The 285,695-nt window shown below is 46.7% G+C and overlaps 6 protein-coding genes and 1 long non-coding RNA gene across 19 annotated transcripts in view; 4 read left to right on the forward strand and 3 right to left on the reverse strand.

Annotated features, from left to right (window-relative positions):
- Positions 1 to 2,335: 2,335 nt before the first annotated feature.
- On the reverse strand, positions 2,336 to 90,300 carry NPEPPS (aminopeptidase puromycin sensitive). Its single transcript, XM_044746082.2, has 23 exons — positions 89,801 to 90,300; positions 80,251 to 80,335; positions 45,837 to 45,914; positions 37,564 to 37,685; positions 33,589 to 33,696; positions 32,135 to 32,335; positions 31,593 to 31,689; positions 31,447 to 31,480; positions 30,470 to 30,584; positions 28,151 to 28,315; positions 27,199 to 27,303; positions 26,723 to 26,783; positions 23,986 to 24,095; positions 20,943 to 21,006; positions 18,616 to 18,755; positions 16,687 to 16,821; positions 14,988 to 15,207; positions 10,393 to 10,535; positions 9,891 to 9,947; positions 6,927 to 7,034; positions 6,280 to 6,435; positions 6,003 to 6,050; positions 2,336 to 3,861 (listed from the first exon to the last, which is right to left on the reverse strand). The coding sequence occupies exons 1-23, from the start codon at positions 90,059 to 90,061 to the stop codon at positions 3,709 to 3,711; spliced, it is 2,766 nt and encodes a 921-aa protein (XP_044602017.1). The 5' UTR covers positions 90,062 to 90,300; the 3' UTR covers positions 2,336 to 3,708.
- A 91-nt stretch (positions 90,301 to 90,391) lies between these two features.
- On the forward strand, positions 90,392 to 115,428 carry LOC123276449 (uncharacterized). Its single transcript, XR_011493812.1, has 3 exons — positions 90,392 to 90,554; positions 111,741 to 111,913; positions 113,395 to 115,428. It is a non-coding gene; the product is annotated as an uncharacterized lncRNA (long non-coding RNA).
- Positions 115,429 to 117,779: 2,351 nt separating this feature from the next.
- On the forward strand, positions 117,780 to 135,029 carry MRPL45 (mitochondrial ribosomal protein L45). The gene is made up of 8 exons (XM_014833796.3): positions 117,780 to 118,001; positions 118,931 to 119,108; positions 119,516 to 119,633; positions 122,731 to 122,829; positions 131,115 to 131,163; positions 132,042 to 132,191; positions 132,622 to 132,795; positions 133,007 to 135,029. The coding sequence occupies exons 1-8, from the start codon at positions 117,867 to 117,869 to the stop codon at positions 133,091 to 133,093; spliced, it is 990 nt and encodes a 329-aa protein (XP_014689282.3). The 5' UTR covers positions 117,780 to 117,866; the 3' UTR covers positions 133,094 to 135,029.
- Positions 135,030 to 135,039: 10 nt separating this feature from the next.
- On the reverse strand, positions 135,040 to 151,687 carry GPR179 (G protein-coupled receptor 179). Its single transcript, XM_014833795.3, has 11 exons — positions 150,753 to 151,687; positions 149,341 to 149,449; positions 147,626 to 147,713; positions 146,955 to 147,190; positions 146,122 to 146,190; positions 145,640 to 145,749; positions 145,095 to 145,333; positions 144,772 to 144,910; positions 144,005 to 144,110; positions 143,358 to 143,504; positions 135,040 to 142,011 (listed from the first exon to the last, which is right to left on the reverse strand). The coding sequence occupies exons 1-11, from the start codon at positions 151,544 to 151,546 to the stop codon at positions 136,903 to 136,905; spliced, it is 7,146 nt and encodes a 2,381-aa protein (XP_014689281.3). The 5' UTR covers positions 151,547 to 151,687; the 3' UTR covers positions 135,040 to 136,902.
- A 5,064-nt stretch (positions 151,688 to 156,751) lies between these two features.
- On the forward strand, positions 156,752 to 186,709 carry SOCS7 (suppressor of cytokine signaling 7). 2 transcript variants are annotated; one of them, XM_014833779.3, is made up of 10 exons: positions 156,752 to 157,866; positions 164,469 to 164,533; positions 167,056 to 167,160; positions 167,614 to 167,715; positions 168,592 to 168,722; positions 169,230 to 169,398; positions 171,515 to 171,643; positions 177,090 to 177,225; positions 177,625 to 177,774; positions 180,891 to 186,709. In XM_014833779.3, the coding sequence occupies exons 1-9, from the start codon at positions 156,893 to 156,895 to the stop codon at positions 177,743 to 177,745; spliced, it is 1,932 nt and encodes a 643-aa protein (XP_014689265.2). In that variant the 5' UTR covers positions 156,752 to 156,892; the 3' UTR covers positions 177,746 to 177,774; positions 180,891 to 186,709. The 2 variants fall into 2 exon arrangements, with proteins under 2 accessions (XP_014689265.2, XP_014689266.2); XM_014833780.3 differs by lacking the exon at positions 167,614 to 167,715 and having other exon boundaries at positions 156,753 to 157,866.
- An 8,551-nt stretch (positions 186,710 to 195,260) lies between these two features.
- Positions 195,261 to 275,123, forward strand: ARHGAP23 (Rho GTPase activating protein 23). Of its 7 annotated transcripts, XM_070483112.1 has the most exons (25): positions 224,030 to 224,560; positions 228,204 to 228,365; positions 231,049 to 231,076; positions 232,344 to 232,439; positions 232,641 to 232,719; positions 232,883 to 232,937; positions 235,946 to 237,113; positions 239,351 to 239,509; positions 239,737 to 239,848; positions 240,052 to 240,109; positions 241,349 to 241,492; positions 246,582 to 246,899; positions 247,964 to 248,025; positions 248,301 to 248,431; positions 249,027 to 249,148; positions 249,512 to 249,667; positions 252,903 to 252,981; positions 255,548 to 255,621; positions 255,893 to 255,982; positions 256,645 to 256,770; positions 263,254 to 263,295; positions 263,796 to 263,892; positions 264,318 to 264,340; positions 266,015 to 266,046; positions 270,050 to 270,155. In XM_070483112.1, exons 1-23 carry the CDS (start codon positions 224,045 to 224,047, stop codon positions 264,335 to 264,337), a joined length of 3,894 nt encoding a protein of 1,297 aa, XP_070339213.1. In that variant the 5' UTR covers positions 224,030 to 224,044; the 3' UTR covers positions 264,338 to 264,340; positions 266,015 to 266,046; positions 270,050 to 270,155. The 7 variants fall into 7 exon arrangements, with proteins under 7 accessions (XP_070339214.1, XP_044600299.2, XP_070339213.1 ...); XM_070483113.1 differs by lacking the exons at positions 224,030 to 224,560; positions 264,318 to 264,340 and adding an exon at positions 195,261 to 195,401 and having other exon boundaries at positions 270,050 to 275,123; XM_044744364.2 differs by lacking the exons at positions 224,030 to 224,560; positions 264,318 to 264,340 and adding an exon at positions 203,663 to 203,820 and having other exon boundaries at positions 270,050 to 275,123.
- Positions 275,124 to 283,192: 8,069 nt separating this feature from the next.
- SRCIN1 (SRC kinase signaling inhibitor 1) overlaps positions 283,193 to 285,695 on the reverse strand; it is a 67,387-nt gene continuing 64,884 nt past the window's right edge. For 3 of the 6 annotated variants that reach the window (XM_070483116.1, XM_070483115.1, XM_070483117.1), the window contains one exon: positions 285,111 to 285,695. This exon is cut by the window's right edge and continues 4,338 nt beyond it. Coding sequence is in view for 2 of the 6 variants with exons in the window: in XM_014833799.3 (XP_014689285.1) it covers positions 284,961 to 285,095 (135 nt within the window). In the remaining 4 variants the exon portion in view is untranslated. The other 3 variants (XM_014833799.3, XM_014833800.3, XM_070483118.1) reach the window with 2 other exon arrangements.

A 285,695-nucleotide genomic window follows, 5' to 3' on the forward strand; every position in this document is an offset into this window, starting at 1 on the left:
TCATTATCACAAAAGATAAGATCATGTCTTATTTGAAAAAAAAAAAAACCCAACTCTGAGATCCTAAAACTAGTATCTAGTAAGAAGAGATTCAATTCTCATCAGGTAATTTTATTTATTTATTTATTTATTTTTTGAGGAAGATTAGCCCTGAGCTAACTACTGCCAGTCCTCCTCTTTTTTTGCTGAGGAAGCCTGGCCCTGAGCTAACATCCGTGCCCATTTTCCCCTACTTTATATGTGGGACGCCTACCACAGCATGGCGTGCCAAGTGGTGCCAGGTCCACACTGGGGATCCGAACTGGCAAACCCTGGGCCACCAAGAAGTGGGAACGTGCGCACTTAACCGCTGCGCCACCAGGCTGGCCCCTATTTTATTTATTATTTTTAAAAAGATTTTATTTTTCCTTTTTCTCCCCAAAGATCCCCCGTACATAGCTGCATATTTTAGTTGTGGGTCCTTCTAGTTGTGGCATGTGGGACGCAGCCCCAGCGTGGCTTGATGAGCGGTGCCATGTCCATGCCCAGGATCCGAACCCATGAAACCCTGGGCCGCCGAAGCGGAGCGTGAGAACTCAATCACTCGGCCACGGGGCTGCCCCGAGATATATTCTTTACAAGTAATTTCAAGGAGTTCCTTGTGCCCTGAAATCCATCCTTAGAAACTTCAAGTTAAAAATTCACCCACCACCATCCACTGTTGTAAAAGACTTTACAGCTTCCCACTAATAAAAAATAATATAAAATTATCTATAGGAAGAATCAACACATTCATCTTTCTTTCCAACCTTCTGATTTCCACCAAAATTTTTAACCAAGAAGTATTTGGAAAAAGGAAAATTACTAAATATCTTTAAAGCTGTTGCCTGGGTCCAGTCTGACTGTATGATCTTCTCACTGAGACATGACAATTAATGGGAATAACACAGGTTTTGGAGACTGGCAAGCTTGGATTGACCACTGGTTCTGAGAGTTATTTGCTGTATAACTAATTTAGTTAATTTTTCTGAGCCTGCTTTCTCATCTGTAAAATGAGTATATTAACTATTAGATAGCTACTTGGAAGACAAACAATAAATTAAAACATCTGATACAGAAAAGGTTGGATTAACATCTTTACAGACCCAAAGCATCAGACTATGGTGCCTAAATTAGTCAAGATTTTAGCAGAAAACAGAGAACACGCTCAAACTGGGTAACTTGAAGAAAGTTTAATAAAGGGACTGTTTACAAAGATATGGGCAGAGTTCAGGGAAAGCAACAACGAATAATGGAGTAATCCAGAGCTAGTAAAGGAGCAGTCCTTTCTGTCCCTAGATTTGAAGGGGCAAGGAGAAGGGGCTAGAAGCTAGAGAGGGCTGCTTAACAGGAGTTGTGGGCTTTGGTAGAGGGACACATAACCCACGTGACCCGGCAATGAGGGAGCTGGGGGAATAAACACTCTGCTCAGAGAATCCTTTCCTCAGGCCTTTTGATCTGAGGGTGTCACTAATTGGATCAACACAACCTGAAGTCAGAGGGCAAAGGAGCCTGTTAATGCAGTCCATGTGGGTCAACACCTCCTGGGGTGCAGGACTGGACGGAGAGTAGTTTTGAAAGGGAAATGGAAGATATCCAGCACAACCTCTCCCCAACATAATTCAAATGACTATTATACACAAACCCTGCATATATGCCGAAACTAAAATAACTTCCTTCCAGAATTTTTATTTATTTATTTTTTTGAGGAAGATTGGCCCTGAGCTAACATCCAGGCCCATCTTCCTCCACTTCATATGTGGGACGCCTGCCACAGCATGGCTTGCCAAGCGGTGCCATGTCCGCACCCGGGATCTGAACCGGTGAACCCCAGGCCACCAAAGCAGAATGTGCGAATTTAACTGCTGTGCCACCAGGCTGGCGCCCAGAATTTCTGATTGTAAAATTCTGTGAGTTCTTTATCTGAGTGTAAAATTCTGTGAGTTCTTTACTTAAAGCAGTTTTCTTCGTCTTTTTGGTGCCCCAGCTTTGCTGGTGCCTTAGGCGCATGCCTGGACGGCCTGCAGACAGCCTTGAGCATGGCACCTAGACAAAGATGCCTCAGTAAATGGGAACTGGTAAGTCTCAAGTTAACTCCTGAATATGGATTCAGAGAAGATCTAAGAAATTTCTGAGAACCCAGAACTAATTTAGAAGGAATCTTAGGATCTCTGTTTAAGAACCATTCATTAGGAATTCAGGAACTTAATTTTCTTAGACTTGAAAAATCCTATGGTAGTAAAACTTATAATCCTACTGAATGATGGGAAAGTTTTTAGTTTCTTATCAAAGAGAATAAAAGAAATCAGGACATCAATTTCACATTGACATTTTTATTAACGCCAACTGTTTTTTAATTATTATTTTTTTAAAACAATAGCACAAAAATGTTTCAAGGAAGCAGTCTCACAATCTGATGACCTTCTGAAATACAGTTAAGCCACACCAAATATGAATTCCTGTTAATTACACACAAAAAAATACTTTTTAAAGAAAAATAAAAGGAAAAAGAAAGAAAAGAAGGTAGGGAGAGAGGAGAGGAATGAGCTGTAGAGTTAAAACTCCCAGGACGGGCAAGTGAGGCTTGTTAGTAGGATACACTGTTGAAGCAGAGTGGCACACAGGCTCATAGTCTCTGTTTTGTAACCAGTCACCGCTAACGTCTAGGCCCTGCAGCAGTCACCACTGACTCCCTACACGCCCAAATGCATGGGGAAGCCACTGTCGATATGTCAGAAAGAGGCTCCACGGTCGGCCTGTCAGACAGCTAAGACCTTTTTCAGCAGAACAGCTCCTTCAGAAAGGCCTGGCTGAAAAACCTTTCCATTTCCACTGTCTCACCTATATGCATTTCAGGGTTCTTAAAAGTCATCTTAAAAAAGAAAGAAAAAATAATGTATATCAGTTTCTCTTATTTAATGTGGCTATAAAAGATGTTTCATTATTATTTCTTTATCTCTAAGAAGGACATCTGGGGTGGGGGTTGGGGATGGAACTAAGGGGAGGAAAATACCCAGACCAGGATAGGTGGGTTTTTTTTCATTTGTTTTTTCTTTTTTTTTTTTTTGGCCAAGGGGTCACACAAAAGGGAAGGCAAGGAGGAAAACTACAATCCTTGGTTCAGATTGAGTTATGCAGGAAAATATATCTTCCTGATCAGTCCCCATGCCAAAAAAAATAATAAAACCCACTTGGAATTATGCACAGACTCTGACTATGTTATACAGCTATCAGCCTTCCATGTTCAACCATTCCCAGCAATGGACACTACCCTTGGCTTGTAGGCTGCTTGGAGAACCCACTTCACAAAAACCCTCTTCCCCCAGAAGCCTCTAGTTTCCTTTTGGTAGGTTATAAAAACAGAACATCTGTCATTAACAGGAGAGTGTTAAATACTTTTAACCACTGACAAGGCTTCAGGAAGTTTCACAGTTTCGTTATGCTCTATTTTATTACTATCATATTTACATTTTTATTTTTTATTTTTATTTTTTTGCTGAATTGCTGATTTTCCTTTTTCAATAGAATTTAATTCTGGAGTGTGAGCAGGAACCAGTTAACTACATTCATTGTCCAACCCCCACTGGTTGAAAGAAGACTCCAAATTCTTGGCATATGAATCAGCTGTTGGGGAGCTCCACCTCGTCCCTGCGGCGGAGCAGCAGACCCGCAGTGGCGCATGCTCAGGGTTCACGCTGTGGCTGGGGAGGCCTTACGCTGAAGGAGGTACTGGTGGATGCTCTCAGCATCTCGCTTTAGCCAAGCAGCATTCAGCAGGATATTTTCACAACACTGCTGGATGGTACGCTCAGCTGATGGAGCTGGGTGACTCTCGAAGAAAGCCTGGTATAAAACCCAGAATGTAGGATCATTACTGGCAGTAGTAACAAGTTAATATCACAGGTCATGAAAAAATACCCACTGGTCTGTAAGGGATTCATGAGTTTCACTCATGAAAATTTACTACTGCCACCCCCAGGCTAAAAGAACAAGCAGCTCCTTGGCCCTGCACGCAGTTCTCCCCCAGATATCACACGCTTAAAACCTAATCAAAAGCTAATAGTAGAGAGAGAGAACCTGTGGCCTTCTTTTAGGCTCCTTGTGCAATGGTTCATCGAGGCTTTGGAATTAGGCCTGGGACTTGAATCCAGGCTCAGTCATGTACTCACCCGTGACTTTGAGTAAATGAAGCACTCTAATTCTGTTTTCTCATGAGATATTTTCATATGAGAAAATATTTACTCCAGGAGATTAAAGAGACAGCCCATATAAACAGCATAATACTTGGCACAGAGTACTTAATTTCTAAGGGGTGATAAAACTAAGAAGCTTAAATTGCTGCTATATCCTAATAATTTAATACTCCACAAACTCACATTTTTCATATAATAAAACTATTTATGAGTTTATTATAATATATCACAATGCTTGCTGATTAAAGGTTGAAGAAACCATTTTCTAATGAGGTATACCTGGTTTCACAGGAAACAAAGCAACTCTTAAATACCAAGCAGCAAAAGGATGAGGGTCTTTCCTTTGAACTAGTCATCACAGGTGTAAAAGAGAGAAATGACTAATTCATCAGATTAAGTCCAGACCTTTTAGAAATCAATAACCTTATTTACACAGATGACAATGGCTCTTGCTCCAGGTCTCCTTATCATGTTTGGGTTCTTAGGGCCTGAGTGAGCTACAAGACTTCCTCTCGTTCCATCTCAACAAATAGTGCCACTATTTACATACGAGAAACCTGGGAATTATCCTTGACTCTTCCTTCTTCGTCCCTGAGACATGTTCACAACATAGAGAAGCCACTCAGTAAATATTTGTTGAATTAAAGGTTAACATAATCCAGCCCCGGAATCTCTTTCATTGTTCCATCCCCTCCACGCTGATACACTTCCTTGCTTGGAGAGTTAGCTTCCCAACATCTTCTCTTCCCCATTCCAAATTATTCTCCACACTGCAGCCAGACTGAAATTTTTATAACGCAAATCAGTCCAAGTCACTCCTTTGTTTATAAGCCTGTCAAAGGCTTTCCATTCTTAAGAAAATTTTAATAAGGCCTCCAAAGCCCTCCACAGTCTGGCCTCTCTGCCTGTCTTACAGCCTCAGCTTGGCCACTGCCCATTATATGTATTTCTTCTTCAGAATAGTTATTATCTTTACAATCAAATAATTATTTACATGATACAATATAAACTAAATGAAGGCACAGATAAAATCTTTCACTGTTTTCTCAAGATCTGAAATCTTAAAATCTTATTCCTAACAAAGGCTCACAGAGTAAACCAAACACAGCTCTGAGAACTTCCCAATTCACACCCAATAACCCACTTGCCTTTAAGAAGATGAATGTGAAAGTGACATTTTAAAAATCCTTTGCAATTAAGTGCAATGGAACGCTTAAAGTTAAGATTTTCCTAATCAGTGTAGATTTGTCCCCCAAATGCTGACCTTTACCAGGTATAAGTCCACACTAAACTGATTACCAACTTTTGTAAGGGCTAAGAGGAAGGTCCCTACACAGTCGTCTTGTCTTACTGTGCATACAACAGACCTATGAAGCCATTAGAGAGGGAGAAGAGCTAATTTCAAGGACCTACTCTGTTCTAGGCCCTCTGTTTCTTAATCTGAATAACAATCTTATCATTACCTCATCTTACAGGTGAAGAGACAGGCTCACAGGGGTTAAAAACCTGCTTGAAGTCACACAGCTAACACGAGGTGGAGCACAGATTCACACCCAGCTTGACTAACTCCAAGTGCCACATTCTTTCAAGCATATTTCAATGCCCTCAAAGATGATTCCAGCTCTAAATTCTTCAAATATTAAGGATACAACTTAAGCTTTCTTTCTCCAAGAAAAAACATAGGAGACACGAATAAAGTACATTACCCCAACACTCCACAATTACAATTTGGTTAGTTAGTGTTTTTACTTACTAGATTGAAAAGGGAAAAGTAAACAGTACTTTCCTTACCTTAACCTCTCCAGCCATTTTATCGACTGCAAACCCCTCAACTGACAGCTGAAAAAACAATGGTTTAAATATAAGTGCAACTAAAAGAGGCTAAGAACAAACCACCCTAGAAACCAATCATTCTTTCCCCACTTCAGTTTAATTCGTGACGGTGCAGGATGGGTGACAGAGAAGCCCTTTAATAAAGCTAAAAACCATTTAAGGAAATTCTCTCAATACATGTCTCTCAATAATATCCATGATAAGCAAGTTCCTCAGAATGAAAACCTTCACGTACCTTTATTAGTCTGGATATTAAGAACCCTCCCTGGTATCGATTATAAAGTTCTTCCCAGTTGTCTTTTATAAATTTCCAAGCAGCCTTCCTTCCATGCTTGCTGCCTCCAGCCACTCCACCGATTACTGATACAGTGTCCTGTGGACGGACCTCCTCCTAAAGACAGAAAGAGAACTAAAAGTCTACTATATCCAAAACATCTTCTGGTGCCAGAAAGGGCAAATACTGTTGAGGTACCCAAGTAATCAAACTGAAGACACTCATTCCTTGTTTTAGGAATAACTGGCAGCAGAAGCTCCAGCAGCCTAAAGATCAGCCAAACTGAGACTGAGAATGAGGCATTGAGACAGATACAAACAAGCTGCTCAAAGGGTACTTGCTTGGGCTCCTACAGGGTAAAGAAAGCAAGAGACAGAAAGCAGGCCCAGGGCTAAGTCAGCTTTCCAGTTTATTTCCTCTCCCAACTATTCCAACTCACACCTCTAGAGGGAGATATAGAGGTCACTAACAAGCTCATTCCAGTTTTCCTAGTAAGAGGAAGCCTTAGCCCAGGGTTAAGGCAGATTAAGAGGACAGTGAATCAAAGACGCTTGCCACAGATCAGTGGGTAACAATTCTCTCTAAAAGTGGTTTTCACCGTAACTTACTGAAAGTGCAAATGTGAGGACTTTTTGAATTAATTCAGGTGAAGGAGTAGCCCCAAGGACTCGTTCGATTCGGTTTTTCTCTTCCTGCATATCTGCTTGTTTGTGAAGCTACAGTGAAAAAACAGACAGAGCTAGTTAACTCTCCCCTGTAAATTACAGCACATGTTATATGAGCTTATCCCCAAATAAGGTGAAACTGTTGCTCTACATTCTCACGGGCTAAGACTACAGGGTATGAAATTAACAAAAGATAATACTTTTCAAGATGTTTGGGAACTAAATTTGCCATATGTCATTATAATAAGTCATCAGACGTAAGTGCTCACTACACAACTGGCTTGTCCTCAGTTCTGAGGAGTTTAACATCAAGATCTAAGGGGTACACCTGCCATGGCCTAATTCTTTACATCATTGATGTCTGACTAATATTCTATATTAGATGAACAAACTAATCATTACTAATACCACTGAAGATCATCAAAGTAATTTATAATAGTGAAAAATATATAAGATACATTATTGAAAGTAACATTTTAAGAATATTTGATGACATAAACATGCTCTTGATATATTAAGTGAAAAAAGTAGAGAGAAAAAGCAGTGATGGTCTCTGATCAATGAGATTATACATCATCACATTTTTTAACTGCAAAAGCAGCACATGCTGAATGCAGAATATTAGGAAAATAGAGAATCATAAAGAAAACTTTAAATTATTACTATATATACATTACCAAATCAGGAATAAGATATTACATGTGCTATTTTTGTGAACTGCTTTTTTTTTTATTACAGCTAAGTTATTTTCTTCTTTATGCTTTTCTAGTCTCTAAATCTTCCATAGTGCATATATAAAATCTCTTCTCATAGTCAGAAACAAAACATTACTATATTTTTTAAAAATTACAACTACAAATGTATGTGAGATATCTCTCTAAGACAACTTATAGACTTTCTTGACCTTGTTTTCCCCTGAAGATTTAACACTGACCAGTGTCTGGAGACCCCATCACAGCTCCCAGTTTCCTTTTCCTTTCCTTTGGACTCTTTTGGGCAGCAGTGTGGTAAAACAGACAGGAAGTCAGGAGACCTGGGTTCTAGTCTCAGTTTTGCCTCTAACTAGCTGTGTGATCTTGACTAAGTCCTTAACCTCTCCGGGTCTCAGTTTTCCCATCTGTAAAGTGAGTGAGGTAGAGAGATGATTTCTAAGGTCCTTTTCAGCTCCAATATTCAAAGTGTGAACTATGACTTTCAGGAAATATTTTTTCTCCAGGAAGAACTGGTTTACCTAATCCACTAGATGGCACCATAATACCACATTTCAAATATACTCCAAATTAAATTTATTTTTTATCCTGCTTCATTATTCCTAAATTACCCAGAGAAAACAACCCTTCTCATCTCTCACCAATTGGTTTCTTGAAGAACCCTGATTCTGCCTTCATTATAGCTCTTTCCATAGTAAAGCTGAATTATCATGAGCTCCCTTATGTTAAACAGATGAAAACTCATATTAACTATACACACTAGTATAAATTCTTAAAAGTTATGCCATTACATGAAAATGTCAAGGTATGTCATGAAATTTTCTGAATCCCAATTTTGTCCCATACCTTTATGGAACAGACAAGAAATACAAAATATCTCACTTCATATGCAAAGAAATACAAGATCCATAGTGCACAGTTCACAGATAGTAAGAGTGAGAAGGGCCCTTAATGTCATTTAGCTGAAAGGTACTCCCAAAGTACAATTTTCAAATTATTGGAAAGAAAACCCTTGTACAAGATGGGTAATTAAGGCAGTACATTTTGAGATGTAGTTTCTTAATAAAGTTTATATTTTTAAAAACATTCTAATAATATAAATAAGATTTGTTTAAAACCAAAATACTAGAAACTAGATTTGCAATTCTGACTCACATGGCACCAGAAAAGTGCTCTCAGTTCAGTAAAGTAAGGTGGTAAAGCACATCCCATTCCTACCCTGTTCATCCCCCAAAGTGCGGCTCTTTTAACAAATGGGCTTTTTAGGGCTGATAGATGATTTGGGTATTTCGGTATATTTCACACACTTTATTTGATGGTAAAAAGTAGAATCAGCTCCCTCCACCTCTAATGCAACCAGTATTGTCAAGTTACTTCTTCGGCTGATAACTGCAGGCCAGGGATGGAGCCAGCTTGTGTTGCACCGTATGAGGACTCTACAGATCACTGCCATGATAAGGATATGGAAAGGTTTACCAATTTTTCTTCTAAGCCAGAGTTTAATTATATGCCAACATGCTGGGAAAACTACAGAGGCTGTGCAGGTAGGTGAATTAATTTCCTATCTATTCATAAGGGACGTTGGCATAGCTCAAATCCTTGAGACACGTGATCATTTTTTAAGCACAGAAACAAATTTTTGGTTTAAGATAGGCAGAACTCCACGAAAGTTTACAGTGAAGAGGCAATTTTTAAGAACTTGACTTGTTAACCAAAATAACTATTTCTGTGTTAAGAAGATAAACTTGTGAGTAGGGGCTGGCTCCATGGCCGAGTGGTTAAGTTTGCGTGCTCCACTTCAGCAGCCCAGGGTTTCGCCGGTTTGGATCCTGGGCGCAGAGGACATGGCACCACTCATCAGGCCACGCTGAGGTGGCATCCCACATGCCACAACTAAAATATACAACTATGTACTGGGGGGATTTGGGTAGAAAAAGGAAAAATAAAATCTTTTAAAAACTTGTGAGTAAAACAAAGAAGTGAAAAAACTTAAGATGATCTTTGGCATCATATTGGTTGTATTCATGAACAGACATTAAATATTTCTCCCACAGTTTCTTAATATTTGCATGTCTGCAATTTGCACATCTGCATATATTTCTTTTGCCAGGACTTTTTTTTAACCACTTAAAGCTCACAGTCTGTGTCAATCCAAGTTCAAAAGCAAAAAATGAGAGCCCTTTCCAAATTCACTCACCTTTAGCATAATGTCTAAGGTAGTGCCATCACCATGCTTCAAAACAGTCAGATAGACCTAAAAGAGAACAGAGGAACAGAAAAGAAGGTATGTGATTAAATGCGTCTTGTTCCAAATATTCTAATATTAAGAAAAGACAGAGAGCAAGTCAAAAAAATTGTAAACAGCCGTGCATGGACATTACATACAAATTGTGGCAGTGAGCCAAGAGCCCACGTGAACAATGGGAAAGGTGGATGCGTGCAGGGAGTCACAGCAGAGCAGGGCAGCTCTCGGGGAGGGCGCAGTGATAGCCGCCCTTCAGCGCTGCAGTGCAGACTGAGAAGCCTTAAACAAATGAGAAGCTGGCTACAAACCACCTAAACGGCATATACTAAAATATAGTCAGACACGATTTGTAGGTCAGTACTTAGGTCATTTTTGGTCACTATTAAGCACGTTCCACATGACCCAGAATGATGCAGTCACCAAGAAATCAAGGTACTTTACTATGAAAACCTACAGGACTCCTCAGATCAGCGGAGAGAATCTGTTTCCCTTCCACGTGGTCCTTAAACCGACGGCGGGCTTCTTCTAAGGTTGCCTTATGTCCTGCTTTTCCTAGTTTGCCCAGAACCAAGCCCCTCAGGAGTGCATCTAGATGGCCTGATGGAGAAATAAGAGAGACACAGAACTACTTAAAAAGCCTATTTTACAAATATGCCACATAGATATCTTATAATTGTTATATCATGTCAACAATCTTGAACAAACACAATTACCTTAGTAGTTGAGAGAATATTTGATTTAAATTTCTCAAATCATTAGCGTGAAATAAAGTGCTAAACAGACAAGACAGCAAATAAATTTGCTGATTTTGTCTAAAGTCACAAATGCCAGCTATCTGAATTCACTAAATGTTCCCACCATTGTGTAATTATACTGCTAAGGATTATGTGTAAAAGAAACAGCCTTAAATTATGCAGTTTTGACTCAAGATTCAGAGAAAGGCCACATTCAGAACTAGCATCTGCGTATAATAAATTGAAATCTCAGATTTTAAAAATCAAAATCTGGTTGGGTACTCCAAAGATATGCAAATGACCAAAAGCACATAAAAAGATGTTCTACATCATTGGTCATTAGGGAAATGTAAATCAAAACCACAATGAGATACCACTTCATACCCACTAGGATGGCTAGAATTAAAAAAAAAAAAAAAAGACTGTAACAAGTGTTGGCAAGGATTAGAGAAATTAGAACACTCATACATTGTTGGTGGGAATGTAAAATGGTGTGGCCACTTTGAAAAACATTCTGGCAATTCCTCAAAAGGTTAAACTTTGGGGCCAGCCCTGTGGCCAAATGGTTAAGTTCACGTGCTCCGCTTCAGCAGCCCGGGGTTTCGCCGGTTTGGATCCTGGGCACAGACATGGCACTGCTCCTCAAGCCATGCTGAGGCAGAATCCCACATGCCACAACCAGAAGGACCCACGACTAAAAATATACAACTATGTACTGGGGGACTTTGGGGAGAAAAAGGAAAAATAAAATCTTTAAAAAAAAAAAGGTTAAACTTGGAGTTACCATATGACCTAGCAATTCTACTGTTAGCTATATACCCAAGAGAAATGAAACCATATGTCAACACAAAAACTTGTATACAAATGTTCATAGCAGTATTCATAGCAGTCAAAAGTGGAAGCAATCAAAACATCCATCAACTGATAAACAAACAAAATGTGGTACATTTACACAATGGAATATTATTTGGCTATAAAAAGGAATGAAGTACTGATACACGCTATAACATAGATGACCCTAAAAACATTATGCTAAGTGAAAGAAACCAGACACAAAAGGCCAGACAGGGTATGATTCCATTTACATGAAATGTCCAGCATAGGCAAATCCATGAGACAGAAAGCAGATTAGTGGTTGCCTGGCACTGGGGTTGCCAGGGAATGGGGAGTGTCTGCCAGTGTGCATGCAGTTTCTTTTGAGAGTAAAGAAAATGTTCTGGCATTAGATGGTGGTGATGGTTGTGCAACCTTGTGAACATACTAAAAAAACCTGAATTGTGTATTTTAAAAGGGTGCATTTTATGGTATACTGACTATATCTCAAAAAAGAAGTTAACACTAGCCCACAAATCTGCCACAGCACAATGGAAAAATAAGTTGTGATATAGTCATACAATGAAATATTACTCAGCGACACAAAGGAATGAACAACCTGAATTTATCTCAAGAACGTTATACTGAGTGAGAGAAGTCAGATAAATGAACAGAATGTATATTATGATTCCATTTATATGAAGTTCTAAAGAGACCATTTTAACCTAGGATGAAAGAAGTCAGAATAGTGTTTGCCTGGGGGATGGGTAGGGAACGACTCAGTGTGGCAGGGACTGATCGGAAAGAGGCCTGAGGCGACCTCCTGTGGTGATGGAAATGTTGCAGACATTTGTCAAAAGTCATTGAACTACCACAACTAGAAGGATCTGCAACTAAGATATACAACTATGTACCAGGGGGGATTTGGGGAGATAAAGCAGGGGAAAAAAAAGAAGTCATTGAACTGTAACATTTAAACTGTGCATTTTGCTATATTTAACTCAAACTCAGTAAAAAATAAATTTAACAAAACCATAGGAGGTCAACAGACAACACAACTGGACACTCATGAAGGTTCTTCTAAGAAGAACCAATTTACAGTTCTGGCTCCGGCACTGACTTGCTGTGTGATACAGGCACTGTTTCATTTTGCTATGTTTCACTCTTCCATCTGTAAAATTATGAAACTGAAGACATTTTCCCTATTTCATAAAGGTGTTTTTGATCCAAAAGAGTTTCACATATTATCACCATAAAAGTGCAACATCTACCAATTTACCTGCATCTGTGTCCATATACTTCCTCCTGTCTTGTTGTATGAATTGTGTTCTTATTATCTAAAGCCAACTCCTCCACTTGCGCAATGGATCCCGACTCCTCTCAAGTATTCAGCCATCACTCCAGCAACTACCACCCCTCTTTCAGATCATGACTTTCCCTATTACTACTGTATCATTTTCATCAGCACAGAAACATGTTATAAAATCTCCCACTTAAAAAAAAAAGGCCTCCCCTAACCCCATATCTTTCTCCAGACTATCCCCTTTTCTCTGATCCGCCTTGTAGCAAAACTCCTTTAAAAAGCTGTCTAAATATGCTGCCTTTTTTCCTCTCCTCCCATTCTGGAGAACCCCTATTGTTTCCACCACTCGAGAGAACTTGCCAAATGTAATCATCAATTCTCCTTCATCATTTTGCCTGACTTTGAGCAGAATTTGTCACAGTTAATCATCTTCCCTCTGCACCGCTTCTTTAAGGCTCCTGGGACACCCCTCTCCCTCTGACTCTCTCCTTACTGGCCAATGTCTCTTGCTGACTCGTCCTCTTCTACCCCATCTCTAAACCCCGGACTGCCCCGGGGCCTAGTCCTCACACCTCTTTTCTCCCACTACGCTCAGGTCCTAGGTGATCTCATCCAGTCTCATGGCTGTAAATACCATCTAAACACTAAATGTATTCATTCAGCCTGGACCTCTAGGCATGATACTCTTCACTTGGATGTCTAAAAGGACCTCAAATTTAACATGTCCAAAAACAAAGTCCTGCTTCTCTTGCACCCAACCCTACTTCTATGACAGTCTTCCCATCCTTGTATATGGCAACTTCACTCTTTCAGTTCTTCAGGCCAAAATCTGATGATTCCTCTCTTTCTGTCCATTACACAGTCAGTGCACCACCAAATATGTTCAGTTCTACCTTCAAAGCATACAAAGAATTTACTACCCACAAGTGCTAGTTGCAACCAGCGCCTCAACTAGATTACTGAAACAGCTTTCTAACCTGTCTCCATGCTTCTTCTCTTGCCCCCCAAGTCCAGTCTGTTTTTCACACAGCCAAGTAAATTACATCATGTTCCTCTGCTTCAAACTCTCAGTTTCTCATATCAGTAAATGTGAAAGTAAAAACCTTTTACTCTATCTCCCACAGGTCCTATAGGAGCTGATCTGCTTCCCACTGCCCCTCTCCCTCCCTCCCTCCCTCTCTCCTGACCTTACTAGCCTCCTTGTCATTCCTTAAACACCCCAAGTATGCTCTTGCCTCAGGTCTTTTGTGCTTGCTGTTCCCTGTCTGGACCACTTTCCCCCTGGGTATCCTCATAGCTCTCTCTGTTAGGTCTCTGCTTATGCTCAAATACCCCCTCACTAGTGACTGCTTTCCTGACTGCTCTCCACTCCTTATCTACCTTACCTAACTTTATTTTTCTTCATGGTACTTGTTGACACCTAAAATATCATATATTTTTTTGCTGTGTCTTCCACTAGAATGTAAGCCACACAGGGCAATGCTTTGTTTCCTGCGGTACCACCTGCTGCCAGAATAGTACCTGGCATTTACTAGGTGCATAAATGTTTACTGAATCAATGAAAGAAAGACACAGAACTCTAGTAACTGTTACTATTGTTCTTATTGCTAAGAACTCCCAGATCAAGACTGGTCAGGAAGGAAATACCACCTTTAGTTGTTAGCAGATGGTAGAAAACAATTATATTTAAAGCCCTGAAATCACCATTCCCAACATCTAAATGACAACAGAAGAGTAAATACATGATTAAAGAGATAATCATAGAGGAAAAAACACATTTAGAAAGCAAATAACTTCCCTAATTCAGAAAGCTGGGCCCTGTGTCTCCCAGCACCTTTACAGTTACACATAAGGTGCCTGGTATCTATGGTAACAACAAATAAGATAATCCGAAAGTCCTTTTAGCTTTTCTTGACTATAAGTGGGCCTTTGGAACTCTGTAAAAGACTTTCATTTTCACCATTTGCTTTGTGCACAAATCATATTTCGCAACAAATACACATAACCTCCACTGTTTTTATGTTAGTGACCATGTAACTTCACCAGTAGGTTTCAAAGACCTAAGTCTTAATTTCTGGCCAGCTGAATACATAGTAACATCCAGCAGATACAAAGATGATGCTATTGATATTGTTACCACAGCTGAGTAAAAAGGACCAATTTCTGATCAATTCTTTCCCCACTCAGTACATCCATTACCTTCTCCAGGTTTGGGGTCCCAGCCTAGTCTCTCCCCTATAGGTGAAAAGACATCTTTCACAAACTCCTGGATTTCCTCATAGAAGTCTGTGTGGGACAAGAGAGTTGAGAGAATCCCCAGGTTACAGCTCAGGTCGCTCCATACAGTATAATTGGGCTCATTCACAAAAGCCTCCATGACTTTTAGAACCTCTACAGTGCTAATGATTCCAGCTCGAGCCTGGGATAGGAAAAAACATAAATTAATCTAGTCTTCAAACAAAAACAAAACAAAAAACACAAGCATGCATTGGCATTATCTACTGCTAGTTAGTAATCTCTTTGGTTTAGAGGAAATGAGATTATATAAGTTCAGAACACTACAGAATTTTACAGAATAAAAGTCCTACCATGACAACATTCCTTATTTACTTTTTTGTTATTTATAAAAGAGCCACTTTAAAAAAATATGCCAAAATTCCATGGGGCCTGCCCGGCAGCATAGTGGTTAAGCTTGCGCACTCCGCTTTGGCGGCCTGGGGTTCGCCGGTTCAGATCCCGGGTGCGGACATGGCACCACTTGTCAGGCCATGCTGTGGCAGGTGTCCCACATATAAAGTAGAGGAAGATGGGCATAGATGTTAGCTCAGGGCTAATCTTCCTCAAAAAAAAGCTAAAGTTCCACCAATTTGGAAAAAACAAAAAAAGAGAAAGAAAGCAGTTAACTTCCTATTTTTATTCAGTTTCTGGGGCCTTGGCTTTGTTTTTCCTTTGAAAATTTTCATACACTCAGATAAGTTGCAGAAATAGTTGGGGCTTTGGTTTTTGACAGAGGCTCTTTCAAAACTGGACCTGCAAACTGTGTCAACCTCAGTCTGTCCTTTACTCATTTCTAAAAGAAGGAAACTGGAAGGCACTACGAATTCAGAGTCCTTTCAGGATTGACTAATAGAGTTAAGAAAAAGAACTTCTGTCACAGCAGCCAACTGCACAAACACACCACTCTCCTGGGACAGGTCTCTCTCAGCAATGAGATCAGCAGATGTGAGGTTTTGTGCATCAGTGCTACTCTGTGTTTATTCAAAGGAGGAATCCAAAACCAGTTACTGCAGAGGCGAGGGAAAATTTCAAGTCCAATTTAAAGGAATACTAGGAGGAATCTGACAATTTTATCACAGTCAAAGACATGTAGAAATTATCTAACTTATGTTGGAGTCATAAAGACAATACTACTAACTGCTGCTTTAAATCTTTTATGGAACAAAGCCAAATATAAATAATTCTAAAGCTAATGGGCTATTATAATTTGAGCAGTAACAGAATGTTAAAAAATTCCAGACTTTCCCAGCAAAGTACCATCACTTTTTTAGAAAAATATAAATCGCTCTGAATTAATTATTTCAAAAAAACCCCATCAGTAGGGAAATTTCTTCAAGGCTTATATCTACTTATATTGAAAAGAATTTTTGCCTTACAAAGGAAAGTTTAAATACAATTTCAAAAAGCTGGCTTAGGAGTAGTGAAATGGGATTTGTTTCTGCTAAATTATATAGGTCTAATCTTGTTCTGTTAATTAATAATTAGTCATTTGCTCTAGTCCCAAAGGCTTTCGACCTTTAGGAAGAACTATATTCTCCTAATTATGTTTCAGTCAGACACTCCAGGAAAAACAAAATCCTTTAATCAACAAAATCCATCATACTACTTGAGAGAAGCTCACCAAGGAGAAGAGGTCATTCTGTAATCCAAGTCGATCCACAGGGGGCAGAGAAAGGTCACGAATGCCTGGTAATAAACTTTCCAGCATGGCCGAGCTGTACTGGGTCCGATAAAACCCAACTGTTCCCAGGTTTAACTGAAAAGATATCCAGTAGGTATTATTAAACAGTTGCATTTATTTTTAAAATCAATCTTTTATAGGTGTGAAAGGAGTTCTGGTTTTAGTAGATCTGGATGGAAAACAACAGAGATCATATATGCTTAATCAGGGATTAAACAGACAGGGATTAAAATGAAACAATACAAAGATAGAAATCAGTTGTCAGGAGCTGGCCCTGTGGCTGAGTGGTCAAGTTTGCTCTCTCCACTTAGGGGGCCCAGGGTTCACCAGTTCAGATCCTGGGCACAGACCTACCCACCACTCGTCAGGCCATGCTGTGGCAGCATCCCACATAGAAGAACTAGAATGATCTACAACTAGGATATACAACTATATACCGGGACTTTGGGGAGAAAAAAAAAAAAGAGGAAGACTGGTAACAGATGTTAGCTCAAGGCCAATCTTCCTCACCAAAAAAAAAAAAAAAAAAAAAGGAATGAAAAGAAATCAGTTGTCAAAGATGAATACAGAGGCAAAAGAAAACAGAAACTTGACATAGTGAAAGCCAAAGTGAGGGACAGTAGGAAGAACATGGCAGGGAGGGAGGAAATAATGTGAATGTTTCTATTTCTAACTCAGTGGATAGTTTTAAGTTTACAGAAAATATTTATTATATATAAAAACACTTGGACAGTGGAATCTCTGAGGAAGACTAAGTGTCTACAAACATTGATCCATGGAGCCCAGAGCCTCAACAGAATAACAACTGTCAGGTCCTGGATTTTAAAGAATTACATGAACTTAAAAGGCAATTTCATTTGATTTTTAGAGTGAGGTAATCACTGACTATCATTACTCTCTATAGGCTATTTACCAACAGTCAAAAATATTTTGGATAATATTTATATACAAAATATTTTAATGGTAAAATAATTGTATAAGATACATATTTTACTCTTTTTATATAAATATTAAAAAATCACCTCAAAATTCTATACAACTTTATTTTATTGATTCCCTTTATCTTTCACTGTAGGAATAACACCTTCACTTACCTAATTATAATCATACAATCACATATAACTTTTTCTCATTTATAAGAAAATTTTCATATTACTACATAATCTTCCAGATTATCATTTCAAATGGTAATATAGTATTCCACTGCGTATATTTTAAAAATATATAGTTTAAAAACTAAAATGGAGAAATGGCTCTTTTGAGAAAAGCACAGAAGTCTGAGACAATGTATAATTCCAATTAGTAACCTCTAATTGAAGAAAAGTTTGTGGTAGATACTTTATTATGAAAGGTACAGAGTACAGAATAATGAAAAATAATATTTCATGATTCTTATTTTGTGAAATGGTTTTAAACCACCAGCTAGGGAATTTCACATTTCAGTGACACAAACTGATTATTATATGTCTGATCTCACTTGATTATAGTTGTACACATACGATGACAACACATCATTGAAGTCAACATGTCATTACGATGACAGGGCAGTTTGAAGTTGCAAGACTACAAATGTTTTGGTTAATGTAACTTCAGACATAGTCCATTTTTTCCCCCCTCTTTAATCCTATCCCTTTGTATCCACTTATCTACCATTCCCTCACTTGACATAAGGGCAAACATCTAGACAATACTATTTGAAAATCAGCCCTAAATTTCACACAGGAAAGTTTAGAAATGTTTTTTTCTTTGCAAGTCCTAGTCTAAACTGAAGCAGTAGAATTTAAACTCAGCCATAAAATGTATAAAGGAAGCGAGAAAAATAAATCAATTTAGCTAAGATAAAAATGGCCACGTCATTTCTGGACTCACCTTCACCCACTGGTCTGGTTTGACATTTTTCAAAACCACACTCATCTCTGGCTTGTCCATTAGAATTTTCAGTTTGGCAAGGTTGGGATCTTCGCTAGTAGAGATTGTGATAGGAACCATCCACTGGGGACAGTCTTCTCCTTAAGGAAGAGAAGAACAAATAAAAAACTTGAAAAATAATTTCTCGCTGGAAGAAATGGAGGGTAAGGTGGAAAGGACTGGTGTTCTACGCATAGGCTTGAGTCTAACTGTTAAGCCAATAGCTCATTTTTAATGATACATGAAGTCTTCCAGGTAACCTAAATAATATACGTGCAAAGGAGGAGGAGAATTTACAAAATCACAACAGTCTGAAAAAAGAGAGAACAGCCTACTCATTTGTAGAATTACAAATACCATGATTTTAATTGTTGTTTTCTATTTTCAGAGCAATAGAGACAACAATGATCTAACTGTGGAAAGAAATTTCAGGGGCCAGCCTGTAGCCCAGTGGTTAAGTTCGCAGGCTCCACTTGGGCGGCCCAGGGCTTCGCTGTTCCAGTCTTGGGTGTGGACATGGCACCGTTCATCAAGCCATGCTGAGGAGGCATCCCACATCCCCAAACTAGAGGGACCTACAACTAGAATATACAACTATGTACTTAAGGGCTCTGGGGAGAAGAAAAAACAAAAGATTGGCAACAGATGTTAGCTCAGGGCCACTGTTTAGAAAAAAAATTTCAAGTAGGTGAAAGCTCTTAAATAGCATTTAAAAACAAATTCTAAGGTGCAGTCCTTAAGAGGTATATACAGTGCTGAAACACTGAAGGGTTGATTTTTATTTCTGTGACGGACAGGATTACACCTTGGGAGTTGTTGGAGTCAACCACTGAGGAGTCACATCTAAAAGCCAAAGCTTTTGTAAGGCAGGTACATACACTCTCTCAGGTATCAGCCAGCAAAAGAGACTTGACATTAAGATGCCAAACAAGGGCGAGCCCCATGGCCGAGTGGTTGGGTTCATGTGCTTCGCTTCAGCGGCCTGGGGTTTTGCCGGTTCGGATCTTGAGCGTGGACATGGCACTGTTTGTTGGGCCACACTGAGGCGGCGTCCCACATGCCACAACTAGAAGAACCCACAACTAAAAATATACAACTATGTACTGGGGGACTTTGGGGAGAAAAAGGAAAAATAAAATCTTAAAAAAAAGATGCCAAACAAAAAAAAGTCATTGTCCAGTACATTAATGGAACTGTTTTAATAAGTTACATAGCTTTATGTTATCAGGCTAAACCACAAATGAAAATTTCCTCCTGAGACTGGGATATTTCAGGTTTTAATACTGCCCATATTGGTCACAGAGTATTAGAAAAACCTGAAAAGCCTGTCAGCCCTACAGTGCAGATTGCAGGCATGAGGGAGAAAACAGCAACTGTGACACTTAAGAGATTCAGTTGGATAACAGACCTGTCATCTGGCTTTTCAGGCATATTTATTAAACGAGTAATTCTCAATGCTAAGGAAGGTTAAGAGTGGAAGGCCGTACCTCTTAACCCAAGTAAAGTGTTTCATATTTTGGTATGTGGAACATGAAAAGGCATGATTCTGATATACATCTCCCCCTGTTGAGAATTACTGTTTTAAAGGAAGTGAGAAAGTTTCAATTAATCTTTAATTTCCTCATAGAAGAGTCTAATGACACGTAGAAATACTCGAAAAAGCAGAGTTGAGTGGTAGTTAAGGGTATAAATTCATGGAATCCAACTATTTTGTTTGAATTCCTACTCTTTAACTCATTAGAGAGGTGACCTTGGGCAATTTAACTAACCTAGCTGTGCCTCAGCTCCCTCATTTTTAAAATGGAATTAATACCACCTACCTAATAGGGTTGCTGAGAATATAAAATAAGGGTGAGTTATAGTGCTTAGCACAATGATTGCTACATAATAAATCTAAATAATCATTGGGCTTTATTTATTTGTTTACTTAGTTACTTACTTACTACGCCCAAGAATTAAAAAAAAAAATTAGCCACCCACACAAATGCCTACCAAGTTTTCTTTTAGAGATTAAGGCTAAATACATCATTTCTTGGGTGTTCCTATCCTTCTTCATTCATTATAGCCTCCAATAACACACAGAAACATGGAATTTCAAAAATCAAATACCTCATGAATCTCCTTTTTTGATTTCCTAGATTTCATTTTTATTCTATTATCATTTCCTTGTTTTTATTTAATTCTATTAAAAATTTTTAAAAATGGATAATTATTTCCTATTAGTTGGAACACTACTGATATGGTATCCAAATTCATTGATCAGCTCCCACTTATAGCCATTCGCTTACCAACATATGGTCCACTGGCACAGAACTTCCTTTGGGACAACCTCAGTAATCTGTCATCTTCTACCTAAAGAGGCAAAACAAAGGCTATAGTAGTATCAACACTTTTTCTTCCTTTTTTTGGAGGGGGCAAAATTTCTGTGAAAAAGTAGAAAGTAAAACCAGTACAACCAAATGTCTCATGAGTACCTAAAATGCAATGGTGGTGAAGATGATGATACTACAGAATAGGAGAAAAGTCACTATTTCTCATTTAGGCCTCAATATAACAATACTCTAAATAGAAGGCCAGGTTCTGTGTAATACTGTTGGCCCTTCAGAAGAGATTTGTACCCAGATGAGAACTTTAAAGTCTTAATGCTTTCAAAGGGATACATAACAATAAATAATACTACAGCAAGTTTATTTTAATTTTTATGGAGGAAGGTTATGTCTTTAGTCTACTTCCAAAAAGTGGCAACCTTAGATTAGCACGTGAACTCAATATTCAGAATTCAAATTTTTAGAATGATTGATAAACAAGAAAGGAAGCACACATCTTGTTTCAAAGGATGAGTTTCGTAATGAAACACAAAAAAAGTGGGAGGAAAAACTGCAAAAAACTAAAAAGCTAGAAGCAACAAGGAAAAGCACATCATTTAAAAAATACTGGGGCCGCGTGGCCGAGTGGTTAAGTTCACGTGCTCCGCTGCAGGCGGCCCAGTGTTTCATTGGTTCGAATCCTGGGCGCAGACATGGCACTGCTCATCAGGCCACGCTGAGGCAGCATCCCACATGCCACAACTAGAAGGACCCACAACGAAGAATATACAACAATGTACTGGGGGGCTTTGGGGAGAAAAAGGAAAAAAATAAAATCTTAAAAAAAAAAAAAAAATACTGGGGCCGGCCCTTTGGCTGAATGGTTAGGTTTGTGCACTCTGCTTCAGTGGCCCAGGGTTTTGGTGGTTCGGATCCTGGGCATGGACATGGCACTGCTCATCAGACCATGCTGAGACGGCCTCCCACGTGCCATAGCTAGAAGGACCCACAACTAAAATGTGCAACTATGTACTGAGGGGATTTGGGAGAAAAAAAAAAAAAAGAAGAAGATTGGCAACAGTTGTTGGCTCAGGTACCAAACTTAAAAAAAAAAAAAAAAACAAACTTCAACATGCATTTGTTTTAATTTATCATTTGTTACTATGCCCTAGAACATTTTAAATAACACAAGATTTGAGATCACCTAAATCAAATGTAAAACTGGGCCAACTACATTTGTGGATAAACTGACTACTAATGAACTTAAACACTACATCACTGATTAATTAATTATCACATAGATTTCCTTGAAAAAGGTGAAAGGTGACTTTTAAATTGATTCAGAAATAAAGCAAAAATATTTAAATTTAGGGAATATAAAGTGAGAAATAGATCATAATCAAGATATTATATGTTGCAGAGCTCTCCTATTTTTAAAAGAATTAAGAATCATAGATAGGTTTTTTACTGTAACATAAAATGGAGGATGTTTGTGGCTGTGCTTGTGGACAAAAAACAACCAAGCAAATAAAGTAAGACCTTGATAGTAGCTTGATAGAAAAGTTAACTGAGTCTGGATAACACTGGGAGGGAGTCGGGTATCACTATCCTCTCTTCCGATCAACTATTATGCTCTTAAAAGTGTGCTCTACTTGAAAAACGTATGGCCCAATGGTCTGCTTTATGTGCAATCAGTAAATAGTTTAACAGTGTTGAGGTGTTGGTAGTTTTTGAGGGAATGAAATCCCCAGAGGTGAAAAGAACAATCATCTTTGTATATTATTCTTCTTAAAATAGGTAAAATGAAAGCTACTCGTCAGTCCATATAAAGTGTGAACGTCAAGTTTGATCCGTCATCTCCCGTAACAGACTAGTCCAAAGTGGAGAAAGAAGACTAGAAAGAAACAGAATCGTCACAAATGGTAGGTCACTAAACTTATAGGTATTCTTTTCTACCAAATATGATTGATTGCATTCCTTAAATTGCCTTATCAAATGCTTGCAGCCAATCTAACTGAGAGGTTCTCCAATGTGTATACTTTATTATAAAATATAATCATGTTTAAGGTTAAGATGTGGCTCTGAAAGATTAACTTGCAAGCACTATAATGTACCATGTAAATTTGGGTGCACTTTGAGAGTACAAGGGCTGGTTTAAATGTTACCTAGAATTCTCAAAGTACAGAAAAGCAAATTTACTAACTTAGATTGCCACAGTGAGAACGTCTTTGTAAAAAATACTTAGCTTTACGGACGATACAGAAGCATGAGAACAAACACATGCCAAAAAAAAGAGATATGAATCCTCCTCCCTAAAAAGGAACAGTAATTAATTTCCTATGCAGCTCACAAAACCATGGCAAAGAAATTTAAGAGAACAGTTTCACAATTTCATATAATTCAACTAAGTGAAGATAAACTCTCTGGTATGCATGAAAGGTCAACATATAATTCTCAGTCCTGTTGGAGGACAATTCATTTTGAAATACAACTTTCTCAACTCAGATAATAGTTCAACTAATATGAGTGTAATTCTAATCAAAATCACAGCGCCACCCAACCAATGTTAAAAAATAATTAAAGAATGATATTATTAATGGGTATTGAATTTTACCAAATGCTTTTTCTGCATCTATTATGGTAATTATGTGGTTCTTCTAACTTGATTCTCTTAATGTAGTGATTGTGAATCAATACATTGGTTTTTTAATGTTAAACCAATCTTGCACTCCTGGAATAAACCCACTTGGTGATTTTAGAATTATATCAACAAGTTTACAGTATTTTCCTTGGGGACAATGAGAGTAGACAACATTTTGTTTTCTACCATAAGCATGTGTAATTTTAATGATGTGGGGGGCAAACCATATAGTATAGAGAGAATAAATCACTGAGAAAAGAGTACAAAGACTGGTTTAAATATTACTTAGAATACTTAAAGTACAGAAAAGCAAATTGGATAACACCGACTGAATTTCATTTAATAACAATATTAGACAAATTGAAAGACTTTTTATAAGTTTACCTGTTCTGCTTCCACATAAATGAGGGGAAATCCCATTTGCTTGGTCCAAGTATTCATCACAGCTGCTATAGGTTTACCACTAGCATTTTCTAAACTTTCCCAGAGGTCCTCTAGAAGATAAACACAAACAATGAAAATCTAAAATGTTTACATTTTTATTTTCCTAAACAAACCATAAATTTTATGTAATTTTTCACACTGCATTGTTGACCAATTCTTTGGTTCTTTCAGGCTCAGGAAACAAACAGTGGGCCAAATTAATGTTCCCCTTGCCTCCCTCATTAAGTAAACTCTACTATAAAAAAACTCATTTTATATTCTAACATGTTCTTAATTGTTCCAATTTATTAAAAAATTACAAAAAAAAATACAAATTATGATAAAAGACAAACTAAGTTCAAACAAGAAGAAATAGAAACAAAAAGATGGAAATATATTCAAGATCACTAATAACAATCATTCACAAATTTAAAACCATTATACCCATTCAATTAATAGAAGTAAAAAAAAAAATTCAATGCTGATGAGGTTGAAGTAAATCCCATATGGTCAAACAACACTGTAAGCAAAATAGCAATACAAGGTGATACATACTATAATGGGGGCATGAACAGAGGAAAAGCACTGAAAGAAAAGTCCAAAGAAAATAAAGGAGTTGACTTTTGGTCTGCATCTTGAAGAAGAGTTGTTCAGCAGACAGACAAGGGAAAAAGGGCATTTCAGGTAGACAGAATAAGTGGTCTATGCACAAAGAGGTAAGTATAAAAAAAGAAAGTATCAATAACAGCAATATGTTCAATAAGCTGAAGACAAAGGCACAATTATGGGAGTAACAGGCGGTGAGGCTAAAAAAGTAGGCAGGGAGTGAATTGTTCAAGTTTCTGTATAGTTTACAAAAAAGTACAAACTTTATAGTGAAGGGAATGTGGCATCTCAATTATTTTTAATCAGGAGAGTGATACAATTAGATATTCACTTTAGAAAGATAACCCTAGCTAGCCTCAGCGTGAGAGACGAAACTGAAGAGAGTGGGGCAAGGCAAGAAGTAGTGAATTAGTAGCAACTGCAGAATTCCAGTGGCGAGATCAGGAGGCATGGATTAAGGGAAGGGCAGTGAGGACAGACAGAGGGCACCGGAACTGCTGCAAGAGGACAAAACCATGGATAGTAACTGAAACGTCTTTCACTAATAACAAAAATAAGCCAAAAAAGTTACATGGTACACCTTGTACCAGTTACACTTTGGTAGACCAAACTGTGGCCGGTAAACTAGCAGCAACGGCTCCACCTGGGAGCTTGTTTGAAATGCAGACCCTCAGGCCTCACCCCAGACCTACTGAATTAGAAACATTTTAACAGACCTCAAGTGATTGTACCGACATTAGAGTTTAAGAAGCACAAGGTTTTTTCCTGATACATTATATGTACACATGCAAAAGACTCATAAAACTTCCAAGAGTACATTTTTCTGTACCACTGCTTTAAGGAACAGAACGCCTATTTTACAAACTAAGATGGAAATTTACAAGGGGGGCAGGGAGGAGTCAAGGTTACATCATGTCCTGAACAGAGAGGCAGATAGCATATTTTTAATTCACAGGTCACAAACCTCAGGAACAGCCATGGCCAGGCCTCTCTGAACTTTTGTTGCTCTATTAGACACTAATGACATTACACAAATCTTGTTTTTTAAACTATTTTTCTTCACTGAAGAACTCAAAACTCTTGGCTCTTGCTCTTTTTCACATTTAATCAACTCCTATACCTTTATTTTTCCTTTCTTAAAAAATTAATTAATTTTTTTTTGTGAGGAAGAGTCCCCCTGAGCTAACATCCATTGCCAATCCTCCTCTTTTTTTGCCTAAGGAAAAATGGCTCTGAGCTAACATCTGCACCAATCTTCCTCTACTTTGTATGTGGGACACCTCCACAGCATGGCTGATGACTGGAGTACGTCTGCACCTGGGATCTGAACCCAAACTCAAGCTGCCAAAGAGAAGCGCCGGGAACTTTAACCACTCAGCCACAGGGCTGGCCCCCTTTATTCTTCCTCTTGACTCTGATAGCCAATAAATTACAGATCATCTGAAAATCTTAAGACTTCACTTCACTGAAACTCTAGTTCCATAAGTTCACTCCTAAAAATGGTTAATTTGTAACTATTTTAATGGCTAATGGTCAATTTAGGGCAACAAAACCAACAAATCACCAAAAAGAACAAGCTCTGGTAAGGTAAACAGAAGTTCTCAGACTCTTTAAAGTGGCAAAACACCGAGCTATGGAAAGCAGACTACTAGAGGATGACCAAAAGGATAATGGATCCCGACTCATGTTGATTCATGACTTAACATGTGGCTTCAACTAAGTCAACTTTATTTCCTATCCATCACATGAAAAGTTAAGCATTTAGGAAAAAATTAAATGTCCCATTCTGGATAAAGTGCCATCTCTCCATTTCTATGTCAATCTTTTTTTTTTTTGTTTTGAGGAAGATTAGCCCCAAGCTAACTGCTACCAATCCTCCTCTTTTTGCTGAGGAAGACTGGCCCTGAGCTAACATCGATGCCCATCTTCCTCTACTTTCTATATGGGATGCCTACCATAGCATGGCTTGCCAAGCACTGCCATGTCCACACCCAGGATCCAAACCGGCAAACCCCAGGCAGCCGAAGTGGAACATGTGCACTTAACTGCTGCACCACTGGGCCGGCCCCTGTATCTCAATCTTAAAGATTACCTGTGGCAGCATTCTTCTGTTGGAACTTCGTTAAATACATGTTCATTCCTTTCTTAAAGTCCTGAGAAAACACAATTTTTAAAATCCAAGAGTCAAACCTCAGAACTTATTATTTGCATATTAGTACTCAAATAATTTACTCAAATTACTTGAGTGTCAGATTTACTAAAAAAAAAATCCCTCTAATGGCCACTGACTTTTATTTAAGAATGCATAGTTTTTGCCCTCTACTTCTGCTTTTTAAGTTTTATACCAGCTTCCCACCCACCTCCAAACATATTTTGCACATTATTCATCTAAGACACCACAATAGTCAATTTAAAAAGAAATAAAGACAAGCCAGAGCAGGGTACTATCCTTCTAGATTCTAGAAAAATTGCTTAGGAATTTAATCTAAATAAAACCAAACAATTTTCCATGCAAAACTTTATGATTTACCATAAAAGAATGGAAAACTTTTTAAACTGCTTTTTTACCTTATCCCCAATGTAGTCATGTAGCATTCGGATGACGGATGCACCTTTGCTATATGATATAGCATCAAATATCTCATCAACTTCAGAAGGATGGCCCACACTGACCTGGCAGACAGTGTGATTCAGGGTTATGACAGAAGCAGACAGCCACAATACTGAATTACATAAAAAGTTTTCTAGGAAAACCCTTCTAACTCATAAAGTTCTTTTCTGCCTTTAGATCACTCATAATGTATAATGATGATCTTTACAAAGAGTGTAGTAACTAATACTAATCAAGTGGAATATAAAACATTATCCTCATCATCTCTTAGGGCCTGGGTTTCAGTCTTGGCTCTCCTTTGCTGGAAGGCAAATTACTACTGATCAGTTTATGGGGGTGGGGGTGGAGGGAGAAAGGGAGACATGAGAAACATTTGGTTTCTTGCATGAATTCTAACGGCTTACAATTATATAGGACTCTGGTTAAATATGTCAAAGTAGACTATAAGCCTAGTTCTTTGGAGACAAAATTTATACATATAAACCAGCTTAAATAAGGATAGGCTAAGTCAAGAGAATTAAAGTATATACAAAAACAGACAATGACAATAATAAAAGAGTATGTTCAGAATTTTCTTTGAAACAATAATGGAATCACAATGTTCCCCTATGCATATTACCCAACATGTATGGTTCTCCCACACTATTCAATAAAAATATATTTAGCGAATGCTTATGAGTACATGGCACTTGCCTCTACAAAAATCAAATTTTTATACTGACTACTTAAAAAGAAACAACTAGAACTCAGTCTTGCTAGACTTTCAAGAATGTAAATATGAACTATAAAAACAAGTGACATCACCCATGCAATTTTCTTTTCTTTTTAGAGTCCTAAGTATCTCTATAACAAATTACTTATTTCATTAAAAATGCGAGCAAAAGCCAATGGTTGAACAGTGTGGCTCACTTCAATAGGATGGCTGTTATCTAAGGCATCCAGCTCCTGGGCACGGGTGTAATCAGCAGAAACAAACTGCGTCCAGATATCATACTCTGGGAAGCAGTGATCTACACATAGGTACTCAATCCATGACGCGAAGCCTTCGTTTAACCAAAGATGAGTCCACCATTCCTAAACACAAAAGACAGAAATATGTGAAGAAAACAAAATGCTTGTCACGCCACTAATTTGAAAAACTCACATGTCCCCTCCACTATACTCTAAAATTTACAACTTAATGAACTAAAATTCAATTTAAAACACTCAGTAAATAACTCACACCTCTGAACAAAAGAGATGCCTAAAAGAGATGCCAAGAAAGGCCAAATGGTGATATTAGCACTATGCCTGAGGGACATTTCAAAACATTACTAAGTAACATTTTACTATCAAAGGTAGAAAAGGAAGAAGAAGTGGGGGAAGCCCTTATATAGACAAGGGGAAGAGAGTGAATAAATGTAGACAAGAGCGTATATTGTCAAATAAAATTTAGTTTAATAAAGATTTCTCTTAGAAAAACCAGAAAGTTACCAGGACCAAACAGGAAAACTAGAAACTGTTTCCATAATGACTGGGAAAAATCATTGTTGATTGACGAGTTAAACTTTCTAGATAAAAAGAAAAGCAGTATTGCTTATATAAGGACTATGTGAAATTAACAGAAATGTCATCATAGTAAGTAGTTCAGTAAAGAATGGTGTTTAAGCATTTATGGAATATAAAACTCTCACCTGTTAGTCAGAATTAATAGTGGAGTGGACAAAGACTATAATGGGTCACAGATAACGTCGATTTAAAAAAAATCAACTTTTTAGAAAGAGATTTCAATCTAATTTTCATTAAAGTTGATTAAATCTCTTACGAAAAGAAAGCAATATATGAATCCAAGACAGATGCTTAAGGATTAATGCAATGGTGAAAAACAAAAAGGTATTTTAAAATTCTGAAAAGGTCAAATATTTTCAATATTAAGTGATAAATGGCTATTTGTCTAAGTGCTCTGGGCACTTATTTAACTAGTAGCCTCCAGTAAGATGAGCTGGTACAAGGCCAGTTATTCTCCCACCTATCTCTAAACCCTTGAATTTCATTGATGAAACAACTGACATCTAATAACTAGAACAGTTACTCAAATCCAGTTAAAAGTTGTTTAATAATAATATGAAAATGCACACATTTCCCCTACTAAAGTTTATTGCTGATAGTTTCAAAATAAAATCACAAAAAATAACGTCTACACAAAGCTGAGCAAAAAAATTGTTTGGTAGCAACAAACTTGCTTCATTAGGAGAAAAGAACATTTCTGTACATATTCCAATACAGGTACTCGCATACTTAATTCCACATAAAATTATATTTCAAAAAATTTTTTTCACCTCTATGTAAAACTTTAAATATCCAAAGCAAAAAGGAAAGGGTTTACTTTCAAGGGCTAACTTTCTTTAGAAACTCTTTCAGACATGTAATAGTTGCTAAATGTCTTACTTTCGTGCTTATTTCTGTGACATGTGGACTCAACTAACATCCAAGTCAGGCTCTGCTCTTTGGCAGCCTAAAATGCCATCAGAGAATTTGGTTGGCTCCAGAATCTCCAGCTCTTTCTTTGCTGAGGTTCACTAGTTCACTTATCAAACCCTGTGCTCCCAAGCTCTCACATAGTTGGCTGCTATAGACAGTATTTTTTTAGAGTAAGAGGGAAAAGTCAAGACTAAAGGACAGAGACCATTCACTGCAAACATTATAATAAAAAAGAATTTCAACGTGACAATTGGAAATTTTAACATACTTTACTGTTATTCTGCAGTTTCTTTGCTTTCATTTCTATCAAATTTCAACAACATTTTAGGCAATGAAAAAACTGACCCCTAAAAACATTTCAACCTAATCAAAGATCAGTTTGTTAGTTATCAGGTTACTTTTCAGCTAGTGAACTACACAAGAAATATGACTCAAGAAATTAAAGTTAACCTGGAATCTCACTGCACAGAATCTCTCTACCTAAGAGGAATCTCTTTCTTTCACCCAAATTAGTATCATGACTTCTCCATTTGCTGGCAAATTCTAGAACAGCTAAGGAAGTATTTTCTGTTGAATAAACACTGTCCACATGCTCACACAGAGATTCTGATAAACACTTTTCAAAGTGGACCTTTTAAACAAAGTTTTTCTGTTGTTCAATTATTTTTTTGGCACAATGTTCCAGCCAAACTTGAAATACTATGTAGCCAAAATAATGTGCAGCAGGAAGAAGATAAATATATTTGAGCACTTAAAAATATTAAATACCATAGTAACAAGATTTCCAAACCATTGATGGGCGAGTTCATGTCCCACAACCAGAGCAACCCACTGGCGTGATGAAGAACAGGAGTTTTTTGGATCAATAAGCAATGCAGTCTCCCTGCGTTAAAAAAAAAAAAAAAAAAAAAAATTAAACAATAAAAGTATTGCAATAAAAGCAAGCATGCACAAGTAGGGGAGGGAGGTTCAAACAGTAAATAAGATGGTCAAGTCAGGCTTTAGAGATGTCAAGAAAACATTTCCTCCAAGTATACAGGATAGAGCAAGTTCCAGGAAGATCAAAGACTACTCCAAGAGAATCCACACCACACAAGACCAAAGAGGTGACAGAGTTGAATTATCAGTTTGCTGATAGGACAGCTGCCTGAAATTTTAGAAAGACTTTGTCTAAAGGATTAGAGATTATTGTGCTAGCCAGAGAGAGAAGACAATCTTTCCATTAAAGGAAGGGGAGTGGCAAGTAGGGGTAAGATGCATTCTACAGTCCAAAAAGAACACAGAGCAGGCTGTCCAAAACTTAGCTCACTGAGGAAGGCAATCGAAAGTAGAAGGCAAAAACCTGTTTATAGACCCTGCTTTAAAAATTATACAACCCACGTTTGTACTGTGGTGACAGACATGAAAAACTTGGCTAGAAGATATTCAATCAGGGAAGGCTCTTCAAGCTGGATAAATAACTATGAAACTACTGGGAGGAAGAGAAGTCACTGAAATGAGAAATTCAGCCAAAAATATATCTAAAAATGTTACTAATGCCAGATGCTCATTTTAGAATCTTACACTCTCAGACAGCAGCACCAGAGGGCACTCAACTGCACTCTTGAAATGTGCACGGAAGTGGGGGAGGTAGGAAAATTTACAGCAGATCATAAAGCAGAAGCTACTCAACTGTGATTAGGAATGAAGTTCCTATGAAATCAGTGATTGAAAAGATAAGGCAGGGTAACGCATCATTAACATACCTATAAGTAACAAGGCCCCAGTTCTCCATGGCACCTTCATAAAATAAATATAAACATTTATTGATATATATACATATTTCTTCCTCAAAATCACAAAATTCAAAAAAAGTTATTACAATTCAGCAATAAAATGAAATTTACTTTACCAGCTGCAAAGTCTGCAATAGCAATGAGATCAATTTTAGGTAGAGGATAAGGAACATTGAAGTAGTCCTTATAAAAAGGCAGGGTTTTAGCAGCAACCTATAAAAGTATAAACAAAAGAACCATCCGATAAATACTTTATTGTAATTCATACAGAAATCCACAAAGGAATCCTGTTGCAAGCCAAAGTATCTCAAGTTACTAGAAACCAACCCCAGGGTGTCCTACCTCCAAAGACTGCCTTAGCCCCAAGCTTTGCGTATGTTGGCCAAACTAATCCATTTATATCTTGGTATGAAAAATATAATTACATATTTTCCCACCCACTATCTTGATAAATAAATTCCACTCTAATCATTATCTTGTAAAATGTTAATACAACACCAAGGTTGGTAGTTTCAACATTCTATTAAAAATAAAACTAAAGTAGCATAACAAATTTCAGATTAAATTATAAATAATTGTACTAATAATTGATCAGAAATGTAAATTCCCCAACCTGGAGTTATGGACTGTTGGAACAATCCTCTTCAAGTACATTTACCTCTAACGCAAATTTTCCTTGCTCTGCTTTGCCAACAGGGGTGTAAACACGGACACACACACCATCTTTTGACCTTGTTTCTACAAAGTCATATTCACCCACGACAAACGCCACCAGATACGTAGACATGACAGGTGTGCGGGCAAACTTCACTTCCACTACATTTTCATCATCAGGGTACGGTTTCCGATCAATTACATTCTTTAAAAAAAAAAAGAAAGAAAGGAAAATTTAAACAATTAAATAGCTTAGAGCAAACACACTCAAAAACTGCAGGCTTTGTTATCTCTCCTTCCCCCTTTCCAGCACTGCTTACCTCTCTCTCCCAGTTCAAGCAGTGCTTTTATGTGCTCAAGATCTTTCCCATTAAGAAGGAAAGTGATCTGATAAAGCATTCACACTGAGAAGTTAGAGCTAAAGTGTTAAAACTATGAAGGATTTGTGAGAGGAAAGAAGCAACTTTTCTTGAATACTTAATATGCCAGGTACTGGGATGTTTTAAGGAGACTTCAATACTTTTCAAGTGAAATAAGGATAAGAGACAATTATTAATAAAAATAAAATGTAATTGTGGAATCTGACCTTTCAAAGGGTACAGATTTCTAGATTTAGAGCATTTTCTGTACCAAGGCTGGCTCTGAGCAAATTTGTGATGAAATCTCCACTTTACCTTTGGAATCCCAAATTTCCCTTTGGTGTTCTCCCCCTTTTTCCTATTCAGGGTCTGTTTCCTCCAGTTCTCTCAATTCTTTCTTCCAAGGAAGACTTATTCAAGAACTGACCTGATAAATTCATTCACACTAAACTGTAAATGAATATTTCAGTTTAATATATTAGCTTCCTCTCTAAGAATATCTGAGAAGAGAATGGCATTCTATCTACAGAATTCTCTCCACCAATAAAAGAGGCAAAATCCAGTTATTTTCAGGTGCAGTAGGCTTTTTCAAGTTCCCCAGAGTCATATTATAGGCTACAGGCTCCTCTACGTCTTAAGGCAGTCCTAGACCACACACTTCAAGTGGTGAATGATTATTCTGTTTATGAATGAGATCAACGACATCAGCGAAGAGGGCATATTCCAAGAATACAATCAGCCAAAAACCTAAATACACTTCATCACATGGCTATATCTTTTGGCATTTAATAAGAAAGTCAGATTTATTTCTTTCAGGGAAATTTACTAACTCATTGCTTATTTAGGTTTCCAAATTAAAATAAGTAGATAATCTAATTAATATAGTTTATAAGGAATTTCTCCCATGGGGGGGAACTCCCCAAATAAGGCAATTAAGAAAAAGAGGGCTTATTGGAAACAAAGAAAACTAATAGTTGTGTTCCTATTATGTACCAAGCACTGTACCACTAGGTGGTTTCATGCCATCCCATCTAATCGGCAAACTAAATATGCTCAAATCTTACTCAAAATATAAATATACTCACAAACACATACATACCATGTTTGATAAAGCTACTCTGTCTTTAGGAACAATTAATGAGATATCAAAAGTTGCTTTGATGGCAGGCTCATCCCAGCAAGGAAAAGCCCTCCGGGCATCAGTAGCCTTAAGAAAAGAATATGAAATGTAAATAACACTGAATTAACCTAACAGACTATTTCATGAAGTAACTGCCATTTCTTTCTATCATTCATTCAGTCACTTGTTCAAATATTTACTTTCTACTCAGTGCCAGGCAACAAGTATTATGGGCTGTCTTAGGTCTGCTACAGATCTTAACAATTTATAGTTTTAGAATAATTTACAATTATATTTTTGTTTTTAATAAAACACTTCAACATTTCAGATTTAATGCAAATGGCTTCAGCAATAATGTTAATGTAACACAGAGCATAGGAAGGTCAACAGTACACTGTAAGGATTCAGCACTGGGAAAACACGTTAAGTTGCCTCTCCGGCTTTTTTTTCAAAAATAAAAATGAAAATATTTTCAGAATATTTGATATGTTTTTTTCTGTATCTGGAATGGTAGCAATAGGAATAAAGACAAATGCTCTATCAATTCCAAACAAGTCATTTGTTTAATGGCATTTCCATATACTACACAAAAAACTGTCACCGCTTGACCTACTTAAAGAGACCTCATTCTATCTTTAAAAATAAAAAAAGAGGGGGCTGGCGCAGTGGCACAGCGGTTAAGTTCGCACGTTCTGCTCCTCAGCGGCCCGGGGTTTGCCGGTGCAGATCCCGGGTGCGGACATGGCACCACGTGGCAAAAGCCATGCTGTGGTAGGCGTCCCACATATAAAGTACAGGAAGATGGGCACAGATGTTAGCTCAGGGCCAGTCTTCCTCAGCAAAAAAGAGGAGGATTGGCAGTAGTTAGTTCAGGGCTAATCTTCCTCAAAAAAATAAAATAAAATAAATAAATAATAAAAATAAAAAAAGAGAAAACCTGTTAAAGCAAAATAAATTAATGGTTCATTAGAATATCAGTTACAAAAGAAAGAAACTTGGGGCCAGCCCCGAGGCCGAGTGGTTAAGTTCGGGTGCTCTCCTTCAGCAGTCCAGGGTTTCACCAGTTCAAATCCTGGGTGCGGACATGGCACTGCCCATCAAGCCACGCTGAGGTGGCATCCCACATGCCACAACTAGAAGGACCCACAACTAAAATTACACAACTATGTACTGGGGGGCTTTGGGAGAAAAAGGAAAAATAAAATCTTTAAAAAAAAAAAAAGGAAAGAAACACAACAAAATTAAAAAATAGAACCAATGATGAGATTCTGTATCAGGAAAGGAAGTAACAAAATATGCAGAGGCAGAGGAAGCACATACTTCTGAAAAAGGGTTTCTCCAAGGAAAAACGTTAGATGGCTGATTGCACTCTCAAAGAAATTAAATAAATTCTATTAAAGAACAAATAAGGAGCTGGCCCCGTGGCCGAGTGGTTGAGTTCACATGCTCCACTTCGGTGGCCCGGGGTTTTGCTGGTTCAGATCCTGGGCACAGACATGGCACCACTCATCAGGTCGTGCTGAGGTGGCGTCCCACATAGCACAACCAGAGGCACTCACAACTAGAATATACAACTATGTACCAGGGGGCTTTGGGAAGAATAAAAAAAAAAAAAAAAAAGACTGGCAACAGTTGTTAAGCTTAGGTGCCAATCTTTAAAAAAAAAAAAAAAAAAAGGAGAACAAAAGACATCTGAAAAGTAAGAGTGTAAGGAAAGAAATAGTAGCACAGAAAAATTTAAATTAGAAGCAGCAGCAGTAGAGAAATGAATTTACACTAGAGGAAATTAAATGAACAACACAGATGAGATTATTGACTGATGTTCCTGAAGAAGCCATCAGAGCACAAACCACAAGGAAGATGCAATAGAAGAAAATTTTTTTAAAAATTTTATTTATTTAGTTTTTCTTTTTTCTCCCCAAAGCCCCCTGGTACACAGTTGTATATGCTTAGTTGTGGGTCCTTCTACTTGTGGTATGTGGGGTGCCACCTCAGCATGGCCTGATGAGCGGTGCCATGTCCGCACCCAGGATTCAAACTGGCGAGACCCTGGGCCGCCAAAGCAGAGCGCACGAACTTAACCACCTGGCCACGGGGCTGGCCCCCTAATAGAAGAAAATTTTGCTACACTGAAGAAAGATCTGAATCTAAACATCAATAGGGTTCAACAATTACTATGTGAAAGTTAATGAAACGTGAACATCTGGTGAAAATTTTTAATTTTTAGGTACAAAGAAATAATTTAACAAGCAACCAGGGAGAGAACAAAGCACAACAAAAGAACATGCTACCCTACAAAGGGAGAAGAAACATTCTAATCTGACTCCTCCCCTTGACAAAATGAGATGTGAAAGACTTTGGAATAATATGTACACACCTTTGAGAAAGAAAGATTGTAAGCTAACTGGACTACTGTCATAGGTGAGCAAGCTAAGTTTACTACTCACTGGAGCAAGAGAGAACTCACACCAAAGGGAACCATGAGGCCTCTCAGTAAGAGTGTAAGAAAGAACCTATTATATGATTCGGGATTTGGTTGGGTGATTTAGGGGGGGATTCAAGGAAAAGGGGATTCGCTCTAAATTGGGTGGTGCCAGAAAGTGGAAGCAATTCCATGAGTAGGTATCTCAATAAATCTTATTTATAGAAAGGGCAGACGAGAGCAGGCCTAAAACTGTAACTGGTGAAGCAGCAGCCGTCACTCATTCTAACCGAGAGGGAGTTTGTTATTTTGTGCACAGCACAGCCCTTGTTTTTGCCTGTGCCTGGATGAAACTATGAAGTGCCCTTGTTTTGTCTCACTCTATCATGGTCTCAGAGTAACCCTGTCTGAGGTTAGTGTTCTAGGATATTGTTTATGTCCAACAGGAGAAAAACACGGACTAGCTGTGAGTGCTAGGACAACTTGTAGATGTCAGGGACTGCTCTTTTTTCTTGGTTTTTCACCAACAAATCTGTTACAAAACCAGTAAAACTGGTCATGTATAAAGGCAAATGAAAGATTTTCAGACATGAAAAGACTCAGGAAGTATATCACCCATATACACTCCCTTAAAAAAACTATTTGGAGATGTACTCCAGCCAACCAGTCAAGGATGAAGTACTCAAAAGGGCTAGAGATAAGCATTGGAACGATTTAAACACAGAATTAAGCCAAAACAGCTGCAGCAAATGTTGTTTTAAAACAGAAAGCAACATAAAATTCTTGAAAGAGAAGATATACCAGGTAAGATAAATTAGTAGTAAAGTAGATCCAAAATTTTAGGTATGAAAAACAAAGAATACAGAGATACAGCCAGAAACATAAAAATAAACATGATCAACTGTTTTGTTATACTGAAATTTACAGGAATAAATTTAATTAGACTTCACATTTAAAAGTACCACTCACAAATTCAAAACAAGCTATATAACTTGCAAATACTTGATAAATCCAAGAAAGCACATATAATAAGATAAACAAAGGACATGTCAAAGGAGCAAAGGAACGCTATACAACAGCATTACTATGAATTTAGTAGGAAAACCACAAGTGTCAAATACTAAGAGGATAATTTTAATTAAGAAAGGTACGGGGGCAGGCCTGGTGGTGTGGTGGTTAAGTTCAAGTACTCCATTTCATGGCCTGGGGTTTGCATTCAGATCCTGGGCATGGACCTACACACCATTCATCAAGCCATGCTGTGGCAGCGTCCCACATACAAAATAGAGGAAGATTGGCACAGATGTTAGCTAAGGGCCAATCTTCCTCACCAAAAAAAAAAAAAAAAAAAAAAAAGCACACGAGAGAGAGAGAAAAGAAAGATACACAGTATAAAAGCAATTCAGATATTGAAATTCATGAGTATAATTATGGCCAAAGGCACCTAACTTCAAATAGTCAAAAATAATAGAAGAGACCTTTGTCAGAACGTCTAATTTAAGATCATAATATTTTAGAGAAGCATATCATACCTCAAACTGTGTGACAGCAGCATAGCGCACCTCTCCAGAAGGGGTAGTATATTTACTTCTATAGAAACCTTTCATTTTGTCATTCAGCTCTCCAACAAAATCTATCTTTAAGGTTCCTGTACCTGTGATTGAAGATAAATGAAAACCATTTTTATGAAGATATTAAGTACAAGTTATCCAAAATATATCCTTATGACGTTAATTCAGTTGGTATTTACAATGTTCAAATTGTTCCTTCCTTTCTCAAATAATCCTCCTGGCAATGGAGAGAACACAGTATTTATTAAAGACTAAGCCTAAAGTAAACCCTAAAGGCATGTTCAGGGTGACTGCTTAGAAAGTTCATTAACTTTGTTAACTTAGTCTCAAATTACCAACACATGAAGATAAAAACAGGAAAGGAAACAAATATTTACTATTAAATTATGACATGCTATTATGCATGGTGCTTTAAAAATATTTATCATCCCACAACTAGAAGGACATGCAACTAGGATATACAACTGTGTACTGGGAAGGTTTGGGGAGATAAAAGCAGAGAAAAAAAAATATTATAAACCTGGAAGTAGGTATTGTTTCCATTTTTTTTTCAGATGAGGAAACTGAAGCTGAAAAGTTAAATAAATTGCCCAAGGTCACATAATTAGTAAGTAGTAAGAATGAGATAAAAACATAGGCCTGTTCAATCCAAAAGTCATGCTCTCTGCCAATTATGCTATGTAAATTGATCCTTTTAGATGACTTCATGCCAATTATTCTATCATTAAGACAAGACATTATCCATTCAGTCCAAATGGAACACTGATTCCATACTTTTGTAAGAAACTGTAGGGAAGACCAAGGATTTGATCAGCAAAAGGGCATAAAACAAACTCTTACAGTCACCTCAATCATTTGAAATCCAATAATATTAAAGAAATACATTTAACCAATAAGTATTAAATGCAAATAAAAATGCAACCTGAATATATATTTTATTGTTGTATAAAAGCAAAATCAGGGGCCGGCCCGGTGGTGCAGCAGTTAAGTGCACATGTTCTGCTTCTTGGCGGCCCGGGGTTCACCAGTTCGGATCCTGGGTATGGACATGGCACCGTATGGGAAAAGCCATGCTGTGGTAGGCGTCCCACGTATAAAGTAGAGGAAGACGGGCATGGATGTTAGCTCGGGGCCAGTCTTCCTCAGCAAAAAGAGGAGGATTGGCAATAGTTAGCTCAGGGCTAATCTTCCTCAAAGAAAAAAAAGCAAAAGCAATTTAAACAAAATGGGAGTTTTTGTGAGTATATATACTTTCATTAACAAAGATCATAATTATTATCTAGTAGTCACCTACTAAATTTAGATGCATGACAAAATAATCCCATTCTACATTTTACAAATCAAGCCACCAAAAGAACCCCCAAAATGTTGACTTTGTAATTGATCCTTTTAAAGTGCCTATTTATAAGAGGATCTAGAGCACGGGAGTCTGAAAAATCAAATATATAGTATGACTATAAAGTGATTAGCCAATCATATCAAAACTTTTCTATCCTGTTTTAAATTGTCATTTGGAATGCTATAGAGCAATGACATTAACACTGTTCAAAATGCTCTTGACTCTCTCTCTCTGACAAATCCTTTTGAATGTTCTCAAAGTCAAATTTTCACCTTCCAAAACTGAATATTCTTTTTTGAAAGGTCTAGAAGTCACGCAGAGTCCAAGTCTACAGAATAAGTGAATGATCAACTGTAAACTGTTTCTACATAAAACATTTAGTGTGTCTTCTGTGCCTCAAACTGGTTCTGAAAGTAATTTCAAGTGAAAATTTCAGTAAAGAAAGTGCCACATTCTGAAAGTAATCATGCTGGGAAAAACAAAACAACAACTGAAGCGCAAGTGAACAGACGTTAGTGATTGCTGTTTTTAAAACATCAGACATTCTGTCTGAAGGGACAGTGAATACTTTTTTTCTTTTAAAGAGAAACAGATTAGACAGATTACTGGGGCAGTAAATGTGAACAGAGTAAAAGAACCTGAAAGACCTCTAGATGATGGATGTTAAAGAATTGAACTATGAATAACACAAAGTTTCTGTCTTCTTTAGGAATTCACTGATTTTTTAAAAAGGAGATGTATTCACATTAATGAAGTTTAGGAGAAATATCTAATAGATATAATCTATTATAGATATAAAAACCCCCTTCCTTTAAAGAGAACTATGTGATGGAACTTTCTGTTACAATTCCATAAATGGAGCTGGCCAGTCTGTGTTCACGAAGTCAGTTGTTAGGATGTCTTTCATGTAACTCATATTCCGTGGTAAATCTACTTTCAACTTTCCCTATTTGGAATAAAAGTGGATTTAAAACTCATAACTAAATAAGAAAGGCTGCGAACACTTTTACTCGGTTTTAAATCTCCAAGGCCATCAAACCATAACAAGATATTGATAGCGATCACTTCCCAAAAGTGGACTTCTAAACAAAACACAAAGTATCGGGAAGGCTTATTGCCTGAAATTCAAACAAAATAGAAGTTAAAGTTTTAAAAAATAATGAATAAATTTAATTAGTGTCACATTATAAGATGCTAAGTATTTACTATTAATACAGTAGAATTTTATGGCATTAGAACAGGAGGAAAAAGGCCTTCTTGATAAATTTCACTTATCAAATTTACACCATATTGAAGAACTGACCACCAGTTTGTCTAATTTTATACCAATTTGCACACATATTTTACATTCCTTCCTCAAATTATATATATTCCAAATATAAATATTCCTCAATATTTATCTATTTCGGGTGGTAAACCTTTTAAAACATACAAGAAACTCATTTATAAATTAAACAACTGAAAAATTGGGACTTCCACCAGAAACCTTATTTGCTTAAAGCTTAGGAGAGTATAAGTGTTGTAAAACCTGAAGTAGATCTTGAAATACTTTAATAAAAATTTGGTAAGCCTACTAAACGCTATAGAATTAAAGATAGATTAATTTATATAAAAAGAGAGTAAAGGTTTTTGCCTTTGTTGTCACCATTTCTTATGATCCTATTTTTCACTCTTCAAAATGTTAATATCTTTCAGTGTTTCTCCAGATAAATGGCACTTTAGAGGATCCTTAACCACTGATTCTGAGATTGTTAGGTTTACAAAGATTATGGTAACTTAACCACTATTCTAGAATGGTGCCAATTTCAGAAAAGATGATGTTTTACTTAGCCAGACAATGGTTGGCATGACTGTTAAGTTTGATGAGGCTAAACACAAAGGTTACTAACGTCCTCCTCATACTGTTCAATATTTACTCCATTACCAGAAGATAGACCACTTGTACAACCTATTAAACCTTGAAAAAATAAGGACTTCATTCTTTTTTTTTTGGTGAGGAAGATTAGCCCTGAGCTAAACATTTGTTGCCAATCTTCCTCTTTTTGCTTGAGGAAGATTGTCCCTGAGCTAACATCTGTGCCAATCTTCCTCTACTTTTTGTATGTGGGATGCTCCCACAGCATGGCTTGATGAGTGGTGTGTAGGTCCTCACCCAGGACCAGAACCCGTGAACCCCAGGATGCCAAAGCAGAGCATGTGAAGCCAACCACTATGCCACTGGGTTGGCCCCAAGGACTTCATTCTTAAAGCAAAGAATGACTGGGTAACTTTGACCCAGAGAATCTTGGGAAAATGTGAAGGCCAATGATTTTCAAACAGATATTTATACATATGTAATAATTCGATAGTTGTATCTGCAAGATTTTTAAATTCTAATATTTATATCAGTTACTTATATTGTTATATCAGCTAAAAATCTCCAAACTCTGTCAAATTATAGTATACTAATGGTCATAACCTTCCCTGACTTGTTTCTGCTTTTATCAGGAAATGACTTCACAATTTACCATGTTTGCTGTAAATAGTCCTTATCAAGAATGATACAACTCTTATATACTGATAATAAATGACCTCTTATATACATAAGGGGAAAAGAAGAAGGGTACAGAATATTATGTATGGCATGTTAACTTCTGTGTTCTTAAAATATTATGTATATACATAAATGCTTACTAAAGCAAGATATAGTTTTGAAAGGATACACAGGAAACTGGCTGCTTTGGAGGAGTGGAGCCAAGAGAGGAAAACAGGGACAGAATGGCAAACAAATTTTCACTATATATCATTTGAATTCAAACCATGTCCATGTATTATATTTTTAAAATATTTAATTAAAAAAATTAAGGGACCAGCCTGATGACGTAGTGGTTAGGTTTGCACACTCCACTTTGGCTGCCCAGGTTACATAGGTTCAGATCCCAGGCACAGATCTAGCACTGCTCCTTCAAGCCAGGTTATGGCAGCATCCCACATAAAATAGAGGAAGACTGGCACAGATGTTAGCTCAGCAACAATCTTCCTCAAGCAAAAAGAGGAAGATTTGCAATAGATAGCTCAGGGCCAATCTTCCTCACCAAAAAAAAAAAAAAAAAAAAAAAAGAAGACGACGACGAAAGAAAGAAAGAAAGAAAAAGAAAAATATTAAAAGCATAATGTGGTCAGAGAAGTGCAGACTTCACAGTTAAACTACTTGGGTTCAAATCTAGGCTCTACCACTTATTAGCTGTTGACCTTGGGCAATTATTTAAGTTAATTAAACTATCTTTGTGCCTTAGTTAGAATCTATCTAAGATAGATAGATTCTTATATAGAATCTATCTCAAAAAGGATTAAATAAATTAGTATTTGTGATGCACATAAAACAGTACCTGGCACAGATTAAGTACTCAGTAGACACATATGTGTACTATACATACACACAAACATATATACATGTATACATATAACACACACATCTTCCAGGAGTTTCTGTCTATTTTTACCTGGTGAATTCTAACAAATACATTCTGGCTTCTTTTGATAATTTTTTATTTAATAAATTATATATTTTTTAAATTTAATATATGATATATTTCCTAATGCAGAACAACAATTGAATCTATGCTATCTTTTTTTTCTATACATGTTAGGTTTATGTATCTTCTTGGACTATTTTTAAAAAACCAGTTTTAAAATATTTTTTGCTCCTCTCTTCTTCATTTTTTATTTCATTAATTTCTGCTTTTAAATCTTTATTTCTCTCTTCTATTTTCTTCAAGTTACCTGTTCTTTTTGTCTAACTTTATCTTGATGCTTAAGTAATTTTCAGTCTTTCTTCTTAACTAAATATCCTCTCTGAACAATGTTTTACCTGCATCCCACATGTTTTGATATGTAGTAATTTCATTATTCAGTTCTAAATACTTTCTAATTTCTGTAACAAGTCTTTTTTAACTTGGGAATTTTCAGAGGTATAATTTTTCCTAATATATGAGAAGGGATTTTTTTTATCTTTTGCTACTGACTTTAATCCTTACACAGTATGAACACAGAATGTAAGCTGTGATGATATAGATTTTAACTTTTATTTTATCTCTATCAAAGTAATAGCTCATAGTTTAAAATTTAGACAGTACTACAGGCTTACATGTATAAGCTGCAGGCCCCTGCCCAATGCTACCGTACCCCTAATACTGCCCCTAGTAGCAACTCTGTGATTCTAAATATGTTGCTTATATAGCTATGCCTCCATTTTTCAATTTTACATATTATTTTCTTTTTACTATAGAAAGTAAAGTTCAGCTAAACTACATCTCCCACTCCTACATCTTTTACAAAGCATTAAGTTTTCTATGACCTTGCAAATCTGAAAATATCTTTATTTTGCTCTCCTTAAATTCAGTTTGGGTAACCATGGTATTCTAGGTTGAAAGTCAGATTCACTCACGATTTTGCAGGAAGGGCTTCGTTCGAGTCTAGTTTCCATTGCTCCTAGCGACAAGTCTGCTATTCTGATCCCTGAACTTTGAAGGTAATCTGCTAGCCTTCCTACCTTCCTCCCAACTCCCTCACCTCAGATAGAAGGTATTTGAAAGCTTCACTTTATCCCCAAAAGTTCTAAAATTTGCTTTGGTATGGGACTTTTTACATTTATTGAATTAGTCCCTCTCAATGGTGTACCTTTTCAAACTAAAGGCTCCTAGCCCATCAGTTCAGAGAAATTTTCTTGTTCTGTGTCTTTAACAATTTCCTCTTCCATTTTCTCTCTCTTTTACTAGATGGATGTTGCCTCTGTCTAGTAGACTGGTCCTCAAATCTTCCTACTATTCGGAAAATTCCTCTATTTCATCTTCAAAAACTTCTATTGGGTTTTTAATTTCTATTGTATTACGCTTTCCAAAAGTTTTCTTTCTCTAATTCTTTCTGTTTGATGGTATTCTGTGTTGTTCTTGCTTAATGAATATAATATTAACAATATCTCTAAGGATATTAATTCATTTCAGTGTCTTTGAGACTTTCTTTTCATTCGTCTTTGCTTCTTACAAGTTCCTATATTTCTATTATACTTATTATTTTGCTTTTTGCTCTTTCACATTAGAAGTTTTATCAAATGTCTGGTAACTGTTGCTCCGGTGACTTTCGGTTTGTCCATGCTACTTGCTTCAGCCAAAGAAATATGAGCGAACATCAAGTACACCACCATCCATGCAGAAGCTTTAAATCTGTCTATGGTTTGGCTCTGTCCCCATCCCCGAGCTTCTGCCCCCTGCCCTAGGAGAGAAGCATGCTGCAGATAGTAGCTGCTCACTGCAGGTCCTGGAATGAGAAGACTTGGGAGCTGAGTAGAGCTCAGTACAGTTGGCAATATGGCTGCAGATGGTTAGCAGTCCTCAGGCCATATGTAAACAAGAAATATTGGTTGCAAATCACTGAGATTTGTGATTCTATTTGTGGGTTAAAATGTACACATACACTTACACACAGAATATTTCTGCAAGAATTTACCAGACAATGGAAGTAGAAGAAGTCAGAGAGAGGAAACAATTTTCATGTTATATTCTTCAGTATTTTTTAATACATGTTCATGGCAAAATGTTTATTTTTATAAGTTACATGTAAAAAATCCTGATTAGAAAAAGGCAAAACGAAAGGTCTCTAAGAGCACTGAAATAAAAGACAAACTTCTCCAATTTAAAATTTTTCTAAAAATACTTTTACAGTAAGGCAATATATTCTCAGTATAAAAACTATGGAAACAAGAGAAAGACAGAAATAAGAATAAAAATCATCAACTACATCAACACCCAGATATGTCATTATTTGTACCATTTTAGAGATATGATTCATCACCTTGTATACGTAATTTTATATTCTGCTTTTCAATTTTACTCTATAATAAGCACCTACTGTGTTATAAGAATTCACAAACCTCACTTTTAATTGCTATATATATTTAAGCATACAGATATGCCACAATTGGCTTAATTATTCCCTTAGTGTTGGACAAATATATTAATTCTAATTTTTACTACCTTAAGTAATGTCTCATTAGACATTTCTAGGCATAAAGCATTTCCTATAGTTAGGATTTTTCTTTAGGATATATTCCTATTACCAGAATTGCTGGGTGAAGAGATGTGAACATGTTCAGGCTCTTGATACATAATGCCAGACTGCTTTCCAAATAAATTATATGGATTTACACTCCCATCGGTAATAAACATCAGGGCAGTCACATCATGGAGAATCTTTTTTTAACTTCAGCTTACACGACAGGCAAAAATCGATGTATGAGTAAGCATTATTTTGATAGTTTTCATTACTAGGAGGCTGAATATCTTTTCACATTTTTATTAGTTATTTGAATTTTCTTTCACACAAATTACCTGTTGCTTTGCATTTGCTCATTAATAAAAGCCTTAGTGCTTTACCAATTGATTTGTATATAATTTCTTCCATGACACTGAGTTCAGAAAGTCTTCTATTTTCCTTGAGCTTTTATATCTAATAATAGTAACATATCAACAAATCTTTCCTTCTACACCCTCACTGGCATATCTATCTAGTCTCTGGTTGTACATCAAAATCATCTTGGGACATTCATCTCAGAGATGTGGATTCAATTAGTAGAAGGAGGAGCTAGATAAATGTATTTTTTAAAAGCTGAAACTGAAAAGATGAAAAAAATGCATTATGTTCTAAGGTAGAATGATCATTAGTTTTTGGTCTGGTTTTTTTTTTATTTTTTTTTCCTGGTGGCCAAAAGTTACAATGAACCTGACTCTTTCAAAAGCTTGTCTTAATGCTTAATCTGCTTAAAACAATGAGGGGAAAAAAATGGCATACAATAAATTTCTTTGGAACAAGTAAGATGTCAGTACTCATCATGGAATTTTACAAAAGCCCCATGTCTCACCTGTTTGGAGAATACTAGGAAAAGACAAGGTGACTTTCTCATCTTCATTCTGATAGTTAAATCCTGTAGCATGTATTTCTGGAATGGAAAAAAAAAACATTACTTCACAAATCTGACTGGACTGATATAACCAAACTCAGACTGCAGCAATTAACATCTTTAAGAGCAAAATTTCTACTAAAACTAAATATTCTTAATTTAATACATTAAGTTCCTATTAACAAAAGTGTCGCTTTAGGCTATATGATCTAAGTTAAATAAGTTCCTTAAAAACAATTACGCAAACAAAAAAAAACCCCAATTATGCATCCTATATTATTAATTCACAAAATTTTTATGACATAAGGGAAATAGGGCGACTGTAAATGTGAAAAGGTTTTCTACCAGATTACCAGCCCTGCTTCATTTTCATCTTTGTATGACTATGACACAGCTTTCTATGTTGCAGTCTTCCTCATGAACATCTGAAAGACTGAGCAAAAGGCCAAGATTTCAGTGTTAAAGATATATCAGTGAAAGTTCTGTTCCCACCCAAAGATAGGTAAAAATTCCAACTAAGATCTAAATCCAATTTATTTCCAGTAAAATTCTTTGTTGTTACATTTTATGGAAATAAAGAAGGTGAAAACAGGTGTGTGGATTAAATTAAGGCTTTGACTTCCTCTCTACCAGGAGTGAGAAGAGACTGCTTATTTGATACTTTATAATGTTTAGTTGACACTTTAGGGAAAGAACTAAGTAGATCAATTTCCAACCATATCACATCACATCCCAAATGAAAAGTCAAAGAGGTAGCCTTAATAAGCACATGAAAAGATGCTCATCATCAACCATCAGGGAAATGCAAATCAAAACCACAATGAGATACCACTTCACACCCAATAAGATGACTACAATCAAAAAGACAGATAATAAGTGTAAGGGAGGATGCAGAGAAAATGGAACCTTCATATATTGCTAGTAGGAATGTAAAATGATGCAGCCGCTTTGGAAAACAGTCTGGCAGTTCCTCAAAAGATTAAAGAACGAGTTACCATACGACCCCGAGATCCCACTCCTAGGTATATTTCCAAGAGAAATGAAAACATATGTCCACACAAAAACTCATACACAAATGTTCACGGTAGCATTATTCATAACAACCAAAAAGTGGAAACAACCCAAATGTCCATCAACTGATGAATGGATAAAATGTAGTATACAATGGAATATTATTTGACAACAAAAAGAAATGAACTGTTGATATATGCTACAATATGGATAAAGCTTGAAAATATTATGCTAAATGAAAAAAAAAACACACACAAAAAGCCACATATTTATAAGAAATGTCCAGCATAAGCAAATCTCTAGAGACAGAAAGTAGATTAGTGGTTGCCTAGGGCTGGGAGGTTGAGGGGAAATGGGAAGTAACTGCTCATGGATACTTTGTTTTTGTAGTGATGAAAACGTTCTAAAATTGATTCTGATGGTGGCTGCACAACTCTATGAATATAATAAAAAACAACTGAATTCTACACTTTAAATGAATGGATTGTATGGTATGTGAATTATATCTCAATAAAACTGTTACTAGGGGCCAGCCCCGTGGCCGAGTGGTTAAGTTTCTGTGCTCCACTTCAGCGGCCCTGGATTTCGCCAGCTTGGATCCTGGGCATTGAGCTAGCACGGCTCATCAGGCCATGCTGACGTGGCGTCCCACACAGCACAACCAGAAGGACCTACAACTAGAATATACAACTATGTACTGTGGGGCTTTGGGGAGAAGCAGAAGAAAAAAAAGAAAACATTGGCAACACATATTAGCTAAGGTATCAATGTTTAAAAAACAAACAAACCAAAAGAAACTGTTACTAAAAGAGAGAGAGAGGTAGTAGGCTTATCAGTCACAGGCTTAAGCTTGATATGGGTAACAGTGATTAAGATTTAACAACATTCTATGAGCCAGGAAAGATGCCCACAATTCATTCTTTTTTTTAAATGAATCGCCTAAGAATTGAATTTGTGATATTTCTAATATCATCATGGTTCAAACATGTCTTTATAAGGCCAAACTCTTTACAAAACCAGTAAGAAACTGTAATTTCAGATTTTAAAAGAACTTTAATCAGTTATTCTTCATTTTACAGATAAAGAAAATGAGATACATAAAGTTACTGATTTGCCTAAGGTCATATAGCTGGACTAGGACTCAGTTCCCTTCCTACTTGTACTGCCAAAATTCTTTCTACTATCATAAGCTAGCTCCTAAATTTGAACAGAAACTCAAGACTGCATATATACAATACTGGTGAAATCTCTACTGAAACAATGACTTTTGCTGACAAAAACTCGAGATTTGCTCTAACCTGAATCCCAGGAATAGAATGATACTTAGCCTATAAGGAAGCCAAGAATTACCTCAATGCTTAAGAATGTACTTTTCTGACTTAGATGTATCAAACAGCATTATTGTAGCTCTGAGGTTCTATGGTCAAAGACCATCTCCATCAAGGTACACTAAAGCCAACTTGTTTGTATAATTGAAACAATCAAGTTTCCTATTGCTAGATTCCATTTTGCAGCATATGCTTTCAAATGTATGTATCAACTATATTACAATGTGTACAAAAAAGAGCAAAATTCCCTCCAAAATTCTCTCTTAGAATAGCCTTATATTAGAATTCTTTTTTTTTAAAGGATTTTTTTTCCTTTTTCTCCCCAAAGCCCCCGGTACATAGTTGTATATTCTTAGTTGTGGGTCCTTCTAGTTGTGGCATGTGGGACGCCACCTCAGCGTGGTTCGATGAGCGGTGCCATGTCCGCGCCTAGGATCCGATGAAACACTGGGCCGCCTGCAGCGGAGCACGCAAACTCAACCACTCGGCCACGGGGTTGGCCCCAAGAATAACCATATATTAGAATTCTTAAAAAGGCTCTTGTAGTATGGGAAACTCTTCCAATTATTTCATATTGAACAACATACTACCTGGCAAACACAGATTAGAGTTGGAAACAACTTTGGTCAATTGCAGTTTTGGATATTTCCATAAACAGCAACACCACTGATCCAGTGGCTCAAGTCAAAAATACGGAATCATCGGGATGGCCTGGTGGCGCAGTGGTTAAGTTCGCATGTTCCGCTTCTCAGTGGCCCGGGGTTCGCTGGTTCGGATCCCAGGTGTGGATATGGCACCACTTGGCACACCATACTGTGGTAGGCGTCCCACATATAAAGCAGAGGAAGATGGGCACGGATGTTAGCTCAGGGCCAGTCTTCCTCAGCAAAAAGAGGAGGACTGCAGTAGCTAGCTCAGGGCTTATTTTCCTCAAAAAAAAAAAAAAAATGGAATCATCTTAACTGTCCCCCTCCTTGTCTGTCTCTCTCTCATACCACATATCCAATAAGCAAATTCAATAGCCTATACCTTTAATCTCAGATTTCAATGCCTCTACCACTACAACCCCAGTCCAATGCACCATTATTTCTCTCCTAGACCACAATACCCTCTTAACGGGTCTGTTTCCACTCTTGCTGCCTTATAGTCTATTCTTGACACAGCAGTCAGAGTAATCACTGAGATCAAAGCCTCTAATGGAGTCCCAAAATTCAGAATGAAAAGCTAAGCCGGCGTGAGCTAGGCAAACACTTCTTAGAGAGGACAAAACAAAGCACTAACCATAATAGAAAAAATTTGGTAGTTCAGATTTCATTAATATTTGAAGTCTGTGATTATTGAGACACACTTAAGAAAATGAATAGGCAAACCACAGACAAGGAGAAAATATTTTATTTTATATGTACATAAAATATCATTATATATATATATGACAAAGAACTTATATCCAAAATATAAATAAAAACTTCTACAATTTAATGACAAAAAGATAGACAACTTAAATAAAATATGGGCAGGAGATTTGAACAATTTCACAAAGGAAAATATATGAATGGTCTAAAAGCAAATGGAAAAGTACTCAACAACATTAGTCACCAGGGAAATGCAAATTAAAACCACAATGACATACCACTACATATCCAGTAGAAAGGCTAAATCTAAAAAGGTAGAAAACAAAAATGTTGCCAAGGATGTGGAGCAACAACTGGAACTCATATTTTGCTGCTGGTGCCTCTTTATTGTTCCTCAAAGACTACAAGCATTCTCCAAGCTCAGGGTTTCTGCAACTGCTTGGAAAGTTCTTTCTCCAGATATCTACACATTTTATGTCACTCAGGTCTCTGCGCAAATCACTTCTTTAGAGATCTCTTCCATCACCTTAAAGAACAACTTTCACTCTACATTCTCTTACTATGATCTTTGAGCACTTATCACTACTTTACATTACATATTAGTTATTGTCTATCTTTCCAAATCGAATATATGTATGTGGAATGCTGATTCGTGGTTTTCTCCACCACCCTACCTGCTGTGCCAGAACAGTTTCTGGTACATAGTATATTCATCAAATATTAGCAGAGTGAATCACTTCAAAAAGCAATAGACTAAGTGATGATGTCATGGGATCATCAGTACTACCCATACAAGATATATTAATGAAAAACCACCTTTACTAATGTTATATGAATGGGGACTTACGGCTAGGGGTAAAATTTCCAGTTACAACACGATTTGTTGATTCAAAAAGGGATCTATCTTAAGCACCTTAGAAGATAATATTTGCTCTGGAAGTGTTAGATTGTTCAAAGAGTGGGTTCCATTCATAACAGCAACAAAAGTAGAAAATACCTGGGAATATACTTAATAAGAAATGTGTAAAATCTTCACAAAGAGAGACAGGAACCGGTTGGTGGTTACCAGAGGGAAACGGGATTGAGGGAATGGCAAAAGGAGTAAAGGGGCAAATTTGTACAGTGACGGATAGAAATTAGACTCTTGGTGGTTAACACAACCTAGTCTACACAGAAGTTGAAATATAATGTTATAAGTTATCACAAAGTTATAATAAATTATAACAGTTACCTTAATAAAAAAAGAAATCTTCATGAAGCAAATTTTAAACATTACTTAAAGACACAAAAGACAAACAACGGAAAGTAAAATAATATTCTTAGTTATGGATACATCTTAACATTTTTAATTCTCTTTAAGTTACATATATGATCTCAATAAAAGTAGCAACAAATTTTTTCTTTTTATAATTGGACAACATGACTCTAATGTTCATATGCAAAAAATAAATAAGTGGGGGCTGGCCCCGTGGCCCAGTGGTTAAGTTCACACACTCCGAGTTGACAGCCTGGGGTTTGCTGGTTCGGATCCTGGGTATGGCACTACGCATGACTCATCAAGCCATCCTGTGGCAGCATTCCACACAGAAGAACTAGAATGACTTACAACGAGGATATACAATTATGTACTGGGGCTTTGGGGAGAAGAAAAAAAGGAGGAAAGTTGGCAACAGATGTTAGCTCAGGGCCAATCTTCCTCACAAAAAAGGAGGAGAAGAAGAAGAAGGAGAAGAGGAAGAAGAAGAAGAAGAGGAAGAAGGAGAAGTCATTAAGAATGACTTAAAAAAAAAAGATCCGTAGCATTTAAAATAAATAAATAAAGGGACCAGCCCAGTGGCACAGCAGTTAAGTTTGCATGTTCTGCTTCGGCGGACCAGATCCGCTGTTTCAGATCCCAGGTGTGGACCTAGCACCATTTGGCAAGCCATGCTGTGGCAGGTGTCCCACATATAAAGTAGAGGAAGATGGGCACAGATGTTAGCTCAGGGCCAGTCTTCCTCAGCAAAAAGAGGAGGACTGGTGGTGGATGTTAGCTCAGGGCTAATCTTCCTCAGATAAATAAATAAACAAATAAGAGAAACGGTGAATTCTGAAAAGAAGTGTAATGAGAAGGTCTGCTCTACCAGATACTAAAACATATTACAAAGTTACAATAAACTCAGGAATAATGAGACAGTTCACCAGAACAGATTCAGAAAGTAAGCAGCAGAATCAAATACATATGTGATTCAGTATACAATAAAGGTGGCATTTGGGATGTGGGAAAAAGGTAGATTATTCCATAAACGGTGTTGGAGCAAAAATTTAAGTTGGATATGTACCTTATATCTAATATCAAAATAAATTCCAGATGGAACAAAGATTTATACGTAAAAACTAAAACTATAAAAACACTGATTTTTAAAATAATCTCTAGCTAAGGAAAGCTTTTCTAAACATGCCTTAAGATCTAGAAATCATAAAAGAAACAAATAAACTTAATGCAAAAAACTTTGGCATTATAAAAATGACTAAGCAAAATCAGAAGACACGACAACTTGAGGAAAAAATATTGCAACTTTTATGATGAAAAAAAGTTACTTTCCTCTACACATAAAAATTTCATTTTTAAAAAAATCAGTAAAAAAGGGCAACATCCAATTACAAATGGGCAATGATATAAACAGATCACAGAAAAGTGAAATACCAATGGCTTTAAAAATATACAAAAAGATTCTTAATCTTACAATGTAAAGAAATGCAAAGTAAAGGTATTGCAAGATAACTTTTTTGTGTGTGTATGAGGAAGGTAGGCCCTGAGCTAACATCTGTTGCCAATCTTCCTCTTTTTGCTCGAGGAGGATTGTCCCTGAACTAACATCCATGCCAATCCTCCTCTACTTTATATGTGGGACACCACAACAGCATGGCTTGATGAGCAGTGTAAGTCCATGCCCAGGATCTGAACCCACAAACTCCGGGCCACCAAAGCAGAGCATGAGAACTTAACCACTACACCACTGGGCCAGGTCCAAGATAACCATTTTTTACCTTTCAGATTAACAAAGATCAAAAAAACTGAAAAGATGTGGAACTAAGGTTTAACAAGCTGGTGGATATTGGTACCATCTCTATGAAGTGCAATTTGACAATATCACTCAAAATTACAAATATACATACCTTTGACCCAGCAATTCCACTTTCAGGAATGTACCCTAGATACCTTCTCATATGTGCAAAATGATGTTAGACATATGCCATACTGTGCACTGCAGCATAGAATTCCATTTAAATGTCTATCAGCAAAGGACTGGCTCAATGAATTATGATAAACTCATTCCACGGAATACTATTTAACCATTAAAAAAATGAGGAAGCTCTTCTTCTTTAAGGCAAGGTAAAACAGGATTGAAACAAAAACAACAACCCACTAATTGGGAAAAAATATTTGCAAGTCATATATCCGACAAAGGGTTAATCTCTATAACATATAAAGAACTCACACAACTCAACAACAAAAAAATCAAACAACCCAATCAAAAAATGTGCAGGAGACATGAACAGACATTTCTCCAAAGATATACGGATGGCCAATAGGCATATGAAAAGATGTTCATCATCACTGATCATCAGGGAAATGCAAATCAAAACTACACTAAGATATCACCTTACACCCATTAGAATGGCAAAAATAACCAAAACAAAAAGTAAGAAATGTTGGAGAGGTTGTGGAGAAAAAGGAACCCTCATACACTGCTGGTGGGCAGGCAAACTGGTGCAGCCACTATAAAAAACAGTATGGAGATTTCTCAAAAGATTAAAAATAGAAATACCATATGACCCAGCCATCCCACTACTGGGTATCTATCCAAAGAACCTGAAATCAGCAATTCCAAAAGTCCCATGCACCGCTATGTTCATTGCAGAATTATTTACAATAGCCAAGACATGGAAGCAACCTAAGTGCCCATCAACTGATGATTGGATAAAGAAGATGTGGTATATATATACAATGGAATACTCCTCAGCCATAAAAAAGAATAAAATCGTCCCATTCACAACAACATGGATGGACCTTGAGGATATTACGTTAAGTGAAATAAACCAGATAGAGAAAGACAATCTCTGTATGACTCCACTCATATGTGGAAGTTAAACATGTAGACAAAGAGAACAGATTAGTGGCTACCAGGGGACAGGGAAGGTAGGGGGTGGGCACAAAGGGTGAAGTGGTGCACCTACAACATGACTGACAAACAATAATGTACAAATGAAATTTCACAAGGTTGTAAACTATCATAAACTCAATAAAAATTCTTTAAAAAATGAGGAAGCTCTTTACGTACTGATTTATAACAAGCTCCAAGACAAGCAAAGTACAAAGCAGTTTTTTGTAAGATGCTACATTTATATTAAAAAAGAAATTTAGAATTAGCTAAAGTTGGTATTTCACCAAGAAAATTTGGCCGAAGCAATAAGTTTTAAGTTTAGAACAACAGCACGTCTTCTGCACTCCACTGAACTTTGTTAGCCGTCTACACACACACACACACACACACACACACGCACACACACAGAAACACACAAAATCTCTTCCCTTCCTCTCTCTGTGTTAAAACGGCCTTCTTATATTAATACTTGAGCACGACAACTTGCATTGAAAGGTAAATCATTAGTTGAGCCATGAAACACTTTTTCCCCCTTTATGTTTAAACATGATAAAATTTAATCATGGAAAAGGAAGTTAGAAAAATACAAGATGGTACACTCAGGAGGCCACATTTTTAAAAAGATTGAACTAGAAAAAAATACACAAATAAGGTCAGCCAAAGTTGTTATTGCTTAAGTCATCTACACAAGCCTCTAATGAGTTCTGCCTGGTATTATGAGATACAAATACAAAATCTTCTAAAACTTCTAATATCAGAAGTTCCAATTTAACTGTACTTTAAAACTTCCCTTATAAATTGTCTATTTGGAACTCAGAATGTCTCTTCCTCCAAGGCACTGCTATATATAAATAACAGGCAAACTAACCCACATAATTCTATATAGTCCACATATGCCGTATAGTTTAGCACTAGAGCACGCACATGATGAGGTTTTGTTTTTTTATTCAGAGGGCAACCTACCTACCATATTGTTTCTGTGGTTTTAGAAAGCAGTTCGTGGTGAGTGAAAAAGAATTTACAGTTCAACAAAGGCTTGCCACAGCCATCTGCTACTTGAAACATACTTTGCTTCTTCATAAAGTCCCAAATAGTTTTGCAATGGGAAAGAAAACACACCATTCTGGAGGAATTCCAAAGCAGCCTACAGAGAACATGGAACTAAGAACTCAGAGATACTTCTTACTTTGCAAGGCTCCAAGAGGACCTCTTTCTCACCCTGGGGCAGAAGAGCCCTTCCAGTATATGCACAGTTACAGTTCAAACAGTACCTATATTGACATTTCCAGATTTTGAGATAGATTTACTATTTATATAATATAGTGATGGTCTAGCCCATAGGCTATCTGAAAACTCTAAAGAGGATTAGCCATGTGCCAAATATAAATCAGGTCCAAGACAACAAAGAAATTCCTTCTAAAGTATGTCTATTTTTAATAAATGACTGTTGGGTATTTAGTTAAAATGACTCAGCAGCAGTATAAATATTAGAGTAACACAGAGGCAAGGATTTGTATGCCAAGCCACTTTTGTTCTGGAGTTATCTGTCGATCTGGCAGACATGCCTTAGAGGCTGAGTCTGGTAGGCCTCAGGGACAAATCCTGGAATCCAGGGCCCATCAAGACTGAGGGCCTTGAGAAACCACCTCCTGCTTTGGACTTGAAACTCAAAAGTTGATAACTTCATAGTAAAGGTGAATAAGAAGAAAACTAGCCCATAAATGGAATGCAATAAGACTTCAGAAAATCTGAATCCCTGATATTGGAAAAAGATTACCCCTGAGTACTAGTGACCCCCAGATGAAGTAAAGAAAAATCCTCTCTAGAAGAAGCAAACATCATTGATTTTGACCACACAATTTTAATTTTCCTAATTCAACATCCAATAATCAAATAAACTTGGCACATTAGCGGACAAGACAAATTGAATGAAAAGACCTAAAATAACAGGCAATAAAATAAAACAGGAGCTCCTAGATATTAGTAGATATATTCATATACCTTCTTACTATGTTCAAGATGATAAAAGCCAAGCTTGAAAAATTTGGCAGGGAATGAGAAGCTAAAAACACACACACAAAACAAAAAATCTTGCACACTTATAAAAATAAATTATAGAACTAAAATATACAATAATAAAAAAATGCAACAAAACACACCTTCAATGGACAATCTTAAAAGTGGATTAGATACAGCTAAGGAAAGAATTAGTGAGTTGGAAGATAAGGCAGAATAAAAGATCCAAGACAAAGCACACAGGGAAAAAAGGATGAAAAATACAGGGAAGGGTAAGAAAGATGGAGGATACTATTAGAAGGCTGAACATACATTTAACTGGAATCCCAGTAGGAGAGATGAGAGGACCGAATGGAGCAGAAGTAGTATCTAAAGAGATAATGACTAAGACCATTCTGAAACAATTTAAGAGAGACTAAACCATAGATTCACCAAACCCTTTAAATCCCAAGCAGGCTATGTAAAAAGAAATCCAAACAGGCAGAGTATGGTTAAATCGCAGAAAACCAAAGACACAGAGTAGCTGGGGTGGGGAGGCTGGGGGGAGGTCTATTCTTAAAGGAATAGCCTGAGAGCCAACTTCTTAAGACCAATGATGGAATGAAGATGATGTGGAATAAAATAGTCAACACACTGAAAGGAAACAACTGCCAAGCTAGAATTTTATAGCCAGCTAAAATAATCTTCAAAAATGACGATTATAACACTGGTTTACACATCAGTTGAAACTCACTGAAATGCAAAATAGACACCAAAAATACATCTTATTGTACGTAAATTATTCTTCAATAAAGTAGGAATTTAAAATGAAAGTTAAAAAGTAAGGCAAAGATATGTCCAAAGGGGGCTGGCCCCATGCCTGAGTGGTTAAGTTCGCACGCTCTGCTTCGGCAGCGCAGGGTTTTGCCAGTTCAAACCCTGGGTGCAGACATGGCACCACTCATCAAGCCATGCTGAGGTGGCATCCCACATGCCACAACTAGAAGGACTCACAACTAAAAATATACAACTATGTACTGGGGGCTTTGGGGAGAAAAATGAAAAATAAAATCTTTAAAAAAAGACATCTCCAAAGAAACAAAAACAGAGACTTTGCCAACAACAGACACATACTAAACATTACAAAGGGCATCCTTCAAACAAAATAATTCTAGCAGGATTGCTGGAATGAGGAACAACAAAAACAGCAAAAATTTGGGTAAAGCTAAATGAACATTATACTACATAACACAATGCCAACATTTTATGACTTTAAAATAAATAAAAATATATATATAAGAAAATTAGGGGCTGGCCCAGTGGCGCAGCGGTTAAGTGCACACGTTCTGCTTTGGCAGCCCAGGGTTCGCTGACTTGGATCCCGGGTGCGGACAGGGCACCACTTGGCAGGCCATGCTGTGGCTGGCATCCTGAATATAAAGTGGAGGAAGATGGGCACGGATGTTAGCTCAGGGCCAATATTACTCAGCAAAAAGAGGAAAATTGGCAGCAGACATTAGCTCAGGGCTAATCTTCCTCAAAAAAAAAAAAAAGAAAATTAAAGTACACCACAACAACAGCATGTAAGTCAGAGGGAGATAAATGGAGACTAAGTGCTCTAAGATCCTTATATTGTCCAGGAGAAGAGCAAAATGATCAATTAATACTGGATATTTTAAAGTCAGGGACAGACCTTGTAATTCCTGGGGTAGTGACATACATCAAAAAACAACAAAAACAATTTAAAAAAACTTTTCTAATTAAAAGAATATGAGAAAGCACATAAGAAAATGGTAGACTTAAAGCCAAATAACACTAATTACATTAAATGTAAATGGACTAAATGCTTTATTTAAAAGACAAAGATTTTCAGATTGGAACTAAAAAGAAAAAAATTGCAATGAGCTGTTTTCATGAAATATACCTAAAATAAGGATGCAGAAAGGGTGAAGGTAAAGAATGAGAAAAAATATTAACCAATAATTCATAAAAGCAGGGGGAAAAATCAGTAAAAATGAAGATTTAAACAAAATTAACAGACAAACGACACAGTAAGACATATATAAAACATTACACCTAACAACTACAGAATCACACTCCTTCCAAGCACACACAAGCATTTTAAAAACTGACCATATCAAAGTAAGTCCAAAGGACTAAAATCATATACAGTCATGAGCTGCATTACGATGTTGCAGTCAATGATGGACAGCGTATACAACTGTGGTCTCATAAGATTAGTACCATATAGGCTAGGTGTACAGTAGGCTAGACCATCTAGGTTTGTGTAAGTGCACTCTATGATGTTCGCACAATGATGAAATCACCTAATGATGCATTTCTCAGAACATATCCCCATCATTAAGCAACACATGACTGTAGTATGTTTCCTTACCATAGAACCGTTAAACTACACAATCTCGGGGCTGGCCCCATGGCCAAATGGTTAAGTTCGCATGCTCTGCTTCAGTGGCCCAGGGTTTCGCCAGTTCAGATTCTGGGCACAGGCATGGCACTGCTCATCAAGCCATGCTGAGGCACTGTCCCACATAGCACAACCAGAAGGACCTACAAACTATGTACTGGGGGGCTTTGGGGAGAAGAAGAAGAAGGAAAAAAAAGGAGATTGGCAACAGATGTTAGCTCAGGTGCCAATCTTTAAAAAAAAACAAAACTACAAAATCTCCAGATACATCTCAACATTCCATGGGTCAGAAATCAGGAAATATTTTAATCTGAATGATAAAAACACTACATATAAAAAAATGTAGAAGCAGATCAGGGGTTGCCTGGGGATGGGGGAGAAGGAAAGGAATGAATTACAAAAGGGCATAAGGGAATGTTTTGGGGGTGATGGATATGTTCATTATCCTGGCTGTACTCATAGGTCAAAATGTATCAAATCAGGGGCTGGCCCCATGGCCAAGTGGTTAAGTTCACGCGCTCCGCTTCAGTGGCCCAGGGTTTCACTGGTTCGAATCCCGGGTGCAGACATGACACCGCTCGTCAGGCCCCGCTGAGGCGGCATCCCACATGCCACAACTAGAAGGACCCACAACTAAAAATACACAAGTATGTACTGGGGGGCTTTGGGGAGAAGGGGGAAAAGTAAAATCTTTAAAAAAAAAACTATCAAATCATACATTTTAATACATGCAGTTTATTATATGTCAATATTGCATATACCTTAATAAGGCTATTAAGAAGAAAGAAAGAAAAAAAGAAGAGAAGGAGGAAGCAACAATAGCCACAGTCACTACCTGGAGAACTTTCCCCAAAACAAACAAACCAAAAAAAGTGTGGGATGCACCTAAAAGCAGTACATTTTTAGGAGAAAAGTTTATAGCTTTAACAGTGAATATACTAGGAAAGCAATATAAGTAAAGCATACATCTCAAGAGGTTTAAAAAAAGAAACTGCAAAACAAACCAAAGAAAGTAGAAAGAGGGGCCGGCCCGGTGGCGCAGCGGTTAAGTGCGCATGTTCCACTTCAGTAGCCTGGGGTGCACCGGTTTGGATCCCGGGTGTGGACATGGCACCTCTTGGCACACCATGCTGTGGTAGGCATCCCACGTATAAAGGAGAGGAAGGTGGGCATGGATGTTAGCTCAGGGCCAGTCTTCCTCAGCAAAAAAAAAAAAAGAGGATTGGCAGCAGTTAGCTTAGGGATAATCTTCCTTAAAAAATAATAATAATAAAATAAAGTAGAAGGAAATAATAAAGATAAGAACAGAACTCAAGAAAATACAAAATAAACATTCAATTGAGGATTTAAAAATCAAAAGCCTTCTTTGAAAAGACTAAGAAAATTGACAAAGCTATGAGGATTAAGGAGAAAAAAAGAGAAGGCACAAATAAATAAAATATAAATAAATATAACAAATGTATAAAATTACTATTTGTATTAAATATAAAATACATAAATAAAATGACATTTTATTATAAGGGATCTGGTAGCTAAGATCCTTGTAACTGTAATAATTTGAAACTATTTACAGCAGAGCTTCCCAAACAGTGTCCTGTGGCCGTTCCAAATATGAATTAGAGGTTTGCCAAGATACTGATTTCCTTGGCCCCTGGGTCAGTCAGATAGGGCTTGAGCAATGGGAGACCTCTGACACTTACTCAAACTTACTCATTTGAGCCTTTTCTTTCCAGCGTCCCAAGAAAATATTATCATTCTCTATTAATGTCTTTGGAAAAAAAGTTAAGAAGCATTGATCTGGAGAACTAACTCTTCCAGCTTAGCATTTAAGAACACCATACACATTATGAAAAAGAGAAAATAGAATAAACAAGTGGTGGCAAGGATATGGAGAAAAGGGAACCCTTGTATACTGTTGGTAAGAATGTAAATGGATAAACTATTACAGAAAACAGTATGAAGGCTCTTAAAAAAATTAAGAATAGAACTACCTTATAATCCAGCAATCCCACTTCTAGAGATATATATACATACATATACATACATACAAAGGAAATATATTTAGTATCTCCCATGTTTACTGCAGCATTACTCACAATAGCCAAGACATGGAAACAACCTAAATGTCTATTGATAGATGAATGGATAAAGAAAATGGCGGGGGGGGGGGGGGGGGACGGACACACTGTAGAATACTATTCAACCTTAAAGAAGGAAATTCTGCCATTCGTGACAAAATGGATGAACCTGGAGGACATTATGCTAAGTGAAATAAGCCAGACACAGAAGGACAAATACTGTGTGAATCACTTATACGTGGAATCTAAAATAGTCAAACTCATAGAAGCAGAGAGTAAACTGGTAGTTGCCAGGAGCTAGGGGAAGGGGGAAATGAGGAGATACTGGTCAGAGGGCAGAAAGGTTCAGTTATACAAGATGAATAAATTCTGGAGATTGAACGTAGAACAATGTGACTATATTAACAATACTGTATTGTACAGTTGAAATTTGCTGAGAAGGTAGATCTTAAGTTTTCTCACCACACATACAAAAAGGAAAAAAACAAAGAAAATGATAACTATGTGAAATGACAGATACGTTAATTAGCTTGTGATTATTTCATAGTGTATAGGCATATGAAAACATTAAGTTGTACACCTTAAATATATACAATTTTTATTTGTTAATTATATCTCAATAAAACTTGGAAAAAACAAGAACATATAATATTATATAATATCATGTAATCAGTTTTTCCTCTCCATTTAATCTAAAAATTACGTAACAATTTTTATGCTCTCCACTTTCTTAATATTTAAAACACTGTACAGAATCTTTACAATTAATAAATATCTTGACTGTATTCCTCAAAGGGAAGTAAAATCAAAATTAAAGCTAATGACAAAATAATCCCAAATATAATGTAATTTTGTTTGTTACCCATAAAATCAATAGAATAAGCATATGAAGAAACTCAAGACTAAAAAATATGACAGACTTACTATATTTCTCTAGATTTTTGCTTCAGTTCACTCAGTAAGTATCTACTGAACACGTATTATATGTAAGATACCACATACCACAGGTGAAAAAGAACGAATCATGGCTCCTGGTCCTTAAGGAACTTCAATTCCAATAAGAAGTAGTATAGACACAAATTATTACAATATGGTGTGGCTAAATTAATTACAGCCAGTAGACTGTGGTGATTAAGTGCATGGACCATAGAAGCCAAACTGCCTGGCGTTGAATCAGTCACTAGCTTTATGACCTAGATTAAGTTACATAGCCTCTCTGTACCTAGAGCCATTCATAAGTCTATATGAATATGTGATGTACTTAGTGACTGGCATACAGTAAACACTGACTTCATTATTTTTATCATTACTATTAAACACTATCATTACTATGAAAAATGATACACTTAGTTGGGCACCTAACCTGGTCTGAAGGCTAGGGAACCTAACTCACAAAAACAAATGTACCTTCTGTTATCAAACGATGTCATCTAAATTCTTAAAGCAACAGCCACTAAAGCAATCCACATCACCTCAGAGCTGTGTAAATAATGTTTAAAAACTTACCAAATACAAATAAGACAAAATTTAAAACTATTACACATTCATAATCTTTATATTTGTATATAAACCACATGGAGACTTGACCATTCCTTATCAGTCTTTCCCTATCATTCAAGACCTGCTAAAGTGAAAGTGAAAGAAGGCAAGTATGTACAACTGCAGACTTCCTGTCCTCTACGTCTGACTTGCACTAGAAAGGAACAGAAGAGTGGGCTAACAGTATCAATGTTCCTTCTAGTGCAAGGATTCATTCACTCTGAAACTTAAGGTTTTATCTTAATGTTAACATTACATAAATTCTTCCTTTTTGAAAAATGTCTTCTGTTTGTCTCTATTGTCTTTGCAACTGGTTTTAAGTTTCTTGCAAATAAAGAATACTTCAGACATGTTTTCACACTTACCAAACTATCACTTAAACATAGGAATTTAACAAAAACTCCTTGAATGACCACACAAATGATCACTTAAGGAAAAAGAAACAAAACTTTGATATGGGGGGAGGGAAACGTTTCAAACAAATAGCAAACTTCCTTTAATATACTAAGGCAAGCAAACTTACCTGAAAAGCGAGCTGAGAGGCAGAATGTGGGAGATAGAAGGACTTTTTGCACAATGTTACTTGACATTCCATAATAATCAAAGGTACTTGTTTCTAGCATAATTATGATGTTTACATAAGTAACATAATTATTTTTGTATACATCAACAAGACTTAAATAAACCAAAATGTTAAGTGTTTATAAATCAGCCACATAATGTTGGTTTGGAAATCAGTACTCAAATGGAAAAATATATATACCTTGAGAGCAAAGTTCTACTAAAATGGGAAATATGAAAGTATAAGGAGCAAAAAAAGCCTACTCTCCAAAACTGTCAGTGAATTGTTTACAGTTGTCAAAGCATCTCAAGACAGGATCTGTAAAAATGGAGCAATTATAATGAGAAACTGATGCTGACTTCCATAATAAAGATAAATAGCTTCTTGATGTGTAGTTGCCACAACTGCAGAAATCTAAACTACTGGCAAGTTTGCTTATACCTAGTATGGATCAACTGTTAATATATCTGGACTAAAGAAATGAGGAAGTTTCAGTTTCTACTTGAAATCTTTCCAAGATCACTTTCATCTTTCCAAGAGAGAGGCAGGAGAAGAGTAGATGACTCATACTCAATATAGAGTTAGTATAAATCAACAGGATTATTTTAAGGCAAGTACTAACATTTCTGGAATAAGTCCCAAGGTTACTCAGTGATCAAATAGTCACAGAATGTTAATTAGGAATTCTAATTTGTCGACCCATAACACCACAAACTGAATCAAGTCAAGAAACATTAAACAAAATATAAAAGTCTAGAAAGACACCACAAAAGAGAATTCAAACTCAAAATACAAAATCAAAGTAGCTTTTCAATAAGCTGAAGATTAGGATCACAGTAGAAAGCTAATTTTAAAAATTCACTCAGGGGCTGGGCCCGTGGTCAAGTGGTTAAGTTCACATGCTCCACTTTGGTGGCCCAGGGTTTTGCCGGTTCGGATCCTGGGTTCGGACATGGTACAGCTCATCAGGCCATGCTGAGGTGGCATCCCACACGCCACAACTAGAAGGACCCACAACTAAAAATACACAACTATGTACCGGGGGGCTTTGGGGAGCAAAAGGAAAAATAAAATCTTAAAAAAAAAAATTCACTCAACTGACAGATTTGACTAGTATGCCAAGATACCATAACAAAGTTAAAACACAAAAGACAGAACTAACGAAATATCTGCAATATAAATAAAAAAGGGTAGTGGTCGGCCCCAGGGCCGAGTGGTTAAGTTTGCGCGCTCCGCTTTGGGGGCCCAGGGTTTCGCTGGTTCGGATCCTGGGCCTGGAAATGGCACCCACCACTCATCAGGCCATGCTGAGGCAGCGTCCCACGTGCCACAACTAGAAGGACCCACAATTAAGGATACACAACCATGTACTGGGGGACTTTGGAGAGAAAAAAGAAAAAATAAATAAAAATAAGTAACAAAGGGTATAGCTACAATATACAAAATGCATATTCAAAGCAATACAAAAATGGGCAAAAAAAAAATTACAAATGCCTAACTGTTACCAAAAAACCTAAAAGGCAAACAAGTATATGAAAAGATATTCATCCCTACTAATAAAAGGTTCAAATAAAAACAATATATTTTTCATTAGATTAGAAAAGAAAGATTGATAACATTCAGTGTAATGGCAGTATAGGTTGATAACAACACCTAATGTAATGGCAGTATAAAGAAATAAATATTCTTACACTCTTGATGGGAATATAAAATGATGCAACTTTGTAGGAGGGATATTTGATAATCTGTATCTATAACAGACCATTTGACATCTGTTAAAATTTTAACACAGTACTCTCTTACTTTGGCACAACTTATAGGTATACTCTCACTGGTGCACAAAAGATGTCCTTTGCACACTGATTAAAATAGCCAAAAAGGGGAGGGATAACCAAAATGTGGAACATTAAGAAATGGCTTTGTAAAATGATACGTCTTTTTTTCTGGAATTTTCTTTTCTTTTTTTTCTTTTCTTTTTTTTTTTTTTAAAGACTATTAGCCCTGAGCTAACAGCTGCCACCAATTCTCATTTTGCTGAGGAAGACTGGCCCTGAGCTAATATCCATGCCCACCTTCCTCTACTTTATATGTAGGACGTCTGCCACAGCATGGTTTGACAAGTGGTATGTAGGTCTGCACCCAGGATCTGAACCAGCAAACCCCAGGCCGCCAAAGCAGAATGTAAGAACTTAACCGCTGTACCACCAGGCCGGCCCCTGTAAAATGATACATCTATAAAGGAATACTAGGCCTTCGTGAAACAGGTCTATGTATATTGCCTTAAAAATGCACACCAAATTAGATTTAAAAAGCAACTTGAAAAACATTATATATAATCTCACTTTTGTAACTAAAAGAAAAAAATTTTGCATGTATAAAAGAATTCATATCAGATTATTAACAGTGCTTACTTCTGGGACTGTAGGGGTAGGTGCTATAACGAAGGGAGGGAAGAAGAGGACCATCACATCTTATACTCCATAATGTTTGATTTTCCTACAACAAGTATGTATTTCTTTTGTAATTTTAAAAGATAAGCAAAACAATATATTAAATACCATGTGATGAAGATAACCTAATACTGTTTTATAATTCTTCACATTCTAAAAATTATTTCTGTGCAAAGTTTACAAAAGTATGTTAAACTTTAATAACAATCTTCATATCGTTTAATATCATCTTAATACTTGCTAATGATAATTTGTATCTGGATTAAGGCTAATAAGCTTTGTACCTACAAACAGTTGAATGAAATATTATCTTCTGCTACAGAACTCATAACGAAATATGTTTCACATTTTAAAATGATGCATCTAGACCTCTGCTTCCAGCTATGATAGCTTAGCTAAGGTATCAGAATAACCATAAAAACTGAATTAAAAAAACTTTTTTAAGTGTTTGAATGGGAATCAGACAAAGATCAGCTCTATGCTCGCAGGCTCTTTACCCCCTTATTGCATTGCTGACTCCTAAATAAGCACAGAGGTCAATGAAGGAAGCAGAGCCATAAGCAGCAGCAGTCTCAGAGGCTGGGCCTGAAATTCAGGACTACCAAAGCCGTCAGGATTGAAACAGCCAAGATCTCAGAAAAGTGGAATAAAAAATAAGTCTAACATTGTTCATTCAATTTCCCCTCCAGACATTTGCTGACACCTAGATTTCAGCAGTTGTATAATGGTAGGGAACTAAAAATTGCATATCAGGGCCCAGGAAGAAAGGGGAAACCTTAGCAAAGACTCCTGACAGAGCTACAAACCAAGAACAAGAGCAAATTGAAAAAAGCAAAAAAACAGCAGGGCCAGCCCGTGGCCGAGTGGTTAAGTTCACACATTCTGCTTCAGCAGCCTGGGGTTTCACGGGTTTGGATCCTGGGCGTGGATATGGCACTGCTCATCAAGCCACACTGAGGCAGCATCCCACATGCCGTAACTAGAAGAACTCACAACTAAAAACATACAACTATGTACCAGGGAGCCTTGAGGAGAAAAAGGAAAAATAAAATCTTTAAAAAAAAAAAGAAAGAAAGAAAGAAAAAAAGACCAAATTCAACTAGATCAAGATGTTCTTGCTTAGGGAACAACTGAAAGCTTCTCCCCTACAGTAAGGAACCAGACAAGGATGCCTGCTTTTGCCGTTTCTATTCAAACACAGTACTAGAGATTCTAGCCAGAGTAATTAGGCAAGAAAAAGAAAGAAAAGGCATCCAAATTAGAAAGGAAGAAGTAAAATTATCTCTGTTCAGAGATGAAATGTTATATGTAGACAACCCTGTGGGTTCCACAAAAAAAAAACTGCTAGAACTAATAAACAAATTCAGCCAAGTTGTAGGAAACAAAATAAACCTACAAAAATCATTTGCATTTCTATACACTAACAATGAACAATCTCAAAGGGAAATTAACAAAACCACTCCAATTACAACAGTGTCAAAAATAATAAAACACTTGGGAACAAATTTAACCAAGGAGGAGAGACTTGTATACTGAAAACTATGAAACATTGGTGAAAGAAGTTAAAGACGATACAAATAAATGGAAGACATCCCTTGTTCATGGATTAGAAGACTTAATATTGTTAAGATGTCCACGTTATCCAAAAAGACCCAGAGATTCAACAATCCCTCTCAAAAGCCCAACAGTGTTTTTTGCAGAAATTTAAAAATCCATCCTAAAAGTCACATGGAATCTCAAGACTCAGAATAGCCAAAACAATCTTGAAAAAGGAAGAACAAAGTTGGAAGTCTCACACTTCCTGATCACAGAGCAACAGTAATCAAAAAAAAAAAAAAAGTGTGGTACTGGCATAAAGCCAGACATACAGACTAGTGGAACAGAAAAGAGAGCCCAGAAATAAACTCTTGCATACATGGTCAAATGATTTGCAACAAGGGTGCCAAGACCATTCAATAGGGAAAGGACAGTCTTTTCAAAAAATAATGTTGGGAAAACTGGATATCCACATGCAAAAGAATGAAGCTGGACCCTTTACACCATATACAAAAATTAACTCAAAATGGATCAAAGACCCAAATGTGAGAAGTAATGCTATAAAACTCCTAGAAGAAAACGTAAAAGTTCCATGACGTTGAATTTGGTAATGATTCCTTGGATATTATTCCAAAAGTACAGGTAACAAAAGAAAAAACAGACAAAGTGGACTTCATCAAAATTAAAACTTTTGTGCATCAAAAGACACAATCAACAGAGTGAAAAGGCAACCTGCAGAAGGGGAGAAAATATCTGCATAACATATCTGCTAAGGGGTTAATAGCCAGAATATATGAAGAACTACACTCAACAACAAAAAAAGCAAATAACCTGATTAAAAAATGGGCAAGGGGGCCCAGCCCCAGTGGCCCAGTGATTAAGTCTGGTGCGCTCTGCTTCAGCAGCCCAGGTTCAGTTACTGGGCGTGGACCTACACCACTTGTCTGTCAGTGACCATGCTGTGGTGGTGGCTCACACACCAAAACAAGAGGAAGATTGGCAGTGGATATTAGCTGAGGGCAAATCTTCCTCAGCAAAAAAAGAAAAAAAAAAAAAGGCCAAGGGACTCAAATAGACATTCCTCCTAAGGTATACAACTGGCCAATGAGCAGATGAAAAGATGCTCAATACCACTAATCATTAGAGAAATACAAATCAAAGCCACTTCTACCTATTAGGATGGCTACTATCAAAAACAAACAAACAAAAATACAAGTGTTAGCAGGGATGTGGAGGAACTGGAACCCTTGTGTACTATTGGTGGGAACGTAAAATGGTGCAGCTGCTGCAGAAAACAGTATGACAATTCCTCGAAAAATTAAAAATAGAATTAGCAATATGATCCAGCAATTCTACTTTTGGATACAGAGTCAAAAGAATTGAAAGAGTCTCAAAGAGATGTTGTACTCTCAGGTTCACAGCAGCATTATTCACAATAGCTAAAAGGTGGAAGCAACCCAAGTGTCCACTGACAGATAAATCGATAAACAAAATGTGGTATATACATACAATGGAATATTATTCAGTCTTAAAAGGGAAGGAAATTCTGATATATGCTACAACATGGATGAACTCTGAGGACATTATGGTAAGTGAAATAAGCCAGTCATAAAATGACAAATACTGTGATTCCACTTATATGAGGTGCCTAGAATAGAATGTAGAGATTCATAGGAAAGTAGAAGCGTGGTTACCAGGGACTGAGGGATGAAGAAAATGGGGAGTTAGTGTCTAATGGGTACAAGGTTTTAGTTTTGCAAGATAAAAAGAATTCTGAAGATAGATGATAGTGATGATTGCTCAACAATGTGAATGTGTACCAATGAACTGTACACTTAAAAATGGTTAAGATGGTAATTTTATGTTATATGTGTTTTACTACATGTAAAAAAAACATGATCTGGCTATATTGTCTGCCAAAAAAAAAAAAACACGCAGAAAATTAATTTCTTTCTAGAACGAGCAAAAATCAACTAGAACCTCTTACAGTCTGTTGAGAGAAATTAAAGAAGATCTAAATAAGTGGAGAAATATATATTCTTCATTCATTAATTTTTCTCCCCAATGTAGTCAGTGCAATTCCTATAACAATTGCAACATGCTTTTATGTAGAAATTGACAAGCTGATTCTAAAATTTATATGAAAATTAAAGGGACCTAGACGAGCAAAAATCATTTTTAAAAAGAACAAAGATGGAAGACTTACACTACTTGATTTCAAGACTTAAAATGGAACAGAACACAGAGTCCAGAAATCAAATGAGGAAAAAATAATCTTTATAAAAAATGGTGCTAGAAAAAGTGGACAGCCATATAGCAAAAATAAACAAACAAACAGAACCTCTCTCCTTATCTCATAGCATATATAAAATTTATCTCAAAATGGATCAAAGACCTAAACGCAAAAGCTAAAACTATAAAACTTTTAGAAGGAAACACAGAAGATAAATTTAATGTCCTTGAATTTTAAAACATCTTAAATAGATCACAAAAAAATACATGAACTATGAAAGAAAAACTCAATAAATTATTAATTCATTGAAATTAAAAACTTACACTCTTCAAAAAACACTGTAACAAAAATGAAGACAAGCCACAGACTGAGAGAGAGTATTTGCAAAACATGTGTCCAACAAAGGCGTGTGTGTATATATATATATATGTGTGTGTGTGTGTGTGTAAGGAATATATAAAGAACTCTTAAAATTCAATAAGATAAACAATCCTCCCCTCCAATGGCAAAAGGTCGTAATAAGTACTTCACCAAGGAAGATATACAAATGGCAAATAAGGACATGAAAAGCTGCTTGACATCATTAGCCATCAGGGAAATACAAATTAAAACCACAAGATACCACTACACAACCACTTGAATAGCTAAAATTAAGAAGATGGAATATAACAAGTATGATCAAGGATATGGAGCAACTGGATCTCTGACACACAGCTGACAAGAATATAAAATGGTACAACCACTTTGGAAAACTGGCAGTTTCTTTAAAAATTCTCCATTTACCAAACAATTTAGCCATTATATTTCCAGGTATTTACCCAAGAGAACTGAAAGCATATGCCCACAAAAAGGCACAGATTGCTCTTATATTTTTAAAATGCAACTTTTTATATTAGAAATAAAAATAAAATGACCAGGAGGATTTCTGGTATCTGCTGTCGCCTGTGAGAAGCTTACATGCATCCTAACAACAAGCAAAAAGCTGAAAAAACTGAAAAATCAACAACTCTCCTTATGTCCATCAGAAAAGTGAGGTAACGGGAAACTGCTGCCAAAAAAAATTGGAGATACGCTGATACAGAGAATCACAACTTACCAGAGCAGAAACCCACAATAACAGGAGGACCCCCACACTTTTGTGACTTTTACCTCTAGCAGTTCTACCAGGTCCTAACAGTGAATATCAGAGAAAAATTCCCTCACGCGTCCAGCAGGAGGAGAGGAAAACAAACCATTCTGAAATGCACTAGAGAATTCTGTTCTTAACAAAACCTGCCCTCAGGAGAAACTATTTTACCAAAGTTTAACTGCTGGAGTTTTATCAGAGCCTAACCCACCTGGAGTAAGGGAAATATCCAACTCCAGCCCTTCCAGGTATCCTGTCCCACCTAAAGGTGGAAGAAAACCTGAGAAGCACTGGTGAAGCTCACAGACTAGGGGCACAGGCTCACCGAAAGACTAGACACAATCACAGGACTACAGAATGCTTCCCCTCCCTGCTCATCTTATGATCATATTATTAAAGGCCTATTTATTGCAGTTCCTTTTACCGAGTATGTCATGTCTGCCTTTCAAAAAAAAAAATTGCAAGACATACTAAAAGGCAGAAAAAACAATTTGAAGACACTGAACAAACATCAAAACCAGAGTCAGACGTGGTAGGAATGTTGGGATTATCAGATCAGGAATTTTTTTTAAACTATGATTAATATGCTAAAGGTTTTAATGAAAAAAGTAGACATATGCAAGAACTGACGGCAGCAGAAAGATGGAAATTCTAAGAAGAAATCAAAAAGAAATTATAGAGATCAAAAATTTTGTAACAGAAATGAAGAATGCCTTTGACGGGCTCATTATTAGATTGGACATGGCTGAGGAAAGAATCTCTGAGTTTGAGAACATGACAATAGAAACTTTCAAAACTGAAAAAGAGAAGAAAGACTGGGGGAAAAAACCCAAACAGAACAAAATATCCAAGAACTGTAGGAAAACTACAAAAGGTATAACATCCACAGGATGGAAATACCAGAAGAAAGAGAGAAAGGAACAGAAGCAATATTTGAAGCAATAATGACTGAGAATCTGCCCAAATTAATGTCAGACATCAAACCACAGATCCCAGAAGCTCAGAGAAGAACAAGCAGACAAATACCAAAAAAAACCTACACCTAGGTATATGGTACTCAAACTTAGAAAATCAAACATAAAGAAAAAATCTTGAAAGAAACTAGAAGAAAAAAACACCTTATGTACAGAGGAGCAAAGATAAGAATTACATTCAACTTCTCCTCAGAAACCACGCTAGCAAGAAGAGAGTGGAGTGAAATATTGAAAGTGTTGAGAGAAAAACTATTAACCTAGAAAGAATTCTTCAAAATTATCCTTCAAAAGTGAAGGAGAATCTTCCTCAATCTTGCAGTGAACCTAAACTGCTCTAAAAAAATAAAGTCTACAGGGGCCGGCCCTGTGGCCGAGTGGTTAAGTTTGCACACTCTGCTGCGGTGGCCCAGGGTTTCACTGGTTCGGATCCTGGGCACAGACATGGCACTACTTGTCAGGCCATGTTGAGGTGGCGTCCCACATGCCACAACTAGAAGGATCTGCAACTAAGATATACAACTATGTACCGGGGGGACTTGGGGAGATAAAGCAGGGAAAAAAAAAAAAGACAAAGATTGGCAACAGTTGTTAGCTCAGGGGCCAATCTTAAATAATAATAATAATAATAAAGTCTTGAAAAAAATGAGGAGAAATAAAGACTTTTCTCAGACAAAAACTGAGGAAATGTGTTGCCAGTACATATGCTTTGCAAGAAAAGTTCAAAGAAGTTCTTTAGAAAGAAGGAAGATGATACAGGTAAGAAACTCGGATCTACATAAAGAAAGGAAAAGCATCAGAGAATGAACAAATGAAGGTAAAATAAAAACATTTATTTTTCTTATTCTTAATTGATCTAAAAGGTAAGAGTTCATTCAAAAAATATTAATAGTGGGCCGGCACGGTGGCGCAGCGGTTAAGTGCGCACGTTCCGCTTCTCGGCGGCCCGGGGTTTGCCATGCTGTGCACCACTTGACATGCCATGCTATGGTAGGCGTCCCACATATAAAGTACAGGAAGATGGGCACAGATATTAGCTCAGGGCCAACCTTCCTCAGCAAAAAGAGGAGGACTGGCAGTAGTTAGCTCACAGCTAATCTTCCTCAAAAAAAAAAAATTAATAGCAACAAGGTATTTGATTATGCTGGTGTGTGTGTGTGTATGCTAATTATAAGTGAAATGACTGCAATGATACAAGGGATAAGAGGGGGGGAATTAGGAATATTTTGTTATTATAAGGTACTTGCACTATCTATGAAGCAGTATAGTGTTATTTGAAAGTAGATTTGGCTTAGTTGTAAATATATATTGTAAACTCTAGGGCAACCACTAAAAAAAGTTAAAAAAAAAAAAAAAGAAGTATAATTGATATGCTAAGAAAGGAGAGAAAACAGGAGGAACATATAGGGGCCCGCCTGGTGGCACAGTGGTTAAGTTTGCATGCTCTGCTTCAGCAGCCTGGGGTTCGCTGGCCTGGATCCCAAGTATAGACCTGCACACTGCTTATCAAGCCATGCTGTGGCAGGTGTCCCATATAAAATAGAGGAAGATGGACATGGATGTTAGCTCAAGGCCAGTCTTCCTCAGCAAAAAGAGGAGGATTGGTGGCAGATGTTAGCTCAGGGCTAATCTTCCTTGAAGGAAAAAAAAGAAAGAAAGAAAATAGGATCATATAAAATGCTCAATGAAAACCAGAAAAGGCAGAAAAAATGTGGAAGACAAAAACAGGAACAAAAAACAAGATCAACAATTATAAAACAGTAGCTAATGTGGTAGATATTGATCCAACGATATCAATAATCACCTTAAACATCAATGATCTAAATAAACCAATGAAAAAACAGAGATTGTCAGAGCAGATCAAAAAACAACATCCAACCACATGTTGTCTACAAAAAACCCTCTTCAAATATAAAGATACACATAGATTAAAAGTAAAGGGATGGAGAAAGATATACTATGCTAATACTAACTACAAGAAAGTGGGAGTAGGTATATTAATTTCAGACAGAGCAGACTTCAGAGCAAGGAAAATTATCAGGGATAAAAAGGGGCATTACATAAGGATAAAGGGGTCAAAGCTCCCAGAAGACATAACAATCCTTAAGGTGTATGTGTCTAACAACACAGAATCAAAATACATGAGATAGGGGCTGGCCCTGTGGCCAAGTGGTTAAATTCACGCGCTCTGCTTCAGCAGCCCAGGGTTTCACTGGTTCGGATCCTGGGTGCGGACATGGCGCTGCTCATCAGGCCAGGCTGAGGTGGCATCCCACATGCCACAACTAAAAGGACCCATAACTAAAATATACAACTATGTACTGGGGGGATTTGGGGAGAAAAAGCAATAAAAAAATTTTTTTCTAAATACATGAGATAGAAACTGACAGAATGGCAAGGAGAAACAGATGAATCTACCACAACAGTTGGAGACTTTAACATGCTTCTATCAGAAATGGACAGATCCTTGGGACTGGCCTGGTGATGCAGTGGTTAAATGCGCACACTCCACTTCAGTGGCCCAGGGTTTGCAAGTTCAGATCCTGGGCATGGACCTATGCACCACTGATCGAGCCATGTTGTGGCAGCGTCCCACATACAAAATAGAGGAAGATTGGCATGGATGTCAGCTCAGGGACCATCTTCCTCACACAAAAAAGAAAAAGAAAAAAAAAAAAGAAATGGACAGATACTGCAACAGAGTATCAGTAATGATATAGTTGAACTCAATAGCACCATCAAGTGACATAATTGATATCTATAAACTATTTCATCAAACAACAGCTGATTACACATTCTACTCAAGTTCACATGGAACATTCACCAAGATACACCACATTCTGGGTCATAAAAACACACCTTAACTAATTTAGAGAAATTGTAAAATGCTCTCAGACCACAAGAGAATGAAACTACAAATAGTAACAGAAAAGTAGCTGGAAAAATACCAAAATACTTGGAAATTAAACAACATGCTTCTAAATAACACGTAAGTCAAAGAAGAAATCTCAAGAGAAACTTTCAAATATTTTGAACTAATTGAAAACAAAAACACAGCTTATCAAAATTTGTGGGATGCAGGGGCTGGCCCCATGGCCAACGGATTAAGTTCGCACGCTCCACTTCAGCAGCCCAGGGTTTTGCTGGTTCAGATCCTGGGCACGGACACGGCATTGCTCATCAGGCCAGACATGGCACCACTCATCAGGCCATGCTGAGGTGGCATCCCACATGCCAGAACTAGAAGGACCCACAACTAAAAATATATACAACTTTGTACTAGGGGACTTTGGGGAGAAAAAGGAAAAATAAAATCTTAAAAAAAAATTTGTGTGGGATGCAGTGACAGCAGTGCTTAGAGAGAACTTTATAGTACTGAAACCATAGATCAGAAAAGAAGAAAGACCTGAAACTAATCATCTAAGCTTCCATCTTACGAAATTAGAAAAAGAATACTAAATTGAAAGTAAGGAGAAGAAAAGAAATAATAAAAATTAGAGCAGAAATCAATGAAAGCGAAAACAGGAAATCAATAGATGAAATCAACAAAACCAAAAGCCAGATCTGTGAAAATACCAACAAAATCAATAAGCCTTAGCCAGGCTAACTAAGGTAAAAAGAGAGAAGACACAAATTACTAAAATCAGAATTGATAGAGAGGACATCACTACAGATCCCATGGACATTAAAAGGATAATAAGGGAATATTATGAATAACTCTATGCCTACAAATTTGATAACCTAGATGTAATGGACCAATTCCTTGAAACACACAATCTGCCAAAATTCATACAAGAAGAAATAGACAATCTGAATAGGCCTATATCTATTCAAGAAATTCAATCAATAGTTAGTATCTTCCAAAACAGAAAGCATCAGGCCCAGATGGATTCACTCATGAATTCTACCAAACATTTAAGTAAGAAATTACGCCCATTCTCTACAATCTCTTCCAGGGAACAGAAGCAGAGGGAATACTTCCTAACTCGTTTTATGAGGCCCGCATTACCCTAATATCAAAATAAGACAAAGACATTAAAGAAAACCACAGACCAATATCTTCTATGAACACAGATGCAAAAATCCTCCAAATAATAGCAAATCAAATCCAACAATGTATAAAAAGAATTATATACAACCAAGTGGGATTTATCCCAGTGTGCAAGGCTGTTTCAACATTCAAAAATCAACTCCATCACATCAACAGGCTAAAGAAGAAAAATCACACAATCATATCAACAGACACAGAAAAAGCATTTGACAAAACCCAACACCCATTCATGATAAAAACTCATAGCAAACTAGGAGTAAAGGTGAACTTCTCCAATGTTACAAAGAACATCAACAAAAACCCTATGGATAACATCATACTGAATGGTGAGAAACTCTAAGCTTCACATAAGGTGAGGAACAATGCAAGGATGTCCCCTCTCACCACTGCTTTTCAATAGTGTACTATAAATCCCAGCTAACACAATAAGATAAGAAAAGGAAATAAAAGTATACATATTAGGAAAGTAGAAATAAAACTATCTTTGTTCACAGATGACATGGTCATGCAGAAAATTTAAAAGAATCAACAAAAAACTCCTGGAACTAATAAGCGATTACAGCAAGGTTGTAGGATACAAGGTTAATATACAAAAGTCAATCGCTTTCCTATATACCAACAATAAATAAGTGGTATTTGAAATTAAAAACAGCATTTACATTACCACTCCCTAAAATGAAATACTTAGGTATAAACCTAACAAAATATGTAGAAGATCCACATGAGGAAAATTCTTATGAAAGATATCAAAGAAGAAGTAAATAAATGGAGAGATATTCCATGTTCATGGATAAGACGACTCAATATGGGGGCCAGCCCCATGGCTGAGTGGTTAAGTTCGTGCACTCTGCTTCCTTCGGCAGCCTGGGGTTTCACTGGTTCAGATCCTGGTTGTGGACATGGCACCGCTCATCAGGCCACGCTGAGGCGGCGTCCCACATAGCACAACCAGAGGCACACACAACTAGAATGTACAAACTATGTACCGGGGGACTTTAGGGAGAAGGGGGGAAAAAAAGGATTGGCAACAGATGTTAGCTCAGGTGCCAATCTAAAAAAAAAGACGATTCAATACTGCCAAGATGTCAGTTCTTCCCAACTTGATCTGTAGATTTTATACCAATCCCAGTCAAAATCCCAGAAAGTTACTTTGTGGATGTTGAAAAACTGATTCTAAAGTTTCTATGGAGAAATGAACAACGCTGAATACCCAACTTAATATTGATGGGGAAGAACAAGGTTGAAGGACTAACACCACCCAACTTCAAGACTTACTTCAAAGCTACAGTAAGCAAAACGGTGTTGTATTGGACAAAGAAGAGACAAACAGATCAACGGAGCAGAATAGAGAGCCTAGAAATAGGCCCACATAAATACAGTCAACCAATCTTTGACAAACAAGCAATAGCAACACAATGGAGCTATCTTTTCAACATATGCTGTTGGAACAACTGGACATCCACATGCAAAAGATTTAATCTAGACACAGACTTTACACCTTTTACAAAAATTAACTTAAAATGGATTATAGACCTAAGAGTAAAATGCAAAACTATAAAACTCGCAGAAGATAACATAGGAGAAAATCTAGTTGACCTTGGGTATGGCGATGACTTTTTAGATACAACACCAAAGGCATGACCCACGAAAGAAATAAGTGATAACCTGGACTTCATTAAAATTAAAAACTTCTGGGGCCAGCCCCATGGCTGAGTGGTTAAGCTTGAATGCTCTGCTCCAGTGGCCCAGGGTTTTGCCAGTTCGGATCCTGGATGTGGACCTAACACCGCTTATCAAGCTATACTGGGGCGATGTCCCACATGCCACAACTAGAAGGACTCATAACTAAAACACAACTATGTACTGGGGGGCTATGGGGAGAAAAAGGAAAAATAAAAAATAATAAAAAATAAAATCTTTAAAGAATTCCCAAAAGTCAATACACTTCGGAATAGTAAATAAAGCAGAGACAAAATAAAAACAAGATCTCACAAATAAGACCATTTTAGTGCTTGAAAAACTCTAAAACCTACCTAAAAAGAGGCAGCATGCTAGATTCCGAATCTTTTTAAAGTATATACCAGTAGCACACATACAGCAAACAATTTACTTAATATACTTAATGGTAATATAGCATATTATACATTATTTATATCAGTTTCAATTAAGATCCCAGAAGAATCTCATCGAGTTTTCTTTTTTTAATGAGACAGTTATGCTCAAGTTTTATCCTCATGTCCAAATGATAAAGAATATGCATAACACACCACGATGCCCTGGAATCCCTCTTCAAAGGTTGCAAATTCAACAGAACTCAATATGGACCACAAAAATGTTCTGTTTGGCCAGCAAAGTTTTTTTTTTAATTTGAATATATTTATGTGAGACATGCACTCTTCAGTTCAGCCTCTGTCCCAACAGTCTTATTTCCCTACATCCAGCCCAATCCAATCATGTTTGTTATTTGCTTAACCCCAACAGTAACTTTAGTTTGAAGCCCCTACCCTATATCATTATTTGTATAACTAAAGTTATACTCAAATTCCTTTCATTTGAAATTTCCTTATGAAATTCTATATTATATTTCAATACATTTGTATTAGAATTGGATAGTTTCCCTTCTCTTTCAATTTTCCTGATTTGAGGGCTAGCACTTAATTAGTACGTATGTATTTTCAAAATGACACCCACAACTCTACTGAAAAGAGATGGTGGTTTATCAACGTTATTGCTAATCCATACATAATTGTATGGCACAATATATATTATTAATAGTTGGATAAAGGCTTATGACCAAGTGTGAGGAACGATTCCTTTTTTCCAAGTTAATAGTTTTTGCTCGAAATTATTAATTTTAGGCAATATTTCTGACTTAGCTGTTTTATCCTTTCATTAAACACACATACACATGCACTGAAAAATACAATCTTACTTCAAGAATAAATGTGTTAAAATTTACATGCCTTATATGGATAAACCAAAGTGATGCTGGTGGATCTGAACTATATTAGAACTTTGTATGAAATACTATGTCACCGAAGGAAAAATTTTTTCTTACACAGCTAATTCTACAAACATATACCTGACAGAGTACACTAAGGGAAAAGTTGGTACAAAACTTTCAAGTCATCATTCTCTTTGTGGTTATGCCCAAACCATCTATTAATGATAAATTAAAAGACTCTTTACCTGTCAGGACCTGAGTTCAGGCACTCAAAAATTTCGTATTTCTCTTGCAGAAGCTGATGACAATACTAATCCCTGCACTGTGTAGGGAGGTGCATTCCTTGCACTCGCTTAAGTGCTAATGATTTCACCAACCCTTGAAGTGCAGAACAGTAAAAAAAACAGTTTTCAGCTCTTTTTCTTACTAACTTCTCATTTTTAAAATATTACAAAGATCTCAAATAGGCTTTAAAATAAATTATTTCTGTTTAAAAGGCAGTGCATTAGTTTAAAGAGACACATGCCAATAGGTCTTTCCGGGTTACTGTACAAGATGGCCTTTTTCATCAATTAAAAACTTACATAAAGAAGCAACAAGTTCATGCCTTCAAATAATTTTCTGATTCTACCTCATAGCACCAAGATTTAATGACTACAGATATGTAAATCGGCCTTGCAGAAGACAATCACAATCTAGAAGGTTCTAGATGAGATTAGTTGGGTTAAAAAATGGTATCTTTCCTATTGACTCCTGCCACCAGTATAGAGCCCTGGAAGGAGCTGGCAGTCAAATTTGCAACCAGTTTCGAAAGAAATAACATGCTATACTCTTCCATAAGGTAAAAATCAAGAAACGCTACTATGTTCAAGGGCAAAATTAAGCTATGTATATATCTGAAAGGCCAAATCTATCCAAAGTGATCCCTGTTTCTGAAACTTTAAAATACCAAATTAATACAACTTCCCATTCTCGTATACTCTAAAATTAAATGGGCTTATACATGACTCCAGGTTTTTCCTATTGCTGTAGGAGAAATGAGTTGAGAAACGTACCTTAGTTAGTCCTGCATAAGATATTTTATGTAACAAAAATTGTAATGTTTTATCTGAATCTCTCCCCAAATCCTCTTCACTTCCTATAAGTTTTCATTTCTCTTCCGATCCTCTTAGTGAGAACACTAACGCTGCTTCCTTGAGATTCAGACCATTATGAGCTTTGTCCTATTCAGTCATCTATATTCAAAACATTTCAGTTCTCTGAATTCTTTCCTGACATTTTAGTACAGGAAGATAAAAACAAACCTAAGCTGAAACCAAGCCCGCCGGAGACTGCGCATTTATTTTACCTATCTATACTGGCTACCATTTAAAAACCCTACATTGGAATTAAATGTTCTCTACCTACAACAAAGAAAGCTTGCCTTGATATGCTTGGCTAAGGTGCTTCCATTTTTCTTCACAGTTAAAGAAATTAAATAATCTCTCTTTCATTTACCAAACTCTTTTTTTTAAGTGGGCACTCATCCAAAGTCCATTTGAAGGATCTGTTCCTCTAACTTAAAATCACAGCAGTTTGATCTCATTTACAATCTACTGAACCAGAGTACTTCTTGGCAATAATATGGTCAACTGCTATTAACTTTTTTTTGTCTTACTATAGACAAGATAATTTAAGAAAAATTCATGAAATAAATATTGCCAGGCCTTAAAATGTTACTTGTATGCTTCTTCTTAGTATAATATAAAGGAGAGAGGAAATAGAAACACAAAATGTAAATAAAAGGCCAAGTTTCTAACTTATTTTATATCAAATGAGAAGACTTTCTGAGAGGAAGTCTCAGAGTAGTATAGACAAACCAATAAACCATTTTGACAAGGAATGTCAAGATGAAGTCAAAAGTAAAAAGCAAAGCAGCTCCAATATTAATACACTTGTGAGTTTATGACAAACTTGATAACTTTTAAAAATGCAGCTTATGTGGGAACAAAATTTCAGGCCAAAACTGGTTACTCAATTTAATCCTTATTGTAATTACAAGGTCTAAAACAGTCCTCATTTTAAAAATGCTAACTGAGTTCCCACACATTCTATACCATGTTTCTCTTTCACATATTCTTCTCCTGTAACTAACTCCATCATCTAGCTTCTAACCTTTGTATTCCATCTCACAAAGCAAATATTTTTCTCCCAATTATGAGTAAGATTATCTTAATTTTAACTTATAGTTCAAGGGGGGGAAAAAATTTTCAGAAAACCACATATGAACTAAGCCCTCTTGATGAACCTTTTGTGTTCAAAGTACTTAATTTTTAAAATAACTCTTCAGCTTTGTATGCGTGGTATTACGTTCATTTTACACTTATGAAAATGTGATCTGCCTAAGGTCACAAAATAAGTTAATGTTTGAAGTAGAATTAAAATTGTGACATTTCCTTTATTTCACAGTATCGTCAGATTACACTATGCAAATATTTCCCATGAAAATCTAAAGAATTTTCCTATTTCTAAAGTAACATTGATATCTTAACCTGAAAATGTATGTATTATACACACACAAAAGCATGCACAAATACATATCATACAGACATAGAGACAGCAAATTAAAATGGAAAACAGTTCTTACCTTCATCTCCCTCTGGTGCATATGAAGCTGTAATAATGTCAATATCAGCACAATTCATCACAATCTGATTGGTTGCCTGCCTGACCTAAGGGGAAAAGAGAGACCAGCAGTGTAAGAAATAGCCTAGATTAATAATATGTACATCTTCATCTTGGCCTGATGTATGTCACAGGCATACACATAATTTTTTTTTTAACTCAGATATCACTAAAACCTAGATTGAGTATTTATGCATCAATGGTAGAAATAAATGAGTAGTTTTAAGTAATCCAAAGCAACTCACATTTTCCAAATTACATTAAAAGCAATAATAAATACTTAAGTATTTCACAGAATTTAAACATCTGAACAATGAGCTAAATAAAAGTACTTTTTTCCACTTAAATCTTGATATGAAACAACTTAATTAAAATTTTTCTGAAATTAAAAAAATTTTAGGGGCTGGCCCCATGGCAGAGTGGTTAAGATCACACGCTACGCTTCAGCAGCCCAGGGTCTCACCAGTTAGGATCCTGGGTGCGGACATGGCACCGCTCACCGAGCCATGCTGAGGTCCCACACAGGGACAACCAGAAGGACCTACAACTAGAACATACCACTGTGTAGTGGGGGGCTTTGGGGAGAAGAAGAAAAAGAAAAAAAAATTGGCAACAGATGTTAGCTCAGGTGGCCAATCTTAAAAAAAAAAAAAAAAAAAAAAACTTTTAAAATTAGGAAACATTTCTTATATGTTGCAATTAATCATGTATCTTCACCTGCACATCAAATCCATCAATGAGGCCTTCTGTAAGGATAGAGGAAGAAAGCTAATATATCATAAACTATCTCAAAACTTCATAAAACACTCTAAATTTTTTTCTTTTCCCAAAGAAACATTTCAGATGTAAAAGACACTAATGATTCACCATCAAGATTAAATAAACTTAAGACTTTTGTCTTACTTGCTTCAGATCTGCACCCCCCCGCCCCCCCCCCAAATTTAGATATAACGAAATCCCCTTCTCCTCTTCCTCATTCCCTAGAGACAATCCTATCCTAAGGCTAATGTATATCTTTCTCATGTATGTTTAGTACTTTTGTTACATATATAGAGATCAGCAAACAATGTTTTTAACTTTACACAAATGGTATCAATGTGTATGTAACTTTTGCAACCTGCTTTTTTCATTTAACATTGTTTCTGAGATGGGTAAATGCTAATAGACGTAGATCTAATTCATTAATTTTAACTCCTGCACAGTATAAACCACAGTTATTTATCCAATTCCTTCCTGAAGGAAGTTAGGTTATTTCCACTTTTTTGTTACTTAAACTAGTACTGTATGCATCTGAAACTAATAGGATATTGTATGTCAACTATATTTCAATTTAAATAAATAAATAAACAAAATAGCACCATAATAAACATCCGGTCCATGTTTTCTGTGCACACATTTTCTTTACCACGAATTGCCAAATTATTCTCCAGAGAAGTTCAAATTGACATTTCCACGAGCTAAGAATAAAGAAATCCCACTTTCAGCATCCTCCAAAAAACTTCAAAATTTTTGACAATCTGAGAGGTACTAAATGGTATTCCACAGTTTTTTAATTAGAATTTCTCTGACTACTAGTAACACTGGTTACTAAGCATCTTTTTCCTTTTCTGTCTTTTCTTTTCTTTCTTTATTTCATTTATTTATTTACTTTTTGGCCATTAAGTTTTTCCTCTGCAAATTGCTTCTTCATAATCCTTGCCCATTTTTCAGTTTGGTTGTAACCTTGTTCTTATATATTTGTTGCATTAAACAAAACTTCAAATTCATTTTCAGATATCTGAATGGTCTAAATCTAAAATAACAAAAATACAGATGCCCTAAATCACAAACAAATGCCTACAGGGGCCAGCAAAGTAGGTGTGTGCAGTAGGCCAGGTGGAGGCTATGTATAACCCCATAAAGGAAGGGTGAAGTAGCCATTTCTTGGAGCCAACTAATTATTGCTATACTGAAAAGCAGACTGAGTGCTGACAAATCTTCCAATTAAAAAAAAAAAGCCACAAACTCAGATTTCATGTGCAATCTCCCAATTTTTTTGTTTTTGTTTTTTTGAGGAAGATTAGCCCCGAGCTAACATCTGCTGCCAATCCTCCTCTTTTTGCTGAGAAACACTGGCCCTGAGCTAACATCTGTGCCCATCTTCCTCTACTTTATATGTGGGACACCTACCACAGCATGGCTTGTCAAGCGGTGCCATGTCTGCACCCGGGATCCAAACCAGCGAACCCCAGGCTGCCAAAGGGAAACGTGCACGCTTCACCGCTGCACCACCAGGCTGGCTCCAACCCCAATTTTTAAGCAAGGCAACTAATTCAAAATTTTCAAAAACACTGTGTAGACCAAACAAAACACATGCAAAAGTCAATAGTGCCTTGAGATCACTGAACAGACCACAGAACTAGGTAAGGACACAGGATTAATAAAATATCTGTATGAAAAAGCAATACCTAGGAGTAATCATCTTACTAATAACCAATACATAGGGCCAGCCCCATGGCTGAGTGGTTAAGTTCGCATGCTCTGCTTCAGCAGCCCAGGGTTTCGCCAGTTTGAATCCTGGGCGTGGACATAGCACTGTTCATCAAGCCATGCTGAGGTGGCGTCCCACTTGCCACAACTAGAGGGACCCACAACTAAAAATACATAACTATTTATGGGGGGCTTTGGGAGAAAAAGGGAAAATAAAAAAATCTTTAAAAAAAATAACCAATACATAAATGTGATTAAAATTTAAACTAAAATTACTTGACCTAAATTACAGATAGCATGTTATTAAGCCTGTAACAAACTATCAAAATCTCTAACACACAAAGTGAAACTATTTTGGCTCATTAAAAAAGAATCCGGGGCTGGCCCTGTGGCTGAGCAGTTAAGTTCGCGTGCTCCACTGCAGGTGGCCCAGTGTTTCGTTGGTTCGAATCCTGGGCGCGGACATGGCACTGCTCATCAAACCACGCTGAGGCAGCATCCCACATGCCACAACTAGAAGGACCCACAACGAAGAAGATACATTTATGTACTGGGGGCTTTGGGGAGAAAAAGGAAAAAAAATAAAATCTTTTTTAAAAAAAGAAATATCTTTTTTAAAAAAAATCCTTCTCATAAATCTTCCTGTTTCTAAACAAAAATGTGATGTAATGAACAGTATTTTTATTTTGTAAGTGATAATATTCCTTCACATTATTTCACCAGAACATAACTATATAGCACCAAAACTTGTATGTCCCAACTGGCCATTTAGAGCATTACCTCTGAACAACAAGGAAAAAAAACTCTCTGCCTATTCATAAACTGACTTAAAAAATTCAGAAATACAGAGAAATGAATCACTTACTGGGGTGTGCTCCAAAGGCTAACATGAATAAAAACCTTCCAGAGTTTGAAGTTTATGCCAACAGAATAGTAACAGTGGTTTAGTTACGGGTCTTAATCGTTATCTAGGCAACCATATTTTCATCCATCAACAACTACAATGAATTTAATGGTAGCCAAGTAGTTAATCTGCCAATGTCAAGATACCTATACAACACTACTCATGCCAAATGACACTTATCTCACTATCATTGATAACATTCTAAGGGAAAGTGTTTGCTTACTTTGGAAAGACATAGTGCACAATATCCAGTACACTATACAACATCCAGGACATGCACAATACAAATACATTCCAATTCCTCCTGTGTTTAAGGAAAACCCACCTGTTTATAATAGAGAATTAAACTGCTGGTTGAATAGCTATTAATTTTGTTTTGTTTTGTTTTCAGAATACTACCATTTCTGGAAGAGTGGGCGAGAAGAACCAAAGGAACAAAAATACTTAATAATAGAACTCCACTCAAATTTTAAAAATCAGACAGTATATTCTGGCTCATATTAGAGATGCATTTTAAACAACAGTATAATCCATAAAAGTGTTTTTTTAGAACTTAGTGCCTGATACACAGGAATCACTTAATAGATGTTACTATTAAGACACACACAAGAGACCGACAGTAAACGTGCTCTAATCATAAGGATGTTACTCTGAATATCACCTAATAGCATTCACCTAACAGTTTATAAAGTACCTTATCAGTTATAAAATTTAAGAACTATATGCTGTATTATATAGCATTTTGGCTATCAGCATATATGTACTACAAGGAAGGTAATTTAATCGGTGTGGACTGAAGCATATGCTTAACTGCTTGACTATCATATTCTAACACTGCTCTTTTCTGATGCTTTCTCAACAATAACACTGACCTGATGATTCACTATGTGATTTCTCACATTATTAACATCACCATGTTATAGTGAATATTACCTGTGGGTTCCACTATCAAAATAAGGTTATAATTCAAAGGAATTTCAGAATTAAGATCTTCAGTTTCTAAGCTTAAAACAGAAACAAAATGTTAAAGGTAGCATATAAACTATGTTGAGAACAAGCTTGTTTTCAGCTCTTCCATTTGATACTATTAAAGAATGGAATGTTAGTGTATCCTTTCTTTGTTTCAAACCCAGGGCAAAGTCTTCTCGGAGTTCCATAAACTGCGCTTCAACTAAGCCAAATGCTAAGTAATGGCTCTACTGAAGAGGCAGCTTGACCAGTGGTAACAATTTTACAATGGAAGTTTCCTTTGAGCTAGGAAGGCAGCAATCCGACACAATTTTCTTCCTGAATGAGTCTTTACTACAATCACTCAGGAATACACCTTACATGTATTCCTGACTTAAGACTTAAGAGGTGTTTTTCTGATTGCCAAAGTCATGAGATTTTAGCAAAAGGAAATTTCCAGTGTGACAATTTTAAATACCAGTCAGTCTAAAGCCTGAGTCACTTTGCCTAACAAGCAACTTCATCATTAAAATTTTGTAATAATAATTGCCTTTGTGTAATAGGGCTATAATTCTAAAGACAATAAGGAGTAAATAGTAAACACAAAGTGATCCAACTTTTCTAACAAAAGAAACACTGAAAAGAGCAAGGTACAGAAAGTCAAACAAAATAAGTGCCATTAATGCAAAAACTTTAAACAGACAGAACATTGCTATTTATTGTTCGTGGCTACTTACATATGCAATAAAACTTTAAAACTATATATAGGAATAATATTCACCTATCTAAAGAGAGACATTACCTCTGGGAGTGGGGGTGGGAAGAGATGGAAATGGGCTTTAGTGTTACCTGTGACATTTTGTTTCCCAAAAAATATCAGGCACAGTCTGAAGCAAATGGGGCAAAACATGACTATCTACTAAATGTTACTATCTGCTAAGCGGTGGGTTACTTTTCTGTATTTCTAAAATACTTCCTAATTTAAAATAAAATTTTAAAGCGATTACGAGTGCCAAATAAACTAACTACATACTCGTATGGTGTTCAAAAGGGAATCTCCAAGATCTAGAGAACTAACCTCAGTTACAACAAAACAGCTATCAGAAGACTCAGTCCTTTGCCACTGACTCACATACAGATTAGAATAAATTTACTTGACAATAAGAACAGGCTCATTTATGTAGCAAAGTTCACAGAAGTTTTATAGATAACTTACTACTCAACACCACATTTATCCAGATTGGACTGGACAATATCAATTATCTAAAACCAGGAAGTTAAAAAAAAAAAAAAAAACCTGTATGAAAAGCCAGAATGGATGATACAAAGTCCATACAATAAAGCTCATACCCTTCAATCAGAAGAGAATCCATCAAACTCTCACTTACAAATTTCTTTTTAACTTCAAACAAGCTTGTTTATCTGGTTACATAGACCTCTTCAGATCAAGTTTGGTAAAACCAAAGAGGCAAGAAGTTGCACAATAGGCAGCAACAAGGCACAATAAACAGCAAGAAGTAATAACCTGAGTGAGGAAAATAAATTTTACAGAACAGATATGAAACTAATAAATTATACAGTATATAGTTTTACCTAGTACATAGGTTATCTATGGTTATAAGCATCAATGACAGATGTTCAGAATAATGTCCAGTATTTTAAAAAAGAAGAAGAAAAGAAACCAAGATTATGAGGAATTATAGAGCTTAAAAAGATAATATATTTTAGGAATATTTCCATCCAAATCAGTAAATATATTTTAAACTCTAAGTGCCTCAAAGGGTAAGCATCACTTATCTGGAAAATTCGCTGCAAAATTCATTGCAAGAGATTAGATAAAGCTTAACATATAAAAGTTTCTTATATTTAAGAGTTTTCTCATAGATATTTCAAGAAACAGAATAGAAAATCTGAACAGGGGCTGGTCCCGTGGCCGAGTGGTTAAGTTCACGTGCTCTGCTGCAGGCGGCCCAGTGTTTCATTGGTTCGAATCCTGGGCACGGACGTGGCACTGCTCATCAAACCATGCTGAGGCAACATCCCACATGCCACAACTAGAAGGACCCACAACGAAGAATATACAACTATGTACCGGGGGGCTTTGGGGAGAAAAAGGAAAAAATAAAATTAAAAAAAAAATCTGAACAAATTGAATTCCTTATCACCAGTCTTTCCGTTTAATTTCATAAGAACGTTTAGTGATCTAGCACAATGCTGGACAAATTATTAACTTTATCACTTTTTTAAAGTAATAAAAAACTACCAAAATGACTGCATAGAAAACATGCAAAATCTGGGCAGAAAATTCCATAACACGGGGTTGACAATAACATTCATTTGGGCGCCAAGTTTTGGCCTGCCAAACAAACTACTATATCTGTAACTCTCCTCTAAGTGCCAATTTAGTCATCACCAATGTGAATATTTTGTTAGCGAAGGCCAAGGATTGTCTAATATATCCTGACTTCTCGCTTTGAAGGATGAAGTTAATTTCTCTGGCACAGGTAAAATATTTCCATAAGAAAAAGCCCAATTACTGTATAATCCACTATGCACTCATAACCAGGAACTGCAGTCACTCATAAATTTGTAATCTATTTTTTAATTAATCATCTACAAAACAAGGGAGTCAGAATAGCTACAAAAATTTGTTGCTCTCAAATCTCCTAATGTAAAGGGAGGGGAAAGGGAATGTCCCATTTCTCTAGGCCCATGATAACATATTTTCAAAACCTGCTGAATCAGACCACACTCACTTATGTAAAAGACAATTACTTTTTAAATCAGTGCACATTGACTAATTTCTTCACCTTCTCAGGAGTCCACACCCAGGTCAGGTTAAAAATCCACTAAGTTTCTAATATGTAACCTGTACAAATACTCTAGGCTTATCATAAAATTTTGCAACTAAAGCAAGCAAGCAACTCGCATACTTTGTGTAATGTGATTCCAACTGTTAGGAAACTGACCCAATACCAGTTATAAATCTAGGTTTCTAGAGAAATAATTTTGTCCACATTTTTAGATTTCCACAATAAGATACGACCTAATGCCACAATTTAAACTTATTGCTCCAATCCATGGATTCCAAAAACATTACTATATGCTTTTTACTACTAATGTTAACTTTTTACTAATGTTAACTCCTTTTTGCCCTTCCAAAGGTGGCAGTGGGTACAATCAAAAAGTCTAATTATCCTTTAATGAAACCTGTTAGAATTCACTACCTTGTCATCTTTCATTTGTGTTGCCACCTATCCTGAAAAGAATTTCTGAAAAGAAATAGTTTGAAAAGTTAACGTTACTAAAAAGATTCATTTTTTCCTTGTATCAAATTTATAAGTCCCTGCTAATATCTAGTATATTACCATGTGTTCCCCAATGGCCCAAACCAGTCTTCCACATATTTCTCCTCCCTTTGGAAAAGCAAGTAAAAAAGGGGTAAGGAGAAGCATGTCACTGCTTGTTGTTCTATCCTAACACTTAAATAAAACTGTCACTTCCTAATAAAATCATTTAAAAATCTTCATTGGCAATTTTTTTCTGAAAATCTTCCCTAAATATGCAACCTCTGCAAATTATGAACTCATTAAGTCAATGAATAGGGTAAAGAAACAAATGATTTTTTTAATGTTAGTCTTTTCACATAACGCGAATTCATTCATCACTAGGTCCTTCTTCCTGCAGGTTTGCCAAGTCACAAGACACACTACTGTTTACAATCCCTCCCATGTGCCCCCTGCCAATATATACCAAACACTCTAGTCTCTTGGCTTAAACAAACATAGTCTCCCAAATAACCCTCTGAAATACTAATTCAGACCCAAAATGTACTCATTCTGATTCACATTCTTAATGGAAAATTTTTAAATCATCTGACTTTCACAGGAATAAATTTTGCCTTTTGATGCAGCCAGACCCCAGAGCCCTCATGCTTTCACACAAGCGCCCCAAATCTGACCGTATACTTCTTAATTCTACACTTTTAGCCACATTTTCAATCTGAGTACGTACTTGGCTTTCAAAGACAACTGCCAACTTTCAATTTATTGGAACACTGGTTTACATTTCTTTCATTTCACTGCTACATACACCCTGTTCTTTAAGGTTGAGGCCTATTGATTTTCCCCCTGTCTGCAGCAGGAAAAGAAATGAAACAAAATATATTTACCATCATTCTTTTTAAAGATAACTACTAAACAGTTCCCATTTTTCATTATAGATGTCATATAATACATCACGTAACATGGTATCACAAATGTCTATTGTTCGGGACCTTTGTAGGGCATTAAGACTAATGGTCTCCAAAATCAAACAATACTTTCGAAAATGCTGGGGCGGGGGGGGGAGAAGCATGATTCACCAAAAACTGCAATGAAGAGTAATGGAATATTTTCACCAGTGGTATGCTAAAACTAATAGCTTCTTTCGGAGGAGGGTACTGCTAAGCAACCATCGCTGTAGCAATAAATCCACCTGCTTCAAAGGCTGCAAAGCTAGTAAGATGGGAGGAAAAGCGGCGATGGGGTCCTCCTTCAGCTTCTCTAGAGGTTAGGAGAGAACAAAGTCACTGCTGCACTGTCACTTGAGGGGAAGGGGGAAGGGGGCGGATCATCTTGGAAACCCAGCCCCCGGGTCGCAGCAGGCGGGGAGAACTCAGCAACGCTGCCTGGGATTAGCGTTCTCCGTCTCACTCTCTCCCCCCTTCTAGAATCTCCCCTCCTCGCTAACGCGCGGCGGCTGAGTCCCCGATGACCGCCCCTTCCAACGCGTCCTCCGTGGGGCGTAGGGAGAACCGGAGAAAAGAACTGAGTCAGGAGGTGGAGGCAGAGCGTGGCCTCCGGCGCCCCCCCGGGCCTCCCCCATCACCCTCCCCCTCTCCCAGAGCCCCACCAGGCCCGGAAGGGCCAGGGGCGCCCACCCAGGTGTGCGCGCCCCGGAAGGGCACGGAAGGGCCCGCCAGCGCCCGCGGCGCTCCCCGCAGCGCGGCCCGGGCCCGGCCCAGCCCAGCGGGCAGAGCCCCGGCCCGGCCGCCCCGAGGGGCGCGCCCGGGCCCGCGCGGGCCTCCCTAGCCCCCGACCCGCAGCGCCCAGGCCCGCCTGCCCTCCCGGCCGGGCCCCCAGCCCAGCCCGCGGGCGCGGCCTAACTGCCCGCCCGGCAGCTCGCCCCCGGCGCCCGAGGGTCGCCGTACCTGGGCGGCGGCCTCCAGCTTGCCCTCGAAGGTGAAGTCCAGCAAGTCGGGCTTGAGGCACAGGCTGTAGTTGATGGGGGAGACATCGGCAGGCAGCCGCTCGAAGGGCCTCTTCTCCGGCATCGCGGCGAGGCCCAGGCTGTGGAGGCGGCGGCGGCGGCGAGAGGAGCGGCTGAGGAGGAGAAGGAGGAGGGGAGGAGGCGGAGGGCCGAGGAAGAGCAGGCGGCGAGCGAGGGAGGGGGCGGCGGCTGCCAGCCACATCCACCGAGCGCGGGCGACCGCCTGAGGAGAGCGACCGGGGAGCCTGGGGGCGGGGGCGAGATCCAGCCGGAGTGCCAGGGCCCGGGAGGGAGGCAGTGAGGGCGGGCGGGCGGGCGGCGGGCGGGCTGCCTACGGGGAAGGGGGCGGAGGGGAGGGAAGGGGAGGAGGGCCAGCAGGGAGGGAGGGAGGCGCTGGCGGCGGCGGCAGCTGCGTGCGCGCCCCCGCCGGCCGGGCGCGCCTCCGCCGGTGTGCGCGCGCGCGCCGAAGCAGGGGCGGGGCGGCGAGGGCGCGGCCGGCGGGGCGGGAGGGGGCGCGGGCGCGGGCGCGAGCGCGAGCTGGGGGCGGAAGGCGGCTCCCGCCGCTGCACCTGTCGGCGCCGGCGGGGAGAGCGGACTGAGTGCGAGCCCGAAGGAGCCGGAAAGGTTTGAGAAGCAGAGGGAAAGGCGTGAGGGGCCCCGCGAGCTGTCTCTGGAAACTGAAGCTTGTGCAGTTGGTCAGTGCAGTCAGGGTAAAATGGTAAAATACCAATTCAGAGCCAAACCCCCAACTGCATTTTTACCTCCAGATCAGCGGAAAGCCCTGACCGGAGGCTCTTTGGCGGGTAATTACTCCCGGTATTTTAGTAGCAACTTCAAGGGATGATGTGAAATATTTTGTCAGAAAACCTTTCATAATCCAGGTTACTTCAACCAATGCGATTTAGACTTTTAAGGGAGTGATTTCAAAAGTTAGGAAGATTTTTGTTTCCATGATTTAATGTTCGAAATAAGATATGTTTCACTCTTCTCCTGTTTTCAACCTTGTTTCCGCTTTTTTAAAAAATAAAAGACCCTTTAGCAGTTGTGGCCTCTTTAAAAGTAAACTAGCTGTGGGCTCCCTCAGTTCTGTAGATATCTTGTAAATTGAGGTATACATATTTTAATATAAATATATATTAATTATATATAAGTATGTATATATTTAAATATATATATTTTTTAAGTGTCAAGGGCAAGGAAACTTATCCATAATCCCCATATTCCTTTATAGGACCTTCTCATGTAGAACCCCTTAATTTCCAAAACTCAATGCTGAATGTTGTGCTGGACCAGCACTGTCCAATAGAAATATAATGTGAGCCAACTACATAACTTTAAATTTTCTAGTAGCCACATTAAAAAAAAAGGAAAAAGAAAACAAGTGAAATTTCTACATCTTGTTTAACCCAACATATCCGAAATAGTACCATTTCAACATGTAATCAATATAAAAAATTTTAATGAGATTCCCCCCCATACTAAGGCTTTGAAATCCAGTGTGTATTTTACATTTAGAGCATATCTTAATTCTGATTAGCCACATTTTGGATGCTCAACAGCCCCATGTGACTAGTGGTGGCTGTTGTACTGGACAGCACAGTCTTGGATGCTGGGCCTGCCTTCCTGTCCTCTGAATCCTACATACCTTTTAAGACAGACTGAAAAACTGCAATCCTTGCAAACTAAGATGTGAAATGGGGCCTTTTGTTGCATAGATGAATTTCTATGACCACTTCTTGGCCTTAGAAATAATACCAAGATTAGTAATGTACTAATACTCTAACTAATAATTGAATAATAATGTTTTGAATGCTTACTAAACATGTTTCGTATATTAATTCATGTCATCCTTTCAACAACTCTGTTAGGTGGACGCCATTATCTATCCCCATTTTACAGATGAGAAAGCAGGCACACAGAGATTCAGTGACTTGCCCAAGGTCATGCAGCTAATAAATGGCAGAGCTGGCATTAGGACCCAGCCATTTTTTTCTCTCCCGGAAAATTTTGCAGCAGCTTGCCTATTTTTCTAACTCGCCAGTTTGTTTTATTCTAATCCGTCTGTATCTCAGCTTGTTAGAAAGTTATTTTCACTGTGCAAGAACCCATAGGCTCCCTCTTGTCTGTTAAACCAACTTTGATTTATAACCATTTAAGGCTCACCATGAACCGTCCTTTCCATTTTCTCAGACTTGTTTCTTCTTACCCTTTAACATAGATTCTCCAGTCTTAGCAAGCTAACCTGTTTACCATTTGGCCCTTACAGCTTGCTCTTCTCTCTTCTCTACCACTGCTCATGGATTGTTGCTGGAAAGGCCTTCTCATTCTTTTCGGCAAACCCATGCCCCTCCCTTCCTTCAAAGCTCACCTTTTCCGGAAAGTCCTCATTGACTAACTCCACCCAACTCTAACCCCTTTCCCATCAGCTCCCAAGTACTGGCTTTTGCTGATTTCTTTGTACTTGTTCTATAATTATATTTTTAATTTGTTTTACATGGATATCATTTCAAGATGTACTACTAACAAGAGCTTGACTTCTAGTTCTTTTATAACTGTCAGTACTGAGCCCTGCACAAAGTACATCTCAATTGTTATCGACCCGAGTAGCCAAATGACCAAGAAAGAATATTTTACCCAGTCTGTAGCCTTTTCTTTATGTACCAGATGTGTGCCCCACAGAGAAACTAAGTGACTAAGACTAGAGGCAACCTTCTTTTATAAAATCACAGACTGATTTTAAAACAAAAACACCAGAGCCATAGACTTCCTGGCAGCAGTAATTGTGACCCTGCTGAGGAAAAAGGGGAGAACCTTACTTGGCCCCATGCCTAGTCCCATGACCCAGGAGGTTCCAATGCAGCGAGTCAAGAGTGAATGCAGACCTACTACCTACGACTTGGGATGAGGGTATGGAAGGTAGTGTATAGTTCTCATAAAGAAGACTGACTAAATAACACATGCTGCAGGCAGGCTTCTCTGGAATAACTGAAATGAAGGACAAGGGGCTCTTGGAAATTCATTGCTCTCCGTGGTGCTTCAGAAGGAGTGGGGAAGTCAGTAATGTCCCAAGGTCACTAGCCCTACTTCAAACAGATTTTTAGGTTTCTCTGTTTAATGAAGCCCTTGAAAATCTGCAAATGAAAAACCTATACAAGTTATGTACTTCAATAAAAGTTAAGAAAGAAAAAACAAAAAGTCATTCTAATCTTAGGCACTTTTGTCTTTAGTTTTTATGCACTAGTCTGAGTCTGAGGACCAGGAGTTAGTCCCAGTCTCATCACTGACTTTATGCATGACCTAGAGCAAATCTTATAATTTACCTACTTCAGTTTCCCCATTTGTAAAGCTGATAAGTGCATAATGCATGCTTTTCTCAAAGAAAAGTATTATTTTACCTATGGTTTGGGAATTTCTAAAAAAAAGAAAAGCCTATCATGTTCTTAATGTCAGAATGGTCCTCATGGCAGGAGTGGTAGATAGAGTTGGAATAAAGAATATATAGAGCAAATGTAAGTCATTGAAAGAGATGTTTCAAAGCAAAAAGAATATCAAAGAGTTGGGTGAGGGAGCCAAAATATTCAGGCAGGAGGGAAAGAAACACTGGCTATGGAACATTGAAAGGCAAAGAGAAAAATATGGAAGAGTTTGGGAGACCATTACAAAACCCACCACATTAGATCAAAACAAAGCATTACTGTTACTATTTAGCCTTCCTGACTTAGAAATTATGGGCTTCAATGTCAATTTCAAGCATGGAAATTATAACTCTAATTTAATATGTGTCTTACTTGCAGAAGATGGTGAAGGGGTTCCACAAACCAGGGACACAAAAAGTTGGAGAGCAATCCATAGGAAGCTGTTGCCATGAGATCCCAGCCTTCACTCTTTTCTGTAACTTAAAATGGCTGTTGGAATGACTGTTGGAAATGTGGGGAGTAGATAGAATGTTGCCTACCCATCCTGTGTTCTTCATGAAGAGGAAGTAGATTAATTCCATATGCTTTAAGTCATATACTAGACTGATGGATGGTAACTATATATGATATAACAGGTGATATATATGTGTGTGTGTGTGTGCATATATCTCTGTATGCATATATATGAATATATATATGATGGTGGCAATATGACATTATATCCACCCAAATATGGCCAAAGAAAAGTCCTCAGAGTCGGAAAGAGTTTTATTTCTCTTGGTATCTTTCCATCAGGAAGTTGAAAAAGTCATACGTTTCCACCTGTCTTACTTCCTTTCTAGCCCCTCTCTTCTCTTTTTTTTTTTTCTTTCAGTACTTCTGCTTCCTTTTTCACAACCACTACTCCAGGATTATTTACTAATTGTGAGTGACAGGAAACTACATGACTAAACCCAGGCCCTTTGTTGCTGATCTTCAAATTGAGATGAGCCTGTTGGGCTGTGTCCTCTTATGAAGAGTTAGCCACCGGAGTTTTGCAGAATATGAGTTAGGGAGTAAAGCCAACACCCTCTGCTGCAGGCAAGAATGCATATGTCTGTGTCTGATGCGTAGGTCTTCTGGAATGCTGCTACATTTCTTGTGGAATCCCAAGTCTTTAAAGGTTACAGTGTTCTGGAACTGGCATGCTGGAATTGACTTAGCAATGATGTTGCCTTGACTTCAAATCCAAAGAACTAAGTGAGGGCTCAGGGTGAAGCAAACCAGAGGAAGAAGCCAAGAAGATTCGTAGTCCCAGCAGCTTGGCAACAGTCAGATAGCCTCAGTTTCTCCACCCTTGGCTCTATTTGTGTTTGCTTTTTAAATCCCTGACAAGAAGAATTTACATCAGAATTAGTCCTCACTCAATACCTGATCCTCATGCCTAGCAAAGAGAATAATTTCAACCTCTGTCCAACCCTAGGTTAAGGGTGGGGCGAAGAAAAGAGACCCAAGACATTAAGGCCTGCCAAGTTGGTGGAGATCACATCTTCTGGGGTGTGATTTTATGAGCAATTTGCCTTGAAGTTTTAGCCACATATCTTAAATAACAGAGGAGGAAATTCTGCTGCCAGCCTCCCTAAAGAATTTGCATCGGAGTCAAGATTAAAACACTTAAAAAGTGTCGAGGAAGCTAGAAATTGGCTTGTGGCCTGCTTATGCACAGGATTGAACTGAAAGTCATCTTGTCCACAATAAACAAATAATGCCAGAGCTGAAGAGACTGTAAAGTAAGCATCTAGGACCCTTTCATTTTCAGATATTCTGCATTTTTTAGGAAAATAGTGTCAATATAGAGGCTAGCCTTTGGGATCTAGTGCCTTTTTTTTTTTTTTTTTAATAAGATCTAGATGGTAACATCTCTGTATCATGAATTGATTCAAGAAGAAGCCAGAGAGACAAAAAGCAATTCAAACTGCTCATATTCTTTAGTCCTGGGAGGCTGTACCAGCAGATGTCTAGATATGGTCTATTTTAGTTCAAAGTGCGATCACACTGTATAAAATATGCATTCACTGAGAATGAGGCATGGCACCGATACCCTAGGGACTTGACATCAGGAATTAGGCCAGGCCAAAAAAAAAAAAAGACAAAACTCTTTAGGCAACAAAGCACAATTCAAACATTCAAGAGAGATTTGTGTTTTTCTTGCCCAAAACATACATTAACTATGAAGTGGAGGCCACAGTTTCAGGAATTCTGCATCAGGAAACCCTGAACTCTTGCTGGGTCCTATCCTGATGTGTCTCAGGGCCAAGAGGTGCCAAAATATGACATCTTTGCTTAGCCCTATGTAGTTTTGCTAAAGGGATTCATTATTGTCTACCCTCAGTTTAAGAGGATATCGGGGCTGGCCCACTGGTGCAGCGGTTAAGTGCGCATGTTCCGCTTCAGTGGCCCCGGGTTTGCTGGTTCGGATTCTGGGTAGAGACATGGCACCGCTTGGCACGCCATGCTGTGGTAGGCATCCCACATACAAAGTAGAGGAAGATGGGCATGGATGTTAGCTCAGGGCCAGTCTTCCTCAGCAAAAAGAGGAGGATTGGTAGCAGTTAGCTCAGGGCTAATCTTCCTCAAAAAAAAAAAAAAAAGAGGGAGATATCAATTCGTGGAGGAGAGGGTGATAGGATCAAAGGAATTGAAGAGGTGGAGGGGAGAAAAAGTTACTATTTCACAGAAAGTGCTATTCTTACTGTCTGATGGGGTAAATCACTTTAGTTTGTAAGCCCCTTTTATTTTTTCCAGGAATTAGAACACTAGATTTCTATCCAGATTGGGTTCAGACTTGAAGGTTACAAATTTCAGTCCTGAAAGCAGATAAGTGTTTCATCCTCCCAAACAAGAATGAAAATGGTAAAATCTTTAAGACCTTTGTCTTCCATAAATTTTCTTCCTTCATGGTAAAGGGATAGAGAAGCCCAATGTGCCATGTTACAAACACTAGGATTTTAAGGATAAATTTTAAGGATAGGCAAAGTAAATTGGAAATGAGATCCTTTTGCTTTGCCCTTTTATTAGTATTGTTATAGGGGGCTTCAAATAAAAGGGGATCAGAAACTGTCATAGGATAGAGATAGTTACAGTAATTTGCTCAAGGTCAACTGCAAAGCAGTGATTAAAGCCATGATGAGAAGAATTTCTGACTCCCAGGCCTGTCTCTTTTCCAAATATCCTTGCCATTGTAGGTAACTGTCAGAGGACAAGTGTTGAAATATTAGAGGGACCACATGCCCTAGATTTTACAGGACAGCTCTGGTTTCACATTCTGTGCTGTTGTTATAGCCATGTAACTGTCCTAGAAAGTCCAATATTCTGGCATTTGACTTTAAAAAAAAATGAAAAAGAATTGTGTGCCTGGGAGTCAAGGCAGAGAGGGCACATGATAGCTGGTGTCAAGGCCAGGTAACAGGAAGGAGACAGAAAGGTCTGATTGCTAGAATAACCGAGCGGCTCAAATGATAGTAATAGAATCCCGTGCTGCAGAGCATCAGCTGATGCATAAAAGGATGCTCTCTCCATGAATGCTTAAAACAGACTCAGAGCAATGTTGCTGTTTTCAACCCATCTGTGGAGTACTAGTATTCCAGCTTCCATCGGAAGCAGGCTTCCATCTTGGAGATCTGACGTAGTATGACAAGTCCTATAAAGCAGAACAATGGGGGTAATCCTTTGGGGGAAAGAGTAGGGGAATAACTTCATTTGAAAAAAATATTTTCATGCAGCAATTTTGAAGTCCTCAAACTGCTTTACAAAATCAGGTCTGTTCATTCCTCACTAGGAATAGCAAATTTAGCAAGAGAAACGAGTTCTCTAGGTTCACAAATCTCTATGGTTAATCCTAGGCTCTTAGCCCGTACACAAACAAATACTAGAGATCCAACTGAAGTATACTCTTTATTTACTACAACTAATCCATTATCACTCTAAATAATTGGAAATACGTTTAAATGTTTTTCACAATATTTTTCAGTGTGAGAGGGAGAGAGTAGAAAGCCACAGAGCAGAAGAAAGGTTTAATTCTTCTCCTTTTACCGTGACCATTGCTAACCTTGTAATTCCGTGTACTAACCCTAAAGGCACATGCTCATCAGCCAGGTGGGGCCTCTTGTTCTGCAGAGTAGGTTGAGTAACACTCTCCAAACTAGGGTTTCCAGGTAAAGTACAGGATGCCTAGTTAAATTTAATTTTCAAATTAAACAATAGTTTTTTAGTATAAATATGTCTCAAATATTTCATGGGACATGCTCATACTAAAAATATGGAATATTTGGGGAGAATACTTATACTAAAAACCATTCATTGTTTATCTGAAATTCAAACTTAATGGAACATCCTGTATTTTTATTTGCTTAATCTGACAACCCCACCAGTAGTCTGCTTTCAGATTTTGAAGATGGCAGCCAATGGCTTTTGAACTGTTTGATTTTTATAAAAGGGAATTTTAAAATAGCTTTCTGTGTTTGCAAAAATCTTTTTCTTGAGAGTCAGTTGGCATTGTGTCATGTTAGTTTTTTAGGCTATGAAACCCCTAAAAGGATTCTCTGTCTTCTAATTTTTGTATACCCCAGGGAATTAACTTTAGTGGAAAACAGCATAGGTTAATATCAACTGGCTCCATAAAAATCAACTTGTCTCTTTAAATATTTCAAACGCTTTAAATACTTTTTCTGAGATTAAATACCCATGTTCAAAATAGGGTGGTGATTGTGCGCTATTTTATAAGGGAAATTACTTTGAGAGTGATGTTGGCAAGATTATGTGGAATAGCAGCCAAATGCTGATCTGCCACACTGGGAAACCAATGATGGGTTTTGATTCCATTCTCTCACCACTGTTACGGTAGCATTTCTACTCACCTGCAAATGATGCAGGCAGACGTTTTAGACCTGATTCTGCCACTCCTGGAGATATCAAAGCTTAACCATTTTAATGGGGGAGGAAAAAAAATCATTGTGAAGAATAAATATTCACAGGATTTTAATCAGAGCATCCCAAGAGAATCTCACATTTTACCATAACCCAGGAGAGGGAAATCTTTTCGGTAGTTATTAGTAATTTGGTTCTTTAGAAAAATTGTCTCCTCTTCGTTTGTTTATTCAACATTCATTGAGTGTCTAGTGTATGCTACTCATTTTGTGTGTGTGTGTGTGTGTGTAAGCTTTGACTGAAGTGTAATTTACATACAACAAAATAGACACATCTTAAATGTTCAAGTGAATGCTTATTGACAATTGTAACCATTGTGTAACTAACACTCAAAACAAGATACAGAATCTTTTCATCACCCCAGACAGTTTCCTCATGGACCTTTTCAGTCAATCCCCATCCTTGCCCTCACCTTACCCAAGCAGCTACTTTCTGATTTCTATCACCATGGATTTGTTTTGCCTATTCTTGTACTGCATATCAATGGAATCGTTCAGTATGTGTTTTGTGTATGTGTGTGTGTTTGTGGCTTCTATTATACAACATAATGTTTTTGACCTACACATGTTGTGTGTATCAACAGTTCATTCCTTTATATTGCCGAGTAGTGTTATAGGACTATGCTGCAATTTATTTATACATTCTCTTATTGATAGACATTTGGGTTATTTCCAGTTTGGGGCTGTTATAACTGACGCTACCTATAAGCATTTTTTTTTCTTTTGGTGAGGAAGATCAGCCCTGACCTAACATCTGTACCAATCTTCCTCTTTTTGCTTGAGGAAGTTTATCCCTGAGCTAACATCCATGCCAACCTTCCTCCATTTTTTGTATGTGGGATGCTGCCACAGCATGGCCTAATGAGCAATGTGTAGGTCCATGCCTGGGATCTGAACCCGCAAACCCTGGGCTACCAAAGCAGAGCGTGTGAACTTAACGACCGTTAAGTGCAAAGGCCCCCCTATAAGCATTCTTGTATGATTTTATGGATATATGTCTTCATTTCTCTTGGGTACATGCTTAAGAATGGAATTTCTGGGTCATAGGTTAAATGTCTATTTTACCTTATAAGAAACTGTCAAACAATTCTCCAACATGGTTGTACCATTTTACACCCCCACCAGCAGTGTATGAGAGTTCCAGTTTTTCCACATCTTTACCAACATTTGGTGATGTCAGTCTTTTTTTTTTTTTAGCCCTCCTACTAGTTGTGAAATGGCATCTTCTTATGGTTTTAATTTGTACTTTCCTGATGACTACTGATGTTGAGCATTGGCACAGGTTGGGTTCCTTTGGAAGTGGACTCTCAGGGGGAGGTTAATCAGCAGGAGGTTTTTAAAGGAGTGCTCTTGGGCTTCATACCTGTGGAAGGGAAGAGACAGAAGCACGACTGGGCCGAGGAAGAAGTTGAGCTCCAGCGTAGTCTCAGAGGCTTCAGCTGACCCTATAGACAGTGCTGAAACTGGGGTGACCCTTCAGAATGTTGTAAGTTTGGGCAAGTGGCCGGGCCTTTATATCCCCATGTTGATTCGTCATTGGATGCAGGCCACTATGAGAAGAAGGAGTGACCCTAGGCAAGTCAGAGCTCTTCAATTGAAGTGGACAGACAGTTGAGGGCTGTCTGCTGGCAGCCTTTCCAATGGCTGAGGAATAAATTCTTCATTCTAAAAGGAGAATCTGGGCGGCACATCACAGCAACTACTACAAGCACCTTTTCATGGCTTATTGGCCATTTATGTCTCTTTTTTGTAAAGTGTTCAAGTCTTTTGCTCCTTTTTAAATTGAGTAGTTCATCTTTTCGTTGTTGATTTATTGGCATTCCTTATATTATCTGGATACGAATCCTTGGTCAAGTATATATACTCTGAATATTTTTTTCCAAGTCTGTCATTTGTCTATTTGTTTTCTTAGTGATATTTTTTGATGAGTAGATATTTTAACTTTGATGAAGTCCAATTTTTCAATTTTTCTTTTATGGCCAGTGCTTTTTGTGTCCTGCCAAGAAATCTTTGCCTCCCTCAAGGTCGCAAAGATATTCGTCTGTATTTTTTTCTAGAAGCTGTGTAGTTCTTGTGCTACTCACTTTTTTTTTTAAGATTTTATTTTTCCTTTCTCTCCCAAAACCCCTGGGTACATAGTTGTGCATTTTTAGTTGTGGGTCCTAGTTGTGGCATGTGGGATGCCGCCTCAGCATGGCCTGACAAGTGGTGCCATGTCTGCGCCCAGGATTCGAACTGGCGAAACCCTGGGCCACCAAAGCAGAGTGCGGGAACTTAACCACTCGGCCACGGGGCAGGCCCCATGCTACTCACTTTTAAAAATAAAGTTTATTGTGTGGGGATTTCTGATTATAAAAGTTTTACTTGATCAGCATAGGGAATTCATAAAATTTAGGTGAGCATTAAGTAAGCAAAAATAATCAGTAATTCCAGAAATATCACTGTTAATGTTTAATGTACTGCTGTCTTGTCTTTTCTCTATGCACATATACATAACACAAACACACACACACCATGTTAGGGTCATAATATATTTTGCTTAATATATTATTCAAGTATTTGTGTTATTAAATATTCTTCAGCATGACTTGGCCACCGGTATGTTAATTTTTTTTAATGATTGGCACCTGAGCTAACATCTGTTGCCAATCTTTTTTTTTTCTCCTTTTTTCTTCTTTCTCCTCACAGCCCCCCAGTACGTAGTTGTATATACTAGTTGTAGGTCCTTCGGGGAGTGCTATGTGGGATGCTGCCTCAGCATGGCTTGATGAGCGGTGCCATGTCTGCTCCCAGGATCCAAACCGGGGAAACCCTGGGCCACCGAAGCAGAGCATGCGAACTTAACCACTCAGCCAGGGGGCCAGCCCCCCATGTGTTAACTTTTTTAATTCGTTAACTTATTTAACTAATTTCCTATTCTTGGATATTTAGAGTGTTTCTAATTATTTTTGCTGTTTTAAATATAATCCATATAAAACTAAGGATAGGTAGCCCAAGCTAAGATTTTAAAGAACATCATTCCAGCATTTAAGAAGATTCAAAGCAATGAGGAAGAGGTGGAGAAGGAAGAAGAGACAGAAAGAGAAGAGAGAGAGAATAAAGAAAAGAAAAAGAGAAGTAAATCTTCCCTCTCTAGAGATAAAACCAAGGAAGATTGCATTAAGACGTAGCAGGGGCCAGCCCAGTGGCGCAGCAGTTAAGTGCACATGTTCCACTTCAGTGGCCCGGGGTTCGTAGGTTCGGATCCTGGGTGCGGACATGGCACCGCTTGGCATACCATCCTGTGGTAGGTGTCCCCCATATAAAGAAGAGGAAGATCGGCATGGATGTTAGCTCAGGGCCAGTCTTCCTCAGCAAAAAGAGCAAAAAGAGGAGGATTGGCAGCAGTTAGCTCAGGGCTAACCTTCCTCAAAAAAAAAAAAAAAAGAACATTACCTAAAATCTTAAAAAAAAAAAAACAAATTTACAGGGGCTGGCCCTGTGGCCAAGTTGTTAGGTTCGCGTGCTCCGCTGCAGGCGGCCCAGTGTTCGTCAGTTCGAATCCTGTGCGTGGACATGGCACTGCTCATCAAACCATGCTGAGGCAGCGTCCCACATGCCACAACTAGAAGGACCCACGACTAAAATATACAGCTATGTACCAGGGGACTTTGGGGAGAAAAAGGAAAAAAAAATTAAAAAAAAGAAAGACATAGCAAAACTTCTCGAAGTCCTCTCTTCTCCCTCTTTCTCTTAATTCCTCACACGCAGGACAATTGTTTGAAGCTTCTCTCCCAACTAGCCCCTTTTCTTCTGTTTCCTTCCTTCCCTTCCTTCCATTTCCTATCATCTCTTCCTCTACCCATCCCAAACATTCTGTAAAATCCTTTTCACTTTCCTATAAGTATCTGCCTTTTTCAATGTAAGTTAAATTCAAGCTGTATTTCATTTTCTCTAGGACCAAATCTCCACATTTTACTGATATAGCAGCAAAGCATTCTTCTTGCCTTGTTGGAGAGAGGAAAGTTGTGAAAACTAATACTTGTTTCCTATCATGTAAAGAACCTATATGAACAAACTTATAGATAGATATATCTTTTTTTCCTGTACGGGTGACTGTTTCCTTAGGCTAAATATCTAGAAGTAAAACCCTAGGTCAAAGAACGTGAATGTGTTTTAGGCTGTTAATACAAGTTGCCAAACTGACCTCCAGAAATGTACCAATTTACACTCCTGTCAGAGATCTGTGAGAATATCTGCTTCCACACCCTCCAGCATTATTAGCTTTGTTTCCTTTAGTCTTTGTCATTTTGGTAGGTGGAATTGTTATCTCATTGCTATTTATTCTGCATTTCTTTGATTCATCGTTGGGATGAATTTTTTTTCATATGGGCCATTTTTATTGTTTTGGTGAATTGCTGTGCACTTTATATTATATATTCTTTCACTTCTTTCTCCAAGTAGATGTTGTTATTCTCATGTTGGAAAACTGAGAAATGCGTGGATTAATTCTGGGTTCTCATTGGCTAGTAACTGCCAGAGCCAATGCCAGCCCCCTATGGCAGCCTGACTCAGAACAGGCACTCTTTCCTCCTCAACACTTGGTCTTCCCATGATCTCTTTCTGTAAACTCCAGGGCTGATGTAATTTTACCTAAAGGATGGCTGGAACAAGACAAGGAAGAATAGAGCTTGAGTTCCCATTTAGCTCTTCCCTAACAGATGGTGCATAACTCAAGAGCAGATGAGTTGCCATCACCTGTTTCATTTCCATATTGAGAACTATTAAAAGACATCATTTCCTCTTGACGGTCATCAGAATCGCCTTTTTTCCAAGAGTGCCACCCAATTCTTTACCTATCTTTGGAAACTCTCGGTGCCTTAGTTCCTTCATCTGTAAAATTAAGTGTTGGACTAGATAATCTTTGAAGTTCTTTCTAGCTCTTAAATTATATTTTTCTACTAATTTTCTGTGGAAAAAGTTATTATGCTCCCATCCATCAGCTTTGGCTAATAAGTGCTGCTTATTATTCAACAGTTTATGAAGTTTAGGACGTTCCCCTTAAGAATGCTGTTTCCATTCTGATCTACCTTTCTGTCCTCACTGTCCTTTCCCCTTGATACATTGCATTATTTTCCAGAGGATCTCTCTCTCTCTTTCTATATATTTATATATCTGTCTCTCTGTTCCCTGGATCTAGATATTTTCCTCCCAATTTTGTTTTCATGGTCACATCCTGTGTATTTCTTCTTTTACCCTCTATCCTTCTCTGGATTCTTTACTGTTCTCTTTGCACCTATACTCTATGTTCATCTCTGTAGAAGCTACAAGATAGCCATAAAGCCAGGAAACATAGATAATAGCTTATTTTTTTACAGATTGGACTCCCTTGATTACTTCTTCTGTGGCATGTAGGTTTATTCAGTGAAAATGAAGGTTAAAGATGAATTATGTGAGACAAGGCATCACAGGCTCATTTGCAGGGATTGGTAGAAACTCTGCATTAGCGCTGCATGCACTGCATGTAGGCACAGTGCATTGAACTAAGTATTCCTTATGAGGGGCATATTCACCATATCTTGTAATGTTATTGAACATAGCACCTATTGTATTGTAGTATCCATGAGCCTTTTATTATGTATATTTACCCATGTTTCCAGTTTTTATGGCCACTTATAGTTCGTCAGTGGATTTTTTCCTTGCCTTTTCTTTCTCTTCATGTTATCCACATTTCTTCATAAGTATGCTCTTCATTAAACCTGGCCTATGTTTTAATGACTTAGTTGTGTTTTTTTTTAAAGATTCGCACCTGAGCTAACATCTGTTGCCAATCTCTTTTTTTTTCCTTCTTCTTGTCCCCAAAGCCCCCCAGTACATAATTGTATATTCTAGTTGTAGGTCCTTCTGGCTCTGCTATGTGGTACAGTGCCTCAGCATGGCTTGATGGGCAGGTGCTAGCTCCGTGCCCAGCATCCGAACCAGTGAAACCCTGGGCCGCTGAAGTGGAGCCCATGAACTTAACCACTCGGCCACGGGGCCAGACTCCTAATGACTTAGTTTTGAAGATAGAACCAAATGTTTACGTGGAGTCTATTGAGAATCAGAAGTTGCAGGACAGTTAAGTTCTATTTTGGCCCTTCTCTGTTTCTGTCAACGGCCAAAATTTCTGTCCCAATTATGAGGAGGAAGTTACTCAAGAGAGGCCCCTTAGCAACATTCAGCATCCATTTAAAAAATAGAGTATCAGGGGCCGGCCCAGTGGCACAGTGGTTAAGTGCACACGTTCTGCTTTGGTGGTCCAGGGTTGTTGGGTCCTGATCCGGGGTGTGGACATGGCACCACTTGGCAAGCCATGCTTTGGTAGGCGTCCCACATATGAAGTAGAAGAAGATGGGCACAGATGGTAGCTCAGGGCCAGTCTTCCTCAGCAGAAAGATGAGGATTGGCAGCAGATATTAGCTCAGGGCTAATCTTCCTCAAAAAAAAAAAAAAAATATGTCAGCCATGGCATTTTACTTTTCTGAAACAGTCTGAGAAATTATTAAAAACAATAAAATACATCTCTACAGAGTACTATTTCCTGAGACCTTTAAATGTTTATTCTTCCTTTCTTTCTTTTTTCACAATATCATCGAGAGACAAGAATTTATTATTCCCACAGCACAAATGAGAAGCTGAATGTACAGATCAGTTGTGAATTTCCAAAGCTCGCAGTAAGTTGGACCAGATCTGAAACCAGAAACTGGGTCTCTCTGCTGACTGAGTCTTTTGTCCAGGGCTTTTTATCCTGCATGAAGCTGTCTAGTTAATGTAGGGGATGTGGCTTGCTTATTCATTGCTCTTGGAAAATGAACCTCTCTTTTCCTTCCACCCTACCTCCCACCTCCAAAAAAAAAAAAAAAATCAGTAATACCCTCACTTTATTAAATGAGCAAGAGAAAAAAAAAATGGAGGAGAAGAATCTGTAGCAGCCTGCCATCGGGAAAGTCTCAGGTGATATCCAGCCACCTAGAGGCAAGGAAATGGCTGCAGTCACTGGTGATTGCAGTGACTTTTTCCCACCACCAGCTACCATCACAATTTCCAGAAAAGCTGCCAGAAAAAGCAGGAATTAGCCTTTTGCAGAACCTCCTCCCTCCCCCTGCCGTTATGGATCCTGGAATTTTTCCTGGCTGTTCTTTGCCCTCTTACCTTCCTTCCCCCACCATTCTAGATAAACAGGCAAGATATTTGACCTCACCTGCAGTTGAAGAACTCAGTACTCTTGAAGGTGCCTCCCTTTGGCCAGAAATCTTTCCTGAATTATTACTTCTTTCCCTAATCTAGATTGTTTCCTTAAAATCAAAACTCCCAGGGATAAGCACCTTATCTGCACTTTCTCTTTTCCCTTTCTCTTCTTGCCCTCTCTCCAAACAATTTGCTCAGATCTCCAGCTTTTGCCGCATTTATCACACTTAGGTAACTGGCAGTTGAAGTGCTTATCTTCACTTCTAAAGCATGTGACTCATTTATATTGTACCCTAACTCAGCACAGTGCCTAGCCCATTATTGGGACTCAATTAATGTGTGTTGAATAGAACTTGCTTAAATTGGCCTCAGGCATCTCCTGAATTTCACAGTATGCTGAGTCCCAGGGAAAATTAGACTGACTAAACCAACTGCTCCCTTCCTGTCTGGGGCACCTACCCAGTGACTAGAACAGGGAGACCACACCTCTGCAGAAGGAACGGGCTTGACTGATGTGCCCCTCCGCCTGTGATCCCACCCCACACTTTTTCCTCTGCTGTGGGCTAGGTAACGCAGTCCAGAAGCTTGTTTTTTCCAGGCACTTTTGTGGAGCAGCGCTGCTGATAGAACAAGCTGTGGGCTAGATAGAGATCAGGGTAGAGACCAGAGCTTGAACTGCATCATAGGAATCAGTAAGAAAGTTGTTAAAATTCTAATCTGCCAAGAGAGGTGTCTGTCTGCAGGGTTAAGAGCGTAGTCCCTAGAGACCTGCTGTCTAGGTTCAAATAGTATTTGTGCAATTTTTATTTTTTTATATTTTTTAAATTTATTTTTATTTTTTAATTAAGATTATGATAGTTAACCTTGTGAAATTACAGTTGTACTGCAATTTTTATTTTTTTAATTAATTGATTAATTTTTGAGGAAGGTTAGCCCTGAGCTAACATCTGCCGCCAATCCTCCTCTTTTTGCTGAGGAAAACTGGCCCTGAGCTCACATCCATGCCCGTCTTCCTCTACTTTATATGTGGGACTCCTGCCACAGCATGGCTTGACAAGCAGTGCATAAGTCCACACCCGGGATCCGAACTGGCGAACCCCAGGCCACTGAAGCGGAACATGCAAATTTTAACTGCTGCACCACCAGCCAGCCCCTGTGCAATTTTTAAACTGCCTTACCTTGGACAAGCTACCTAACCTCTCTGTACCTTGATTTCCTCACCCATGAAGTAGGGATAATAATGGCACCTGCATCACAAGGTTGTTGAAAGGATTAACAGGTTAATGCATGTTAGTGCTCAATGTTGTTATTCGTAAAGAGGATGGCTTTGGATGGCAGCAGGTTTACTATGTTGAGGTTTGTATGTGCAAATGCAGGGCTGGGGCACAGTTAAGGCGTAGGGTCTGGAGACAGCAGAATTACTTTGTATAAATGAGTGAGACGATTTGGAATTCAGGGTTGGGGAGCAATCAGAGAGAGTAAGGAGGAGAAATGAAGAAGAAGGGAAACTTTAGAAACAATTTCAAATTTCCAGTAGTATAATAGCAACATATCTTTTAAGAACAGGTATATTTAATTTGAAATTGCTTATGTTGCAGAGATCTAAACTACCATTCAAATAAAATGGTATGACTCCTTGGAGAGCAATTTGGCACTATCAATCAAAATAAAAACGTACATATCTTTGGACCCTTCAATTCTATTTCCAGGAATTTGTTCTACATTGGTGCTTGCAAACAGACTCATGGCCTCCTTGTAATCCCAAAAGTTTGAGAACCACCTAGCATAGTATGTCTATGCAATGGAATGCTACATGGCCATTAAAATGATTGAGGCAAGGTTATACATATTATTTATGGAATAATAGCCAAGCTAAAAAAGAGAACTCTACCATAGGCAGAGGGGAAGCATCAAGACCCGATGGGAGGAATCATGCCAAAGTCCTAGGTGGAGTCTGTATCCTGGGAGAATATAGAGGCATCGTGTCTCGAGTGGCTGGTGGGGTAATGAGGGTTAGGAATCACAAGGCCTCCTGCGGAGCTGCATGGAGGGGAGATCAGCATGCCGGCATGTGGAGAATTAGCAAATGGAAGGTTTGATGATTCCTTTAAAAACAGCTGGTGTTTGTAGGTCCCATACAGAAATTTGTAGTCGTGTGCTGCCTTGGTGGGTCTGGTTTGCCTAAGGGGCCAGGGGCAGGTTGGGGAAAGGTGACAAAGGAGCAGGAAGATGGGGCCAAGAAAATGAGGCTGGGCAATTATGGGTGGATAATCACAGTTATGTAGATTTTTAAGTAGCTTTTCAACTGAACTCAAAGGATATTGATTAAAACATTGACATCAGCAAAGAGAGGGGCCTCACTGTCTATGAAACATTTTTTTAAATCAATAACTTAAAAAATGATCTAGCTGGGAAAGATAATTAATAGGATGGATGACAGAAGCAAGATTTAAAATCATCTTGACAGATTGGAGCAAAGTGCCAAAATCAACAAGATGAAATTTAACAGGGATAAAGTAAAGACTTACATTTAGGTTAAAAAAAAAAACCTTCAATTGTACAGGAAGGAGTGGGACTGGCTTGACAGCATTTCATGTGAAAAAAGTTTTAGGACTCACCAAACCCGGTGTGGTCACGGTTTCATGAAAAGACACAAAGTCAGATCAAAAGAGAGAATACTCTGACTGTTTTTTGAACTGACCAGTTTGGGGAGTCCCATATGTAGACAGATATTGATGCCCAGTGAGAAATCAGGTTGGAAAAGGATCCAGTAACTTTACCAGGTGAGGAAGAATTGGTGGAGTTTAGAGATATTAAATATGAGAAAAAGAAGACTAAGGTGGAGAAATAATTTTTGTTGTCAGTGCTGTCAAATCATTTCTGGCTCCTAGTGACCCTGTGAACAGCATAGCAGAACGCTGCCCGGTCTTGTTGTGCTATCCTCTCACCTTTCAGCACTATATCAGACAACACTCCGCTGCTGTCATGGGGTTTTCATGTTCAATTTGTTCGGAAGTGGGTAGCCAGCTCTTTCTTCCTAGTCTATCTTAGTCTGGAAGCTCTGCCGAAACCTGTCCACCATGGGTGACCCTGCTGGTATTTGAAATACCGGTGGCATAGATTTCAGCATCACAGCAACACGCAGCCACCACAGTATGACAGCCAACAGATGGCTGGTGTGGTTCCCTGACCAGGAAATGAACTCACGCCGCAATGGTGCTGAATGCTAACCACTAGACCACCAGGGCTGAACACATAATAGCTGTCCTCACATAGCTGATTTTGTCAAGTATAAGGCTAACAATAAGAAATTGCCGATATTCACTCATTTTGATCTATAAAAATGGCAATTTCATTTGGTTCGCCCTAATAGAAGAGGACGTCGACTCATTTTGTAATGCTACAGAGGGCAAATGAGAACCCCTGGGTGAAAGAAGGAAGCAAATATTACATCAGCATAGGAAGGAATTTGTCATAGTCAGATACTCAAGAGCAGAATGAGCTGCCTTACATACTTCTAGGTTCCCTGACACTGGGAGAGCCCAGGCACAGCTGGGTTACAGTCTGTTGAGGATATTTAGAATTTTTTGCAGTCAGTAGAAGACTCTCCATGATCCAGTCTGAGTCTCCAACCTCTCCAGCTAACCCACAGTACAGGGACAATGCACCAGACCACTGTGAGCACCCTGGCCCTCCCGTGCTGCCTTACACTGCTGTTATCTTTGTGCACCTCAATCCCCTTGCCTAGAATTTCATGTCTCCTTACTACGCACCGTGTGAATTCCTACTCATCTCTCCCAACTCAACTCAAATGTGGCCTCACCTGAACTCCCCAAAAACTCTGTCATACTCTCCTTTGCACCTTGTACCTTGTGCTTACTTCGGTAGTGGCACTTATCATACTTTTGCAATTTTTTGTGTACTGTACTTGTCTCTCTTTTTTTTTTTTTTTGAGGAAGATTAGCCGTGAGCTAACATCTGCCGCTAATCTTCCTTTTTCTGCTGAGGAAGATTGGCCCTGAGGTAACATCTGTGCCCATCTTCCTCTACTTTATATGTGGGATGCCTGACACAGCATGGCTTGCCAAGCGGTGCCATGTCCGCATCCGGGATCCGAACTGGTGAACCCTGGGCTGCTGAAGTGGAATGCGCAAACTTAACTGCTGCGCCACCCGGGCCGGCCCCTGTACTTGTCTCTTTTGTACTAAATATGAGCTGCTTGTAGGCCAGAAACATCTCTTTCATCCTTATATCCCCAAGTGACTAGAGCAGCATCTGTAGCTTCATTTAATATTCATTAAATGAATGATGCTGAATGTTTTGATTATATATATGTAAAATCAAAAAAGTTATTATAAATGCATTTTAATCAAATATTAATTAATGAATCAAAACTAATGTTCTTACTGTGTATGATCCACATTGATATTTTTCTATTCCATTTTATTCATTTAGAAAAAAATGGAAGTCATGATCTAGGTTCCAAAATAACGTGGGTTCCCAGCCTTATTCTGAAAAACACTGAACTTCATGGTCAAAAGTGGGATTTGAAAGCAAGTGTGAGAGCCCAAGAAGGCTATGGGCCTTCTTGCCTGAAAGATGCATTTGTGCACCAAATTGGCATCCAATTTCAGAGGCTCCCTGGACCCACTAAAGTCCTTCCGTGCATTATAGGTTATGAGAAAGGTCCTTCTCATTCTGCAACCCTATTTTTCTGAGAAGTATTAAGAAGTAGTCTAGGAGCATCTAAGAGTCATCCGTTGAGAGCGCACAAAATCGGAAGGGAGGTACAGAAAGAACAAATAATAGAGGGAAAATTCTGAGGTGGGACAGGCAGGACAGATTAGTACATGTGAAAGATAAAGGAATGGAGAGCAAAGCAAATCCTGTCAAGGGTTAGGAGGAAGGAAAAGGGTGGCACTGCTGGGCCAGGATTTGGGGCCTGCTGAATCTGATACTCTTTTCAGACTATGGAGTTTGAGGTTCCAGCCCTGTAGCTTTCTTCTTCCCTCCCTATGGCAGCCCTTATGGAAACTCTGAAACTCTTTCTCTTTTCTTCCAGATGGGGAGCTCTGGCAGAAAGAATGTTCTGGCCTGTGTGCAATGACTCCATTCTCTCTGCCAAAGGATAAAGCTAAAATCTGCTTTTCTTGGAAACCAGCTAATGTCTTTAGGAAGCATGACCCTAGTTAGGGAGAAATTGGGACCTCTGAATAAAGGGGGGGCGGGTAGGAAAATAATTTTCAGCATCCACTGGTACAGTGACTCATAGGATATTAGGATGTGAACACCAACAAATGATTTAAAAATGGAATCTCCCGTCTCTGAGATCTAACTTCAGGATCACAGACTGCTACATGGATCTTCCTTGAATCTTAGATAACTCTAGAGTGTTTTCAACAACCTGTCAAGGAGGCAACAAACATATATCTCACATTTCCAAAGGACAAATCATGAAAGGGGCACATATGAAGCCCGTTAGCATCATACGGTTGGCTTCCTATTGAACCCTTAGGAATTTGGGGGTTATAAGAAGATTTTGTAAGGTCCAGGACATCACTATAGTCCGTAAGCAGTGAGGCTGAGGGAAAGAGAATGGGGTTTGGGGTGGGGTTAGGAAACCTGAGTTATGTCCCTTCATAGGCCCCTGACTCACTGTGTGATAATGCCCAGTCACTTCCTGGCTTAGTGTTCCAGTCCCTGTCTCCCTTCTCCTCAGCCCCTTCTCCTGCCCAAGTAAAGTAAAATAACGATTTTCTTCTTTCCTGAGAAAGTTAAGCATGATTGTTTCTATAAAAGCAATCTGGAAAATAGCCAGTGTCTTAGTGTAGCACGGAGATGATTTTGTTCATTTTATAACTAGCGTAGCCTCCCGGGTGGTACATAGGGCCATGAGGACTATGAACTTCTCCTTTGTTGTTGGGCTTCTCAGATGGGATGATAGAAATAGGTGGTCTGCTTTCCTCCTCTGTCTTCTGGGATGACACTGTTGGGTTGCTACCAAAAGCCTCGGAGAGCGATTTGGGACATAACTTGGGTAACACCCAACTGGGTCAGGGAATGAGTCAGGGCTCAAGGACTCGATACCAACCTCTCCCACTCCTGCCAGGAAACCTCTGGGGTGAGACAGAGATGAGAGAGGAGCTGAGGGGCGGGCCTCACGATCGGCTGGCTGCCCCGGGGCCTCTGGCTTGCGGTTTCACCCTGGTTTGCCCTGCAGCTGTAACGTGTCTGCTGACACGCAAGCCCTGACACGCTCTCCCTCCCCCTTTCCCAAACCTCTGCTCAATCTCAGAAACAGATGGCACATTCCAGCCCAGAGGTGACTACAGGAGAGATAAGAGGAACAGGGAAGAACAGAGCCAGGTGGAGATGTGGCGCTCCAGCAAATACAGCGCAAGTGCAAGAGGCTTTTTGTCTAGGAGCTGAGTAGGAGTAGAAACGCAACTCTCTTCCAAAGAAACCCGGGTAAGAAAAGGGCAGAAGAGAGCCATGGCTGGACTGACACAGATGATAGAACAAGACTGAGGGCTCAGGCTGAGGAGGACCAAGCAGCACTGGCCTGGAAAGCTGCAAGATTCAACGCCAAAATGGCCAAAAGGCACATTTCTTTTTATTTTAAAGCTTGGCACCTAGGCTAACAACTGCTGTCAATCTTCCTTTTTTTTTTTTTTTTAAGGACTGGCACCTGGGCTAACAACTGTTGCCAATCTTTTTCTTTTCTTTTTTTTTCTGCTTTATTTCCCAAACGCCCCCAGTACATAGTTGTATATCTTAGTTGCAGGTCCTTCTAGTTGTGGGATGTGGGACGCCACCTCAACGTGGCCTGACGAGCGGTGCCATGTCCGCGCCCAGGATCCGAACCCTGGGCCTCCGCAGCGGAGTGCGCGAACTTAGCCACTCGGCCACGGAGCCGGGCCCCAAGGCACATTTCTTGTTTGGAGGTACTCAGCTTTTGCAAATCCATCTCTCTTTCCACAATGCCATTCCCAGTTTGTGACAATTCTTAGAACTCTTCTCCAGAACAAAAACACTTTTAGGCACCAACTGTCTGCAAGTCACATATTTCCATATATAATTTCACTTAGTGCTCACAACAGCCCTATGAGGTAAGTTTCGTTATCCCCATTTCACAGACGGGTACACTGAGATTCAGAGGATTTAAGTAATTTGCCCACAGAGTTTGGAAGTAGTGGAGCCAGGTCTCTAGCAGTTGCCAGAGACCCCATGGATTCTACTATACCAAGCTGCCTTTGATTGGAAGTCAAATCGAATCTAACTGATGTCAAAATAGTAGAGACTTCTTAAGCCTCCCAAGGAACAGTAAGAAAGGATAAGGAATGGAGAACAACGAACAGAGATCTCTAACACTCTTAATGTAGGTATTTAAAAATCTTGGAATTATTGGGTTTGCATAGGCCTCCCTGCAATCTGAGATCCCAGTGAAGCCTTGGTACCCTCTAGTGGAAGTTTCCTGTATTCACACAGCTTCCCTGCCTTCAACCCCAAACAGCTGGGAAGGAAGACCTACCTCACCCAGCCACTGCAGAGCATCTCAAAAGAATGGTCAGCTGGAAGATACATGTTTGTATGTCAGGGTCCAGGAGCGGTGGAGGAAAGAATACAGACTAGAGGGAAGATGTGCTGAGCACTTGGTTCACAAGGGGCCCCAGAGGGAGTCCTTGTCAGTATACAAATGACCTCAGGCCTTTGTGCATTATTAATAAGAGCCCAGTACACATCATGTGGGACTGTAGGCTTTTAGGGTTCTAGGAGCTACTTTTTTTTTTTAAACACTCCAAATTATTTATTTGTTTATTTGTTTGTTTGTTTGTTTGTTTGTTTTTAAGGAAGATTAGCCCTGAGCTAACTACTGCCAATCCTCCTCTTTCTGCTGAGGAAGACTGGCCCTGAGCTAATATCTGTGCCCATCTTCCTCTATTTTATAGATGCGATGCCTACCACAGCATGGCTTTTGCCAAGCGGTGCCATGTGTGCACCCGGGATCTGAACCAGTGAACCCTGGCCCGCCAAGAAGTGGAACATGAGAACTTAACCGCTGTGCCACCAGGCTGGCCCCAGAGAGTTACCTTTTTTTTAATGGGGAAAATTAATGATCAGAGACGCAAAGTGACTAGCCTAAGGCCACAGGGTCAGTCACTGTCGGCAATGGTGGGACTAGAACTCATGTTTCTAGCCTCCTAACTCGGAGCTCTTTCCGCTATATCACACCTCCCTATTTGTTGTTGATTGACTTTAGCCATAAGTTGGTCTCCTTATATGCAGACCTTATATGAGGTTGTAGGTATAACCAGGGAATTGTTTCTGCCTTCATCAGCCCACAACCTATATACTTTTCATTCTTTTGTTCAACACATTTACAGAGTGCCTATCATTGCCAAATAGTACACTAGGCATTGCGTTTTAGGTTTGTGGACCCGTTTACAGGGTACCCCAGCATACGAGAACAGGCTCCCAGGCTCCTGAGTTTCATGCCTACAGACCTACAGGCACTCCTGCAGCTTCTTGCCCAAGTTCCCTGCACTAGGGTGTCAGATTTATTTCTGTCTCCCTCCTCCTGCAGAGGTAATCCCTGGGAATGGAAGTGGGTTAGAAACAGATTACTCTGATCCAGGGGCTTTGCTCTCTCCTCCCTAAGTGTGGCGTGGGGGGAGAGGTGAAGTCACAAATAGCCTGATACTCCCTTTTAGGATTATTGCTTGATTTAGCCAACTGTGGTGAAAGTGGATCAAGAAGAGGGGCGGGATTAATTCTAGACCTAGCTTTAACAGCGGGATGCATGCACTTCTTTTCTAGCTGAGCCAGGATGAGCAATATCTCTTCCTAAATATACCTTTAGAAATAAGGAGTCTGAGGCAGGGAGAAAAAGGTAAAGGAAAAGGTCTTTGCGCCCAGGAGCAGGGATGAGTGGAAGGACAGATGAGAAAGAAGAGCAGCTCGGAGGAGAAAGTCAGGCAGCTCAGAAATAAGGAATTACTTTCGGGTTTGGAAACAACCTGCATTTCAGTGGTCTTAGCTTCAACAGAGGTGAGAACTGCTCCCGAGGGGAAGAGAGCTAACACATAGGGCGTCCTGAGGATTTCCAGTTCATATCCAGGTTGAGAGCTCTCTTGCTTTACAGACACTGCACTGGGGTGGACTCTGGGGGCAGGCATGTTATCTGTGTCCAGCACAAAGAGCAGTTACACTTACCAGGATATCCCTTCTAGGGCTATAATGGGGCTTGGAAGCAGTGGCCATAACTAACCAGAGGGGGAACATTAAATGAGTTAATTCTATTAGATACTTAATTACCCCCTTTCTATAGGTGAGGAAAAAAGGGGCAGCTAAGATGTAAGCTCAGGCACTACAGCATTTTTATCCATTATGTGAGAGTCATAATTGTCAACTCTTAGAGTGACAAAGAAGTTCTGCTAACATTGTTAGCTATAAATCAGTTGAGAACACTTCTTAGAAAGTCAGAATTCTTGGTTTCTTCTATGTTGCCTCATCTCAGACGGTTCACTTCTTTTGCTCTTCATGCTGTCACTCAGCAGTGAAGTTGAGGGAAGTACAAGACAAACACATGGCAAGCCTGCTACTTGCTTCAATCCAAGAATCATGTGGTTTATTGTAATCAATAAACATATTGTAATCAGATTCTTCCAACTCTCCAGAAGCATTTTCCTTGTTCAAGTCAACTTTGCTTCTCCTGGAATGTAGACTATCAGGCAGAACTTTCGGAGTTCCAATCTTTGATGTCATCTGCCACTGGGAGAAAAAAATGCATAGACATGCCCACTGCTCACAAGATAACTCACCCTCGTTGGCGCCACTTATAAATTTCAACATGACAACAAGAGATTCCAGGAAACCCTTGTGTTTGGAGAAAGAGGAAATCAACCTTGCCCTCTGCCTCATCATATTTCACATAGGATTCTACTCATCCATTTATTCAGTAAATAAATATTTGAGTGTCTGCTATGTGCAAGACTGTCCTTTGTAAAGTCGAGCCCCTAAATACCTTATTCCTTCCTCTAATTGCACAGTGAGACCCCTTCTCTTGCTCTTATCTTGTTTTTTCTAAAATGTGAACTACTAGGATTATAGGATTAGAAATATCCTTTTGGTGTTACTTGCCCATCAGGCAGCTCCAAATTTTCCATGGAGTTAATAAGGTAGGAAGATAATATGAATTTCCCAAAAGAGCAGCTAATAAAAAAAGCCCACTTATAATTCATCTCAGAATGAATTCAATGATATTGACTCCTCGTATTATTTTATCCAGGCTGATATGGAACAAGTGCATTCCCTGAGAAACTGATCAGAGGGTAGGCAGAGATGATGTGAGACATGTTGGCTACTGTGTGAGGCCAACATAAAACTCAACAGTGGAGTAGATAATCTCAGATAGACTATATCGATGTCCTGATTAATCAATAACCACTTATCATGGAGGGAGGTTTCCTCATTTTGGTGGGGAGTCCAGTAAAAAGAATTTGTTTCATTTTCTGTGACATAGAGTAGATAGACAGGAGTCTTAAGAAATAATTAGATGTCTTTCATTTAAACTCTTAATACATATTTTTAATTAACATGTACATGTAGCACCTAATTTCTTTCTTTCTTTGTTTTTTTTTAGGAAGACTGGCCCTGAGCTAACATCCGTGCCCATCTTCCTCTACTTTATATGTGGGACGCCTGCCACAGCATGGCTTGATAAGCTGTGTGTAGGTCCACACCCGAACTGGCAATCCCCAGGCCGACAAAGCAGAACGTGCAAACTTACTTGCTGCATCACTGGCTGGCCCCTCCCACCTAATTTCATGTTACTTTTAATGTGTCATGCTATAGGTTTAATGCTGTGGCTAGGACTTGTAGGGGAACTCTTACCATTGAAGAATTTACAGTATAGATGAGAAGTCAAGAATTAAGACAGGGGCCAGCCTGATGGCATGGCAGTTAAGTGCGCATGTTCCACTTTGGTGGCCCAGGTGTTGCCAGTTTGGATCCTGGGTGCAGATATAGCACTGTTTGGCAAGCCATGCTGTGGTAGGCGTCCCACATATAAAGTAGGGGAAGATGGGCATGGATGTTAGCTCAGGGCCAGTCTTCCTCAGAAAAAGAAGGAGGATTGGCAGTAGTTAGCTCAGGGCTAATCTTCCTCAAAAAAAAAAAAAAAGAATTAAGACAATATATATGATCCTCAAACCCAAAAGTAATCTCTCTTTCCAGCATTTTAGCTGGACCTTCAGAAAAAAAGGAGGATTGGCAGCAGTTAGCTCAGGGCTAATCTTCCTCAAGAAAAAAAAAAAAAGAATTAAGACAATATATATGATCCTCAAACCCAAAAGTAATCTCTCTTTCCAGTATTTTACCTGGACCTTTGCAGTAATTCTATTCTAGCCTGTAAACAGCTCTTGTATGTACAGCCCACAGCTCCTGACTCATTGTAAAATACTGTAGGTAGTGCTCAATAAACACTAAGTGGCAGAATGAAATAAAAACCTATGGTAAGTGGAAAGTGTTTGCCATTCAGCAATGATTACAGCACTGGATTTTCCAGGATGATCCCAACATCATGAATTCTTTAACAACTGAATGTGAAGCCATACACTATCATAGTTTGTGCATGGGTTCTGGAGTAAGACTGCTTGAATTTGAATCCCAGTTCTCCCAGTTGTTTGTGTTGTGACCTTAAATTATGTACTTAATTTCTATGTGGTCCAACTTTATATGTAAAAGGAGAATTATTTGTTTGTGGTGAGAACTAATTGAGTTAACCCATGTAATAGGCTTAAAAAATTGCCTGGCATGCGGTAAACAATTTCTGAGTATAAGCTATTATTTGTTAACATTAAACCTATGTCTCTTTCCCAAGACGACAAATAACAAATGTTATTAGTCCACGTGTCTTTTGCTTCAATAAACCCAGTGCTCATTATGTTTGTTCAATAACATAGTAGTTATCAATTCCCTTAATTAGACAGAATTTCTTCAGGAGGTACAGATTGGGAAAACTAGGGCTCAGGTTTAGGATTACCCAGACCCAGAAACTATTAATTTTTGCACTTTCTGGGATCCAACTAGCCATTGAAGAAAACCACTTGTCTCAGAAGGGAAACACCTTTCCATTCTTTACGAAATGGAAAGGAGAGCAAAGTCCCAATCTATAAAAAAGTACCAACTCCTGGCCACCAGAAAACCTTGCGCGAAAGCCCAGCTTGCGTTCCAGCGCTCTCAGGCTGGCGCGTGACAGCCGTGCATTCCACCCTGCCCCCAACGCCGTCTTGCTGCGCACGCGCAGTCCATAGCCACCCCACCTCTCCCCCCCGCGACGCGCACGTGCGCGTTCGCGCCGCTCACACTTCGGCGGAGGCGCGCGCCCTGGAAAATTCCACACCCGAGTTAACTCCACCCTATGCGCCCTGTTTCCTGCCCCAGGCTCTTCGCTCTTCGTCCCCATCCCGGCGGCCTTTGCGTGAACAAAATGGCAGCCTCCATGCCGCGGGGATTGTCTTGCTTACCTAGGGCTTTAGGACGGTGGTCTCGGCAGGTGGGTAGGGACGGAGCGGATAGGACTCCGGAGGCTGGAAGAGGAGGAGAGAGCAGAGGGAGATACTCGCTTTGCAGTTGTCCTTGGTGATAATGGACGATGCGAGTCAAATTTAGGCTAGGGAAGAATTTGAGATAGACAGGACCTAGCTACTGAGCTAAGTGGTCGAGTGGGGAGAGCCTGGGTAGGGTCGTGAGGGCGAGCAAGTTCTCGAAGATTAAGTTTCTCCAGGATTAAGTCTCTTCAGTTTGGTCTTGGTCTGTCTGGCGGGGAGGTGTTAAATGAGAGAGATGTGATGATTTGGAAAGTGGGCTCGCTTCCTCTTAATTCTTATAAATGTCCTAAATTGAGCAGTAGCTGGAACGGAGGGAGTCCCACATTGTCACTGTACCTGCTTCAACAAACCTCATGGTCAGAGAAAAAAGAGACTTGGCCTTTAAAAAGATTATTGATCACTAGGGAGCTAGAACGACGGAACAAAGTTGACAGTGAGGCTCCCAGTAGAATGAGCAGAATGTAATCTGAGTAAATATAGAGGAGATGCCAAGAAGACTTTTCGTATGATTTAATAATAGCATTTTCCTCATTTCAGTATTGGGTTGGTGTTTAAGTTCCCCATCAGACTGAAGGTTCTTTCAAAGCGGAAGTTTTGCTTTAATCAGCTCTGCATCCCTGGAGTTGGCATAGTCTTGTACTATGAAAAGTACTAAAGGAAAGCCTTTAGTAAATATTGAATGGTGTTAGTAAAGGTTGCTTACTGGCTTCTAGTAAGAGACACCCAGAAGTATTCAGGTAGTAATGCATTTCCCCATATATGTGGCTTTGTATTTGTTCCTAAGTCATTCTTTGGATGTGCCCTTTCTGTCTTTGTTCAAGGTGGTAGATTTTTTTCCGAGTTACCCATATCCTAACCTTTGCCTGTCTTCCAGCCAGTCCTGGTGACTCAGTCCACAGCTGTAGTTCCAGTGAGAACTAAAAAACGTTTCACACCACCTACTTATGAATCTAAATTCAAATCAGAAAAGGAGTTTGTAGAGCATGCCCGGAAAGCAGGACTGGTCATTCCCCCCGAACGTTTGGAGCGCCCCATACATCTGGCCTGTACAGGTGAGGCATGGTATTTCTGAGATCCTGACCCAAACCCCTGCTGCCAGAGATCTGGAAAGTGGAATGATTTGGACTATGGTTGACAGCATTTAATGAACCACAAAATCAGTTAAGCCTCAGTCATGATTTTGTATATGCTATATTTCGTGAGGTCATCTTGTTTTCACACTATTCCTAGAAGGCAAAGGTGAAATTTCTCCATTTGGTACAAGAAGAAACCGAGATTCTGAAAGAAAACTTAAATTATCTTATTCTGGTTTTTCTAATGTAACATGATTCCGTCTACATGGAAGTCTGTTTCGTTAGTCTAGTTTATAGCCAGGATCCCTGCCAATTTTATATGACCTCAAGATGACTTTTTCTCAGTCTTTCACTGTTATTTTAGTTTTCTCCTTCTGTCATTACAGCTGGTATCTTTGACGCCTATGTTCCTCCAGAGGGTGATGCTCGAGTGTCATCTCTTTCAAAGGAAGGACTGGCACGGAGAGCTGAGCGATTGAAGAAGAATGTGGCATCACAATTGTCGTAGGTGTCTGAGACAACTGGGAGTGGATAGTAGAATAAAAATCTCTCTCTCTTTTTTTTGAAGAAGATTAGGCCTGAGCTAACTGCTGCCAATCCTCCTCTTTTTGCTGAGGAAGACTGACCCTGAGCTAACATCCGTGCCCATCTTCCTCCACTTTATATGTGGGACACCTACCACAGCATGGCTTGCCAAGCGGTGCTGTGCCCGCACCCAGGATCTGAACTGGAGAACCCTGGGTTGCCAAAGCGGAACATGCGCACTTAACCGCTGTGCCACCAGGCCGGCCCCTAAAAATCTCTTATTGTTACTTTATTCTTGGGTTAATTGGGTTGGATATAACTCCCTTGATAACTTGACAGAATTTTCTTTCTCTGTAACAGAGTCTGTGCTTAATGTAGAATGTGGGCATTCTGATTCTTAGCATCTCAACCTTTATTGGTAGCTTTTGTCACATCAGGGATTTGACTTTGACATTTGTAGGACACTTTTTTGATCACATATTTAAAAATTTAAAATAATAACAAAAGAGAGCATATTTATATTAGAAGTACCTTAGAGTTTAAACTTCAGAGAGTAAGAAAAGCCAAAAAGGATCAAGAAGACAGACCTTTTCTAGGGAGCTAACTGCGCCTTAGTTAAGGAGCAGAAGCCAAAACCTTCTTCTTAGTCTCTCTTTTTGTTGAAAGGACAGAAACATTTAGTATTTGTCACTCGGAGGTTCTTTAGGGTCATATATAGATTTCTGTGCACAAGTATATTGAGTCAGCGTTAATTCTTCATGTGGCCATAACTTATTTCTCTAAATAACACATCACCTTTCCTGCTTACACTCTTTTGTGGCTCCCTCTTACCTGAAGAATAAAATACAGATTTCTTCAGTGGTATTCAGGGCTTTTTAAAATCTGGCTCTTGCCTTCCTCTCCACCGTCATCTCATTCCATTTTTCTCCTCCTAAACTTAAGCATTTCCAAACTGACTGCCACTTCCTTGGCAGTGTTGTGCTATGCCTCTGTGTCTTTGCGCATCTTTTCCTTTGCCTGAAGATGTCTTTTTGCGCCTTCTTTACCTGGTAACTCCAGCCTTGTTCCTCAAGAACCAGTTGAGCATTGTGTGCGCTTTTAAGCCTTCTCGGACTCTTTTTGGGGCTGCCTGTGCTGTAATGGTAACTGTAGACTTACACTTACTGCTTCTAATAACTCTATACTGCGATGATTTGCTTTCATGTATTTCTCTCCTGGACTGTGAGCTCTTTGGTAGTAGAGATGATGAACAAAACACGTGACGATGATGAGCAAAACACATGTGGTTTTATGGAGTTATCATCTCGGGGAGGAAAACAGCCATTAAAATACTGATTGCAGACAAATAATTACAGCTGTGGCGAAGGATGAGCGCTGTGGGAACACGTGGGGAAGATAACTTGGTCTGGGAGTTCAGGAAAGGCTTCCCTGAGGAAATGACATTTAAAGCTGGGACCTAAAGAATTGCTTGGAGTTAGCTGGGTAGAGGGGTGTAGTGAGAAATAGCATCTAGGGAGACAAAACAGGACAAGCAGGCTCTGAGGTGAAAAGAGCGTGAAGGGACTGTTCGGTTTTTGTTAAATGCTTTTTCTGTGTCTGTTGAGATGATCATGTGGTATGTGTCCTTTATCCTATTGATACAGTGTATTACATTAGTCGATTTTTGAATGTTAAGCCAACTTTGCCTTGTTGGGATGAATGCCACTTGGTCATGGTGTCTCTCATCCTCTGAGTAGTCTTACAGTCACACTTTGATTAGGTCAAAACTCCCTGTTTATGTTGTTAGAGCTATGAAAACGCTGTTGACCGCTGAGTCATGCAGTACATTATCATAACTCTGCCTTTCTTGCATAATATTTTTTTTTTTCTGGAGTTGTGTCTTTTTTTCCCATTTGCTCACAGAACCCCTGGTTGTATGAATTTCCTCTCAGTACAAGGGATGTCAGGAAGTTGAGCTACCCCATCCCACTGGATGTCTTGGGATCTCCTTTGGTCATCATCCTGATGTTTGTCTTGCCTTGCTCTTGTGTTGTATTCCCTGTTTCCTGGATTTTACATCTTTCTCTTTCATGATTTATTCTGTTATTTTGGTGGAGCACATTCCCCAGCAGCTTCCTGAGAAAAGGTGTACGGTAGATAAATGAGATCTTGCAAATTTAAGGAAAAGTCTTTCTTTTACTCTCCCACTTGTTTCATAATTTGCCCAAGTATAGAATTCTTGGCTAGAAATAATTTTTTCCTCAATTAAAAGCACTGCTCCTTATCGTTCTAACATCTTTTTTTTTAATTTAACTTTTTTTTTTTTTGAGGAAGATTAGCCTTGAGCTAACTGCTGCCAATCCTCCTCTTTTTGCTGAGGGAGATTGGCCCTGAGCTAACATCCATGCCCATCCATGCCTTCCTCTACTTTATATGTGGGACACCTACCACAGCGTGGTTTGCCAAGTGGTGTCATGTCTGTACCCAGGATCTGAACCAGCGAAACCCGGGCTGCCGAAGCAGAATGTGCGCACTTAACCGCTGGGCCACTGGGCTGGCCCCTATCGTTCTAACTTCTGATGTTGCTAATTAGAAGCCTGATGTCATTCTGACTCTTGAGGCTTTGTGTGAAACCTGTGTTTTCTTTCTAAGAGCTTAGAGAATGTTTTCTTTGATGCCAGAATTCTGAAATTTCACTATGAGAAGCCTTGCTCTGTCTTTTTGTGTGTGTGTGAGGAAGATTGTCCCTGAGGGAACATCTGTGCCAGTCTTCCTCTGTTTTGTATGTGGGATTCTTCCACAGTGTGGCTTGATTAGTGTGTAGGTCTACACCTGGGATCCAAACCTGTGAACCCTGGGCCGCAGAAGTGGAGCATGTGAACTTAACCACTACGCCACTGGGCTGGCCCCAGCCTTGGTCTTTCTTTAGAATGATTGATTTAAGTTGTGTTAGAAGGTTGAATTTACAAGACTTGGCACATTCAAAAAATAATTATTGAATAAATGGACAGACATTAATGGAGGTTAATGTAAGCTGTGAGTTATGGAAATTATGTGAAGTCTTCTTTAGAAATGATTCTCCTGCTTAATTTTACAGAATCCGGAGGATAAGAGAATGTGATGCTAATTTTAAAATAAAGGACTTCCCTGAAAAAGCTAAGAATATCTTCATTGAAGCTCACCTTTGTCTAAACAAGTAAGTAAACTCCCTATCTTTTACTCGTTATCTTCTCAGCAGCTATTATTCTAGGCACAGATTTTTTTTTTCCCTTCAGGTAAGAATTCTAGAGTGGGAGAACTTCCTCTGTGGCAAATAGCTGGAGCCTGGAGCTGTCCTTGACTCCGCTCCGTGCTTCTGGCAGTTTTCACTATTTGGTCTGGCTCAGCTCCACTCACAAGTGTTGGGAGACTCTGTTGAAGGGCTGCTGTTTCACCCCACCTGATCCCTAATTCATCCTGACCCTTTTTGTGTGTGCTTGTCTTATATATGTACATTTCCCTTTCCTTAGTTATTTTGAATAAATTTCTTTTGGAAATTTCAAACTTTTTCTTCATGCAACCAAGGGCAAAGTCACGGCTGCTAGGGAGATGAAAAATCAACGAGAGGCCTGGAATAATTTTAAGTACCACTCCTTGGACTGTTGCTGACACTCTTGAACTGAGGATGCTGTGGCTAGGCTTCAGAGAGGACACCAAACCTGTAGTATAAAATCCATTAAGTATTTCCTTTTACTTTTCTTTTCTTTCTTTTTTTTTTTTTTTGAGGAAGATTAGCCCTGAGCTAACTACTGCCAATCCTCCTCTTTTTGCTGAGGAAGTCTGGCCCTGAGCTAACATCCATGCCCATCTTCCTCTACTTTATATGTGGGACGCCTGCCACAGCATGGCTTGCCAAGCGGTGCCATGTCCTCACCCAGGGTCTGAACCAGTGAACCCCTGGCCACTGAGAAGTGGAACGTGTGAACTTAACTGCTGCACCACCGGGCTGGCCCCTACTTTTATTTTATTTCTTAAAAAAAGTTTTTTAATTATGAAATATTTCAAACGTATAAAAACATATAGGTACCATTTAAGTTAATACATGTTTACATTTTGTCATATTTACTTCAGAATGCCTAGTCGGGGGAAGGGACAGGGATAAAACATTACAGATATAGCTAAAGCCCCATCTCCCCATTCTTTTCCTTCCTAGAGATAACCTCTATCCTACGTGTGTATCATTCCCATGCATATTTTTATACTTTCACCACATGTACATGTGTATATGCAATGTACATTATTGCTTTATGTATTGTGAAAATTTACATGAATGATACTGTATGTATCTTTTTGAAACTTGCTATTTTTACTGTTCAACATAGTTTTTTGTATATTTGATTTTTTTTCTACCACGTTATTTTGTGCATTCTATTTACCATGATTTTTCTTTGCTGCTTTTTCTCCTTCACTTGTTGGATTGATGTAATTTCCTTCCTCCTTTTTCATTCCTTCCACTTGTTTGGAAGTGTTACGTTCTACTTGTGTTCTCTCAGTAGCTATTGTTAAAATGTTTACCGTATATTCTTGACTTAATATGATGAGAACCTTTGAACACTTGAATTCAAATCTGTACCTCATACATCTTCCATGTTCTGTTATCTAGTTTTTTAGTACAGCCTTATTTTTATTTCACCTTCATTTTTTGTTCATGAGGTTTTTTCCTCACTTCATTTTTAAAAGATGTTTTCTTTGGGTAGAGAATTCTAGGTTGGTAGCTGGTTTCCATCAGCATTTTGAAGATGTCATCTTTTGGTTTCTCTTGTTTCTATTGAGAAGTTAGCTATTTTTTCTTGTTCCTCTGAAGTTAAAGTTTCTTTTTTCTCTGGCTGCTTTTAAGATGTTTTTCTTTGCCTTTAGTGCTCAGCAGTTTACTGTGATATACTGATGTGTGTGTGTGTGTTTGTATGTGTGTCTTTATTCTGCTCTGGGTTCCTATTGCTTTTTAAATCTTTGGGTGCTTTTTTTGTTAGTGTTGGAAAATTCTTAGAACATCTCTTCAAATGTTGCTTCTGTTCCACTTTCTTGCCTCCTTGTGTAGCTCTGAATACACGTTAGATCTTTTCACTGTGTGCCAAATATCTCTTGGACTCTTTTCTATATTTCCCGATCTTTTTTTCCCCCTCCAGCTTAATTTGGATATTTTCTGATCTGTCTGTCCTCTCTTCAGTTGTATCCAGTCTGCTGTTAAACTTATCTGTTGAGTTCTTAATTTTATACTTATTTTCTGTTTTTCTGCTTGTAGAATTTTCATTTGAAAATTTTGTGTGTGTGTGTCCAGTTCTTTGCTAAAATTCTCCATTCTTTCATGTAATTTCTTGAACATGCTAATTACACTATTTTAAGGTCTGCATCTGATAAAATCTATATCTTCCTGTAGGTCTGTTTTATCTTATTTTTTTCTTTTGTTTTTGGTTAGTTTTTGTCTTTTTGTATGCCTACATTTCCAAATAGGTATTTTTTAAGATGAAGGATGTAACCATTTATTTAAAAATTATCAGTTTAATAAGGGCTTTTAATGATTATGTTAAAATACACGTAATGTACAATTTAGCACTTTAACCCTTTTTAGTGCATAATTCAGTGGCCTTAAGTACATTCACGAAGTTGTGCAGTCATCACCACTATCTCCAGAACTTGTTCATCGTCCCAAACAGAAACTCTGTACCTCTTCAGCAGTAATTCTCCATTGTTCTTTCCTCCTAGCACCTGGTCATGTATATTCTACTTTCTGTCTCTATGAATTTGCCTATTTTAAGTACTTCATACAAGTGGAATCTTACAGTGTTTGTCCTTCTGTGACTGGCTTGTTTCACTTGGCATAATGTCTTCTGAGTTCATCCATGTTGTTACATGTGTCAGCGTTTCCTTTCTTTTTAAGGCTGAATAATGTTCCATTATATGTATGTATCACATTTTGTTTCTCTATTCATCTGTTGGTGGACATTTGGGTTGTTTCCACCTTTTGGCTATGGTGAATAGTACTTTTATGATTATTGGTATATAGGTCTATGTTTGAGTTCCTGCTTTCAGTTCTAGGAGTGGAATTGCTGGATCATGTGGTAATTCTATGTTTAATTTTTGAGGAACTACGATGCTGTTTTCCCCAGCAGCTTCACCATTTTATTTTCCTACCAGCAATGCACAAGGGTTCCAGTTTCTCCACATCCTCACCAACACCTGCTCTTTTCCTCCTTTTATGAGAGCCCTCCTGGAGGATGTGAAGTGGTGTCTTGTTTTGGTTTTGCTTGCGTTTCCCTGCTGACTGGTGGTGCTGAGCATCTTTGTAAGTGCTTGTGGGCTGTTGGTGTATCTTCTTTGAAGAAAGGTCTGTTCAAGTCCTTTTCCCATTTTTGAATTGAGTTGTTATTTTGTCAAGTTGTAGGAGTTCTTTACATGTTCAGGATATTAATCCCTTATCAGATACATGCTTTGCAAATATTTTCTCCCATTTTCTGGGTTGTCTTTTTACTCTCTTGATAGTATCCTTTGATGCACAAAGTTTTTAATTTTGATGAAGTCCAATTTATATGTTTTTTTCTTCTGTTGGCTGTGGTTTCGGTGCCAAATAATAGAAATCATTGCCAAATCCAATGTCATGAAGTTTTCCCCCTACATTTTCTTCTAGGAGTTTTATAGTTTTAGCTTTCACATTTAGGTCTTTGATCTATTTTGAGTTAATTTTTGTATATGGTGTAAAGTAAGGGTCTAACTTCATTCTGTTGCATGTAACTATCCAGTTTTCCCAGGTACCATTTGTTGAAGACTGTCCTTTCCCGTTGAATGTTCTTGGCAGCCTTGTTGAAAATCAATTGACCATGTATGTGAGGATTTATTTCTGGACTCTCCATTTTCTTGCATTGGTCTGAGTATGGACCTACACCACTGCTCTGTCAGTGGCCATGCTGTGATGGCAGCTCACGTGAAAAAAAAGGAGAAAGATTGGCAGTGGATGTTAGCTTAGGTGAATCTTCCTCAGCAAAAAAAAACAAAGAAAGAAAGAAACAAAAAGATTCTCTTTGTCTTTGGGTTTTAACACTTAGACTGTAATGTTTGTCAGCATGGATTTCTTTGAGTTTATCTTGTTTGGAGTTTGGTGAACTTCTTGGATGTGCATAGTCATGTCTTTCATCAGATTTGTGATGTTTTGGGCCATTATTTCTTTGAATATTTTTTTCTGCCCCTTTCTGTCTTTTCCTTCCAAGACTCCTATGATATGTGTGTTGGTATATATGATGGTGTCCCACAGGTCCCTCAGGCTCTGTTCTTTCTTCTTCATTCTTTTTCCTTTTTGCTCCTCAGACTGGATGATTTGAATTACCTTATCCTCGAGTTTGCTAATCCTTTCTTCTGCCTGCTCAGATCTGCTCTTCAACACCTGTAGTGAATTTTTTATTTCAGTTATTGTACTTTTCAGCTCCAGAATTGGTTTGGTTCCTTTTCATAATTTCCATCTCTTTACTGATGTTCTTATTTTATTCATAGTTTCCTGATTTCCTTTAGCTCTTTGTCTATGGTTTCCTTTTATCTCTTTGAGCATATTTAGGACAGTTGATTTAACATCTTTGACTAATAATTCAATGTCTGGGCTTCCTCAGGGATGGATTCTGTCAAAGTATTTTTTTCCTGTGAGTGGCCATACTTTTGTGTTTCTTGGTATACTTTGTAATTCTTTGTTGAGAACTGGACATTCTAAGTATTATAGTGTGATAACTCTGAAAATCAGATTCCTCTACTCCTGAGGAATTGCTGACTTTGCTCATCAGTGCTGCTGCCATCCGTTTGTGACTGTTCTAAACTGATATTGCTAAGTGTGTATTCTTTTTATGTGTAGTCATCCAGGTTTCTCTTATGTTGTCTCTGCAGTCAGCCAGTGACCTGACAAAGATTTCCTTAAATGTCTGGCTGAATAAAAACAAAACAGATGTTCTTGTTCATTTGTCCCTCTAAATCTTCTGATAGATGCCAGTGGGAGAAGCTATTGCAACAACAGGGCCGAAACCATGGCCTCATCTGTCTTGGTCTCTCTGTAGTCCACCAGACTGACCAAAATGTGCAACCCCAAACTTTTAAAGAGCAGAGTCCCCACTGCCTGACTTAGCACCAGCCGTCCACGTTGGGAGTGTGGGCCATCTTCCCCATCTTGGCAGGGCTGAGGGAAGGGGTGGCAGGGGGTTTGCACAGATTTTCTTCTACCCAAGACCTGTGGCCTCTCCCTTCATCAAGCACTGCCTTGGTGGTTATAAGTGTCCAGTCAGAATCCAGAGTTCTGCAACAGTGGTTCTGGTCATTTTTTTCCAGTATGTCAGTTGTTTTGATGGAAGGACTCACCCCTAGAACTTCCTACTCTCTCGTTTTACTTCATGTCTGTGTCTGTTGACTTTTGCTTGATAGATTCTAAGTACATTTTGTAATGTTTAGTTGTAAGCTCATCTTCAGTGGAGATTGTTTCTTCTGAGAGGATTCTAAACAAGTTAAGTTATGAATATGCTCCCAGAGAGGTTTTGTGTCTGTTTCTTCCAGATGCCCCAGGCATATCATTGACCAGGTATAGTTTTAATGTTAATTTCTTAGCTTAGGAATTCTTACACTATACAGGTGCCATAAATTCTGCGTCTACATCTGAGTGTAACATAGGCTTAGAGCTTCAGTTTTTTAGTTTTTATTTTTTTCCCCTCACTCAGCCCTGGAGAGAGAACAGCTTTCTCTCTCTGTTGGTGGACTGTGTTTCTAGTTTCCCTTTGCTGGCAGTGCAGGGCTCTGAGGATCATAGCTTAATGCAGGGATCTCAGTTCCAGCTGCCTGCCCTTTGAGGGTCCAAGGTTTTGGGAAGAGTCAGGTCCTAGCCATAGATCCTATTCCTGGACCCCTTAATCATGCCCTGTGCTGTCACGGTATCAGGTTGTATTCTTTCCATTCTGGTTTTAGTTCCTTTTCCTTTCTAGCATCTGGTGATTTACCTTTCTTGTGAACTAAAGTATTAAAAACTGTGTCTGTGTCTGTGTATATTATATTCTTTCTGTGTTTATAATGGGAGTACTTTCACATTTGCTCAGTCCATTATGTTGCCAGAAGCAGATGTCTTCCTTTTATTTTTCAGGGTAAGTTCTATTGCAAAATAGGAAGTGAGCTCATGGAAAGGGGAATTTATCTCTACTGAATATTTCTAGAGATAGTGAAGAGGAAGAGTTCATTCAGAAGTGCCAGGCATGTAATCCTGGTAGCTGTCGCCACAACTCAGTCCAGTCTAGTCTGGTCTAGTCTCAAGCTACAGTGGAGGAAATGGTTTGAAATATTTTCTCTTAGGAATAGAGGTGCTGGGGCCGGCCTGGTGGCGCAGCGGTTAAGTTCACATGTTCCACTTCTCAGTGGCCTGGGGTTCGCCGGTTCAGATCCCAGGTGCAGACATGGCACTGCTTGGCAAAAGCCATGCTGTGGTGGGCGTCCCACATATAAAGTAGAGGAAGATGGGCATGGATGTTAGCTCAGGGCTGGTCTTCCTCAGCAAAAAGAGGAGGACTGGCAGTAGTTAGCTCAGGGATAATCTTCCTCAAAAAAAAAAAAGAAGAAGGAATAGAGGTGCAAGGGAAGCAGATAGATCTAATCCCTTACTCACTCTGGGAGTAGAGACAAGATTTTACAAAGGGACAAAGGCTTAAACTTCTCAGAAAGTATTAAACTGTGGGGAAAAATTATGAATGTGTATCTGAAAGAAACTAATCTGTGATCTTAGGTTTATTTGAAACCCCTCGGTTAGGAACCCTGCTAAAATCTTGTATGTACAGGAGCTGGGGTTTGCTGTCTGTTTTCTTACTATTACTTCATAGAATCAGCATGACTAGGTCACTCTGGCAGCACCAAAGATGGGGAGATAAAAAGAAAGGACCAGAAAAGACAGATGATTATCTTTTGGCTTAGTTCATAGATAAGAATATAGATACAAGGAGAATTCAGTTGTACTAATGGTGTGTCTGAGGTCAGAGGAGATAAGATGAGCTTCTGATTATTTGTGTTGGATTTCATTCCCTTTAGCAACTAGAACAAATATTGATCCCCATGTCCTGTTAGAATCTCTTGCCCATCTTAAGGATATATGATAATTTCTGAGAAATTTCTTTCTGCTCCTGAGAGTCAAGCATAACTTTTCTTCTTCTTCTTTTTTTTTTTTTTGAGGAAGATTAGCCCTGAACTAACTACTGCCAATCCTCCTCTTTTTGCTGAGGAAGACTGGCCCTGAGCTAACATCCATGTCCATCTTCCTCTACTTTATACGTGGGACACCTACCACAGCATGGCTTTTGCCAAGCAGTGCCATGTCTGCACCCGGGATCTGAACCAGCAAGCCCTGGGCCGCTAAAGCAGAACATGCGAACTTAACTGCTGTGCCACTGGGCCGGCCCTAATTTTTCTTCTGTTTTTAAAGATTGGCACCAAGCTGGCCCGGTGGCGCAGCGGTTAAGTTCACACGTTCCTCTTCGGTGGCCCAGGGTTCGCCAGTTCAGATTCTGAGTGTGGACCTACACACCGCTTGTCAAGCCATGCTGTGGCAGGCGTCCCATATATAAAGTAGAGGAAGGGCCTGCCCAGTGGCGCAGCAGTTAAGTTTGCACATTCTGCTTCTCGGCGGCCTGGGGTTCTCCGGTTCGGATCCCAGGTGCGGACATGGCACCGCTTGGCTAAAGCCATGCTGTGGTAGGCGTCCCACATATGAAGTAGGGGAAGATGGACATGGATGTTAGCTCGGGCCCAGTCTTCCTCAGCAAAAAGAGGAGGATTGGCAGTAGTTAGTTCAGGGCTAATCTTCCTCACAACAAAATAAATAAATGAGTAAATAAATAAAGAAGAGGAAGATGGGCACGGATGTTAGCTCAGGGCCAGTCATCCTCAGCAAAAAGAGGAGGATTGGCAGCGGATGTTAGCTCAGGGCTAATCTTCCTCAAAAAAAAAAAATAAATAAAAAATAAAGATTGGCACCTGAGCTAACGTCTGTTGCCAATCTTTTTTTTTAAATTAATTAATTTTTTTTTCTTCTTCTCCCCAAAGCCCCCCAGTACATAGTTGTATACTCTAGTTGTAGGTCCTTCCAGTTGTGGCATGTGGGATGCGACCCCAGCACGGCCCAATGAGCAGTACCATGTCTGTGCACAGGATCCAAACTGGTGCCATCCTGGGCCGCCGAAGCAGAGTGTGCGAGCTCAATCACTTGGCCAGGGGGCCGGCCCTTCAAACATAACTTTACTTTGCTATTAGATCTCAGAGTTTTATTTGAAATCATTTTCATCTTTGTGTCCCCAGGACTTAGCCTATTACCTGGCTTATAATAACTGTGCAGAAAATATTTGTAAAAACGAATTGAAGTGTCTTCCATTTCTAGGAGTATTTTCAACTTTCATATAGAGTATCATAAAAGCAGGAGTCAATGATATATATCTCTTTCTTTTTTAGCTCAGACCATGACCGGCTTCATACCTTGGTAACTGAAAACTGTTTTCCGGTAGGTTCTCATCCTCCTTAGAACTGTGGGATGCCTGAATGGGAAGATTCTAGACATCACCTCTGGTTTACTTAAAAAGGATCAGTTTTGAAAGTGCAGGAAGTTTAAGGCAAAAGCTTAAGTGCCATTATTTTTGGCTGAATGATAATGACTTGACACGCACCCTGGTAAGGGCTGTGCACGCCAGCAAGCAGTACGGAAGCCTCAGGGTACGGGTCCTGAGGGCAGGGTGTGGGCCACGTTAGGCCAGCCCTGCACACGCCTACAGTGTAATAAAGGATTGAACAGGCATTCATGAGGCTTTCATTTTGTGGGAGCGGGAGTGCTAGGTACTTTGGGAGGACCCCCAAGAATGGAGACTTTGTGGTTCAAGAATAGGAACTTCACTTGCTATCAGTTCAGCCTCATCTCCCTAGGGACAAGACTAGCTAGGCTAGTCTTAGCAATTGAGCCTTATATCCATGTAAAATCCCACCCTTCACTGCTAAAAGGTGAGGTTGGGGGGAAACCACATGTGTGCAGTCAACAGAAATACACGTAATAATTAGCAGCTTATGGAAGTGTCTTGGAGGGATAATGGTGTGTTAGGTAAGCAGGCAGTTTGGAGTGTGGTTTTCATTGATTTGGAGAAGGGTCCTCAAGGAGGTAGGTTGGCCTTGAGTTGTGATTTAGATGAAGAGTTATTGTTAGGTGGGCTTGAGTTATAGCTTAATGAAAACTTGGAAAGGTGAGAGAGAAAAGAGGCACAAGAAAGCATTTGGTGGGAAAAGTTGCACGTTGGCTATAGTATTGCAAGAAGTGAGAGCAGGGGTGGAAGGAAGCAACAGCTTCCCTAAAGGGAGGGAAGACCCACTGAGCTTGCTCTCTTCTGCCCTCAGGACATGGTCTGGGACCTCAAATATAAGACCGTGCGCTGGAGCTTCGTAGAATCTTTAGAGCCACCTCTGGTGGTTCAGGTTCGCTGTTCAAATCTGCTGAACCAGGGCAACATGTATGGCCAGATCACCGTCCGCATGCACACCCGGCAGGTAGAGGCCCCGTCTGCTCTCCTCCCAGTTTTTCTTCACTCTCAGGCTGGGTGTCTACCTCTGGAGTGCCGGCTACAGCTGTCCAGGTCCTGCCCAGCTGCCCATGGTCTTCCTTGGTCTGTCACTGCCCGCTTCGCACTGCAAGAAGTTGGCTGTACTGAGACGGGTGCAAGGATGTTTCTCCCACCCTTCCTGGGGCTGACTCCAACCCCCTCCCTCTTCTTCTCCCCCCAAAACCTCTAAGAGTAAAGTGTTAGTAGTTGATCAGTTAGTCTAGAGTCACAATTCTGAGATAATTTTTTGCTACCCATTTAAATGTTTTGTTATGGTTGTTTCAAAAATGGTTGTGTGGCAGAAAAACAGAAACAAAAACAAAACAAAACAAGCAACTCTGAGGACTAACAGACCAGATTTGCTCTCATCCTTCCAGACTCTGGCCATCTATGATCGGTTTGGCCGATTGATGTATGGACAGGAAGATGTGCCCAAGGATGTCCTGGAGTATGTTGTTTTTGAAAAGCACCTGGTAAACCCCTATGGGAGCTGGAGAATGCATGGCAAGATTGTCCCACCATGGGCACCCCCTAAGCAACCCATCCTTAAGGTAGGCAGCTTGCGTGGTTTAAGAGAGCCGAGGCGGTACTCATGGCGTCCTGAGCCGTTCCTGTTGGGCTCCACCTGGTGGAGAGACAGGGTGATGCAGCACCGGGGAAGGAGAATCCTCCTGTAGGGGGTGGGCTTGGAGATAAGCGTGAATCTCTCCTGGATAAGCCATGGGCTTGGATGGTAGATAACTCAGCTTCCTTCTCTTTCAGACGGTGATGATCCCTGGTCCCCAGCTGAAACCTTGGGAAGACTATGAAGAGCCACAAGGAGAGGCCCATAAGCCTCAGCTAGCCTGATGGCAAAAATGGTTCCTGAGGTGAAGCATGGGTGATGAGGTGGCTGGAAGCTGTGAAGTCATCCATCTCCATCACGCTGTAGAAAGAACTAAGTTTGTTTTCTCCTGTCCTGCTTGGGTCTTTTCAGTAGTCTCATCTTTAATAACCACAGCTGATGGCTGGGCTCAGGAGGGTGGCAGCTGTGCATAGCAATAGACCCACTTCTTTTTAAAATTTTATGTCTAGCCTCTGAGTCTAGATGAAAGATGGTATGTTACAGAGAACATCTGATACGGGTTTTTCCATAGCAGGGACTGTCAGGAGCAAATTGGCAGAACAGGGCAGGGATCAGAGTTTGAAATAAAACACTATCAGGGTGTTGGACAAATTGTGGTGGGTTCTATACATTTCTCCTGGTTCAGGCTGGAAGCAGATTCACCTTCAAATGGAAGAAATGGAAGAAAAGCTGAATTATGAGTGATATGACTTCCAGGAAATCCAGACTTGGGAAAAATAATTAGTGTTTAGAAAAGATGGTGTAATTTAAGAGGGTCTTGTCTCATACACTGGCCCACTGAATCAGCATTTGTATTTCATAGAAGGATGTAAATCCAGAGAAATCATTTATCCCTTGGCCTTTGGATTGTGTTCTTAGTTATCAGCTGCATCCTGGTGTGATCCCAGGAAGCATGGTGGGGCGGGGGCAGGGACCGTGGAGGAGTTGGTACATTGGGAAATCTATCTGTAAGACTTGGTTTCCTGACATCTAGCACCTCTTGAAGATGGTTACTCTTCTTTCCATCTCAGCACTGGGAAGGCAAGGTACCCGAACGTGAACCTTTGCAGAGTGAAACAGCCCAGCCCCTCCTTGTTCCTTAGCTCCACTTGGGCTGTCTGGGAGTATGTGGGACTTCACATGCGCATGTGTCCTGGGTCATCTGAGGTGTGACAAGGGAAATCACTCTACCAGCAGTGCAGCTGGCTTATCCTACTATTGCTTTCATCAGCCCAGTATGGGCTCCCTTAAAAAAGAGGACCTTAATTCTTATAGTTTCTATTTTTCAAGCCTGGAATTTTCTTCTAAGGAGACTGTCACTTAGGGTAAGGATTAATCTGTTCTGACCTTGACCTGAAAGTAGAGTCCAAAGAAACTGGAATTAGGTCAAGAGTAACTTAACTCCTCAGTCTTTAAAGCTAGCATCTCAGCGAAGCAGTGAACAGACCAGGCCTCACCAAGGGAAACTGATGTTTGTAAGCAGCTGCTGAGTCTGACTGGAAACAAGATTTGTGTGCTTGGGGAAGAGGCAGCGCTGATGGGTTAATCCAGAGCAGCCACTCTCATCATGCTACTTAGTCCCAACCCTTTTAGCTTAAAATGTACTGCCCAAGTGAGGTTTGGTCACATCCTATTTGCCTGAGCCTCAGATTAAGGCAAAATGAGAAGGGGAGTGCTTTGAGCAGGATCCACAGCTGTGAGGGGTTGGGGGAGGTAATCCAGGGAGGCGAGGGCAGCAGAGAACAAAAAAAGCACACTTAATGGGCGAACGATACATTGATTTCCCTGAATCTGTAAAAACAGTGCTTCAAAGAAGCTGGTTCGCCCCTCACCCCTAGGTTTGCCTCTCCAGGCTCTCTAGATAATCCTTAATAGCAGCTAAGCAGTAGCAGCCACCAGGGGGCCAGAGGATAAGTGCAATTTCATTCCCCTTGGGATCAAATCCAGCTGAGCGAATGGCCCAGATGTAAAGGATTAGCTAGAAGGACAAGGCAGAGATCTGCAGTGCCAGCCACAGAGCTGGGCACTGGCTGAAATCAGCCAGACCACCCGAGGTCCTGAAGGCTGCCACGTAGCTGCCATGGGCTTTAGAGCAGGCACTGATCTTCCATCACCTATCCGCTGTTCCTGTTTAAAACACTGAAAAAAGGAAATCACCATAATAAATATGCTGGAACCAACTGCTGTGGTCAGAAGAAAAGCATTCTTTATTTTTTTTCCCCGTGGTTTGTTTCACAACAGTGGGTATAGGGACAACTTTTCTGTTCCGGGCTAGACCAGACCCAATGGAATTATTCTGAGGTGTGGTTAGCAAAATTTGCATTGGCTCAGAAGCTGTGGGGTTAACTAGCCAATGCCCAGAGCAACAACATACTCAAGTTACTGCTCTGAAAGCCCAGGGCAGGGGACCTAGGTAAGTGGGAGGGCCTAGATATGGGAACAAGGATATCCAGTCCCTGAAAGAGCAGGTTACTCCATTTCTTCGCCTTTTTGGAAATGGAGCACTTTGCTAGTTTTTCTCTGAAGTCCTGTAGCTGCCCAGAGTATTTACATGCAGACTCATTTTTTTCCCATTGGGTGTTTGGTCTCTTATTTTTGTCTTTTTCCTCCACGTGAATGGCATCGGTATCTGTCCAGTTAGAGGATGGGCTTACTGCCATCTTCAGGGCCCCTGCCCGGCTCTGCCACATTTTATGTGCCTGTTTCCACCTTCACCTCACCCCTGCCAATCTTGGGACTTCTTTGACCAGTATTTTTCTCCTCCCTCCTTTCGCTCTGGTAGTATCATCTGATTCCAGTGCTCTTATCTAGGACCACTCAAGCAAGGGTAGCCTGAACCGCTTGAGAGAACAGAACCAAGCTAAGGAGAGAGAGCTAAGAAAGAAGGCTTTGTAGGTACACGATTTCCTTTCTCTGGCCCTCAGGCCTCTAACCTGCCCTGGAGCACTACTCTTTTTCGGGGCAGTTACGGTGCTGGCTGTAAACTGGACCTCGTTTCTTTCTCAGGATTCTCAGGAAGGAGACTGATGTGGGCCTCTTGTTACTGAGCAAGTGATTTGGAGTGGTTCTCACATCAGAATCAGAGATTCCCCCTGGCTCCAGCTGCATTGACAACAGAGTGGGGTCCCTTTAATGACAGCACAGAAAGGCTAAGATGAGGAGAATGAGCCGGTGAGATGAACTCTCGAGATTGGCAAAAGACAGGGCAGGAAGAAGGGGAGACCATCTGAGAAAGCTGGCGAGGCGCATACTCCTTAAACTGGGACTTGGGGGGTTGGTTCTGAAAGGGAGAACTCCACCCTGGCCAGTGCGTGGGGCGATTGCCTTTCCTCCCACGCTGTCTGTCTCGGATGCTGCTTTGAATGGCAGGTGTTAATATGGAGGTAGGATTGCTTGATGGGCTTTACTTCAGGGGTCAGGCAGGGCAGGTATGAGAATCAGTAAAGCAGAAATTGGAGATCCAAAGTCAAAATGACAAGGGCTGCAAAGCATTTCAGCACCTCTTTTGAGCCATTTTCCCCACCAAATATCTTTGAACTTGAATTAAGTGGCTTCTTAATCATCCTATGGTGACCTTAATAGCCTTGTCTGATCCTCAGTCTCCATGTTAACCAATGCCTTGTGTGGCTTAGTTTCTTCTAAAAAAAATGGTCCTTTGTAGCCTTCAGAGAAGACTTGGGTCTCCCTATGAGAAAATGTGGTCTGGGCACTGCTGATGTCCTGTCATCCCTAACTTTGGCTTTACAAGTGAGTGTCCAGATACAGATGGCTTGTGTTGAGGACTCTAACTCGATGGGAGGCTTCGTTAGGAACAGAGCATCTGGCCTTTGTTCCCTGGAAAAGGAAGAAGAGTTGGAAGTAAAGAGAGGGTGGGACTTGCTTTTGGGGTCTGAGCTGCACCCTTCTTGTATAATTTGTCTTTGGAATGAATTGACTTCTGGCCTTCTTGGAGAGGGGATGTGGCCAAGTGTCTTTGATTCAGCTCTTTGAGAACACCTCGGACTTGGAAGAGACCATGGTTCCTGAAAACTAGCCACCTCACCTGATGGAGTTGTCACTCCCAGTCCCAAGGATAGACAGTTGGAGGGGCAAATTCTTCATGTTGAGCTTTAGAAGCTACTTCTCCTTGGTCTTCAGTTAAGGAGGAAGACTTCTGATCCTCAGCTTCTTGGAGACTTGGCTCTGGGGCTAAGCTGGTCCTTGGCCCAAGTCCTGAAGGTCCTTGGAGCTCCCTGACACCTTCCAGAGTAATAGTACCGGCTGGCTTGCTCACCTTGGGGCGGGGGCTTTTGCTCTCTGGAAGGAAGCTACCCAGAGGTCTGTGGACTAAAAGGTGTGGTGGTTTCTCAGGGGCTGTGGGGAAAAATATTTCTGTCTGAGTTGCTGTTAAAGCCAGGAGGCCAGATTCCTCAGATGGGGCTCTAGTTTCCTCCCAAGGACAGATGTCTGCCATGGTGCCCTTTATTATATTTCCTTCTGGATCTGTGACCTCCCATTGACACAGCTCTGCCATCCTGCTCCCCATACTGCTTGCTCCATGGAGACTGACTGCAAGTTGGTCAGTGTCCAGAGCATCTGGCTGGGGGAGGAGCCCCCCAGAACCTGTGCCTTCCCAGGGGCAGACTGTCTCTTGCTCTCTGCTGACTTTGGCTGCTGCTTTTGAATAGAGTTCTTCAGTCCCTCCAGATCCTGCCTTTTGAAGGAACATCTCTCCTTGCCTTTGGGATTCTCTGTCCACCTCTTGTTCCAGTCCCCATTTCTCTGCTGCTCCTCCACTCACCTCCCAAGGGCAGATTTCTGCTTTCTTGGCAGAGGGCGCCTCTTCCCCCTCCCACGGACACACTTCTGCTACCCTGGCCCCCACACTGCCTGCTGCCTCACAACTGCCTTTGCCTCTGTCAGGAGCTGGTGGGGCTGGTTGTGGAGACAGACCTCCACAATCCTGACTCTCCTGAGGACACACAGCCTCCTGCTTCCCATCTGCCCTCTCTGGCCTTTCCTGAACTGCTACAACTTCAGGCTCTGTTTCTTCTGGGGCTTTCCCCTCCTTCTCTTGAGCTTCCCCTTTTCCATCCAGTCTTGACACCTCTTCCTCAGGGATTCTTTCAGTCACCTCCCAGGGACAGATCTCAGCTTTGGCACTGCTGTCAGGTGCATGAGCATCCAGGGCAGGAGCATTCCATGGGCACCCCTCAGCGAGCCTGCCCCCAATGCTGACCGGCACCCGAGAGCCAGCTTTAGATTGGTCAAGGCACTGACTGTCTGCGTGGAAGGAAGAACCTGCTGGGGCCATGCTCTCGTGTGAACAGATAGGTTTTAGCTCATTGCTTGCTTTTTCCCCATCTTCAGTAGTGAATTCTTCTCCTTTCGAAGATGGAGCTTTTTCTTGGGTTATGTGTTCTGGGAGGGAGCCTGTCTTTGGGTCTTGTGTCAGGTCCCCTTTCTCTGCTGCCTCCTCACTCACTTCCAAAGAATGCCCCTCTGCCACTTTGCTACTCATGCTGATGGACAAGTCTGAGACCTCCGAAGCCTGAGCAGAGGGTTCCCTCGAGTCCTTCTCCTGAGGGCAAATGGCTTCCTGCTCTTGATTCAGTTTTGTCTCCCATTTTGATATGTTTTCTTCTAGAGAGGTGAGTCTCCCCTTTTCTAGAGTTTCCTCCCTCTGACTTGCTGAATCACTCCCCAACTCTTGCTCCAGTCCCTTCCCAGTAGCTCCTTCATTGACCTCCCAGGGACAAATCTTGGCTTTTTCACTGGTAGGCGCTTCCTCCACTTCCCAGGGACATACCTCAACTGGCCTGCACCCCACACGGTCCAGTTCCTGGAATCCAGCTTTTGGTCTGTCAGTGTCCAGGGTGTCTGAATGCTGAGAGGAGCCCCCTGGATCCAAGGCTACCTTCCGCTCCTGGGCTGGCCTCTCTGGCTTCTTTGGAGCAGTAACAGCTATCTCGCCGGGTCCAGAATCTGCAGAAGCCTTTCTTGTATTGATTGGCAATTCCCTAATGGCCTCAACGGCCAAAGCCCTCTCCTGCGCTGCTCCAGCACTCCCCTCCCAGGGCCGGAGCCCGGCCCTGTCGGCAGGCAGAGTTCCCTCCGCGTCCCACGGACGGATCGCAGCAGTCTTGCTTCCCACACCACCTGACACCTGGAAACTGGCTTTGGGTCTAAATGTGTCTTGAGGACCTGGTTGTGGGGAGAAGCTGCCAGGGTCCACACTCTCCCAAGGACAGACTGCTTCCTGCTTCTTGTTCTGTCCCTCAGGCTTTTCCCAAGCTGTGACATCTTTGATTCCTGATGTTCCAGGCATTTTCTTCTTGTCCTTTTGAGAGTCTCCTCCTTTTCGTGCCTGTCCTGATGTCCAGTCCTCTGTTGTTCTTTCATTCACCTCCCAGGGACAGATTTCTGCCTTGGCAGGTGTTACTTCCTTTATTTCTGGCCTATAGTCTTCCTGTGGACTGTCCTGCATGGGCCTCTTTCCTCCATTGCTGAGGAGTTGGCCACCAGCTCTGGATGAGGAATTGTCTAGACATGGGCTGGAGTGCCCAGGGGCCGTGCTCTCCCAGGGACACACCAGCTCCTCCTGTTGACTAAACTTCTGCTCTGCTCTCCCAGTTTGTGCCCCTGTCTCTCCAGAGCTCCCTTTTCTGGAGGTTTTCCCCTTTTCCTGGAGAGATTCTCTACCTGTCCCCTGACTCAGCATTTCCTTCTCTGTTACCTCATCACCCAGCTCCCAGGGACACAGCTCCGCTCTCCTGACAGCAGGAGCGTCTCCTGCCTCCCATGGACACACCTCCACGATGCTGCTGCCCAAACCCCCTGAGCACTGGGGGGTTCCTGGGGCCTGAGTGGAGACTGCTGTGGGACCTCGGAAATCTGTCCTCTCCCATGGACAAAGAGACTCCATGTCTCCACCCAGGTTCTGTTCTTTCCAGAAGGTTGCTTTCTTGGGAGATTTCTGCTTTTCCTGGGGGAACTGCTTCACTCCCTCCTGGGACGGTTTCCCATTCTCTCCTCCTCCACTTGCCTCCCAGGGACACAGCTCTGCCTTGGCCTTGTTGGGTATACAAGCTTCTGAGCCAGTGGCTTCCCGCCGTCTCTTCTCCACCTCTCTAGCCTCCGCACTGCCCGACGTCTCAGACCTGCCCTTGGTTCTGTCCGAGTCCTGAGGTGCTGACCGAGGGGACAGACCCCCAGGATCGGCACTCTCCCAGGGACACACAGCTTCCTGCCCCCTGACCAGCCTCTCTGGCTTTTTCCGAGCAATGGCGACCACATCTTTGGACTCTGACTTTTCTGAGGCTTTTCCCCTCTCCTCTTGAGAATCATCTAGATCTTGTCTCAATGCCCCCTTCTCAGGGGCTCCTTCAGTCACCTCCCAGGGGCAGATTTCAGCCTTGCTGCTACTGTCAGGCTGACACGCTGCTGCCTCGGTGACTTCCCAGGGGCATACCTCTGCCACCTTGCAGTCAGCACTGCCCAGGGACTGAAGGCCAGCTTGAGGCAGTTCCTGCCACCCCACAGGGGCTCCTTTTGCTCGCTCAGCATTTTTGTCCCCAGCTGTGCCCTGCCTGACTGGCCTCAGTGTGGTAGGCCCTGTCAAACCTGCTTTCTCAACTTTCCCCTCTTCTAGGCTCTGGGATGTCCTCCTGCCTCTGTTGTCTTGTTCCCTGCTGCCCTCCTGGTGACAGACTTGGAGCATTCTGCTGGTGTGAGCATTCTGTTGGTTCTGGAGGGACTCCTCATCGTCACAAGGGGTGAGGGCCGCCTGCTTACTCACTGCCTTGGGCCGGCCTAACCTGGGAGATCTGGGGCATGCCCCCACCCCCTCTCCTGAAGCTCTGCGCTTCTCCTCCTTCTCAGGACTCCCTGCCCCACTCTCCTTCTCTCGGTAGGTGCTCCGAGAACGGGTCAGAGCTTTGATAGCCAGTCCCAGGCTGCGCATGGAGCCCTGCTGAACAGGGGTCTTGAGGCTGTGGGATTTAGGGAAGATCTTGGGCTTGTTCTCATCCCCATCATCAGCTTCCCCCTGGAGATGGCCATCCTCTGTGTCCTTCCCATTCTCCCCAGACCCCCTTCTCTCTACTGCAACAGAGAGGGCCCGCCAGAGCCTGGCCCGAGCTGGGGCCGGGGAGTGGCTGCTTTGCTCTGGCCCTGAGGGGCCTGCTTGAGCCACATTTTCTTTCTTGACTGGCAGTTCTGCATTCTCCCAGGGACAGATAAAGGTGAGTAAGTTAGGGCTTTGGGGGGGTCCTGGGACTGGTGCCAGGGCAGGGGCCGGAACTGGGGCTGGAGCAGGCATCAGAGCTGGAGCCAAGGTGGAGGTGGGAGACAGCATCCTTGGCTCCCCCAGGCAGGCCCCAGACAGGGCCATGACGGGTGTGGAGACCTGGTGCCGAATAGGTGGGTGAGGCAGTCTTCTCACAGCCTCCTCATGAAGCTTCCCAGAGGCGTGGGAGCTGTCCATGCTGCTGCTCTTGGCAGGGGAAGGTGGGGCTGACAGGGGGCCTCGAGCTCGCTCCAGCCTCCTGGACGGCCTCCGCCCTGGGCTCGCCAAGGCTGCCTCTGCCTTCTTTCTCTCCTCTCGCTCCTTCGCCTGCCGATAGGTCTCCTCCAAGTAGGCCTGGCTGGCCACGAGCAAGGCCTTTTCCCTGGAGCCAGCCACGACACTGAGCGACTTCTGCAGGGAGGCGGGCCGGGCTCTGGGGAGCTTCTCTCCCACTGTCAGGTTGTGGGCGCTGGCTGACCTGAAGCCCAGGGCAGGGGGCCCTTCCTCTGGCTCCGGGCTCTCAGCCTGAGAGGCCTTCTTGGCTAACTTCCTCCTCAGCAGTGAGTCGAGGAGAGGCGGGTCCTGCTCCCTGCGATGGTCGTGGTGGTCATAGGTGCTGCAGGACTTGCGCAGGGCCGGTGGCCCCTCAGGTTCCTGGAGGCTGGCGCTGAGGAGCCGGCGGCGGGAAGAGCCGGGCAGGCTGCTGTGGCCCGGGGAGCCCGAGTCCCGGGAGTGCTGCCTGGTCAGGGCCTCGGGGAACTCGGCCAGGCACCTCATGAAGGAGCGGCCCAGGCCCTGGCGCCAGCTGCTCCGCTTCTTGGGCAGGTGGGGGTTGTTAGCAGCCATTTCCTTGGTCTTGTGGACCTCTAGCTGGGCATAGAGCTTCTTCAACTCGTCCTGCGGGGAGGGAGGAGTGAGGAGAAGAGCTGACGTTCAGATGGGCGGGCTAAGCTCTCTCCAGCCCCTGGCTGCACTGTTGTCCCCTGCGCCCTTATTCAGACCATTTCCTCTAGGGGATTTCTTTCCCGCCATGCTCTGTCCCTTCCCTGCTTTGAAAATTCTCAGAAATTCACCTCTCTGTTCCTGCAAGACCAGTGCCAACCTAGTTCCAAGCCAGATCCACTCAGTGCTGGGCACTGTGGTCTGGCGGGAAATCAGCAACTTTGGGGATGGGAAACCTGGGTTTGAGGCTGCTGACCCATCATGTGCCTCAAGGCTATTTCCTTGAACTCTGAGCCTCTGCTTCTATAAAGTAACAGTAACTGGCTGCCTGCTTAGGTAGCTTCCTTAAGAGGATTGTATGACGTTGAAGGCCCTGTGGGTGTGAAAAGTGCCATACGCAGGTGTAAATGATGGAATGGGGCTTTGAAAGTCATACTTTGGGTTTATCCCCAGAGCCAGCATAGGGAAGAGTAGACTGGTTGTTGCTCTGCAAAGTGGAGGGGGGTGCAGGCGAGCATTGCTGTGGCAGTGGGCCTCCCTGCTGAATTGGGGTCTCAGTTCAGCCTATACCCAGGGGGGCGGAGCTCAGAGGGTGAGGAGGACACAGCGGGAGAGGCAGGGGCAGTTGGGACGAGGGAACTGGGAGATAGAAACAAGTCAAGTCTAGAGGTGGGCCCCAGTGGAGGTGGAGGGGGTAGACAAAATGACGTTCTGAGGTTGTTCCTACACCTTAGGTTTGATAAAACAATGGGCTTAGACCACCAGGTCTCCTTATTTCCCACCCACTGAGCCTCTCGTTAGGGTTCCCCTGACTATAGTGATACTCCTAAGCAGAAAAATAGGAGTAAGGATGCTCTCTTACTGTAGGACTCAGGAAGATCTTCCTTTCTCTAAGATTGCCAGGTCCAGGGAAAGGGGATCCTGGTGTGGAAGTCTCTGGTAGCCACTCACTGCCTGAACCACCCAGCCCCACGGCTGGCCCTAGGGTCACCCACTGCCCTGGTGTGGGTCTTCTTAGTCGGCACTCATGATGCCCCACTAGTGGGGGTGGAGGACACGGGATTGGAGCTCCACTCACGGCTCTGCCTCTAACTGGCCAAGTGGCCTGGGCCTCAGGTACCAGGCTGGTATGTGGCCTCCTTCAAATACAGTCATGGAGAAGGGAGGGAGGCAAGTCTTGGAGAGAGGAAAAACGAGGGGCAGGGCAGGGGACCTGCAGTGGCACACAGCCCAGGTGGCAGGGCAGCAGTGCCAGTCCCTAAAAGCCAGCATCACAAGGAGGCGGGGAGGGTGGCACATACCCGAATATCTCCGGGGTCCAGGCTGCGATCGCTCCAGGCTGACGCGATGCTGCTGCCAAGGTAGGAGGCCGAGCGCTGCAGGCCCAGCTCATCCTCATAAACCTCGTCCACGATCTCCTCTCGGGGAGGAGCCCCCGACTTCCAGAACTGGCCAGGGTGGGCATGATTGGAGAAAGAGTCACCTGGGCTCCCTGTTCACTTCTACTCCCCCTGCCCTGTGGAACACGCCTTTACTTTGTGAATCCTCACCCTACCTCTGATTTGAAATTCTGGGGGTCCGAAGAGTTTTGCTCCGCCTTATCCTCCCTGACTTTCTCTAGCTCAGAGACCAGGGGGGTCCTAACCCCCGCCCCCACAATTCCTAGCCCTGTCCCTCTTTAGCTGCTCCTGAGTTGGTTTTCAGTTGTGTTACAAGAACTCCTCCAGCCCTAGCTCGTATTCCTTTGCTCAGGGATTGGAGGCAGAGAGGTGGTAGCTTCCTCCCCCAAGTGGCTCCTGGCTTAGGGCCCAGGTTGCTCAGAACCCACTCACCCCAGGGTGTCATCCTCACTCTGACCTGGAGAGGGCGCTGCTGCAGCAGCAGACATACAGTGCCCCTTACAAAGGGCTGGGGGTCTGCCTCACATCCAGAAGGGGGAAGACCTCACCTTAGGGATGAAGATCAGAGCCAGTGTGGCGGTGACTGTGCTGTGGGTGTGGAAGAAGAAGAGGAGGAGGGTCCAGTCTGGGTGCAGGGAGGGAACCAGCACAAACCTGAGGGTGGGGTAGGAGGGGGATGGTTGGCAGCAGGTGGGAGTGGCCCTCCTCCCTGCCCCCACTGGCTTACCTCCCCAGCCCCAGCCCTGATCTCCATGGAGGGGCTGGGTGGAATGACGAAGATACTCTTTCTTCTTCCTGCCCTCTCTAGGATGTAGGTCCTAGCTCATGTTAACCCCCACCTCCAAGAAGCCCTCCCAGACTACTCCAGCTCGCCTTCTCTTTCTGCCTATAGCACAGACTCATGCTCCACAACTCTGTTATGGGCTGCCCTGTGGGTTGATTCTGCCTCCGCCACAGGGCCAGGTCCTTGTAGACACTCAGCAGGCCTGTTGCTGGGATCACCGAGGTATGAGGAGGAAGAAGGCAGGGAAAACTGAGTATGTGTGGGAAGGAGCATGATGAGGGTGCTGGAGAAGTGGCTTAGGAATGGGAGAGGAATTAGGAGTGGGGCACGCTTCCTTTTCTTGGGTGTTGGGTTCCATGCAGGAAGGGTATCTGTGGAGTAGGGAGAGAGCTACAGGTGGTGGGCCTTCCTCACATTGCTAAGGCATAGTAGTGTTGCAAGGGCGGCCATGGGATTAAGGGACCTCACCTGGGAAAGGTGAGGCATGATGTTGGGGTGGGAGGAGTCATAAGTAGGAGCTCCTGTCCTCACCTGGCAGCATGGAAGGCAGCAGAGAGCAGCAGCTCGTTGTGCAGGGCGATGCCCATGTAGCGCGGCTCGTGGAAGGCGGAGGGGACAGCCCGGGTGGCGTAGCAGAGGAAGCTGCCCCAGCACAGGAGCAGCATCTCAGCTGTGGGGAAGCAGGGAGGGACAGAGCCAGGCACCACCTTAGCAGCCATGCTGCCCCTTTCTCTGTAGGGCTTGCTGTGGGGAGCCTGGGCCAGGGGTCTGGGTCCAAAGCCAGAGGACAGGACAAGAGGACCCCTAGAGGTGCAGAGCCAGGGGCCAGACTGGGCTCAGCAGAAGCAGCTCACCCACAACCATGATGTAGTCCCAGCGGTCGTGGTGGCAGAGGTAGAAGTGGCGGCCTGTGGGAGTGTGGCCTCGGGTCACCAGGGATGTGTGCTGGATGCCTCTTTCCAGGACCCCCGCCGTCCACACAGCCAGGAAGCCCAGCACTAGCAGCAGGAGCAGCCCCAGACGCCGCAGCAGCCGCCCGCTGCTCAGGTGGGGGCCCCGCTGGGCCGTTCGAGACAGAAAGAGCTGGAGCACTCTACAAGGGTGTGGATGGTGGGTGGGGGGCATGGAGGAGGACCAAGGAGAGGGGCCAGGGCTCTGGCCTCTGTCCATTGCTTCCCTCCCCTCCACACATACCTGTCCTCCCATCCCTTCTGTGGTTCACTGCCTCCTCACCCTCCAGAAAGTTACATGGGGGAGAGGGCTACAGTGATGGGAGAAGGCCTTGGGGGCACAGGGGAGTGGAGCTGGTAAGGGTCTGGCTGTGAAGAACTCCATTCCAAAAATGAGCTGGGGTGGCCTGGAGTGAGCAGCGTGAGAGCAAGGTCTGCCCAGACCCTACCTATAAAGCTTGAGTATAATGGTGCCGTAGACAATGGCAAAACCCAGCAGCCGGACCCAGCGGAGAGCGATGCAGCGGAATATACTGGGCTTGAAGTACAGGATGAAGACCTGGTGGGGAGGGACAAAAAGGGTTGCTCTCCCCTGCACTTCCATTACGTGCCAGGCCTCTGCCAAACACACTGATGATCCTCCTAACAGCCTTGCAATAGAGGCGTCGTCACTCCATTCTGTAAAGGAGCAGCTTAAGTCCTAGAAAGGTTAGGTGACTTGTAAGTCTCACAGCAGGTCACAGAGCCCTGTTAAGCCTGGACTGTTTGGCTCCAGAGCTCACTAGGCCAGCCTGGCATTTGTGGATATGAGTAGGGGATTTTGAGGTCTCTGAATCCCCCCAAGAGGGCAGAGAGGAAGAAGGATTCTGGGGTTTGGAGGGTGCCAGGTTGAGACTTGGGAGGTAGGGTTAGCTTCTGGCCACAAACTCACAGGGAAGTACAGCAGCAGGGATCCAAAAAGGATGGTTTCCAGCAGGACAACTCCAGATGCCTGGATCCTCTGTGAACCCAGAGAGAGGCGTGTAAGCAGGGCAGTGGAAGGACAGAGCCTGGACGATGGTGCAGGAGGGTCTCAGCCCTGTTTTAGGAGTCATGCTGTGGCCCTGGGCTAAGGTTTCCCCCTGTAACATTAGCTCCATCCTCTCCATCCACAGCCATGCCCCCACTCCCACCACAGGCTCAGCTCCACTGGCACTGAGCCTGGCTAAGGCCAAGGTTTCACGTAGCCCCTGCCACCCCAGCCACCTGCCCATCCCAATCCCAGCCTGGGCCTTGCTGCAGAAATGGGCTCAAATCAGAGGTTGCTGGAGCTAGAAGGGATCTCACGTGTTTTTCCAAGCTTTGGGTCAGACTGCTCCCTTGTCCAGATAGCCCCTTCTCTGCCTGCTGACCATCTGGTTGACTTTCAAGCCTGGTTCACCTCCATCCTTGCCCCTGTCTTGCTGTGCTGTCATTTTATTTACATGTCTGCTTCCTCCATTCAACTGGGAGCTCCACAAGGATCTGGATCCCTTCCCCTAGTGCCTACACAGTGTTTCGAGTCGAGTCCATTGCCTTCATTTTACAGGTGAGGAAACAGGTCTAAGGCCACCGGTGAGGTCACTTGCCTAATGTCCCATAGTGAGTTAGATTAAGAATCAAGGCCAGAACCTGTTTCTCCCATGGAAAGTTCTAGTCTTAGGTAGTCTCTAGTTTTCAGTTGATGCTAGGGACCCAAGATGGGTAGGACATGTGTTCAGGAGAGAGATGTGGGGCCTTCCTTGCCTTGCTCTGGCGGCAGCGGTAGGAAACCAGCATGCTCAGGAAGATGGCCAGCATGCAGCAGGCCTGGCAGGCCAGCACTGCTGCCCGCAGCGCCAGGGCCTCATCCACCAGGCACGGTGTGGCATCGATGCAGCTAGTGCAGCCCTCAGCACATGGCTGGCACCGCAGCAGCCTCCTGGAGCTGCCTTGTGGGGACCCAAACTGCCCGGAAGGCTGGGCGGCACTCTCCTCTAACCCTATAAAGAACAAGATGGGTGCAGGGAGAGAGGCCCAGCTGGGGCATCCTGAGATCCCAGCCTTCTCTCCCGATGGTCACCACAGCCCTCTCCCTGCCCTCCTATGGTCCCTAGCCCCTGGGGTCGGGAAGGGAAGGAATGAGGAAGTGGGTACTCCCCAGGGAAGGCAGGATAACAGGACGAGGTGATGCCATGCTAGGGCTCATTATGAGGTCAACTTGCATCAGATCGGTGTGTTATGGGCTCATTCTCAGAAGGCACAGACACCCCCAAACTGGATCCTGCTTGCCTCTCCATCTCTCCACCTCTCTCTCTGCCCTTGCCCCACAAATTTCCTCCCAGTGTCTTACCCCAGCCTGCCTTTCTTCCCCAGATGGCCCCCTGCAACAGCCTAATGTGTAAAACACCTGCCTGGCCCTCACCACAGTTCCATACCTCCGGGGCGGCTCTCCCCGTAGAAGCCAGGTCGGCAGCGGCAGAGGTAGCGGCCAAGGACAAAGCCCTGTCTCTCTAGGGGGACACACTGTGGGAATGACAAACACAACGGGTATTTACATGGGGCTTTCCCTCCTGGGAAGAGATGGAGGGTCCATCTGCCTTTCTATCCATGGTGCCTGGGTCCACACTAGGGAACTTCACCAGAAGCTCTCCCTAGTCTAGGGAAGCCTCCCTCCTCTATGGAAACCCTACTCTACCGCCCACTACTGCCTCTCCTCAAAGAGACCCCCAAGCAAAGAGTACAGGGATGGATCCCCCTTTTATTCAGACCAGCAGAGGGATGGGAGCCTTATAGGTCTCACTCCCCAGTGCCCAGCTATCTCTAGAGTGAGGTGCTGGGGGGAGATGGAAGTAGGGAGGACTCCAAGCACAGCCACATCTGTGTGCCTACATCCTGCTTCAAAGGTTGCCCATCAGCCTCCCTCATTGGCACACAGGTGGGTTGAAAAGGCCCCCACAGGGGAGCAGCTTCCTCTGCCAGGGGCCATCTGGCTTTGACACAGGACTGCTTTCCCTAGCCCTAATGCCAGCCTAATGCCAGGCTGGTGGGATGCCAAGGCCAGTTCTTTATTCCACTTCTGCCCATTGATGTTTGCCCAGCAGGGGCCAGAGCAGACCTCAGAGCCAGACAGGGAAGATGAGCACATGGATGAAGCCAGATATGCTGGAGGGAGTGGTCAGGAACAGACAGCAGTGGGGCAAAGGAAGGGGTTAACCCAGGGAGACTGCATATCCAGAGGGTAGTGCTTCTGAAATTGTGACCCAGCTTCCCCTCTTGCCTGGACCATGAACACACTCTTCCTGCCACAGTCTGCACAGTCAGACAAATGTGTACCCAGAGATGTGGATGTGGCTGGGTTTAAAAGCACACTGAACAATGGGAGCCCTTCTCTCTCCCTGGACTTATAGCTCAAACACATGTGTCCTGAAGAGCAGCAGGTCCCCAAACCTGCCCCACCTCCCAGCACGCTGCAGGGCTCTCCTTGGCTTCAGTCCAGCTCAGGAACAAGCATGCAGTCAATGTAACCGTGGAGAAGATTAGTTCATTGGCCTCCCAGTTTCCCAGTACTGGGCTTTCAGGATTACCAGCCATTGCTTTCCATTATCCAAATTCTCCCGCATCCGTGACTTTGATTCTGCCAGCATCTGGCCTGGGTTCCATCACCTTTACCTGAGTCCCAGAGCCTTTCAAGCTCCGTCTTTGGTTAGATTCCTCCCGGGCCCCAACCAGCAATTCCACTTATTTCAACAAACAAACACCGACAGAGCATCCTTTGTGGGACAGAGGAGCCTGCAGCTCTGTTGACAAGGAGAACGTGGTCCAAGAGAATGAAAGGGGATGATTAATAGAGGCTCAGGAGATGGTCCTGGGGAGGGATCCTGGAGCATGCAGCAACAGAAGGGAGAGAAGACAGACACACTGAGATTTCAAAAGAAGAGGGTGGCTTTCTCAGGTGGAGGGTAGAGGGTAGGCTGCGTATAAAAAGCCTGGTGTCTCATCTTTATCTATCTCATCACCAGGGACTCCACTGATGCCTTGAGAAGCTGATGTGCCTTTGTCAGCTGCTCCTTGGAGCTGGGTGGTGGCAGTGATGGGAAAGGGGGTAGGAGGCAGGACCCTAGTGCCGCCCCCCCATCCTCCTTATCCTTACCTGGGTGCTGTTGAGATCACATAGGTGCGTGTTACCGTACCAGCCTGGGCCGCCAGCACACTGATTGATGTCAACGCTCTGAAGATCTACATCCATCTGCACCTGCCCCCTAGGACAGTGAATGGGCACTTAGGGGCACAGCAAAGGATGTCAAGGTGGACACGTGTCCTTGGGCTGCAGACTATGGGGCAATGCAAGCTTTGCAAACTTTAGCACAGTGGCTGCAATGTGTCGGGAGAGAGGGCACACATGCATTCGTTTCTCTGGTGCTATTAACTCTCACTGTCTCTGTGGGCAACAGTCTCCCTCTCCCTAGGTTATCCCCCCGTCCTTGAGCTTTTCAACATCCTATCATTTCCTGGTTTCTATCAATGGGTAGAGGGAGGGGGCATGTCAAGACATGTGGCAGCTGGGGCTCTGATGATGTGTCTGAAGGAGATTTTCACACTTCCCCACTACACATATACACACACACACAGAGCTCAGCTATTAACCACCCCTTCACTCTGCCTAAACCAGGTCTGAATTGATCACAGCAAAGGAGATGGGGAATGGAGGAGCCCAAAGCAAGAGCTGCCTGGCCCAAGGGCTTTCAACCTCTGCTCTGGGCTGAGTGGGGAGAGAGCTGGCAAGGAGCCAGGCTTCCTGCCGGTGGGAGGGGAACCCCGTTGGGGACAATGAACGGGGACACATAGCTGGAAAGCAATGTTGATTGTTGAATGCCTTGCAGTATGCCCATTTGCTGCCTACTTCCCACCGGGGCTGTTAATCATCTCTTTACGCTGGTTGAGGGGGGTCACTTATTTGAGGAGTATCACAGGCTCCTGGGTCAGAACAGGCAGAACAGTGGAACCTACTTGATGTAAGAATATAGCCATTGGAAGTGACCCTGGGGACCCTGCCAACTCCTGGACAGAAAGGGCAATGTTCAAAGCCCCCCCAAGAATTTTCCTTTCCATGGAGAAGCCTCCTTTTACAGCTCTAGATTGCTGGAGAGCAGCGAGTGGGTTTAACTCCTAGAGTGCCCATCTGGCTCCTCTGAGATGCCTTGTTCATAGATTGTCACTGTCTTCCACATCAGGCCCTCTCCTGCCTCTTACACCCACTACTCAGACCTGGGGGCCAAGATATATGCTTGGCTATACCCACACATCTGTATACACACACGTGTATACCTACATGTAAGTGGATTGATTCATACACAGAATGTACATTCACACCTGTTTATGTTAACATAGTTACAGATTCCCAGAGTCAACTGCAAATACACACAGCTGAATGCAAATACACACATCTGTGCCCCCCAGACACACATGTGCATGCCAAATTGCTCATGCACAGCTGGCTGGACTTGAACCGCCCCCACCCCTATGTACCCACAAATGCATCGAATCCTGCACAAACCCACTTACCTGACCTCGGGGCTGAGGTCTGGCTTGAGTCCGTAGAAGGTGGCCGAAAGTGTGATAAGCCAGCCGGGACGGAGCCGGCCCTCCTGGCATTCCAGGAAGGGAGGAGACAGCCTCACGTGCTGTATGTCCCCCACATATCCATCTCCCCGTGGCCACTTGGGGCTGCCGAGGCTTTGTAGGTCGTTGGTCAGCACCCGCTTCTGCAGGGCAGGGGTGTCCAGGGCCCCAGTTGGGCTCTCCTCCTGCACCCTGTTCCCAGACAAGTCCTGAAGGATGGTCTCCTCCCCCATCCGGGTTGCCTGCAAGGCCAGCTGCAGGTGGCTGGCCTCTGGTGGAGGGTTAAAGGTCAGCAAAGCCCGGTACGCCCTTGGGTCCCCCTCAGCCACGCTGCGGACCAGTGCCTGGTACCACTCCACATCCTCCTCCACACTGGACTCACGGATGTCGTTGGCTTGTAGCAGCATGTTGAGGAAATTGGCGGCCTGGGCAAGGGTGCCTGCTGCCCTCCACAGGATTGGGGGGAGCCCTGGTCTGGCTTCTGCCCCATGGGCTTCATAGCGCTCACTGCAATTAGCCCCTGACAGCTGTTGGGCATCTCCAGAGTAGAGAAAAGCCAGGGCTGCCTCAGGCCCCTCCAGGGGGACCCACATGGGTACAGATCCTGGCTTGATGTGGGAGGACAGCGGGGGCAGAGAGCGGAGGGGCCGTGGACCCCCTAGAGCCCAGCCGCAGAGGAAACAGCAGCCCAGCAGTCCCCACAGAGGAGGCAGCACGACCACTGTCCTGGTGCCCATCCTCGGGGCAGCTGTCAGGGACCCTGGGGTCCAGGCTGCCTGGGGGATCTGGCGGCAGGAGAGCCCAGGCAGAGGCTGGCCGCAATCTGGGGCTGCCTGCCTCCACGCCTCCTATCCTCGCTTTCTCTCTTCCTCTCTCTCACGCTGGCGCTGTCTTGCTTGTTTTTTCTTCTCTATAACGTCATCAGCTGGCTTCTGGATGTAGGCATGAGGGCTCTTCCCCCTTCTCTCTCAGTGTGGCCCCCTATCACAAACCCTCTAAATCCTGGCACCCCACTCTTCCCTCCCCCTCTTATCCAGTATCTAGGCCCCCTCCCCTGACTCCCCACCTCACATCTGCTCCAGAGAGAGAGAGATGGGAGGATAGAGGAAGGGAACAGTTGTTCTCTCTACCTCTCCCCCTCCCTCTGCCCTTTGCTCCATTAGGAGAGATGGGCAAATCCGGGATGGGGTGCCATAGCAACCACAGATGAGCCTATGCCCCTCTCTCCGCCCCTCTGCTCCACTCAGCCTCCTGGCAGCAATTGCGATGGGCATGATAAAGGGCCAAGCTGCATCTCCTGGCAATCTGCTCTGGCTGCCTGTACCCCCTGACACTGTGCTGCTGACTGGAATTGGAGATTGGGGATGGTGAGGGTGGGAAAGAGAGCCTAATATCACCACAATTAATCTTTGTACAGACTGTGGCAGTTTATAAAGTGTTTTTCACGTGCGTCATCTCAATGAATCTTCCCCACAACCATGGATGGTAAATATTCTTAACCCCATTTTACAGATGCAGACACTGAGGCTCACAGACTCACCCAAGACCACGTAACTGCCTACTTTGAGTTGAGACTCAAACCCAGAGCTCTGACTCCCCTATACTGTCCCATCAAATCACCACCGTCATCTTGTTATGTTATTCAACCTTGGAGATCTTAATAAAGCCTCATTACAGAGGAGTAAATCAAGGCCCAGAGAGGGGAAGGGACTTCCCTAGGACCACATTCTTGTTCAGGACAGAGCAGGAGCCTCCACGAGGTCTCCACCTCCCAACCCAGGGGTACCTTCCTTCTCCTGCACCGCAGAGTCAACAACCCAGCCGGTGGCGGGGAGGGGAGACATCATGGGGGCAGGGAGAAGAGAGTGAGCAAAGTTTCGCCTCCACTTCTTCCATCTTCATTTTGTCATCCTAGACTCTGCCTTATTCCTTTCTTCATGAAAACTGTGCCTAACCTATTCTGCTCTTCCTCGTTTTCTTACTCCTCACATCCTTCCCTCTGTTGAACATCATAACTGGGGGGCCCAGAGTTAGCACTGTCTGAGGCAGCCTCCTTGGATCTGGAAGGGTGTGGATTCTTGCGGGTAGCTGCAGAATGAAGCCCCTGCCCCCCCCGCCACCACTTCCATCACCTTTCCACTGCCAATGTGCTCCTACTCACCCTGTGATCTGGCCCCACCTGTGCATGCTGTCTCTTGGCTTCTTCCCTTCTCACTCTGTCCCCTACAATCTTAAACCTTTAATGTCTCTGATCACTGAGTGTATGTAGGAAGGGATGGGTGGTGGTTGCTAAAAACTTCCCTTGCTTTACAGGTGGCCTCTGCAAACAACAATTCTGCTTTAGAACCCTAAATGGGAATGTAAGGTGTGGGAGGAGGGGAAGGGGGCTAGAGGACACCCCCAAGCAGAATCCTTATGATGGAAGAACTAAGAGTGCCTCCAGCCCAGACCTTTCTCTAATACAGAAGGAAACTAAAACTAAAAGTGAATGTCAGCAGAGTGACCTTCTCCAGGCCGTAAAGCCATTGAGTGGTCAGTGGGGTCAGACCTGTATCACACATCCCTGGCTCTCTCCTTGGCCTCTCTGATAATGTGTGTGTTAACAGAGAGAGGATGGAGGGGAGCAAGTGACCCATTCCACGTTCTCGGTATGACTGGTTGCCATTAGCTGAGGGCCAACAAAACACATTAGGTGAAGACAAAACAGTAATTTGTTTTTTCCTCCAAGAAGCTTTTAATAATAATAACAACTAATGTCTTTATAGTGTTTTAGCATTTAGATGTAAGTTTTCACTTAATCCCCACAACAGCCCCATCTAAGGGGGATTATTATTGACTTATTCTTACAAATGAAACAGGTTCAAAGATGCTTAATTATTTGCTCTTGGTCGTACATCCAGGAAATGGCACGATTGGGACTCAAACAAGATGGCAAGTTCCAGAGCGGCAGGGACTGTACCTGTCCCGCTCATCCCGCAGCCCTGAAGCATAGCCCACTGCTGGATGACTGGGGGAACCTCAGGACTGGCTTAGGTCTCTGAGTTGTTCTCCACATACCTGTTGAACTGAGGGTCCTGCCACTGCAGGAACCACTGACATAGCCCTCAGTGAAAGAGGTATGTGTGGACACAAAACCCACTCAACAAACACAAATACAACTCATACAAAGATACACTCCCTTTGCTTGGAGCTTAATTTTCAATGTCTTTTCCAGGACCTGGGCTACAGGCCTGGACATTTAAGAAAGTGAAAAAAGGCAGCATTCCTTGCCCTGCCTTACAAAGAGCCTGTGTGTGTCCCCCTGAGCCTCTGTGCTCTGGGCAGGTGGCGATACCCCAGGTGGTGGACATGGTCAGCCTCCCTCCGGGGCCAAGAAGCAGCTGGACAGCAGAGGGCGCTGCCGAGCTACACACCTTGCATTCATGGGGTAATTTGTTCCAGGGCCAGAGACTTTTCCAGAGACAGCCAGGGATGTTGGGTGGGGTGTTCTGTGATCCTATAGCAATTTCATTTCTTTTCTCCAGGAACCTGAGTGACACCTGAGAGAGAGAGGGTAGAGAATAAAATCTTTGGAGTCAGACAGAGCTGGTCTTGAATTCCACTCACCTTTTTGAACTCTGACCCTAGGTGAATAACTCTCTGAGCTTCAGTTTCTTCATGAGCAAGGAAGGATATTACTTCTTTTGTGCACAATTAGAGATAGATTTGTATCAGGAGCCTCCTACAAGGTGTGAGGTTGAACCACCATTCCATGCTTAGGTATCAAGGGCCAGACACAGTCCTTGGCACTGGAGAGTCCATGATGGGGAAAAAGCAAACATAGCCCTGCCCTCCTGGAGCTTACAGCTTAGTAGGGAAGCTAGACTTTAATCAAATAACCCCACAGAGAGATGACAAATGACACCTGTGCAATACCTGCAACAAAGGAGTGGTCTTGGAGCTCAGTGAGGAGGAAGTGCCTGGGCAGGGAGATTTCCCTGAGGTAGTGAGGAGTGAGCCCAATCTAAAGGATGAGTAGGAGTTTACTAAGCAAAAAGAGGAGGAAAAAGCCTTTAGAGAAAAAGGAATAGCTTATGCGATGGCCATATGTGTGCGAGCCAGACACAGGCTAGTACAGGGGAGAGAGCAAGGTGGAGCCTGGTGGGAAGTGAGGCCAGAGAGAGACAGGGGTCAGACCCCCACAGGCCTCCTTAAGGAGTTGTGTCTTTAGCCTAAGAACAATGGGAAACCATGAAGGGTTAGAATCACAGGCTATGGACAAATTTCCATCTTAAAAAGGGCTCTCTGGCTGCAGGACTCATAGCAGACCCTTAACCCTCTTCCCCTCGATGCACCCTCAGGTACTAAAGTTGCTAAATTCTGCTGGCTGATCCTCCTCATCCCTTGCATCCCTCAACATCTCTCATGGAACAAGTGCATTTATTTCCTAACTGGCCTCTCTGCCTCCAGTCCCATTGCCTCTACACAACAAGCTTGATCTTACTTGATCTTCACAACCTGCCTGCAAGTAAGCAGAGCAGCAATCCTTATCCTTTTGCAGATAAGAAAAATGAGGACTAGTGGTGCTGTGGAGCTGGCTCATACAGGCTTGTGAAAGCCAAGTGTTAAAATTTCAGGAATTTTGCAAGCCCGTTGTTAGACCCAGTCACTATTAATAATTAAATTGAACAATCATAATTAAACAAATATTAAAATCAAAGATGTCAAAACTCATCACTTCCTAATAATTTTACTACTATTATTTACCCATGCTCTCAAGGTTATTTATGTTGTTGTATTTGCATGATGAAACTACTACATAATGGTATGCTACTGCTCATCTCTTTCCAACTCTGTGTTCAGTAAAGTCAAGTTGATAGATTGAAATCAGCCATGGTGGGAGTATTTACACCATGGAAATCCGCAAACGCTGCAAATGAAAGCCTTGATTTATTTTGTTGATTATCTACATTTAAGAAAGTGATGGAGAAAATGTTAATTCAGACTTAAAATTTAATATGTTATATCTATAGCTTATACATTGTGCATAGCACAAAAATTGAGGAAATGTACTTTCAGCATTTGAAAATCGTTTTCTGAGTCAGCAAAGGAGTCGCTCTCATAACTGACAGTTTTTCTCTTTCCTCTTACATTGACATAGAGGAAAATATCAACCAACATTCATTCATGTCGCAGTTACACTCCTCCATCAATTGAAACCACAGGTCGGCTACCCACACAAGAATTTGGCAAAAATCAGTGTGCAAGGGAGAATCAATAGGTTCTATTATGTGAAATCAATTGGTGAGAACTATGTGAGAATCAATTGGTTACATGAAATCAGCAATTGTATGTTATTATTTGTAAATTGTGTACTACACATCCTTTACATCATTATAATTTATAAACTTATGTACTGATACATATGTGCATACATTCTCCTTTTCCTCCCAGAGAGTCGGCTGTTCAACATTTAGCAGCACACTGGGTGTAGAACACATTATTCATGTGTCATTCCATATTCACTGATGCCAGGAGGATACAGTTAGTCAATGAAGAAATGACTCGGCCACGGTTACACATCGCATAGCGGCATAGGCGGGACCAGAACCAGAGGTCCCCTCTAGGCCAGCGGCTCTCCCAGGACCAGACCGGGCTTTCCGCGGCCGCTCCACCTGACCGAGAGGGGTGGCTTCGGCCTGAGCGCCCGGGAAGTGAAAACCAAGAGCCGGCGTAGGAACCAAGAAGCAGGCGTGAAGCAGTCCTCCGCCAATAGCGGCCCAGGCCGCGTGAAACGTCACGCTCCGTGGAGGCCGGCGCGAGCACGCCCCGGGGAGAGGGGCGTGGTCACAGCCTCCCGGAAGTGACGCCATCCGCGGGGCGGTCCTCGGCGGCGGCGGCGGCGGCGCGAGGCCTGCGCTCGCGCTGGGCTCGCCGACCGCCCCCCCCCCCCCCCCCCCCCCGCCCTCCTCTATGAGGCAGAGGCCGCGGCGGCCGTTAGCGCTGTCGCTCCGGGGGCCGCGGCGGGCGGGGCTCCGGCGGAGCCCGGCCTAGTCCCCACCCCAGCCCGGCTCCCAGCCGCCCGCCCTCCCTCCCTCTCCCCGATGCAGGGGGCCGAGCTCCGGGATGGCGAGGCGGCGGCGGCGGCCGCTTCGTACCGCGTCCTGAGCCGCCTGCTCGGCTATGGAGAGGCGGCCCCCGAGCCAGGCCCGCCGCCGCCGCCTCCGGGCCATGGTCCCCCGCCGCCACCCTTCCTCGCGCGGCCCGGCCCGCGGGGCTCCCGGCCGCCGCAGCTGATGGTGTTCCGCAACGTGGGTCGGCCGCCGGAGGAGGAGGACGCGGAGGCGGCCCCGGAGCCGGGACCCTCGGAACTGCTGTGTCCCCGGCACCGCTGTGCCCTGGACCCCAAGGCCCTGCCGCCGGGGTTGGCGCTCGAGCGGACCTGGGGCCCGGCGGCTGGACTAGAGGCGCAGTTGGCGGCTCTGGGGCTCGGGCAGCCGGCGGGACCGGGAGTCAAGACGGTCAGTGGGGGTTGCTGCCCGTGCCCGTGCCCCCCGCAGGCGCCCCCTTCGCAGCCCCAGCCGCCTGCTGCCGCCCCGCAGGCCGGGGAGGACCCCACGGAAACGAGCGACGCGCTGCTGGTCCTGGAGGGCTTGGAGTCGGAGGCCGAGAGCCTGGAGACCAACAGCTGCTCGGAAGAGGAGCTCAGCAGCCCTGGCCGCGGAGGAGGAGCGGGCGGGCGGCTTCTGCTGCAGCCCCCAGGCCCTGAATTGCCCCCAGTGCCCTTCCCGCTGCAGGACTTGGTTCCTCCAGGGCGCTTGAGTAGAGGGGAGCAGCAGCAGCAGCAGCAACCTCCCCCGCCCCCGCCTCCTCCTGGGCCCCTCCGGCCCCTCGCGGGCCCTTCTCGGAAGGGCTCCCTCAAAATCCGCCTCAGTCGCCTCTTTCGGACGAAGAGCTGCAACGGTGGCTCCGGCGGTGGGGATGGGGCCGGCAAGAGGCCTTCTGGAGAGCTGGCTGCTTCAGCTGCGAGCCTGACGGACATGGGAGGCTCCGCGGGCCGGGAGCTGGACGCGGGGAGGTGAGACCGCCTGGGGGCTGGCTGACAAACTCTCTCTCCTTGTTTCATTTCCCTTTTATTCTGTTGCTAACACGATCCTGACAATTCTTATGGGCTCCATGAGGAGGCAGAGACTTGGGGCTAAAGGTGGTGACATCGCCCATTGGGTCAGAGCTAATTATGGGAACAGCTCTCGCTCTTAAAGAGTTCTCCCCGGTGACACCTCTCAGCTGGTTAACGTCTCTCTAGGTGGGAGGTGATTTGAAACCCTCCTCCCCACCCCCACCCTGGCCCAGCTTTTAAAGTTTTTCCAAGGTGCTTGCCTACCATTACACTTGGCGTAGAGGTTGCTGGAAATGTTTGGCCTTTGGGGCAAAAAGTTGTTGTTGCATTTTGACCACCTTATTATTCTGTGTATCAGCACCCCACCCCCTTCGCACTCATGCATATAAATGATGTGACAAACTTGTGCAGTTGGAGGCCAGCAATCAATTGGGTGTCTCTCTTCGAAGTGTTAATGTTTTCCTGGTTGGTCCCTTAGTTATATTGGTATCTCAGGCGTGTGTGCTGACCACTGTCTGTGAGAATAGAAAATGGTTTTGTTCTCAAGCCCAAGTGAGAATTCTAAGTATGAGGTATAGACATTGGTGGATGAGTTCTAGGCCAGTTGATGAAAATTCCAAACTTAGACATTGAGTTTTTTTCTTGCATTTCTGGAGGGTGGATTGCTGTCTGACATCCCATGTTAGGTCTGTAATATCGGTTTAGAAAACTGTCAACTTTTGTGTCAATGAAATGAGACTTCCCTTGTGGTGACTGCTGTTGTGGTTTGTGCTACTGAATGGGTTCTTAGAAAGATTGGAATTGGTTTTGGTGCAGGTCATGTGATGGATTCTTGAGACGCTATCAGCCACAACCCAAGGTTGAAGAACAGGCAGACGAATAAATTGAGAACTTTACTGTGCACCAGAATCACGTGGGGAGCTTTTGGAAAAGATCACTATGTCTGAGTGCCCAAGAATTTTGCATTTTTAAGGCTCCCCAGTTGATCCTGAAGTTCTGACCTGAACTGGGAACCACTCCTCTGTGGACTTCTCTTTTCAAGGGAACTTGGATACTCCAAGAAGGAAGTGTGGGGTCAATTTGTCTTTGCTTCCCTTTCTGAACAACTGCTCAGGGTCTCATCTTGGGGATCAGACCAAACCAGAACTCCCTAAAGGAATCAGTAGGTTATGCGTGTTGCCCCTGCAGGTAGGCCTGTTTCTGCATCTGCCTTCCAGTGAACTCATGCTGAGAGCTTAGGTCTGGAAAAGTGTATGGCTGCTGAAGCAGCTTTTTTTGTAGGTAGGCTCTGCAGTCGGTGCTCCACTTACCAGGACAGATGAAATTTTCATCAGATGGGGGGGAGGGTAGGATTGAAGCTGAGGGTAATGACATAGGATAGATTGCTAATTTTCTTGTGGTTTGTCTTGCCTTTGTTCCATATTGACCGGGACTTGGTCTAAGATTCTCGAGACGCCAAATATGAGGTGTGGCGTGAAATTAGCTACTACGTCTAATAGATTAGAAAGAGGAAAAGGCATATAACATTATACGGTTTTTTGCCTTTGGAAGCAGAATTTAATGGTCATTGGTTGCTCTGTCACCAACTCTCACACTAAGCACAATACAGATTTCTGCTGCCGAGCAAATTGGGCTGTAGCTCTGCAAAGAAGCTTAGTTCAGGGCACTGGAGAATTACATTTTTTGGTCCAAGGGCTTTTTCTGATGAATTGGAGAAGAGCTAGGTATTTGAGTGTGAACGTCTGGTTGACTGCTGTTACGAGGCGGCAGGTTGTACAGGGAATGTGAACATTCAGATTCCATTTAGAACTCCCAACACCAGCTGTGGGGTGCAGGCCAATTTTTTTCTTCTTCCTGCTTCCCCGTTTTTTTTCATCTGTAAAATGGGAGTGATTCCTGTCTTGTTCTTTTCCTTATAGGAATAGAGTGAAGACAAGAGAAATTGAGATGGAATATTTTGTGGAGAAGTAACAAGATGGAACTGGTTATTTTATTTATTTTTTTTCATACTTAGGATTTGGTGCTGTTAGATTTGCTTGCTAGCTTTTCCACAGCTTACTATGTGCCAGTCTTGCTGGCAGCCTTGCAGCTGTGAGAAACTTGGTAAGTCTGGCTAGGGTAGTTGTGATTTCTATGGATCTGCACCTCCTAAGTCAGTCTGCCCTGTTGGGAGAAAGGATGAGTTTGGGTTTTTAGCTTGTTCTCTTGTTTTGATTGGTAGGACCTGGAAGCCATGAGAAATGTCAGTCTTTTGCCAGAAGGTAAATGCCTTCCTCCTTATTGTTGGTTGGAGTTAATTACAACTTTCTGTAGTCTTTGCTGTGTAATTTGGGGCTTCTACAGTAACCTCTGGGCATGATTCTCTTTGCTCTTCTCAACATCTACCTTTCCCACAGCTATCACTAGAAAGTACTTCCTAACAATCATTTTATAAGGCTTAACAGTTTCCATATTTTAACATTAAGCACACTTTAGTTCCTTTCAGATGCTTTAGTCTGCTAAGTGGAACTGCCTGAACATACTGAGTCTCAGATCTAGTAAGAGTTAGCTTAGAGAACTCTCTTCAAGTGAAGGAAAAAATGGGCCCACCAACTAATCAGGTTTCTGTTCTGGAGAACTGGGCTAGGCCTTGTAACACACATATGTTGGAATTCAAAGAGCTGGGCTTGATGCCTGTGGGCCTCGGTGTAATATAGAATTGCTATTTCAGGAAAACCAGTGAAGTTCCCTTGTCTGTTTCACATATGTTGAGCCGATTATCTTCCTTTGTATTTGGTGAGAAATAGCATTTAATCTGACCTTTTTGATTCATCACATAATACACACTTGGTTGGAAATGGGTACCTTGTTAATTTTTCAAGATTTGTTTTTTCCCAGTTAACAGTTGAGGCTATTACTGGCAGTCTGCATAGTTGTGAGGTAGAAAAATGGAGAACAGTTCTGCAGTGGTTTCCATCTATTTGTTAGGGGAAAAGGTACAATTCTGGAAGAGAGGCAGGCTGCCTTGGCATCAGTTTGGGGCCCTGCTGTCATGGACAGACCTGGCACTTGTGAGAAACCCTTTTCTCTGTTTCCTGAGTCTTCAGGTCTGAGGGGATCTTTTTGAGAAATAGCACGATGTGCTGAGAGCAAAATGATTTTACGGTGTGGTGAGGAAGTTCTGACTTTATGTTTGGGTTTTGGGTCCATACTCTGTTGATCTTTTCAACTATTTTTCCATGAGGTGGTTGTGGTTGGCAGCTCCCTTTTGGAATGAGCAACCTGACTTCAGAAGTCTCTGTCTGTCCATTTGAGCCTATGTCTTTCACTCCTTCACATTTTCCCCACTAACATCATTCCTAAGGTTTTAGGCCTTGGACTGTGCCTCCTGGCCTCTCCCTGGAAGTTCTCTCCATAGGTTCTTTAGTTTAGTTTATGATGGAGTTTTGGATCTGACCTTGCTGCACAGACGTCTGTGTATTGGAACTAAAAATGAACACATGGTTTTTGTGCCTGTAGCACATGAACAGACACTGGCTTATGATGTGTTGGAAATGGCACAGGCTGGCTGACTAGGCACTATGCGTTAGCAGGGGCAGAGGTACATTGGGGCCACAAAACCTGATATTTGGACATCTTGGTTTGGAAGTTACTTTAGAAAAGGACATGTGTAAGTCCTAGGATGTCAGTAGAGGGGATTTATGGACAAGAAGGGTAGAGCATTACTATTTTATTGTTTATATTTTGGTTTCAAGGAATTTGAAAAGTGGCCAATGGTTATATCAATGTGTGGTGGGCCTGTCTAGTCTAATACTTTTAACTCCTTTTATCCCACAGATCTGTTGCCATACGATTAGTAATTTGCAGAGTGGAAGTGGATGGAGACATTCTGTGTCTTTGTTACCTGCAGCATAAGCAATGCGTAGCTCACACAAAGGACTGCCAGCCTCAAAGAGGGCCTTTGCCTGATGTCTTCTGCTGCCCCTGTCCTGTTCTCCCACCTGAGGCATAGCCCACCAAATCCTACCCCACCCCACCCCTCAAGTCTTTCTGCTGCTGAGATGCAAGTGGCCCACTGGCAAAGTTACAGTGGCTTAATTTTGTACCCGAATGCTTGTAAAGATAATCTGGGGAGGAATAAGATAACATCAGAATGTAGTATAGAAGGGTTAGCTAAAAATGTGATCCAGAGCAGTAGCATTCATGTTGTTCTCCAAGAACAGCTCAGAATGGGCTTTTATCATTTTAAATGTTTCACATATACAAAAGGAGATATATAAATTGTATATACTATAATAATAATGAAATGCATACCTAGATTCCCATCACTAAGCTTAACAAATAGAATGTTATCAGTATTTTTGAGGACCTCCGTGTGTTGCTTCCTGATTATGTCTCCCTGCTCCTCCCCATAACTACCATCCTCAATTTTGTGTTAATCATTCCCTTGCTTTATTTTTTTATAGTTGTCTAGATTGGTCTTTTCGTGAATGACTGCAATTAGAATGTGCTCAGGATCCTTGAGACTGCTTTGGATTTTTAGTTGGATGGTCTGTCCCTGGAGAGAGAGGGAGTGCTCATATTTATTATTAGCCTTTCAGCCTCTTAGACCTTCTACCTCTCCGAGCTTCCAGCTCTGAGACCCCCTTATTTGCCAGAAAAAAACATCCCAGGGCTCTCAAATGGCTCTGCCTGGGTTTAGATTCATATGTATTTCTTTTTCTACATCCTAGAAACTATGATTTTCTTCTTCAAAATGCTGGGTGCGGGGGAGAAGATGAGCTGGAGTGAGAAGGCCTCCGCAAGATGTGTGCGTGTGGGTACTGCCGTTCTTCAGGGCTTGGCACAGAGGAGACTCGTCCTCAGCACGGGCAGATGGCAGAATAATGCAGCTTCCTCTGAGAAGAGGCAGACAGCCAAATGGCTGAGGTGTGAGCCCTTTGAAAGGCCAGTGCTTTAGGTTTCTACTTACTCAGTTTTAATGTTGTGCCCACAAGTTATCAAATAAAAATCAGTTTGGAAGCTCTTCAGCAGCCTTTAAGGTTCATGTCCAGTGGAATTAACTTTCCACCCCAGCCCTCTGGAGTGTTGGAACTAAGCTGCAGACTGTCCTGAGCAACTTGTATAGACAGACGGACTGTGTGTGATTGTGTCGTGTTTTGAAGCAGCCACCTCTCCTCTGAGTGCTGTGGGCGGGGCGTTCCCGGTAGGCACCATCATTTCACTTCTTAAGTCTCAGCCTGGAGGAGGTTGCAGAGGGAGTGGAGATAGGCCAAGGGAGGGAATCCAGCATCTCGCCTATTTCTGAGTAAGGTCTTCACAGTATGATTTTGAAATTTTGTTTGAAGTGAGTTCTGAGAAGCTCAGACATCTATGTTACAACATAAAGGCGTAAAGATCTTCCAAAGTCAAATAATTTTAAGTAGGGTTTGCTTTGCTTCTGCCCCCCTTTATTGGTGCGGTTGATAGTTGAAAAACATTTATGTTTTATTTCGTCCTTTGGGTGAGAGTCATTTCGGAAGGTGAGCCAGCTACAATGCCTGGCATCAGGCACTCAATTCTGGGGTAGGATTTTTTTTTTAAATTCTGGTTTATTGAGGTATAATTTATATACCACCTAAAATTTACCTTTTTAGGTGTCCGGTTCTATTAATCTGGACAAATGTATATAGTTGCTATAACCTCTACCACAATTAAGATAGAGCATTTTCATCCCCTCCACAAGTTCTCTCTCCTGATCAATTCAGTCATCCTGAGGTGAGTTTTCTGAGCTTAGCACATTTCTAGCCGGAAAGTCTTTGTCAGAGTCTTTTGAATTTCTTTCATTTCTTGCTGAAAAACAAGTTGAAATTGGTACAAAGTGAAGTTACCTTTGGTCTGTCTTTTCACAGGAGATCTGGCTTTTCAAGCTGGTTCCCTGGAGCAGCATCAAGAAGTCATGGGGGAGTGATGTGACCGGCAGCTCAGAGAGGGGAAGGGGCCATCTTTAGGTGCCAGGCAGAGCCCCTAACCTGTGGAGGCCCCCTTGTTAGCTGATGGCTTTGCCCCATGGCTTGGGGCGTTTGGGTGGAAGTCAGAGCTCTTAGTGGTTGAAGAGTGCATGTGCATCTTGTAGTGCTGTCCTCAGGTCCAAATACGGTCCCTGGTTCACGCTGGGACCTCCTGCTCCCAGGGGCAGGCCCAGAGGGAAGGCTCTTCTCTGAGATGGCACCTGTTCAGGTCAAGATCCTTTCCTTGGCTCCCATATGAAAATCAACTCTGCATCTGACTTTGTTCCTCTAGAAATGGACTTGCTGTTTATCACCCACGGTGTTTTACTCCTTCACTGTGCCGGGTATGGAGAGATCCAAAGGGATGCTCGTTGCTTTGTAGGCTGGTGAATTCTGTAGCCAAATCTATTTAAGAAATTGCCTTAATTATTTCATTCTCCTCCTTTAAATTGTAGGCTTTATTACAGAAGTGTTGCTGACAATGACTAGGGTTTGGTCTGTTTCTCAGTGCATCTGGACTTGAGTGTCGTGTGATTGAAGTGCACGTGTGCTCATTCCCCTTATTTTCTCTTGTGCTTTCTCACCCCCTAGGAAACCCAGGTTGACAAGAACTCAAAGTGCCTTTTCTCCAGTCTCCTTCAGCCCCCTATTCACAGGTAAGGGTGCTCTTCTTTTTATTCTGGCATCTGAAGCAAGAGTGTTCTGAGACCTGTCAGGAAGCGCTTGCAGATGCATCACAGAGGGAGCTCAGGCGCATCTGCAGTTATTTTCTTCATTCCGTGCCCGCTGGGTTTGGGGCGAGGCTATTTTTGTGGTGTGGCATGTGTTCTTGACTTTGAATGCTTTATGGTTGAAGGTAGAGACTGCTTGCTGGTCATTAGGTGGCCCTGCAGTTATGCAGTGCTCAGTTGAGGGTCACCACATATAAATTAAAAATAGAAAATTACAAATTTACAGGTTCACAGTGCATAAGGGACTCTCTAGAAGTCATGCAATTACTGTCCCCGCTTCCACGGGAGTTATGGATTATCTAATAAATGTGATCCATGATTTTCTGATCTATTTTTTAAAGACTTTGGGCAGCGGGGATTACATGAACTCTTGTCTCACCCATTTTAGGGCTAGTAGTTCTTGCAGCTGTTAGAGCTCTTCATTGTGTCTAATTTAAGTCTCTCCTCTTATAGCAGGGCACGCAGTTGCTAAAGTAGGAAAGTGGTTGAATGTCTTTTGGGCAACTGCCTTCTTCTGTCCTGGGGAACTTTTTCAGGGAGGGTACATCTTGTCACATTGGTCCGATGTGAAGCTCCTGCTTGAATAAGCTGTGGAAAAGAAGGTCTTCAGCACCCTGCCTCAAATCCCAGAAACTGAGTGCTCCTCAGTAGTTATGGCTGAGAAGCCTTTAAAAAAATCCCCATTTCAAACTCTTTTTGGATATTGTGTCCCTCAAAAAGCTGATTGGAAGAATTATGATTTGGGAATGGACATTCCTAGAAGATGTTAAGCAGACTAGTGGGACCCCCATTACTGCATAGACTGCCGTGAGCTGTCAGAACAAGTAAGTCGATGCCTGTAACAGGCACAGGTGGAGAAGGAAGTCTGTTTTTGCCCCAAGCCCAGAATTAAAGAATCTTATCCTGTAGTAGCATGTCTTTCTAGTTAATAATTGTTTCCTCTTTAAAGTAAGGAACACTCAACATTTGTAGTTTCAGGTTTGGTGGTCTTGTTTCAAACAGCCTTAGCACTCGTGAATTACATCCTTAATTTAAGTGCTATACCTACAATCTAGACCTCTCTGACCCTTCTGGAAACACACTTATCTGGGCTCATTGCGTTGCTCTGGGCAGCGAGGGTCTCAGTTACTAAGCCATGTAATGGGTTCCTACAACTTCCACTGATGACTTTTAGAAGGGCTTTTCTGCTTATCTTAATTAGTGTTTAAGACCTTTGTAAAAAACTGTATTAGATTCTGAAATCCCAGCTCCTGGCCTTTTAGAGATATTGGTTATCTCATTTTATTAACTGGGAAGTGAAAATTCTCGCTGAGGGGCTTATTCACCCCCCTGAATAAGCAAAAAGGTGTTGGAAGTAATACCCCTAAGGGCCAAATTAGAGAAATCCCAAATTCTGATCTGTGGATCAGCTCTACCAAAACAAACCTATTCTTGGCTGTCAACCTTTGTTAATAAAATATCTTTTATAGGGGCCAGCCCCATGGTGGCGTAGTGGTTAACTTTGTGCATTCCACTTCAGCAGCCCAGAGTTCATGGGTTCAGATCCCGGATGGGGACCGACACACCACTCATCAAGCCATGCTGTGGTGGCATCCCACATATAATGTGGAGGAAGATTGGCATGGATATTAGCTCAGGTCTAATCTTCCTCACACACACACACACACAAAATCCTTTATATACTCTGATGACTCAAGTGGAGAGAGGATAGATGGAGTTGGGTGGCAAGAAGGAGTGTATATAGCAGAGACCAGAGCTACGTGACATGCTGGAAAGTAGAAGAAATTCCACCAAGCTCCTATTGAAAGGCTTCCTCTAGGCACACTTGAGTTTTGGCTGACAGGGTTGTAAATGCAGTTTTCAGAGTTTGTAGCCTCAGCTATTAGGAAGTAGCTAATAGCTACTGAAATGTTGGTTCTCTTATGAATGAATATTCTAGAAAATCTAGATGTGGAAAGCCATTTAGGAAGAAGTTGGTGCTAACGTTGGGACCTTTATCTGCATTCAGTTTAACAGTTCTTACGTTTTTCTGGCACTTGCTTTCCATGTCCATTTGGGCTTAGAATCAGCCACTTGCTTTGCTCCCTGAGGCAGAGGTTGATATACATGTCTTTAAAATAAATGAGGTGGGTTCCATTTGAATCCATTTGAATCAAGAAGACCCCGTGTTCAGGGTTATATCGTCAGTGGCAGAACCACTTAGTTGGCTTTTCCACTGTCAATCCCATGTTTTTGTCCTAAAGAATCCTTGATCTTTAACAGGGTAAAGGAATGATAGAATTTAAAATTGACTTCTCAGGTGCTGGAGGTGATTCCAGCCCTGGGAGCATTAGCTTTGGAGCTTTTTGAGAGCCATGACCTCTGAGCCTCCCTTGCTTGCCCTTGGCTTTTGGCCTCAGCTTTGGTCAAGATGCTGCTGTAACAGGCTTGCTCTGTGAATCCCTCAGGTGAAACAGTGTCGCTTGTGGACGTGGACATCTCTCAGCGGGGCCTGACCTCTCCACACCCTCCAACTCCTCCTCCTCCCCCTAGAAGAAGCCTCAGCCTCCTCGGTATGGCCTTCTCTCCTCTCTGCCTTTTTGCCCTAGCGGGAGGGTGAGCTCCAGGGACCTGTTGTTCTTTGCCAGGAGCCGAACAGGCTCCTGGGTTTCGAATGATGACCCAGTTATTTTCTGTCCCCTTCTCAGCACCCCTGTTGTCTCCCTAAGAGGTTAAATGGGTCTCTTACCTGCATGTCCTAACATTTACTGTCCATATGTTGATTAGATCTGTATTTATCTTGCCCTGAATCTACTGCTAGTAGGCTGCTTTAGGAATATTCTTACTTTCGTGCTTCTGAGCAAAGAAAACCAGATTAAGATGATCGTTGTCTTCTCTGAAAAAGGGTGAAGGTCAGGCCATCTTGCCCCAGGGAACTGCCTGAAGATCCTTCTCCCTCTGCTCTGCCTTCACTTCTCATTCTGTGCTCATATCTCTGAACCTCTTGCTTTTGTTCTCTCTTCTAGATGATATCAGTGGGACGCTGCCTACATCTGTCCTTGTGGCTCCGATGGGGTCTTCCCTGCAGTCTTTCCCCCTACCTCCGCCTCCTCCACCCCATGCCCCAGGTTAGCTTAGCTTAGAGGCAAGACTTGCAAGAGTTGGGAGTATAAAGTGATAAACTTTTGAAGGATGAGGGAAATCTATTTATGGAAATAACAGAACTTATGAGAAAACTTAAATCTTATCCCCTTGGCTGGACCAAAACGCCTTAGAAATGAGGCCAAGAACTGGTTTTTCTAACCTGTTTTCTTTATGGAAGTGAATCTGATTTTTTTAGAGATAAAATACTATTGAATTTTTTGTCTCTTTGCTGCTGAGACTGTTTTGCAGTCTCTGAGTAGATATCACTTAGAAACTGCCTTAAATTTCAGGATAATGAGGAGGTTTAATATATTGCTGGTTTTCAAAGTTCTCTGGTTTTTCTAAGTTTTAGTATTTACTGCAGCCTTGTAAATAAGTACCAAGCATTTAGTGGCCCATACCTGCTTTGCCAGCCTCCAGTACCCAAGGAATAAAATGAATGAAATCGGCATTTTTTCCTATTTGCCTGGCAAAATCGTTACTCCTCCTGGGCAAGTAAGCAAGTCACTATTTCCAAGGCTGCTTTACCGGCCGGCACTTCACCTCAAGGTGGGAGAAGCTGGAATCGCTCTAGGCTGGTGAAGGTCCTGAAGTAGTCACCTTAGTCAGGTTAGTGAGCAGCTCCCCTACCCCTTCCCGGGGTTCAGTGCCCCCACCCATCCTTCACAGCTCACACGAGCACACACAGCTTTTTGTTCCAGCCCATCCGGCTCTTTCCCACTGCTTTGCCTTCCACCCTTTCTGGCTTAGCTTCTAATGCCTTGCCCCTCTCAGTTAGCATCTCTGTTTTGGAGGGAGGGTCTGTTTGGGGTTGGGAGCAATGAGGATAAATAAGTGACCAAGACCCTTTTGCCCTGCAGACGCATTTCCTCGGATTGCTCCCATCCGAACAGCTGAATCCCTACACAGCCAGCCCCCACAGCAGGTCCAGTGTCCCCTCTACCGGCCCGACTCAAGCAGCTTTGCAGCCAGCCTGCGAGAGTTGGAGAAGGTAGGTGGTGCCTGAGGACTGGCGGCTCGCTTCCTCTCCCACTCTTCTAATTCTGTACCAGGCTCTCCTTTGATTATTTTTAGAGGAAGAATAGTTCCTTGCCTCTATATTTATGGTGACAAAACAATACACTGCTGCTATTAATTCCATAAGAGATGTCGTAAAATTGAATCTAGGGGGAAAAAAATTTGAATGTGATGAAGATAGGTGTGGAGAAATGTTTGCATAGGCCAAGCTGATTTTGATAGATTAACTGACCCAGGTCCCTCTTCTCTTCTTTGTAGGGCCTTGGTAATGGAATTATAGAATTATTCTTCTGTTACTTTGGAGGGCTCAAAGTATAAAGAGCCTGATGTTCATTGCTAATGAATGAGACATTCTTAGCAGCTTTTACCTATTGAAATTGTTTTGGAAATGAAGGGTTCTCTTATGATAAGATGGATTGTGCTGAAAACTTTGACATTGCTCTGTTCTCTTAATTACTTGAGCACATGTTATCTTTGATAGTGTGGTTGGTATTGGGGGCCAATGAATTGGGAAGATGCAGAGATGAAGCTAAAAGGGAAGCCAGATGGTTCTTTCCTGGTACGAGACAGCTCTGATCCTCGTTATATCCTGAGCCTCAGTTTCCGATCACAGGGTATCACCCACCACACTAGAATGGAGCACTACAGAGGTAAGAGGCACTAGGGTTTGAGGATAGCCTTCTTCTTCCTTTGCCTTTCTCTACCTTTGCTATCTGGCTTTTCCATGGGAGGGATTCATAGAAATGGAACTGTGAATGGGGGGAAAATCTCCTAGACTCACTTGAATGTTGATGTGGGCACTGGTTTCAATCAGGAGCAGAAGTATTGGTGGGGGTAGGGAGGAGAGTAAGGGTTCCATTTTTTTAAATGGATTCTTAGCATCCTGTGTCTAAATAGGGGGGCCTGAACAAGACTGTTGAAGAACAGAACAAAGCCAGTAAAACTCTCCTGGTAGAAGGAGGAAATAAGCTGGGGCCATTGGACAAACTCTCCCAAGCTTTGTTCATGATTAAATTTGCCATCTAGAGATACTTGGGGTTAAAACATATATACAAAGAAGACCTTAGTGCTGATTCTGTGACTGTTCTATTCTGAATTCTTTGCCTGGTAGTCACATCAGCTCTTCCTGCCAGGCAGCATGGTGATGATAATTTAATTTCTTCTTTTGGTCAGCTTTGAAGTTTCTTAGGAAATAGCCATCAGAACTCTTGAGAGTTTGTGGGGCCATTGTGCTTTGGACTGTCTACCTTCTTCCCTGGTGGTACCGCCTCCGTTGTGGTCAGGTTGTGCTTACTGTTCCAGTCGTGTCTAGAAGCTGTTAAACACAGCAGTCTGGATTGGCTTTGCATTGGGGCATTCTGTGTATGACTTGGGCCAGAAACTTGTGATGACCACTGGTGATAGGACGGGGTGGTCCATCCTTCGTCAAAATACCTGCTTATGCTGCACATAGAAAAGTGCGGAGTTTTGGGGACTCATCCCTCCCGTCCCTCACACTCGCCCACGTGTGCTCACCCTTCAGTGAGCTGTGTAAGACACTGCATCTCAAGCAAGAGTCTCTGTCATGCTCTGCTCAGGCACCACCACATCCTTCCCGCTCTCAACCATGTCCTTCTGCTGGATTTATTTGGTTTGCTTCTCTTTTGAGGCAGGAAGTAGTTGTTTAGGTCAGCATAGCTTTGTGCATGGTTTCCTCTGCCCCCACCTCTGTCTTAGAGAGGCATGAGAGAAAGGAACCTCAGACCAAAGACCTGAGAATTAATTAGATACCTGTGGGTAGACTGCTGCCTGTTTTCTGCTGTTCCTAAAAACAAAAATCAAACAGAAAAACAAAATGCAAGGCAAAGCATTTCAGAGTGAAGATTTCTGTAGACCTATTAAAATGGTAAATGACTAGGCCCTGGGAATGATGAGTAAATGCTTGACCTCTAGGTTCCTGACAGGTGAGATGCCAGGAATGAGAGAGCTCTTTCAAATGGTTCTCCAATTACTTTTTGTTCAAAGGGACTTGTCTTCCTTGAATAAATGGGATTTTTAATAGAAGCCTCGTGGGCCTTTCAGTTGCCGGTTTGCAGTGGAGCCTTTGTCTTCGTCTTTTTGAGTGACCCTGTAGGAGAAGCTCGAGAGGCTCAGATCGGCAGCTTTCTCGAGTGATTAGTATCCCTTTTGTGGGGGATTCCTTTGGATCCAGTGCTTTAGTTTTGGGAGTTTTTTGTTGTTGCTTTAAGTCGTGGGAGTTCAGATTCCCTTTTGCCTTTGGGATTGGAAAGTTGGGGTGGGATGTTTGTAACATGTTGGGCTGTGGGATTTTAGAAGTTAAAGAAGAAAAGACTTAGAATTTGGCTTTTTGTTGCTAACACTCGTGAGAGAGACCCACACGTCTGCTGTTCTTGTCTTTCCTCGTCTCAAGGGGTGTCATTTAAACTCGCTTTTGCTTTGGCAGTCTTTCCTTATGGTCTGTGATTTAAGGATTATAGTGTGTTCATGCTTGGCAAAATCTTTTATGTCTTTTTTTTACTTGAATTTATTATTTACTTGTTCAAGAAAGCCTTGTAAGACCTAATTTATGTCTTATTAAAGGCAACATCTTTCCTTCCATTAATTGTGGAACAAGCAGGAACAAGTGGCTTCAGGGACATTGTCTGACTCAGCTTGCCCACAGACTACCCTCCCAGAAGTGGGAATCATGAAAGTGTTCTAGCTAGCCCCCCTGATCTTTTTAAGGTAAGTTTTACATCTTTACCTCTCTGTAATTTTCCATGGCAGGAACCTTTAGCCTGTGGTGTCATCCCAAGTTTGAGGATCGCTGTCAGTCGGTGGTGGAGTTCATTAAGAGAGCCATCATGCACTCTAAGAATGGGAAGTTTCTCTATTTCTTGAGATCCAGGGTTCCAGGTAAGGCTGTAGTTATATTAATGATTTAACTTACTTGGGTACCATCCAATAACATATCAAAATGTGCCCCTGCAAAAAGAAAAGGCCACACTTACTTGAAGCTCTTTATTTATTTATTTATTTTTTTTTTTGAGGAAGATTAGCCCTGAGCTCCCATCTGCTGCCAATCCTCCTCTTTTTGCTGAGGAAGACTGGCCCTCAGCTAACGTCCATCCCCATCTTCCTCCACTTTATATGTGGGACGCCTGCTGCAGCATGGCTTGCCAAGCAGTGCCATGTCCATACCCGGGATCCACACTGGCGAACCCCGGGCTGCTGAAGTAGAGCGTGTGCACTTAACCGCTGCACCACGGGGCTGGCCTTAAGGAGGCTTTTGAAGCTCTTTTTCTTGGCTATTATAGCAACCACTCTTTCTAGAGTCCAGTGATTAATCCCCTGCCCTGTACATTAATCTCTCAACATATTGAAAAGGAATCTTTGCATCTTTGACCACGTGAATGAGAAAACAGATCTTGCCTCTCATACGGGCATCATGTGAATATTTAACATTCAGAGGTGTCTCCTTGTCCCTCATCCAGGCATCTCACACTTACACGTGAAACAGAGAGTAAGAGCTCTCAGGTCATTTCCACGGGAACAGGGAAGGTAAAAGAAAGGCAATGGCGAGTGTCAAGGAGGCTGAATTCAATGGCATTGTGCTCTAGATTTTGTCCATGTTGTACTAAATTTGCTGTTAAAAGTAGGTGTTTTTTGTTGTATCTTGTATTCCTACCACTGTTGAATATAAAGACTTCTCTCCATTTGAGAGCACTGGGCAGTTCCCATCTTTGCTGGTTATATAGTCTTCCTGCCTGCTAAGTAGCGAGTTACATGTATAATCTCTGTTGAAGGGGGAGAAGGGATGGTTTAGAGGAATCTGCTTTTATAGTGTTGGGGAAAATAACGTGACAAGCACATTAATTGGGGAATTTGTAAGACAAACAGAACTTAAAAAATGAGAACTTCATGCTTTCCCATTGAATCAAATTAAGATTCTTAAACAAACTGGGTGCCAAGAAATTGCTCTAGCCAGAAGTTGGAGGGAGCCTCAGGCAGAACATCAGTAGCAGGCTTGAGCCAGGTTACAGGAATGTGTCTTATAATCTTGGTGATTTAAATAAGTGTGACAGGGTGCGAACTATATTAATTCTTACTTCATTTAATATTTGCCTCAGTGCTGTCAACACAGTTGGGTCTCATGCAGTTGACTTGGTTAAAGGGAAAAGTTAGAATCCTTTCTTAGAAGAATTGACTCTGCTTAGCAGTTTTTAAAGTTTGTGGCTTTTGGCGGGGGTATTTATTTAACAAACATTTATTTTGTAACTCAGTCTCAAAAATAAGCCACATCTTTACTCTCAGAGAGCTCAGCCTCAAAGAGGGTACAGGTTGGAAGATAAAGGCAAGAACAGGGGTTAAATTCAATACAAGACGTGGCGGTGCTCAACAAGGGCAGGGTGATCCACTCTGTTTGTGGGTGAACTAGGGAGGTCCTCAGAGGCTTCTGGAGTCTGGAGCGTGTATCTCCTTGTAGAGTATTGAGAGACTTCATAGACTCTTGGACACCTCGAGTCTAGCTCATTTCATTCCACAGATGTGCCCTGTCTGCAGAAATGTTACCTAAGATTCTTAACATTGTTAATGACTAGAGCTTGTAATAATTGCTACTATTTATTGAGTGCCTATCTTGTGCCATGTACTTTGTCAGCTTCTTTATTTAAATATCTCTCATTTCTTACAACAACTCCAAAGTTAGATAATAGCTTGGTCTACTTACAGATGAGACTGTTTTCACTTTGCTGGTGAGGACACTGAGTCTGAGGCTCAGCCGTGAAGTTACTATAAAGGGTGCTCAGCTTGTCACTGCTGAAGGCGGGGTTCAAATGCAGGCCCAACTAACTCTAAACCCTGTGCTTTATTTGCCCCCTCTCTGTTATGGGGAAAAGTAGCAGTAAGCAATGGGCAATTGAGTTTGCTGGACTTGTGGAGGGTGTCTTTCTAGGAGCTCTGATAGATGCTACAGGTAGGATATCTATTTATCCTTAAAATTATAACCAAGTTGAGAAGGCAAAGCAGAGTTAGTGTTTGCCCCCAGACCACACGTGACCTCTCCTTGAAGGATTGGCCCAAAGAAGGTAAAGCCCGTGCTCTCCTTTACCATCATTTCCTGTCCTCCTTCGCTCATCATAAAGGTCTAGGCGTTCTATGAGGTTGCCTTTATTAGGGGCGGGGATCGGCGTGAGGCAGAGCTAGTCATTCGCATTTAGGTTGAGCTCTATCAACCTGCACCAGGGATTTTAACTCAGGACATTCTAAAAGGAGCCGGTTGGTTCAGACTTTGGGATGATGATAACTGAATGCCTACAAAGGGCCAGGTATTATTTCATTTAACCCTTACAAAATCCTTTGAAGGGTTATTACAGTCTCTCTTTTTAAAAACAGATTAAGAAACTGAAGTACAGTGCGTTGCAGAACCAGGATGCAAAATTAAGTTTTTCTGGCTCAAATGTAGAGCTGGATGCACTAGCAGAACATGGAGGCTTGTGTTAAAGGGATGCTAAGGATCATAGGAATCGTCAAGCTAGGTCTAATGGGAAAGTTCTGGATGGTGGCACAGAAAGAGCAGAAGGAAATTAGTTAAAATAAATAGAATAATTGGCATCTAGGGGAGGGGGCCCTTGGTACAAATGATGGCACCTGAACCTGGTTTCTCCTTATCTCTTCTCACTATAGTATTGGAGCATGGGCATAACAAATCTGAGGCCACTGATTGCATCTCAGTCTGGCCCATTCCACAGTTGTAAACCAAACCCCTAACACCAGGCTGCAGTCTCTAAAGGAGAATGTGATTGGATTAGCCCAAAACCTTCCATGCTGTTGGAGCCAGAACTGAGAGTGAACTGTCCTTCTTAGTTGGGGGAATCCTCTTCATCTGTGAAGTGCATGAAGAGAAAATACCTTTTCTTGTTAAATCACACTTTGAGTTGGACAATGCTAAGGAAATTGATCACTTCCTCTTTTGTAACCATCATTAAGCTTATACTTAATTGTTCAGTGACGTGTTGTCCCTGTATCCCAGGGTTTCTCAATTCAGCATTTGGGGCTGGATAATTCTGGTCTTCAGGGAAGTTTGGTGTGGCAAAAAGACCTGGGTGTTCAGGTGCTCAGACCTGGAAGAGATTTGTCCCCCTTAATCTGGTCCATGCTGGGGAAAGAGAAAATAGTGAAGTAGCTGGAAACTAGATTTGTGCCCAGGACCCCTGGCACGAGGACCAGAGGAAAGTTCCTGATGATCACTGTCCCATCTCGCCCTGTCCCTTCTGGCTGCACTGCTGGCTTATCTTGGATTTATTTCTCTTTCTGACCTCTTCTGTTAAGACGCTCTAGATGTGAGAGCTCCAATCATTTGGTACTTTTGGGAGCAAAAATGGTCAGGTTGGCACCAGGGACTATCAGAGAATTGCTGTTTATGAACCTAAGGCTAAAAGTAACACAATATAATAGGCAAGTATATATGGTCATTAAAATTCAAGTAGGCAAACAATCAGATAATTGTATGCTGCTTATTACCCTCATCTCTTTAAGCACAAGTCCTATCGTACTGTGTCTTTGGGAATAAATAATGAGATACATAAATTACTTTTATCTCTGAAACATCATGTTGAATTTAGCAATATTACAACCAACCCCCAAAAGCTTTCTGTTTGCCATAGTTTAATTTACTAAAGAATATTTTTAAAACATGAGAGAAAGGGTAAATTCAAAGAGGCATTTGAACCCCAAATCATTTTTGAAAACCACTTGAATTTAAATATATTCAAGAGAGAAATTCATGTGTGAATTTTTTTTTTAATGGTGTGGGAGGAGAGGACAGCCCACGTGGGTGGAGGAGGGCTGCAGTGCTTCAAAATACAAGCCTTAGGCCTGAAGAGGTGGAGTGAGGAGAGGACTCCGAGAGGCTGGTCATGAATCATGGTGCTGTGACGGCCCCTGTCAGACAGAGAACACCCCTGAGAGCTTCCCTGGGCTAAACTCTTCCTCACGCAGAGCCAGGGGTTCAAGACAGGCCAGCTCTGTTGGGTCTGTGCCATGAGCAAGTTCTCTAAGCCCAATAGGCCTCAGTTTCTTTATATGTGAAATGGGGATAACAGTGGTGTTTGTCTCAAAGTATAGTTTTGAAGCCTAAATGAGTTAAATGTTTTTAAGATAAGCTTACTTGTTTATTAACAGTATAATATGTATTTCGTTTTGGTTTTTTGGGTTTTTTTATAAACTCAGTTGTCAATGACCATGAAAAGGCTTTGAGAGGCAATCTGCAAGCTTTAATTTTTTCTTCTCACGGCTCCAAACAAAATTTAAACACTCTTTGAAATTAAACTCCAAAAATAGTACATATTTTATTTTCTAACAAGTTGTGTGTACAGAATTTCTTTTGATATGATGATGACTGAGAAAAGAATTCTTTCAAAGATTTTGCAACTCAGATTCTTTCTGAGAGCAGTTTGCTTATTTACCTTCCATTGCCCCTTTGTTTATTGAAACGAGGATATGCTTTGTTCCTTTGAACCTGTTTCAGTGTCCCTGCCAGTCTGGGTGTCTCCATTCTGTGGCTTTGACCTTTAGTGGGTTGGAATTTCCCTGCGCAGAGCCTGCTGATACTCATGAAACACGGTGTGGGGCTCCTGGCTGGCATCAGTCAGCAGGCACTTCTGCACTGAGTGCTACTAATTCCACCTTGCCCAAGCAACTGTAGTTGCTTTTCTTTTAATAGCATCATCCTCTTTTTTTCTGTTCCTGTACCCAGCCTAAAAATTCAGAATCAAGGAGGGTGGTGGTGGATAGGAAATAGAGGTGGTTAAAACTGATGGTTCCAGTTCGAAGTAATGGCAGGAGTCATAGGCTTGTCAACTTTGGTCTCAGCTGTTGCCTTCTGCTTACCAGCCTCTCAGTTGGAATTTGCTGGGGACCCCTCAGCACAGCCTTTCTGAGCCCTCCGCTTCAGTATACTGCTAGATGTGCTGAACAAGTATCTTCCCTTCCCAACACCGGTGCTTTTGATTCTTGCCCTTCACTGAGAGCCTCAGACCTGGGATTGGCTGCTTGGCTCCAAGGAAAGTCTCTAGCTTGGCATTTTTAATTGGGCTGTTCTGAAGAGCAAGACTCTCAGGTGCTAAGAGCGATGCTGGGGAGGCCCTTGGTAGAGGATCGTAGATTCTCCTGAGTGTGAAATATGGTAGTGGCGCTTCTGCAAATGGAAATCAGCAGTCCTTTGTGGAAGGGAGATTTGCACAGAACACAGGTGTGAACTATAAAGAAGCCCCATTTCCCTTTGCTGGGTCTCTTCATAAGAGAAATTGTGGTTAGCTGCATTGTTCCCTCTGAATATTTCTCTTGATTTTCATTCTTGAAGGACTGCCACCAACTCCAGTCCAGCTGCTCTATCCTGTGTCCCGATTCAGCAATGTCAAATCCCTCCAGCACCTTTGCAGGTTCCGAATCCGACAGCTCGTCCGGATAGATCACATTCCGGATCTCCCACTGCCTAAGTACAATGGGGTCTTCAGGGTTGGGGCAGGAGGGCGGGTTAGTTACAACTGTTAGTGAGGCCTGCAAGCTGATTGCACAGGCAGAGCCTGGCAGCATTCACAGGCCTCATCCTTTCACTTCTGCTGTGTCCTAGCACCTAACTCTAGAGCTGTCACTTTGCAGCCAGAAGGGAGGCAGGTGTGTGTGGGTCGGCCTCCGTTCTGCAGTCTCTGTGAAGGGTGGAGGGAGAGAGACAGAACTGTAAGTGAGGAAATGGGAGTGTGGCCAGGGCGGCAGAGTCTTTAGTGTAGCCTCAGCCATACAGGGATTGAAAAGGGGGAAGGGTTGAACAGAGGTGGTCTTTCTTTTATAATCTATGTAAATAACACCTTGTGTGTATCCCTCTTGTGTTTTTACAGACCTCTGATCTCTTATATCCGAAAATTCTACTACTATGATCCTCAGGAAGAGGTATACCTGTCTCTAAAGGAGGCGCAGCTCATTTCCAAACAGAAGCAAGAAGTGGAACCTTCCACGTAGCGAGGGGCCCCTGCTGCTCACCACCAAGGGTATGAGCTCTTGGCTCTCTGTCCAGTCAGGTCTCTTCCTGGGCAGTTATTGTCATGCATTGGGTCTTGTCTCTCTCCCCTCACCCTGTGTATACCCCCGATGCAGGCATCTGCCCATAGAGTTACCACATCTGATAATGGAGTCCCCAAGGGGACACATACCCCAGTTGAGAGAAGAGCAGATGGACCTGAGAGGCTTAAAGAATATTTGCCATGCAGCGTGCAGGCTCATCACTGAGTGTAAATAAGGAGGACACACAAGTGTAGCTAAGTGTGCAGCCTTCTCTCATACTTTGGCTGTTCTCCCTGATCTTGCACGAATGACACATAAAGTGGGAAACCAAAGGGAAAAAAAACTTCATCACAGGGAGGCAAGCGTGCCTTTAATTGCAATAGGCATGCACGTCAGTGAGAGCTGCACTGTGTCCCAAGGCTTGGAACATGGGGCTGAGGAAAAATAGCTTGCTCTTCTACTTAGAGTGCCACTTGGGCCACTGAAAAGTAAATCGTTCAAAAGAATAAGTGAATTAACCAAGGAATTCATTTATCTAAGAGGCTATTCTCCCGTTGCTACACTGACTGAGTTCTACTCATTTATTTTCCCATAAAATGTCTTGGAATACTGGTTTGTGCAGATGAATTCTAATTAGTCTTTTAAATTGCATTAGTAGGAACATTGAAAGGTAGAGGAGAGGAGGGAACAGAATTGCAGTTGCAATTTGGCAGTGTGGGTTACCTGCACCATTTCACATTCTAGTGATCTACTGCGGGGTGCAGTGCCCTCCATCTTTCCTCTTAGTGTGGAGTGTCCTTTTTTTTTTTTGCTGAGGAAGATTAGCCCTGTGCTAGTCTTCCTCTACTTTGTATGTGGGTCACTACCACAGCATGGCTTGACAAGTGGTGTAGATCGCACCTGGGATCCAAACCTGTGAACCCAGGCCTCCAAAGTGGAATGCACGGAACTTTAACCACTCTGCCACAGGGCTGGCGCTGGAGTGTCCTTTTTAGGGACTGAATACTTCTGCTTCTAACCTTCTCTGTTCTCCACTCCCATCCCCCGCAGAAAACAAACTTAAGGGGAAAAACCACAGGAGCAGTCGCCTTAGCAGGAAAAGGGGGCTTTAATCTCTCCATTCTCTCTGCTCTGTTCATAATGGGAGAGAGTGACAATTGGTGTTTATATCCCATGGGTTTTTTTGAGCCCAGTTGTCTGTTTCCTCTTGGCCCTGGAAGTCCCTGATCCTGTGCTATTGGGGAAAAGCACGTGAGCCAGGCTAATAAGGGTTAACAAGGCGAGAAAGAATGAAGAAGCGGGATCAAGAAATGCTAACTCTGGGAGGCTGTAGAGTTTTAACTTAAAGGATCCTGGATTGGGTGTACAATCTCTTATCATACCTGCAATTATACGCAATTTTGTATGCCCTTGGAAGCGACGCCTAAAACATCTAAATGCTAATGCCTAGGAGGATTTCTCTACTTGGTGGCTTTGCAGTTGAAATTAGTCTGGGAAGGTAGAAGGGAACTAGGGAGGCTCACCTGCTCGACTGCACCCTCGAGGAGTCATTAGGACCCTTCAGTTAGAGCACCACTTCTGCAGGTGCTGTGCCTTAGGAGGAACCCACGTGGCCAGGAGTACAGTCAGAGAAAGGCTCAGGATAGTGGAGGGCTTCAGACTTCATCATATGGGGAATAAATGGTTAACATGGAGCAGAGAAGTTTTAGGGTAAGAGGGCCTTGATAGCCCAAGTGTTTGATGGATTTTCCTAAGGGTGAGTGATTAAACTTTCTCTGTGTGGTTCCAGGGGTAGGACAAGGACCACAATGGATGTAAGTTAGAAGGAGTTAGCTTTCAGTCCAGCTTTAGAAGAGGTCCAAAATGGGATGGTTTTCCACAGGAGTTAGTGAGCGCCCCATTTGTTTCTTCACTCAGCAGATATCTCCATGTTTGTTAAGCACCCAGTGTGAACTGGGGAAGAGAGTGCTGGTCATCGAAGGCCCTGTTCTCCCTGAGCTGCAGTCTGCATAGAGACAGACAGCAAACATGTAAAGAAATGAACAGGCTAATTACAGTTGACTGTGCATGTTATGAGGAAAATAAAGCTGGGTGAAATTTAGTGATTAGTGGTGAGATACTACTCAAGTTTGGGTGATCCAGGAAGGCTCCTGTGAGGAGGTGACATTTTAGCTGAGAGCTGAATATCAAGGAGTCAGCCATGAGAGGATGTGGGAGCAGAGCATTCTGGGCAAGAGGTCCTGTAAGTATAAAGGCCCTGAAATGGGAAGGGCCGTGATACGATCAGGGATAGGCCAGGGGTAGCCATTTGTCATGAGTGTGGGGGCAGCCATTTACTGGCAAAGGGTTGAACTGAACTCCCAGGCTCTCTGTTTGCTCTGACACTTTGTTGCCTGTGGCAAGGAACAAGCATCATGCTGTACTTGCTCCTGGTTAGACCCTGGGACCCCATGAAGAAAAGTAATGACACTTCCCAAGGGAAAGGTCTTCACGGTGTGAAATTTGGCCCTTAAGACTTCTTTTAGTCAGGCCAATTTTAATTTGAGAGTTCTGTGCCTGCTGTTACCTGGGGGATTTCATGCCGGGGTACTTGGAGTCAGGACAGAGCAACAGCTGCAACAGTGCCCTTCTTACATCAGAGGCTAGAGCTGCACTGGCCTTTGTGATTATGTCAGCGCTCTTCTCTAGCCAGAAGCTGCAGAGACCTACAGCTGTTCCTAGCCAGGCTCACAACGGCTTACTCCAGGGGCTCAGTTCCTTTTTTAGCCCCTCGAGCAGGTTGGCCTCTGAGAAGAAGTGGGAAAAAGAGTGGGTGGAAAATTAAAGAGAAAAGGGAAGAGAGAAGTTGGGCAATGTGGTGGGATATGTTTATTAGTTATTTTAGGACCTTTTTTTGGCGTCCATGTCGTTGGCTGCTCAGGCCCCCCTGACAAGGGCCGTTTGCTACGTCGCTGGCCAGCCACAGTGTTTGTGGAAGTGTCTGGCTGTCCAGACTCCGTTCTCCTTAGCTGTACTTCTTCACCTCCAGAGGCCAGGCTCTTCTTCGCTCCATTTTGGTTCCACTCTGTTGAACCACTCTAATTTTTTCCACTTTTTTACCTAGGCATTTGGTTGCTAAGCTCCAGTTTTGAAGAACCAAATGAAGCCACCATGAAAAGAGGAGTGAGGAAAGGCAAGAGGAAATAGGAAGGGTTGGGATCCTCTGCACGAAGACTTTGGTTCCCCTCGTGACCCTGGGGCTTGGAAGAAGCACACAGCCGTCCTCTCTGAGTGGGGCGCCACCCTTCCCATCCAGCCCCTGTGGTGTCCCGGAACTGGATGAGCTGCTTGGAAAACTGGAAGAAGTCTCAACACTGTTCCTTTTTCAGAAATTTTGTTTTGGATATTTGCATTTCTCGGTATGGAAAACTCACGTTAAAGGCGGCTGGGGTTTGTGCCCATGGCATTGGAAGTGGTCCAAGGGTGAGCAGGTCCGAAGGAAGGGAAGTGGGGGCAGGGGATTGATTGCCAGTGACGGTCATTCAGCTGGTGCCAAAGGCAGAGTGCGAGTCTTCACCACTGACTTTGAAGAAGGGAAGAGAAGGAGTCAGAAGTGCAGATCAAGCTGGGAGTTTCCGAGGGATCAGAATCTGCTTCTCTGTGAGCAAGGGCAGCCGCAGGAGGAGCAGGAAGGAGAGGAGGGTGGGTGGTCTTGAAAGCAGATTAGCGGACAGAAACTGGCAAGTGGCCTCTGCAGGGGAAACAGTGACTCCTCACATCCGTTCCTTTTAAGGTTTAGGAACCTGATTTCGGGATCACCTCTCAAAGAATCTGTTAGTTTTATTTTACTGAATTCCTAAGTTTTGTGACCTCAAGTTAGCCCCATTCTTCCTCTACCCTCAACTCATTCCCCTCGAGATAACTGTACATTTCACTCTGGTCATGGTAACATCATTCCTGTTGCTTCTGCCAGCTGTTAAGGCAATAGTTCTTCTCATCACCTGAGCAGTTCAGAGCTCCAGTCGTGGGCTGCTAGAGTTAGTGGAGCGCGCTTCCAGATCCTTAATGGCAAACTGTACCCGTGACTTAGGAGTCAGTGTTGCTTACCTCCATATGTCTGTCAGCTAGTGAGAGGGAATGTGGAGCAAGGTGAGAAAGGAAGCCATTGTCACTGTGCTCTTCCTAGAGAAAGCTCTGTGGTGACTCAGCCTGAATGGGAGGTCCCCAGATCGGCAAGGAGGAGAGCATTACATCTCACGGTTTTGGGTTTATCACTGTTGTCCCACTTCTGGGATGGGAGGTAGCAAGGGCTTCTTAATTCTCCTGTGTTCTTTCTAGCAATGCAAACATTTTCCTGAGTCAGATCCTGTTTGCCCTCCTTTCACTGGAAAGTCTGTCAGATGCTGATTTGAGAGTTACCTGTCTCCCAGGTGGGAGTGGAGGAGGAGGGAGAAAAACGCCAGTGCTTTTCACTGGTCTTTAATTTTTTATGAAGCAGGCCATTGTCAAATCATAACATTATGAGTTTGCTTTTCTGTGGAGTTACTCTGGGGAAGGGTTTGCTATTAAGATGTAAAAATTGAGCTGTTTGGTCTTTATTACTCTTTTTCAGTAGGTGTTCCATTAGACTGCTTCTTTTGGTTCCCCTCTGCTTATATCTGCCTCATCTCATGAGATAAATAATATTGTTGGGTTTGTGGTTTCCTGGATCGGGGTGAAGCCCCGTGTCTTGGTAATCTGCCTCATCTGGCCTTCTGCCTTACGTCCTGCATGGAATGACCAGTCTTCCTCCTTGTAGCTAAGTTGGGAGGAACTTGCATAGTTACCTGGCTTCAAAGAAGTGGCCCACAAATTGAGCTTTGTAGCATAAACACAGTCCCCCTCTGATTTGTCCTGAGGTACCTTTTCTCTCCTTGGCTTCCATGGTCATATTACCCACCAGTTAAGATTGTGATCCCAGAAATCGGCGTAACTCGTGAGTCTTGCCTCCTGAGGGTGCAGACTAACTTGCTATCCTGCAAAGGCCCAGCCCGCTGTGGAGCCTGCAGCCTGCAGCCTGCAGTCGGTTGTGATCCTCGAGCGGCTGATGTGCAGCTACCTGGGATCTTTTCTTTTTCTTTTTCTTTTTTTTTTTTTTTTTACCATTTTTGCCACTCATAATTGTAAAATTATTTTTAGTATGTGCTTGCCTTGCTGTGGTCTAGAAGCTGTGGAAAACACAAGAGGTGGAAGACATGATATCTGGGCTAAGGGAACTTTTAGGTGACTGCCACACATGAAGCAACTGGAGGATGACAGTGTGGCAGAGAGAATCAAGGGCTGTCTGTAAAGGAATTCAGAATGGATAAGATCAGGGTAGACCAGATGGTCAGGAAAGCTCCATGGTTGTGAGGCTTTGGGTCGTAGGCGAGGGCAGGACAGTGAGATGAGAAACATGAACAAAAGTGTGGAGGCAGAATCCTCATGGCATGTCCTGAACAGCGCACAGTCCTGAGTGCACAGCAGAGCAGCAAAGAATCCTTTCAAAGTGCTATGGTCTCGAGCGAAACTTCCCGTGTATCAGGCAGATCTGAATGCTGAGGGGTTATAATGGTGAAGTAGAGCCCCAAGCCGGAAGTCAGCCAGTTCCTGCCCGTAGCCTGGGAGCTCACTGTTCTCTGCACAGCCTGGGTGAGCCCCTGTACCCCTTGTGGTACCAGGGGTTTCTCTGGGAGAATTCATACACTCAGGTGCAAAACCAAACCAGCTGAGGAGGTGTGACCCAGCCTCCCCACCATCCTTCCTTCTTCTCCTGGAAGGGCAGTGTTTACCTGTGTCCATGAGCTGTCTGTGCATTGGTCACCGTCCAGGCTGTAGCATGGTCCTTCCCCAGTAGAGTGGACTACAAGACAGAGTCGCGAAAGAGGAGATAGGCTCCATCAGCGGGTGAGGAGGAAGAGGCGGCAGTGGGGCAGTTGGCTGAGGTGCCAGCCTGGTCAGAGAGTAAACAGGGTTGGGGGCAGAAACAGCTGGCCGGTCAGCGCTTCCCTTTCACCTCTTCTGCCTGGGCCCAGCCCCTGCTTTGCCAGGTCTGTGTAGAGCTCATTGAAATGCATCTACAGAGGAAATGCATTCCTTTTTGGTGGTGGTTTTAAAGTCATAAACTGGAGAAGGTTCTCCCTGTTAGGGACTCATCATCCATTTCTCAGTGGACGGCTGATGTCAGGACCCTCAGGCCCTGCCTGTGTAACGCTCGCTTGTTTATGATTGATCTACTGTAACTTTCCTTGGGACAGGCGTGAACCACTGTGAGCCAGTGACAACTACTGCTATAACTCGCTGTTACTTGAAGTGCATGTGCTGTGGTAGGAGCACAGGAGTAAGGAGGGCGGGGCTTTGGTGTGGGGACTAGATCAGTGGGTGACAACTGGCAGTTTGGGACCACTGGCAATGACCTTGGCCTGGTCACCTGCCTGTGCCTAGATATAGTGAATGTAACACCCTGGAATGGGAGCCGTGGCCTGCGGCACCAGCCTCCTGGGAGGAAAGGCTTGGCAGAGAGCTTGCTGCCACGGTTTCTACCCTCCTCCTTAGCTCCTTTTCCCTGGGGCTGACTGTGTAGGCCCCGTGTTGAGGTTGGGAGTGATGTGGAGATAGCTGCAAACACCCCTACCGCGCACACCAGGAGGACCTGGGGAGTGTGGGGCAGGGATTAGTGCCCCCAGATCTGGGTGTCAGAGGTTGGGGTAGAGCCGGATGCCCTGGGGAGCAGCCTTTTCAGCCCCATCCCAGGCCCATGAAGAACCTGGCCTGCTTGCAGCCCTGGGGTCCCCGCAGGAAGCAGGATAGGAGGGACTTTCCCCCTAGGTCTGATCCTTCCCTGCCCTGCGCCTCGCCCTGGCTCTGAGCCCTGAAGCTGGAGGACTAGGCACTGGGATCCAGCCCTACGGCTGCTGGAAGGAGGTCTGCACGTCTGTGTGTGCACATGTGTGCGCCCGTGTGTGCGTCTTCATTTGCAGAAGTCTTGCCACTGGTTGGGGTGTTGAGAGCATCTCTACTGGGGGGAGACCTGCCATTTGTTTTCCACTTTGAAGAGAATGACACGCCCCCTGTCCCTAAGGGAAGAGCTTCTGAGTTAGACATTTTCCCTATGGGAATCCTCTTGGTTTGGTTTGTGGGAAAGGGGGAATGGATAAATGATTTTTATCTCTAATCGTCAACACAGCTCTTCTTACACTGAATTTGTGCTATTGCATACATGTAGCCATCTTTCTTTTCACTGCAGCAGTGTTTATCAGTAGTTCGAAATGATTTATTTGCTCCTGGGGAGTAAAACTTTTTTTATTAAAAAAGAAAAAATAAATAAAGAAAAGTGTGACCCCCTCCCCCCATGATAGCTATGGGATTACTGGGCCACAAAGCTCAAAAAGGCAAAGTCGAGTCTGCCAGTCCCCGTGATCCATCCTGTTTTGACATTGGAGCCTTCATGCTCAGCACAAAATGACAGGAGGCCTTGAGAAGATGGAGAGCAAAGCCTTGGGAGGAGTGAGATGGGGGTTGGACCACAGAGCCAGGGGCACTGGAGACTCAGGTGCTGCAGTTAGAAAAATAGAAGAGTGAATTGTATTTAAGATTGACTCTCATCTGCCAGGGAAAGACCTTTCTTTACATGTAGGTTCCATGTTGTCTCTGTCCTTTTCATCACTTCTTCACCTTCCTGGTAGGTGCCGCTTTCCTGTCCTGTCTACCCCTTTTCCCGTCCCGTCTCACTCCCATCTACCTCCCAGGAAGCCAGTCCTGCATGCTGAGTCTGTGACATGCCTTCACGCCCATTTCATCCATTGCATCTCATTTAGAGGGTACCTGGAACTGCTCCACCCCCTGCCCCCACCCCCTAGTCCTTTGCCATGCCAAGAGGCATCAAGGGGCAGGCAAAAAGCAGCCAGCTGAGGCTGGAAGACCTGAATGTCTGGTTGCAGCTGGACTGCAATCGTAGTTGCTGTTGCTTCTGGAGGTAGAGTGCAAGGAAAGCTCAGGACACTCTTGATCAGAAGCCAGGATAACCACAAACCGCACAGCCCCGCTCAGAGCTGCGTCCTAAGCCCCTTACTCAGCTCAGGTGGAGCGGGAAGGCTGGTCTGACTGCTCCATCCTTGGTGCTCCCTTGAACAGGGACCTGCCCCTCACTGTTAGGCCCAGAACCTTTCCCAAGGGACTAGCATAATCCAGGCACTGCTCTGGGGGCAGGCCAGTTGTTGGAATGCCAAAACTGGTGCTGCCCGTGGCACAGCCCCTGCTGTACATTTTTTGGTTGTTTTTAAGAAACTCAATGAAGAAGGGTGTCATTCTGGGCTCGAGTGGTTGCCAGTTCTTCACCAGAAGGGGAGCCACACCCCCTGCAACCACTTCTGTCCTCTTCGGCCACCCTGCCCTCCTCCAAGCCAAAGCGTGGCCTGGCTTTTGTCTTCCCATTTAGTTTTTCTCCCTTTTTGTGCTTAATTTATTAAAATAGTTGCTGTATAATTTATTTTCATAAACTATAAAAAATTACTAAATGGTTAAAATAGACTTGCAGGCCAATCTTAAATGGGGTGGGAGGGTCTGAGGGTGGGTGGGGAAAGGGAAAGATGTTTTGATATAAACAAAACAAATGCACTTTGGGTGTGTTTTGGTATTTTTCTGGGGATAGAGGGGTGGTGTTGGGATGTCCCTGTAGATTAGTTCCAGAATGGGGTGTCTGTATATACTGTATCAATAGGCATGTTTGACTCTTGTAAAGGGACGTTAGTAGCTGCTGCAGGTCCTGTTGGGAAACTCCATGTACAATTCCCGGGTTTTTGTAAGTGTCAGTGCGGGAGACATTTGACTCTTGTGTTTGTATCTCCTTTTTATGATTGCTGTACTGACCCATGTCTTTTTGGGGAGGGGTGAACAGAGATTTGAAATAAAAATGTTTAGAAATTATGTCCTGTTATTTGGGTGTGTGTTTTCAATCCCTCTCCCATCTCATATGACTCCTTACACCTACACCAGCCTCAGCCAAGCAGAGTGCATCCAGAATTGGTCTTGTCCGGGGTCGAGATGCTGAAGAATTCCTGAGGCTGACCGCCACTGCTCAAAGCTGCTTTCTCCTTCCCCAGGAAGTGGACAATTGCAGAGAGCTTTCTGGGGCCACGTGCCTGTGCCCTTTTTGCCTTGGTGAGCAGCAGCGTGGGGCTCTACCCAGGGAGAGTTCATACTTCAGCATAGTAGTCATTCCTGGGATTTACCGAGGCTGGCAGTCAAGGCTTTTTCTATAAGTTTAACCTGCATCCCTCCTGCCTTTCTGGCCCATTCCCTCTTGAGCTGTGCTCTTTGGAGAGTAAAGGACCAGGTGTGTTTCTCTGATTGACAACCGTGTGTACTTGGAGCCTCTCAAATCTCCCCTCTTCACTGTCCCACCCAGCTTCCCCACTTCAAGGGCCAGTGTACCACCACCTTGGCACGTTTTGGGGAATTTTCGGCAATTTCTCTGCATCCTCAGAGTGGGAAGCATGCTGAGTGAGGTGAAACCCTCATTCCTCAGGAGCTGCGTTTTCACAAGACCGATTAGAAATGCCTCAAGCAGGGAGTCAGAATTCCCACTTGGCCCGGTCAGCTCATTCACAAGTCACAGGTCCATGTCAGGATGAAACGGTATCGGATCCATTCTGAGAGCCGTTCTATGACAGCATGGACTCCTCCTGAGTAAAGTTTTCTTCCCTTTTGGAAGAAAAGGGTGCTCCAAGCTATGAAGTGGGTTTACAAGGGAAAATGCAAAGAGCTCAGAATCAGTAATTCAAGTGCTGTAGTGGCCACCTTTGGATGCAGTTTGTCAGTCGTAAGGAATCTTTGCTGACAGCATCAGTCAATAGTGTTCATGTTTCTTGAAAGTAGGGACATCGGTTTTCACCATTTCAAATCAGCCTCATTCATAGTAGTGATAGTTTGTTAGGAAAGATAGGTATTGGTCCCCTTTGACTTGCATGTTAAAGCCCATAGAAAGAAAGGATTCTTTTGGAAACAGCCCAGAATAAATTACTGTCTCCCACCCTCTTCACCCCAAAAACCTGCAACCACCTACTTCATCTCCTGTGTTCTTCATCTACTCCTTTCAGCCACCACTTTCATTCTGTCACAAAGACTGTTCCATCTCACTTGTCATCATGCATGTACCTAACTTACTGGAATTCAATTACAAGCATATGGCAAATAGTGATAGTGCGGGAGATTCCCTCCTCCGTTCCACTGTGCGTCCCCGTGATTGAGGATGAGATGGGAAAAGAAGATTTTCTGTCTTGGTTCCCTCCAGCCTCTCACAGTGTGAGCACCTTGTGCATATTGATTCTAGTGCCTGTTTGTGCCATGTGGATTCTGAAGACCAACCATTTTCATTTGGTACTCAGTCAAAGGCACAAGACTTGATTACAGCTCTGAAGAAGCACTAGCTGGGTTATCATTGATCTCTAATAGAGACCCTTCCCAAGAGATTTGCAAGAGGAACTTTGACTGTAACATTGCCCCTATGCACTGATTCCCATTTGAGCTGTGACTTCATCATGCATTTCTCCTCGAGGCCGTGTCCCAATTTAGGCGTTCTCTTTTTTTAACCTGGACAGTTCTGCCATTTCCCCACTGGTCCTCCTCCTTCCTGTTTCCCCTCTCCAGTCTTTCTAAAAGTCCTTCCAAAATGAAGATGTGCTCAAGTCACTTCCTTAGTTTAAAATCACGAGTGACTTTCAACCTAGAGCAGAAAATCTTAACTTCTCGACTTGACATTCAAGGCTGTTTCCCCTTACCCCGCTGCACAGGCTGCACTCGGTCACAATGCATGACTTGAAGTCCCCAGATCATGGCATCCCTTCTCCTGCCGCTCCACCTTCCTTCATGCTGTCTCCTCTGCCTGAAGGACCCTTACCTGTCACCCTCTTCACCTGCAAAGCTCCTGCTCATCCTTGAAGGTTCTGCTCCAGTATTACTTCTAGAATTTTCACCGGCCACTCCCAAACAAATGGGCCTTCCTCTGTTAAGATATTTGCTCACGTGTCTGCCTGCTTGCTCAACTGTGACCTCTGGTCTGTGAGGGACAGAGCCTGTGTCCTGCGCAGCTCTCTCCCTGCCCCAGGGCTGCCCCAGGTGGTGGTGGTTGAAGAAATGTGAGATCAGCCCCTTCCTGGGGGGGCTTCTTGTTTCCCTCATCAGCCAGCCTTGAGCCTGGATTTTCACCTTTTGCATAGGACAACTTGATTGTATGGAGGTAAGGTGGTTTTAGCCACTAAATGTCAGTCTTCAGAATTTTCTCAAGGGATTGAAGTTTTGGAATACAAGCATGAAGAGCATTGAAGGTTGGAATGAGAGCGTGAACTCTGTGATATAGCTGTAACTCAAGATATTCCAAAGGTGGGACACGGACTGCTTCCTCCTGGTGCCAATGGTATCGGAGAGAAAGACAGGGGGGTCATTGCCCTTTGAGTGGAAGATGCTGCTGATGTAGGCCAGTGGGCTTTGACCAGTGACCAGAGGTTGCACTGACCCACCCATTGCTGAATTCTCCCTTAACAGAAACCCTGCGTTTCAAGAGAGCTCAGCTCAGGTGCTCTTCACATCCTGGGCTCCTCATCTCCTCCCATGAGGTGTCAAGGCCTGCTTTCCCCCTGCCCACTTCCAAGAAACGTGGCCTGTTTCTGAGCCTTTATTCTGCAGGTCGAGGGGTGATGAGACAGGCAGGGAACAGGAGAGGCTGCTAGGTTTATGCTGGAAGAGGAAAATAAGTGTGGGAAGGGAATGGCTGAGCTGGGGACGAGCTGGGAAGGTTTGGAATGGGATGGGAGAGTCTGGCAGCAGCTATCCTGTGTGATGGATCCATACATCAAAGAAGATTCCGGGAAGTTTCCTTGTGCATTGGGTGTCATCTCCTAGCACCCCTTCCCTGCAGCTGCCACCCTCTCCCATGCCCTGGTGTTGATGAAAAACACTGCCCTAGAGATAGACATCCTTTTCTTCTGCATGTGGGCCTGTTTCGTTGAATGGGACACCATGTATAGAAGTGACTGCAGGGGCCAGCCTGGTGGCACAGCAGTTGGGTTCGCATGTTCTGCTTTGGCGGCCCGGGGTTCGCCGGTTTGGATCCTAGGTGCAGACATGGCACCTCTTGGCAAGCCATGCTGTGGCAGGCGTCCCACAGAGAAAGTAGAGGAAGATGGGCACGGATGTTTGCTCAGGGCCAGTCTTCCTCAGCAAAAAAAGAGGAGGATTGGCAGCAGATGTTAGCTCAGGGCTAATTTTCTTCTTCAAAAAAGATAAATAAATAAAATTAAAAAAAAAAAAAGAAGTGACTGCAGGCCCGGGTTTAGACATGTTAAACTCTTCTTGCATGTGGAGAGTGGGTTCTGTGTCTTGTTCGCCTTCTGCTCTCTCCCACCCCCACCACCCAGTGCTGTGCCAGCACACCAAGAAATGCCCCCGTGGATGTTTGCTGAGAATGATGGAATAGGTCCAAGACAGCTGGGCCAGGAGGGGAGGTGCCGTGGGGGAAGGTCCTCTGGGCTGGAGTCACCTTTGGGGCTGAATGGGGGCAACCATATTGGAATGGGAATTCTCACGGGAAGCAATGCTGGCGAGAGGGAGACCCCGGAATGCCTTATGGAGTCTGGAGGAGAGGAGCAGGGTGGACTGCAGTGGTTCTCAGCCAGGCAGGGACTCTGTGGGCCTGAATCACTTGGGCAACCTTTTCAAACCTCACACTCACCTGGAGACTTAACACACCTTCCTAGAATCTCAAGGGTTGGGGTGGGGGAGGGGGGTGGTAAAGATGGTGGACAAAACTTCTCAGATGCACCTGAGGGGTCCTTTACCTCCTCCCCACACCTCCACCCACTGGCAAATGTCTAGGGAGGACCCCGCCCAGCATTCGCATACCTGGGCTTCAGCACTGGCTCCGCCGTTTGCTGGTCGTGATCTTGGGCAATCCGTGTATGCTTTCTCGGTTTGTCTCCTCTTTAAAAGAGAGAGTATTTTTACTCACCTCATGTGTGAGTGAATGAGATAATGCATGTAAAATGCCTGGTACCTCTTCGGCACTCAATAAATAGCCACGGGCACTAACGGGGATCATAATTATTAGCAGCATTTTGAGGAGAAGGACTGAGGGCTTTTAGCCTCCCCAAAGGCTGAAAGGAAGAATGAAGAGACTTCAGGAGCCCCATCACCCGAGGCTGCAGAGAGGGATGGGCTGGAGGGGAGGGGGGAGCTGGAGGGGGGAGAGAAGGGGGAGCTGGAGGGAGGAGGGGGGTGGGCTGGAGGGAGGAGGGGAGGGTGGGCGTGGGACGGGTGGTGGCAGGTGGAGCTGGCTGAGCTGTTGGGCTTCTCTTGCCACCTAGTGGCTGCCTCTAGGTTAGGCCACCCAGCTGTCCCCTCAGCTCTGGGTGGTGGGGGAGGCTGGGCTTAAATATTCCTAGACACAGTATCTCCAGTCTTCTTCTGCTCCCCTCATTTAATGTCCTGTCCCCTTGGGGACCCTGGCCCATGACACACCCTCCCATGGCCCTGGTGTATGGGCCAAGACCTCTTTCTCCCAGTGCGGGGAGAGGGGAAGCCTTTGTTCTCTTGGCTCCCAGGCGCAGTGGGGAGCTGAGGCACCCAGGGGCTGGTGGAGGCCACCCTCATGCCCCACCCCCACCTCCCCTGGCTTGAAAACTGCTAATGATGTCCTTGCCCCAGGGGGCTGCCAGGGCCTCCTGGCACTGGGAGCCCAGGCTGGTCTCAGTGTCTGCCTTAGGTTTTATTCTATAAATACATACTACTTCGTGCAGGCCCCTAGGGTTCTCTGGAGACTTCATCCCACCTTCTCTGGAGGATTTCGCCTTTTGTCTCCAGGATGAGAGGAACGGGGGACAGAGACCTGCAGCCAGGCCTGCTGGTGAAGGGCCCAGGGGGGGCCTCGGAGTCAACTCAGTGTCTGGGTCTCTCATTGTCTCCCTCCCGCCGTGGGGAGGTGCCCTCCCCTCTGAGGAGGCTGCCTGGAATGATGTCCTAGTTGCGTCATGTGTGATTCCTGCTTCAGAGGCAGCCATGACTATTTGGGGAGGGGTCTGACCCTGGGCCAGGGGCGTCATGTAGAGGCCGGGAGCCACATGAAGGAGCCACATGTTGGGCTAGGAACCCAGGGTCAGGCATCCACAGGCCCCCTGCGTCTGCCCTGCTGCCCACTGCCCTCCTCATACCCGATGCCCACTTCCCTCTCAGGGCCTTGCAGCCTCAGCTGCACCAGGCCAGGATTGCATCATTCTTGGCTTTGTTCGCAGAGCAGCAGGTGGAGGAGTGGGGCCTGCTGCCCGCCCCCCTTCCCTCTCATCTCCTTCCACTCCCTCCTGGGTAATCCTCCTCCTTCCTCCCTTCTCAGGCCCATGGCACCCTGGGAGCTGTCTGCCTTCCCTGGTGGCTCTCAGCTCTCTTTCCACCTTCTCCTGCTCCCCAGGGAGCCCCGGAGGCCGCAGAGGCGAGGCAAAGGAGGCTGAGGGGCAGGGATCAGCATCGGGCTGGAAACTGCTCTGTGTTGCTGCTGCTTGGATCCAGTTAAAGGCAGGCACCACCCTTAGAAGCAACACCTGATTGTAGCCTGGTGTGATCTCTCAGACTGTGGGGACAAGGTCAGAAATTGTCACCTGCTAAACTAAAGCTAATGGTAATCAACATAAGATGAATTAATTCAGCTCTCTGTAGAAAGTACCTCACTTTTTATCGACCATTTATGTGCCCATCAGTGGACCGAGCATTTTATACTCACATCTCATCTAAGCTTTCATCAACCCCGTGAGGCAGTGCTATTATCGTTCATCCGTTTACGGATGAGGTAGCTGGAGCACAGAGAGGTGTGAACACCTGCCCAAGACCACACAGCTACTCAGTGGCAGACCTGGGATTTGAGTCTTGGTCTGCCTCCCTCCAGCGTGACTCGAAGCCTCTCAAAGAGATGGCTGGAAATATGATGCTGACCAGACTTGGATATATGTTTTACCTCTTCAAAAGAAGGTTCCTGCCCAAGTCACTCATCAAGAGACAAACTGTCCTGTTTTAATCTTATTAAGGAGATAAAAAGATGCATATCAAATGACCTGGGCTGGGCCCTGCACCTCCCCACCCCCATCCGCAGCCCATCTGAGAAATGCTGTTGCTGAAGGTCCTGGGCCACAGGGGGTGTGCAAACTAAGAGCAGGGGCTTCTCGGAGATGCAGGCTGCTGGGGAAGAGGGAGGACTGAGAGGTTGCATATGTGGACCCCAAAGGCTGAGGCAGAGACGGTGGGCAGTACCATCCCTTCCTTTCACAGGGACTCTGAAGCTTCCTGTAGTGCTCAGGCTGTGTTGATAAAATAGCTTTTGGGGTTTAGCAATCCAGCCACCATGACTTTGGCTAGTAGGAGTCTACTCCTCACAGCCAGATCAGCATCCGCAGGGATAGACGGTTCTCAACCTTGCAAACCCAACCCCAACCCCAACCCAACCCAAGACCTGAGGCCTGGCAAGCAGGCGCTGTTTCAGAAACCCAGGATGGGCGGCTGCTGCCACCACCGCGGCCACCTCCTCCTCCTTATTTTTACTTCCCAGTGACCACTTCAGCCCTCACTGAAAAAATTAAAAAATAAATAAAAAAACTTGGTCCACTGACAGGTGCAAAAATAATCAATAAAAGCAAAGTCCTTTCTACAAAGAGTTGAATTAATTCATCTTATGTGAAGGGCTGAAGAGAACCAGAGGGAACCCAGCTGGGAAGAATGGCGCCTGCTTCTGTAGCCCAGGGCCCTGCTCCCCATGACGTGGCAGAGGCTGGATCAGTGTCTGGGGGACGTGCTTGCCGGCTAGCACTCTTCTCTGTCTCCTGTCTCTTCAGCCCCAGACAAACTCCATCTGAAGGGACAAGGGCCCCATTGACCCCATAGCCTTGTGACCCCTCCCAAGTCTGTCCTTCCCCACCCCAAGCAGCCAGCAGGGCACTCACTCGGGCAGCAGACGGCACGAGGCTGCTGTGAGGGCATGGCAGGGAAGCCAAGAGAGGCCGCAGCCAGCTCGGAGGGGAAGACTGGGATGCGTGGGCAGTGCCCACCAGACCCCTAAGAGGAGGGGCGGCCAAGGATGAGGGGCTGCCAGGACTCCTGGCTGTGTCCCAGAAGCAAGGCAGCAAATCCCCCACAGGGCCAAAGCACGGGAGGGCCACGGCGGGGGGGGGGGGGGGGGGGCAACCCCGGCCCCAAACTGGGCTGCTGGGGAGCTCAGGGCCTCTCCAGCCTGCATTCCTGCCTCCCTCCCCCCAGCATGCCCCCCACACCCAGCCTATAAAGCCCCCTTTGTCTGGGCCCACTGAGGCTCTTAACTCTCCCCATCTCAGCTTCCCACCCCCTGCCCCCTCACCCTCGGGTGCCTAACGACGAGGCCAGAGCACAGTGAGAAGACATGAAACCCCCTCATGCTGGCCTAGGTGCTGGCCCACACATGGGGTTTGGGCAGCCAGCCTCTGCACACTGATGCCCCCAGCCCACTGCCTGCCTTGGGGCAGGTTAATTCCCACCCCTGTCCACTCCAGGATGCCACACTTCAGCCTGGGCAGCATGCCTGCCTCTCCCATGCCTGCTCATGTGACATGCCCTCAGTTTGGCCCTGCCCTGTCAGAGGCAGGACAGAGGGGCAGTGGGCTGTCAGGAGCCTCCCCTGATGGGGGGTGTTAGTGGGGGAGGCAGTCTTTTCGCCACCTCCTTGGGCCTAACCAGAGTGGGTGGCCCCACTGCCCACAAATCAGGCCCCCCCGTCGGTATCTGGGGCTTCAAACGCCCTTCTCTGTCTGCGGACAAACAGGTCAGCCCCTCCTCCTGCTTGGCACATGCCTGGGGTGTGGCCCCCGGTGGGCGGCAGGAATCTCCACGCCTGCTCCCCACACCCAGACAAGGGCTCAGAACACATTTGAATAGAGGCTGGGTCCTGGCGACAGGGAGTGGCACCCCTCACCAGCTCCTGTCTTCATAGGGTCACAGGGTCCAGACTCCCGCTCACTGGAGTGGGGCCCATGCTGCGTCGCCCGGTGTTCCAGGCTCTGTGGGTATCTCTGGCCTGCTCGCAGGACCCCTGAAGACAGGAGACAGTGGTCTGGGCCATGGGTCAGCTCTGTCACCACGCTGCTGTGTGACCTTGGGGAAGCGCCTCTGTAAAATGAAGAGTGGGGCCCTTCAGACTCTGATGAACCTCAGGAGTGAGGAGAGGGGCTTCTCTGGACTAACAAGGCCCCCAGGACAGGCAGAACAAGGGGTGCCGGTAGGGAGGAGCCTCTGGGTGTGTGAGGAGTGTGCATGCATCATGTGTGTGTGGTTGAGAGCGTGTGTATGTGCGCGTGTGTGAGAGCGCGGTGCCTCCACCCGCGGGTGGGGAGGGGAGGGGAGGGGAGGGGAGGGGAGGGGAGGGGGCGGGGCCTGCGGGGCGGGGCGGGGCGGGGGTCCGGGCCGCTGACACCAGGCGCTCCTCGCGCTGGCGGTCGCCCGGTGCTGCACCGACAGGGCCAGGGCGAGAAACGGGGCGCATGGAGGGGCCGCCGCCCCCGGCGCCCCCCGGGGCTGGCGCGGCGAGGACGGCGTAGCGGGCGGCAGCATGGAGCAGGTCAGCTGCGCGGGGCTGCGCGGGGAGCGCGGGGGCGTAAGGAGCGGGCGAGGGTGGGCGCGCAGAGAGGGAGGGGGCCCCGCCACGGCGGGAGGGGTTGGGGCGCTGGGGCTCCGGGCGGGGCCCGAGCTCTTTGGGAGGGATGGGGCTGGTGTGACACAGAGCTGGTGTGTACACACACACCCACACGCACGAGTACTCCCCCGCCACCGACACACGGAGAGGCGCGCACAGAGGGCGCACACGCTGCCTCTCTCCCCACCCCCCTCCAGCAGGAGAGCATCGCATTTAGAAGCCCCCCTCCCCACTCGGTAAGGTCCCAGCCCGGCTCAGATCCTAGGCCTGAGGGGGCTGCAGGCTGTGCAGAATGAGGGAGTGACAGGAGGCAGCCATACGACTACCGCTGACCCCCAGACCCCGGTGGTGGGACCTCAAGATATAACCATCCCCCTCCCCCTCTACAAATCAAGGGGCTTCTCCCAGCCAGGCTCCCTCTCCTCTCCCAGTTACAGCCGCTGCAGCAGCTGCTGCCACCATTTCACGGCAGTGAAAAGATGGGGTGGGCTGGGCAGCTTCTCCACGGCCCCCCATACAGACCTGCCCCCCCAGCCTGGCCCCAGGGGGCCGTCTTTCTTTCACACAGGCTCCATCAGAAGGGAGCAGAGGTGAAGACCCCCTCAGGTCAGAGCTCCTCACCCCCTCCACAGAACTCAGCAAATCCTGGACAAGTGGAGCGAGTCCCCTTTAGTGAGTGAGGGGGCCTCTATCCTGACTCGCAGCCCCCTGCTCTAAGAAGGGCAGCTGCTGGTGGGGGGTGGTTCCTGAGGCCCCCTTGCTCCTTTCCTAATCCCGACTTGGTGTGAGGTCTTGGGGTGGCGTCTGGAGTGGTGGGGTTTTCTGTTCCTGGGCGTGCCTTCAAGTGCTGTCTGCACTCCCCGGCTCCTTGGGGCTGCTCTACCTAAAGCAGTGGCCTAGGGCCCCAGGCCCTGAGACCCCTCCCCTCCAGACTGGCAGAGGGGTCCAGGGTTGCCTGTGATAGTGGTGAGGAGGGGCGTGAGGAGGAGTGAGGGTGAAGAGTCAGAGGGGGGGAGGATGAGGAGTCAGGAAATGGGGTGATGCTAAGTTCTGGGGGCTGGAGGGGGGCTCTGAGAAGGCACGAAGTGCTCTGGGCGTCTTCCCCAGGCTGGGCGTGATGTTTGGGGTGGGGTTGTGGGCTGGTCTAGTCTCCAGGCCTGTTTGGCATCTTGGTTGTTAATTTAAATGGCCAGTGGCAGCTCCCTGGAGCACCAGACCTGGCGGGGGAAGGGGACTCAGTTTGTCATTATCTGCAGCTGTTTTCATTACTGACTCTACCCTCAATTCCACTTGGAGTACAAAAAAGTGTGTCGGGGGGACAGTATTAAATATCACTGAATTATATTAAAATAGTTAATTTTATGTTATGTTAATTTCACCTCAATAAAAAAGGGAGAGACGGGACTGGGGGCCGCCACTACTTTCTGCCTGGAGGACCCTAAACGCATCTCACTGGACCCACGGCTCGGCCTGAGATGCTCCTGAAAGCAGCCCCACGGCGGCCTCCCCCAGCCTTCTGTGCTTCCTCTGGGGGGTCCGCTGCTTCTCTTTTCCAGGAGGCAGAGCCTGGCTCCCCTGTGTGCTGGCATGGTGGAAGGGAGGAGAGAGCTGGGAGGAGACTCAGGACATTGGGCTCCTGCCCTGGCCCCATCCAAGGGACACTGGGAGGCCCTGGACATCTGTCCTCTCTGGGCTGCTGTGAAATCCCTGCCAGCTGTGCTGAGTGGTGGCTTTCTAGGTCCTTTCTAGGGGTCCTAGGACACTCTGCCAAGCAGCCAGCCTGGCCCCTGGACCATGAGACTCCCCCGTCCCCGTCCAGATGGGGACTCTGATGACAGCACAGTCGTGGAGGTGCCCAGGCTGATGTCAGTGCCTTAAGGCAGCCCCAGCCCTGCCAGCCCCGCCAGCCCCGCCAGCCCCATGGGTGTCGCCAGCTCTGGATGTGCCGGAAGCATGGTGTGTATGGGGAGCTTCTGAAATCAGAGCTGCTTTCGCCCACCAGGGGAAGCTCCTATTTTAAGTTTCCCATGTGCTGAGCCCTCTTGTAAAGCAAAGAGTCCTTTTATAGTGCAAGAGCCGCCCTGTATGTTTGGTATGTGTGGATTTTGGCATGTGGGGTTTCCTTAAAGGGGAGCATGCCTGGAATCTCTCACAGGGGCTGGAATTGCCGGGTGGGGTGTGTGCCGGGACTGAGGGGCTTGCCCCTCTGTGGTCAGTGTCCTGCCCCTCTTTTCTCTCCATCTAACTCCTCTCCCTCCCTCCCAGGGCTGGCTCAGGGCCAGACAGAGGAGAGAGGAGCAGCTGCCGGGGATTTCCAGAGCTTCTAGAGGGAGGTGGGAGCCACCCCTCCCCTCTGTTCCTCTCCCCTCTCCTTCTCTTCCCTTTCTCTACATTTCCATCCTCTACCCTCCTCTTCCTTCTTCTCTTCCACCCTCCCCTTTCCTCTCCCAGAAGGGCAAAATGGAGACAGTGAGGAGAGTGGAGCAGGCCCCTGGTGGGTGCAGGGATGTGCAGGGGCTAGGTGGGGCTCCGCACGGTCCAGGGGCCTGAGGCAGAAGCAGGGCTGCAGGCCAGTTGCTGGAAGAATTTAAAAGCCCTCATAGGATCATAGAATTCAGCATCCTGGTGCTGGAAGGAACTACCTGGCCCAGCTCCTCCCAGGGGATGTGCTTCATAGAAAGAGCAAAGGCTTGGTTAGCGTCAGACTTCAGCCGGTTACTTCACCTCTCAGCCTGTCTCCTCACTTACAGGCTGGGGCTAATAATACCTACCTCACAGTGTTGTCATGGGGGGCAAATGAGACAATGTTTGTAAAGAACTTGGCACACAGTAGGTGTTCACACATTTTACTTCCTTTCTTCTCCATCTTGGTGTTCTCAAGCCCCTGCTGGGTGATGTCATGATCCTTATAAGTCATCCGTTAACTTTGCGCATCACACACACCGTCCGGGCCACCAGTCTCCAGTTGCCCAATGTCACACAGTTGAGAGCCTGTAGGGCTGAGACCCCAGCCCAGGGCCTCTTCCTCTCCCCGCCCCATGACATAGGTTCCCCAAACATGTTCGCCTAAAGGGCTGCCAGTTGAGAGCGGCAGGGCTGGGGCATCTTTCATCCACCCTCTGCCCTGACACCAGGGTTTCTCTGGGTGTGGCTTGTTTGCCCTGCCGCCAGCCCAGAGAAGCAGCAGCCTCTCGCTCCCACCCTGAGCTCGCTGTCCAGAGGTTGCTGGGCTGGGGTCCCAGCTGTTGGGCAGGCTGCCAGTGCCCCTCGGCCCCAGCCTGGCCATGGGTCTGTAGCCTCCCTCCCCAAGGTTGTTCAGGTGGGATTCCTCTTACCCAGAATTGCTCAGGGACCTGCAGCAGAGATGCGGGTGGGGACTGGTGTCATCTTGAGTGGCCCGTTGCCCCACCCTACACCATTAAAGATGCTCAGTGAGGTCCACTCTACAGGATGCCTGGGGCTTCTGCCAGAGCCTGGACCCCACCCTCTCCCCAGCTCTCAGCTTTCAGGCCTCCTTTCTCTGCCACTTGCCAGTTGAGGGCCTTCAGATCTAGGCCACACGCTGCCTCCCGGGGCCCCTGCCTTCTCCCCTTGTTATGGAAGGCTCCTCTTGTTTTGCTCAGTGCTCTGCCTGCAGCCCCATCCCAGTGCCATCCCAGCCTTCCTCTGCTGTGTTTGTTCCCCTCCCTGGAATACGAGCTCATTGAGGGCAGGCACATTAACTGATTCATTGAACTGTCCCCACCACACACAGCAGTTTGCATGTAGTCGGTGTTTGATAAATATCTTTTGACTTGACTGAACTGGGCCCCCCACTTGCTTTGGAAATGCAAATTTAGGTGGGGGTGGTGTTGCTTTTGGGGGTCAAGCAAAGGACGCAGGGGCTAAAAGTCAGAGGCACAAGAACAGGTGTGATCTCTCCTCGGCTCTCCACTCTGGTCTGGCCCTCCTGCTCTGCTCCACCAGGGGGTGCTCTTTCCCCTTTGGTGGAAGGGCCGGAAGCTGTGGCCAGGTTTATGGCCACCTGCCCTACAACCCGCCTGCCACCCATCATTTTTCCTTTTTGGCTCACAGAGTGCTTGGAATCCATTATCAAATGTGAGCCCCAAATCGGAGGCAGGCAGAGAAGGCCTTATTGTTTCCATCTTACAGAGGGTGAAACTGAGGTTCGGAGGGTGTACCCATCCTCAAAGACATATAGGACCCGGGGGGCAGGACCCAGGTCTTCGGACTCTTGGTTCAGTGCTCCTTGATGACACGATACAAACCCTTGCTGGCTCCTGGGTCAGGCCTGATCCCGACCCTGCACGGCTCTGGTCTGGACTCCCAATCTCCCCACAACGCTCCCCTCCTAGCCTCTGCCTGGCCCTGGGGAAGGCGGGTTCTTCCTCTGGTGCCCCACACTCTGGGTTCTTTTCCCTTCACTCTTCTCCTCGTGTCCCCTCAGGCTCTCTCTCTCTTGGTGCCTGCTCCAGGCTTAACCAAAAAGTCTGCTCAGGTCTCCCCCACACAGACGGGAACGTGCCTCGTCTGCGGCTCACCTGTGCTGCCGGACCGTCCCTTCCCTAGCCCCGTGGTGGCCGGTTCCTCTTCCTCAGCCCAGATGATCTCCTCACTGCGCAGTCTGGCCTCCACCCCCATCCGTCCCCGGAAAGTGCCCTCTCTGCCTGACACAGTGCTGCTTCCTCCGGCCACCTGCCTCCTCTCAGTCCTCCTCACCTGCCCCTAAAGGCAGGTGCCCCTGGAGTCCTGTCCCACATCTGCTCTCCTCTCTGCACCGTCCTGGAGAAGCTGAAACACACTCCTGGTCCACTGATGACCTCCAGAGCCGCGTCTCTAGTTCAGGCTCTCTTCCAGGAGATGGACCCAGAGTTTAAGCTTTCTGTCACCGCTCCAGCAGCAACACAGCCTGAGGGTTAAGCATGTGGACTCAGGAGCTCCAATGCCTGGGTTTAAATCCTGTGTGACCTTGGGGAGGATACTCAAGCTCTCTGGGCCTCAGTTTCCTATCCATAAAATGAGGATTATAATATCTCTTTCACAGGCCCTTTGTAAGGCTACATTAGAATAATACATACAAAGGACCTAGCACAGTGCCTGGCATGTCCCCTCTTCCTGAGAACACTCGAGATGTTGTTCTGAGCCAGAAACCTTGGCATTGTTCTAGACTCTTGTATCTCCTATGCCCAACACCCAGTTGGTCACTGAGTCCGGGTGGCCTCTGATATTTGTCACCCCCCCAATCCCTCCCACATCCTTGGTTCTTTTCTGAGGTGCCACAGTGGCCATGGCCCTTCTCTGCATAAATCCCTGCCCCAAGCCAAGCTGGACTCTAAGTGCCTCAGGCGTCACCCCTGGGTCACATTCCCTCTGCGTTTCCTTCCTCACTCCTCCATGCTTCCTGCCCACATACACATGCTCTCCTTGGCTCCAGCCTCACCGCTAGAGTCTGCTATCTCCCACTTTGTCCGTGACAGCCTTTCTCCCTGGAGGGCTTTTTCCCTCATTCCCCACCCCACCCCACTCCTGCCCCATCCATGAAGCCCCAGAAAGCTCAAGTCCACCTCCTTCTGGAGCCTCCCTCTGCTTCTCCAGCCTTCCATTGCTCCTTTTCTGGGGTCTCACTCTAGAGTCAGGATTGGTGAGACCAGGACCCCTCAAGGGAAGGAGCCAGGCCTTGTCTCTATATCCCCAGGGGCAACGCTCCACTCCCCACCCCCTCATATATGAGGGCTCCCAATAAACATTTGTGAATGAAGGAAGGTATTGGGCTGGGGGAGGAGTTTAGAAAGAGGAAGAATGTAAGGAGGGTCCCCAATGAGGGACACCCTCCACCCCATGTTAGGCTTTACTGCCCGAAACCCCAGAGAAAGAGTGTGCTGGGAATAGAGTGGATTTTGGGGTGGATGGTGAGACGCAGGGAGTGAGGTGTGGGGAGTCAGAGGAATAGGGAGCCAGGATGGAGCAGAAGGATGGGAGGAAGAGGTGTTGGAGCAGGTCGATGAGGGAGAGGCGGGACAGAATGGAGGTACAGGTCAAGGTGCAGGAAGAGGTGGGAAGGGCAGCAGGGTAGGGGAAGAGCGTACTTTCTGGGAAGTGGGAGAGGGTGGGGGAGGTGAGTGCTGTGCATTGTGGAGGGAGGAATTGCCTGCCGGCCACTGTGAGCTCATTTCCTCTCACCGCCTCCTGCAGTGTCTGAGGGCACCGGCTCTGGAAAAAGTGAGCCAGGGGCACCCCAGAGGCCACCACCCTCCTCCCCTCCCCCACAGCCTCCGTTCAGTCTGGATCTCAGATGCCACTGCCTCCCCTTTACACAGACAACCCATTTGTTCTCAGAGGAAAGGACCCCTGAGCCAAGGTGGCAGCAAGCCTTAGACCACTGGGGCTGCAGGGCAGAAAGAGGCAGAAACAGGTTGAAGATTAAGCAAGAAAATACAGGCAGTGTGACACATACAGTTAGATAGCCGGAAGGACTCAGAAGTGGGGGATAATTCTGGCTGCACATGACCTTGATGAAGAGAGGTCGGAAAGGAAAAGGAGTCATTAACTGCCACTCCATCACTGTAAAAGCATCCTTTTCCATTGACTTCCAGGGGATTTGAAATAAATTAAATAAAGCATAAGATTTTAAAACAAGTCAGTATCTCCTTCCTCAGGCTCACAGGAGTAGGGTTGGCCTGGTGGGGTCTGGGCCGCTCTGCCCCCTCCAGGACCTGAGTCCCTGATCCTGATCAGAGATGAAGGGGTGGGGGTCTTGGGCTGACTCACTGTCAAGAGTCTGGGTGGTGGGGGTGGGGGTGAAACAAACAGGTTTTCCAAGGTCTCCTTGTCCCAGAGCGGGTGGGTGACTCCAGTACATGGCTGGGCTTCCCACTTTCTTGCCTGCCTTATCTGAAACATAGTTCTTTTTTTTTCTTTTTTTGAGGAAGATTAGCCCTGAGCTAACTACTGCCAATCCTCTTTTTGCTGAGGAAGACTGGCCCTGAGCTAACATCCATGTTCATCTTCCTCTACTTTATATGTGGGACGCCTACCACAGCATGGCTTGCCAAGCGGTGCCATGTCTGCACCTGGGATCCGAATTGGTGAACCCCAGGCTGCCGAGAAGCGGAAGGTGCGCACTTAACCACTGCGCCACAGGGCCACCCCCAAAACATATTTCTTCTATCTGTGGCCTCTGCCTCCCTTTCTTCACAATCTGGGTGAAGGAATACAGGAGCCATAACACTTCAAGAAGGCCTGGGAAAGAGGTGAACATAGGCTGTAGGAAATAGGAGGTAGGAAGGGTGTTAGATCGCAGAAAGAACTTTTCAGGAGAAATGAAGGACTGAGGGGCTGTCCCTTCCTGGACTGTCAGAGGATGGGCTGGAAGGATCCTGCTTGGGAGCAGGGAAATGAGGAACTGGCTCAGGACCCCGGTGACTCTTTGGGCCCAGCTCAGAGTGAAGCTGAGAAGGGAGCTTGTGACTGGGAGGCCTGGGGGCGGTCTCTGCTCTCACGGCCACCCACTACAGAGCTGGTCAATGGGCTGGTCCAGAGGCCTGAGCTACAGGCTGGCTGGTTCGGAGACTGGTTGGGGTACCTGCCAGCCTCTCTGGTCCAGCCTCCAGTCTCCGGCCTCTGCCTGGGAGGGGGGCCCTAGATGGAGGGGTGCCGAGCCCCCATAGGCATCACCATCTCTGCCCTTGTCTCAGCTTCCGTGAGTCTCTGGAAGGAAGGCTCCCTAAGCCTTTTTCTTCCTTTCCCTGTCTTCCATCTTGGATCTCTTCATCCTTCTCTCTGACTTTCTCTGCTTCTGTCTACTCTATCTCGATCTTGTCTCTGCCTCTCCCGGGCTTTCTGTGTCTCTCCAGGTCTGTTTCGGACCATCTCTGGCCGCGTTTCTCTCTGCTTCCCTTTCCCTTCGTCTCTTCCTCTCTCTGCGCTAGTTCTGGTTTTTGGCGCCCTTGTCCCCTTTCCTCGGCCGGCCCGGGTCACCGTCTATCTGGGCCGGTCCCCTGGAGGCCCCTCCCCCTCCAAGACCACCTCTCTTCCCCAGGCTGTGTTCTGCCCTCTACTCCGCGGCCAGCGCAAACCCTTGCCTCAGCCCTCTTCCCGGGTCTGCTGCCTTAGGGAGCAGCGGCCAGCGCGCCCCGACGGGAGCGCGGCGGGAGGAGCGAAGGGGGCGGGCCCCGGGGAGGAGGCCCCCAGGCTCGGCCCCGCCCCCTCCGGCCCCGCCCCTCGCGGGTCCCAGCCTGCGCCCCCAGCAGTGCCCTGGCCGCAGAGCTGCCGCTGCCGCCCGATGAATGGAGTCGCCTTCTGCCTGGTCGGGATCCCGCCCCGCCCGGAGCCCCGGCCCCCCCAGGTGAGGGCGCTGGGCCAGGGGAGGGGGCGGCTCCAGGCTCTGCCGGGGAGCTGGCGGCAGGGCCGGGGTCGCGGCGCCCGCGCTCGGCGGGCACAGCCTGGGGCGCACGGGGCGGACAGCGCGGGCACGCCTGCGGGGAACATCGGCTGCTGGCGAGCTGGGGAGGGGGCCAGAGCGAGGGCTGCCCTGGACAGGGAAGTGGGAAGGAGGGAGGTAGGCATGGGGCCGGGACGCTCACAGGGTTGCCAGGGCAGGGGGCACCGACCGGGGCGGCGGTGCCAGACCCCCGGGGGCTGGGCAGCGGGGGCGGGAGGCCAGCGCCTTTTGTCCGGGTTTTTCAGGCGGGGCGCCTGCCGCCGTTTCCTCTGCCCGAGTTTTCGTTTTCCGTTGGCGAGGCCCCGGCACAGCTGGAGGGAGAGAGAGTGGGGGAGGGGGTTCCCGGAGAGGGATGTCCTTGGCCACAACGGCCCGGACACCTACCTCCCCGCACCACACTCGCCCCCTGCCGGGCCCGACCGCGCGACGAGCTGCGGGACGCGGATCCGCCACCCTTCTGGGTCCCGGGGAAGAGAAACAGGCCCGGCACCTCCGGCCCTGCAGGCGCAGCAGCCCTCCCCTCTGTCCCCTCAGGCTGGCTGTGGGTGGGTCTGGGCACGGGGTGCCAGGGGCATTACTCAGCGCTGGGCTGCTTTGCTTGGGTCCTTTCATCTGCCAGCTGCTGAGGCTGGGGAGGGGCCAGCAGGGGCCTCGGAGCCCCATGGGGCCAGCCCCCTACCTCTGAGCCTGGCTGCCCAGTCCTGTTGGAGCACCCCAACACATACTGCCCCTTCCCAAGTTGAAAGATGGAACACTCTCAGGCCAGTCGTTTTCTCAGCTTGGAAAAAAAGTTCCCTGGGGGTCCAGGTTGGGGTCAAGGCCTGGGCTGAGGCCTCCTCCTCTTTTGACAGTGCTGGAGGACTTAGGAATGCTCCTCCCCAGCCCTCCCCCCAGTGCTGGAGCTGGGGTCTGGTGCTTTGTAACCTCTTCCTGACACTGGTGTGTTTCTCAGGAGCTGGCTGTATGCTCAGCTCTCCCTCAGTCTGCATCTCTCTCCCTGGATTCCCTCTCCATCTTTCAGCCAAAGCGTTTCCTAATTACAAACTTGAATTTCAAGATGGACAGGGGGTGGGGGTGGAGGTCATTAAGCCTGAGTCTTTTGGATTCTCCCCCCAGACCAACACATACCTCATCTGCAACCCCCACCCCCACCTGAGGCCCTGCTGGGGGTGGATGCATTGGGTCCCACGTGGTTCTTCCCCTGGCCAGGGCAACAACCCCATTCCCCAAAGTGGCAACTCTCACTGCGATGTGCTCATTGGCATGCAATTTGAATCTCGATTACATAACCCATCATTTCGCCTCCAAACACAGCTCACAGGCCCCCAGCCCCAGCCTCTTCTTCCACTTGCTCACAAGGTGGTTGGGTCCACCCCTAGGTGGCTGAGAGCTCCAAGTTCCTGCATCTGAGACCCCACCCTCCCCTTGGGAATGATGAGAACAGTAAATTCCTGACCTTCAATGCTGGGTTTGTGGGCCTCAAAAGCCCAGTGAGTGGGCAGGGGTGGGGGTGTTGGGGGAGCTATTAGAGTCTGAGACTACACAGAGATCGTGCCAGGGCTGGAACCCGGGTCTCCTGATAGGAGTCACAGTACAAGATGAAGCTTTGTGGAGGCGAGCATTATTAGGAAGGTGGCTTTGGGACACATGGGGAATGGGGCAGGCTTTTGAGGCTCCCAGCCCAAGCAGAGAGCGACTGGACCCAGGGAATAGGCCTTGTGTTTGGGCAGCCTGGATGGGGACCTCTGTGCCCCCTCATCAGGCCAAACTTGAGCTCCTGGGGAATGGAACCAGAGGCCTCTCTGGCCCCCCGGGGGTGCAGCATTGTTGGCATGGGTGGGAACGGGGATGAGGGAGGGTCCCGGCTGCAGATCAGGGCAGATCAGGGAGTGGGCAGAGGCATTTATTGCTTTCTCCTTCGTTGCAGGGATCCTTAGACGGACTTCATGATGTGTAAGGTGAAAAGAGAGACTACAGAGGAGAATGGAATAAGTTACAGTAGGAGGGATTGTAGGTAGCTATTTGGGAGAGCTTCTAGGGCGAGGCTTGTGAGCGGCAGCATCCCAGGCTAGCCTGGAGCATCACGCAGGGAAGTTCCCTCCGGTATAGTGGTTTAGGTAGATTCTTTCTTTCTTTTCTTTCCGTTTTTTTTTTTTTTTTTTTTTGGCTGAGGAAGATTTGCCCTGAGCTAACATCCCTGCCAATCTTCCTCTATTTTTTAGTATGTGGGCCTCCAGCACAGCATAGCCGCTAACAGAGTGGTGTAGGTCCATGCCCAGGAACCAAACCCGGGCCACTGAAGTGGGGTGCACCAAACTTAACCACTAGGCCTCCAGGGCTGGCCCTAGGTAGACTCTTACGATGTTGGAGTCCAGTGTAGGAATCTGGAGAGATTCATGGCAGATGCAAATATGTTCAAATGATCACATACATTAGTGCCTGAAAAAAAAGCATTTTTAAGGAGGAGGAGTTGCTTTAATAGTATAGCTGCTAGTTAAGGCATAGATGGCAATTATTCTGGGCCAGGATTTATGTAAGTTACCACATTTAATCCTCACAACACCACCGTGACGTGGATACGATTACTGTCCCCATTTTACCTTTGAGGACACTGAGGCACAAAGAGCTAATAGCTTGGCTGAAATCACATGGCTAACAAGGAGCAGAGCCAGGGGAGGAACCCGGTAGTCTGGCCCGTGTCCATGCTCTCACCCTGCTATCCTGCTCAGGACCTGCTTTGTGCCGCTGTCACTCCCACCCCAAGTCTGGGTTCATCTTGGACACAGTGCAAGATCAAGGTCGACGTCTCACTGGATTGGAGCTTGGTTGCTTGTCTTTCTCACGGCTGGGGACCAGAGGCCACGGGGTGGTGAAGCCTCAGGTGCCCGTCCATGTTGCTGGGTGGGCAGTCAGCTCATTTACTCCTCCAAGCTCGCATCCCACCCTGTGCCAGTCCGTAGCACTTGGGCAGTGGCTTGCTTCATTGGTGCTTTCCTTCCAAAGGGGGCGTCAGTCCTGCTCTGTTGGCTGCAGGGGTTCAAAGGTGAGATATTGGCTTGGTCAGGGGTTTGGACAAAGCCTGGTTTGAATTATCCTGCTCTCTCTCCCTCCCCGGAGAGAGCCATGAATAGGGCCTGTGGGAGCTGGCTCTGCCTTTCCCCTAGCACCCCCCACCCCCTTCAAACAACCCGCCTTTAGATCCAGGCCCCCCTGTTTCATGTGAAATTGTGCCAGCTCATCTGCAGGGCAGTGCCAGTCAGTACCAGGAGGCATCTGCTCCCCACTGCCTCAGTGGGACGTCAGGCTGGGGTGGGTTTGGCACTGGACTTCAGGGTGAGTTTAAATCTCTGTGGGGGTGGAGCATTTTCATCACCTGTCAGAGCCGGTCCGGACCAGAGTGGTCATCTTGTCCAACTCCCTCATGCTACAGGGGGGAAACTGAGGCCAGAGAGGGCACAAAATCAGGTAGCCTGTGAGTGGTGGATGTGAACCCAGGTGTTCTGACTCCCGGGCTCCCAGGCTATGCTTTTCCTCACATGCTTCTGTCCCTGGTGTCCCCCTTCAGTGCAGGGCTCTGGGACAGGGAGGGAGAGGGAAGGGCGTGGAGGAGCAGGGATGAGTGGACAATGTGTCCCGTTCTTCTCTGTTTCCCCAGTGACCAGCACAGCGCCTGGCACAGAACAGCCCTCCGTAAATGTTTGTGATGTGCAAGTCAGGGAGCAGCCCCTCCCCTGGCCTCCCGGGGTGCCCTGTGCTCAGCTCTGCCCCCGGCGCTGTGACGGTCGGTCTGCACGTCAGTCTCCCCCACCAGGCTGGAGCTATTTGAGGGGAAGAAGAATATTAATAGCAACTACTTCCATAGTGCTTACCACGAGGTAGGTACATTAACATCATCCCATTTGACAGATGAAGAAACTGGCACAGTGAGATTACGTGGCCTCCTAGGGTCACACAACTACTAAGTGGCCGAGCTAAGGAGTTGAGCATGCTCTTAACCTCGTTCCAAGTGGCCACAGAGATGTCGGGTTTATCCTGGTATCCACAGGGCCTCGCACGCAGCCGGTACTCAGAAACTGTTGACTGACTGACTGACAATGTATGGAAAAACCACAGAATCCTGTAGTCCAACCCTTTAGAAGTCTCTGGGATTGGGGTCTTGGGAAGGCAGCCTAGAGGTGCCTCGCTGTGTTATGGACGCCAGGAGGGCCTGAGGCAAATCTAGAAAGGAAGGGAAAGCTCACCCACATCCTGTCATGACTGCCCTCTAAGGCTTAACAGGGGCCACTGGGGCCCCGCAGTCTCCTGGCTTCTCTCCTGCTCTCCCTCCCTCCCTTCTTCCCCAGAGTTCCAAGGGAATGGTGCTGAGCAGCGGGCACGTGGGAAAAGACTACAGAGGCCTGTTCTTTTCATCTCTCTGGCCCTGAGATGTTCAGCCCAGAATCCCCCTGGTGAAAGATTCTGTGCCTTTCAAGTTGAGGGGTAGACAGAGTGTCTGGTTTGGAGCAGGGCCTGCCACAGCTCTTAGTTCTCCATCTTTCACTGGAAGGTGTGTTGGATTTCCAGCCACCTCCAGTCTAAAACCTTCGGCCGAGGGTCGTCTCCTCCAACCTCCTCAAACCCTCGTGCCCCTGGGCAGGTGCCCTCTTCCCCTCTGACTCCCCCTGCTCCCCATTTGCTGGTTTGAATGAACATCGGTCAGTCACTATCCCCAGACCATACTTCATCTGCTGACAAAGCCTCGGGGGGAGCTGGCTGGGAGAAAGAAGACTGAGTGCGGGGGATGCCGTCTGCCTTCTAGCACAGACAGGCAGCCGGGGGAGAAGAGAGGCCCGGGCCTGGTGTGGCCCCTGCACACTGGGAGGCAGGCTGGGTGTGCGGGCCCTGCCTTCAGCCTGCTGAGGTCACATTTCAGCTCTCCCCCTTATTCACTGTGCCACCGTGCCCAAGGTACTTAATTGTTTTTAGTCTCAGTTTTCTTATCCCTGAAATAATCCCTTAAAATTGTTGAGAAGATTCAGTGAGGTAATACAGGGAAACTGGCTGACATTTGGTCATCTCAACAATTAGTAGCAACTATTATTAAACAAACAACAGTCAATGGATGGGAATGAGAACACCACGCTTTGGGCTCAGTAAAGAGAACCCATTATGGTTGAAGTAATCTGAAGAAGAAATGGGAAATGGGCTGTCCCTGGAGGTAATGAGGCTGCCATCAGTGGAGGTGAGCAAGCACAGGCTGGGCTAGAGAGAATGCAGGCATTGGATGAGGGGTTGACACAGAAAACCCTAAGGGCCCTGCTTTGGGATCAGCACCGTGTGGTAGAAAATGAGAGGAGCGGGTGAGAGCTGGTTCCCGCTGTGGGGACCTGGGAGGGGAGTGGGAGCGGCTGCTGTGGTTTGGGCTGTGAGGTTCCTCTGAGGAGAGGGAGTCCTGATAGGCTGCCTGGAGGAGGCCTGGAAGGATGGCTGTGGCTCTGATGGGTGGGAGAAGGTGGGAGGCCATGGTAGGCCAGGGAAGGGCTTGGTGGTTGAGGGGCACCTGGGCTGCTGGTGCTGAACTTGGCCCTAAGGCTGCCTCCACGTCCTGGCTGCCCAGGGGGGTTGGGTGTATGGTGGTGGTGGGCAGGAACTGGTGGCTCCCTGACCTCCTACCCCCCAGCCCTCCTGGAGGAGGGGTGGAGAGCCAGGCCCTGTAAGGAGCGGAACTGGAGAAAGAAAGACTTCTTATGCCTGTGCATTTGGGGGCGTCTGGGGGTCGGGGGAACAGTGGGGCCTTTGTCCCCAGCCACCGGGAATCTGGCCGAGGAGCTGGCCCTGGGTCTGACTGGGCCCTCGGCAGGCAGGTCCTCTTTGAAGTGACCCTTTCAAAGCTCAGCCTGAATCCCTGGGAGGAGAGAGCCTGGGGCGGGGCATGGGGATGACTGAGACCCACAAGCCAAGGAGGGAAACAAACCCAGGCTGGCTTCTTTGGGCTGGCAGGCTGGCAGGAGGTGTGTGGGCCAGAGGAATGTAGCCAGGCTGGGGGGACATGTGGGAGCTATGTGGGAGGATAACCACTCTAGGGGTCTTGGCCCCCAAGCGGGGGTCAATCTGGGGAAGGGCAGAGTTCATTTTGGCCCCGTGCCTGGTTTCTATCAGTCCCCAGCTTGAATTCTGTCCGGCTCTGGGCTCCTAAGTCTGGGGCTTCTTCTTCCTTTTTCTTTTCCTCAAAGAGTGTGAGAGCTCCCTGGAGACACTCGAGGGTGGATGCAGGACTTAGAGCCCTCGATAGGTGGGAGAGCTGGAGATCTGGGCTGTTTGAGTTGTTCCTGCCCCTGAGAGCCCCCGAAAGGCTGGAAAGGGAGGCTGAAGTGGAGACTCCCACCCTCCACCACGGTTTCCCTCCTTATCACTGCGGCGGAAACTGTGTCCTTCTTCAAAAGGGAGGGAGGAAGGGAGGGAGAAGCCCCCAGAGAGGGAACATCTTTCTAGATTTCAGCTGGAGAGGGACCGGGCCGGTGGCGCAGCGGTTAAGTGCTCACGTTCCGCTTCGGCGGCCCAGGTTCACTGGTTCGGATCCTGGGTGTGGACATAGCACCACTTGGCACGCCATGCTGTGGCAGGCATCCCACGTATAAAGTAGAGGAAGATGGGCACGGATGTGAGCTCAGGGCCAGTCTTCCTCGAGAAAGGACAATGCAGAGGAGAAGAGGCAGAGGGACGGGACAGGCAAAAGAGGGAGGATGGAAGCCAGATGAGGGGGCCCAGTTTGCTGAGTTATAATCTGAGGGTGGTGGAGAAGTGCCCATAGTCTCTTCCACTGACCTGCTGTGATTCCATGGAAGGAGGGAGGGAGGAGCGGGTTTCAGCTGGCAGGTTTGTGGACAGTGGGGGCTTGGCAGCCCAGGTGAGAGCCCTGCCCCACCCTGAGGCTGTTTTCTAGTTGGCGCCCCCACACCCTGTTCTCTCCTTGGTGTCATGGCACTCTCTGGACTTGGGAAGATTCTCCTAAATCTCCCTTTCCTCTTCTGAGGGTGTGGCCCCTGCTTCCTCCGCAAGAGACGGGGAGGAGGGAACTGAGGACCCAAGGTCCTGCATGCTGGGGGGCTGCGGGTGGTTCTGGGACTCTCCCATATCTTGCACTGGCATCTGCAGAGCTGAACCCTCATTAGCTCTAATGAAGCCTTGGCACTGTGCCCCCCTCCTCCCTGCAGCACCTGGTGGAGGTGAGACGGGGGGAGGGGGCAGCTGAGGCTGGGCCCAGAGCCTGGGAGGGAGGTGGGATATCTGCAAGAGGGGAGGGTAGGAGTCAGAAGATGGGGACCATGCAACAAGGCTGGGGCTGCTGATGGGATAGAGAAATAGGCCCCCTTCCCTTTCCCACCGGGACCTTTCCCTCCTCCAGTGGCTCCCAGATGCTTAGGTTCCCACAGTGCTAGGGAAGGCATCATCTGAGAGACCGAGTGTGGCCTGGGGGCACGGAGGACATTCCCAGGGCTGGTTGCTCAGTGTCCCTCCTGCCCTCTCCCTAATTTCAGCCTGGGGCAGGAGAAGGACCTGACACCAGAAACTGCAGGTTCAGTGCCTGGGAAAATCGGGCAGCAGCAAGATCTTAATGCAAACGGGCCTTTGTTCATTTGGTGATCATTTCTGGGTGCCCTCTCACTTCCTGTGTCTCAGCCCCTCTGTGGGTTTTGGGACCTGGATGAATAAGACTCAGCCCTGCCCTCAAGCGGTTTCTTGTCTGTTTTTCCTACTACCCGAAAGCTCCACTAAGATTTTATAACCATGGGCTCTGAGATTTGGCTCTACGCTGCCTGCAAGTCCAGAACACCCCCTTGCAGCCCCCTGCCAAAAATGTTAAGATAAAAATGGCCTGGCTTAACTGGAGGAGACAGACCTGAAGCAGACACCCGCGAGTGTCTTCACTGTGACATCATTCGAGTGTGAACATGGCCACAATGGCGGGAACAGGGGTTTAAAGATGGAAACGGTGCCGCTGGGTAGAATCACTGTAGGGATTGGTTAAAAGCCAGTTGGTGATACGATTAATCTCCTTATCTCCTGCTTCCAAACCTATCGTCCAGTGGATCATTCTTTAGTGAAACTTCTTTTGATCCGTTTTCAGGGGCCATCATGAAGTGGTTGAATGTTTACTGATACAAGAACTGAGACCCCGATAGGGTAAACAACTGCGCTAAGCCCAGCATCGGACTGTAATCTGGCTCTTTCTGAATTCTAAGCTTGTCCTGTGTCACTGCTGCATTCCCTGACAGGGCAGAGCCTGGGAGGACGCCCCCGTCCCTGGGAAGGTAGCCTGTCTCCCTGCCCGCAGCTGAGCCTGGAAGTCCAAGCAGGGGTTGGCATAATGAAGGAGGGTGGTGGATATGGACAGCACGGTTATGTTCTGCTCCTCTGTGACTCTGCTGTGCACAGGGACCCCCTGGGGCTGCCTGGAGTCTGGGTCTGCTCTTGAGTGGTGTGGAGGACCCCAGGGCTTCATAAGGAAACAAGGGCCGAGCCCCTGCCGGCTCTAAAGACGCTCCAGCCCTGAGAGGAAGAAGGCTTCACTGAAGAGGCGAGGCCTGCCCAGGCTTGCCAGAGGTCTGCTGGGGCAGGAGGGGGTGCTGGAGAAGGGAGAAAAAGGCATTCCCTACAGAAGGACCCAGCACGAGCAAAGCCCATTCCGTGTGAACCAGCCTGGCCTCTTACAGGGTCAATGAGCGTGAGATCAAGAGTAGCGGGAGAGGAGATTGTCAAGGCCCATGAGGTCTGGATCCTGCCCCTCCCCTCCCCGCTCATGGTGGACCCCTCATGCCGTACTGAGGGACTTGACTTGCTCCCATAGACACTGTAGAGCCATGGCAGGGTGTTGGGCAGTGGCAGCAGCAGACCAGGTGAGAGGTGATGATGAGGGCTGAAACTGGAGTTGGAGATGGAGAGGACGGGATAGGAGTGGGATGCATCACCCTCCTCCCCTTTCCAGAAATTTGCCGCACCATCTCTTCCCCTTGTCTGATTTAGCCTTCCGTGCCTTCTCCATTTCTCAAACTCCTATTCATCCTTCAACGCCCAGTTCAAATATCCTTCTCTGTAAAGCACTGCCCCTCCCCCCCAATTTTCTCAAATATATGGGAACTTCCTCCTCTGCGCACTAGACCTTAAGTCCCATGAAGGTAGGGACTTCTTCCTATTCACTGTTCTATTTCCAGCTTCTAGACCAGGCCCTATTGACTGAATATTACTGACTAATGAAATGAACCTTACCAAAGCACTTGGCCCTGCATTGTGAGAACCACAAAATAATAACAATAGGAATATTGGTTGCAGTTAACGTTGCCGTGCTGAGCACTTTACACACACTATCTCTTTAATCTGCACAGCAACCCCATGTGGAATAGATTATCTCTATTTCATAAGTGCAGAAACAGAAGCTCAGAGAGGTTAGTAACTAGTCCAAGGATACACAGCCAGGAAGTGGGACCAAATTGGGATTCAAACCCAAGTTCCTCTGAATCCTGTTAGGAACTTTTAAACACTATGATCTGCAGACTATTTGTTGCATGTCTATCTCTTTATAAAGTCAGGGACTGTTTTATTAATTAAAAAAAAATCCTTTGTGGACTATCGAACTAAGATTTGTTGAAAAACTCCTATGTGCCAGGGACTCAACACTGAGTCCTCTCAAGGACCCATTTACAGCTGAGGAGACTGAGGCTTGGAGAGGGAAGAGATTTGACGGGGATCACACAGCCGGGACTTGAACTCAGGTCTCTTTGACTCCTCTTTTCCCAGTGTCACTCAGAGCTGGGCTCTGAGGTTGCCTGACTTGTTTAGGGGCACACAAAGGGCAAGACTGGGCTGCTGACTGGGTCTCCTGGCCCTAGCCCAGTGTGCTCCCCTCTGCAGTCACTGATGGGGAAGGGGGGTCCAGAGGCAGGCACAGGGCTGTTGCAGTTTCCCAAGTACTCAGCTGTCTGTCAGGCATGTGAGCCCCAAGGAGGCGAGGCTGACCTGGCGCTGGGGTAGGCAAGGCTGGTGTCAGAAGGTGGCAGAGCCTTACAGGGCCTTGACAGAAGAGGATGAGAGGCCTTCAGTGCACAGCATCAGTGGGATTTCAGCCACGGGGTGACCCGGGGGACCTCCAGGCGTGGGCGCGCAGCCGCCTGGGTGGAGGCGGGTATGGGCAGGTGCTGTGGGCTGGGTATTTACTGCCTCTTGTTGAGGCGCAAGTTCCCAGACCGACAGAGATCCGCCAATCGGATACGCCCGTCGCTCCATATTTGCATTCATTTACATGGCCACACCCCTTCGCTCCTGCCACTCAGCCTCCGCCCCAAGCGTGCCTCCTTGGCCTCCGCCCCATTTCAGGCCCCTGTGCTGGGCTGGCGTGGGAGGATCTGGGGTCGGGGGCTGCGGGGCGGGAAGGGCAGACCTGGGCTGCCAGCCTGCCCGCACTATTCATAGCTCAGAGGCTGGCGTAGTTCGCATACTTGGCGTTTCTCACGTCTGGCTGGCCCAAGGCTACCGCCCCTCTGCGCTCTCCCTGACTCCCTCCTCTCCTTTCCCCTTACCCCCTCCTCCCTTTGCCTCCTGCCCCACCTTGGTCTTCTCAGCCATCTTCCTGAAATCTAGAGAAGGCCGAACCCGCAGGAGGAAACTGAGGCCTAGAGAGGGGGCGTGTCTTTCGGCCGGGCCTCGAGGCAGAAACTGGTAGTAATGAGGCGTGTAATGAGGTGGCTGAGAGCCTGGGCTCTGCCGGCAGACAGACCTGGGCGTGAATCGGAGCTGCCGCTATCTGTGGGACCCTGGCAGGTTCCTTACTAGCAGTCCATGAAGCTTTTTGGAAACAGTCAAGCTGAGACCTGGAGGATAAGGGATCAGTTAAGGGAAGGTAGGGGAGGAGAGACAAGTGTTACATTCTAGGGAGAGGGATCTGTGGATGGGGTGGGCCAGCCCTGAGGGGATGAGGGCTTGGCCAGCTGCGGTGAGGGCACAGAGGACACTGCAAAGGGGATGGAAGCAGCTTCCCCTTTCTCTCTACCCCTCTCTCCCTTATTCCAGCACCCCCACTTTCTGGGTCTGGTTCCCAATGAGCAAGGCATGGGGTGCAAAAAGATAAACAAAGATCTGAAGCAGCCCCTGCCCCAGGTAGACCCCTGCTAGGGACCAGGGCCCTGCCACCGTGGACTCTGAGGAGAGACGAGCATCCACCCTGTGCCAGGTGTGTGCCAGGAGCTGAGGATTTGACTCCCAGCAAAGCAGACATGGTCCCAGCTTTCCAGAACTCACAGGGGGATGTTGGTCAAAATAACTTCATAAAGTTATAGACACTTACTCAAGAGTGCTATGAGAGGGTGCCCAGGGACCTGACCTGATCTGCGGCCCAGAGGAGGTGTCTCTGGGGAAGTGACTTTTTTGCTGGGAACTGCAGGGTGAGTAGGAGTTAATTAGGGTGTGGGTTGGTGAGGCAGGGAGGGAGCTGGGGAAGAGAGAACACCATTCCAGAAACAGCATGTGCAAAGGACCTGAGGCTGGAAGGGTGCCTGGTCCTCAAAAGAACTGGAAGGAGGCCAGGGTAGCTGGAGCACAGAGGAAGGGGGTGTGGTGGGCGTGAAGCTTAGAGGCATGTCCCACAGAGTCTGGTGGCCATAATATTAAAACAATTAGTCTGGACTGTCAGGGGCCAGAGCAGTGATGGTGTCTTGCAGCAGAGTGGTGGATATGGTGAGGTGGGTAGACTCAGGAATCAGAGTCCACTCTCTGGTGGGTAGGATGTAGGCTCCCCCCATAGGGGGAGCCACACCCAGAGGCCATAACGCCTCCCATTTATAGGTTCCCAGAATGCTTTCCTAGCAACTAGCTTCATTTTGTAGCTGAAGAAATAAGAAAACCTGTGTGAGCTTGAGGTCACACAGCCAGAAAAGGGCTGGGGCCAGTACCAATGGCAAGTGTGACCCTTTTTCCATATCGGCCCTCTTGATGCTGGGACAGTGATCTCTCACCAGCCCCCATCCCCCACCCCTCGGTTCCCCCGTGGGTGAGCCCAGCATTTCCTACCTAGCACCAGACTGAGTGGGGGGCCAAGGGGTCCAGGTGGTGGGTGGGTGGGTGTCACGCTTACCCTAAGAGGCTGCTCTGCTGTTAAATGAGGTAACGCATGCCCAGTGTGCCTGGTGTCTGGGGAGGGCTCAATAATGTTCATTACTGCTGTTGCTTTTACTGTGTCCCCAAATGCAGGGCCAGGCAAACTGGGGAAGGGTAGGATCTGGGGCTGATGGCGATGGCATCTGTCTTCTGATTACAGAGCCCAGCCCAGAAACCATCCCAGCTCCCTCATGGGCAGGAGCCAGGGGGAGGTTGTTTGTCCCTGCAGAGCCACCGTCTCCTCCACCCTTCCAGCTGCCTCTGGGGCATCATGGGCGGGATTAGGGAGAGGTTCAGCTCCTAGGCTGGGTGAAGGGCTGGCCTGGGCGGGTTGGGCAGGGCCTGGGGTGAGGGGGTGGGTGGTTTCAGGGGTGGAGCTGAGCCTCTCCCTGCAGGGAGCCCCATGTGCCCTGGGGGAGACTTTTGGAATCTGCTGAGACCTGCCCTGGGAAGGGATGTGGTCTCCGCTTGACTAGAACTGAGCTCTCCCCTGCAAGAAACCAGTGGGTGCACCTGTTGTCTCTGTCCAGGTGGTCAGACAACAGGAAGAACTTCTGGAGAGGGGCGCATGGGACCATAGAGGGAGCCAGTTCCAGAGTTCTTCCCATGTCTCCTCTGAAGTGAGCTGTTCAGTGTGGAGTCAGAGAATGGATATGATGGTCTAGAAGAGACATTGCGGGCATTCTCCTGCCGCCAGGAATGACTGCCCCTGGCTCTGTCTTGTCTGAAAAGGGGCTCTGGCCTCCCTGCCGTACTCCTTGACCAAAGGGAGAGCCTTTCTAAGGTCCCACAGTTGCTGTGTCCTTCTGCAGGGGACTGGGACACTGCTTCTCTGTAGGAGATGGGGAGGGGTGATCCTGGGGCGTGGTTGGGGGCTGAGGGGCCTGGAGAGTGCGATGCGGGAGGCGGGGTGGAGGGAATGAGGGCACCCTGCCCACTCTGGGCAGTGGGGGAGACGAGTGCCAGACCTGGCCAGCAGGGGGCTCTGCTGCACACGGGGCCTGTCTGTGTCCCTGACAAGACCGTGCCACCCTTCAGTGTGTAGGCATGTTTTTCTTGGAATGTGTGCGTGAGAGAGCATGCGAGAACGGAGACTCGCCTCTGTGTGCACACGCTTGTGTGTGTGTGTATGTTGCGGGTGGTGTGTACGCATGTATAGACTGGTGTGCTGAGAGGAGTCAGGCCTCAGGGAGCAGGAACCCCACATGTAGCCCAGCTTTGCTAGGAAAACTCTCCCAGGGTCCTGACACCTTGGGATGTGGCATCCCAAGAATTTGTGTACCTGTCGATCTGGCCTCTGATTGGATGGTAGGTCCTCGTCGATGCCAAGGACCTACTGTGTGCAAGGTTCAGCCTCCCGTGGCCTCCTGACGGCTCCCCCTGGGCAGGGACTACTAGGGCCCCAAAGAGGACAATAAGGGCTCTGAGAAGGCGCAGTGGAGAGGGGTGGGAGGGAAAGGTCCTCCAGGCGGGAGATGCTCAGCTGTCCTGGGCAACCTCTCTGGGCAGAGCCTGCTCCTGGGCCCCAGTGGGGGGCCCATTCGTTTGTTCCACCTTCTTCCATCATTTTTTTTAATTTGAATTCTGACTTCTCCATTTTTTATTGTGGTGAAATATACATAATATAAAATTGACATTTTTAAGCGTCCAGTTCAGTGGCATTAAGTACATTCACATTGTTGTGCAGCCGTCACCATCCGTCTCCAGAACTTTTCATCTTCTCAAACAAACTCTGTACCCATTAAACAATAACTCCTCATTCCCCTTTCCCCCAGCCCCCGACTCTATTTTCTGTCTCTGTGAATCTAGGTATCTTGTATAAGTAGACTCATACAATATTTGTCCTTTTGTGTCAGGCTCATTTCACTTAGCATAGTGCCTTCAAGCTTCATCCATGTTGTAGCGTGTCAGAATTTCTTTCCTTTTTAAGTCTAAATAAAATTCCATTGTGTGTATATACTACATTTTGTTTATCCATTTGTCCGTCGATGGACATTTGGGTTATTTCCACCTTTAGGCTATTGTGAATAATGCTGCTATGAACATGGGCGTACAAATATCTGTTTCAGCCCCTGATTTCATTTCACTTCTTTTGGGTATGTAGCTAGAAGTGGAATTGCTGGATCATATGGTAATTCTATGTTTAATTTTTGAGGAACTGCCATACTGTTTTCCACAGCAACGGCATCATTTTGCATCCCCACCAGCCCTGCACAAAGGTTCCGATTTCTCCACATCCTTGCCATCAACAAGTAATTCTTGAGAACCTACTTCGTACAAAGCACTCGAGTAGCACAAATCCATTTCTGAATATTCAGAAATGTTGTCCTTAGGAAGCTCGCATTCTAATGGGGGAGACTCAGGCCATGCCCTTGAGCAGTCTCCAGTCCGAGGGTAAAGACACAGGCCATGACCTCTGGGAGACCCTAGTCTGATATGGGGCAAAACCCCCCGCTGTCAGGGAGCTCGCAGTCTGATGGAGGAGACATAGCCCCCTCCCTTTGGGGAGTCCCCAGACAGGCCCAGAGCCCAGAACGGATACAAGGAGGGCATGCATTGAGACAGTCAGGGGGCTGCTGAGGGGAGTAAATGGAGGGCTTGTGGTGGGCCCTGGCCCACGCTGGCCCACGGTTGCCTAGGCAATGGGCTGGCTGTTTACTTTGTGGCTGGCTCCAGACTCACCCTTTTCTGCAAGTGCTCATTTCCCACCATGAGGAAAGATGCTCATCTTTAGTCTCCCCTCCCTCTGGTGTCCCTGAGGAGGGCACTGGCGCTCCTGCTAGGCGGAGGCCCTGCCAGCCTGGCACCTTTGCCGTGCTCCTTGCCTGCTTGGAGGAGGCCCCATCCTGGGGTCTCACATCACCCACCCCTTGCCCACTCCCAAAGGACCTACAAGCCAAGGCCCTAAGCCTGCCAAAGTTCTGCCAGGGGAGAGGGGGCTCCTGTTGACTCCTCCCTGCTTGGGGGGAATTGGGGCATGTAGGAGCCTGTAGGTGGGAGGTGGTGGTGATGACCACGTGAATGGGTTCACCTGGGTCTGTATAGACCTCTGTGAGTGTCTGCATGTGTCAGTGTGTCTTTGTGTACAGGTGGCTGAGTTGTCTGCATGTCTGAATGTGAATGTGGCTGGGTGTGTGAGTGAGAATATTCAAAAGACAATCAAACAGCTTGCGTTGACCTTGAGGGCATTATGCTACGTGAAATAAGTCAGACAGAGGAAGACAAATGATCTCACTTATATGTGGAATCTAAAAAAAAAGACCAAGCTCACAGATACAGATTGGTGGTTGCCAGAAGCGGGAGGTGGGGGAGTGGGCGAAAGGGGTGAAGGGAGTCAAAAGGTACAAACTTCTAGTTATTTATTTATTTCTTGGAGGACGATTAGCCCTGAGCTAACGTCTGCTGCCAATCCTCCTCTTTTTGCTGAGGAAGACTGGCCCTGAGCTCACATCTGTGCCCATCTTCCTCCACTTCATATGTGGGACGCCTGCCACAGCATGGCTTGCCAAGTGGTGCCATGTCTGCACCTGGGATCCAAACTGGTGAACCCTGGGCCGCCAAAGCTGAACGTGCACACTTAACCGCACTTAACCGCTGCACCACTGGGCGGGCCCAGGCTTTCTTTAATTCTTTAATTTACTTACTACTTCTAATAACCTATGAGGTGGAATTTAGTGTCATTCCCATTTTATTGGTGAGGAACCGAGGCTCAGAGAGGTTAAGTAGCTTGCCCAAGGACTCACAGCCAGAAAGGGATAGAGATAGGACTCAGACCCAGAAGTCGTGGGCTCCAGAGGCCCCACAGCCCTTGTGCTATCCCCTGAGCCATGCTGCCGCAGGAAGAACTAGGGGATTCTGTGCTGCTTGGGATTGCGTTGGTCCCTCCTTGAGGTGGCACTGTTTCCTCCTCCCTTGTCTCTCCCCTCCCCTCCCCCGGCCTCCTTGGTTCTGGCCCAGTTTGAGGGTGGGAGAAGAGTGCCACAACCACTCACCTCAGGGCAAGATTGGCCCTGGAGGGGGAGAGCACGGGATCTGGAGAGACCCTTTGACCCATGTCCTGTTCGCAGGCCAGAGCGAGTGCCGGGTCCCCAGGCTCACAGTGACGCAGGGTTGTCTGCACAGTGAGGTGTTGGGGAGACGCAGGCTTGCTTGGCCAGCTCATCGGCTTGGCCTGTCGGGACACGTGAGGACTGCACACAGTGGTGCTGGGAACCAGGCATCTGAACAGGGTGAAAGGGTGGAGGAGGGCCGAGGGGGCGGCTGCCCTTGAGGGAGGAGACAGGGGTCAGGGGCCCAGGCGCCGGCCAGGTGGGCATGCCTTGGGGATCGCATTGCCTGCGTGCCTGGGATGGACGGGACTGACGGTCGATTTGCTCTGTCTGTGTGTGAGGTTGTGGGGTGGTTATGGGTCTGCATTTGGTGGTGTGTGATGGGTGTGCGGGACTAGTCGAGCTTCATAAATGCCGATGATTATCTTCGTGGGGGCAGCGGGGGTGGGGGTGGGGGGCGGGGGCGGGGGCATTGTTTGTCACGTGGTTTGGGGGCCTACATTCTGGGAGGAGGCGCTAAGCAAGCCAAAGGAAGGAAAAGCAGACGAATTGACCCTGGGCCCCTCTCTCTCACTTCCTGAACCACACGCCCTTCAGCGGCGTCAGTTTCCCTCCTTCTCATATCCCCTGACCCTTGGGCCCAGGACACTCTCCTGTTCCCCAGTTCCTGATTGTCAGCCTGGCCCCTGTGGTCTTCCGATCCTCCACCCCAGGCTACCCTCTAACCTGGGAGTTAACCTGGGGGGTCCCTGACCCCTCCCTCAAACAAACTGTCCCCACCCAGAGAGAAGAGGCCCCGAACCCCTGACATAGCGGCTCCCTTGGTATGTGGGGGCCTCCCTGGGTGGGGGTGAAGGCAGCTGGCTTGGGCCTGAGTCTGGAACTTGGGGACCTCTAAAGGCTTCAGGAGCTGGGACTCTGGTAGAACTGCAAGTGCCCCAAGGGCAAGGTCTGCACTTGTCTTCTTCTCTGAGGTGTCCCAGCCCCTGGCACAGCACCCTGTGAGACCCCTGGGATCTGGTCCCAGCTTAGTAAAAGTGAGGCCTTAAGCTAGTCACTTGTCCTCTTTGAGCCTCAATTTCTGCGTCTGAAAAGTGGGTAGAAAAACAACCCCTGAATATCCAATAATTAGGGTAAATATCAAACGAGATAAAGTGAGAGTGCTTTCAAACAATAAAGGATGATTATCTTATTTGGAGGGAAGTCTGGATGCCCTTCCCTTGAGTTGGAGCCCCCAAGCCCTGCCCTGGGACCCTCAGGAAGATGAGGTTGAATGGATTTTGCAAGCTGGTCAAACTAGAGGATGATGGGAAGGACTGCTCGGTGGGGTAATTCCTGATTTGGGGGGAGGAAGCTGGGGAGGGTGCAGGGAGGAGGACTCGCACTAGGCAGGAAGCCTTGGAATAGACTCTCAGCTACGCCTGGTATTTCCCAGTCCTTGGCCCCCCTCCCCCACCACCCTCGGGGCCCACCCCACATTCCTTTCCTGGAGGAAATGGGGGAGGGGGCTGAGAGGTTCCCCAGGCCTAGAGGATCATTTGTTCAAACCTTCCAGGCCCTATGGTGTGCACCCCTTTCCTGAGGTTCCTGTCGAGGCAGCTGGGGTGGAGTGACGGCATGAGGAAGGTGCGGCTTTGTGGTGGAGGGGGCTGGTACCTCCTTGGCCAGGCCTTGTGCCCGTGCCAAGTTAGAGAGCAGAAGATGGATATCGTCTGTGGCCTATCACTTCCCAGGTCTCTGCAGCCCTGGACACAGAAACCCTGTGCTGCTTCTCCCCCTCTCCTCTCTGCAGCCTCCAGAACCCTCAGCAGTTTTGAGGGAGATGGAGTCTTGATCCAGACATACTGCAGCACCTGTTAGCCCTGAGAGGCTCTCTGGGGTATGAGAGGGGAGAGTCATCCCCTTTCCTCAGAACCAGGGACTGGACTTGTAGCAAGAAGAAAGGAAGTTAGTCAGCTGGAGGGACTGGCTCTTTGCTGGGAGAGCAGGCCAGACTCTGAACGAGGACATCCCCGTGGCCGTTGCCCTCTGCTTGGGGCCGCACACAGATTCTGACATGGCTGAGGACATCCTGGTGGTGCTTCCAGCTGGTCTGTGAGAATCTGACCTTTGGGGATGTGACAGGGGGGCGCCGAGCAGGGAAGGGCAGGAGTGGACTTGACCAGAATCCTTGGTTTTCTAGTGACTGAGGGGTGGGGGAGGGTGCTGATGGAGATGCCATGCATTCTGCTCCCCTGACTGTGGTCCTTTCCCACTCTGCCCCTAAGCCCTCCTGACTCAGCGCTGGTGGCAGCCCTGCTCTTCCCGTCTGGCTTCCGCCAGGGTGGGGGTGGGGGTCCAGCTCCTGCACAGGGGGCCCAGCAAGCGACAAACAGGAAACAGGAGAACAAAACCGCTCCCTGGCCCCCACACGCCCCCCTCTCCCCCTTCCTCCTCCCTTCCTTCTCCTTCTCTCTCCCTCGATCCTGCCCACCCCCAGGGTCCTCTATTTCTCCTCCCTCTGCCCTTAGGCCTCCCCTCTCCTCCCACTGCCCCTCCATCTCCCTGCCTTTCCTCCCACCATCCACCATCTGTGCTGTCCTTGCTGTGGAGAGCAGGTGATGGGATGGGCAAGGAAGGGGAAACTGACTCTTCTGCTCCATTCTCACTTCTGGTGGCTGCCCCGGAAGGTTCCAGCCCTTTGACTCTTCCTTTCTGGACTCCCAGATTTGGGAGCAGGGTTGGGCTGGGGCTGCTCCTGTCCACCCCAGTCTCCCTTCCCTGGCTGCTGGCTAGAATTTGGGTATAAGATCGAGTTGGAGTGAGGGGCTCTGGGCTTGGAGTCCCAGTACTGCCATCACAAGCTGGGTGATCTTGGGCCTCAGTTTCCTTCTCTGAAAATTGGGTCATAGCAGTGGCCCCAGGCCACAGTGAGTGGCTGTCGTGAGAAGCACACTGTGAACAGTCCAGTGGGATAGAAGTGGTGGTGGTGATTACATACATACCTAGTAGCCAAGGCCTCTGCTGGCCCCACCCGGGAAGGGGCCTGGGAAGAGAGAGCCAGGAAGGGGAGGAGGGCAGGGTCTGCCATCAACATGGGCTTCCTGTCTGACTCACATACTGGGCGTGGGGTGGGGGCCAGCGTGGAGTCCATTGTCAGCTTGGTGGTGGCCCCTCTGGGTAGAGCTAGTGGGCAGGGGGTCCAGGAGGAGAGGGTTGGTCACGCTTCCCCACGGGTGGTGCTGGGGACTCCACCTGTAGTCATGCTTAGGGTACAGCTTAACTCTAAGGTGGGGCATTGTGAGCATGAGTGCTGCCCTCTGTGCGGGTCAGTGTGTGTGTGCACGTGTGTGACCCGAGGGGCACGGCATCCATGCACAGAGTACGCATGCTGGGCAGTGTGTGTATGGCATCTCTCTGCCTTCGTGGGGTCTGTGGGTGTCTGTGGGGTGTGTGGAATCTATGGGTGGGTATGTGGGGGGGTCTGGTGTGCTTTTAGGGGCACAGAGGGTATGCTTGCAAATGTGTCTCTGTGGGGTGTGTGGACCATATACACATGGGAGGGTGTCCAAAGTGTGTGTGCATGTGGAAGGGAGTCCACACACTGTGTATGTGAGGGGAGTAGTGTGTTTCTGTGGATATGTGGACAGAGGGAGAGTGAGTGTGTGTGTGTGTGGATGGGAGGGTGTGGGGTGCATGGTGTGTGTGTGTGGTGTGGGTTTGTACAGAGTGGGCAGTATGTGTGTTTATGTGTGTGCATCTCTGTGAGGGACATGTGTACACGCGTGAGTGTGTTTTTCTCTGGGGCATGAGACTGGATGCCCGTGTGTACTGGGAGTACACGTGTGCTGGCGGGGGGACAGGGTGAATGGGAGGGTGAGGGTGTGTGTGTGTCTGCCTGTACAGGGTGTGTGGTGTGTGACTGCGGGGGAGCTGTAGAGTGCCTCCTGTGTGTGGGTGGGTGTGAGTGTGGGATGGGGCGGCCGCGGACAGGGGCCGCCCCGGAGGGGGAGGCGTCTGCCCTGCGCGACTCGCCTGAGTGTCCAGGCTCGGGCGCCTTCAGCGGGAGGTGCGGGAGGCGCGGAGCCGCTCCAGCCGTCCTGCCGCCGTCCGCGCGGCCCGGCCGTCCCCTCGGGGCCCCTGGGCCCCGGGCCCGCGGCTCCGGGGGGCGGGCGGGGACACCCGGGGCCCGCCAGCCGCCCAGGGGGCCGAGGACGCCGCCCGCCGGGCGCCGAGGAGCGGCAGCGCGCCCAGCTCCGGAAGCCGGGCCCGCGGCGCGCTGGGGCCCGGGCGGCGGCCGGGCCCGGGGACCCCCGATGGCCGCGGCGCTCGTGGGCAGCGCCGTGTGGCGCGTGGAGCGCGCGGGGGCCGGGGGCTGGCGCTGGGAGCGCGCCGTCGGCGTGGACTGCAGCACCCCGGAACCGCGCTGCCTCTGGCTGCCCTGCCTTGGCCACAGCGACCGCCGCGCGCCGGGGCCGCGCCGGGCCAGGGTGAGCGCCGCGGGGTTCGTGGGGCTGGTGGCAGGGCAGGGGCCTGGGCAGGCCTCGTCGGGGGGTGGGTGGGACTGGGCCTCCAACTCTCTACCATCTTTGAGCCGAGATCTTTGAGCCGACTGCGCCCTGCACTCAAGGACCTATGCCCCGGAGTGGGTAGTGACTGAGGAGCTGGAGAGATGCCGGTGAGGGTGGCAGGATTGGAGCTGAGGGCTTTTCCAGGGGTCCTGAACGACGACCCCCAGTCTGGGTGGTGGCCTTCAGTGGGTTCAATCTCTAGGTTTACAGGCGGTGGAAGGATGGAGGGGACCAGGTATTTGAAGAGATGCTGGAGCATCTAGGATCCTGGGGAGTTTGGGCTGGCAGGGACCCTGAGCCAGAGGCAGGCAGGGGTGCCACTAAATGGAGCAATGGGCGCCACCCTGTCCTCTTGCTGGTAGGGGATCTGGGTACAGGGGCACACAAAGGTTTCCTGGTGGGTAAAGGAGGCTGACGTGGCAGAATGGACCGGAGCAGGTAGTGAGAGATCTCAGGGTGAGGACTGACACGGCTGGAGAGAGGGGGTGGGGACAGTGTTTCTGATGTCCAGGATCGACCGGGCTGGTAGGGCGTGAGTCACAGTGGGCGCCATGCCCAGCATGAACGCTGTGCTCCCTGCAATGACCTCTTTATGCTCCGGGGCTGGGGGTGGGGGAAAGCAGAACTCCTGGATTCTAGTTCATGTGTTGCCACCCCACCACGTGTCGAGTTCTGTCTAATTTGTGACCCTGGGGCCATCTGCCCTTCTCCCACCATCAGTTGGTATTTCTGGATGTCTCTTTCCTGACGTGAGGGTGAGAGCGTTTGGAAATAGATCTGGGCCAGGAGAGCGTTAATCAGTGATATCCCTGTGTCCCCAGAGCCTCTCTCTTTCCATCCCCTTGTTTCTGTGCCTACCTCAGAGAGCAGAGTTGGGGATGTGTGTGAGCTGTACCCCTTCCCAATCTTAGCACCTTTCTGATCCTCATTGCTGGCTCCTTCTCTGTTTCTGTGTCTATCACCTCTCTCCCCCTCAAGATGAGAGCAAAGACCCAGTATTGTCCCAGGTCAAAGGGGAGAAGAGGAAACATGCATGTGTAATAGCATGAAGGAGTCAGGTTAAACCCAAGGAAGAACTTCCCACAGGGGAGCCACCAGATCTGGCCCTTGGTGGGGGCTGCAGTGTCTCCTCTTCAGACAAGGGTGTGGTGGCTGTGGCAGGGGATTTGCCACACTGCCATTCTCAGGAGCCTAGTTAGAAGGGGTGGGTGAAGGGAGACTGGAAGGAAGGAAACGAGGAAAGGGAGAGGCAGGGATGAGGGAGGGGTCGCCGTTGGTGCCTGGGTGAGGAGGGGACCTGAGAGGAGGCATGCCCACTGCTCTGGGTTAGAAGCAGGCCCCCAGGGAGTGGCACCCCCAGGCAGCTGGCAGCTCCAGGCAGGATGTGCGCTGGAGGAGGGGTGGGGGGCAAGCAGAGACCTGTCCCAGCCACTTCTCGTCACTGGGGCAGCTGGTGGCTTAAACCTTAATCCAGGACACCAGGAAAACAATGGGCCCTGCAAACAGCCTCAGCCCAGAGCCCGAGTGGAGAGCAGGCAAGGGAGGCAGCCCACACTGGGGAAGAGCAGAGGCTTCTGGTAGGAGGGGGCAGTGGAGGGTCCCCCGAGGCCCTCCTCTCCCTGATCAGTTCCTTGCCAGGTCAGCAGAGATAGGAAATCCAGGGGATTTCAGACCTCAGCAGAATTCCCAGAGGATTTTCCCTTCTGGGCTCCTCAAACCGTAACAGGGGTGTGGGGTTCATCGGAGAGTCCAGGCTGTAGCCACAAGTGGAAGAAGCTACGGGGCCATCACTGGTCCTCCAGCCTGAATCGGTAACCCAGCTCAGGCCTCCTGGACTGGGGGTGGCTCAGCTTTTCCTTGGACCCTTGCAAGGACAGAGAGCTCACAGCCTCATCCGGGTAGTTTTCCAGATACATGTGATGAGAATGGTCTCCAGGGCCTGGAGCTTCACTCAGCCTCCTTGTGTATTCCGCCGGCTGTGCCCTCTGGGACTGTATGAAGCAAGCCTATTGCCTCTGTCACATTTTTCTTGAATCCTCTGAGATTTGAGGAAGATGCCCTCCCCCAAGCCTGCCATTCCATAGAGAAATCCCTAGCATAGGTGCTGGGCCCAGGGCCGCCTCCCTTCCACTGGGTGTGTGAGCAGGAGGGCGGATGTACATGTCAAGGAACTTCTTAGTATCAGGACCTTTGAGGGGCAAATTTGAGCTTTCTCCAGCTCTTAGACGAGGGGAAAGTGAACAGAAATAGTGAAGCAGGAGCTCCTCACCCCAGAGCTGGTGGGCTTCCTCCCTCTGCACACAGCCCCACCTTTCTTTCTGCAGCTGAAGGCTCCTGCCTGGTGCCAAGGAGGAGTGAGGGGGTTGATGACTTTTGAGGGTGCCAGTGGAGGGGCTTCTTGCCCTCTGAGGGGCTTGGATTAGGAGCACCAGGTTGGTTAGGCTGAGTGAAGTAGGGGGCTGAAGAGCCCTGAGGGAGGCCTCCCGGCTTTTCACGAGGCAGCCTGCCCTCGGCTCCCATCTTCTCCAATCTGCCTCCCTGTGCATACATCTCTCTGACGCCCTCCTGTCACCCACTTTCCCTCTCTGTGTCTGCGCGGGGGACTTGAAGGGAGCCCTCTCTGAGGCACTGTCTGTCCTCTTCTTCCTCTTGCCCCAGAAATGGGCCCATGTGCCCCCAAACCCTTGTCTTCAGATGCCCTCTGCCATGTCATCTTGGTGAATCCCAAGTATTCCAGCAGGTGGGCCAGAGGGCAGCGGGGTGTCTCCCTCACACCCACCTGGATCCCCACTTAGTTCCGGTGAAGCAGCCAGGCCCCTGGGCTGGGCCCCAAGCCTCAGCAAGCCCCTTCAGTTGCCTGCTGTCCAGTCTGCTCCCTCATGACTCTTAATGCCCTACTTGTTTCTGCTGCTGCTCCTGAAGGATGCGTGTGTGTGCCAGTCTGTGCATGTGTGTGTCTGTATGTCTGCAGCGTGTGCTATGTGCATGTCTGTGTGTGCATGCAAGTGCTTGCGAGTCTGATAATGTGCAACTGTGTGTGCACATGTCTGTGTGTCTATGTAAGCGTGCGTGTGTGCACCTTTGCACATGAGTGTGCTTATCTGGGTGTTTATGGTGTGTTCTGCTTGGATGAGTGAATGTGGATGTATGTGTGTCCACCTAAGTGTGTGTGTGTCTGTGTGCATGTGTGAGATTGTGCAGCAGGCACTTCCTGGGCAGAAAGGCTGTGTGCCCCGTCCCAGCACATAGTAGGTGCTCAGGGACCATTTGCTGAGCTGAACTGAGTGAACACCTGGCTCACTGCAGTGAGTTATTTCCCTAGAGGCAAAGGTGACATGAGGGGATTGAGGGGAAAGAAAGAAGGAAGAGGCTGTTGGGCTGATGAGGGTGGGAGGGAAAGGAAGGAGTGAGGAGCCCTCAGGGGCAGAGGAGGGTGCCTGGAGCCCCAGGACCCATGGAGCTTTCCGGTCCCTGTCAGGTCCTCTGGGCTGTAGGAGGCAGTGTGCAAACTCGGGAGTGTGGCCACAGGGCCGCTCAACCCTGTCTTCCTGTGCCCCCACAGCTGCCACTGGGCCCGAGAGATGGGTGCTCTCCCGGGCGCCCCCTCCCCTGGCAGGGGCCACGAACTCTGCTGCTGCACAAGAGTCTGCAGGATGGCTTTGGCTTCACCCTGCGCCACTTCATCGTGTACCCACCTGAGTCAGCGGTCCACTGCAGCCTGAAGGTACACCAACTTGCCCGCTGCCCTGGCCTGTTCTGAGGAAGCGCTAATGGGAGGAAGGGAGATTCCTGTGCACTGTCCCCTCCACGGTCCTTCTTCTGTGGCCTGGGTAGGAAGTCACAGAGGCAGGAGCAGCCCTGGCTGGGTCATTTGCATTGTGTGATCGTGGACAAGCCCCCTAACTGCTCTGGGCTTGGTCTTCTCAGGAGAAGGGGCTGGGTGGCTGGCTCAGGGCAAGGAATGTAGAGGTCGGGGAGCCAGGATGCTCACTACACCTCCAGACTCTTGGCCTCTGGAAAGTGAGCAGCCTTCTCGGAGAGATGGGGTTTCTGGGACGCCTTGTCCACTGGCCGCTTCTGAGCTGGGTCTGCTGCCCTGTCTGCAGCCTGAGCTCTCGGGGAGTCTGTCCTAACACACCTCTGGGAGCCCCCCCCAGAGTGCCCCAGGCCCATGCTGGCCTCACCTCTGTGTGCTGGGAAGAGCCCTGGGCCCGGATGAAGGAGACCTGGGTTCTGGTGCTGGTACAACTCATAGGTCACTGTGAAGCTTGGGGTGGTCTTACCCCTCTCTGGGCTCCGTTTCTCGTGCTGTAACCTGAGGGCATTTATCTATTTGACCTCTATTAGGCCCTTCCAGCCCTAATATAAATATCAAGTTCTCTGGATCCAGGAACCAGGGCTGCTCAGCCCAACCCACAAGGTGGGCCGAGGGGAGGCAGTCCCCAACAGTGAAGCAGGTGTGCGGGAAGACAGGAGAGGGCCTGGGCAGGAACCGGGGCTCCCCAGGAGGGCCCTGCTGCCTTCCCCCACCTCTCTCCCAGCAGAGAAGGAGACAGGTTTATTTTGGAGTCAATGAACCCGTTTCTCCCCTTCCTCCAGGGCTGGGACCAGCCTACACAGCTGTTGGGGGACTCTCCCTTGGGGAGCCTGGTCCCACCTGCCAGAGAACCAAGGCATTGGGTTTCAGTGCCTGTGTCTGTGTGCTTGCATGCTTCTCTTTGTGTGCACATGTGCGGGCACAGTATGCTGGTCATATATATCTAGACATCTAGACGTGTGCATATAGGTGTCTGTAAATACATGTTGTGTGCACACGTCACTGTGCACCCCTCATATCCCTGTCTGAATCTGGGGCGCCTGCATGAACTATCCTCATTGGCTGCAGCTGTGCTTAGGAGTGTACGTGGGGGCTGATGGTGTGTGGGAGGGGTGCTGCCCCACCCCTTGATGCCCAAGGACAGCAGCCCCTGGTTCCCTAGACTGCTCGTCCTTCTGTCCCTCCTCCCATAGAATGCCCTCCTTCCTGGCTCCTGCCACCTTCTCTCAGGGGACCCTGCTGAGGGGTGACTGGGGCAGAAGCAACATGAGTGGTCTAGGCTGGGTGGTGGACCTGTCTCAGAGAGATCTTGCTCACACAGGGCGCTGGAAGACCCCAGGGCAGGGCCAGCCAGGGACAGGCCCCATCCCCTCCCCAGAACCTGCCCAGGGCGGGGAGCCTGCAGGGAGCTCAGTTGTCTAAATGCATCTCCGAATGCATCCGTCTGCCCCTGCCACCCGCTCGCCGTGCTGTCAGCTCGTATCAGTGGCACGCACCCCGCACAGGAGGGCAGGGCAGAGGGACTGCTCTCTGGCAGTGCCCAGCGGCCTTCCTGTCCAAAGGTCAGGAAGGGTGCCGAAGAGTCCTGCGTTCCAGCTCTGGCTCTGCTCCGGAGCCTCTGAGTGGCCCTGGACAAGTCAAGCCCTGTCGTCTGTAAATGGATGATCTGTGGAGAAGGTTGGACAAGGCGACACTGAAGGTCCCATCCAGCTCTGAAATGCCACATGCTGCTGGGCTGGCCTGTCTCTCTGACCTTCTCCTTTCCCTCATTTCTATTTCCTCCCCAAATCCAGTGCCCATCCCTCCTCACTCCCCAGGATGATCCCAGAGGCCTCCTTACTGGGTCTCCTCAACTCCATTTCTCAGCCCTGCACCTGGAGGCCAGAATCCTCTTCCCTAACTGGTATTTTCACATCCACTCTCTCCCACTCAAGAACCTTCACTGGCTCCCTCTTTCTTCCTTTGCAAACCTCTTCCTTTCTCCCTTCTCCTTTGCTTTAGTCTGACTTCTGTCGCTTGCTGGTGTTGACTCTCTCCTTCAGCTCAGCTGATCCAGTCCCACACGTGCTTGCTTATTTCTGCCACCAAGCACCTGTGCACTCCACTCCCCTCACCCAGAATGGCTTCTCCCAGCCATCCCGAAACTTGCCTTAAAATCCCCTCCCCCAGGGGGACACTAATCAGGCTTTCCCTTCCCATTCTCTAAGAGGTGATAGCCACTGTTTGCACTTGTCATACCTGCTTATCTGTGTCTGCCTGAATCCTCTCTGTGGTTAGTGTGTTTGCGCTCTCCATCGGGCTTCAAGCTCCCCAAGGGAAGGGATCGTGGGTCCCCCACTGCACTGGGGGCTTTCAGACAGCTGAGATGCTGACGTGGCGGGTCGGCAGGCATGAGAGAGGGCTCATGCCGCTGAGGAACGTTGCCTGGGACTTGAAGTCCCTGTGGACACCCCTCCCGCCCCCTCTGGCCCAGGGCGCTAGGCTAGTTGAAGGAAGATAAGAGAGGAGGCCGCTGGGTGTGGGAGCTTGCAGGGGCCCGCCCAGGTGGAGCTAGACTGAGGGCCCACACCCACCTCTCTGTCCCCTGCAGGAGGAAGAGAATGGAGGCCGAGGAGGAGGTAAGGAGTGGCGGGGGGTGGGCACCAGGGACTGGGGCTGAGCTGGGACTCATCCTCCAGCTTCTCTTTCTCCTCCTCCCCTAAGTTGTCCTGGGTTGTGCTGTGGCCCCGACCCTTGACCGCTGTTCCTGTCTTGGCTCTTCTCTGTGTCCACTCCGGACATCTGGTCCCTCTCTCTCTCTCCTCCCTTTCTTTTCTCACATTTGGCTGCCTCTGGGCCTGTCCATTCCACACTGGGGTGGTGCTCTGGGGAGCCCTGGGTTCCTAAGACCTGGCCCTGCTCTGGAGTTACTCCCAGCGCAGACTGAGGTGTGGGCTGGGGGCTGGTGGGAGGGTGCAGCTGATCAGGGGCTGTCCTGGGGTATAGAGACACTGGGGTTCTGTTGGGCGTAAGGGGGGCCCTGAGGCCTTTCTCTTTTCAAATGTGAACCCAACTCCCCTGGCTGTCACCCTTGCTGTCCCAAAGGGCCCCTCCTGGCACCCAGGGTCCCCTGTGTATTCAAGGCAGACCTCCTTGAACCGGTAGCCTTCCTTCTCTGCCGCTAGGGCTTTTGCTGGGCAGCCATGGGGACACTCTTCTCGAGTCCCCATCGCATCCTGTGGTGGAGGCGGAGCCAGCTGACCTAGAACAGGCCCATTTCTCTGATGGAGACAGTTAGCAGTGGAGGAATATTGCTGGGTCGTAACGTGATGTCATGAGGGGGTGGGTGCCCTTCCTGGGATCCTCAGGCCTCTGCCTGGAGTCCCCCTGACTCCGGGGAAGGGAGTGGGGTGGGAGGTGTGGGTGTTGGGTCCTGTGAGCTTCAGGGCCTCTCTGCAGCTCTGCCCGGGTCTGTGGGTGTGGACATTCTCTGTGTGTGTGGCTGTCTCTCCCTGCTGTGTATCTTTAGGACTTGATACTGGCCTCTTTTGTGGCACCCTTTCCTTTGTCTTGTGACCTGTGTGTGTTTGTGTGTGTGTGTGTGTGTGTGTCTGCCCCACTAGACAGTGAGCTCTAGTAGGACAAGGACCATGTCTTTATCCGTCCTTTTTCGTCTCGTTTCTAGCATGGTGCTGGATGCAGGAGGCATTTAGGGAGTGACTCTGTGTGTCCGTGTAGGTTTTCCTTCACAGGAGTGTGTCCTCTTGTCTGATCCTGCTCATTGCATCCCTGCGGATGTGTGGGTCTGTGTTTGTGTCCATGTGAGTGTGGTCCTCTGTGTGTGTAGCTGTGCATAGGTGTGACCTTCAGCAGTCACCCCCAGCTAACCTGGCTGATGCTCACCAGGACCCTCCCCCCGGCACCGCTTGGAGCCCATGGATACCATCTTTGTCAAGAATGTGAAGGATGATGGCCCTGCCCATAGGGCAGGGCTTCGCACAGGTGAGCTGTCCCAGTTACCTGCCTCATCGCACCTCTCTGGGTCTCTTCTCCCTGCCCTGTGGTTAGGACGGGATTCTTGGACCTGGGTATTGGGGAAGCTCCTGTCCCCCCACTGTCATCTATACCTGGTAAAGGGGTTCTCAGGTGGGGCCATTGACACCCCTTGGTCTGCTCACACATGGCCCTGCCCCTTGTCCCCAGGAGACCGGCTGGTGAAGGTGAATGGGGAGAGCGTCATTGGGAAGACCTACTCCCAGGTCATAGCTCTGATCCAGAATAGGTGAGTGTCCCCTGCCTCCTTCTCCCATAACAGCTCCCAACCCACTCACGGAATCCCTGCACACCCACCCCCTTGGCCCTGGGGCTGCCCTGGCCACCAGGCTCCCTGTTCTCCCAGACCCTGTTGCCTCAGCCTGGCCTGAGCCCCTGCCCTGTCTCTGTAGTGATGATATCCTGGAGCTCTCCATCATGCCCAAGGACGAGGACATCCTCCAGCTGGTGAGTCCTGCCCTGCTGTCTGAGGTGGAGGTCCCCTGGGGCCTGGGGGCAGGATCCAGTCCCTCTCCTTAGGCCTCCCTCCTGCGTCGGCCCCTCTGGGAGGCAGAGAAGAGAGTGTAGGGGGCAGCACCAGCCCGGCATTGCCCAATCGGGATGCCAGGCCCATCCCTGGGCTGGGGCTGGTTGTTGCTTCACTCAGGGCTGCTCTGTGCTGGGGGATGGGGAGGCGCTGGCCTTGGCAGGCAGGATTGCTGCCAGGGTATCGGGAAGGAGGGTGGCCCAGCGGGCCCTGCCAGACTGGCATGTTCTTGTCGGCACCCAAAGGACGCCTGTCCCCTGCACCCCTCCCTGCTTGACCTCGAGTGAGCATGTCTCCTGTAGATGTGTCCACACACACACAGCACACCCCACCCCATCCTACTGTCATGTGCTCCCATTCACACAACACACCATGCACAGCCCAATACACAAGCAGAACATGCCAGATACACAGCCGCACAACACAACCCTGCAGCGCCACCCTTCATCCAGCACGCCATACACCGCACATGTGAGAACACACACAATGCACCAGACACGCCACAGCAGGCACATGCCACAGTGCACACAACCCCTCAGTGCTGCACACAGGCACCTGTTACCACGCATACCCCGACACACATCGCAGTTCACCACAAACATCAAAACAGCACAACACACTCCTCAGCATCTCACTTCCCCACCACAGCAGTGCCACAGCGGATCACAGCACACACACTCGGACTTCTCACCACCACCACGTGAACGCTCATTGCAAATGCTGGCTCTGTCACAACACGTGTGTCCACAAACATCACGGCAAGCGCTAGCCCAACACAGGCGCATGCGCTCACCCATATCACAATAAGCGAAACCCTCACAACCTTGGTGCCCCTCCCCCACGGGCACTTCCGCGCACCTGGAACCCAGCATTCCACCCGCCACATGCAGCAGGCGCCACAGACACTGCCTGTAGCATACATGTGAACCCCTTTACCCCACACACTCTGTGCACATGCACACACACATGCCATCTCTCTCTCTGTGCCAGCCCTGACCCAGAGCCCAGGGCAGTCCTCTGAGCCCAGTGCCCAGTTTCTTGGTCTCATGGATCCCAGCCAGATGCCAACTTGCTTGCCCCCAAAGTCACTGCCCCTCAGAGGAGGGCTGAGGGCCAAGCCTGGGAGCCCTGGGAGCCGCTGTGCTGGCTTCTGCCCTGGATGTGTTGTCATAATCACTGTAATCACAGTGCCATGCTTGGCACCATGCCCCTCTGGGAACCTCCACCCCCTGACCTCGATTGTCCCCTTGCCCTTCCTGGGGAGGGGGAGGCAACGATGGGGGTCCGGAGAGGTGGATGGCTCCCACCAGGTCTCAAAGGCCCTGCGTGTACTCCTCCCCCTGGCTGAGGCGAGGCTATGGGGGGTGACTGGAGGAACCTAGGGCGTCACCGCTTTCTCCAGCTGGAGGAGGACAAGGCATGGGGAAGGCAGCAGCCCGGAGCTCTGCTACCCAGGCTGGGGTGGGCAGGCAGCCCCAGATGTCAGCATCTGGGGGCCTCCACTGGCCCCTGCCATCCGCGCCGGCCAGAGGGTGGGGCCCAGGCATTCCTGTGGTTGGGAGCCAAGGCTGGAGGCCAATAGGGCCGCGGCAGCTGCTGACGCCACCGCCGACGCGGCGAGGCCCCTCCACACCCATCCTTCCCTCCCTCCTCCTCCCGCCAGCCGAGAGAGCCGGTGGGGGCCGAGGGCAGCCGCAGGGAGGGCAGACTGGGGGCTACGGAGGCCAGGGCCAGCACAGTGGTCAGTGGGGGTTAGCCGGGGGCGGGGGGAGGGCGGAGGCGGGCCGGGATGCTGCCGCCACCGCTGTGACGCGGGGAGCCCCGGGAGCCGGCAGGATGGCAGGAGGGAGAGGTATGTGAGTGTCTCTGGCCCCGTCTGTGTGAGTCCAAAGGGGGCTGAGTGTGCAGGGGTGTGGTTTAGCTCGTCTTCATCACATGATATGTGTGCCTGGAACTGGAGGTGTAGTTATTTGTGTGTGTATGTGTGTCTCATTGTGTTTCACTATGTGTGTGTGAGCATGTCTCGGGGTGTGTATTTTCCTGTGTCTCCTTGTGGTGTGGCATATGTGTGTGTGTGTGTGTGTGTGTGTGTGGTTTTAGCCTCCCACCCTTTGATACTTCTCCCTCAGATAGGCCCCTGGGTGGCCCATAAGGGCCAGGCTAGGCCAGGGCCACAAGGCCGCTGTCCCTGGGGGCCGCCTCCTTTTTTGGCCGGGCCTGGGCACCGGCCCTGTCACTCCTTAGCAATGCAGCGTCAGCCTCAGCTCCCAGTGCCAAATTCCAGGCCTGGGGTGGCAGAAGGTGGCCCAAGGCCCCTCAGCCAGTCGTCCCCTCCCCCAGGCCTGGTCCAGAGGGAGCAGGAGCTAGACAAGTTCCTTCTCACCCTAGAGGCCCAGGAGCTGGGCCCCGAGCTCCCCGTCCAGGGGACACAGAGACAGCTGGGCTCTCCCCGACCACGCCCATCCCCAGCCCACCCTGCCCTGCACGCACCCCTTAGCCGGCTTCCTTCGCTGTCATCTGCCACCTTGACTGGTCTCTGGTGGGGTTTCCCAGCTCCGCCCGAGGGTCTGTGGGCACCCTTGGACGTAAGGAAGCAGGGAGGCGGCTGAGGCCAGCATGGGGGCAGGAGCCCAGAAAACAGATGTTGGAATGTTTGTGGCTAAAGGCAGTCCTTGTCGTAAGTCTTAGAGAACTCCTGGCTCTTTTTGGAGTGTGTGTGTGTGAGTGTGACTCTCAAAGGCCTCTTATTTCTTTGTCCTCCCTCCTTTCTTTGGAGCGTGCTGTGCCACCCCCACCCACTCAGGACTCCCCCTGCTTGGTCCTCTCCCTCAGTCCCCTTCTCTGGGGGCCTTGATCTCCTAGGGCTGCTGTAACCCTGCCCTGTGGGGCCTGTTCGGCTCTGCTCACCTGCCTCTGTGTCCCTGGCCAGGCCTACTCCCAGGACGCCTACCTGAAGGGGAACGAGCCGTATTCTGGAGAGGCCCGGAGCATCCCAGAGCCACCCCCACTCTGCTACCCCCGAAAGATCTATGCCCCGCCAGCCCGGGTCTCCACCTGGGCCACTATGGTGCCTGAGCCACTCTCAGCACTACCCAGTGACCCCTGGAGTCCTGCTGCCTGGAGTGACCCGGGGCCCCGAATCCCATCAGCCACCCGCGCCCATCTGGACAACCCTTCCTTGGGGATGAGCCAGCCCCGCCCCAGCCCTGGTGCCTTCCCCCGCCTCCCCACGGAGCCCCGGACGCCCCGTGCCTTCCCGGAGCCTGGCAGCCGGGTACCCCCCAGCAGACTGGAGTGCCAACAGGCTTTGTCACACTGGCTGTCGAACCAGGTACCCCGCAGAGCGGGGGAGAGACGGTGCCCCACCATGCCCCCCAGGGCCCGCAGTGCCTCTCAGGACCGTTTGGAGGACGTGGCTGCCCACCGCCCATGGCCCTGCTCCACCTCCCAGGGTGCCTTGAGCCAACTGGGCCAGGAGGGCTGGCACCGAGCTCGCTCAGACGACTACCTGAGCCGGGCCACCCGCTCAGCTGAGGCACTGGGGCCAGGGGCCCTGGTATCGCCCCGCTTCGAACGCTGTGGCTGGGCTTCCCAGCGTCCGTCTACCCGCACCCCTGCCTGCCCACCCAGGGACTTGCCCGGGCCCCAGGCCCCAGCCCCGCCTGGCCTACAGGGCCTGGATGACATCGGGTACATCGGGTACCGGAGCTACAGCCCATCATTCCAACGCCGGACTGGACTCCTGCACGCACTCTCCTTCCGGGACTCACCCTTTGGGGGGCTGCCCACCTTCAACTTGACCCAGTCTCCTGCACCGTTCCCACCGGAAGCCTCCGAACCACCCAGGGTTGTCCGGCCAGAACCCAGCACTCGGGCCCTGGAGCCTCCCACCGAGGATCGCCGAGGCGATGAGGTGGTCCTGAGGCAGAAGCCTCCGACAGGCCGCAAGGTCCAGCTGCCCCCTGCAAGACAGATGAACCTTGGGTTTGGGGATGAGTCCGCAGAGCCCGAGGCCAGTGGGCGAGGAGAACGCCTGGGCAGGAAGGTGGCCCCTTTGGCTGCTACTGAAGACTCTCTGGCTTCCATTCCCTTCATCGGTGAGTGATGGTGCAGGTGGCTGTCTTGGGAGGCCTGGTGGTCTGAGCCTTGTTGTGCTTCACCCACCTGTCACCGTGGGCAAAACTCTGGGTTGGGTGCTGATGAGATCCACCTGTTTCTCTGTCCATCTATCCATCTGGCCATCGCATCCATTCGTCCATCCATCTACCCATCCATCCTTCTTTCTGTCCCCTCTTCCATTCTTCCATCATCCTTCCTCCCATTCATTTACTCTTCCACATATGTTCTCATCTTCCTTCCTTTCTTTCTTCCTTCCTTCCTTCCCTCCCATCCTCCCTCTTTCTCCCCTCCCCCTCCTTCCTCCGTCCTTACTTTCTTCCACCCATCTACTCATTCATCTATTCTTCAGCCCTCCTTTCCTCCCCGCCCTTTCCTTTGTTGGTTTCCTCCTTCCTTCCTTCCATTCTTCCATCATTCTTTCCTTTCAGCCTTTCTTCCATCCTTCTGTTCTTTCTTTCCTTTGTTCCTTTCACTCTATGTTCCTTCCATCCACCCTCCATCCAACAGATATTTGTGTCAGGCACTGTGCTGGGTTTCATGCTCTCCTGGAGTGCGTGGTCCAACAGAGGGATGGACGATCAGACAAGAAAAATCCCATGGGATGGGTGTGTGATAGGCGTACAGGAGCTCTAGGAGACACAGAAGGGCTCCACAGTCTAGACGGGAGAGCGTGGAAGCCGGGGGGAGAATCTTGGAGAAAGGAGATTTCAGCTAAGATTTGAAGGAGTTAGTCAGGGGAAGAATGTCCAGGGAGAGAGAATAGAATGTGCCAAGACCCTGAAGTGAAAGAGGCAGGATTCCCTCCCAGGTCATCGGAACAGGTCTGGAGGGGCCTTGTCCGCTGCTGGGGAGTCTGCACCTTACCCCGAGAGCAGAGGGGCTACTGAAGGCTTGCCTCCTTTAGAACAGACAGAGCATAAGGGGGAGGCGAGAGAGTGCAGAGGTCGGGTTGTTCCCGGTTTCTGGCCTAGCCAGAGGGTGGTGCCCCACCTCTGTTTTGAGAATGAGAGGCAGTAAGGCAGAAAAGGTTGAAGGTTTGCTGAAGAAGAAGTGCCCAGGAGGGAGCAGGACGGGCTGGGCTGGGTCTAGGGCTTGGGAGAAAGACCAGGATGCAAGATCGTGGGATTGGGAGCCAGGAGCCCAGAGGTGGTACCTGGAACCGAGAGCAGTGAGCTTACCCTCCGGTAGCCGTGGGAGTGAAGGAGAAGAGGCCTGGGCCAGCGAGAGGGGGCACAGCCCTGGCCATCCCCAGCCAGCCTGCCGTCTGAGAGGGCAGACAGCCTCTCTCCTTTTGTTTTTATTATTTTGTTTCATTTTATTTTATGTTTTCCAGCTTCACTGAGATATGGGTGACTAGAATTGTATACATTTAGTTTGTACAATGTGATTTTTTAAAGATGTACAAATGATGGTTTGATACACATATACATTATGAAATGACCAAACCAAGCTAATTAACCCGTCTATCACCTCGCAGTTACCTTTTTTGTGTGTATGGTGAGAACACTTAAGATTCCCCCCTTAGAGAATTTCAGGGATAAAATACAGTATTGGCAACTGTAGTCTCCACGCTGTGCATTCGATCCTCAGAACTTACTCCTCTTAGAACTGCAAGTCTGTACCTTCGACCAACATCTCCCCACTTCTCCCACCCCCGAGCCCTGGCAGCCACCGCTCTGAGACAACCCCCTTTCTTAGTAAGCTCACTGTCTGAGGGGGGAGGTAAAGTCTAGTTTCAGGGTACTCCCAGTCTGAGGGGAGTCATGGCACCCACCCTCCAGGAGCCTCCAGCTGAGGGGAGAGATGGTCCTTATCCTCAAGAAGCTCTCAGTCGGGTGGGGGAGACACAGTCCTTGCCCTCAGGAAGCTCCAGTCTGATGTCTGATGGAGGAGACAAACTCCATGCCCTCAGAGAGCTTTCAATCTGAGGGGGAGACACAGGCCCTGCCCTCAGGAGCCAGCTCTAAGGAGGGTGGCTCCACCCACTCCTGGGTGCTGGGTGCCCTCGGTGTGATGCAGGAGGCAGGGCTGAACCTCCATGACCACAGTCCGGTGGGCCCGTTACCCTTGGCAGTGGGCACATGGCCAGCAGGGCCCTGGAGAGCTGGCGGGGCCTTGGGGGTGTGGTCTGGGTTTGGAGGCAACGCTAGGGGTGGGGGTGTGGGCAGGTTCAGCCTTCTGCCACCTTCACCCACCATTCCCTCCGCTTGCGCAGATGAGCCCACCAGCCCCAGCATTGACCTCCAAGCCAAGCATGTCCCTGCTTCTGCTGTGGTCTCCAGCGCCATGAACTCGGCTCCCGTCCTGGGTACCAGCCCGTCCTCCCCAACCTTCACCTTTGCCCTTGGCCGCCATCACTACTCCCAGGACTGCAGTGAGTGCTCCCCGCAGCCCCAGCCCCACCCGCTCCCTTGCTCCCCAATCCCCAGCGGTCTTCTTGGGCCTGCTGCTTGATGTCTGGCCACTTCCAACTGGCTTCTGCTCCTCCTGGGGCCCCAAGGGGAGGGTCACCTCCTGGCCCTGCCCAGACGGGAGGGCTCCAGGGAGGCCCCCGGTCATCTGCCCTGCTGACCCTGGGGCCCGATGTGGGTGGCTTTGCAGGCAGCATCAGGGCCGGCCGCCGCTCCTCCTACCTGCTGGCCATCACCACGGAACGCTCCAAGTCCTGCGACGACGGGCTCAACACCTTCCGGGACGAGGGCAGGGCTCTGCGGTGAGGCCTTGTCTGGACGAGGGGAGGGGTCATCACCACCACCCTGGCTGGCTGCTCCCTCGGCCCTGGTGGGGCTCTTGGCCTGGGGTCCTCTACAGACCGGGCAGTGTGCTGCCCCCCTGGGAGGCCTCTGAGGCTTGGGGCCTACAGGGAGGTCCCAGCTATACTTCCCCCATCCCTCACCCTCCGCCCTCGCTCCTCAGGCGCCTGCCAAACCGAGTCCCCAGCCTGCGGATGCTTCGAAGCTTCTTCACTGATGGGGTGAGTGGCAAGTGTGTGCGGGCGAGGGTGTCGGAGGGCTGCGGAGGGGCCCAGCCGTGGTGTAAGATTCCGGGCCTGTGGCTTCTGGGATCTGAAATGGGCTACTCCACTCCTGTCTCCCCCTTCCTCTCTACACCCCCGCTCCCTCGTGTCAACCATGTGACCCACCCTCCTCCATGGGCTCTGCCATCACTTAAAGATGCCGTGCACCCTCCCACCCGCAGCCTTTGCACTCGTCCTCCCTCCGTCTAGAATGCCCTCCCAGAGCCACATGGCTCACTTTTTTACTTTCTTCAGGTTGTTTTAGGCCTTCCCTGAAATTTCAGCCTTCACCCCTGACATTCCGGGCCTCCCTTCTCCACCTCATGTTTTTCTCCTCAGCACTTCTCAGGTTATAAATGTAATAAATGTGTGACCTGTCTCCATCCTTGCCTGTGTCCCCTGCCAGAATGTAAGCACTGAGGGCAGGGAGTTCATTTGGCTCGTTCACTGCTTGACCCCTCTGGGTCCCCTGCACCGGGGAGGCGCTCGGTCAGTATTTGCATGATCTCTTCAGGGCACAGGGAGACGCAGGGTTGGGTGTGATGGGGAGTCTCCAGCCTCACGACCTGGGGAGATGTAGGGCTCGTTCTGAAATGGCCTTACCTCTTTTTGGTTATGGACCGACTAGAAAAGCCATCTTGATTTCCAACCCTCGATAACTTCGGTTCATTTAACACCTTGATGGTATTGTCATCTGGCTTATTCCTTATCATTTCCTCTGCTTACTTAACTCTCCCTTGACATGTCACCTCTGTTGCTGGAGTCCTGTTGACACTATCACTTCCTCTGTTTAACTCCTTCTGGACATGACTACCTGCTCCACTAACTCAGTCTCTGTTGATGTTCCCACTTCCACTGTTTATTTAACTCTGTGTTGACACATGATTTCCTCTGTTTCCTTAATTCCTTCAAGTCTATAAAGTTAGGGAAGGTTCCAGATTGGCTCTTCTAGCGTGGCGAGGCATGTGGTCTGCAGGTGATAGCCTTTCCTTCTCTCTGGCTTCCCCATTGTATATGTCTCATGATCTCAACACAAGTGGTTCAGAGAGGGCAAGCAAGGCCCATGAGGACACACAGCACTTTGGAGCCTGGAACAGGCATACACCAGGCCTGTGTGGCTGCAAGTGGTCCATGGGGTTCCTGAGATGCTGGCACTGTGGCAGCCACCCTAAATTGCCCTCTGTTGTCTCACTGCAGTCCTTGGATAGCTGGGGCACTTCTGAAGATGCTGACGCTCCTTCTAAGCGACACTCAACCTCAGACCTCTCAGACACAACCTTCAGTGATATCAGGAGAGAAGGCTGGTTGTATTATAAGCAGGTCCTCACCAAGAAGGGGAAGGTAAGATGGCTGGAGGAATGAGATGGAGGTGGATGGAAGCTGGCTCCTGCAGACCTCTCCAGCCTCTACACACACCCACAGCCTCTGGAGCCAAAGAGAACCAGCTGAGGCTGTAGCATGAGGGGTAGAGATTAGATGCTAGGAAGAACTTCCTGGGGGACCTAAAGAACTCATGAAAAAGAGGTTAACCAGAGAGGTGGTCTTTGCTGTGAGATGGATCTGGTTAAGTTGTGCTTGGAATTCTGACAAAACCATCCCACAGTGATCCTTGCTTGACAGATCACCCCAAAAATGGCCACTGGGGCTCATGGAAAATGAGGTAGCAAGGCCAAGGGAGGGGAGCTGAGGCCCCCAAAAGAAAGCAGAGGTCAGCCTTTCCGGGGCCAGCGAAGGTTTTAGTCTTTATCCTAAGGGCAGCCGAAAGCCCGGGGCTCTTTCAGGAGGGAGTTACAGCTTCAAATACCCAGCTGGCTTCCTGGGCAGTGAGCTAGAGGGGGCCCAGCTAGAGGCAAGAAGACCGGTTAAGAGCCACCACAGAGACCCAGGTGGGAGATGCAGGGGGCTTGCGCCAGAGGGGCAGTGTGGGGGGAGAAAAGCAGGATCCCAAGGGGACAAGGCAGGGTCCACGGAGTAGGAGCCTCTGGTTCCAGGCCGGCACTGTGGCTGAGGAAGAGGGGGAGAGGGGGCCCCCCTGCTGTCCCCTGCTGTTAGCATAAACCTGGGCTCGGCCCTCCACTGTGCCGAGAATCGCTGGCGGAGCTTCAGTGACTCACCTGCCCATGACTCAGTTTCCTCGTCTGCAAATGGAGCTAATAATAAGCCCTGGCTCACTCCCTGTTGCTGAGGATTCTCTGAGATGATCTAAGCAGAGGGTTTACCCAGCGCCTGGCATGGGGCAGCTGTCCTCCTGCTTACTGCTATTATTTGAATTTTCCACCCAGCCTTCTAGGGGTCTTGTGCCTGGGCGGAACATAAGCTTTGAAGTCAGACAGACTTGGAATTCCTGCCCAGCCACTTACCAAGCACATGGCTTTGGGCAACCCCCTTAACTTCCAAGCCTCCCTTTTCTGATCTGTCAGATGGGGCCAGAGTTATTCTCCTCCACGGGCCAGCAGCAGGTGGAGGGACGTGTGCAGCCCAGGCAAGGCCGGCGTCGTCATTGTGCCCTCAGCCAGTCTGCGCATAATGATTAAGGGCCTGCTTGCTCTGTTCTGTCCTCATTGAGGTTCTGGGGACCTCGTGGTGATGGAGCCGGGCCAGTCCTGCCCTGCTGGGGCTCACGACGAGCAGAGAAACACATGTTGTATAACAGTGTCCAGAGCATGACTGTTATGATGGGGAGTCCGGGAGCAGCATGGAGTGGGTGACCCCGACCTCGGCGGGGCGGGAGAGGATATCGAGAAGGCCGAGGTGTGAGGGATGTGTGGGAATCCACAAGGTGGGAGGGAGGGGCGTGGTCTGACAGGGGAGAAGCCCTCCTGCACAGGCTAGGAGAAAGGTGGGGAGGGGGTGTTGGGAGGCTGCGGGCCAGGGCAAGAGGTGGGAGTGCGGTGTGTTGGGTGCCTGCTGCTGCACGTGAGGCCTCGTCACTCAGGGCACGTGTTACAGGATTTAAATGGGAGGTGGGAGGTGCGTGACGCTGGGAGGCAAGTGTTGCATCTGTGACAGCAGGAGACAAGGCCATTGCTCTCGTCCAGTGAACGAGGGAGGGGACCCTGATCAAGGTCGTGATGTAGAGCCGAGGAGAGGGGACAATTTAGAGAGAGATTCAAGGGGAAGGAAGGCCTGGGCTGCTGATGGCTGGGAGGTGCGGGAGGATGGAGGAAGTGGCTCTGGGTCTCCGGGCTTGGGCTGTGGGGGTGGTGGGTGGTGGGTGGTGGGACCCTCCCCTGAAGCCAGAGGGCACTGGAGGAGCAGGTTTGGGGAGGGGAAGCCAAGAGGTTCCTTTGGGGCCCTGTGGAGTCTGAGGGCCCTGAGACATACCCCCCTGGAGGCATCTTAGGGACAGAGAGCATTTGTCCATCAGGGTCCATGGGCACCTGCAGCCACAGGGGCGGGAGCGCTGAGGGAGAAGGCAAGAGACTAGCTGCACCTTGGGAGGAAATGGGGGATGGATACCAAGGAGGAGAGCCAGCAAGATGGCAGTGAAGCAGGAGGGGTGGCTTAGGAGGGGCAACAGGGCTGGCTCTGTGAGCAGAGGAAGGGGAGCCAGGTGTGCACAGACGTTCCCGCCCCACATCTGAGCCCCTCTGAGGCCTGGGGAGAAATGCTGACTCCCGCCTGCCAGGTAGCCTGTCCCCCAGCTCTGGGTGGCCCTGGCAGGCCAGCCGCAGTGTCTCCTGGGCAGGGAGAGGAGCTGGCTCTTTCTCCTTCCTGCCTACTGACCAGTTCTGAAGGACAGGAGCTTCCACTCCCACCCTGGTCAAAACCCCATTTCACTCGCTCCCTCGGTGCCATGGCCTGGGAGTTAGGAGGGGTGTCCCCAAGTCAGCTTCAGGCACTTGGTCTGTCCGGGGTCCTGATTGACAGCCAGATGTCTGTTCCAGCAAGTCCAGCCTCTCCTGCCCCCTCCCCACCCAGCCCCAGCCTCCTTCAGAGACCCTTGACTGTCAGGCACAGGAGGGGGTGGCGGGATGTGACAGGTCCCTGCAGCCACAGACCCAGCATTTGAGCTGGATGCAAGCTTAGAGACCAGCTAATTCACCTCTCATTTTGCCAACAGAGAACACTGATGCCAGGGGAGGGGGCTTGATGTGTCCAAGGTCACCTAGCTGGTTCAGTCTCAAAGGGCACCCTTGTCACCACCTCACTCTGACACTAAGCTTCTCCTGGAGAGCCTGGCTGTCTATTGCTCTGAGCGCCCCTGCTGGGTGCAGCAGGTCTGAGGGGATGGGCGGGGCTCGTGGCAGACATGGCTGTGCTCACCTGCCAGCGTGGAGAGTCCCCGTCCGGCTTGGTCTGAGGCAGAGGCTTGTGCTGGGCATGGGGTAGTGGGTGGGCCACCAGCCAGAGGAAGGGAGCCTTTGGTCTGACAGGGGAGATGGAGCCCCTGCCCTCAGGGTGCTCCGAGGACGATTCCTTCATCTATTCAGGAAATATTGCCAAGCACTTACCCTGTGCCCATGAGGCTCCAGGCTCTGGAATAGGGAATTGAGACAAGCTGCCTGCCCCAGGAGCTTACCATCTACTGGAGAGATCCACAACCGGGATAACCTGAGGGTGCAGTCAGCACTCCAGGAAAGTGATAGGGGCGAGGTGATGGCCTTCAAGTCGGGAGGGAGGGCGGAGCTGCCTTTACGGAGAAAAACATGGTCAGAGAAGACCTCGCTGGGGAGGTGATGTTGTTGATATTGGAGCTCTAGACCTAAGGGCCAGAAGGAGGCAGCCACACGAAGAAGTAAGAGAAGGGGCTCTGGGCAGAAGGAAGAGCAAGTGCAAAGGCCTGGAGAAAGGCAAGGCTTGGCTTGCACTGGGGAAGCTCCCCGTGGCTTGTCAGAGTGAGAGGGAAGGAGGGAGAGAGGCAGGGAGCAGATGACAAAGAGCTGAGATTTGATTCCAAGGGTGGCGGGAACCCATGAGGGGTGCTGAGCAGGGGACAGACGCGACCCCCTTTACATTTTTAAGTGATGGCTGCAGCTGCTGGGTGGAGAATGGATCACAGGAGGTGAGAGGGGACACTGGAATGGTTTGGGCAGTTGTCCAGCAAGAGGTGTTGATGGTATGGACGAGGTGGCAGCAGGAGAGATGGAGACAGGTGATATTTTGGAAGCAGAACCGTTGTGGCTTCCTGGTGGGCTGGATGTTGAGGGGGAGGAAAAGGGCGGAGTCAAGGGCAACTCGCCGGTTTCTGGGCAACTGGGTGGATTTACTGAGCTGGAGAAGATGAGGGTGGCGGGTTTGATGGTGAAAGTCAAGTGCTCCACCGTGAGCAAGTAGCATGGGAAGTGCCCGCGGGGCATATGAGTGGGGGAGCAGGACTGGACTCAGGAAATGCTGGGCCAGGGCACACTTGGGAGTCGCTGCCAGCAGACAGAGGGGATGTGAAGCTTTGGGCAAGGATGATGCTATGGGGGAGGCATGCAGGGAGGGGGACCCAGGACAAAGTTCGGGAACTCCCCTTCCTTCATGGCAGGGTCTCAACCTCAGCCTTATGGACATTTGGGGCCAGATGATTCTGCTGTGGGGGCTGTCCTGGGCATCGGGCATATTTAACAGCATCTTTGGTCTCTGCCCACTGGATGCCATATCCCTTCCCCAGGTGTGACAACGAAGATGTCTCCAGACAAATGTCCCCTGATTCCCCAGTGGTTTGCCTGGTTGAGAACTACTGGTTTAGAGGATGGTGGGGGGGCGAGAAACCAGCAGAGGAGACTGAGAAGAAGCCTGTGGAATTAGGAGGAAAACCAGGGACCGTGGGGTCCCCCATGCCAAGAAAGGGTTTGGAAAGGGAGGAAGCAGCCCGCTGGCTCAGAAGCCACTGAGAGGTTAAGGGAAGGGCTGAGAAGGGCTGAGAAGCCACTAGTGGTTTTGGCAGCTTGGGGGGCCTGGGTGCCCTTGCGAGAGGCTTCTGGGGAAGGGGACACTGAGTGGAGTCTTGAGAGAGAGGTGAAGAAGTGGGGAGAGCAAGTGTGGCTGACGGTTCTTGACAGGCTCTGCTGTGAAGGGGAGCAGTGTGTGGACTGGCAGTGGCTTTACAGGACTGCAGAAGGAGGCTCACGCTGGGTGGGGGGCCTGATTGCCCGCCGCAGAGGCCCAGCTAGCCCTCTGGGCATTGCCAACGCCAGATGAGTGTTGATGCTAGTGTTTACAGAGAAGGTTGGGGACCCTCTGGGGGGACTGAGAAAGGTCACACAGGTGTCCAGGCAGACGAGGGGCTGAGAGAGTTGTTTGGGGACTGTGCGCCGGACGCTGCGCCAGGTTCTGGCAGGGTTGGACCAGGGGGGCTCCTGGCGGGCAGTGGGATGGGGGTCCCCGCTGCTGTCCACTGTCTGCGGCCTCTAGGGCCCCCTCCCGCTCTGGGGGCGGGGAGGGCAGGCCTGGCTTCTCACACCATCCCCCTCCGTCTCTCTCCTCTCGTGTCTCCCTGCAGAAAGCGGGCGGCGGCCTGCGCCAGTGGAAGCGGGTGTACGCCGCGCTGCGGGCGCGCTCGCTCTCGCTGAGCAAGGAGCGGCGGGAGCCCGGGCCGGCGGCGGCGGGGGCGGCGGCGGCCGTCGCAGGTGAGGACGAGGCGGCGCCCGTCTGCATCGGCTCCTGCCTGGTGGACATCTCCTACAGCGAGACCAAGAGGAGGCACGTGTTCCGGCTGACCACCGCTGACTTCTGTGAATATCTCTTTCAGGCTGAGGACCGGGATGACATGCTGGGCTGGATCAGAGCGATCCGAGAGAACAGCAGGGCCGAGGGCGAGGTGAGGGCCCCGGCGCCCCGGCCGGGCCAGGAGGGCAGGGCGGGCCCCAGGGCTGCCTCTCACCTGCCGCAGACCTACCTCCCTTCCGGCCCTGAGCCTCAGTGCCCGCTTCCGTAAAATGGGCTCACAGGAGCCCCCCTGGCGCGTGCCCACCCAGGGTTTGGAGTGAAGAGAAAATGCACGGCTCACAGAGCACCTGGCGTCCCTAGTGTGCCATGACTGGCAGTAACAATAATAGCTATAGGAACGAGAGTAATTATTATTATTATTGTTATGACTGCCTTGGGCAGGCTCTGGCACAGAGGTCAGCTCCAGGCCAACCTCGGCTTCTGGCTGGGGGTCTCATTCCAGAATGAGGTGCCCCCGTGCCAAAACTGTGGCTAGCCCTTCTAACAGGGCTGACCTGTCTGCAGGGGCAGCCGCCCCCGACCTTGGGAGGAGGCCAAGAGGATTGGCCTTTGGCAGCAGGCGGCTGGGGTTGAGCCAAGGGCTTTGGCAGGGACTTGGGGAGAATTTTTTAAATGGCGCCCCCTCCTGGGCAGCTGCAGTTGCACACCAGGGGCCTGGGCTGGGCTTGCCCGCTCTGCTGGCTCTGTCCCCCCCAGGACGTTGTTTTCCTCACCACAGGGAGGAAAGTACCTGGAATCTGGGGAACCTGGCTGGGCTGTCCCCAATAGGGCACAGTCCGGAGGTCCCAAGTCACCTTCATTATTGCAGTAGCATGCACCTCATGGGACACCTCCTCTGTGTCTTGCCAGGACTGTCATGAGTGCTACGTGCATAATTCTGCACCCCAACCCTGAGGTCGCCATATTATCTCCTCATGTTACTTTACTGCTGAGGGGACTGAGGCTCAGAGAGGCTAAGTGGATTACCTAAGGTCACACAGCTGGTGAGGGCGTGCTCTGGAGTCCAGCCCTGGTCTTCCTCGCTCCAGGGTCTGTGCCCTCCAGCTGGCAGATGGAGGAGAGGGGAGGCGAGGCCGAGGCAGGGGCCAGGGATGAGCCCTGGGTGGGCTGGCCGTGGGCACTGATGGGGTCTGCTTTCTCTTCCCTCTCCTCCAGGACCCCGGCTGTGCCAACCAAGCTCTGATCAGCAAGAAGCTTAATGATTACCGCAAAGTGAGGTGAGGCCCAGCTCTCATGGAGCAGTCCTGGCCATGGGGTGAGGGGGATTCCAGGCAGAGGGCATCCTCCTGGCCCACCTCCAGGCCTGGGGCAGCCCCCGAGTTACCCTCTGCTGGGGGCAGGGAAGGCGGCAGGGACATTGCAGCCTCCAGTCCCCAGAAGGGCATGGAGGGATTGTCCAGGGATGGAGGGGCTGTCCGGAGTGGTGAGCGGCCAGGGCAGGTGGTGTCCTGGCCCACCCGATGAAGACCTCTCTCCCCCTTCTCCTCCACAGCCATAGCTCTGGGCCCAAAGCCGATTCCTCCCCCAAAGGCTCTCGTGGCCTGGGGGGCCTCAAGTCTGAGTTCCTCAAGCAGAGTACAGCACGTGGTCTCAGGACTCAGGACCAGCCTGCCGGGAGCAAGGGTAGGAAGGGGGCTCCTACCGGGGTTGGGGGGCTGCCCAGGAGCAGAGGGATTGTGTGTGCCTGTGGGTGTGTGCTAGTGCTGTCCTGGCGTGTCTGTGCACGTGTGTTTGCCTGTGAGCACCTGGGGCTCTCAGGGTTTCAGGGCTGGAAGGGCCTGGGGCCTCATTTCCCTCCAGGACCTCTCAGCTGGGTGGTCCTCCAGTCTCTGCTGGTGTCCCTTCAGGAGTGGGAGGCTCATCCTCTCTGGAGGCAGCCTTTTCCGTCTTCACACAGTTTTGGCTGTTAGAAAGTTCTTCCTTTGGTTGTACCAGAATCTATGGCTCCTGCCTGGTAGTGTTAGCCCTTGAGGCCATACAGAAGTCCTTACAGTACTCTGAGGCTTCTCTCCTCTGGGGCAAACACCCTCATCCTTTGGCCTTCTCTCTCAGTATATAATTTCCCATCGGCCCTCAGCATCCCAGGTGCTTCTCTGATGGAGTCCCCATGTGTCCAAACATACGTGAATGTGGCGGTGAGTGTGTGTGACCAAGTGTGGTTGCTGCCCCTCTCCGGGCCCCCACCTCACCCTGGTTCTCTCTGCCTCCTCCACCCCAGATGACAGTGCTGCCGCCCCCAAAGCCCCCTGGGGCATCAACATCATCAAGAAGAACAAAAAGGCAGCTCCCAGGGCGTTTGGAGTCCGGCTGGAGGAGTGCCAGCCAGCCACAGAGAACCAGGTGGGCCCCTCTATTCTCCAGAGTAAGGAGGGAGACCGAGGCACAGAGGGTCAGAGCTGCACGGGTTTGGAACCAGCTCTCCACCTCGTCCTACAGACACAGCTGGGGAAACAGCCCAGGGAGGGAGCAGCAGAGCTGAGGCAGAGCCCGAGTCCCTGACCCTGGCCGTGCTCCCTCTCAGCCCATGGCGAGGCTTCGGTGTTATTTCTGCCCCCAGACTGGAGGCAGCAGGGTCCTCTTGTCCCCGCCATGGGGTTCCTGCTCTGGCCCTGCGCTGCCCCATCCAGGCCTCTCCACTTCCTCTGGCCCACCAGTGGAGAGCGCTTGCCTTCCCTAACACCCCCGCCCTGCCTCTGTCCCCAGCGCGTCCCCCTGATCGTGGCTGCATGCTGTCGCATCGTGGAGGCACGGGGGCTGGAGTCCACGGGCATTTACCGGGTGCCAGGCAACAACGCAGTGGTGTCCAGCCTGCAGGAGCAGCTCAACCGCGGGCCCGGTGACATCAACCTGCAGGATGAGGTGGGTGAGGCTGGGGTGTGTGGAAGGGGGGCCCAGGTGGCTTGTATGTCTATCATGTTCATTGTACCCTGCGATGTACCCGGCACTGGGCCAGGGCACCAAAATGGGCAAGACGAGACCTGTCCTTGCAGGCCGGCCCTGGGGACTGGCACCACCCCAGCTGAAGTTGAACAGACAGATGCGGTTGTGGCCTGGGAAACCCAAAGCAGGGGCTCATGGACAACAGTTTTCTGGGCCTGAGGACGAGTAGAGTCCACTAAAAGCCAGTGAAAGCCAGGAAAGGGCGTTCCAGGCAGAGGGCATGGCCTGGGCAGAGGCGTGGGCTCTGCAGGTGTGCCAGCTGTCAGCACACTGTCTATGGAAAGGGCCCGGCAGTAAATGTCGTAGGCTTTGTCACCACACGGACTCATGTATGTCGTCTTCCACTGCCTCCTTCTTCACAATGCTTTATAAATGTGAAAAGCATTCTTAGCCCAAGGGCTGGACAGAAACAGGCCGTCGGCTGGGTTTGACCTGCTGGTGGTGGTTTGCAGACCCCTGGCTTAGAAGAAGGGGAGGAAATGGTGTTTTCTGGAGCCAGCGATTTGGGTGGCTACAACATGGGAAGAGAAGGGGTCGATCAGATGAGAGAAGACCAGCTCTTGAGGGGAACTGACAACCACACTTAAGAGTTTGCAGCAGGTTAAATGTCAATTCTCTCTCAATAAAGCTAGAAAAAATATCCAAATAAATATTTCAATATAAAAACAAGAGTTTGCGGCAGGACGAGTGGTTCTCAAACTGTGTTTCCCAGAACCTGAGGGCCCCCAGAGGTGCTGAGGGAGGCCAGGGGCAGGGTGGGACCCCCAGCCTTGCTTGAACTAGAGTAACCTGCTTTGCTCTGGCTTTTTTATGTCAATTTTTTTCATATTGGGCTTTCATGTATGGGTTTATTTGACAAAAGGGGGCTCTGGTGAGAAATGTTTTGGAAAACACCCACTGGGAGGGTGAGGCCTGGCACAGGGGACAGAGGGCTTTTAATGGCTTCACTGAAGCCTTTGACCTTGATCCAATGGACAATAGGAAACCGTGGATGATTCTTCAGCTGGGGCGGAGGGTGGGGGGCGGTGTAAAAGAGAATGGGTTTGAGAAAGACTAGTGCTTTAGCTTATGCCTAAAGGATGTGAATGTGGGAGGCCCAGGGCAAGGCATCTAGGGAGGAAATTACTGATATGTTGGAAGTTCCATGGGTCAGGAGGACTCAGTGGTCCCAGGGGAAAGAGGGGGCTGGGAGCAGCTCTAGGAGTTGGCTGGAGGAGAGGGAGGAGCCAAAAGTCTGAGCTGGGGGCTGGGGACATCTGTCACTGGCAGATACTGGGGAGCAGGGCAGGAGAGGGAGGAAGTGTCAGGTAGTGGCCCCATTGGATTTGGGGTGATGGTTAGTCACCCACATGGGGGTGATGGCATAATCGGGCACCAGACAAGAGTGGACTGGAGAGTGGGTGTGGGGTCGTGCTGGGGCACGGAGGTGCGACCATGGAGGGAGCTGCTATCTGGGGAGAGGGTGGCCATCAGGAGTGTAGGGGCCGGGCTCTGAGTGGGGCCAGAGAGGGGAGCTCAAGTGAGGCCGGGGAAGAGGAGCAGATACTTGCGCATAGGAGGGGTCAAGGAGGATGGGCAAGGCTTGGTTTTGGCAGCTGGGAGATGAGAAGAGCCCATGCCCCAGGGCCAGGAGGTAATGGAGGGAGGTGGGCAGGAGCTGCTCGGGGTGGGGGTGGGGGGTGGGGGGTGTGCCCCGAAGCACATTAGCTGGCCCTTAGCCAGGGGGCAGGCGTGCCGAGTGTACTGGGCGTGTGGTTTTGTCTTACACAGCACTCATCTCATTTGTTGGGGGAGTGCGGGAAGTTAAGTGTTGTGTACAGGGTGAATCTAACTCCTGTTGAGTCTGTGGGGAGGGTATTGTTTGTGGAATTGTCTGGCATTAAGCTGCGGATCCACTGTAATGAGCACGTGTTGTGTGTCTTTGTTGAGGGTATTATGTTGCTTTCTGGGCATGAGTTACTGTGAACCGTTCCTATCAACTGTGCGGGGCAATGGTGCCCCCTGGTGGACAGAAGAGACAATGCCCCGGCCATTCGTTCATTCATTCAACAACCCTTCATTTAGACCAGGGTTTCTCAGCCTTGACATATGGGGCAGAATAATCTTTGTTGCAGGAGGTTTTCCTGTGCACTGGAGGAAGTTTGGCAGCATCCTTGGCCTCCTCTATCCACTCGATGCCAGTGGCATCCCCTAGTTGTGAAAAACAAAATGGTTCCAGACATTGCCAAGGTCCCTGGCGGACAGAATTGCCCTGGTTGAGAACTGCTGATTGGGACCATTTAAGTGCCAGGCTAACAGAGCTGGCCAGGTGATAGGAACACAGTAGGGGGTAAGACAGGATCCCTGCCCCTCCTGGAGCTTACAGGCCTACCAGGGAGCTAGGTAGGGAAAGGAAATGAATGCATACAATAATGATAAATTGTGCTGCGTGCCATGGAAGAAACGAAGTCAGGGCTGTGATACAGATGACAGGGCAGAGGTGATCGTAGCTGCCTTAGCTTTGATGGTCAGGGAAGGCCTCTCTGGAGGCGACATATAGACAGGGTGAGGAGCCAGTTATGTAAGGGGCAGGAGGAGGAGAGTTCTGGTGGAGGAACCAGCAGGTGCAAAGGGCCTGAGGCAGCAGGCGCCAGGTGGATGAATGCTGTGTTATGGGGAAGTAGAGGGGGTCCAAGGATGAGACTCTGCTAAAGGAGAAACACTGGGAAGCAGGAGCTGGCACTAGTAGGCCCAGTGGAGGTCCAATGGGCAGGCTCACGTGGAGTGAGTCTCGTTCACTTCTGTCTCCCACAGTGCCTGGACCAAAGAAGGCACCTGGTACTTTCTGTGGATGGGCAAGTGTTGGGGACCACTGGGCTGGCTGGAGCAAGGAGGGGCTGGGGCCAGGTGGTCAGGGGCTAGGACCTGGCTGGGGACTCTGTTCTGCTGCCATGACCCTGATGAGTCCTCTTAGCCCAGAGATCCCTGGTCTGGGCGGAGCTTGGTGTGAGTGGAGCCCAGGGAGGGCCTGGGGTGGCCTGGGTTCTGGAGCTGGCCTAGCTTGGAGGCATGGGTATCTGGGCTGGGCCTGGCTGGCCCTGGACCTGGGGGCATGGAGGTTTGGGGGCATAAGGCTGAGCCTGCACATGGTCTGACATCTTTGCCCCTTTCCCAGCGCTGGCAAGACCTCAACGTGATCAGCAGCCTGCTCAAGTCCTTCTTCCGAAAGCTCCCTGAGCCTCTTTTCACCGATGGTGAGCAGGGTGCAAGTGGAGGATGGGAGCGGGGGGACATGTGTCTGTGCAGTACCCGACCACGTTTTAAATTGGATTCATTGGTTTTACTTTTTGGGTTTTTATTTTAATACAAAAGAAACATGTACTTGTAAAAAACTTAGGTAATACAGACAGGAATCAGGTAAGATGAAGGTCCCTGTCATTCTCCCATCTCCTGTCCCCAGAGGTTTGACTAACACTTTCTTGGCATTTATTATGGGCCACGCATGACTGCCTACAACACTCCGTGAGGTAGGTACTATATCTCCTCTTTACAGAGGAGGAAACTGAGGCACAGAGAGGTTAACTGACTTGCCCAAAGTCACACAGGTTGCAAGTGTCAGAGCCAGGATTCGGCCCCAGGCATCAGGCTCCAGAGCCCAACTCTTGACCATTTGCCGAGCTGCTTATTAGCAGTTTGTTGTGTTTCCTTCCAGACCCTCTTACACGCAGGACAAAGACACACATACATACATAGGGTTTGGAGCTGGGTGAGTTCAGTGGTGTGCTGGTACATGTTCAACAGCTGGCTCTCGAGGGAAAAAAAGCCTTGATTTGTAGCGTTTTCCAAGTTCCATGGTATAAATACTCCCGCCATGACGTATTTCAAGCTCCCGACGTGCTGTCACCTACATGGAGTTGGGGAGAGATGCACACGATCGGCTCTCAGGAGCCCGTGTGAGCAGTCTCCAGCAACCACTGGGTGAGCTGTTCTTAACAGAAGGAGGCTTGTAATTCTGAGATTCCCTCAAGTCAGTACAAAGAGCTCTCCCTCATTCTCTGTTTAAATCAACCACGTAGTACTTCATAGTCTGGAGAGATTACAATTTATGTAATAGCTCCCCTATTGATGGATTTTTAGGTTGTCTTTAAATTTTTGCTATTACAAAACACGTCGCAATGACTTTCCTGGAACGTGTCCTGCACACCTGCATCGGTGTCCTCCGGGTCGATGCCTAGATGTAGAGTTGCTGGGTTGAAGTCCTGGTAAACATTTTTGAAAGCTCACGTCAAGCTGCGCTCGACAAGACGAAGGCGCTAGTTCACAGTCCCACTGACGGCACCAGAGAGTTTGCATCCCACACCCCATCAGCACTGGATGTTAGCCATATTTTCAACTTTTGCTAATCGGAGAGGGGAAATGGCACCTCATTATTGTTTTCTTTTTCATTTCCCTCATTTCTGGGGAGATTAACTCTCTTTTCATTAGTTTATTGGTGTTTTCTGTTCCCTCTGTAATTGTCTGTTCAGACTATGTGCCCATTTTTCTGTTGGGTTGTTTGTCTTTTTTTGTATTGATTTGTAAGAGACTAGCTCTTGTGTATTATGGATATTAACCCTTTGTTACTTTTTGCAAATATTTGCTCTTGGTCTGCCATTTGCCTTGTAACTTTTCAGTATAGAAACTGAAAACAAGTATAGTCAAAGCTGCTAATCTTCAATGGATTCTGCATCTCATGTTTAGGAAGACTTTATGGTTGTAAAAGTATTTTCTTATTTTCCTCAATCTTTTAATAACTTTTCTATTTGGCTCTGTAATGCAGTTAAATTTGTTTGTGTATTGCATGAGTTAGAAATGGGTTTTTTTTTCCCCCAACAAGATAGCTAATTGCCCCAGGGACGTTTATTGATACCCGCAGCTTTCCCCGCTGATTTGCATGCCGCCTTTATCACCTAGTGAAGATCCCCACAGCCTGTTTCTCTCTTTCTGCCTTATCCTCATCCGCCTTCTCTACCCGTTCTATCTTTTTAGTATGTTTCAGTATCGGGTAGGGCAAATCCTCCCTCATCATTCTTCCTTTAAAAAGTAATCTTGGGGCCGGCATGTTCCGCTTCTCTGCGGCCCGAGGTTCACCAGTTCGGATCCCGGGTGCAGACATGGCATCGCTTGGCAAAAGCCATGCTGTGGTAGGCGTCCCACGTATAAAGTAGAGGAAGATGTGCACAGATGTTAGCTCAGGGCCAGTCTTCCTCAGCAAAAAGAGGAGGATTGGCAGTAGTTAGCTCAGGGCTAATCTTCCTCAAAAAAATAAAAAGTAATCTTGGCCGTCCTTGTGCATTTACTCATCTGGCTAAGTTTTAGAATAAACTTATCACGTTCCATTTCTTAAGGTTCCCCATGGACTTCTCCTAAAGGGAGTTGGGGGAATCCTGACACAGATGGGGAGGGGTGTCTGGATGCTGAAAGGTCCCTCCCTCTCTCTAGGTGACCATCTCTTCTGACCTTGTGGTGTCCTTGTCCTGGAGACTGGGGCAAGGACCCCTTTTCCAGTATCAGCATGCAGCTCTGGTCTTATTTCTTCCCAAACGAACATGCCTGGGCTACCCCAGGTCAGGTGCACACCTGAGTGCAGCTGTGGTGGGTTTGGTCACGTGAACACAAGGCCATGGAGCCCCCCAAAACTGGAACAGCATGGGTGCAAACCACCAACCTGCCAGCAGGGCCTCCTCAGCCGGCCGGGGCCTTCAGCCTGAAATCAGCCCACTCTGATCGTGGGAGAAGGGCCGCCTCCCACCTCTCTAAGGAGTCTTCCTTGTGTTCTAGACAAATACAACGACTTCATCGAGGCCAATCGCATTGAAGACTCAAGGGAGCGGTTGAAGACGCTGCGGAAGCTGGTAAGGAAAGAGAGACGCACTTGGGCAAAAGGTAGATTGCACTGGAGAGCCCACTGTCCCAGGAGGCCTGGAGTCCAGGGCCACCGATTCCCTGTGACCTTGGAGGAGCCCTTCTCCACTCTGGGCCTCAGTTTCTCCCGTGTACGAGGGGAACGGTCAGAGGGTAGATTCCAGACCCCCTGAGATAGAGCAGTGGGGACCCCTTTAGGGCTTGGTGGGGAGTGGGACAGGCCATCACGCCGGGTCTCATGCCCCTTCTCTCTCCCGCCAGATCCGGGATCTCCCAGGACACTACTATGAAACACTCAAATTCCTCGTGGGCCATCTGAAGACCATTGCTGACCACTCGGAGAAGAACAAGGTGGGTGGGGGCTGCGGCGTGCGGTGTTGGGGAGGGAAGCGGACCGGCATCTTCTCAGCATGTTCTAAGGTCCTCCGGATCAGATCCTCTCAAGCCCCTCTGGGCACAGCATCCTCCTTAAAGGTTGTTCTCTCCGCACCGCACCCGCGCCTGCCAGCCAGTGCTTCTCCCCGGAGAGCCATCTCCTGGGTTTCTGAGGGTCTTCCAGAGGCAGCCAGCCATAGCCCCCTCTGTCTGATGGAAATCTCTCCTCTGATCTAGCTTGAATCCCTTGCATTGCATTTTCCTAATCAAACCTCTGTATCTTATTCTGCAGCAGGGAAAATGAGGGGAGCTGTAGGATTTCTCCCAGTCCTGAAATACCCTTGGAACCTCCAATGGGTCCCCACTCCAGGATCTCCCACTGCTGGCACAGTATGGGTGTGCAGGTTGGGCACTGCCATGGCTGCCAGGCCTGGGGGTGAGTGGGGCTGCAATCTGGCCTGTGCTCTCCTCACCAGGCACCTCCATGCCTGTACAACGGGGTGTCCAGCCCCTAAGTGAGGGACAGATCAGGATGTGGTTGGGACAGGGGCCTGAGGGGCCGGAATGAAGGAGGCCTGGGGACTGGAGTCTGGAGCTCCCAGGGTGTTGACCCTGACCTGCCTCTCTCCCTGGCCCAGATGGAGCCCCGGAATCTGGCCCTGGTCTTCGGGCCGACACTGGTGAGGACGTCCGAGGACAACATGGCGGAGATGGTCACCCACATGCCGGACCGCTACAAGATCGTGGAGACGCTGATCCAGCACGTAAGCAGCGGCCCCAGGCCTAGGCCATGTGCCCTGGGCACCTCGCTCCTGCTCGCCTGGGTGGGTGTGCTCGGGGAAGGGTGAGGAGGCTTCGGAAAATGCTGCCGGAATGGCGAATGCCCTTCGGAAGCAGTAGGCTGCGTGCCGAGGCCAAACAGGAAGGGATCCTACAATCCCTGTGGCTCTGGGCTGTCTCATCCCCAGCAGGAGGATGCGGAGGCCTCTGAGCCTCCAAGTTGTGCGTGAGGGTCAGATGGAGGAGGAAGGTCAGGGAAGGTGCTCTGGGTTGGAGAGTGGAAGGCTTGAATGCAGGGGCGCCATCAGAAGGCGGCCCCCAGGAGAGGTTCCTGGCAGAGCTGAGCAGACGGCTGCAGGGCTGGGGTCAGAGCTCTGCCCTGCTGGCCCCACTGAGGCTTCAGGAGGAAATGGTGACGCCCCGGGTAGGGGGAGGTGGATGGGACAGGGCAGGGCATGGACTGAGGCAGGATCCTGCACTCGGGCTGCGTGTGTTTTGGGCTGGTCCACGTCCCTTCTCATGGCTGCCCGCAGGCGCCAAGAGCCCTGTGTTTCTGAGGATCCTTGTTGTAGGTGACGGGATGAGAAACCAGAGCCGCCAGCAGAGGGCGCAGGAGGCCTTGGTCTTCCAGACCCAAACCCAGGGCAGCACCACTCGCTTCTGGGGCGCTCAGTGGTGTTTTTATGAATCAGAGATTTTCTATTTCCAGATTTTAGTATGGCCTATGGTCTGGCCCACAAAGGAGGGAACCAGACCCCCTCCTGCTAGGAGAAATAAGATTGTCAGCTGGTCCAGGGAAGGGGAGCTTCAGCCTCCCCCACCTCACAGACACTCTAGGAAAGGAAAACCAGGTCATGTCACTCCCATTTTATAGATGAGGAAACGGGCTCAGAGAGGCCAAGTGACTTGCTCAAGGTCACACAGCTAATAAGTGGCAGCCCCAGGATTTTAAGCCACATCTGTCTGGCCAAAGCCTGTGCTTTCCTACCCACCTCCTGGGAGGGCAGACGCCGGTGTCTGTCCTAGAGCCGGCTTTGGAGTAAGGGAGGCTGGCTGGGCTCAGTGAGGGGAGGCAGGGGGGTAGACTCTGGTCGTGATGACTGGCCTTGTCCGCTGGTTTCCTCCCTTCGCTGCGCAGTCGTGGCCCTGAGCCATAGGAGGGAGCATGGAGGCCTGTTCTCATTCTGACATTGGGACCATCAGCCCAGAGGCCACTCCAGAGCTGTCGGGGAGGCCGGGGCTGCCGGGCAGTGTCAGGGACGGACCCTGATGAGGCCTTGGTCTGGGGATGCTTGTCTCTCTTGGAAAAGTTCAGCTCCCCAACCCAACAGGAGCCCCCAAGAGTGTGTGCTTTGGCAGGGGGCGGGGGGCAGTGGAGAAGAGAGGGACACTGGCCCCATGACTCCCAGAGAAGCCCCTGGAAGCCAAGGCCTGTGGTCAGCTGGGGTGTCAGGCAGCCTTCAGGGAAGAGGGAGGCCAAAAGTGTGTCCATGACCCTGCCCCAGGGCCCCTCGGGGGAGTCCCCAGCCAATGGCAACCCCTCCTCTGGCCAGGCGGGCAGGAGGTGGAGCATATCTGTGTCCTTCAGAGGTGTACTCCCAGCACCAAGCCTAGTGCCTGGCATGTAGTGAACACTCAGTGTTTGTTGAATGAATGAATGAATGAATTGCTATTGAGGCTATACCCATCTGGGCTTTCCCACTCAGGGATTCATTCCTGGGAAGGAACTGAGCTGGCGACCCTCCATTCTCTGCCTCCTAGCACTTGAACATCAGTCCTGAGGATTGGCAGGTGAATGAGCCACCTCTCTTGCAGACCCCTTGAGCCTATGCAGCAGAGTCTGCAAGGCTGCATCCAGCCCAGAGGCCCTTTAGCCAGGGACCCATGTAGCCACGAGCCCAGGTTGGACCCGACTAGTGGCCAAGGCTGCTCTGGCTGTGGCTCTGAGCCCCTGGCCAGTCAGGGGACAGCTGGAGTTACTGGGTGACATGACTCCTGCTGGGAGTTCTAGACACAGCCATCACCTGCCTCCCTACCAGGGCCTCCATCATCCGGAGACCCTTGGACAGCAGAGCTGGAGGGGCCTTAAGGCAGCCACACTTGCCCTTGATCAGACAGAGGGTGGAAAGGGAGGTGTGAGGAGGAGCAGGGACCTGGCCAGGGTCGCTCAGCAACATGGTGGCAGAGTGGAGACGAGCAAACTCCGCTGTCCAGCCTCCCAGCAGCAAGTCACCAACCAGCTCACACCGTGTTTGCTGAGTCGGTTGGACCCTGACCATGTCAGGCATTTGTCCATTTATTCGCTCAGCAGGTGTGGTGATACCTGGTGTGTGGACGCTGGGCTCTCCCCCCTCAGCACAGGTGACTGGCGGGGCTGCACACTTCTTTGTAGGAGGCTGTCCTGTGTAGCGTAGGATGCTGAGCAGCATCTTTGGCTAGATGCCAGGAGCACGCCTCCAGCTGAGACCACTGAAAGTGTCTCCAGACGTTGTCAAATGCCTCCTGGCGGGCAGAGTTGCCCTGGTTGAGAACCACCGGTGTAGCAGTTGAGGGCACTGGCCCTCGCTCCACTCCTTATGTTTGCGTGACCTTGGACAAGTTATTTACCCTCTTTGTGCCTCAGTTTCCTCCTCTGTAAAGTGGAGATAATAATAGCACTTACCTCACCGGGTTATTGTGACGGTCACATGAGTTAATCACTGGAATGGTGCCTGGCAGTTAGTGTTACATGAGAGTTAGCTATCCTCGTCGTCGTTGTCATCCTCGTCATCCTCCCGTGCCAGAGACAAATGCAGGTGCTGGGAACCCAGCGATGATGGGACTCAGGCCCTGCTCTGAAGGAGCACTGCCCAGTGAAGACATCACTTCTGCGTGCTCTAGGCGAGGCCCAGGGACGCCCCACAGCAGGACCCAGCCCTGCCCTGGGTGGAGGGCTGTGATGCTCTTCAGGGAGCTCTCGAACTGTCTTAAAAGACCACGAGGAACTTAGCCAGGCAGAGAAGGGAGAAAGCATTCCGGGCAGAGGGAACAGCATGTGCAAAAGCAGGGTGGCCTGAGCTACACAAATTCTTCCAGAGAGCCATGCACCACCAGAAGGTTCCTGTAGCCTTCTAGGTTCCCAGAGCACCCTTATGCACCCTCAAACCTGAGTTAAAGGCTGGCTTTTTAGGGCTCCTTCTGATTAGCCTGTCTCTGGGGACCACACCTTTCAATAATAATAGCTAACATTTATTATATGTTAACGTGTTGTACTAAATGTTTTAAGTACAGTATTTCTTTTTTTCTTTTTTAAGTTGAGATATAATTGACATATAATATTATATTAGTTTTGGGTGTACAACATGATGATTCGATATTTGTATGTTGTGAAATGGTCACCACAATATGTCTAGTTAACGTCTGTCACCGTAAGTGGATACAATTATTTTTTTCTTGTGATGAGAACTTTCAAGATTCACTCTCTCGGCAACTTTCAAATATGCAGTACCGTGTTATTGCCTAGAGTCGCCATGCTGTACATTACATCCCCAGGACTCACTGATTTTATAACTGGAAACTTGTACCTTTTGACTCCCTTCACCCGTTACACCCATCCCCCACCCCCCATCCCTGGCAGCCACCAATCTGTTCTGTGTATCTATGAGATTGGATTTATTTTATCTTTTTAATTTGTTGTTTTTTTTTTTTTTTTTGGTGGAGAAGGTTGGCCCTGAGCTAACATCTGTGCCAATCTTCCTCTATTTTGTATATGGGGCACCTGCCACAGCGTGGCTTGACCAGTGGTGTGTATGTCCATACCTGGGATCCAAACCTGCGAACCCTGGGCCACCGAAGTGGGGTGTGTGAACTTATCCACTACGCCACTGGGCTCGCCCTGATTTCCTTTTTTTTTAGATTCCACATATAAATGAGATCATATGGTATTTGTCTTTCTCTGATTTATTTCACTTAGCATAATGCCCTCAAGGTCCATCCATGTGGTCACAAACGGCAAGATTTCCTTCTTTTCTATGGCTGAATAATATTCCATTGTATATATCCACCACATTTTCTTTATCCATTCATCCATCGATGGACACTTAGGTTGCTTCCATCCATGTCTTGAATATTATGAATAATGCTGCAGTGAATATGGGGGTGGAGCTGTCTTTTTGAGTTAGTGTCTTCATTTTCTTCAGATAAATATCCAAAAGTGGAATTGCTGGATCATATAGTAGTTCTATTTTTAATTTTTTCGGGAACCTCCATACTTGAGGAACCTCCAGAATGGCTGCACCAATTACATTCCTGTCAACAGTGCGCAAGGATTCCCTTTTCTCCACGTCCTTGCCAAAACTTATTATTTCTTGTGGGGTTTTTTTTGGTGAGGAAGATTGGCCCTGAGCTAACATCCGTTGCCAATTTTCCTCTTTTGCTTGAGGAAGATTGTCTCTGAGCTAACATGTGTGCAATCTTCCTCTATATTTTGTATGTGGGATGCTGCCGCAGTGGGGCTTGATGAGCGGTGTGTGGGTTCATGCCCGGGATCCAAACCCGTGAACTCCAGGCTGCTGAAGTGGAGCACATGAACTTAGCCACTACGCCACCGGCCCCTCTTGTCTTTTTGACAATAGCCATACAGTATTTCATTTTAATCCTCCCCACAATTTTCAAAGTAGATACACATATTATGCCCATTTTACAGAGAAGTAAATAGAGAGGTAATCTGCCTCAGGTGAACTTGAGCCCGAGACGACTGACTCCACATCTTGCATTTCTTTCTTATCCTCTCTTACTCTCTTCTCTTCTCTTTCTTGTTTCTCTTCTGTGCCGCTCGTTTGAGTTAATCATGTGCCTGACTGTGATTGATGATAACTGAGGTTCATGCGCGTGGTCACAATCGACCTCGCGAGTCGCCCTGTGCTCCTCACCTGGCTTTGCCTCCTCCACAAGTACCCACTCTAACAGGTTAACACGTGTCCTTCAGTCTGCCTTCTAAATGTACGGATGCCCTTAAATGTCTATAATAGTCTGTGTGTCTGACTTTCGATCGGTGAGCTTAGCTCATTTACTTTATTGTAATTTCTGTACTGTTAGGCCTTATTTCTGCCATCTTAAATGCCATTTTCTTCCTTTTTTAAATGTAATTTTTCTTTTTACCACATTTTCATTTTATTCTCTTTTTTCGGTCTGCTCCACCTTGCTTTTGATGGATTGATTTTTATTTTTCTGATATGAAAATTGTACATGTTCTAAAACCTATACTTATATTTCATTATACAATTATAAAAGCCTATACTCATGTTTAATTTTTGCTATCAATTTCTCGAGCTTGTCAGTGTCAGTGTCCCCCTTCCAGCCCATCTAAAAGCCGAGTACCAAGTATACTGTCCCCTGTCACTGGTTTCTCCCTCTGCATTTGAATTCTAGGTTGTCATGGATATTCTCTGTGTGTTTGCATATATGTGCGTGTGTGTCATTGCTGGTTTGATAACAATGGCCTTTTATATACTATTATCCGTCCTTCTCAGAGCTTGTTGCTCCAGCTGGATTCATTTCTTTACATGCTCACGTGCTCAGTCAAGAGCGTCTTTGGGTAGTAAACTCTCTGATGTCTTAGAATAACTTTAGATCACACTCAAATTTAAATGAGAGTTTAGCAGGGTATAACAATTCCAGGCTCAAAATTCTTTGAAATTTGTAGTCTAGCAACACATTGAAAATATTACTTCCGTGCCTTCTTGTGTCTGTTGCTGCTGAAAGCTCTAGTTACAAACGATACTTGTTCATTTGGAAGCAATCTGTTTTTGTTTTTCAGAAAACTTTTAGAGTTTTATCTTCAAGATTCTCAAATTTCACAAAATATATTTGAGTAGGATTTTTACTTTATTTTCTAGGCTGTTTGGCATTTATGAGAAAACTCTTGCCTGCCTGCCCCTCGGGGAGCCTCTTAACACCGCCCTCCAGGTGCTCCCCTTTTCTGGGCAGGGGCCCGGGGCCCCAGGTGTCCTGTGGAACCCGGACCTGTGGGGTACACTTAGCTGTGGCCCGGCCGCCTGGTTCCTGCAGTGGACCTGGCTGGCACCAGATGGCGCTGCTGCCCCGGCTTCTGGCTGACACTGGGGTGTGAGCCATCATGTGAGCGCTGGACAGCATTTAGCGAAAAACAGGCAAAGAGAGCAGCTGCCCCGAGCTGTCATCAGTCTGTGCCCAAGCCCTCTCTACCTCTAGGCTGCATGCCCTCCGTTTGCTCTCCCCAAGGGTTTCTCATAGTCTGTAGAGTGGGGTTCCAGGCTCCATCACCTCTCTCTGAGACCTCTCTAACAGCCCAGCCAGCCTGAGGTTTGTTGAGAAGAGGGGGAACTCCCTCCTGCCAATCCGGCCCCTGGGTGGGTCCTCTGGACCGAGCAGGGGGTAGCCCGGGTCCCCCTGTCTCCCCTCAGCCCTTCCTATGCTGATTTCATCACTTCCTTTTGTCTCCTCCGCAGTCAGACTGGTTCTTCAGCGATGACGAGGACAAGGGAGAGCGGGTAAGTGAGGCAGAGGGCTGTGGGCGGGGTCTGGTCTGAGGTGGGCCTCATCGCAGGTGTGTGTAGAGGGCAGCAGGCTCCTCCAATCTGATGGGAGACACGATCCTCACCTTCATGAGCCCCTCGTCTGAGGGGGTAGATATGGGCCTTGCCCTGAGGAAACTGAGTCCAGGAACAAAGGCGGTCCTCACCTCCCAGTGTTGTGTGGAGGACGCAGGGCTCAGGAAGGTCCAGTCTGAGGGAGGAGGCACAGCTCAGCTGAGGGAGCAGCTTGAGCCTTCGGGGTTCCATCAAGGTGCTGGGGAAGGCACCGAACAGCCTCATGGGGGACATGTAGGACTTGCCCTCAAGAGTGCCTGACTGGTGAGGGAGACAGTCCCTGTGCTGGCGAGCCCCAGCCTGGAGGAGGGACATGGCCCTGTCTTCAGGGTACTCCACTGTGTGGGGTCCCCAGTCCAGCCATCTGAGGATGTGCTGGCTGACCCTCCTTCTGTTTGCAGACCCCTGTGGATGACAAGGAGCCTCAGTCAGTGCCCAACATCGAGTATCTCCTGCCCAACATTGGCAGGACAGTGCCCCCTGGTGAGCCAGGTTCAGGTGAGTGCAGGGGACTGGGGAGTGGTGGGGGTGGGAGCTGCCTTCCTGAGGGTCCCAGAGGCCTGGCCAGATGCCCAGCTTCCCCGCTCCTGCCCCAGCGGGGCCCTTCCTGCCCCCACCTTGGAGACTGGGCTGTGGCAGGGCCCTTTCCCTCCCTGGGAGGTCCAGCTTGCCTGCGTGTCCGCCTCCTCGTCCGCTCAGCTCCCTCCACCCCGAGCTGGGTAGGAGCTTTGTCCGCCCTCCTTCACTGGTTTCCTTCCTGAGCTTTTTATTTCTCCCGGGCTGTGTCCTTCTGGGCATGTTCCTCTTTTTAATTTTTCTTCCTTTTCTCCTTGCACCCTCTGCCCCTCCTCCCTCTTCTCCCTGTGCTCTCCTCCCGTCCCCTGGATCTGCCCCTTCTCTTCTCCTCCCCGCCCCTCCTCCAGCGGACCTGTTGGAGATTTAAAGGGTACAGTGTGGCATCGCGGCCTCGGTCACTAACAGTGGCGGGTGATTATAAGAAGGCTGGGCAGGCATGAGGGGCAGGCAAAGATGTCGTGGGCTGTGAGGACCTCAGCCTGACATACGAGCTACCCACGCTTGTTAACAGCTTACCCCCACCCCAGCCCCCTCCTGTCCGAGAGCGCTTTCTCAGGTGGAAGGAGGCCCTCGCTGGAGCCAGATCCTTTCCCCTTTCCAGGAAGTCTGGGCACCCTCTGGCTGTCCGCCTGCAGTGGCCCAAACTCTGTGGTCTCTCTCCATGCCGAGCCTGGCCACTTCTGGTTATCTGGGCTGGGGCAGGCCTGGCCATAATGGAACCCAGCCTCTCCAGACACAGTGATGCCCCCCGCTAGAAGCCTCCCTATATCTATAGCTCCTGCCTCAGTTTCCTCCGAGGACTGGCTCTTCCTGCTTCGGAAACCAGAGCGCCTGGTCACTCGGCCCCCAAGGCTTGTTTCCAGGCCTCTGGCCCTCTCATAGCAGAGTAGCCCAGACTCAAAGGAATGGCTGGTCCCTTCTTGGCTCAAGCCACTAACTCCTCCCACCCTGTGGGTGACCCGCCCTTGGTATTTTGACCGCTCCTGTCTGACAGAGGCGTACCACAGCACCCCTAGTTGCAAGAGTCATGCTCAGGGAGGGGGCCTGAGGCTATGGCGGGTGGGAATGGCAGAGAGGAGCCCCCTGTCTCTTCTAATCACCTGCCGCCGCTCCCCGCCCCGTGTGTGTTGCTGTGTGGTCAGCTGTCCGCTCTGCTCACCGTGTGTGGGGGAGGGCTGGGGAGGAGGCGTCTAACTTGCTTGCGGCAGAGTGTGGATTAAACGCACCGCCCACTGCCCCGCCCGCCCTGGGAGGTCCTTGGATCTGCCTGCCCTCTCCCCAGTCCTGGGGAGGACACTGCCAGGACTTGTTTCTGGTTCCTTCTCCACCCCAATGCTATTAGGGGAGTGGGACTCAAGTCCCACTGATGTAATGATTTTACTCCCCTCCGTAACTGAGGTAGTAAACCAGGGCCCGGCCGCATAAGGGCAGATTGGCTGCTGGTCTGGAGGTGGAGCCTATCGAGGCTCCAATCGCCAGCGCACTCTGCCTCCTGTGTCCCGCCCACTTCACGCTGCCCCTGTACACCATCATTTCCCTGGTTCCCTCTTCCTTCTCTCACTTCCTTCCTGGAAGTGGGGAGGGTAAGGGTGGATGTAGGGCCTCCACCTCTCTATGCACTGTGTGGTCTCCATTCCTCCAGAGCATCTGTGATTTGCTGTGTTTCATTGTTGTGGTTTCCGTGGACTGCATCTGATATTTGGCATTTTCTCTCCAGCGCTTCAGTGTCACAGGGACAGGAGGGGAGGGGAGAGGAACTAGGCTCAGAGAAATGCCCCACCCCTTGCCCTTAACCCTGGGCAAATGAGGGTCCAGTGCTTGGCAGCCTGATGTCAATTCCTGTCGTAAAAGGAAGCGGTGATTGACATCATTCTCTGCTCCATCCTTATCCCAGAGGAAATGACATCAGAGGCCATCACACTCCCGGGGCCTGGGGACATCTCAGGTTTCTGAAGCCTTTGAGGAGAGGGAATTGTGTTCACAAGACTCAGCCTTCTCTTGCCTCAATCCAACTTTCAGTTTTCTTTCTGTCTCTCACCAACAGATTCTACCACCTGTAGTTCAGCCAAGTCCAAGGTAAGTGCCAAGGCAGTTCTGAAGGCTTTGTCCCTCTGCAAGCCGGCCCACTTTGCTTTCTGGTCAAGGGAATTGGGAGAATTGTGACTGGAGCCTGAGGAAAGTTGAGGGTCACTGGGAAGGAAGGTGGAAAGTACTGAGTGTCCAAGGTAGGCTGAGAAGTTGCCCGCCCTCGCAGTGCTTGGTGAACCATCTTGTGTGGTAGAAGGATCTGGCCTGGGAGTTAGGTGGTTGGGAGGCAGTGTTTCCCAGTGGTTAGAAGTACAGACAGTCCTGGGTCTGAGTCCTGGCTCCACCACTTAGGAGCTTTGGGACATTGGGCAAGTTATGTAGCCTTTTTTTTGCTGAGGAAGATCGGCCCTGAGCTAACATCTGTGGCCAATCTTCCTCTTTTTGCTTGAGGAAGATTCACCCCTAGCCAACATCTATGGCCAGTCTTCCTCTATTTTGCATATGGGTCGCCGCCACAGCATGGCTGACGAGTGGTGTAGGTCTGTGCCTGGGAACCGAACCTGGGCCGCCAAAGCACAGTGTGCCGAACTTAACCACTATACCACTGGACTGGCCCCTGTGATCTCTTTCTGATACTCAGCTTCCTGATCTGTAAATGATGACAATATTTATCCCTGTAAATGGGGTTAATAACAAATATGTCTGATACAATAACTATCCTTTAAGGTCTTTGGAGAGCCCAAAGCAAGCAGAAGGAAGGAAATAATAAAGATTAGAGCAGAAATCAATGAAATTGAAAACAACTGAGAAAACCAATGAAACCAAAGCTGGTTCTTTGAACCAGGTCTCACAGCCAGCTCAGTGCCTGCTCTGGAGCCTGCCCTCTGAGACAGAATCCGTTAGGCAAGGATGCCTGCCCCAGGTGGACCCTGCCCAGCTGTTAGCCTAGAGCTTGGTGGCCATTCAAGCTGTGATCACAAAATACCATAGGCTGGGGGCTTAAACAGAAATGTGTTTTCTCACGGTTCTGAGTCTGGAAGTCCAAGAGCAAGGTGCAGGCATGGCCGGGTTCTGGTGAGGGCTCTCTTCCTGGCGTGTAGATGGCTGCCTTCTCCCTGTGTCCTCAGGAGGCTAAGAGCGAGCGATGGAGAGAGCAAGCTCTCTGGCGTCTCTCCCTGTGAGAGCACTAATACCAGCGTGTTATGGCCCCACCCTTAGGACCTCATCTGAACTGCATCACCTCCCAAAGACCCCGTCTCCAAATACTGTCGCATTGGGGGTTGGTGCTTCAGCATAGGAATTGGGGGGGATACAATTCTGTCCATAGTAGTGGGTGAAATCAGCTAAACTTTGGCTGACAGAACTGGGCTTATTTCTGTCTGGGTCTCTAAGCACAGGCCAGGTCCCAGCGAGACCAGTGTGCCTGACACGGAGCGGGTGCTCATTATGTCAGCTGAATGCACTGGACAGAAAGAAAGAAGGCTGCTCTAGTCTGGTGCCGAGGTCCCCTGTAACCTCTCCATAGAGCCTCTGCCTGCACACCTCTGGTGATGGGGAGCTCACTCCATCAAGAGACTGCTATGGCAGAGAGCAAGTTCATTATAGTGACCTGAGTCACTCTCCACGCATTGCTCCTGCCAGCCCCCAGGTTTCCCATAGCCTCTCTCTTGACCTTTATGTGAATCTCCTGACCTCTGCCTTCCCTGCGAGTGACCGTTCCGACCTCCTTGCTTCTGTAACTCGCCAGGCTGAGAGGGTAATGATCATATGGTCCACTGGCCTCTCAGCTCTCTCAGAGAGCACTGGCCAGGGGAGAAAGCAGCACTGGCCACCCTGGGCCTCAGGTTGGCCGTCACAGTGCTGCAGTGTCGCATGACTCCAGGGGCAGCCATGGCCCAGGAGCCACATGCCTGTGAATCCCGAATCCCTGATGTGCCTGGCTTTCTCAGAACTAACTGATGTGAGAGAGGGTGTGCAGGATGCGGTGGCCACACAAGGCATCTCTGTGACTCCTCCATTATTACACTGTGGCAGAAACAGGAGGTGGCCTGTGAGAAGGAGTCGAAGGGCAGGTCATTCCAGCCCCACACAGGGACCCATCCCAGCATCCGCTTCTCCAAGGCTGTCTAAGCTGAGGGGACTCCATTCCCCAGTGGTGCGTTCACTTTGCGTTTATGGAGCACCCGTTATGGGCCAGCCCTGTGCTAGGAGGCCTGGAGGCAGACATGGAGAAGCACAGACCTTGCTCTCAAGAACTGAGAGTCCGATATAGATGGTGTGGAAACAAAGCTATTGTGATGTGAGCAGGGCCGGTGTCGGTATGTTTTCAGAGGGCTGTGGGAACTGGGAAGGGATCGCCCAGCTCGGCCCAAGGGAGGGCTAGGAGGCTGCTGCGCAGAGGCTACTGGGTTTGAGCTGGGCCCAGTAGGAGGAGTAGGAGCTCAGCCAGCAAATAGGGCAGCGGAGACCACGGGCTGCCAACATTAAAGTGCAAATAATATCAAGGGAAGGGCTGGTGGGCCAGCATGGCCAGAGGGGAGGCTGTGCTGGGGTTGGGGTCAGGGCAGGGAGGGTGCTAGGCTGGGAGAGCTGGGACAGGTGGTGAAGGGCCCTGTGTCTGTGCTTTCTCCTAGTGGGGGTGGGTCCTGCAGAGTCCAGAGGTGAGCAGGGTGCTGTCTTGCCTTGGAAGGACTGACTGTTCTGGAGGAGGGAGGTCGGGGGTGAGGCAAGGGTGGAGGCAGGGAGTCCTGTTAGGAGAAGGCAGAAAGGCCCAGAAAAGGCAGACTGAGGGCCTGAAGGGAGGATGATGAGGATGAGCTGGCTTTGGGAGTTGTTTCTGAAGAATGGAGAAGAGAGAAGGTGGGGCAGGGGTAGGGAGCATAATGTGGCCCCAGATGGGTGAGTTCAGGTGCCTGCCCACAGCCTGGCAGAGAGGGATTCACAGCTGGAAGAAGAGTTCTTTCTGGAACCCACGAGATGGAGAGTTTGGTGTTGGACAGGGCAGCCTCGGGAAAAGGAGCCTTCAGAACGGTATTTCCCAGGGAACCTGAGCAGAGAGAAGAGAAAGGGGCTGAGACGGCGCCCTGGGAACAGGCTTCTTAAGGGGGAAGAAGAGCCCCCCAGAGGCAGAGGAGAGGCCGGAAAGGAAGGACTAAAATACCGGGTTGGAGGAGGCAGTGATGGGGGCGTGGGCTCCGCTGGAGACTGTGGAAGGCCAGGACCAACCCCCCCCCCCCCCCCACGGGGCTTAGCAGTGAGAACAGCAGCAGGACGCTGCCCAGCTTGGGGTTGGAAATCACAATTTGGGAGCAGCTTCAGTCCAAACCATCAGACTGTGCAGGCTCCTTTGGCCACTTTGGCAGCAGAGCTGGCGGTTGGATTGATCTGGGGTGGGGGGCTGGGGGCTTGGCTGAAATGCATGGCAGTGGGAAGTGATGGGAAAGGCCAGTGAACTTGGGCAGGTTGCCCTGGAGAGGCCTGTAGGTACTGGGGTGGAAATGCAGGTTTCCAGGTGGGAGTGAGTGGAGCTGGGGGTGGGGGCAGGAGCTGGGGTCAGAGAAGGGTCCCTGCCAGGCTCTGGTGATTACAGCCCTGGATGGTATATGTGAAATGGGTTCACGCTGTCAAGGGTTTTTCACAGTTGAGAGATTATTATCACCAGAGCTGTGTCTAAAGGGTTTACCTAGCGCTGGATATGAAGAGCGGAGTGGAAGTAGGGGTGGGGGAGGTGGGAGACCAGCCCCAGTTTACAGGAAAGAGCAGAGAGTCCGGATTAAGACCAGAGGGGCGCCAGGAGTCTTCAGGATTGGGAGGCGGCCGCAGGAGGAGTCTCTAGAGTGGAGAGTGACACTCCAGCTGGGACGGTGGTCGGAGGGAAACAGCCGGTGGCGTGCTGGGCTGTCTTGGACCTGCTGAGATCCGGTGCTATGGTGTGGGGGTGTCCGGGTGGGAACGCGGACGGCGCTGAGGCCCTCCTGCCTGGGGCTGGGAAAGAGGGCGGCGCTAGCGCAGGTCTGGGCGCCTCTTGCATACGGACCTGTCTCCCGCACAGGGCTCGTGGGCCCCCAAGAAGGAGCCGTACGCCCGGGAGATGCTGGCGATCTCCTTCATCTCGGCCGTCAACCGCAAGCGGAAGAAGCGGCGGGAGGCGCGGGGGCTGGGCAGCAGCACCGACGACGACTCGGAGCATGAGGCGCACAAGCCCGAGGCGGTGGCGCCGGCGCCAGGGGCCCAGAACCAGCCGGAGGGGCAGCTGCCCGGCGCTGCTGTCCCCGAGGCCCCCGGGCGCCTCAGCCCCCCGGCGGCGCCGGAGGAGCGGCCGGCCGCGGACACGCGCTCCATCGTCTCGGGCTACTCCACCCTGTCCACCATGGACCGCAGCGTGTGCTCGGGCGCCGGGGGCCGGCGGGCGGGCGCGGGGGACGAGGCGGACGACGAGCGCAGCGAGCTGAGCCACGTGGAGACGGACACCGAGGGCGGCGCGGGGCCCGGGGGGCGCCCGGCGCGCCGGCCCTCCTTCAGCTCGCACCACCTGATGCCCTGCGACACCCTGGCGCGCCGCCGCCTGTCCCGGAGCCGCCCGGACGGCGAGGGCGCGGGCGCGGGCGCGGCCCGGGGCGGTCCCCGCGCCGCCGAGCTGCCCGGCTCGGCCTCGTCCAGCAGCCAGGAGTCACTGCGCCCCCCGGTGGCCGCGGCGGTGGCGGCGCTGGGCTCGCGGCCCTCGCGCATCGAGGCGCTGCGGCTGCGCCTCCGCGGCACCGCCGACGACATGCTCGCCGTGCGCCTGCGGCGGCCGCTCTCGCCCGAGACGCGGCGGCGCCGGAGCAGCTGGCGCCGCCACACGGTAGTGGTGCAGAGCCCGCTGACCGACCTCAACTTCAACGAATGGAAGGAGCTGGGCGGAGGGGGCCCCCCGGAGCCCGCGGGCCCTCGGGCGCACAGTGACAACAAGGACTCGGGCCTCAGCAGCCTGGAGTCCACCAAGGCGCGGGCGCCGTCTTCCACGGCCTCGCTGCCAGCCGCGCCCGGCGACCCGGGGCCCTTGCAGAGCCAGCCCCCACGCCGCTCGGCCGCCTCCCGCCTCCATCAGTGTCTGTGACCAGCACCTCGCCCCCGCGCCGCTCGCCCGTCACCCAGAGCCCCTTTGGAAACGGGAGTCTTTTTTGACTTGCACCCCTCTTCTGTGGCCCTGAGTGCATCCGGGCGGAAGTGGAAGGGCGCTGGGGCCCTGTCTCTAGTTTGGGTGCTGGAATTGGTAGGGGTGGACAGAGGAGAAAGCCTGGGGGACAAAGAGTGTGAATGGGAGGGACGAAGCTCCGGAGGTGAGGAGGGGGATAGGCTGCTGGGGCTCTGCGCAGCTGCTGGAGGTCTCTGTTCCCTGGATAGGTGAGAGTGTGCCCTTCTGGGCCTTTCTGTGTCTGCACTTAGGGACCTTTGTCAGCCACGGGGTGTGGATAGGGAACCCCCAAGTCTCAGACTAAAGGAAAGACACTGAGTGATGCTGGCTTTTCGCTCCTTTCCTCTGCAAACCCCCCCCCCCCTTAGCTCCTAGCAAAGAGAGGGGGGTTGTGTCTGTATGTCTGGGGAGAGGAGATGTAGGGTGGTGGGGTCTTGGGTGGGGGTGGGGGGTTTGTGTGTGTGTGCGTGCGTGTGTGTGTGGTTACTGTCCAAAGGTTTTTCCAGTAGCAGCTTCTGCCACTCCTCCCCCCTTCATCCGCTCCCACCACCAGGGCTCCCTGCCTTCGGTGCACACAGGGATCCAGGCCCCCTGCTGCTTGTCAGAGCCAGAGAAGGGGCTGGAGCCACTCCCCAGAGGCAGGACTGAGACTCTCACCAGGGCCACTCCCTTGCCCCCCAACTTTTGCCAACTTCTAAATCACCCCCCCGAGCGCTTTGACCACGGGGAGCTGCCCGTTCCCCAGACAGTTTGCGGAGGGTCCAGGGCGCCCCCTGCGAGACCTCCCTTGCCCTTCTTTTTGTTCTTCCAGCTGTGCCTGCTTCTTCCACAACTCAGGCACACAGACCCGCGCCTTCTTCCCTTTAGGAGGGAGCGTAATAAGACATCCCTGGTCTCTCTCTCTCACACACACGTGCACACACGCACCGACTTACGGATTTATGGGGTCTGAGCTGGGCCGTTCCTCCAGAATGGGCGGGACCCAGCCCTCTCTTCTCCCCACACGGTGTAAATAGACCTCAGATCACCCACACACGCCCTCGCTCATTCCAGGGAAGCCCAGGTGGGGTGGCGAAGCCCACTGGCACGTCTATCAGTCCTCTTGTTTTATGCAAAGATTTGCTGTAAAGTAGATTTCTCTCTCCTCCCTCCCCTGTCCTTTTATTGTAAATATTGTCTCTAAATGTGTAACATATTATAAAGAATTTATAAGGATTTTTAAAGATGTTTTGCTCATTTAAAAAAGTGTTGTAACAGTGTTGGGTAAGCCTCCGGCCCCACGTCCGCATGTCTCCTTTCACTGTGTCCTTGACACACCTCTCTAGGCGACAACTAAGATTTCCTGCTTCTGAACAGTCCTGTCTTAAAAGTATAGTCTATATCTTGGAAATAAATGGCCTTCCTTGAGGCACAACTCAGCTGTCTCGCTTGTTTTGGAGGGAGGAGAGGGCCAGAGCGGGGCTGGCTGGGGGGAGAGTGAGGTACCTGGCCCGCGGAAGGAGGGCGGTGGGGGCTGGACCAGACGGTGGCAGAGTGGAGGCAAACCTCCCTCTCCTGGCGGCTGTGTCGGTGTCCGGGGAGACTGATGTCAGCAGACACAGGCATAGAATAGAAGACGCAAGGATGGCGACCCTCATTGCTGCGGGAGGTTTCCGTGCACCTGCTCTCTCTGTTCCTGTGGAGGCCAGGCAGGAGCACAGGCACCTTCCTTCTCAGGCCTGCCTGGACCTGCGGGATGGTCCAGAGGTGCTTCCCAGCAGACAGGATGTTTGGGCAGGCCCAGGCCACTGATGGGGCCCATCCTGGCCGGCTGTCATAGGCACTCTGGGCCCAGACAGTATCCTAAGAGGACAGAATGGCTTTAGACCTTTGTCTTATTCACATGTGTCCGCTTACAGGGGCTGGGCTGCCCGCTATGTCATGGCTCTATAGTTGCCCCTGCCAGCTTCCAGGCTGCCTCCCCTGAGCCTAGTACCCATGTATAGGAAAATCAGGTGAGAGTCATCAAAGAGAACCTAGGGAGGAGCCGTGGAGCTAGGAAGAGCGTAGCTGCTCACTGAATCCCCTTCCTCTACCTGCCCCCCAACCATAGGTTGTTTTTTTTGGGCAAATGAGCTAAGAGCTAGTGTTACTCTGGGCTCACACCAGCCCCAAGGGTTTTATGTGTCTTAAGACAATCCCCCAATACTTTTGAGCTCTGCATCATTATCTCCATTTTATATATGAGGAAACTAAGACACAGAGAGGTGACGTTACTTGTCCACTGTCACACAGCTAGTAAGTGGTGGAGTCAGGATAAATCCAAGCCCAAAGAAAGGACTTAAGGACAGGGTTACCTGCCCACTGGCCCACCTTCTCCAGGCTGTAGTAGGCTTTGGATGAGAATAGAGATTTTGATCCTGTGCTCTCCTTCAAAAATAAAGGAGAACTGAAGACATCTCCATTAAAGAAAAAGAGAATTTGTCATTAATACACCTGCCCTATAAGAAATACCAAAGGGAGTCCCGCAGGCTGAAATGAAAGTACGCTAGATGGTAACTTGAATTCACAAAGAAAGAAAGAACACCCATAAAGATAACTACATAGATATTATGAAAGACAGTATAAACATTTTTATTTGTAATTTTTTTCTTTTTTGCCTCTCTTTGTGTTTCAAAGGCAACTGCATAAAGCAATAATTACAAAACTGTGTTGATGGGCTTATAATGTATAAAGGTGAAATTTGTATGACAATAATAGTACAAAGGAGTGAGGAGAGAATGGAGCTATATTGAAATAAAGTTTTTGTGTACTATTAAAATTAGGTTAGTATTAATCTAAACTATATTGTTTTAAGTTAAGATGCTAATTGTAATCCCCAGGGCAACCACTAAGAATATAACTTAAAAAATATTGTAAATGAAACAAAAAGGGAATGAAAAAGATACACTAGAAAATATCTATTTTACACAAAAGAAAGCAGGAATCAAGGAATAGAGGAACAAAATAACCATAAGACATATGAAAAAAAATAGCAGACATAAATCCTACCTTAGTAATTACATTGAATGTGAATGGAATAAACACCCCAATCAAAAGGTAGAGATTGGCAGAACAGCTTAAAAAATATGATCTGACTGCATGCAGCTTACAAGAAATTTACTTTAGATTCAAAAACACAAAAAGGTTAAAAGTAAAAGGATGGAAAAAGATACCATGCAAAGAGTTACCAAAAGAGAGATAGAGTGGCTATACAGTATGAGATAAAATAACTTTAAAGACAAAAATTGTTACTAGAGATGAGAAGGACATTTTATAATGATGAAAGGGTCAATCTATCAAGAAGATAAAATGATTATAACTATGTATGCTTCTAACAACAAAACCTGAAGCAAAAACTAACAGAATTGAAGGGAGAGTAGGCAATTCAACACAATAGCTGCAGATCTACACTTTCAATAATGGACATGGGGCTGGCCCCATGGCCAAATGGTTAAGTCCACACGCTCCACTTCGGTGGCCCAGGATTTCACCCGTTCAGATCCTGGGTGTGGACATGGCACCATTCATCAGGCCATGCTGAGGCAGTGTCCCACATAGCAGAGCCAGAAGGACCTACACCTAGAATGTACAACTATGCACTGGGGGACTTTGGGGAGAAGAAGAAGAAGAAAAGAAAAAGAAGATTGGCAACAGATGTTAGCTCACATGCCGATCTTTAGGGAAAAATAATGGACAGGACGACTAGGCAGAAGATCAACAAAAAAGTAGAAAACTTGAACAACACTGTAAACCAACTAGACCTAACAGATATCTAACAGATATCCAAGAAAGACCGCACCCAACAGCAGCAGAATACACATTTTCTCAAGTGCACGTGGAACATTCTCCAGGATAGACCATATGCTAGACCATAAAACAAGCCTCAATAAATTTTAAAGGATTGAAATCATACAAAGTTTGTTCTCCAACCACAAAGAAATTAAATTAGAAATTAACAGCAGAAGAAATTTTGGGAAGTTCATGAATATGTAGGAGTATAGAAGCATACTTCTAAGTAACCAATGAGTCAAAGAAGAAATCACAGAAGAAGTTAGACACTCCTTAAGATGAATGAAAGCAAAACCACAACGTATCAAAGCTTATGGGATGCAGCTAAAGCAGTGCTTAGAGGAAAATTTATAGCTGTAAATGTCTATTGGAAAAGAAAGAAGATTTCAGATCGATAACTTAAACTTTCACCTTAAGAAACTAGAAATAGAAAAGCAAACTAAACCCAAAGCAAGCCAAAGGAAGCAAATAATGAAGAGAAGAGTGGAAATAAATGAAATAGAAAATAGCGAAAATTTAATAAGACTAAAAGTTTTTTCTTGGGAAAGACCAACAAAATTGACAAATATTTAGTTAGAGTGACCAATAAAAAAAGAGAGCTAAATATTTGTCAATTTTGTTGGTCTTTTCCAAGAACCAAGTTTTATTTTTATTAATTTTATTAATTTCTAAATTAATTTTGTCTTTTTTTAATATTTTTGTGGGTCATTATGTAAATGTAAACCACAGCCACAATGAGATACCACTTAATACCTGCTAGGATGGCTTAAATCAAGAAAATAGAAAATACAAGTGTTGCTGAGGATCTTGAGAAATAAGAACCCTTGTAAGAACGTAAAATAGTACAACTGCTGTGGAAAACAGTTTGACAGTTCCCCAAAAAGTTAAACAGAGTTACCACATGACCCAGAAATTCCACTCCTAGGTATCTACCCAAAAGAAATGAAGACATATGTCCACACAAAAACATGTATATGAGTGTTTATAGCAGCATATTCATAACAGCCAAAAGGTGGAAACAGCCCAAATGTCCATAAATGGATAAATAAATCATTGTATTTGTTTATTTGTTCATCTACAATGAAATATTATTCAGCCACAAAAAGGAACAAAGTACCGATGTGTGTTACAACTTGGATGATCCTCAAAAAATATGCTAAGTGAGAAGCCAGACACAGAAGGTCACATATGATTCCTTTTGTGTGATATATATACAGAGTTGGCAAAACCATAGCGACAGATTAGAGGTTACCAGGGGATGGGGTGGGGGTGGGAATGGAAAGTGATTGCTTAATGGGTATGAGGTGTTTTTATGGGATGATGACAAAGTTTTGAAACTAGAGAGAGCTGGTAGTTGCACGACATTGTGAATACCCTAAATACCACTGAAACGTATACTTTAAAATGGTTAATTAATTGCATGTTATGTGAATTTAATCTCAAATTTTTTCTAAACATTTTTTTTGAGGAGGATTAGCCCTGAGCTAACATCTGCCACCAATCCTCCTCTTTTTTGCTGAGGAAGACTGGCCCTGAGCTAACATCCATGCCCATTTTCCTCCACTGTATGTGTGGGACGCCACCGCAGCATGGCTTGCCAAGCGGTGCATGGGTCAGCACCTGGGATCTGAACCGGCAAATGCCAGGCTCCCGAAGCAGAATGTGCAAACTTAACTGCTGCACCACTGGGCTGGCCCCTCGAATTTTTAAAATTTAAATTACATATACTCCTAAGTATAGATTGTATTAGAAATTGAAATGAATAATAAATTTGGAATAATTTTGGAAGATCTTTTTTTAAAAAAAAGAAAATCTCAGTGGGAATGTAAATTGGTACAGTCACTATGGATAACAGTATGGAGGTTCCTCAAAAAATTAAAAATAGAAATACCATATGATCCAGGTATTCTACTTCTGGGTATTTATCTGAAAAAAATGAAAACACTAACGCAAAAAGATACCCATGTTCACTGCAGCATTATTCACAATAGCCAAGATATGGAAACCAGCCGAGTGTCCACCATCAGACGAATGGATAAAGAAAATGTGGTGTGCATATATATATATATATATATATAAAATGGAATATTATTCAGCCATAGAAAAGAAGGAAATCTTGCCATTTGTGACAACATGGATGGAGCTTGAGGGCATTATGCTAAGTGAAACAAATCATAGGGAGAAAGTCAAATACTGTATGATTCCACTCACATGTGGAATCTTAAAAAATAAATAAATAAACAAGCTCACAGATACAGAGAACAGATCGGTGGTTGCCAGAGGTTGGGGGGCGGGTGCACAATGGAGTCAAAAGGTACAAACTTCCAGTTCTAAAATAAATCAATCCTGGGGATACAGTGTACAGCATGGTGACTACACTTGATAATGTTGTATTGTGTATTTGACAGTCGCTAAGAGAATAAATCTGAAAAGGTCTCATCACAAGAAAAAGCCGTGTAACTCTGTATGGTGGGGGATGTTATCTAGACTCACTGTGCTGATCATTTCACAGCACATACAGGTATCGAATCATTGTGTGTACACCTGAGACCAATATAATATTGTCTGTCACTTATACCTCAATAAAAAAAGAAAATCTTTAACACTCCCCCAATTTTATTTCTATAAGCAATGAACAATCTAAAAATGAAATTAAGAGGGGCTGGCCCCATGGCCGAGGGGTTAAGTTCACCTGCTCTGCTTTGGTGGCCCGAGGTTCACCAGTTCAGATCCCGGGTGTGGACCCAGCGCCTCTCATCAGGCCGTGCTGTGGCGGCATACCACACAGAAGAGTTAGAATGACCTACAACAAGGATACACAACTATGTGCTGGGGCTTTGGGGAAAAAGAGGAAGACTGTCAACAGACGTTAGCTCAGGGCCAATCTTCCAAAAATAAAAATGAAAAGGAAATTAAGAAAACAATCCTATTTATAATAGCATCAAAAATAATAAAATACCTAGGAATAAACAACAAAAGAAGTACAAAATTTGTACCAAGAAAACTACAAAACATTGGTGAAAGAAATTAAATATCTAAATAAGTGCAAAGCTATTACAGGTTTCAGAAGTCTTAACGTTAAGATGGCAATATGCCTTAAACTGTTGTAAAGATTCAACACAATCCCTATTAAAATCCCATCTTTTCATCTTTTTGGCAGAAACTGACAAGCTGACCCTAAAATTCCTAATGCAAGCAACCCAGAACAGCCAAAACAATCTTTTTTTTTTTTTCAGGTGAGGAATATTGGCCCTGAGCTAATAACATCTGTGGCCAATCTTCATTTTTTTTTCCTCCCCAAAGCCCCAGTATGTGGTTGTATATCCCAGTTGTAAGTCCTAGTTCTATGTGAGATGCCACCGCAGCATGGCTTGATGAGCAGTGTGTAGGTCCGCGCCTAGGATCCCAACCCCAGGCTGTGGAAGCAGAGCACGTGAACTTAACCACTAGGCCACTGGGCCAGCCCCCCAAAACAATCTTGAAAAAGAAAATAAAGTTGAAAGTTCTTAACTTCAAAACTTACTACCATTCAAGACAGTGTGGTACTGGCATAAGGACAGACATATTTCATAGGCAACATTTCTTCTTCTTCTTCTTCTTCTTTTTTTTTTTTTTTGAGGAAGATTGGCCCTGAGCTAACATCTGTGCCCATCTTCCTCTTTTTTTTTCAATATGTGAGATGCCTGCCACAGCATGGCTTGGTTAGCAGTGTGTATGTCCAGGCCTGGGATCCGAACCGGTGAACGCTGGGCCACTGAAGTGGAGTGTGCGAACTTAACTGCCGTGCCACCGGGCCTGCCCTGTAGGCAACATTTCTTTAGGAAAACTCCAAATCTATCTGAGTTGAACAACAGGAATAGGGATTTTTCCCTGCCATTCTGACCTGGGCAGGAAGAAGGACCATGATAGTGGCCTGAGCTACAGCAGAGCCTGGGGATTTCGGGTGAAATTTCTGGGATGGTGAGCAGAGCTATGGGATGGAGCTTCCTGCCAGGTGTTGTTAGGAGTGGTGTCAATCAGTCAGCAGCAGAGTGTCAAGGGAGCCTGTCGTCAGCTAATGGGCACGGTGGCCACAGGCCCAAGGCTCCAGCACTGTGAATTGTGTTCAGTCACCCTGTGAGCTCTGGGATCGCTTAAGCCACTCAGAGAACAAAGAAGAAGAAAATGCCCAGGGGACTCAGAGGAGATGTGCAGAGAGTGAAGAGAGATGATGGCTTCCCCAGGTTTCTATGTGTAAAGCAGTCCATTTCTCCTGTCAGTTAGGATCCGACTCTGAGGCCAGCCTGACGTCCATCACATCCTTGCTTTGCTCAGTCAGCCTTCACATCAGTCAAATGGAGGTAATAGTACCTTCAGCCCACGTCATGAGGACTAAAGGAACGCTTCATAAATGGTAGTAATGAGTATGATAAAGCATCAAGAAAGTGTGGCTGTTGGGAGGGATAAGTCCTGGGTTTGGATTCCAGCTCCATCACTTCATAGCTACAAAGCATCTGTGACTCAGTTTCCCATCCCTCAGCCATAGGATTGTGAGCGTTGAGTGAGTCCAGGCAGCCGCCGTCTGTACCTGCCCCTAAATGATGGCTCTGCGCTCGCTCCTGCCCGCCCCGTCTCTTCTCCACGCCGCAGCCAGAGGTACCGTCAGAAATAGTGTCAGGTCATGTCACTTTCTTACTTAAAACCCTCCAATTGTTCTCCACGGCTCCGAGAGGAAATCCACCTTCCTTACCACGTCCCACAAGACCTCTGACGGGGCTTCTGCCCACCGCTCCAGCCTCATGGCATGCCCCTTTTCCCCTCCTCACTCCGCTGGGGTTTCATTCATTTTCTGGAACTCACAGATTACTTCCCACCTCAGGGCCTTCTGCCTGAGACACTCAGCCACCAGCTTCCACATAGCCACTCGTCATTCTGAAGGTTTCCACTCAAAGGTGGCCTCAGGGCCGGGTCACCCTCTCTGAGGTGGTCCCCCTTACTCACTGCCACAACCCTTGCAGGCCTGCTGCCCTGTGGCACTACATGCTGTCTGTCACCGCTTTGCCCGGGTATTGCAGTCTTGTGTCTTGGCTGGCTCCTCTCTGAGATGCCGAGCCATAGGTGCGGGCAGGAGATGGGCAGTGCCTGGCAAGGAGCAGGCATTCCAGAGGCCTTGGAAGGATGGATGAGCGCCTGGCATAGTTCCTGGCACGCGGTTGATGGTCCCATTTGTTACTTGATCATGAACTGTCCGTGAATGGGGTGATTATGAGAGATGAGGGGGTTTTGGCTGCTCTCCCAGCTTTCTGGGAACAAGATGGGCGAGGGAAGGCAAGATCTGCTGACATTTAAAAAGGACATAAGGGATGAGGTCTGGCTGGCTGAGTCTGAAGGGCTGCTTGGCAGGTGGGTGACCCATGGAGTGGGCAGTCCCTGCAGCCAGTGAGCAGATCCTCAACCTCGGTCTCCAAAGAGGCTACTGGCTTTAGGTGGAGGACGTGAGAATGGGGTTCTGGTGAGGCCTGGAAGAGTGTGGCTCCGGAACACTGTCATTACGTCATGGGATAGAAGGGATGGTGTTTGCGGGGGAGGCAGAGGAGACCCAATAACACCCCAGGCCTCAGCCAAGCGAGAGCATGCCGAGAAGGGCAGCCTCAAGGACCCTTAGAACATGCTGGAACAGTGGTACAGCCCTCAGAATATCAGGAAAACCTGAAAAACCCAATCAGGACGTCTGGCCCACTCAACGGTGGGCAGGCTGGACTCCGATGTGGTAACCTGGAAGGCTTCGAGCAGCTTGCTGGCTACGGAGTCAGGGTCCAGGGTCCCCACCCAACCAGAATCAAGTGTAAATCTCCTCTCAGGGGTCCTCCAACTTCAGAGGAGCCCATGGGGTAAAAGGGGCCAGCAGGCCTTTGAAGAGAAAGTGGAAATGCAGCATGTTTGGGGCTGAAACTAGACCTTCAGAAAAGGATTTTTCAAACCGTGGGTTTTGACCCATTAGAGGGTCATGAAATAATTCAGCGCGCTGTCACCAAAATGTTTAGAATTTAACAGAAAGTATCACAGCGCGTTGTATGTAGGAAGGGCTGTGTCACTAAATATATGGGTGTTTGTGTGTGTGTCTAAATCGTTGAGATGTAAAATGTATTTCTTACTGTGAGTTACAGTTTTAAAAAAAAGTTTGAAAGCTGCTGTTCTTCAAGGACTGGCAGACACATGAAGGGTCATTCCACCCACAGAGCGAGCGGCCAAGAGCCAACCCAGGAGACTGCTGGAGGTAATCAGACTCCACTTGGGTCCGGGGGGAAAGCATTGGCTTTGGCGTCAAGCAGAGATGGATTCAAATCCGGACTCTGCATCTTACTAGTCGTAAGACTCTGGGCAAGACACCTGAGGCTCTGGCTTTGTCACTCGCAGATGTAGGTGATGGCAGTAGATCCCTCACGGGTGGTAGCAAAGTGCCTGCCAAGAGCTGGTACCCCATGAGAGTCCGTGGCGTTCCTCTCCAGCTTGATGGTGGTTCTCACGGGCCCTAGGGGGCAGCTGCAGCCCCACGGCCCGTTTCTGCCCTCCTCCTTCACGCCCTGCCTGCTAAGTTGTGGGGCAGTTGGCCACCAGGAATTTCCTCCCCTCCGCCCCATCCCGCCCGGCACCTTCCAGGGTGAGGGTGAGAAATAACGAGACAGCAGCCTAGAGGAAGGCGATCCAGGAGAGGAAAAAGAAACAAGTTTTATTTAAGCCCCAAACACTCGGCTAGAAAAACCAAAAACAAAAGAGAGTAGGGAGGTGGGGAGAAGAAAAAGGACATTAAAAAAGAGAGACAGAGAAAACACAGCAACCCTTTTCCATTTGAAATTGTCAAGTTACACTGACAGAGGTCACAGAATATCCACAGAAGCCATCACTGCTACACCAACACGGGCCCTACGGGGTGGACAGGGTGGGGTGCGGAGTGGGGGTGAGCCTCAGGGGGCCCCACCTGGGACCCCTCTCAGAGCCTCAGGCCTGAGGCTCCTGGGGAAACAGCATATTGTGGAAGGGGCGGGAGAGAAACCCCCCATGCGAGTAACACAGCACAGTGGATGGGGGCCAGGGGGACCAGGTACAGGGGTCCCCCCAACATCTTAGTTTTCTCTTGGTCAAGCACACACTGATGGACAGAGCATCGAGGCGCATGCAGCTGGGGGGGCACTGACGTGCTGCAGGCTTTGAGAGGACCGTGGGGATGGGGGCTTGGGAGGGGAGCCAGAGCGAGCGGTGCAGGGACGATGGAACACACACACAGGCACTCCCACACGCCCGGGTCCACACACACGTGCGCGCACACACCCACACACACAGGTCACGTGCACCTCCACGCACACCCCTCTGTCCACACACACGAGTCTCTCGCAGCTCCGCACGTCTGCACACACACATTACACGTGTTCTCACCCGCAAAGCTCCTCCACACCAACGTGCAGGTGGGCACGTGCTGATGCCCAAGCAGGCTGCATGCACCTGTGTGCACATGCCTCCCTGCACACGTGCGGTAGGTCACACCTGTGCGTGCACATGCTTCCTCCACACGCCGGTAAGTGGACTTGGGTAAGGGGGCTTGCGCTGGTGTACACACACATACACACACACACACAGGCTGTGCACAACTCCATGCCAATACCTCTCAGCCCGTAAATGTGCAGGAACCAAGGTGACAGAAAGATGCAAATCCCACTGGGCTCCACGTGAGGGGGTGGGCGGGGCACAGGGCTCCCTCCATCTGCCCCCTCGTGGATGGACACCCCACACACCTCCTCCTCCCCCCACAAAGGGACATTCAACTCAGGACAGTGACAGTGGGGCACACATTCAGGTCACGGGGCTGAGGGTGGGAGGTGGGGGGGAGAAAACTAGCAAGCAGAGAGTAATGGAGTGGAGGGAGGAGGGGGCACCACTCCCCTCCCCTCCCAAGTCAGAGGGTCTCTGTACAGCCAAATCAACCAACCGTTTCACTGGACCACAGAAGCCAGGCCGGTGTGCCCATCCTCAGCCCCCCTCCCCCGCCAGAACAGCGGCCAGGGAGAGAGTGCCGTGGTTTCTTTTTTTTTTTCTTTTTTAAATATTTATATATATTTATATTACGTATATTATATATATATAATATGTAAATATATTTTTAAAACAATATAAAATGTTAAGACACTTCACTTAAATGTAAAGAGTTGCCTGCAATTAAAAGTAATTGCATCATTTATGAGGTCCTTTTTTTTTTTCTATTTTCCAGGGTTTTTTTTCAGGAGGGAATTTTTTTTTCCTCTTCTTTTGTTATTTTTCAAAAAGGCTTGCTTGCCTTTGTACAAAAATGATCCAAAGCTAGAAAACAAGGATGAGCCAACAAAAACAAAACAAAGAAAAAGAAAGAAATGAAGAAACACAACCCAGGCCCCCCCCTCCCCCAACAGCTCCCCGGCTCCCCCCCCGCCCCGGCGCCCACCGTCCCCCCACCGTCCCCCCGGCCCCAGGGTCTAGGAGGCTGCGTCCCTTCAATGGCTCCTTCTTTCTGTGCTTACTCGGGGAGACTGATCCCAGGCCCCCTCCCCTGTGCTTACCCCACTTTGTGCTCCAAATAGGAATCGTGCTCCCTGGGGACCCCTACTCCATCCTCCTCAACCCCAACCACATAATCTCCCTGCTGGCCCCTCCCTGTGCCCTCTGGGAGGTCGGGCCGAGAACCAAAATTGGCCCCTCCCTCCCCCATTCAGGACCTGGCCAGAAGCCTGTGCCCACAGCCTCTGTGGGGCAGGCGTCCACGAGTCGGGGACACTGGCTGGCTGGTCAGGCCTCAGGGACCCTCAAGGATCTCACCAGCGGTCACGGGCTCCCCATTTAAAACCATGTCTCACCCCTTCCCTGAAAACCCTCAAATCTCAAAGAGGATGGCTGAAGGTCAAGTCACCCCACCCGTGGGGTTCGAGCTGTCCTCACCACCCCCCGTCAACACCCTCTCTACTCCCCCCATTTCCCTCACAACCAGACCCTTCCCACCCTCCAGGCCTCAAAATCTAATTTGCTAGGCCCTTCATTCCTGCCCACCCTACCCCCTTAAATAAGTTAATGTTATTTAAAGTGCTAAATTAGGAAACTAAAAGTACCAAATACCCCTCCTCGGGGCTGCCCTCTCCCAAGGCAGGGTCCCCAGTGTCAGGCTGTCTGCTCAACCCACCGTCCACAACCAACAAGTCCAAAGGGTGCTCCCACCGCTCAGCACAGGCCGGCGGCTTCTCCCCACAGAAGGGCGGCCCAGGCAGCCAGCTCCTCTCCGAGGACACACAGATTCAACGGCCTCACACCCACCCCGAGGCCCCTCAAACTCTGGCCTCCCTCTCCGGCCCATCCAGCGGGACCCCAGGCCCACCAGGGCTGTGGAGGAGCAGAGTTCAGTCACGTCCTGAGGTCGGACTGGTGGGGCGCCTCCAGCGCCGGAGGCTCCCTGCGTCCCATTTTCCAGCCTGATACTGGGGTTGGTCCAATGTCCAGGTTTTCCTCCAGGAAGGTTTCCGAGGAAAGGGAGAGGGAGGTGTCTCGCTGCTCCAAGTCTCCGTGGCTCAGAGTTTGCTTGGAGCGCTCTTGGAAAGTTCGGGGGGAGGCAGGAAGGGTGGGCAGGATGCAGGAGCTTCAGCGTGGACTCGGGGTAAGAGCCGGGAAAGAGAAAACGGAGGGACGATGACAGGAATTGGGCCATTTGGGAACAGGAAATCAAGGGAAGGTGGTGTGTTTTGGTTTTTAGTTTTACTATTTTGCTTTTTAAAAAAAGATAATTAAAAGTGAATCGTTTAAAAAAACCAAAAACACCAACAGGTCATGGGTATAGAGAGCTGAGGAGGGCCACACTTTGGCAGACCCTTTGGAGGGTCTAGAGAATGGGATGGGGGTAGCGTGGAGATGAAGGGAAGAGTAGGAAGAGAAATGGCAGGGGTAAGGGACCGGGACAGGCTGGGGTGGAGGTGTGAGGGGGCTTCTAGAAGGAGATGGAAGAATTCCTCGCCCCAAAGGAAGTCAATACGGGGATAGAGGTTCTGGAAGCTGAGGGCTTTTCTGAGACTGGGCTCGAGGTCTCATTCGACCCGCTCATCTCTTTAGATGGTTTAGTGGCCTGGAAGAAAAACAGGGGTCAGGGGTCAGAGAGAGGAAGGGAGAGCCACATGCTGGCCGCCAGCTGAAGTCTTAAAAAATGAAAAACCTCCACAAATCCAAGAGAAAATTCACTGCAAAAGGAAGAAATCAGAGGGGCATCTGGAGAGAGTGGTCCCCTGAGACAGTGGAGGAGGGTGCCACAGCAGGGGCAGGAAGGGGGGACACACGGTTGGACCAGAGGGCCTGGGAACCAGGGTGGGAGGGTAAGTCCACGGTTACTGAGAGGAAAGAGAAAAGGTAGAAGAGAGAGAGCAGAGAAGCACAAGGGAGACCCCGTCCAGGAGGGCAGCCAGGGAGAAGGGGAGTGGGGAGAGGGCCGGGGAGGCGAGGAGGAAGTGAAATGTTAGCTACCACGGGGGTGCAGGGAGGCGAGAGGGGAGCAGCCCAGCTCTCAGTCCCAACCGGTCAGCCACCCAGCGAGGGCCCCTCCTGACCTCAGCAGGGGGCTGATTCTCAGCAGAAGGTCTTGTGGTAGCAACTGAGGCGTGAGCTTGTTCTCTCGAGGGAGCACTTCTCTTAAGAACCCCCCCATACCCCCCATCCCCTGGAAGCTGGAGGA

Source organism: Equus asinus, chromosome 13 (genome assembly GCF_041296235.1).
Source record: "Equus asinus isolate D_3611 breed Donkey chromosome 13, EquAss-T2T_v2, whole genome shotgun sequence".
NCBI classification, from domain to species: domain Eukaryota; kingdom Metazoa; phylum Chordata; class Mammalia; order Perissodactyla; family Equidae; genus Equus; species Equus asinus.

Coding starts and splice junctions, on each gene's coding strand:
- NPEPPS (XM_044746082.2), bottom strand. CDS start 90,061: ATGTGGCTGGCAGCCGCCGCCCCCTCCCTCGCTCGCCGCCTGCTCTTC. Junction 6,051..6,279: donor TAATATCCAGACTAATAAAG/GTACGTGAAGGT, acceptor TTGTTTTTTCAG/CTGTCAGTTGAGGGGTTTGC. Junction 3,862..6,002: donor AAATGGCTGGAGAGGTTAAG/GTAAGGAAAGTA, acceptor GTTTTATACCAG/GCTTTCTTCGAGAGTCACCC.
- MRPL45 (XM_014833796.3), top strand. CDS start 117,867: ATGCGCCCTGTTTCCTGCCCCAGGCTCTTCGCTCTTCGTCCCCATCCC. Junction 118,002..118,930: donor TAGGACGGTGGTCTCGGCAG/GTGGGTAGGGAC, acceptor CCTGTCTTCCAG/CCAGTCCTGGTGACTCAGTC. Junction 119,634..122,730: donor AATGTGGCATCACAATTGTC/GTAGGTGTCTGA, acceptor TTAATTTTACAG/AATCCGGAGGATAAGAGAAT.
- GPR179 (XM_014833795.3), bottom strand. CDS start 151,546: ATGGGCACCAGGACAGTGGTCGTGCTGCCTCCTCTGTGGGGACTGCTG. Junction 146,191..146,954: donor ACCGCTGCCGCCAGAGCAAG/GCAAGGAAGGCC, acceptor CTGGGTTCACAG/AGGATCCAGGCATCTGGAGT. Junction 145,334..145,639: donor ATTATACTCAAGCTTTATAG/GTAGGGTCTGGG, acceptor ACACCCTTGTAG/AGTGCTCCAGCTCTTTCTGT.
- SOCS7 (XM_014833779.3), top strand. CDS start 156,893: ATGCAGGGGGCCGAGCTCCGGGATGGCGAGGCGGCGGCGGCGGCCGCT. Junction 167,716..168,591: donor TCCTCCACCCCATGCCCCAG/GTTAGCTTAGCT, acceptor TTTGCCCTGCAG/ACGCATTTCCTCGGATTGCT. Junction 169,399..171,514: donor TAGAATGGAGCACTACAGAG/GTAAGAGGCACT, acceptor TTTCCATGGCAG/GAACCTTTAGCCTGTGGTGT.
- ARHGAP23 (XM_070483109.1), top strand. CDS start 224,045: ATGGGGCGGCCGCGGACAGGGGCCGCCCCGGAGGGGGAGGCGTCTGCC. Junction 231,077..232,343: donor GAATGGAGGCCGAGGAGGAG/GTAAGGAGTGGC, acceptor GATGCTCACCAG/GACCCTCCCCCCGGCACCGC. Junction 256,771..263,253: donor TGGAGACGCTGATCCAGCAC/GTAAGCAGCGGC, acceptor TCTCCTCCGCAG/TCAGACTGGTTCTTCAGCGA.